The sequence below is a fragment of the Vulpes vulpes genome, chromosome 15 (assembly GCF_048418805.1).
Source record: "Vulpes vulpes isolate BD-2025 chromosome 15, VulVul3, whole genome shotgun sequence".
Classification (NCBI taxonomy): domain Eukaryota; kingdom Metazoa; phylum Chordata; class Mammalia; order Carnivora; family Canidae; genus Vulpes; species Vulpes vulpes.
The window spans coordinates 111183746-111435151 of record NC_132794.1 but is presented as its reverse complement, the minus strand read 5'-3'; the positions used below and the strand labels follow the sequence as shown (position 1 = coordinate 111435151).

The following is a 251406-nucleotide window of genomic DNA, read 5'->3' as shown; positions in this document are numbered from 1 at the left end:
GGCAGCTTTGGGGGAGACCCCTTGGTACAGGAGGGTGGAGGTTTGATATTATTTATTTGGTTCTGGGCAGAGGCCCCGTTCCTTCAGACACTGGCATAGATGGTTGGGGCTAGCTTTGGAGAACCCTCTGCAGAGGACCCACCAGGGTGGGTGGGGTGGGATGGCCTTAACACAGACCCTCCTCTTGGACGTGATGAAGCTTTGTGGGTGAGGAACTGTGTGAGGGAGGCATCTGGGCTGCCTCTGTTCTTGGCAGATGTTCAGAACTCATTTTCCTCACCCTCTCTGCCTCTTCAGATGTGTCATTGTTCCTGTGGTGGCCACAGAACAGTCTGCCATGCTGGTGGTACCCTAGGCACAATCCAATCAGTCTGTATCTAGTAAACGCCCTGTATGTGTGTCAGGCCCTGAAGAATTCAGAGATGAGTAAAGCGAGTTCCTGTTTTTGCAGAGTTCATAGGCTTGTGTCATGGACAATGAGACGGCAGTTGTTTTTTATTATTTTTTTTTTATTTTTAGTAAGCTCTACACCCAACGTGGGGCTCGAACTCACGACCCTGAGATCAACAGTCGAGTGCTCTTGTAACTCAGCCAGCCAGCCGCCCCAAGAGACAGCCGTTGTTTTGATTAAGTTCCTACTGCGTGCCAGATGAAGCATAGATGTGGTGGAGATGTGTGTGCACAGGGTACTGGTGAGTCCACAGCCCCGTGGGAGTCAAAGGAAGGTCATTTACACTGAGCCAAAGGGAAGAGGGTAGAAAGGCTTCCTGAGCCTTGAAGAATGAGCAGGGGTTGTTGAGACAGGTGAAGGATAGGGAGCAGGAGATAACCTCGTTCCAGGCCGGGTAGCAGCGAGTGAGGAGGTGTGGAAGCACGATGCCGCCTTTGTGGCATTTAAAGGATTTTTTTTTTTAAAAAGATTTATTTATTTATTCTTGAGAGATAGAAGGAGAGACAGAGCCAGAGACACAGGCAGAGGGAGAAGCAGGCTCCATGCACCGGGAGCCCGACGTGGGATTCGATCCCGGGTCCCCAGGATCGCGCCCTGGGCCAAAGGCAGGCGCCAAACCGCTGCGCCACCCAGGGATCCCCTTTGTGGCATTTAAAGGAACAGCAAGTGGATGATAGCCACCCAGACCTGGGCGCCTGGATGAGAAGAATTTGTTGGGCTAGGCTGGTCAAGGTCAGGATGGCAGCAGATGCAAATCAAAGGAGTCCTGCCTTTAAGCAGGAGGCTGGGAGCTGGGGAGTCATGTGTCGATGCTTATACTTTGGGATGCTCAGCATTCGGGGAGTGGCAGCACAGAGTGGATTGGAGCAGACAACTGGGAGCCCACTGACTGAGCCCTGAGAGGGATGTCGAAGCAGGGTGGGGTGAGGGCTGAAGAGGATAGCTCTTGGCCAGTGACTGCCTGGGGAGGCAACGGGAGGGAAGGGGTGTGTATGGGGGTGGGGGCAGTCTTCTCCAGCAGTCCTCACTTGGGGCCATCTCCAGGGAGACTGCCCAGGGGCCCAGTCCTTTTGACCTTAGGGGACCTCCTTGGAGGGGACAAGACTAAGCTGTTTAGAACATAGAGCTTTCGTCAAGTGCCATCTCCTCAGCCAGAGGGACGTGGTCTTTGTTTATTTTTAGTGGGAGCTCTTGCTTTCAGCAGAGACATTTGGGATTCCCAAGAACTTCCAGAGTTTCTTGCCTGTGCCTACGTGAGAACTAAAGAAATCTAAACGAACAAAACCTTTTGGCATTGGATAAGTTGAAAACATCCTTATTTGTTTTGCTTTTTTTTTTTTTTTTTTCTTAATGGAAAAAAGTAGCCATGTTGGTGTGATTGAAAAAGGAGCTTCCATGCCCTTTGGGCCCTGTCATAGCGTGTTCTCACCGGTGTTCTCCAGGGTGGGGGAGTTGCTGACACAAACACGTGAGAATGTTCTGCCTTGGGTCACCTGACTCTTGGCGCTCCAAGTGCTCCTGTGGCCTCCACACCCTTAGATGCCAGCCCAGATTCCAGGCCCTGTTGACCGCGTGGCATGTGACTCAGACCCAGAGGAGGAGAATTTAGGAAAATAACGAGCCTACGAGGATGGGCAGGTCAACGGCCGATCTTGGATTTTGGGGTGCCTTTTCCAAGGCAAAACCTGTAGGGTTTTGCTCATCAGCTTTCAGTCCTGAGAAGAGAAGTGAGTTAGCTTTAAATAACGTTAATTTTGGCAGTAAACCTCCCTGTTCATCTAATTCCCAGGGAGATTAGCAGACACTCTCACATATTAGAAAGAAAAATAGAAGAGAGATCGGGCCTGGCTGAGGCTGAGTAGTATGACCTGGAGCAGAAGAGCCACATGCTGGGAGTAAGAGCCGAGCCTGATGGGTCCGACTCCTCAGCTGCTGAGGGGGCGATGGTTCACAAGTGAATGGGTTCTGACTTGCCTTAGAAACCAATCCGTTTTCTAACTTGTGTGAGGTTCAGGCATGTCCCCGAGTGTTACAGAAAAGACTCTAGGGCATTAGTGCTCTGGGATGGAGCACGGGGCCCCAGTGACCACTCTGCTGGGTCAGAGCATGGCCAGCGTGGTGTCGTCTTGCGGATGCCTGAGGAACTCCCTAGGCCTGCAGGTGTCCTGCTCAGCTGTGAACCTACGTGAAAATGCCTGGCCCAGCCCTCCCCCTGCGCTTGTGAAAGAGTGACTGAGCAGGCTGCTCCTGTCACTTTCTGGGGGATCCGTGGGGTCTGGGGGAGACCAGGTGGTTCCCCTCTTGAGTGGTGTGGTGGTGAGTGGCATGGCCAGGGTTTAGGTGCCCCTGGGGGCACCGGGGCTTAACTTCCAGCCAAAGGAGAGAGTTGGGGCCCAGGGGGCCAGGCTGGGCCCTTTGCTCACCTGGCCTCTGCTTGGGTTTTGGCCCAACCACTGGGCAGTTAAACCAGCATGGTGGTCACAGTCTGTGGTGTCTTAGGGCCCTGGAGGAGAAGACAGTAATCCTGAGTGCTCTCTCCAATGCTCGGGAAAGTCCGTGGCATACCCACTGAGGAGATGGGGGGAGAACATGTCAGGGGCGCATCTTCCTCCTGAATGTAGGAAGAAGGGCCTGTCATTCAGGCCACAGGTGAACTGGGCCTTCTCATATGCAGATCATGCAGCCCTGTAAGGAATTGCAGAGAACGTCTCCCATCATAGGGCTGGGATAGTATTTTTCAGTTTCAGAGGACTCGTGGGGGAGGCAGTGCTATGAATGAAGACAGCAGGGATCTTCATGTGGCTCTGCGGCACCTTGAACCTTATTCTGACCCAGCACAGTCGGGGGAAGCACTCTGGGAGGATGTCTTGTGGTGTGCCAGTGACTGATGGCCTAAGGTGAGGGGTCTCTGGTCCCTAGAGGTGACCGGAGCTCCAGAGTGGTGGACAAAACGGGAACCAGGACAGCAAAAGAGCTTAGAGCCCTCAAGAAATTGTCTACTTTGTCTTTCTTAATAGTTTTCTTCACAAAGGAGTGAGGCTCTTACAGTGCAGGCTAGTACACACAAGCCCAGTCAGATAGAAAAGCCTCCATGGAGGAGAGAACAAGGGCACGGAACCAGGAAGCGGGAGCCCTGGATTCTAGTCCTGCCATTCTGTTGCACTTGACTTGGAACTGGCTACTTAAGTTCCCTGCAGACTGGGACGGGCAGTGTCATCTTCACAGAATGGGGAAGAACACAGGAGACTGGAAGTCGGAGCACCCAGTATGTGTCCGGCTACCATTCACCTGACAAGGACTTTCTGAATGCCCACTCTGGGCATTGTGCTAAGGGCGTTACAGACTTCTCATTTAATTCTTACATCCACTGTAAGAAGTGGGCGCTGTGACAGTCCCCTCCTTATAGACGAAGAAATTGAGGTTTAACAAGATAAAGATGCTCAAGGTCATCCTGCTGGTGGGCAGTAGTCCTAGGATTTGAACTCCCAGTTCTTTGTTCTATATCAGAGGTTGGCAAACTCAGCCCGTGAGCCAAATCTGGCCCACTGCCTTCTTTTGTAAATAAAACTTTATTGGCACACAGCCATGCCCACTTGTGTTTGGAGTGTCTGTGGCTGCCTTCATGCTACGGCGGCAGAGCTGAGTGGTGGCAGCAGAGACCCTACGGTCTACAGAGGCTAAAATATTTACTGCCAGGCTCTTTACGGGAACCGTGTGTTGATTCTTCTCTATATGGATGCTGTATGTTCTGTCCAGTATGGTAGCCACTAGCCACGTAGAGCTGTTTAAATGTTTTTCAGCTTTCCTGAGGTATAATTGACAAAATTATCAGGTTATTTAAATTAATTAAAACTAAGTGGAATTGAAAGCTCTTCGGTCACACTAACCACATGTCAAGTGCTCAGTGTTGCACAACACAGGTGTAAACCACCACCGTCCTCATAGAAACCTCCACTGGGTGGACGTGCACTGGACTGTTGCCCCGTGTGTGGGAAAAGCCAGATTGGAGAGACCCAAAGGTACGGGGGAGGCCTTCCAGTGAAGGAAAGAACACTGGACTTTCCTGGCCCAAAAACAGAATTGAAAGAGAGTTCACTGACTCAGAGGTGATGGAGAAACGGGTGACGTGATGGAGGGAACATGGGTCCAGAAGAAGCTGCCCCCCAGATTTGTGTATGACCCTTGGGCAAGCCGCCCAAACTGCCCAGGCCGCAGGTGACCAGGTGCTGTCTGAGGGTCCTGCTCTGCCCTGCCTCTCTCCAGCCTGTGATCCCAGCTCCTTTCTCTGCAGCCCTTGACTCACCTGGGCGGTGGCCTCATCACTTGTGTTGTGCCTGGCACATACCCGTCTCTTCCCCCTGCCCCGCCCCCGCCCCACGCTAAGATGGAAACATTTTTGCTCTGATGAAATGGCCATGTTTTCCATAGACACAGATAAGGAACTCCTTTATTCATTCAGAATGGTGGCTACTGTGGAGCTTCAGGAAGGAAGAGGAGTCCCAGCTCCCTTAGCTCACTGATGTCATGTGGCTTCCCCTTAAAATGCTCTTAGCTGCAACACCAAGGCAGCTCGTTGACTAGCGTGGAGGAGCTCTTGTCCTGCTTGGTTCCAACGTTCTCTGAATAAGAGTCTCAGGGTACCTGGGTGGCACAGTCGGTTAGGCGTCTGCCTTTGGCCCAGGTCATGATCCCAGGACCCTGAGATCGAGCCCCGTGTGGGGCTCCCTATTCAGTGGGGAGGCCTGCTGCTCCCTCTCCCTTTGTCCCGCATCCCCCCTCCCTTCAAATAAATAACATCTGTAGAAAAAAAAAAAATCTCTTCAGAAGCTAATTAGGGGCAGAGTCATTTTGAGGTGGGAAGGCAAATATATTTGGAGAACATGGGTTTTCAGTTCACTGGACCCAGTCATAACGCATCAGTGCCAGAACCAGCTCCTTCACCTTGTTGCATGTTGGTGGATCTGAGCACAGAGGAAAGCTGTGTGGTGGTTTACTGCTGGGCTGTCCCTGGTCCAAGGATGGCTGCTCTGGGGTTTCTGATGACATGCTGTGTGCTGTCAGGAGTCTGGCCCACTCCTGCTCCCGGGAGTGGCTGGGCCTGTCTGTGTTGAGTTTAAATGGGTACAGTCTGCAGCATAGCCAGTGCCCACTCCCTGTATAGCCAGAATGAAAACTGATAAAGTGCAGGAATAAGCTATTGGGAAGGGTTTTCAGAACCTTGGGCCAGAGTGAAGAAGGGGGAAAGCCAGAGCAGCCTGGATTCAACCATGGGATAGGTGCATGATGGCAGCCCTTGGTAAGGAGGAAGTTGAGGTTAAGAGGATGCACACAGAGAGGTTTTGTCTCTTGCTTTAAAAAGGAAAAGAATAGCCCCGGAAGGCCAGGCTTGACTGCATGCCCGCCTCTTGACACTGCTTGCCTCTAGCCAGCCACTCCCCAAATGGTCTCCTGTGTCTTCCTTCCGTAGGCAGTTGGTGGAGGGCTGAGAGCATGGCAGGTTGGGCTGGACCCAGAATTGCTCACTGCTGTCTCATCACCCAGAAGTGGGGAGAACTCGCATGTGTGCGCGAAGAACCTTGGTGCCAAGAAGATTACATGGAAATTATTATTTTTTTTACTTAGAGAGTTAGCTTCTGTTGAGCACCTACTATGCGACAAGCACGGGGTATACACTCTCATCTGACAGTTGTTAGGTAACCAGCCCCAGCCACATCCTTGAGAATGTGGGTTCTGACCCCAGTTCATCTGTTCCAAAGCCCATCTTCTCAACACCCGGTGTTATCTGTAGTCGTGGACCATGCTGCTGTTTGGAAGGAATCTCTTGCTCCTCTGGATAGGCTCCCCAGTCACATTTTTATCAAGGCCTGTGGGCAGAGAAGTAGGTTGCTCTGCGGGTTGACATTTAAGAAAACCCACTTCATTGAGCTTTCTCTTTTTTAATGTGTTGTGGTACAAGAAGTCTTCGTTTGTCCCAGGCTATTTTGAAATAAAAGGCAGGAAACCCCCCTCTCATTTCTATATCTTGCATAGAAGTCATCAAAACAGAATCCTGTGTTCTGTGCAGGAGATGTGATTGAGGAAGCAGCTGTTCTGTTCACGATGACCCGGCCGAAGCCAGCCATCTGTAGGCGTCAGGCATCCAGAATTGTCTGTTCCATCTGCCGGGTGTACTTGCATTTGTTTAAAGTATTTGGCATGGAAACTCTTTTCCTTCCCCAGCCCCACATTGTGAGAGAGGCCAGAGGGAGCCCTCCTCCTGAGGGCAGGGCAGGCGCCAGGCCCTTCTCTGCTCCCAGTGGAGCCACAGCTCGCCCTGGAGAATGGATGCCAGGCAGGGACACAGACCAGGTCAGTCACCCCTCCCAAGTCACAAGCGGGAAGGCACGTACTGTGTGGGGTTGGGAGTTTCGTGGCACTACTTTGATGTGCTCAGGATTTCAGACAGTCTGTGCTTTCTAGTCATTTTTGGGCCTTGAGCTAACTCAGAATGAGCCAGGAGTGATGTAGACGGATGTGCGTGACCGGGGTACCGACGCCCCAGCGAGTCCCCGAGGCTCTGCAAACCAAGGTGAAACCTCGCCCTACTGGCCGTTTTGGTTTGAGCCGTCAGCGTCCGTGAGGCCCGAGGCTGTGCGCTTGTGGTCTGGGGGCCAGATGTGGTCCTGGGGCGTGATTCGTTTGGCCCCTGTGATGCTCTCTGAATTTTTGCATTTCTTGACAGTACTTAAAGGCTGGGATTGTACAGAGAAGCCTGGGTTTTCAGCTTTTCCTGACAAGTCAGGAGATTTTTAGCATCACCCTGGGGCCCTCTCTCCTCCACACCTGCCCGGGGCTAGCCGTAGCCGCCTGAGTAGCTGTCTGCTCCCCGGGGCACACTCTTGGCACATGCGACAGCTCCCACCTGGGCGCTCTTCACCCATTTATGTTCCCTGCTTGGCTCTGGGAAGCACTTGACTTTGAGATCCCTGGGGGTTGACAAGACATCCTGAGGACAGATTTAGATGTTCTCATTCTCCAGGTTATTTGGTGCAGGGTGAGCAGTGGTGAGTGGCATTTGCTCGTGGCACCGCGCCCTGCTTTGGGTCGTTCCCACCATAATCCTGCTAGGTCTTCCACCTGCAGGCAAACTGACCTAGATCAGCTGGCGCTGAGCAGAGGGGGCCTGCGGCCTTCATCTCCGTGACACGGCTCCGGGAAGACAGCCCCACATACAGGGCCCTGGACCCAGAAGCCGGCCCTGGCCCCTTCCACCTGCCATTCACCGCTGGGTGTCCTGCAATGCCCAGTGCCCCAGGGATCCTTTCCATATGTCCTCCCTCCCCTCCCCTAGCCCTATAAAGTCCCTCAGGTGCTTCACCCAGTTTAATCTTTGTAGCCTAAAAGTGCCTCCATGACTTTAACAGCTGCTGCAGGAATTTTTCTTTTTTTTTTAAACAAAGATTTAATCTTCAAATTATCTTGACAAGCAGTCTGGCTGCCATTTATCAAGTAGATAACTTCTGCTGGTGGTAGAAAGAGGAAGATTTCTGAAAGCATGAAAACATGCTTAGATTCCTATAGCTCAAGTCTCTTCAGGCAGAGATTCAGTGAAGCAGGTGGAAGTAAGGAGAAGATTCTCCAAATGGCAATTTATGTGTTTCCAGGAATTAAGTTTTTCTTCTCACATTCCCCCACATATTATTAGTTACTTCTTTCATTTACCTGTTTGGCTCAGCTACATTTTTTCCCCCTCCTCCTGTGGCAAATATTCTGCAAGCATTTTTTTTTTTTTTTTCCTTCTGATCCTGACACATTTCACATTTCACTAAGTGGTCAACCTTTGGGTTCTTACCCTCACTCCAGATTATTTGCTCCTTACTGACATGCACTAGGGTCATCTGTACCCGAATCCCCCCAGGTCCCAGCCCAGGAGAAGTGCTGGTGGAGGGGCCTAGGCCTCATACCCCTTAATGACCCCATGGCCTTCTGCAAGAGACTTGACCTCGATGGACCCCAGGTTTTTCTTTTCTTTTTCTTTTTCTTTTTCTTTTTTTAATATTACAGCTAGAATTCAACACTTCTAATTTTTTTTAAATTTATTTATGATAGTCAGAGAGAGAGAGAGAGGCAGAGACATAGGCAGAGGGAGAAGCAGGCTCCATGCACCAGAAGCCTGACGTGGGATTCGATCCCGGGTCTCCAGGATCATGCCCTGGGCCAAAGGCAGGTGCCAAACCGCTGCGCCACCCAGGGATCCCCCCCAGGTTTTTCATCTGCAGTGCCGTCCTCCCAGTCACCAAGGGTCATGGGTACCAGATGTACTAACAGAGGTTTTCAAATTTTGGGGAGCACCAGAAGCACCTGGAGGGCTTATTACAGCACTGATTACTGGACCCCACTTGTAGAGTTTCTGATTCTGTCGGTTGGGGTGGGAACTGAAACTCCGTTTCGGACAAGTTCCCAGGTGAGGCTGCTGCTGGTGGTCCGGGGACCACACTTGGAGAAGCACTGCTCTAGAACCACACCGTGGGAGCGGGTGGCACACGCTCTCGTGTTTACCTCAGCAAGGGTGTGGGTTAGCTCAGCAAACAGGTCCCAGCTAGCGACTTGAATGCCTGCCCTTGGCAGCTCTCGAGCCTAATTTTCCTTTTTATTTTTGCACTGCGCGGAGGTATGGCTATAAAGCTTTGCATCTTATTTTCTGGGAAACCTAACCCTCAGTGCCCAAAGAGGTTTCACCTCTAGTTGCTATGGACCAAGTGTGCGTATCCCCCTCCCCCCAAATTTGTACGTTGAAACCAAGATGATGGTGTTAGGAGCTGGGGCCTTTGGGGAGGTCGGTGGGTGACCAGGTCACGACAGTGGAGTCCTCATGGATGGGCTCAACGCCCTGATAGAAGAGTCTCTGAGAGCCCTCATCTGCCCTGCCGCGTGAGGACACTGAGAGGACGGCTCTCTTCTGACGCTGAATCTGCTGGCACCATGGTCTTGGACTTCCCAGTTTCCAGAACTGTGGGGAAAAAATGGCTGCTGTTTATATGCCACCCAGTTCGTGGCGCTCTGTGACGGCAGCCCGAGCAGACTAAGACACCTACCGTGTTCGTGGGGGCCATTTGTCCTCAGACCTTCATGGTTATAGTTAAACATTCATTTCCTACGTGTAGGTCATTCTTTGTCCTACAGCAAGCCACCCACTGTCCACCCCTGCCATCCATCCCCTCCTGGTCTGGAACCCTTGATGCCAAAGGAGGGCAACGCCGGTTATTCTGGGTTTTGAACTTTGGTTTCTCAGGTTGGTTTTACCCGTTCTTGCCGAAGCAGGGCCCCTGTCAGGTTGAGCTAATAACCGGCACAGAGATCCTGGATGACCCTGCCTTAGTTGCACCCTGTGGGGCAAACAGAGGGTGCTGTCCTTCCTGCTGTTTGTGCTCTCTGGTGCTTCCCCAGAGCCGGTCCCTGGCTGAGGTGCCCTTTGTCTAGGGTGCCCTGAAATCAGTGTCCCCGTGGCCTGGTGGGAGCTGGCAGGGGGCATGAGAGTGCCCAGAGGTAGCCGCTCTCATCTGTCCTTCCTCTTATCTGACAACAGAGGAGGAGCTAGTCTGGGCTGCCGAAAGTGAACGAGAACTTGCTACAACCGGGGAAACCGAGGTCCAGAGCTAGGAGCTCCTGTGCCTGCATCCATACGGCCAGCCCGTGGTTGGACAGGTCTGAGTTGTCTAGTTGTCGACTGCCTGCAAAGATTGATTTCATCTCGTTTTTGGTTCCAGTTGTCCAGGGTGAGCCTGAGATCACTGCTTGTTGCATGTTTTTAGCTTGAGTCGGACTGGCTAGGAGGGGACATTGGTTGCTGGTTTTGCCAAGCTTTGCAGCTTTCCTTGCGGTTCTGTTGTGTAGTGTCCCCCTTCCACTCCTGCTGTTTTAAAAACTCGGGAACAATAAAGCAGTCATGGTTTTGAATGCAGCGTTTCTGTGGTGTTTTTCTGAGTCCTTGCTCGTTACCCTGGTCCCCCGCCATCCCCAGGCCAGGCCCCGGCAGCTGAAGCACATTGGCCCTTGTGCTTTTGTGCTTTCATAGCCGCGTAAACACGTGGTGAGCGCGTGCTCAGCACATGCCTTGAGCACATATTTGTAACTCGGGAGTCCGAGACGATTGTGACATTCTCATATGGGGTTGTGCGTGGCCACTCCCCCTTCCCAAGAGTGAGCACAATTATCGTATTGTGTGTTGGCATTCTGGGTTAGCTGCGTGGGTCAGCGCAGGGGCTGCTGGTACAGTGGCAGAGAGAAATAACTGTTGTGCAGCTTGTATCTTTATGCTGTCATTTCGTGAAGGGAGGAGGTTTGGGATATCCCGTCGAGACCCCCTGAGCCCCCTGACTTTGTTCAGCTAAGTAAACCACCAGCCGGTGTCCCTTGTGGCTCAGCGCCTTTGCCTGGTGTTCTTACCGGCAAAGGGGAGAGCAGGACAGGTATGGTAGGGCTGACTCCTGAGAGCTCAGGGGAGTCAGAGTGAGGTGGAGGCTGGGCAGGGGCAGGGCAGGCAGGTGGGTGGTGGCCCGGGGCCACCCTCAGTGGAGAGCCCCCACCTTCCTGGGCTTATGAGGGGCAGTGGCAGCAGCTGGACATGTGGCCCTGGGGCTGCCCGGCTTGCTGGGGTGTTGGACGTGTACTTACTAGCCTCCTCTTGGGATGTCTGCTCTCCTTCTTTGGCTGTGGAACTCCTACCCATCTGTTAAGGTCCGGCACTCAGGCCACCTCCTGCAGGACATCTGCCCAGAATTTACCCCCCGATTTGGGATTAGAGCCCACTCCTCTGTTCTGTGGTGTTCATCATGTTCAGGCACCTCTTGTGCCTTGTGGCATGTGTGCTTGAAGCTCGGTGGGTTGTGTGAACTTGGTTGGGTCCCTTCGTCTTCCTCCCTCAGTCCCTGGCACAGCTGGTCCAGGGGGCGTTGGACTGATACCATGAAGAAATCGGACAGAAGAGGCACGGCGCAGGGCGTGCATGGGATTTGCCTGTTAAACTAACATCCTCTTGTGTTTAGGAGCTCAGTGTCCCACACACATTCAGCTTCTCTTGGACGATCCTGCCCCTCTGCCCTTCCTTTGCTCACCGTGCAGGCTCCCAGGAGACGCTGGCCCCCCGGGGGGGCCCTGGAAGTACTGCCTCCCAGCAAGCCTCGAAGGTGGCCAGTCCTCTCTCTTAGAAGCAGAATGTGGAGGACAAAGCCTAGGGAAGGGTCTCGGGCACACGTTTCTGAGGATCCTCTGGGAGAAGGGCTGCCGCGGGCACAGGGGCCCTGGCAGAGGCTCTGATGAGCATTCGCCGGTTCCCCAGGAGGTGCGAGGTTGTCAGATAAGGGGTCTTGTGCTGACTGCAGATTCCGCGGGTGCTCCCGTGCTGTGGAACCCAGACCGCATTGAGCCCAGCCCCTCTGTGGACCGAGAGGTGTAATGCCTCGAATTAGTGTTAACAACACAATTGTGATAGCTGAGGGAAACCCCACAAGCGAGAGAGGTTTCAGTAGCTTTTGGCACGAGGAGAATTGAGACTTAATGTGGCGAATGCGTGGTTTGTTTTTTTTTTTTTTTTTTTTTTGGTTCAGCAAACATTTCCCAAGTAGCTCTTTGTGGCAGGTGCCAGGGACTCAGGGGACTAAGGGTGGACCCGTGAATTTTATTCATTCATTCGTGAGAGACACAGAGAGAGGCAGAGACACGGGCAGAGGGAAAAGCAGATACCCTGGAAGGAGCCTGATGTGGGACTGGATCCCTGATCCCAGGATCACGCCCTGAGGTGAAGGCAGATGCTCAACCACTGAGCCACCCAGGTGTCCCCAAAAAGGTGTTCCTTGAGGAGTCTCTTCTCACTTCTGTTGCAAGCTACCTGCTTTCCCTCCTTAAAGACCACTGATGTTTCTTTTTGCATCTTTCCAGAGACTTCTGTGTCACTGGAATTATTTATGTGGTTTTACCCAAATGGGAGCTGATGATGTCCACTGCTCTGGTTTTGCTTTTTCCCTCAACTAGACTGGAAGATGATTTACTAACAATATGTATCAAACAGCTCTTGACTGTTTGAAAAGCTGCATTTTGTCCTCTGATGGATGTTTTGGCATTTATTTACTTTACCCCTACTGTTGGGCTGTTAGGTCGCTTCCCATCTTGGCGGCACCAGAGGCGGGTGTTTTCCTGCACATGAGCTGGACTATCTATGGGGTAGATTCATTTGGTACTTTATGCTCATGTAGCACAAGGGCAATAGAATGGCCTGGGGACTCGGCCCATGATATGTGTTGGGTTCATCTCTCTGGAGGTTGACTCATTCCTCTTTGTGGGAGGCAAGTGAGTTTTAAATTGGGTTCTTCTGAGGGTTTGGGGGAGGAACTGTTTTTATTCCTTTGCTGCCTGCCCTCAGTGACACCTCTGTGATGGAGGGTTCACTTGGGCTCGTGAAGAACGGCCTGCACAGGGCTGTGGTCAGTGGCACCCAGAGAGACTGCCTCTTGGGCACCTGTGCCAGTCTCAGACCCTCCTGCAATCGACAGCGGCCTGGGCCGGGAAGCAGCCCACAAAGCACCTTCGCCAGCCCCATCTGCTGGGGTCTGTGGACATAGAGGCCACTTCTGGGCACTTGCTGGGCTTTGTGCTTCATGAATATCATGGCTCTAGTACATGTTTTGTTGGTTTATTAATAATTGAAGTGAACAAGAGTCTGCCCAGGCAGAGAACTGGCCAGGGTGCAGCGGGGAGAGACCCCTGCATAAGCTTTACACTTAGCCCATAAAGTTGCGATGCCAGTTTCTGAACTTTAGAAGGCCCGATTATGTCATCATGTTACTTGTTTTTTAAAATGTGCTCTGCTTCTTAGTGTATTTTATTTTGCTTTTTATTTGACTCATGCATCAGTTGTTAATAGCTTTCACTTCCTTGGGAGGAGGACCTGTGCCTTCAGCCCCTCCCATCACCTCTGCAGCACTCAGTGAGGGCTTGCCAGACGTCAGTTACAGCCCTGATCCCATCCAGCTTTTCAGGGATGAGAGCCTGCTGTTAGCTCTTCATCGAGAGTGCCCGAAACTTGTTTTGCTGCCAACATGCTGGCCTCTGCGCAGTACCTGTTAAGTTTCCCCCATCCTGATCCCATCCCCTAATGTGGTCTGACAGCTTTGTTTTCTTTATTATTATTTCCGACTCTGAGGACATTGCTAATCTCTGGCCACCTCCCCTCATCTTCCCCCTGGTTGGGAGCACTGCTGGGTTCATGGGTAGCTCTCCTGTTCTTGTGCATTTGATAACTCGTCCAGACGAAGTTCCTGAGCAGGGCCAGGCCCTTCACACAAGCCTAAGGCCACCTCGTGCTGGCTTAGGGTGGTGCCCCAAGGCCTGGTTCTGGAGTTCGGCTGCTGACTCACTGAGATGGGCTTCCATAGAGCCAGGCGGACCGGCACCCACATCCGGTTCTGGTGGCTCTGGGTTGGGGACAGTGACAGTAAGACAAGCATAGCCGCAGCTGTTGCACTTGGCAGTTTTTCAGGCACTCTGTGGACAGACACTGGAGTGAACCTGTTTCCTTTGGAGCCCTTTCTGATGAGAAGGATGGTGTGCTCACCTTCAGGTGGTGGGTCAACTCTTTCAGGACCCTTGGAGTCTCAGGGCCATCTGGAAGGCTCTGGAATGGCTCAGCAGGGCTTCTAAGGCACCTTTCCTTGAAGCCAGGGGAACCTGGTTGGCTCTGTCTTCTCCTCTTCAGCTCCTCAAGGCCTGTGCCCTCAGCACAAGGAGGTCCTGGTGTCACATCCAGAGTGCTTAGAAGGAAGTGGAGGTGGGGTTATAAATGAGGTTCCCCGCCCTGCTCCTGCACCCACGTCCTGCCAGAAAATAAAAAAGGGCCTCGAGACCTAGTAAGCAGCTGCTCCCCAAGCTCTTTGTATTCATTCCACAGCCAGTTCTAAGTAATTTGGAATTAGATGCCCTGGCTTTGCTTTGCATCAGGACCTCAGCGAAGCCCTTCTCACGGGAAAGAGACTCATTCTCTGTCTGGCCCTCCTGCAGACACATGGCTTTTGTTACACAGATAGCGCCCCTTGCCCCCATTATGGCTGCAGCCCATGCCAGAATGAGCTTCATAGGGTTTGTCGTGCCCTTTAGAAGCCCCACCCTGGGAGGTGCCAGAGAGGTGGCTTTGGGGATTTGTCCTGAGAGGAGCCATGGAGTTCAGGTGTACCTGTCGTTACAACAGATCCGTCAGGCAGCTAAGTCTCTCAAGTTTGGTTTGGCGGATGATGCTGGTCTTGAATGCATGGTGGAGCTTGCCATATGAAGGGGGTAGAGGGGAGAAGGTGGAAGGCTTAGTGTAGATTGTTGCCTGTCTGATTAATTTCTGCACCAGACCCTGTAAAATAGGTTGGTAGATATGACTCAGTCAGATCAGGAAGGTGAAGTCCTGTATGGAAGATGAGGTCAGGGTGTGATCTCTGAGTGGGTGGCAGATGGGAAACCTAGCGGTTCTCGCGTCTCTACCAGTTCTGCTGCAGCCTTTTGGTCCCTCCTACGTCACTTCCAGTGTCTCACTGTGATACTTGTGATACTGTTTTGAGCCCTCCGGCCCCTGAGATAAAGAGATCCCTGCCCTCTCAGCTACGTCCCAAGTGCCAGCTGCAGAGTGATTACGATCCCTCTGCACAGTGACCTGGCAATTCTGTGAGAGTAGCCCTGGGCTGCAGCCAGGGTTGGAGCTGGAATGCTTCTTCCTGTCCCTGGAGCTTCTGGAGCCACGCTAGCATGAAAGCCACGTGTGTAGCCCAGGCTGGGGGTGGCTCATATCACAGGAGCAGGAGAATGTAGCTGTCTGTGGACCCCGAAAGTCCATAAATATTTTACAAAGGAAGAGAATATTTATGTTGCAGAGGAGGGGGGCAAAGTTGTGAAAACTGTCGAATAATTAACTTCCTGGGCCTCCCAAGAAACTCCTAATTCAGAACTCAGTACCCGTGAAAGACACCAAAAGCGCCCCTGTGTGCTTAAGGACTGAGCTTGGAAAATGAACTTGCACAACGGTCCTGTCTCTGCTGTAAGAGAGAGGGGCTGGTTCTGTAACCCCACCTCCCCCAGCCTCGAGTGACCAGGCGTTGCCTGACCCCAAGATCGCCAACAGAGCAGAATGTCAGGATGGCTTCTTGCTTCCCACTTTGTTGCATGGGAAATCACAGTTGAGGCTCCTGATGGCAGCTAGTAAGGAATTGGCCTTTGCTGTTGTCCTGTTGAGCAGGACCAGGAAGGTTGGCCTGCACACAGCCCACCATAGCAGTTGCTCCAGGATGGGTGCCATCAGCTCTTAACCATCCTTTCTCACAGCTCATACACCTTTCAGATCTGTTGTTGAGACTCTTTACACACCCAGAGTTCCCATTTGCATGTCACAGGCAAGGACACCAAGCCTCAGAGAGGCCACAGTGACCTGGCTAGTGGCTGCACGTAGATGCTCACCAGTCAGAAATGGAGCTCCTCTGGCCCACGCTTCCATTTGACAGGAGGGGGCCCAGAGAGGGAGAGTGGCTTGGCCACCAGGCAGAGCTGCTCAGGAACAGAGCCAGCGCCAGAGCCCACATTTACTGAACCCTGCTGGCTCTCCCTGGACCACACTGCCTCTTGTTGGGCTTCTCTACTTTTGATTATGCTAAAAATCTGTATATTTATTTTTTTACTGTCTACCTCTTTTGGTTTTTCCTCATGGTTTGATTAAATTCGCTGTACTTGTAAATAGGTCTGACTGAAGAATAGGTCATGGTCGTCTTAGGCTAAGTGGCTTAACATTTCAGATTATCTTTTGGGGCCCTTGCTTGTGTCTCACCATCCTGTGTTCTCTGCCCTTCTCACCCTGGTTTGGAGGCGAAGGTGGTTGTCTGGCTCTGTGCTCAGTAAGTACTGGTTCTCTTCCCCTCCCTACCCCTGGTCCCGCATTTCCTTCCTTTTGAGTTTGCTCAGCAAGTTCTAGGCCATAGCACACTCGAATCTCGTGGTGTTTGGTGGGTTAAAATGACATGAATGGTAGTGAGAATTACCGGAGTGCTCATAGGAAATTTGTCTGTCGGTTGTTTCTCATTGATAAATGAGCTCCTGACAAGTCATGCATGCAGCTGGCTTTGGTTTCAAGAAGCAACACCGGCTGTCTCGTTCCCATGTTCAGATTTGTTTTGGCTCTGGGTCTCGACACTTTCATGTCCCTGAATAATGCCACTCCCCTCCTCTCGAAATGCTATTTGCTTAAAACCCCAGAAAATCCCTGCAACACCGAGAGTGACTGTGAAGTCCCAGAGAACAGAATCCTGATGTGGTTCAGTGGCTCATTTGACTGTTTTGTTTTGTTTTGTTTTTTCCCTTCAGTAAGACAGTCTCATAAAAGAGCTTGGGTGACTTTATTCAGCCAAGGACATGGGGGTGGGTTCCTCTCTAGGTAGGTAATGTGACTGCCAGGCCTTTTCCAGATGTGGACCTTTGGTGGCCTTTGACCACCTGAAGGACAAGGACAGGAAGGGTATATTCTTCTCAGCTACAAAGAAAACACCCCTGAGGGCACACCTTACTCTCGGGTGCCGAGCGAGTAAGGGTTGGGTGAGCAGGTGCTTGGTTTTTGCCGCAAGAACATACTTCTTCTCCCCCTGGGAGTGTGATGCAGGCACATGTCAGCTGTGAGGCTTTAGGTCCTTTTGCCTCTGGTAGCCTGGTTTCTTCCCCCATTTTGTGCAACCAGGGAACCCCCAGTGAGTGAAAATCAGTCACGGATGTGAACATCCAGCAGTGCCATCCTGGGAGTGAGGGGCTCGGAGGATTCACAAGCCTGCTTCCTGCCCCCAGCAGCTCCTGCTGTGAAGACATGATCTTTGTTAGCCACAAGCATTTAGTCAAGGCCTGCATTCTGCTTGGAATGGTGCTTGCCTGAGGACTTGAGTGCCCGTAGGGACATTCTTCATAAGCCCTCACCTTACATAGTCTGGCCTCCTTAACCTTCCACCCTCAGTGGGCAGGACAAGGATCACTTCTTACAGATTACCAAGGATGAAAGAGAGCTTAGCAAAATCACGTAGCTCACCCTGGGTTCTACAGCTCATCTGGGACTGAGCTGTGTGGCCCTGTGGCTTCCGGACAGAGATCCAGTTTTCTCCTCCAGTTTTGTTGACTTTGCCGACAGACCTGGATGTCAGGTTCCTGCTGTGACAGGCTCTATGCTGAGACCAAAGGATGACTGAGGCAGGCCCACACCCAGACTGCATGTGGAGGGGAGGGCGGGATGGCCGTGGTGGAGAGGCGGTTGGAGGCAGAGGCCCAGAGAGATAGTGGACAGGTTTCGATTCCAGCTGGTGTAGAAAGAAGCCAGGCCTGGGAGCACTTCACAGCTGCCCAACTATATGGTGAGGATAGAAAGTAAGGACTTTATGTTCCACTCACCCTCTCCAGGATGCCCTCTTACCTCCCCACTCCCTGCTTGCAGTGGAACCCCTCATGCTGTGTGTCAGCATTAGCTTCCAGAAGGTTGGTGTGCAGCCTGGGATACCTCAGGATGAGCTGTATAGAGAAGGGGTGTATTGTAAACCTAGCATCTGTGCTTCAGCATTTGGTCAGTCTAACTGAGAAATCAAATACTTTACTTGAAGGGTAATTATGATGAATTTACAGATCCTGGAATAGAAGAGTCAGTGGTTAAGACAAAGATTTTGGAGTTCAGCATATGTGGCTGGAGTCCTTGTTCTGTCCTTCACACCTGGGTGACCTAGGTCACCCAGTCTGTCTGGTGCCTCCATCTGTTGCTCTGTAAAACGGAATAGCAACAGCGCTCACCCAGAGGGACACTCTGAGGATGCCCTCAGTGGAGACTCCAATGCTGTTGCCATGGCTATTCTTAGTTTATTCACACTCTGCTAGAAGGTAGACTCTGTGTTACCTCCTATTTCTGCAAATACAGACCAAGAAGACACTAGAAAAATGGTGAAAACAACATGTCATTTCCCCTGGGTTCTGCTCCTACTGTGGAATTCCCTTAAGGCAGCAGGATTTGATATTGTGCACGTCCGTGGGGGTACCCTCTTGGCTAAAGAGGCTCCTTTGCCTCTGGTTGTCTGCATGTGTGTTGGAGGTGGTGGAGGCAAAGCTGTCTGTCCTGAGTTATCCTTCAGGAGGACTTGCAGGCCTGGGAACCTGGACCGAGGGAGTTCATTGCAGCCCCGGGGGTGCACACCCTGCAGCCCTGGGTCCCCTGACTCAGCCTCTGGGCCCTCTTTCCAGCATTAGCTGGGTCTGGGAGAGGATGGACTGGTGAAGTTCCCGCAGCCTTTCACGTTCATCCTTCAGACTCTGAGGACTTGGGTAGAGAGACTGCAAGCAGAGGGCCACCCTGGGAAGGTTCGATTCCTTTGTTTGGCCAACAGGAGCCTGCTGCCCCCAGGATTCGGCTCCCCTGTCCACCTTCCGAGCGGTTTGTTGGCGGCAAGAGATACAACCCATGGGAAGGTGCACTTCTCCACATGTTCCTAAATTTGCTTCTGGGTCTTGTCCCCAGACTGCTTTGGTCACACCCACAGCTGAAGTTAGGAAAGTCTAAAAACGCATGCGCCCTTCCTGCAGACCTTGTAGAATGGGGCTGTTTTCCTCCCATTTCCTCTGCCTGATGGGAGGGGAAGTGGAAGCGCTGAGGAATGACTTGCTTGAGCCGTCAGGAAAGTCACTGTCTGTGGCCAAGGTCCTGTTTAGATTTTGCTCTATGAGTGCTGTGTTTAGGGGGGCGAGATAGTCTTCTGCTATAAAACTAACTTGTGCAAGTAGTAAACACAGGATATAGATACTCTTTAAAAGGAGGAAAAGTTTGTCTTGGCAATTCCCAGTGTGGTCAGTTTCTTTTTAAGGGGTAACCCTTCAAAGTGCATTACAGAAGCATTTGGTAAACTCCTTTAAGCTACTTAAGAGTTATATAGAATTTTAGAGTCTACAAAACTTGTTTGCATGTATAAATTCATTTAGCACACAGGCAGGGTTCCTGGTGGCCAGGAGCCGAGAGTCTCTGACCACAGTGGTGTCAGACAGCTGGGTTCAGGGGGTGCAAACGGATGAAGGCACATTGAAGACTGCGGGACAAAAGCAAGAAAGTCTCATGTTAGGGAAGACGCGTGTGAGGGATCAAAGCTGGAGAGGCAGACCCTGGATTCACATCTTGCCCTACTCACTAGCTGTAGGATCTTAGGCAAATGTTGGAGATGGTTTCCTGGAGTCTCAGTCTTCTTATCTGGAAAATGGGAGTTCTCCTAACAGTTGCCCATTCATAGGAACCTGAGAGATTAAGTGAGAAGAGCCCAGCCTGTAGTTGATGCTCAGGGAGGCAGGAGGTTGAGGCCAAGAGTATGCCTGGCGGGTTTGGGGGGTTATAGAGGGAGGTGGGAGGCTGAGGTGCTGTGATGCTGCATCTGGGGCCTCTTGCCGATGGTGGGCAGTGTCACCCGGTGCCCTATGACACCTGTGTGTGATGTTCCACCCTGCAGGCCTGGTTCTGGGCATAAGTGCTGGGGTGGGGGGTCAGGGCTGTCTTTAGGTAAATGCACACTTGGGGGGCCAGTGGAGCCCTCTGCACCCGGGCAACAGTAGGTTGGTCGGGGAAATGGGATCATGGGTCAGGAGAAAGTTTGACTTTGCTTTTTGTTCTTTCAATGGAAATGCTGGAGAAGGTGAATCACTGAGTGGAGGCTCCTGGGGTTGGAGCCAGAGAGCATCCATGCCCCTAAATATACCGGGCACCTGCCAGGAGGAGACCCTTCCTCCTGTGGACAGTGGTACCCCAGATGTGTATGGAGGTGGGGTGCGAGGCCCTCCATCTGCCATGAGCACCGCGCAGGGAGTCTGACTTACTGCATAAATATGGGCACAGGGGGACGCCTGGGTGACTCAGCGGTTGAGCATCTACCTTTGGCCAGGGTTGTGATCCCGGGGTCCTGGGATCGAGTCCCGAATCATGCTCCCTGCATGGAGCCTGCTTCTCCCTCTGCCTGTGTCTCTTCCTCTCTCTCTCTTTCATGAATAAATAAAATCTTAAAAAAAATTTATATTCACCTACAGTACAATTCATTCTATAGTTCTACGAATTTTGATAAATGCACAGATCAAATGGGCTTTTTAAATTTTGAGAGTGTTGTAAATACACATGTAGTTGTATAAAATAATCAAAATCCTGTCTGCCATTTAGTCAGTGTTCCCCAGTAGTGACATCTAGCAGAACTATAGTTGGGGATCACAAGCAGGAAATGGACACAGACACAGTTGAGGTACAGACATCCCCATCCTCACGAGGGTCCCTCCTGCTGCTTTCTCATCACCATGTCCACCCCCTTCCTGCTCCCACATCCCCAGCCCGAACCTTCATCTCCAGCCCCGGGTCCCCCTCATCTAGTCTTCATTTCTGTCACTTTGCCATTTCAGGCATGTCCTGTGAATGGTGTTATGCTATGGTTACCGCGTGGGGATTGGGGTGGTTTCCCTCTGCATAATTCTCTGGAGAATCATCCAAGTAGGTGTCAATAGTTCATTCCTCTTTAATACCGAGCAGTATTCCACGGTGGACCTGTGCCACAGTTTGTTTAAGCATTTGCCCCTTGAAGGACATCCGGGTTGTTTCTTGGTTTGGGCTGTTGTGAGTAAAGCCACTGTGAAGGTTATTGTGTGGATATAAGTTTGCGTGTCTCTGGGGTAAATGCCAGGGAGACCACTCACTGGGTTGTATGGTAGTGGCTTGAGTGGGCTTTTGAAGGATGCGCTTAGGTTGGGGGAGCAGGTGAGGGGCAGGGGCCCTGCTCTGGGTGGACTTCGGTGGAAAGCATATCCCTGGGAGCTGGCCCACTTGGGTTCAGTTGTAAGATCAGCCCTACGTCCTTGGTGAGTTGCTTTATTTGTCTGTAAAATGGGGATAAATGAACCTGTTGTGTAGCCATTGTGTATAAAGTACTTGGTACACAGTAGGTTCTCAGTAGATAGAAGCTGTTCTTCATATGTGCAGGGTCTGTGCCCCAAAGGTGGCCTCCAGGAGGCCTTCACCATGCCACCCGTGGCTCTGGGGCACTTCCTTCTGCCTTGGGCAGGGGCATGCTCCCAGTTGTCCCTTCAGAGGCTGAGCCTCCTCCCCACTCCCCTCTTTGCTCCCAGCTTTTCCCTGAGAAGTCCCTGCCTGGCCCCATTCTCAGACTCGGCTCTAAGTCTCTGGACGGGCATTGGCATTCCTTAGTGAACTTGGCCAGACCCATGCCACGGATCAAAGGAATCCCAGGGAATTCCAGATTGTGCCAGGCTCTGCTGGTCTGGATTTGCCTCACAAGGTCTGAGAATGTGCCTGGATCATTTCAGATGTTTCTACGATTTAGCTTCATTCCAAAATGTGTATTGAGCTCATACTGTATTCAGGGCACTGTGCTAGGTATCACAGAGGGCCCCCCAAAATCACTCTTTTTCAACAGATCAAAGTAGCCAAGCTCCTGGGGGAGCCCCCAATGGCCACATGATAAAGTCAGCATCCAGAGCTGTTGGTCTGGTTTGTGTCTGTCTTTCCAGCTCCTTGTCCTGGCACTCCCCTCTCCACATACCCTCTGCTCCTGCCCCAGAGTGCTCACCGTGTCCCACACACCATGTAGGGGTCCGGGCACCATGCTTTGCTCACCGTCTTCCCTCTGCTCATGTACCTTTCCTTCATGTTGAGATCTAGCCTATTTTCTTTTTAACCACAAAGGTGTCATACGTACTGGCTTTCGTTTTCAAGCAGCACACAAAGCTTTGCAATCCAAGGGTCTTCTCCAGAACTGCAGTCCCTTCCATAAAGCAGGCATGCTTTTGGGACCAGGCCGTACTCCTCTTGCTGTGTTCATTTCACATTGTGTCTCAGAGAGGGCTTCACATCTGCCCCGTAAGAGTTGCCTCGTTGCAACTCTGCCCAAAGTGACATGACATTCCTTTCCATAGTTCCACGGTGATTTGCGTACCCAGTCTCCTAGGGATGGCATCTCGGTTGTCCCCACTCCTGGGCTCTTATGGGTAATTCTGCATGTTGTTGGGCCCTGAGCAGAGGCCCCCTGTGCAGAGGCACTCAGCTCCAGCGCTCACTACTCCTGCCTGCCTTGCGTGGACTAGCTCCTGCACTCATAGAACTCTCTATGACCCCTGAGGACAGGGATTGTGCTAGACCTCCTTTCTCCATTTGGCACCTGCCATGTTTGCTGACCACCGTTGCCAGGAGCTTACGGTGCTTTCATATGCACCCCGCGTGCTGCCTCTGTGAGTCCCTGTCTCTTGTAGGGGAGCAAAGCTGCAAGAGTGAGGATGCCTGCACTGCTCCCTCAGTCTGCCTTGTGTTTGGTGCCTATCAGCTGCATCCCAGTGGCCAAACAGGTTTCCATGGCAATGGACTCCCACAGCATCATTCTTTCTGGCCACCTACTGTTTTACCAGAGGGGTGGCCGGTTCTATCCTGGTGGAATTTAGCTTTCAAAAAATTTGATGGACTTTCCTCTTTAAAAAAAAAAAAAAAAAATCTGAGAAGACAGATGCTTGGGGGTCCACTGCCGAGAAAGGATTGGGACCTACAGTTTCCCCGATGAAAGTAGTGACAGTAGCTACTGTTTATTGAACACACCTCCTCACATGAGCTAGAGCTCCTCACCAAGCAAAAGGCTTGAGCTGTTTTCAGATGATACACGAATCTTCTGAGGCAGGGAAGCACTGTTACCTGTATTTTATGGAGAGAGAAACAGGCTCATAGAGTAAGTAACTTGGTAAAGGTCACTCAGTGCATTTTGAGAGCTGGGATTCCAACCCAGGTGTCCTTCACTTGGGGCTTGAGCTTGTAACCGCTAAGCCTTCTTGCCTTGTTAGGGAAGAAGGAAATGGGGGTGGGTGGGAAGGGCAGGTCACCCCTGGGCCTTGGGCCAATGGCCAGCTGCCCCAGAACCGAATCAGGCTACACCCAGAGAGAAGATGACTGCCAGTAGGCTTCACCTCTACCACTGAGGCAGCACAAAGGGTCCCTTTGAAGGGAGAGTCCATAGCACCCCCCAACCCCCGCTCCCCAGCCAAGCGTCCAGGGGGCTGGCGGGCATTTCTGGCTCGGCTTTCTGGCCTGAGCTGGGAGGAGTGGTCTGACATTCTTTCCTTGAGCAGCTCACTCTTGGTCAGACCGTGTTGCTTCTAGACTGAGGTGGTGTTGAAACTCCAGTGTGACCTGGGATCCTACCCGCCACCAGGTCTCTTCCTGAACAGCCAGTCCTTTGAAAATGTATTGATTTCCCCCCTCCCCTTCCCTGCTCTTGCACTTTGGATGAACCTTGTTTTCGAAGAACAGTAGAAGGTAATTTCCCTGTGCCTGCCAGCTGGCCCGTAATTGAGCGATTCCAATAACACCCACTGTAAAGTCTAATCGAAGTAAACAGGAAAATATGATTTACAATCTGGACGGCAAGTAAATACCAGGGTGCAATTAATTTTTACACAGAGCAGCAGATTCTAAAACATTTTCCTGCACTGAGCAGTTTGTTTTTAATTATAGATTAGGAGCTGCCCTTTTCTGCCGTCATCGTCATTATTTTTCACTCTGTGACGGTGATCTTCAGGTTCCTTGCATCCATGTGACTTTCTTTGAAGGTGTGACCACAGCGGGGTGGGATGGGGAAGTAGGATCGGAGAAATCAACGGGAGAAATCAACGCGTAGAGGCCGAGTTCTCAAATCTGAGCAAAGGGCTATGCTCTTTCAGCATTTGCTTGGGAGGTGATGTGGGAAGAGGTGCAGGATGGCGGCATGAGGGTCCCGTCGCTGCTGGCAGCCCTGGGTGGTGTGGGCAGGCCCTGTGAGCGCCGTGACTTGCTTGGTGCGGCTCAGTCTGGGGAAGGGAACAAAGCTACAGAGGCCCCCAGTGTTGCAAATGTATTATCGTTGAAACGGGGCACTTCCAGGGATGGGAGATCCATGCCTTGAAATGGACCCTTCTGGTTCTTTCAGTCGCTTCTGTTCATAACTGGGTGGAGGACAGTAGTCGCCTTGCTGACTGAGGCTGCCTGGGGGCTGGTCCCTTCAGTTTTGGCTGTGGGGTTGGTGCGTGTCTGACTCTCAGCCTTGGGCATATACTGAACCTGTCTGTAAAGCGAGCTGGGTGTAAGATGTCACATGATTCTAGTACACGCTGGGGATAGCAGATTGTGACCAACCCAGACCCTGAGATAGGTCTTAAAGGTGCCACATGGCTGAACGGAGACCCATTGCTATACCCATTAGTGCGTTGGCTTTAGGGGTGCCCCAAGGCCGGCATGGGGCGAGGATAGGGGACTCTGAGAAGGGGAACCTTTGTAGCCATAAAGCATCTCCTTTAGCCAGGAGGTAGTTCCTTTCCCGAGCAGGGCCCCAGCATGGGGGTGCGCAGGCAGTTCTCTCAGCGCCCCGGTCTTCCAACTCCTGAATCTCCGTCTTTCTGTTGTCTTTCCAGGGAGTTGAGCGCACCTGGATGTTTCCTGAAAGCACCTTTCCCCAAGCGTAAGCAGCCGGTTGGGAGCTGTTCCTGTTGATGCCAGTCACCTGGGAAGTGCCCAGGAGGTCACCTCTGCCCAAGTCTGCCTGACTGAAGATGGCTCGTGCCCACCCTGGGATGGAGCCCAGCGCCTGAGGTCCTTACCATGGTGATGATCCTAAGTAAAAGCCTCGACAACCAGGGAGCTGACTCTGTAGCATGCAGGACCTTCAGCTCTGAGCTGGTAAGGACCTATGGGCCTCGTTTCTCTGATGACCTTTTTTGAGGCCTGATGTCCAGGTGGGACTGTGCACTGACCATGCAGACTTAGTGGACTGAGTCCAGAGTGCCCAGGAGCAGAGAGCTCTGGGAGATGTTGCAGGCCAGGGCAGTGGGGCGAAGTAACCCGGAGCCTGGCTTAGTGCTGGCGAGAAGTAGCTGGCAGAGGTCCTCCGGCGCATGAGGAGGGAAGGCCGGCACCCTGGTAAATAATACCAAGCGGGCTTCTGCTGCCCCTGCCAGGCTGAGACTGACATTCCTCGTGGTCTCCACCCGGTACGGGGAGGTGGTTTCCCTAAGGGAGGTGGTGCCAGAGTGGGGGCCGAGATCAGGCGCTTCCAGAGGGCAGTGCAGAGCGAGAGCTGCTGCCTCAGGAATGTCTTGGCTGGGAGACTATGGAGAACCAAGGCGTGGTCGGCAGCCATGGTGGTGGGCCTCCGCGACCGCTGCCCTCTGATGCCTTCTCCCAAGGTTGTCCTGTGACAGGACAGGCCTGACGGGCTGGGCCGGAGAGGCAGACAGCTCGGCCTTCTCGGACTGAGAACACAGTAGCCTCTTTACTCCTCAGAAGTGAGTGGGACTGCTCCCCTGCCGAGGGTCAGGAAGAGGTCCCGCTCTGGCCAAAAAAAAAAGAAAGAAAAGAAACCCGAGGAGGAGTTTTGCCTTAGCTAAGTCCCCAGGACCCTACCACTTTGGTGGTCAGCAGGGACAGTCAATCCTAGGTCACGATGTCTGGCCCCCCTCCTGGCGCCCTTCACGGCCGCTCCTGAGGGCCCACCCTAGCACCCGCGTGGGCTCCCTGCCCAAGCTCACACCCGGCTGAGAGCAGACGGGCCAGGCTGGGTCTCCAGCCCCTCGCAGGAGTGTGTGAAAGCCGTGGAGACCCGAGGCCTTTATGTACGAGCGTGAGTGTGCCCGCCACTGGGCTGGCAGGCCTCCACAAGCAAAGATGGGTCAGCTCTCTGCCCATTGCGTCTTCCTTTGCAGTTTGCACTGAGTATATACCTGTAAATAGATGCCCTCTCTCTGTCCCCAGTGCTGCCACGCTGGTCCCACCCACTGTCCTCTCTCGTCTGGAAATTTGTTGTACTGGTCTCCTGCTTCTGGCCCCTTTGCCTGTTCTCCCCCTGCAGCCAGAGGGACTACAAGGTGGTGGGTCCCTCCTCTGCTCAGGCCTTCTGCTGGCTTCCCACCTCAGGCCGAGCAAGCGTCAGGAGGCACAAGGCCCCTGTGCTGACTCTCTGTGACCATGCTGCTTTCTCTGCACTTCCCCTGCCCCCTTCACTCTGCTCAAGCCATGCTGGCCTCCTTGCTCAACATGTCAAGTAGGAGCCTGCCCCAGGGCCTTTGCACTTCTGTGGCTTGGGAAACTCCCCCTTGGCAGGACTCCTTTCCTCTCTTTGTTCATGCAGCTTAAAATTGAACTCTGCCAGAACCGCCCCCTCCCTCATACTTTCTGCCCTTCCCCCATCTCTCTTCACTCTTGGCGCCTGTCACTTTCTGACGTTTCAATCTTGTTTGTTGAATGACTGCCCTGAAATGTGAGCTTCATGAAGTTAAGGAATTTTGTTTCTTTTGCTTGTTGTTGAGTGCCCAGTGCCTGAAACCAGGGCCTGGGACGTGGTAGGTGCTCAGGGACGTTCGTGGAGCAAGTGAACGTGGGTTCCTGCCGCCCAGGGGCCACCCCAGCTCCTCTCTGGCTGCTGCTCAGGTTCACGCTGAGGGGCTGAGGGTGCCGGGATGCTGGGAGGGGCTGCTCCGCTTTCTCCTGCGGGGGCGGGGAGCAGGGGGCAGGGGGCGGGTTCCTGCTGCAATCAGAAGAATACATCTGGAGTAGCTCTGACCAGAAAGGAACCATCTCCAGGGTGAGGGCCACCCAGAGGTCCCACGGGAGGGCCCCTGCCTGCTTCCAGCCGTGCTGTTGGCCTCAGCAGCAGCTGCGGAACGAAGTTCTGTCTCAGGTCGGCCCGGCCGACGCTGGCTGTGGAACTGGTCCCGGGCATGTGGGCCCCAGTTCAGCTGAGCTGCTCTTGGAGGAGATAGGGCCTGAGCACACAAGGGTGGCCTCCTAGCCCTGGTGGGGGAAGGAAAGTCGAGGGAGGCCGGCTTCCAGGCCAAGCGTGCACAGTGAGCAGCCGAGAAGGACTGGGGATCATCCGAGTCTAGGCTGACGTCCATGAGACGGAAGGGAGGGTAAAGTGAGGGGAGAATTTGCTCTCCCTGCCGGCGAGGTTGGGAGGAAGCGGATGGGGGCTTTGCTTCAGCCGCCTTAACTGGCAACACCATCCTCTCGTAAATACCATCAAGATAACAACAGGAACATGGAAAAGCATTTCTCTTTTGTTTTCTAATCAGGCTAAGAAGATAACAGAAAGGGGAGGGGGTGGGCTTCAGATTGAAAAAGAAAACATGAATCACAGGGCACTTTGGAATTAGGGAAACAGGCTCCAGAGGCACAGCAGTGGGAGAGAAAGTCTAGTACTGTTGGTGAAGGTCACCCCGGGGGCCACCCGGTGACTTTGGAGGCTCTGGGCAAGGAGGCCTGTAGACCCTCCCCCTGCCCCCGCCCAGCCTCTGAGGTCTCTTGTTCTTTATCTTTTTTAAAAAGATTTTATTTATTCATGAGAGGCAGAGAGAGAGAGAGAGAGAGAGGGAGAGAGAGACAGGCCGAGACACAGGCAGAGGGAGAAGCAGGCTCCATGCAGGGAGCCTGACGTGGGACTCGATCCCCAGTCTCCAGGATCACGCCCTGGGCTGAAGGCAGCGCCAAACTGCTGGGCCACCAGGGCTGCCCTCTTGTTCTTTTTCCAAAAACGAAATGCTGGTGACAAGTGACCAGTCTTGGTCCCAAGAGAGATGTATGAAAACAGAAAAAAAGGACTGACAAGCGCTCAGCGTTTTGCCTTTCCCGGTGGCGCCTGGCCCTGGGGAGAGAGGGCCGAGGGCCCCCGCCCTGCCCCAGCGCTGGCCCAGCTTGCACAACGCAGCAGTGAGGACTGTGCTTAGTTCCCCTTCCCCGCCACCGCCCCCCCTGCTCTGCTGGTGGCTTTCCTCTGCGGAGTGGGCTCTTCCTTCTCGTGTTCTAACATTAGCTGCTGCCGCTGGAAGGCAGCCCAGACGGTTGACCTCGGGAGCAGTGTTCCCCAGCCCCTTCCCGCACGCCCACACTCAGGCCGTGGCCCATTCTCCCGGGCCCGAGTACCCAGAGTGCCCATCTTCCCCTGCCCGGCCTGCCTCCTCTCCTGAGCCAGTTTCTCAGCCCTCGAGTCAAGTCTGGAGACTGTTCCAGGGGAGACAGTAGAGCATGGCTGTAGGCTGCCTCGCTTTTCCCAACCTCAAGATACTTCCCACAACAGCCGACACTGGTTTGGGGAGCAGGCCTTTGCTCTTGTCAGATCAGCATGCCAAGGGCTGTGATTTGGCCAGTCAGGAGAGTCTGTGGCCCTGCCAGGCCTTGCACTCCACTGCCTCGGCGCTGAGGGTCTCCCCAACCCTGAGTTGGCTTTGGTCTCAGCAGCCCCAGGCAGGATGGCTGGCCCGGCCCCAGGCTGGCCTGAAGTTAGAACCCAGAGGTGCACAGAGGCCCAAGGCAGTCCGAGGCCTTTTCCCTGAGCAAGCAAAGCCCCTCGTGGGCCTTGGCTGACCCTGAAGCCCGGGGAGCCAGGGCCGCCGCTCTATCTCTGTTGGCATCTTTGAGAGCCTGTATGCAGGGGCACTCGTCCCTGCTCGGCTTCTCTTCTTGTTGGCATGGCTCTGGCTTCTGCTTTCCACTGCCACAGTGTCACTGTGTTCCTTTTCAGAGGCTGGGGTACTGTTCCGCTCATGTGCACAAGTGTGAGCTTGCCGGTATCGCGTTGTGGTTCCCCATAATGCTGTTATGGGGAAAAAGTGATGTGATGGCCGTAGTCAGTGATCTGCAGAACAAAGTCATGAAGAAGCATGGTTATGGCCAGAGATGAGCTCTGCCCTAACCTAGTTGCTCATTGAGTAAAGACCTGAATCGTGTCTTTATTTAAATCAGGCCTTTTTTCTTTAGTCAGACAGATGGCCCCTGAAGCCCCAATTTGATTTCCAGCTTTTGCCTTCCTTGTGGAGGATCTGGTTCTAGAACCTTCTTCTGTGATCTGAGGACTCTCAAAGAGACCAGGCCCTGTCCTGGGGTAGGTTTGAGAACAGAACCATCACAGTGGAGAAACATAACGGGAGCTGTGCTCTTTGTCCTGTTCTCTGCAAACACCAGCCAAGGCCGGGTCGTAGGAACTCTGAGGCCGGGCGTCCCCAGGGCCTGTTGGGAACAGGCCACGTAATGATTGGCTAGGTCATCCTTCTTGCAGTGGTGCAGAGGGTTTGAAGGTTGGGAAGGTCTGGCTGCAGAATGCTACAGACCAGCAGGAATTTTATCATATACTAGGCATACTGGGGGTTAAAATTGGTCCTGGCCAACCTGGAGCCCAGAAGGGAACTTGATGTTAGACTCAGCGATACCCGACAGTGGTCAGGGTATGCCTGGGCCTGACGTCCTGGGAAGCTGTTGGTAGAGCTGATGAATTAAGCCCCAGAAAGGGCAGGGACAGGGCTGCTTGGAGGGTTTTGGAAGCAAGTGCTCATGGCAGGTTCCCGTGCCCCTGCTGGGTAAAGCAGCCCCTGTTCTTCCTCAGTCTAGGACTCAGAGCCTCAGAATGAGAGGGCCTGGTTGGCCACCCTGGCATCCTGTGCCCATCTCTTGTCAGCAGAGATGAAGGCATAGTCCTGCCAAGACACTGTGTGGTGATGGAGGGACGAGTCGAGTCCCAGTGCAAGCGTCGAGTGCTGATAGCAGAAGAGCTGCTGTGTCACCGGGTCATGCACTTTCACATGCTCGGTGAGAGAGCAGGAATGGGGCTCACTGAGAACAGGGGACGTGGAGGAGGCGTTCCATCAAGCTGTGAGATCTGAGTGTGAGTGATCACCGCCCTCTTATTCCCTGGGGTGCAGAGTCAGGCCACACGAGGAGCCTGGGCCCGCCTGGCGCTGGCCCCCAACTGTCCAGCTGGTGCTCTCTCCCCTTCTCCACCAGGTTTCAACTTGGCATGAGCCCAGTGATTTGGGGAGGTGGCAAGTTCTGCCCAGTGAAAGTCTGTTTCCACTGGCCCTGCATTTGCTGGGTGAGTGGCAGCAGGAGCAAGACAAGCTTGGGCAGACAGGTGGCCATAGCTGTCGGTCACCAGATAGTCACGTGGCACCTATTCTGTGCTGGGACAAGATGGCAGCCTTAAGAAGCTTCATTCTCAGGGGCAGAGAATAATAAGCACAGCAGCCGAGGATCCAGTGCAGGCGGTGTGAACACTCAGCACGGCCTTGTGGAGAAAAGCGTGGGTGGGGAGGGCGCCCTTCAGCTGGGATGGTCAGGGAAGGTGGCTGGAGTGACACGAGGGGGTTTTGCAGAGAGACCTGAGGTGGCAGCGGGTGTGCCTGTCTCCTGCACCCGGCTTGGCTCCTTCAGGCCTGGTGGCTGTGGGGAGAGGGGTGGCCAGGTTCCATTCTCGTTGCCGTGGGGAGTCGTCGGAGAGTCGTAAGCAGAAGAGCAATGTCGGCTGGCCTCTGTGGGTTCTGGACGGAGGATGGACAGTGGGCCCAGGGTACAGGCCGGGGACCAGTTAGGAGGCCGGTTTGGCCCCGCTGTGGAGGAAGGGTGGTTGGCTCTGAGCAGGGCCGCGGGGGCAGTGAGAAGCACTCTTGTTCCAAGTGTGTGTTCTCTACCCGGGAGATGAACCGTCTGCAGCCAGCAAGGGTAAATCCTTGCTGAGCGAACAAATGACTGAGCAAGGGTGCATGAGCCCCTGTGGTCCGGCCCAGTGGCTTCCCTCTGTAGGCCCAGACCCCAGCCTCTCTGGCACCCACACAGGTGTCAGCAGTCCCTGGGAGGGCCCGGATCTGGAGGGCCCCAATGTGCGCCTCTGTCTGGAACACGCCAGCTTTGTGTAAGGAGAAGCCCAGTGAGTGGTGCTCTCCTGACCAGTCAGCAGCCTGGCTCACCGGCTTGCTTCCTGTTGTCTGTAAACCCCAACCCTCTCCTCAGTGGCGTCTGTGTGCCAGCATAGCAGACAGGCCGCTCCGGGGTTCTTGCTCTCTTCTGCTTTGCCCGGCCCAGTCCTGGTTTGGGTTTCTGTGGGCTGCCAGCCTTGGCTTGCTTTGCCACCTGCCCCCTCAACCCAAGGCTGGGGTGGGGGCTCTGGTTCCCCAGTGGGTGTTTGCTTTGCCAGTAAGGTGCTCCTGAGCTGTCGGGAGTTGTCTCCCTGGGCAGGCAAGGCCCCTGGCATAGGCCCAGCCCGACTTCTGTCTCCGAACCCTCCCCCTGGTTGGAGCAGGGCCTGCCTGGCATCCGTGGACTGTGCTGCCTGGAGGCAAGGCTCTTGAGCCTTTGTCACCGACTGTCCATTTGGTGACTTTGGTGTGGGCTTTCTGTGTGCATCTTGCTGTGTTAACCAAGTCATTTGGGAGAGAGGCAGATACAACCATCTTTACCTCTTTCCAGATATCCCCCTGGATGACTGTGGGTCGGACGGTTAAAGTCATCGTGGAATCCAGGAGGGCAGCCTGTCCTGAAAATATAAGGATTGTTTTAAACCGAGGAGGGGGTACCAGAGATGGCTTCCCTGGCCCCATTGCTCCTTGTAGACTTCTGGTCCTCGAGCACCTGCTCCGGTGCCCTCCCAGGAAGCCGGCCCTGGCCTCCCACGCCCCAGCACCCTGGGCCTGGGTCCTCTCCTCTCCAGTCCCACACTCTCTGGTGTAATGGTTTGTCTGTATGACTGTGTCCTCCCTGAAATGGGAGCTTCCCGAGGGCCGAGGCAGGCAACCTTCCCCTCCGTGTCCCAGGCTAGGCAGGATGGACCTTTAATAACCTGATTGGATGAACACATAGCTGACTGAGGGCAAAGGTCTCTGAATTGGGGAGCTGGGGACAGGGGTGGGGGAGCTGGGGCACTTGCCGCCCTTTTATCTGAGTGGGCCAGGTGTTCCGAGTCAGCCCCGCCCTCCTCCTTCCAGGTCTTAAAGCGCCAGGGCCTGGGTTCCCGCCCATTTCTCAGACTGGATGCCTGTGTGTCCCTGTTATTTGGGTCTCCTCTCAGAAGTTGGGAGTCCTGTAGGACAGGCTGACTCCTCCGGGACCGAGAGCTTCCTTCACCGACACGTGCTCAACCCCTAGTGCGGCCTGCATGTGAATAATTACCAGTACTCGTGAGTGGGTCAAGGAAGGAAGGAAGGAAGGAAGGAAAGGAAAGGAAGGAAGGAAAGGAAGGAAATGAAGGAAGGAAGGAAGGAAGGAAGGAGGGAGTCTTAGGAATACTTGTGGCAGACCATCCTTCCTGGGGCCTCAGTGGGCACAGTCTCCTCCTCACCACAGGTCAGAACAGACCCATGCCTCAGCCAGCACAGGGGAGTCTGGAATGTTCTGTGCTCAGGTTACTGTGTAGCCATGGAACTGGGCCTGGTCTTGGGGCCCTTGTAGGTGCCACTGGCCTGTTTTTCTCCCAGTGGCCATAGCGTTCACTGAGGCTAGATGCAGGGCTTGAGGGGAGATGTGGAATGCTTACGGCGGGACGGGAAGCCATTGAAATACAGTGCCAAGGAGTTCAAGAGCCATCGCTCGCCGCTGAGACCAAACATAACCTTTGAGTTTCTGTTTCAGTTCAGAGAGGGTGCCTGAGTGGCCTCCTCGTAGCGGCGAAGCAGCTTGCACAGCAGAGGGCCACCCGCTTGAGCTTTACCTGGTGCTTCTGTGTAGAGGAAGAAGAGCTGTTCTCCTGGTGTCTTAGGGGAACGGAAGGAGTTGAGGGTGGCAGATGGGCCTCTGCTCCTCCCTGGGGGCTCTTCCTGTCATCACAAGGCCCCGTCCTCTCCCAGCTCGGGCCGTGGGGAGGCCTCTCTGCAGCCCAGCTTGGTGAACCGTGTGTGTATCATGCCTCCTCTTGCACCCTCCTCCACCTCGTTCACGTGGAAAAATCCCCAAGTGTCAGAAGTCGTGGGGCTTCCTCGTGTGTTTTTTGAAGCCATTAACTTGATTGACTCCATTACTCACTGGAGACTTGGGACAGGGAGTCCAGGTCTAATCGTGGGCAGATGTTGCCTCTTGTAATACTTTTTTCTCCTTTCCCTAATCTGACGTTGGCAAAAGGCAGTTACCCCTTTAATTGTGACTGTAGCGAGGAATCAGGTGCAAACGTGCTTCTTATGACTTGAAGAGTGAATAGCTTTTCTGGTTGTTTTCAGCACACGCCAAAGAAGATGAGTCAAGGACCGACACTTTTCTCTTGTGGAATTATGGGTGAGTAACCGAGGTCGCTGTGAAGAGTCCTTCTCTAGTCCTTCCATCAGGGCCTGAGTCCTCCAGGTGAGACGCTGGCAGCCCTTTCTGGACACAGGCACAAAGAACAGCAGTGGGGACTCTCCTCTGTGCTCGAACCGTTTCGGTCCTGGGGTGCTGGAGTGGCACCGGGGCCGTGGGGCGGAGGGAGCGGGTGGGCACTGGGGTACGGCTCACGAATGTCCCCTCCAGCCATAATGTTGAGACTTTCTGTCTGGTTACTAAGGTAATCACGTTCACTTTTATAAATTCAGAAAATGTGCCACAGTGTAAAGCATAAAATAAGAATCTCTGGTAGCTCCAATGCCTAGTGATAACTCCTGTTAATATTTTGGTGTGTTTTTATGTTTTTTGAATTTTTTACATAGCTGTAGTTCGTCTATGATGAACATACGACTGTATAACATTTTGTACAAAAAAAAAAAAATCTTTTTTCTCATTTCACTGAGTAGTCCTAACTGCCATCATTTCCCCAGTGCGCTAGTTGACTATTCCACACAGTTTAATGAATCTGTAATTCCGAGTTGTGTATCAACACGTTTTTAATGATTTAACTGTTTCTTGTGTGTTGGGTGGAATGGCTGTTTTGTTTGCTGCTATGATTAACAGTGACTAAGTGTCTAAGTCTTTGTCTTTTGTCTGCTCTTTTGGATTATTCCTTAGGAGTTCCCAGCAGTGGCATAGAGAGGCCAGAAGGCAGGAACATTTTTAAGGCTCTTGCTTCAAGATTGTTGACATGCTTTCCAGCACAGTCGTCGTGGTCTTCTGTGCCCGTGCAAGTGTGAATTACTGGTTTTTTATAAGGGGGAGGAGCTAAGAGGAGATGACTGTATTGATTAGATTGGTTTTTCTGTGCTCCAGATAATTGGGCACAATCTCTCCTTTCGCCGTCTCCCCATGACTCCTGCCCCCGGTGGGGACACTGTGTAGGATGAGTTCCTGTAATGTTTGCGTTAAAGCTTTCATGATGGGAACCACTGCAGGCCTTGGGATTCCAGGCCTGTCTTCACAGGACCGTGTCAAGTTGTCCTGCCTTTTTTTCTCAGCCTTTGACTCTGAGCACAGTGTTTTCTTTGTCTTCTTTAGACTCTGTCCTGTAGATGGGGTGATGAGGGTGGAGGAGGTGCTGGGTATGTATAGGGAGCACCTGGCTCCTTCCTCGCGGGGTCGCCAGGACTCGGCAGCCACTCTGGTGTGGGCGGGTGGGGAGGCCCCGTTCACATATGGGGAAACCAAGGCCTAGTGAGGTGACTCCCCGCCAGGCTCCCTTGGCACAGTTGGACCCCGGTTGGGAGAAGGAAGATTGTTTTCTTCTCAGTCACAAGCCACAGCTCTGTGGGAGAGCCCCAGGTGGTCCTCTTGATGCTGCCACCCAGAGGAAATGGAAACAAGGAGATCACCTGGCCTTGGTTTACCCATGTGACACACTTCTGAAACCTGTCCCCACATGGGGCTTGATTGAGCATCTCGTTGGTGGTTAACGGCTTTCAACAAACCCTCAGCGACTTAGGTGTATGGCTCAGAAGCTTGCCTCATTGCCTGCTCCGCGGGCTGGACTCTGTTGTACTGTGGTAGACCTGCCTGCCTTCGCCCCACCAGGAAGCAGGGAGAGGCCCCTGGGCACACGCAGATCCTCAGCCCAGCCTGGACTTTAGCTTTCAACTGGGCCAGGCTGGTAACCTGGGTGTGGAGGTGTCGGTCTTTATTTCAAGGCCACGCGTACCTGATATGGGCTGGCTTCAGGGCACTGCCAGGCAGCAGAGGAATGGCCAGGTGGGGGTCCGTGGGGCCTTCTCTGTCCCACGTGCTCCTCTTTGTGTTGGCCGGCCTCTCCTTGATTTGGGGAAACCCTGGCCCATCTGAAGCGTGTTACCAAGGTGTTCCATTCTCCACGGTTCATTTCAGTGGCTTGTTCTAGTAGGTATTTATTGGGGATCTACTGTGTGTCAGACACTTGGCACAGAGATAGAGTATGAAAGCCCCTGCCCTCAAGAGGGTTTCTGACTAGTGGAGCCGAGAGAGCAGGGAACAGTGAATTCCCCGTGGATTAAGGCCCTCTGAGGTGAGGGCAGATCAGCCCATCTTCCTGTGCCTTGGTTCTCCCCCACCCTTGTAGATTGCAGTTCTTGGTGGGATTTAAAGAGACAGCAGTGAGGGGGGCACTTGATGGGATGAGCACTGGGTGTTATTCTGTATGTTGGTAAATTGAACACCAATAAAAAATAAATTTATTATAAAAATAAATAAATAAATAAATAAATAAATAAATAAATAAATAAATAGACAGCAGCACACAGGAGGTGCCAGCTCAGTCCCTCCCACTTTTATCCCCTTTCTGGACACTTGCTTAGGTGGAATGTCAGCATTCAGAGGCCTTGCCAAGCTCCTGCCCATTTTAACCTGTGCATCGAGCTGTCACCCCACCCCATGTCGTGAACTAGAAGGGCATCCCAGGCAGCGAGGTCTCGTCTGAGGCAGGCCAGCTTTTTTAATGGCACTGTGTGGGTCCAGCTGGACTTTTCAAGAGGGTTTTGAGCCTTTCCAGGACCAGACAATACTCAGCCAAGACAAAATGTCCTATTACTATAATCACCAAACTCCCTGTCTGTCTCCTGGAGATATGGAACCCATGTTCTGGCCCCAATCAGTGATTGCTGGGGACAGCTTGGTCCTGTGGCTCAGGGCATTTCCCTCCCAAGCCCCCATTGCAAGGGTCCTAGTCAGAAGCCAGGGTGAGTTTGTTTCCCGAGCATTCTTAAGAAAATCCAGGCAAGTGCTTTAGGGTGGGGAATGCAGCAGCCTCTTGGCTTCCTCTTAAAAAGCCACCCTTTTGAGTAGGCCCGCCTCCCCTTAGATAAAATGCCTTACTCATGTCATCAAGTGCTCACAACAATGTGTGTTCTTTTTAAGTACTTCATGTTATTGTGAGCTGGATGATGGGCCCCTCCCCACCTTTCTCCCCTCCACACACACCCCAAGTTTGGGAACTTGATATAAAGAAGCAGTTTTGAGCTTTCCCAAAGTGGGCGAGAAAACAAAGCCAGGACGAGGTGTGAGTGGCAGAAGCAGGTCAGAGTGGAACCAGGCCACTGCCTGGCCTGTCCTGGCCTGTTCTGCACCAGGGCCCGGTGCTCCTTATTAGGTTGTGAGCCCAGCCTAGTCCCCAAAGGACTCTTTCTAGCAGAGACAGTGTTTGCCTCTTGGTTTCCTTTCTCTCCTCCCATACCATCCCGAGGACACTTTCTATGCCAAACGGGAATTTCCTCTGCAAGTGGCTTCTCTGGGGAAGAGTCATGTACATGACCGGTTACTGTGTTCTCAACACAGGAAGCCTTGGTCAGGTGGCAGCTTCAGGGCTGTGGCCCGCCTACTGGTCAGCCGGCCTGGCAGGCGGGCAGCCCTTGCTGCCGGCCACGATCTGTAGCGGGTTAAGAGGGCTTAGCTGCACCTTATGGAAGCGCTCTGTGCTGGGAGAGGCAGGGGTTCCCCACAGGTCCTCTGTCACTCGCCGTGGGAGACACTTTTTCATGCTGACCCAGGGGCACACGTGTGTTAGTTTAATCTTTTTTTTGGTGAAGGAGGGCAAGTGGGGTGAGAGCACGCTCCACTCACCACCCTTGGCTAATTGTACCCATTAAATGAGTTCTGTATCGCAGGGACAATGGACACCACACATTTCATTTTCCTCACCACTCAGGCGAGGATAGACCTGGAAATCAAATAATATGTGAGAAAGCGAATGCAATACCAATTATTGCAAAAGGGCCACTAGGAAAAGTCGTGTAAATACAAGTCAATGAACAGAGAACAAAACAATTCATATGCTAAAAAAAAAAAAAAAAAAATTGCATGGAAACCCATAATTACTTTAGGAGTTATGGTAATAAATTATTTATTAATGTAAATTATTTCACAGGCAGAGAACATAGAGAAACTTGAGCAGAAGGATCATGTATTATGTATAAAAGGGAATTGTAAAAATATTATAGCGGCGCTACTTGTGCCACTCTGGTTCAGGTTTGTCAGCATTTTAATTATAAGCCCTTACTTTCTGTGTTTAATTACTTGGCTGTTAGAGTCTACCCTGTACATGAAAGGGTTGTTCCCGGGGGCACGCTCTGTATTAATTCCTACAGGGTAAACCAGTTGGCTGTGTTGAGCTGTGCGGGACTGGAAGATTTCACTCTGAGATTTGATAGCTTTTGGTCTTTTAACTCCTCTATTATTTGTTGTTGAAAATGGGATGTGATTGCACCTTGTGTGAGAAAGCTGGCATTGGGAGGGGGGACATTGTAGATTTCTCGGAACGAGCGCCTGACCGAGACAGAAGGGGCAGCCACAGCAGCCCCTGAGCTGCTCCGGCAGTTTCTGGTCTCTGCTGCCACTTCCGTCTCTCACGGGTAGCCCTTTGGAATATGATCATTGGAGAAAGAGATTATGAATCGAAATTGGCCAAAGGGAGCCTTGTTTTCGTTTTTAAAAGTATATCCACATACAGGCATGCAGGTGTGATTTTTTTCTTTGAATTTACTTTTTATTTATTTTCATTTATCATGGGTATACTTGTGATTTTTCAGTCCCTAAAATAGTTTAAGGTTTGTCCATACAGAGTGCTTTAAATGTTTCCTTGCACCGTGTATTAGTTTCCAAAAGTGTTTCTGGAATAAAATACAGACGAGAAGTAGGTGCAAAGTGTAGTTGGCACAGGATAGCAGCTTACGGTGACAAGTGAAAAGGGAGCCTCCCAGGCTGCCTTCTCACCTAGGCTGGCCAGCCTTGGGTGGGGGGTCAGGGGGCCACAGTGCCAGAGGACAGGGAATGACAACCGCCAGAGTGGCTTTGGGTACCACCCACCACGGTGCATTGCCAGCTAGAAAGTGGTCAGGTTCTGTGCAGCCTGGCCCCGCGGCCAAAGCGTGGCCTTGGGACTGCAGGCTGTGCTGTTTGCTGGCTGCGCGTCCCTAGGTGAGGCGTGACGCCCTTTGGAAGCTCAGGTTCCCTACCGGTAAGATGGGGAGTGCCTTGATGCCCCACAGTTGAGTCGTGTGTGTGGGATGTGTGCTAGTGCTCTCTCCCTGCCTCAACAAGAATCCCAATGGGGTGCTAGTTCATTAACAGTTAATACACATTTATCAACAGTTTTCTGAATAGTTCTCCCAGCTGCCAGTTCTCTTCTCTTGGTAATGGTGCTCAGCTTTGCTGTGTGCATGGGTTCAGAGATGAATCGCAAGCAAGTGCCCGTTTCCCAGGCTCTGTATATACTCACAGCCAGGGTGGGAAAGCCAGAAGAGGCAAGCAAATCTCACCTTTCTGTCCCTTTAGGACGACTGACTCACTCCACATTTCTGAATGCTCCTGGAGGCTAGGGTTGGTCACCTTGCCTTATGCAGATGGGGAGACTGACGCCCTTGTTTCTAATGCTCAGTCTGGTGTGTTTTTTACCCCTCTCCACTGTCTGTTGGGGAATCCCACCAAGCCCATTTTTTTAAGAACAGAGGCTTCCCAGAAGCTGTGGCAGCTGCCATGGGCCACCCCTACCTGGCTGGTGAAGGTAGGGCCCTGATTCCCACTCTGAAGGTTACCAGCCACTCAGGCTTCTTCTAGAGCTTCTTGCTTCCCTTGATGGGGCTGGTGGAGTGCTATCTCCAGCCATCCTAATCCACTGTCCTCGTGCCTTGGCCAAGGAGCTTGGTGTCCTGTGTCACTGTCCTTGAACCCAAGATACAGCTGACGTTTTATGATTCATCATAGTTGAGAGAGCATAACCGGAGGCTAAGGCCTGGTCAGGCAAAGCCAAGAACCCTTTCTTCCTGACACAGCTTAGAACTGAATCTCCATTCTGATGACACAAGAAAAGAGGCCCTTGAGTGGGCCCGGGGCTCTAGAGGTTCATTTAGAAATCCGTGATCCCATTGTGGGATAGCAAATGTCATTCTCCTGCATGGTTTCCCCCTATGGCTTAGTAAAGCCGCCTTCTGAAAGATATCTTTCTAGTTTCCCATTGAGAGTGTTAGTGAGCTCCTACCCCCAAAGTCAAGCATAGAGTCTTTGCAGCCCCAAGGCCAAGTTAGCACAAGCCAACCCACAAGGTAGGGGAGAGAGAATCATCGTCAGCACGAGTAGATAGGTGTGAAGTCCAAGAATGAGTCAGCTGGTCTTGATGGGGCTGGAGACTTGCTACCCAGGCCCAAGAGTCTAACCTCTTGGGTGTGTGCTTTAGGGTGCTTAACCTTTTCTAGAAACCACATTCTGTTGTGGTTCTGTCACCATATGGCAGCCGGTAACAACACAGCATACACGTTTCCAGGGCTGTAAATCTCTTCTAGCTTTTGAACCGAAGAAGGCTGTAGTCCCCTAAGAATCTGGGCCCCTGGGAATTTCCCTTCAAGTTTAAGGGTAGAAATGGAAACAACATTTGAAGTCAGATGCTATTTGTGCTCCTCCAAGTGTTTTCTTTCCTGGAGCCCTAGATCTGCAAACCCAGCCACCTTCTGCCCTCCGTGGTCAGGGTGTAGCAGGACCAGTGCCTTGTGAGTGGGGGCTGGTGGTGGTGCGGATCTGGGCTTTTCCCGTGCCCCCCAGAGGCTTCAAGCTCAGATATCAAGCCTCAGCTTTGAAAGGCCCCTCGAGGTCATCTAGTCAGGCCATCTGTGAGAGAACGACGTGGTTTGATGCTTTTGTGTGAGTTTGTGTGGTTTGTCCTCCCATCTCAAGGTAGAGCCTTGGGTGTGTTTACCTTACACACACACACCTCCTGTGAACCATGTCAGACTTTGAAGATAGGCTCAACTGCGTATGGAGCAGCTTCAGAGGAGCAGGGACTACATGGAGCGTGTGTGGCCGGTGCCCTCATCCGCCAGAGGCCTGGTGTCGGTGGGATGCCTCAGACTCTCCCCCCTGGCTTCCAGTGCTGTGCAGCTTGGGGCCCCCACCTCCTGCTGTGAGAAAGGGCCTTCCAAGTACCTGAAGGGTAAAAGGTTGCCTTCTCTAAGGCTCTACTTCTTGTTACTGGCTGGAAACAAAACAAATACCAAAGCAACAACTTTTAATGATACTCTGAATCCAAATTTATAGAAAGTGGAATGTCAAGCCTCAGGAAGTGTCCTGGGTATGGCTAGATGGCCCGAGTGAACGGCCACTCTGACAAAGTTGTGTGAGAACCCAGGCCCCTGTGTCTCCTGTAGGAGTGGTTCTCAAAAATAACCCGAGGAGCTTATTTCAGTGCAGATTCCTCCCCCTAGAGATTCTGTATACTGAGTCAGGGGCTGAGTTGAACCAAAGGTAGTTCCTGCCAACCCAAGGGTCCTAAATAAAACCACACTGAGGTGGCCTACACTGTGGTGTAGAGCGTACAGGTTCCCACTCCAGCCAGACCCACAAAGCGTGGTACCTAGTGATCGAAGAGCTGAGCCCCAGCTGTAGGCACATCGTCCAACACTGTCGTCCTAGTTGTGGTGCTGCTGCTGGCAGAGCCTGCTGTGCCCTCACAGGCCCTGTCCCAAGCAACTGTTTGGTTCTTAGAATAGCTCTGCGAGGTCGTTACTGTCACCCTCGGTTTATAGGCAAGAGAACTGAGGCTCTGAGGAATTAAAGTGACTTGCAGAGCTGAGGTTCAAACCCACATCCACACCCTTTCCACCATCCCATGTGACCCCTGCTCAGTGGACTCCCCCGGTCCATGGCCATTGTCACTTCTGAAAGAGTCATAGCTGTCTGTGCAGAGTGATATTGAATGGAGGGGCGGGGGTGTCCAGTATCCTCTCCTCGGAGCCCTGCCGTGGCCCTTTGTCCCGTGTGACGTCAGGGCCAGAAGTTCGAGGCTGTTTGCCATTAAAAAGTAGCTTCTATTCCTGTTTCTTTTGTCTGGTGACCTGACCCAGCAAATCGCTTTCTGTTCCCTGAGCAAAGGGGGGAAAACACGAGGGCTAAACATAGCCTCGATTGTTTTTACTTTTCTTATATTGTACTTCTTCAAGCGATAAAGATAGTAACAATTAATATATTATCTGCCCCTCAGACAGACCAAGTGGCCACCTGGCTGGTGTGGGCACACAGTAGCAGCACTCAGTGTTGGATGAGGCTTTGTGTTTCCAGAGTATCTTAGACATCATACCACTAGCCAGACCCTGGGTTGCTTCACCTGTAACTATCCATGGGCTCCGTAAAGCGGGAAGGTTGAAGGCAGAGTCCCGAGGTTGCATCTGCCTGGCCAAGGAAAGGTTACTGGTGCCAAGGATAAAAGACAAGTGAGACCAAATGAACACCCCGGGCCTGCCCTGCAGCTTTTATCTGTGCATTACCTACTCCTTCCTCTACCCACCCCTGGCTAAGGTCAGCTATGTGCCAGGCTCCATGCTGGGCACTGAGGGGCCATGCTGGGTCTGTGCTCGAGGGCTGTGGCTCAGTGGAAGCAGACCTGTAAACGGATAATTTAGGTTCAGGTGACATCTGAGCCATAAGATTGAAAGTCAGGCAAAGAGCTGTGGGCTAATGTGGAAAAGGCATGTCTACAGAGAGGGTGATGTTTGACTTGCCTCTTAAATGATGAGGAAGAGACTCTCGCTGGAAGGATAAAGCAAGAGAAGAACAGTCCAGGCCTTTGCAAAGGTGTAAGGATGTAAAGGAGCTGGTGTTTTTGCGGAAGCTGCCGATTCACTGCAGACACATTGCTCTCGCGTTGAACTGGTGGACCTGGTTGAGAACTGACTCTTAATGGTCCCTACAGCGAAGGAGTCTTACTGTTAAAGTCATAGAGGCTTACCCTTCAGTGGCGTGGCCCCCGCAGGCGTGCAGGAGCACGTTAGGGTTAGCCGTCCAACCCCAGTCCCCACTGGGGATTTGATAGCCACCCTAAACACAGAACTCCCACCTCCTGTGCGCTCCTGCAGCTGCTTCATTAATCTTCCGTTTTATAAAGAAGACTCTTCAGGACAAATGAGGAGGAGTGTGCTTTATGGGCTGTTTGAGGGATGGTTTGGACTCTCCCTACCTCTTGTCTGACTGCTGATGTCACAGGAAGTCCTCTGTGTCCCGAGTAGAGGGTCTGGATGGCAGCCTAGAAGGTTTGCGTTCTTTCTGCGAGGCCACGGCAGCTGCAGTGGGGACAGAGCACGACAGGCATGGGCCTCAGGAAGTTCTCTGGGGGCAGTGAGTGGGTGAGCCTGGATGAGGGAGCCTGAGGGGTCCTGTCACGAAGCACCGAGATCACGAGATGGCCACAGAGGAGGAAGGGCACTGCCCGATGAGAGGGACTGAATCTTCGGGCCCCCGTTCTCATTACTTCCCTGGATTTGGGGACAGTTCCAGGGCAGCAAAGATCTTCTGAGGGTGGGATCAGTTCTTTTTCATTTCATGGGTTCCCCAAGGCCTGGGACAGAGACTGTCCTTAGTAAGCAGGGTCACTGTGGCACCATGTTGGGGCCTCACTGCTCTGTGGCTGGGCCCGCTGGCTCCCTCCTCAGTCATCCACATTCCTGGCCCGCCTGACGCCTCCATGCCTTGTCCCAAAAGAGAAGTTGGTGGCCAGCGTTATTCTAAGGGAACTCCCTGGAAGACCAAAGGAGCAAAGCCAGTGGAGCCTGGGGTCATAGGACCTGACCCTGGCATAGGGCTTGGTGGCCACAGCCCCCACACATTTGGAAATACATTTGTCCTTACAGAAAATGGAGAAGCTGCAGCAAAACAAAAAGCTGGGGAGGAAGAGAGAGAGAGAGAGAGAGAGAGAGAGAGAGAGAGAAAGTGTGTGTGTATCAGCCAGTTCTCTCCCATTTGGCCAGGAACAGTTTGGTTTATCTTCTTTTAATCATCACATATAATACACATTTTACAAAGTAGGAATCATGCTATCTCTACGGTTTTCCTATTCTGTTTTTAGGCTTAGAATTATTACATCATTAACATTTCTCTGCATCATTAATATTCCTTGAAACTGTGCTGTTTTCATGCTCCATGTTCCTACTTGCCGCTCATTTATGTCGCCAGCCCCTGACCGGAGGGCGTTTTGTTTACCATTTTGCTGTCAGTCGTATCACTTTGTTGTTGTCGTTATTTAGGGTTTAATTTATTTATTAGAGAGTGCAAGCACGAGGGGCAGAGGGGGAGGGCGAGTGGGCTCCCCGCTGAGCAAGGGGGTCCTACATGGGGCTGGATCCCAGGACTCCCGAGATCACCACCTGAGCTGAAGGCAGACGCTTAACCAGCTGAGCCACCAGGTGCCCCCCGCCCTGCGTGACTCTTTAGCAGAAAAACACCAAATATAGTTCTTCAGTATTTCACTAAAATAAAGGTCTGGCTACAAAGTCATCGTTTCCTAGTAGGCTTAGCTTATTTATTCACGTGTTTGAGTAGAGACCTGAATACGTGAGTTTAAGTCGTACCCTTACGTCTGTGCAGGCCAACCCAAACTCCTTACAGATTTGAACTACTTCAGCGTCCTCGATTTCAGTGAGAAACCAAGTGAAGGCAAGGAAAGTGCTCCATGATTGGCAGCCACTGGTCACGATGATGATGATGTTGAGCGTTTTGGCGGAGGAGGCATACATCAGTACAGTTTCCAGTTTCTGTTGTCAGCAAGTTTTCTAGAGATGGAATTCGGATGAACTAACCTGGCGGCCTTGCCCGCCCCATTTGACCTTGACCCTCCCGAGTCCCAGAGGATTCCCCTTGGTGGTGGTCTCCTACCGGGACATTGGGCCTCAGCCCTGAGAGAGGACGTAACAGACATCCTGCCTCCGCTGCTGCAGGCCGGGGGAGGGCTGGGGCAGATTGGTTTCCCACCTATAAGATGGGGAAGCATTTGGGTGGAAACTGTCGTTGGACTTCCCTGGGAGGCAGTATGGAATGTTGGAAAGGGAGCCGCGCCAGGAGGCCTGGGCAGTATGTGCATCTTGGGCCTCGCTCTGCGCCTCAGTCAACACCGTGGGATTCACATCCCTGCTCTGAGCCTCCGTTTCTCGTCCATCTTGGACCGCATGGTTTTCAAGGGCCTTCCTGGCTCTGAAATCCTGTTTAAAATGGGCTCTTGGTGAGGAGATGGAGGGCTGGCATGAAGGCCTTCTCAAATCCTGTTTTCTCTTTGTCATTTCTGAACCAGAAAATGACAGATGGCGAGACCTGGACAGGAAATGCCCCCTTCAGATTGAGCAGCCGAGCACCGGCCTCTGGGAGTGCCTGCCCGAGAAGTGTCAGGATAGCGCTCTGTGGCACCGAGAGGCCGCCACCGCCTGCGCAGTGACCAACCTGATCAAAGACCTCAGCCTCAGCGACCACAACGGGAATCCCTCCGCGCCCCCCAGCAAGCGCCAGTGCCGGTCACTGTCCTTCTCCGATGAAATGTCCAGCTGCCGGACATCGTGGAGGCCCTTGGGCTCCAAAGTCTGGACTCCCGTAGAAAAGAGACGCTGTTACAGTGGGGGCAGCGTCCAGCGCTATTCCAATGGCTTCAGCACCATGCAGAGGAGCTCCAGTTTCAGCCTCCCTTCCCGGGCCAACGTGCTCTCCTCACCCTATGACCAGGCGGGATTCCACCATCGATTCGGAGGTCAGCCCTGCTCAGGGGCGCCAGGCTCGGCCACCTGTGGACAGGCGGGCGACATCTGGAGCCCCGACCCGAACCCTGTGGGCGGGGGCCGGCTCGACATGCAGCGGTCCCTGTCCTGCTCCCACGAGCAGTTTTCCTTTGCGGAGTACTGTCCACCCTCAGCCAACAGCACACCTGCCTCAACGCCAGAGCTGGCCAGACGCTCCAGCGGGCTGTCCCGAAGCCGCTCCCAGCCGTGTGTCCTTAATGACAAGAAGGTCGGCGTTAAGCGGCGGCGCCCAGAAGAAGTGCAGGAGCAGAGGCCTTCCCTGGACCTTGCTAAGATGGCACAGGTAAGAGCCTCAGCCATGCGGGAGGCATCACAGGGGCATCTGGGTGCTTACGGGAGCCTCTGCTGGTCCTGGCACATCCCAGACAAAGGTGGGGTGTCAGTTTCAGTAATGCCCAGGAGTGGGTTAAAATTCCTTATTTTTTAAATCCTATTCAAAGAAAGATGAAATCAAGGTTTTTGTTTTTGTTTTTTTTCTTTAGTATTTGTTTTTCTCTGTTTAAAATCAGAGATGCTCTTTCCCTGTGAACACAGTGTTAGTGGTGTAGGAGCAGACAAATGGTGAGTGGTATGGTGTTGGGGGGCGGGAGACCATTGTCCTCAAACACTGGTGATCCCCTTCTAGCACTTCACTGGAGCCTCTGTCCTAGGAACCCCTCCCTGCAACACAGGCCAGGACTCAGTGTCACTCAGGTTATGCTGATCTGGAGGTCAGGACTGTGGGTCATGGTTTCAGAGGGTAAGAGATGCGGAGAAGCACTTACTGATTTGATTAAACTGTCAACAACACGAGACCATCAAGAAATTTTGATTGCCACCTTTGTAATCATCGTTGCTGTTCACCATAGGTGAGGCCTCCAGCCATGGGCCGCCTCCCTTGCACCCTTATCATCTGTGGCTTGGAGCCCTGCCTTGTGCTAACAATGAGCTCGGGGCTTGAGTTGAATGAGATGGACGTGGAGAGAGTACGCCGTCTCCAGGACAGTCTCGGAGCCTGATTGCCACCTGTGATTGGTTCTTACTGAGGGGGCCTGAGGCTGTGAGCATGACAGTGAGGCTTGGGGAGGCCCATCCCAGGAAGGACGGTGGGTGTGGTGGGTAGGATGCAGTCTCTCTGTTCTGTGTCTAGGGGGCCCTCAGCTCCTTCGTGCCACTATTTGACCATCATCTTTGCTGACTTTGTTATGGAAGCATTGGTCGCTGCTGGGTGTTAAGGTGTTAAGGGACAGATCCCGCGTGGCCCGGCTTGTGCAGTGTGTGGCCGTTTCTGGGCAGGCAAGCTCACGTGTCTGCTCTTTTGTGGGCATGACCACCTTCCTTCAGCGCCCAGAGCTGTTTTTCCAGCTGGCCTCCTTTTGCTTTAGAATAAAAATGCCACTTCTGTTGATGGCAGTTCCTTCTCTTCTCCAGTCCTCCTGCCAGCCTGGTGGTTCTCCCCCGCCCCCCCCCACACACACACACAGGAGGGGCAGGTGTCTTGAGTCTTGAGCATATACCTGGCCCCAGAGTGCAGGTTGTGTGGCCCTTTGCTCCAGAGCCGGGTCCTGGCCTGGGGCAGCTGGAGGACAAGCCCGTGACATGCTCCGCCTTCCCCATGTCATTGGGGCTCACCCAGGAGCAGACCTTACCTCCTGCACCTTGTTGTCCAGGTCCCACCTTACCATCAGTGCTCCAGGAGTGTCCCTTTCCTTTTCCTGCATAACGGACATTTTTTGCTTTACCAGCTAGACAGGGATCAAACACGTTCATTTACGTTGGACGTGCAAATGGGATTTTTCTTCTCTGGAGAAATTTAAGCAGGTAAAGAGGCTGGAAAGGTGACAGATGTAGGTGACTTCCTGAGGGGAAACCCAGAGCCCCGAGTTCTGGGTACGATAAATGGCTTCAGTTAAATTTTTAACGTTGAGCTTATTTTATTAGCTAATAAGCTAGATAGGTAATAAAAACAACTTACACATGTTATTCTGTTTTACTGCCCACCAGTTGGAGTAGCAGCATTGGCATCGGTGGAGACATTTCCCGTCCTCACTTGGGTAGAAACAGTTTGAAAATATATTGCTCGGTGGGGCTGTGCCCAGATGTGTAGATTGCTTCATTGGCTCCAGGCAGACCTCCAGAATCCTGGGGAGGCCGCCCTGATTGTGCCTGCTTTTCTCTAGCCAAGGCCTCGGGAGGGCAGAGTCCGGGACAAGTGAAGACGGGGCCCCTGGGAAGTGTGTATGCCAGGAGGGGGAGGCCCAAGCCCTGGGGATGGACCTTAAACCACCTTGACCATGCCTCTAGAGCCCCAGCCAGCCCTCTCTGCACGGGACCCTGCCTGCTCTGGCTCCCCCACTGGATAGTTCATGGCCTCACAAAGTGGACCTTGCTTTTACAGGAGCCTTGAAAGCTAGGCCTGAGGCAACCCCAGTGCCTTTGCAGAGAGCCCTCGATCCACATGGAACATGTAGGACCCTGTGCCTGGGAATCCCATGAGCTGAGCCTATCACTGGCACACAGACACCTGTCCACGGTCAGGTGACAGCTGATGTGGGACTGCTGCCCCCAGATACGAGCCTCTGTGGGCTGTGGCTTTCTCAGTATTTGTCACTGCTGGGAGGGAGCAGGGTCTGCACAGCTGTGGCCAGAGAGGCTTGCACCCAGGTTCAGCATGGCTCTGTTTCCCCAAGCCGGATCTTGAACTCTTTTTCATGGGTCTTGTGATCTTGGTTTATAATATTCACTTATTTGCAGGGGGTGAAGGTTCTAGTTGAGTATTTTTGTGACTGAGCCCCTTTGTGTGTGTAGATCTGGGACCAGGTGTATGAGATTTGTGCCTTTTCGGTTAGACCTTTGGAGTGACTGGGAGTTGTGACAAACCCCAGCTTCCTGGAGGCGCTGCCTGGGGCTGGGGCCTTCAGGGCTCAGAGCACACCTGCCGGCATGGGGATGAGCACTCGGAGCTTTCCTCTGGCCGTTAGTCAGGGGTACCCGGAGCAAGGGGGTACTCAGAGCCCCTCCGTCCTTGTCCGTCCTAGCCCCTCCTCCTCCTGGAACATGATGTTCACTTGTAGATCTGCTTTTGGGGGCTGGGGGACATGGGCAAATCAGAAGACCTCCAGATGAGCGGCGGGAGGCTGGCAGCCCTGGGCAGACTGCTTCATATGTCTGTGCAGCAGCTAATACCACAACCACTGCTGCTGTTGCTGCTGCCCTGGGACTGTCGGGAGGAATAAGGGAAACTGTGTGTGTGTGTGTGTGTGTGTGTGTGTGTGAGAGAGAGAGAGAGAGAGAGAGAGAGAGAGAGAGAGATGTGATAACATGTACGTGTGCATCTGTGTCTGGATGTGTGGATGTGTGTATGCATGAACGCATGGGTCCATCTGTATCTATGGAGATGTCTGCGTGTCTCCTTGCCTGTCTGTACACACACACACACACACACACACACACACACACACGACCTGGTGCCCTGGCTGGTGCACAGCGAGTGCTGACAATTACTGTTAGCGTTGCTGCTGCACATCCTGGAGGGAAGACGTGAGCCTGTTGTAGACGACTCCAGAGGTGGACCTGGGAGAGAGAGTGGTGGTCCCAGGAGGCACCCTCCGTGCATTAGAAGGTTCCGTGTTTCCTATATTTGCCCATTTCTTTCGTTCTGTTTCCCCCACCCCCCACCGTTTCTGTCCTTGCCATTTACTACTTCTCCTTGTCTGTCTTCTTGCCTCATCTTTTTGAAATGAGAAGGAGGCCTGCCCTGCAGCTCAGCCCAGCCCGTGGGGAGCCCCGTGCTCCTCAGAGCCAAGGGTTGTGAAGTGGTGACAGTCAGAATCGCTGCCGCCAGAGGAGGTGGCTGTGTGCGAGCATTTTGCCTCACACCTGTCACCCACGGAGCTAGGTAGACATGGTCCCAAGAGCCCACCAGATGCCCTTCCTCTTCCCAGCTGCATCTCTGGGCACAGCTGTCCAGCCGCTGACAGCAGTGGCCCTCTCGCATGGTGAGGCTGGGGCGCCGGGGGTCCGTGGTTACAAATTGATTTCAGACTCCCTGTCTTTGCTCACGTCTTCTTAAAACCTCAATGCCCAGCTTGTGGGCAGGGATGCCGAGCGAGGCTGCAGGTGCCCCAGCCATCTGGCTCCTGAGTGAGAGAGGGTGGTTGCAGAGAGGAGGGTGCCCAGTGGGAGAAATGCCGCCAGGAGCCAGCCCAGGAAGGGCAGCCCCGCCCCGTTCATTGTCATCGCAACCACTCAGCTCACGGAGCAGCTGCTTGAAGGCAGCCCAGAGGGGCAGTCGTGCCCGCCCCTGCCCAGGCCGCATTCTGCTGACCTCCCTCTCAGCTTTCCCCACGTGACCCCTTCTGCCTGGTGTTTTATGTGAAGCCGGAGCCTCCGTTTGCAAAATGACAATGTGTGCCATTGAGAGCAGGCCCAGCTTGAGCATATGAGTTGTTTACCAGCAGGACTTCTGCTGACGTGATTAGTTACTGCTTCTTTGAGACCTGGCTTGACTACCAAGCACTGGTTGACTCCCAGCGAGATCTGAGCTATGCATGGCCATTTAGACACAGATCACATGTGTGTGAGCAAAGATCTCAGAAAAAAGCAGCAGTTAAAAAGATTACCCACGGAATGCCGCCTTGCCCCTGGGTGTCACAGCCTTTGCTGTCTCTTTAACTCCCAAGCCGGTCAGCTTGCAAGAGCAACAAATTGTATTTCTCAACAGTGCTTCAAACAGAAGCGAGACATTTGTGAGGAGGGGTCGGGATGCTGAAACAGAGGTTTGATTGATCACAGCTGCCCACACACTGAGTCCGCAAGCCTCCCGGAGCAAACCCCCAAACAGGCAGCAACTGTTGTGCTAGCAGATGTTTGAGGGGCCCGGGAAAGCTGGCCGGGGGCGGCTTGGGCAGGGCAGAGGCACGAGGTGGAAAGTCTTCTGCTGGCTGATCCAGGATGAGTCCAGGAGACGGGTCCAGGAGAGCTGGGTTGGCTGGGGCCGTGGGGGCTCTGAGGGGTAAGGAGCTGCTGCCAGAGCTGTCGAAGGGCTGTCACAGATGCTCCTCAGTAGCGCGTGGCTTGTTGTTGGCAGGGCGTCCCTGGGTCAGCCTTCCACGCTCTGCCCTGCTTGCCAGTGGGGGTTGCCTGTAACAGAGGAGTGGCCCTCAGCCACCGTGTGGGGTGGCCCGTCGTACCCCTGGCTGCACGACCTCCCCGCTCAGGCGGCCCCAGCAGCCACAGCCCGCCGTGCTTTTCCCTGGCAAAGCCCTGGGCTCAGGCCTGGCTTGCCCACGCCAGCCAGCCACTGTGCTGGGTCTAGTTTCCTGCGGCCTTGCACCCGTAGACCCTTCCTGCTGGCATGGGGAACCGTGCTGATGGCAAACAGAGGAACTCAGGGATGGGCAGCCCCTTACAACACAGAATACAGACAGGCAGGAGATCTGGTGAAGGGCGGTCACAGAAAGCCTGGGATTTCTAATTGGAATGAAACAAATGCTAAATGTAAAGGCAAAACCCACTGTGAACACATGGGAGTAGTTGCTTCTGATGAGGAAACAGTCGGGACAGGCTTGAACAAAGGTCTTCCTCTTTAAGACTTGGATCATCAGAGGGGCGCCTGGGTGGCTCCGTCGGTTATGCATCCGACTCTGGATTTCAGCTCAGGTCCTGATCTCAGGGTCATGGGATCGAACCCCACATCGGCCTCCACGCTCAGCACGGTCTGCTTCTCCCTCTGCTCCCCCCCCCCCTCACGCAAGTTCTCTCTCATTTTCAAATAAATAAATAAAATGTTAAAAAAAAAAAAAAAAGACTTGGACCATCAGAAGGTTGGCAAGGGATGGCAGCTCTGGGTGCTGATCCAGCAGGTCTGTTCTGTGCTCTCGACAGATGTTGCCGGTCAATTGTAGCAGTGTTTCTGGTTGAACTAGGCAGGTCTTAGACTCTGGCTCCATGATCTGGGCAGCCCCTGCTGAGAGATCTGCTCGGTCAGTCTCTTCACTTGAAAGTGAGGCCCCTCGGGGTCCAGGGGAAGTCGGTGACTTGTCTGAAGCCACATGGTTCCCGAGGACGCTGGGAGGGCTGGAACCTGGGCCTCCTAACTCTGGGTTCAGCATTCCTCCTGCTGCTGTGATTTGTCCTCCGAGAGGACAGCCCCATTGGCCTTTCCAGGTTGGCGACCCCAACGGGACCTAGAGGGCATGGAGGTGAAAGCGTGAGCGCTGGAGTCAGAAAAAGGCTCAGTTTCCCTTTCTGCCACGTTTGAGCTATGTGCCTTGGGCAAGTACCCCTCTGTAAGCCTCCATTTCCTTGTCTGTAAAATGGGACAGGGGGCCCATGTTTCTCATGGGTGAGGGGAGGAGTCAGGAGATGTGGATCCAGCCAGTGGTCGGCACACCAATGAGCATCAGAGGCGCACCCTGTGGCCTGTCTCCTGCTACTCTGGTTCTGGGCAGTTCGCGGGGCTTGCCAGTCCCGGGAGAGGTGGCGCTGGCGTGAGGCCAGGGTCCTGCCAGTGGTGGTACGGGTCGGGCCGAGCCAGAGGCTAGTTTCAGTTCTCCCTGGGGTTTCTCTTCTGTCAGAAGTAGGCATGTCAGTAACACTGCAGCACCCCTGACGGGTGTTGTCACAATTCAAGGAAACCCCTGTTCAGACACTTGGGTCGCTCTTTGCTGTCCCTGGTTGCAGCCACCAGGTTGCATAAGCAATCCGTTTAAGGTCACTCGGATTGGGGCCGAGTGTTGACACAATAGCTTTCATCTCCCGGGAAAAGAAAAATAGAAGGAGTTCAGCTGGGGACATGCCAGGGAGGCAGCTTTTAGTGCCACTTGGTGATTTTCCACGCTTTAATTGTGAGCCTTTCAGAGCCGAAAGGTGTCTCAAGATGTGAGGCAGCAAAGCTCTGCGGTGCCCAGGGCTGTCTGAGGGCCTCCGCTTTGGATGCCAGTTGTCCAGATGGGAGCCCCTCTTGTTCCCCAGACATGCTTGGAGCATCCTCAGCTGCCAGGCCCTGCTCTGGTCCTGGAGGCCACTGCGCCTGAGGATGTCTCTCTAGTTCCCTCTCTGTGAAAGTCAGAGTGGGAAGGGGCTGTTGGCCACGTGGACCTTGCCTCTGATGCTTCAACTCCGAGGAGATTCTTTGTCTCTGCCGCTCTGAGGTCCTCAGCTGTATCGCTGCTCCCCAGTAGAGGGCCTGGAGCCCAGAGGCTTGCGTGGCTTGTTGGAGGGTCTGAGTTGCCTGTTTGAGGTGTGGACCTGGGGCTCTGTGACTCCAAGGGGGGTGTTTACTTGGTCCCACCTGGTAGATGCTTCTCATATCACAAGGGAGTCAAAGTGTGGCCTGTCATTGGAAGTGTAGCTGCATTTAGAGTTGGAAGACCCTGGTTGAGACCCCGTTCTGCACCCCGCCGTGCTGTGACTGTGAGCCCTTGGCCTGCCTCTCTGAGCCCTGGGTTTATGACCACGTGTTCTTCTGTGTAGGTGCAGCCAAGAGAGACTGCAGCTTCTTGGGCCCCTCCCCGGGGTCTGAATCAGTAGGTCTGGGCCAGGACCCCCAGTGCCAGTGTGTTTCAGGAGCTCACCAAGGGAGTGGGGTTTGGGAGCAGCAGAGCTGAGCACAGGCCCAGCCTGGTGGCTTTGCAGAGGCCAAGGATGGGCTTCTCTCATGTGGAGACAGCACCAGGACTCAAGGCCCCTCAGTCAGGAGGTATTGGGTCAGCCTGGATTTGCAAAGGTGTGACCTAGAGAAGGGATTCAAGAGCCCGGTTTTCCAGCCTCTGAGTTCTTGGATGGCCCCCTACTGAGTCATTGTGCCAGCAGAGCAGTGGCATCCCCACTCTATAGTGAACCTTCCCCAGCACCAGAGAGGGCTTGGGGTTGACTTATGCTGAACTGGGGACATAGCTGCCTTAGATGTGTCCACAAAAACAGCTAACGTGTAGCGTCGGACGTTTGTGAGGCAAGTCCTTATGTGTGGGTTCTTAAAGGCAACTTCTGAGTCCCTGTTCACCATTTCAAGTCTTGGGCCGAGGGCAGAGTGACTGACCAGGAACCCAGTGTGAGTGTTAATGCCGTGTCCAGATGCTGTTTGTGCTGGGTGTCTCTGGCCTGTGGTAGCCTTTGAAACAGGCCCGGCTTCCAGAGAGTGTTCTCACAGCACGTTAGAATCTGCCTCGTGAAGGAAATAAGCCACGAGGCAGCCCTGGAAGGGCTCAAGGATGAGGTGGGTTGGTGGGAGGCCCACAGGAGAAGCACAGGTGCAAGGGTTGGAGTCAGGAAGGGCCTGGGAGGAGCCCCAGTGTGGCTGGAATAGAGTGGAGGAGGGCAAGGGGTCCAGCACAGGGGCCTCCCTGGAAGGCACTCTGAAGTCCTCTGGCTTTATTCTGAGTGCAGGGAGGGGAGTGACAGTACCCCAGAGGAAGCTCCATCAGGTGGGGTGAGCAGCAGACTGAGGCCCGTGGGGGGACAAGGGGCCTTGGGCAGATGATAGTAGGTGAGCCAGGGCAGGGGCAGTGCGCGTGTTGATTTGAGTCAGAGGCTCAGACGTCCTGGAGGTGTACAGCAGGACTGCCTGGTGGCTTAATCTTGCTTCCAGCTCACCCGAGTCACAGACCTCACTGGGCAGAGAAGCCTTTGCCTTAATCCCCAAAAACAATTTCCTTTAAACTACTCAGGTTAGTGTGTGCTGGATAGAAATCTGCTTTGCTATCTGACCTGTGGCCCTCACTTTGCCAATATGTCTTCTCAATCTTTTCTCAGTGTAAGTGAAGCCTAGTCGATCACCACGATTCATTTGGTTTCCACAAGCATCCTCGAAACCATCCCACCCCCAAAACCTTGCATCTCAGTGCTTTGCCACCCAAGGCCGGCTCTCCCTGCTGTTGAAACTTGACCCCTGCCCTGTCCCCGGACCTCTGACCCCTGTGCTGAAGCTTCTCAGTCCTTGCCCACTTGAAAATGGGTGCCTCTCTGGACGTGGGCTGGAGAAGGCTGGGGTCGCTTAGGGCCACAGGATTGTCTTACAGGTTTGAGGGCTTGTCACACTGGATCGTGCTTCAGCTGTGCCACATCTGGCCTGTTGACAGCAGCTAGGGAAGCAGCTCTGGAAAATGTGGTGTCTGCGATGGCTTCTAGAATCTACTGTCAGAGCCTGGGAGCCCAGCCCAGCCCACAAGGATGCGGGGGAAAGGGATGCTTGACGGACCTAGGAATTATGCCACTCCCTGCCCTCTTCCTGCTTCCTTAGTGGGGATGTTGGGGGAATGCCTCCTGGGAAGGAGTGGCAAGCCCTTGAGAGAGCCCCAGGGAGGGCCAGAGACTGGGAAGCACAGAGAGGTATCCTGAGGAGGACACGTGCTTAATTGTGAGCCGGGCCCAGCGCTGACACGTCTGACACATGCCTGTGCCTTTGCCCTGTGCAGCCACTAGCTTCTGCGTGGCCCTCACAGGATGGAAGCTCCATTGTCCCAAGCATGGCTGCAACATAGAAGATCCCCTGTGGACATGGGCCATTTATTTATAACATTCTTGCGGTATCAGCCGTCCTGAATTAACTGCTTCTCCCAGCGTCAGGCCACAGTTGAGAATTAAAGAAAACAAATGCCACGCAGGAGGGCAGACCCTCTGCTGCAGCCCGCAAGCCAGCGGGAACTTGGTTTGACTGCACTTGGAGTGGGTGGTGATTGCCGATTTATGGCCAAATGGTTAACAAAGCCTCCTTTGAAAGTTGGGCGTAGTAGGGCTCTTGGATGACTCCCTTCGGGGAAGGAGAAGGGTAGCTTTCTTTTCTGTCTTGGAAAACAAAAGAAATGGTTGGTTCCAGAATACAGCGCAACCGCCAGAAGCTCCACTCGCAAGCAGTAGTGGTGAGCTCACATGGGTAGTATGTCGCAGTAGGCCACCAGGCGCCAGCCCTTTCCCTGAGATAGTGCAGGGCCCTGTAATGCATTTAATCTGTGTGGAGCGGGTGGTAGTGGTGGTGGGGGCTGCAGCTGCTTCCTTGCCAGAGCTCTGTGCACAGAGAGTGTGCAGAAGGCTGCCTGGAGTGGCCAGGGCCCTGGCGGGGATCAGAACCCACCTGTATGTCCACAGAGAGGTCACCGTTGTTAATTGGGTTTCTGGAGAACTGAGAAGCCAAGACGTGAACACCAGATATGATGGAGGAAGCAACTGCAGGAAGCTGCTCCCACCCCAGCGAGGGTGACAAAGGGAAGAGGCTGTGGTTCTGCAGGCTGCAGCGCTTGGAGGCCACAGGCCTCGGGGCCTGCCGGGTCTGAGGACAGGAAGCTCAGTGGAGCTGCTTCTGCACATGTTGGGAAAGCTGCAGGCTGCAGCAGCTGCCGTGCACGGGACGGAGGGCCCTGCCGGGTCAGGAATCAGGCCGGTGACGGTGACAGACACGGGAAACAGGCAGGAGGACACAGGGCCCCCCTCCCTCCTCCTCCAGCGCTCCTGTTCGCAGAGCCTCAAGGGGAGCAGATGGCAGAGTCCCCACCCCTCCCACCTGCACCCCCTCCCCTGGCTCAGAGGCCAGTGGGCCTGGAGCTGAGCCCCGAGCTCTGGGATCTTCCAGAGCCGCTGTGGGCACACCTGCCCTCTCCCTGCCACGCAGCTCTGGGGTAAGCATGGTCTCTCCTCTGTGCCACCTAGCATCCCAGAACTAGGGGTGTGTTCTCACTCTTTTGTGCTCTTTATCTCCTTGTCCTCCATGGTGTCCGATGAGTGCCTGTACTCAGCTGGGCACCGACGATATCTCTGTAAGCCACACACAATTACCATCTTCATATAACCTACTTTCTAGAAAGACGGGTAGATAGTAAGCAACAGGCAAGAAAATTTTAGGTGGCAGTAGATGCTGTAAAGAAAATAAAACAGGCAGGTGCAATGTGGATGCCCGATGGGAGAAGAGGGGGTGGATGTGGCCAGCTCCAGGTTGGAGTGACAAGGCAGCCAGTCTGGAGGTGACCTGATGACGAGATGCCTTCAGCCATGCACAGGTGATGAAGGAGAGCATCCTGAGTAGAGGGAAGGGCAAACACAAACGTCGGGAGGTGGGATGGGCTTGGCGGGTTCAGGGCAAAGCCAGCTGTGATGGGGGTCCTGGCCGGTGGGGGGTGTGCAGGAGGGGCTGCGAGGGGTCGGCATGGCTCAGGTGGGCCTCGCAGGCTAGCGGAAGGAGTGGGTCTGTGTGCTGAGCCCAGAGGAAAGCCATCAGGTGTTTGAGAAAGGATCGGTGTCATTTGCTTGGTCCTGGACCCTCTGAATCAGCTGCCTTGGGGATCTGGTCTCAGAGTGCACCTGGGAGACCATAGCACCAACTGGTCAGGGTAAGAAGGCATGTAAGTGTTCATCAGGGGAAAGAGGAGGATGACCATGTATGTCCTTGGGGAGGCAAACCAAGTCAGAAATGGCTTCCTTCTCCTGTCAGGAACTAGAAAGCCAGAGCAGTGAGACACTGGGACTTTCTGCATTGGTTTGGGTCACTTGCCTGGTCAGCCTGCTGCCCACACTGTCCCTTCTCCTTGGGAATGAGGGCAGCATGGGTCATGTCGAGAACCTTTAGCTGGAGACCTGCACCTCCTGCGGCCTGGGCCCTACCCCACGGTACTCTGGTGAACACATCAACGTAGCACTGATGGCTCTCGCCATGTGTGGCAGTGTGCTTGCAATGCCTACATGTCCCCGTCCCCACTGCCCATGTGGGCCAGAGACCAGATTTATGTTTGTGTCGTTACATGTTGTCTCCATTATAGTCCTGCACAGTGGGGATTATTGTCCCTTTCTGCAGAAGTGACTGAGATTCAGAGTGGCACCCAAGCTCACGGCCTCATGTCCCTGTAAGGTCCATGCTTGTCCTAGTTTCCATCCGCATCAGGGGCCCTTGGCAGAGCTCAGGGTGCCAGGCCCTTCCCATCCTGGGTGGAGGGTCAGAACCAGTAGGGGCTGGTGTCATGGAGCTGCGGGTCGGCTGGGAACAGGTCTTCCTTCCTCAGCTCTGGTGAGTCCTTGGTGGTCAGGTCAGTCCTGGACACGCAGGACTCTCTGGTTTGAGGACAGTGAAGTGGGCAGGCTGAGAGGTCAGTACCCAGTTCTGGGATGGCAACTGAGCTCTCACATGACATTGCCAGGGGAGCCTGATCTGGCCCCTGCTCCACCAGCTGTTGGAACTGTCTAGACAACCTGAGGTGACATTTGTCACCGTCCTGGATGAAGTAGGCTACAATTGGATTATTCTTGAAATATGAGACCATTTTGAAGCAGTGACAATGAGCAGTACCCAAATGGGGGCACTGATGGTGACCTCGAAGAAGCTCAGGAAGCTGTGTGAGGAGTTGTGGGCTTCCACAGCGATGCCTGTGGCTCGGCATGAGATGGTGTGCGGAGAAAGTGAAGCGCCTCTCCCTCCGTGGACTTCCCCCACTGCCCCAGCCCCAGGCCCTAGAGAGATCCACGATGCAGGGTGCTGGCCACGAGGCCTGTCCCAGAGCCTGCCAGCCCGGAGAAGGGTGGAGACGGTCCTCATCCCAGGTTCGGGACCCCAGTGGGGCTCTTCAGAGGCCGTGTATCCAGGGGACCTGGCCTTGCCTTTGTTTTGGTCTGCTGGGACCTTCTCTTCTTCTTCCAGAGTTGTAGGTGGAACAGAGGGGAGCCATGAGCCCCTCAGCCCTTGAGCCTGTGCTGGGAGGGGTATAGGGAGTGCCCTGGTCACAGAGCAGGACTAGGAGGACCAAGGCCTGGTGTCTGCAGAGTTCCGTGTGGGGTGTGACTTAATATTTTATAATAGATTCAGTGTTCTAACTAGAGCTCTGCTAGGTGGTGCCCTGGGGCCTCCGAAGCGTGCGTGTATGCATGTGTGTGTGTGGCGGGGAGGGTTCAGTGGTACTCCGTTACGGCCAGTGTCTTCCAGCAGAGGTGACAGTTGTCATTTCAGACCATCTAGACCAGGGATTCGCATACCACAGCCCAACAGGCTGTTGCCTGTTCTTGCAAATAAAGTTTTATTGGCACATAGCCATGTGCGGTGACTGAATTGCCTAGGGCTGCTCTCATGTTAAAACAGAGATTGGACAGGCCAGAAGCCTAAAAGATTTACTTTTCTGGCCCTTTAAGAGAATTATTCCAGCTCCAGATCTAGATGCGCCCGTGCCTTAGTTTCTCCATGTGGAAGGAGGCTGGACTTCATCAGTTTGTTACTGAAAGCTAGTCGTGGGAAGAGCGCTGGTGCCGTTACCCTGGCGGTCAGGAACGTGGGGGTGATGTAACGCGGCCCACCCGATTGTCTAAAGCTCTGCCGAGCCGAAACTTGGCCCCTGCGTGGCCTTTTCCTGTGCTCCTCAAGTGGCAAATAAGAACACGGTGCTGGAGAGGGGGGCAGCGGAAAAGGAGTGGCCAGTGCTTGTGAGTTTTGGCTAACTGGGACCCTGGCGTCAGAACAAGTTCAGCATATCTCAGTGCACAAAAGCGTGATTTTTTTTTTCTTTTTTCTTTTTTTTTTCTTTTTAATGAAAACTGCGTTCTCACAGTGGCGTTGCCCTGGAAGCGTGTGCTGGGTTGCCTGTCCAGCCCCGGCGCTCTCGTCTTTTCCAGGCCGCTCTTCTGTTGCTGCCATACTTGAGAAGCGTGGGCCAAAGTGAGGATTGTTCATTTCCTTCTGCTTTCACTCACGGCCTGAATTTTCTCCCGTCCCTCGAAGGATTTTGGTGAGGCTGTTCCTCTCAGTCTGGTACAACAAAACTAAGATGCAGTCAGCGAGGGGTGGCCCTGGGGTTCTCATCATGCAGAAAGTTCACCCTGGCCAGGGATCCAGAAATCTCTCTGCTGGCCAGATGTGTCCTGGCCCTGGAGGCAGACAACCAGCTCGGAAGTTGCTAGAGGATATTAACTTTGTGGTAACAGAGCTTGGCCCGGTGAGGTGGTTTTGGAGCAGCATTGTGAAATCAGGGAGGGATGACTGCTCTGACATTTAAAGGCCTCCGTTGGCCGTGCTTTTATCCTGCGCTCCACCCCGGACTCGGTCCGCAGAGGCTGGCCTGTTCCAGGGCTGACGCCGCCCCACGCCTGGGAAAGCCACAGCAGCCAGCACAGAGCCAGGAGGCCGTGGCCTGGGCTGGAGCATCTTCAAGGACCCGGGAACGTGGTTGGAAAGTCCTCTGTGTGACCAAGAACCACTTCCACCATTGCTGTTGGCGTCGTCCCTGCCGAGGAGCGGATGATGAGGGAGAGAGGGGCAGGGAGGGGAGGCTGATGATGTGCGGGTACCCGTCTTCCTGGTAAAGAAGGCTGCTCCCTGTGCTGCCCCTGATTCCCACCTTGGGCTGTGGGGTGGCCACACGGTGGGTGGCTCTGCATGGACTTTAAGGGTACCTGTAAGCAGAGTGGCAGGAAGACCAGGTTAGGGATCACCATGTTCCAAGGAGGAGTTTAGCTTCACATTCACAGGCTGTACTTGTTCTGCAAGTTCTATCAACTAAACTAAGCTCCTCCTGTGTACGGGACGCTGGGGTGAGTGTGCATTGGCCACTGTCTCTGTCTGAGCGAGGCACGTGCTGCCCTGAGCACCCAGCTGCGTTCTGGGGCCCTGAGAGAGACTGGGGCACCATGATGAGGCTGCAGGCTCTTCTCTGACCCTCACTGCCACCTGTTGGTTCCGGCTGTCTTGATGCTCAGGCAGCCCGGGACACGGGTACTGTTATTGTCACGCTGCTGACCACTGGGGACGTGGTAGCAGAGACTTGGCTAATAACTTGGCCCTGGCGGCAGAACCAGTCCCTGGCAGGTGTGGGACTTGAAGCAGGGCGGTATGGCTCGGAGTGTGTGCTGAGCCAGCGCACGGTACCGCCTCAAGAGGCCCAGGAAGCAGGGTCCAAGGAAGGAGGGCTAGAGAGTTCACAGGCAGGGTTGGAAGCGTAGGTGGAGGGGAGGAATGCAGTCCTGGAGTCCTGCCACTGGCAGCCTGTGCCCGCAGCTCCCACCCCTGTGTTGTGGGGCAAGGTGAAGGTAAGTTTGTTAGCATGCCTGGCCTGTTGCTAGGAACTCATGTGCACCTTTGTGCCTGTCTCCTGGGGTGGGCTTTGTGGGCTCTCACTCTGTGCTGGACTTGTGCAGAAGGTTCTTAAAATGAAACAGGTCTCAGAAAGGTGACACCTCTCTGAGCCAAAACGTGCTGTGGTCTCCAGGAGGGGGTGGAGGATACAGCACTTTGCATCCTGTGTGGGGGCCGACCCCTTGGCAGAGCAGCCTCTGAGAAACACCATTAACATATTAGTGGGATTGGGCATGTGGCAACAGGTGGGAGGGGACCTACTTGATATCTGTGCTGGGGTCTGTGGCCCGGAACCCCTGCAGAGGTGGTCTGGGACTTCTGTCCTGAAACCTCCCGGTGTGGCACAGTACAAGATGGCCTAGTAGGGTCCCTATTCCCAATCATTCCAGTGTTTTCTTCAGTTGAACATCAAGCAAAGCCTTTTCCCCAGGTGCCTGCTGGCCTGTCCCTTTCCCCAGCCCTGGGCAGTCTGCTGGGTGAGGCCAGGCACTGACTTGGGGGAGACAAGTCACCGGTCATGACCCAGACATCTCCAGAGTGTCCACCCAATTCATGGCCTCTGTCCTAATTGTGGTTAGGAGGACAGCTGCTTTCAGTGGCCAAGTAGGAAAGGGGGCAGAGAGAAAGGAGCCCTCGAGGCTGCAGGGAGGCTGTGGGGCAGACTAGCTCAGAGCAGGGCCTTTGGAAGCAGATAGAGCTGGTTGCAGATCTAGCTGGGGGACCCTGAGCCTCCATTTCCTCATCTGCGAAGTGGGTATGGTCATGGGGGTTAAATGAGGTGATCTCTCTCTCACATTGAGGACATAAGGGCACATAAGACCGAGTTCTTGGCACATAATGATATTCTTGTTGGAGTAGGGACAAACACACATGAACTCAAATGATTTCTGGATTTGTTTATGTGTATTGTTTCTTCTGCTTACAAAATTCATGCATGTAAAAAATTCAGAGTTTAGAAGGTAAAAAAAAAAAAAAAAATTACAGTTCAGAAATGTAAAAACACAGAAAGTGAGATCCTTCTGGAATCTACCCCAGAGTTAGCCATCATTAAATGGCGTGGTTCCCAGTCCTTTCTATAACTGGCTGTGACGCTGAGTGGAGACTCTCGATGGCCCTCCGAGCCCCGGGAGCCCATTGACTCTGCAGGTTCAAATACACTGTGGAGTTATAGGAAATAAGAATTTGTTCCTTTAAAAGATAAAAAAAAAATGAAAGAAACAGTCCTTATTAAAACAAAACACATGAGCTTAGCACCAATTTCTCACTCTGTCCAATAAGAAAAGCAGACACATAGTGTTAAAAAAAATAAAGTCACCACAAAATTCTTGGCCCAACACAAAATAGAATTGAATTCTTTTAGCCCCTTTGGTCCAAGGTCTGTGGTGAATGTGTTGATTCTCTTGTAGCCTGAGTGTGTAATAATGCAGGTTCCCTTTGGCATCACAGAACACACTCCGCTGGCTTGGACAACATGCCTCCTGTGATTGGATCAACCCACCACCCGCCCAGGGGGGCCCGTTGGCCCAGTGGCGGTGCCAAACAGAGTTTGACAAGACGCTCCCAGGCTGAGTGCAAGAGCCATTTCCAGCATCAGCCCCGTCCCACAGATTGGGGCAGGAGTGTCTCCTGGGCAGGGCACTCCTGGTGCTTTGGGTTTTGTTCTTTTTGAATAGTCTGCCTGCGTGCTTGGGGAGCTGGCTTGACCAGTTGGCTCTAGCTGACCATTCTGTTTTAGAGCTGCGGTGCCGGGATCACTGCCCACCTGCCATGGCCACACTCCTGGAGCCCAAGGGCCCTTTGCTCATTCAGGACACGCTTAGTTGTGGGGCTTGCTGTGTGTCCACACTGCCTGTGCACAGCTGGGGGTGTGCATTTTGTGTGAGAAAACCCAGAATGCACCTGCATAGTGTCTGCCTCCCAGGCGCACAGGCCTTGCTCCAGGAGCAGAATCTGGACTTCCACCAGAGTTTCTTTCATGCGCCCGGGGACCCATGTTTGGTCTGTTTCTCTCACCTTCCACTCAGTCCGGAACCTCTCTCTGGGTTCCTGTTGTGTGCCGGGCACCGCTGGGCAGGAAAACTAGAAGCCAGATCCCGTTCCCGCCCTCTGTATGGATTCTGTTCATTGTGGGGCCGGTGCTGTTTGGTGTGTACCTGCTGTGTCTTAGTGTCCTCACCACTAAGGATTCAGTGTGGGGCAGGATGGCCACGGGCCCTGGTCTCTAGAAGCTTCCCCCTTGTGTGGATAGATAGATGATAAGGAGGAGCAAAGATTATGTCATAGTGTCACATACACCTGAAACATGGGTGATGGGGGAAAGATGGGCAGAGAAGCAGAGAACCTTCCATGGGGAGGGGTGGCATGAATGACCCCAGAAGCTGAGGCAGGGGACAGGGCCAGGGACTACACCTGGGCCAGCCCCAACTCTACCACTGAGCGGTACCCCAGATGGCAATGGTAAAGTGGTAAAGCCTCTTTCAAGGAGGGACCATCGTCCAGAATCCCAGTGCTGGTTGGTTCTTCCCCATTACCTTTCCTCAGCATCCGATATGTCCTCTGTTCACTTAAGAAAGTCTGGGGGTGAGGGGAGGATTTCTTAGTGGGGAAAGGTGAGGAAGTGTCAAGTTCAGGGAGCTCCTCGTTTTCCTATTGATGTCCAAGAGGGCTATGGCTTCTGGGACCTTTAACAGCCCAGTGGATGTTGGCACAAACCCCTAATTCATGTGGAAACTAAGCTGCAAATGGGCTTCCTGGCTTGTGAGTGGGAGATGAGGGATGACTGTCCTTGAGATTCTTAGCAGCCTCATGTCACCTGGATGTGGCAAGTCATAGTGCCCAGTCCACCCTCTCTGGCTGAGAACATCCAGTATGGTGGTGAAGTTACGACCGGGCTGGTAGCCCGAGGGCCTCAGGACACAGTCCTGGATGCCAGAGCTCATATTCTGTGTTACTGTCAGTTAAAAATGGGATCCCCAGAAGCCTGTGACATGTGTGCGCCTAGGGCTCACATAACCTGGCCGCTGTTTGGGGACCTATGGTTCATTTGAGTCTTGCCTATTAGCAAATGATCTCTGTGCCCTTCCGGCCTCTCTTGCTTTTCCAAGAAGCCAGGATGACCTGCTGTGAACCTGCCCTTGGGGCTCCCTGGGCCAAACATGGACAGGTGAACAGTCACAGGAGGGCTCCTTTTCAAAAGCTCCTGGCTTGCAGACTCAGGAACTCCCAAGCAGGAGAGGGTCAAGCCAGCGGCGTCAGGAAGGCTGAGCCACCTGCAGCCTTACCCAGAAGGTGGCATCTCATCAGCTCTGGCCATTCTGGTTGCGGAAAGGAGCGAGCTCCTGCCACCGCCCCTTGGAGGGGCTTAGAAGGAAATGACTCCTGAGCACGAGGGGGCTCGGGCTTGCTACCCCAGGCTGCCCACCCTGTGCCCACGGCCGGTCCTGGGAGGGGAGAGCCTTGGTTGAGTCGGGGGCAGATTCTACCTTGGGAGGCAGCCACTGCTTGTTCTGCTCCAAGTGGAAAATAAGCCCCTACTGTCCTGCCACCCTCACTGTCATCCCCACACCTGCAGGCCTTGGAAGGAGAAGTCCCATCCCACCCCTGGGAACTCCCATCTTTCCCATTATCCCCAACGTGGCAACCAGTTAGAAATGCCCCTTTCTGAGAGTGTGTGTTTCAGCGCTGTCCCATTTGGGCCCCGGCGTGGAGAGGACATCACTGCTCACACCCAGGGGTAGGCAGGGCCAGCCAGGTCCAAGGCTTTGGGTCCTTTGTCCTAAGGGCTTTTTCTGAACAACTTCCTGTTGGACAAAGATGACAGTCATACTTAGCATGTGTCAAGCACAGCATGACGTGCTTTTGTCATTTAATGTTTTGTAATTAGTTCCTTTGGTAATGAGCCTTTTTAAACAGAATATCTCAAAAGCCATGTTCTTCCCTCTTTTTAAAGTTTTTTTTTTTAATTTAAATTCAATTTGCCCACATATCTTATAACACCCAGTGCTCATCCCATCAATTGTCCTCCTTAGTGCCTGTCACCCAGTCACCTATCCCTGCACCCTCCTCCTCTTCCATAACCTTTTGTTTGTTTCCCAGACTTAGGAGTCTCTTATGGTCTCCAAATAAGGGGAGACCCTGCAGCCCAGCTGGTGGCTGGTGTCCTTTGGGCTGCTTAATGGCTCTGAGTGGCCATTCTTCCTGTGTCCACGCTGACCTGGGAAGGAGCTAACTGGAGCTACCAGGAGCCTGCCAGGTGGGAACCCAGCACCTGTGGTTTGCTAGCTGAGCCTCTGGCCAGTGCCAGTCATTGTGAAAACATAACCTGGAGAGTCCAGCCGGCACCGGCCCAGACCTGGTGTGGCGTTGACCCTCCCATCCATGCAGTGTGGTAGATTCATGAAGAACATTTACGCACCTCGTTTCCTTTCTTCTTTGTGAGACCTTTCTGACGTGGGCTGTGCTTATCCAGCTTGTAGATGAGGAAAGCAAGGCTCGTGTGGAAGGACCTGCCCGACATCTGTGGTGAGGAAGTGCCTGCAGAGAGGGCTTTGAGCCCCCATGTGTCTGGCTCCTTCCCTGACCATCCCAGCGGCACCCGAGCGAAGGACCCACAGCCCATCTGTCCTTCGCTCTTTGCAGAGCCGCATGAAAGTTGAGGGTGGAGAGTGGGGCCTGGCTCTCTGGGCACCTGGTCATGCCCAGCTGTTTCCAGCCTCATAGCGGCCCTGTTGAAACAGCATCAGAGGGCAGCCCCGGTGGCCCAGCGGTTAAGCACCGCCTTCGGCGCAGGGCGTGATCCTGGAGTCCCGGGATCGAGTCCCATGTCGGGCTCCCTGCGTGGAGCCTGCTTCTCCCTCTGTCTGTGTCTCTTCCTCTCCCTCTCTGTGTCTCTCATGAATAAATAAATAAAATCTTAAAAAAAAAAAAAAAAAAAAAAAACAGCATCAGAGTCCTGGGGGTGGAGGCCCCCTTGCCAGCCCCTCTCATACCCCAACCTTCTTGGTATAGAGGAAGCCAATCACCTGAGCCTCAGGCAAAGCTCCTCACGAAATCTGGAAGACATCCCTTCCTAGCTGGCTCTGAGCTTGGGGCTTCATCAGAGACTCATTAGAGCCTGTGGATTTCCCTCCAGGGAGCTGGAATGTGGACTCCTTTCCCCAGGGTGGGGATAGAAACCATTGGAGTAGTTTTGAAGAGCAAAACGTTGCTACTGTGTTTGGGTCACTTGAGGTGCAGGCAGGCAGCTCTTGAGGCTGCTATGAGCTGAGCTCTCTGCAGAGCCCTGGGGGTCCTGACTGGTGGGCTGGGCCCATGGCATCTCCCTTGGAGCCTGGCTAAGGCACTGGCTTCCCCAGGGAAGGTAGCCTGTTTTGTCCGCAGTCCCTTGGGAGTGGTTCCTCAAGCCCATGCTGACAAGGGCAGCCTGTGTCAGTGTGCAGCCATGGCCGGAAGGGGACAGGAGGGGCCAGTGTCCTGGGGACACACCTGAAAGTTTCTGCTAGAAGGAGTGTCTCCTTGCAGCGGGACTCCTGCTGCCCTCCATACTGAAGGGATTGGGGCCGTGAGCTGGGAGCCAGGTAGGGCAGGGGACGCTTCTCTGTAACTGTGTGACCACACACCATCCTTGTCCCCCAGCACTGGGCTCCTGGGGCTGAGTATGGCATGGCAGCACCGAGAAACACCAACCATCACTCACTTCCTTCAACTCCTTGACTGTAGGCAAAGCCACTGAGGCTTGGAGGAGGAAGCGGCTGTGCTACAGTCACTCAGGAGCTTGTCACCGGGGATGGCAGGCTGGGACCAGACTCGGGGGTGGCTTCAGGCCAGGCTCCTTCTCAGGACTCCCCAAAGCCCATGGCCTCTCCTGCCACTTGACAGCAGTGTGCACTGGCATATCCTAGTATTGCCCAGAGCCTCCGTTTCCTGATCTGTGCATTGGGCCCGAGATGTTTGTTCCTCTTGCCTCTGGGACTTGGTGCAGGTGCGCTGTTTGCACCGTAGGACCTCAGGCAGCCTGCGCACTCCTGTGGTTGTGACCTACTGAGTAGACCTATCTGGAGAATGGGTGATTTCCCCTCTACAGGGACGAACTTGGGAAAGTCTTGGGACCCAAGTAGAAAAGGGCTGGAAATGAAGACCTTGGGGAGATCACTCGAACCCCAGAGGAATTCTTCTTGCACTTTGATGAGTTGGGACCATGTTGGACTTGACATTCTCCAGGCACATCCTGGGGGGAGGCACTTCCTAAAAGGCAGGGGCCTGTCTTGCTCAGGCCTGATTCCGTGGAAGTCAGGACGGCACCTGGTGCACAGTGGGTGCTTTGCGGGTAGGGATGAGGACAGGAACCTGTGAGTGCAGGCTCTCTGGGCCCTCGGGTTCAGCTCATCTCACACATCCTGGGCTCTGTCAGCAGGGGCTGTGTGAGGGACGTGGCAGTCGTGTTGTGTGTCGGTTCTCAGGTCTGCCGACGTGGGGCAGGGGTCAGGTGCCCGCAGGGAGGGCTCGCCAGCCGTCTCTACAGCCTTGTCCTCCCAGAGTGCTCAGGCCCCAGGGCAGGAAGTCAGCTGACCATCCGCATGGCACCGCAGGAAGCAAGGAGGCTGCTGGGCTGGGACATCCATCGCTGGGGAGGCAGGACAGAGGACGAGGCGGGGGAGTCGGGTGCTCGGGCTGGGCCCCTGGTGCCTGTTTTGGGCCTGGGTTTTTGTCTTAACAGCCGAGCTTCCGGTCACGGTGTCCGTGGGTCTAGAGCGAGACTGGCTATGGCCACTGCCCTTGTGCTCTCCTCCGTGGCCCTCCTCGCCTGTCCTATGCAGCTCAGAGGCCAGAGCGGCCCCGGAGGACGCCAGGCAGGGCCCTCCATCCAGCTCTGTCCCTCCCCACCTCCTCCTGCCCTCTGTGCCACCTGGAAGGGGAACACGAGGAGCTAAATCAGTTTACTTGAGGCCTCGATTGCTGGTAGGAGCCTGACAGCGGAGCCATGACAGGCTCTGAGGGCTGGGTTGAGGGGTGACCTCTGGCCCTCTGTGCCGCTCTGCCTCTCAGCCACCCTTGCTGCTGTGCCTTTGGCTTTGGAGTGGTTTGGACAGGATGCAGCCTCTGAAGAGAGGTTGGGGGGGCTGTCGGTAAAAGGAGGTGCATGGAGCTCAGCTGTGCCCCTCACTGTCCTCCTAGCACCTGCCAGCCCCTTCTGTTCTACCTTCCTTGTTGTGTGAAGAAGTTGGCTTTCACTCTCATTGAAGGCAGGAGAGGGATCAGAGTCTGCAGCACACAAGGGCTACTTTAGGGTGAACTCTTTCCTTTCAGATAGGCCTACACCTCTTAAAACAAATGCCAGTGGCTAAGGGTGGTTGGCTTGATACATTTGTATTGGGGAACTGCAGACCGGAAATTGCTAATCAGCAGGAATGGTTTCCCCTCTACAGTCGGTCACTTGGGGGGCATGAGGTAGAGGAGGAATAATACCTTTAGAGTCCAGAGTCTGAACCCTTCCACTCTCTAACCAGGTAACCACTCTGAGCCTCAGTTTCCTTGTTGGAAAATGGAGATAATGATAACTCACCTCAGGGTTAGTGTGAGGATCACATAAGCCAAAGGCCATAAAGTGCCTAGCACACCTGGCCACACTGCGGGTGTTCAGCAGATGGTAGGCGCTGACCTCACAGTCGCCAGCACCATTATCTTCACCTTCATCTTCACCATTACCATCACTACCACCACCATTAATACCACCAACATCATCACTACCATCATTATCACCACCTTCATCATCCCCTTCATCATCACTATTAACACCACCATCACCACCACCTTCATCACTCCCTTCATAACTATTAACACCACCATCACCACCACCTTCATCTTCGTCATTAACACTACCACCATCACCACCACTGTCATCACCACCACCTTCATCACCATCACCACCACCGTCACCTTTGTCTAGCATAGAGAGTGCAACCGGGACACCTTGAAGACTTGGCCTCATGCCTGACTCTGAATCGAGTGGAAGTCAGCTCCTGTCACAGATACTGCAGTAACCTGGGCTTCTGTCCTTTCAAGAAGGCTCTTTACCTTTGGCCTTTTCCAACTGGTAGCGGGTTTTCCTTGTAGGAAGAGGTCCCAGTGTTAGTTGCCGTCTCACTCAGAGTAAAGCAGATCCTACAGGATCTTAAAATTATTCTATGCTCAATTATACTACTAAGAATAAAATGTTCTGGCTCCATTAGCGAGAAAAGTTGTCTGGTAGATAATTATGTTGTCTCTACGTGTCATCACATCATCTTTTTTTGACTTTGGTTCTTTTTTTTTTTAATAAATTTATTTTTTATTGGTGTTCAATTTACCAACATACAGAATAACACCCAGTGCTCATCCCGTCAGGTGCCCCCCTCAGTGCCCGTCATCCACTCACCCCCACCCCCCGCCCTTCTCCCCTTCCACCACCCCTACTTCGTTTCCCAGAGTTAGGAGTCTTTATGTTCTGTCTCCCTTTCTGATATTTCCCACACATTTCTTCTCCCTTCCCTTATATTCCCTTTCACTATTTATATTCCCCAAATGAGTGAGAACATACACTGGATAAAGAAGATGTGGTTTATGTATACAATGGAATATTCCTGCCATTAGAAATGACAAATACCCACCATTTGCTTCAACGTGGATGGAACTGGAGGGTATTATGCTAAGTGAAGTAAGTCAATCGGAGAAGGACTTTGGTTTTTAATGCTCTAAATGCCCCAGTAGGTAAGTAGAGATCCGAGTGCACAGTAGAGCAGGAGCTAGCCTAGGGCCAAGCGGGCCCTGGGGGTCATTCCCACCTTTGTTGTTCACTGGCTGAAGGATCCTGGGCAAGTGACTTCTCCGGGCCTCAGTTTGTTTTGATTTGAAAATTGGGGCTAACAGTACCTGCCTTATAGAGGCATCGTGAGCACCGAGGATGGGTGGCTTAGTTCCCGGGACAAACACGTATTCAGCAGATGTTAGTGCTTGGGGAACCTGAGGGGGTAGAGAGAATGCAGTGGCACTTGCAGTGCCTGTCCGCGAGACCTGATGCTGTCAGACTGAGTGGTTGGGGGTGGGGAGGGCAGCTGTCAGGTCACGAAGTTTGCCATCTTCCAGTTGGGTACTGTTCATGGCACGTAGCCTTCATACAGCTGTGTGGACTCAGGCTTAATCTGGAAGTTTGTTAGAACTAGCATTGTCCAAATCTTTGCAGTTGTTGGGTTGTTGGCAATACCCTGTGGTATGCGGTGGAGGAAAAATATGTTGGGAGAAACAGCTGCTGACTCACGTGGAGGCGGGCTGGCCAGGACTGTTCTTTTGGCTTCCCACCACAGCCTCTGATGCCTGGGCCAGTGTGCCAGGCAGCACCCTCTCCACTCATCCCCCATCCCAGTTGGCCAGGAGGGTGGTCAGAGGGTGCCAGGCTGACCCAAGAACAATATGGGGGGCCTCTGCCAAGGTTGGTATGCTGGTATCTACTGAGACAACAGTATTTTCCTCTGGGAAGACTGTGAAAACTTCCGGTGATCAAAGGATGGTTTCCATGCTCCCAGTTTTGAGGATGAAGAGGTGCAGAAGGTTCTAGCTGGAACTCATAAGTGTTGGAGTTTTAAGGGACCTTGGTCTGGTCCCGTCACTGCCTATCTGGGGAAAATGGAGAGAGAGGCCCTCTGCCCAGGGTCACGTGGTGAGGCGGTTGATGACAGGGCAGCAACTAGCCCCGGGTCTTGTCTCGCTGCTGTGGCCTGCCCTTCCCACCTGGACACTCTTCCCCGCAGGCCAGCAGCTGTTCCTGCAAGTTGGTAGGATGTGGCTGCCCTCTGCCACTGGTTCCTTCCTGTCTCCTCGGCCCTTACCCTGAGCCTCCCCAAGTGCCTCTCTTGTTGTGGCCAGCTCTTCCCACCCGTCTCCCCAGTGACACCACACATTCCTCAAGGGCTGGGATGGGGCTTTGTCTTCCCAGGGCAGCCTCCCAAGACTGCTAATCCCAGCGAGGCCTCTTAGTGGCAAGAGGAGCCCTGAGCAGGCGGGGCAGGTGGCGGCGTCCAAGTGCCGGTGGTGCGACCTTCAGCCGTGAGACCTTGGGCAAGTTAGTGTCTCTCACCCTGTTTGCTCATCTGCAGAGCGAAGATAGGAGAGCACCTCTCAGGGCTTGGTGGTGTGAGCGCCGTGCAGGCCTCTGCTGCTACTATTTTAGTGGGTTCTCCCTTTTGATGGCTCACGACATTACTCTTGAGGTCTCCTGGCAATCCTCCAAGGGGAGCTGGCTGGAGGGGTGGCCATTTTACAGATGGGGAGTTGGAGGCTCCTAGGGGGAAGGAGATGAGTGGTGACTTTATGCCGGGTGGGGTCGGGCCAGGCCGGGACACGGCAGGCGGGTGCTCATCCCTGCGCCCCCTCCTTTTCCCCAAGCTTTCTGTCTACAGAGACCGGGCTCACGGGTGCTGGGCACACTGTTCTGGAAGCGGCCACTGCCCTCCCCACTCGAGGTTTCCTGTCCCAGCCTCGGCCCTTTGCTGTGCCTGGGCCTTGGCCTCACATGTGGGGCTCCTGACAGATGTTAGTATCCTCTTTTCCTCCCAGAAGCTTGGGTGCCCCCCAGCGCTCCCCAAGAGAGGGCTTTCTCAAGGAGGAAGAGAGTGCCATTTCGCCTTGTAGAAACAAGCAGATTTTCAACATCTGAGGGAGAACTGAGAATGCAGAAGCCTGGGGCTGGCAGCACAGCCTCAGCCTGCTTCACGGGCACGTTCCAAGTGCATTTCCTGTTGACTGTCTCCTCACCCACACCCACTTCCTTTCCCATCCCCTCGCCCCACCCCAACTGCCCCGCTGGCTGACAGCTCAGTGGAGCAGCCCCTGTGCTCCACGTTTGCCTCCTGCCTGTCTTGGGTGCTGCAGTGCTATCACCTGAGTCCCGAAGTTCCTGCTGCGTGGGTCTCGTGGAGCCAGAGACATCTTCTTGGCTCCTCTCGGGTCTGTCCTCAACACCTCCAGCAGGTGCCAACAGGGGCGACCCCAGGGGAGATGTGGGATCCACCAAGGGTGACGTGGAAAGAACACAGGACTTCTTTGTGCTCTGCTGCGCCCTAACTGTGACATCGGGCACATGCCCTTGGCTTCCACATTAGCATGTCGGCGACATTCATTTCTCTTCTTACAGCTGTTGTGAGGAACTTAATCATGCTCGTGTGAAGGATCCAGCACAAATAGTGGGTCTCAGCAGGCTGCCTTCCCTTCCCGCTCTTGGCTGACGATCGGAAGAACACTGACGGTTCATTTGGGGCCTCAGAATATAGAAATCAGTATCCAGCTTGAGGCCCTGAAGCACCTGATTGTCACCATGTGGGACTTAGGAGCAGGAGAATGAGCTCAGGCCCAGGGGTGGGAGGCTCAGGCATCTTCTTGGATGTGGGGAGGCTCTTGTATGGCTTTCCATCAGCCATTTACTCAAGCTACTGAGGCTCAAATCCCCCACTTACAAAATGGGGATGGTAATAAAGTAGAGTCCCTTAGGGAACTGGCACAAAATAGATGATATTTCATATTGCTCTTAACAGAGCACCCAGCACAGGCCGAGTGGTCGGTAAAACACTGGCCCTGACACCTCACTCTGAGCATCCCTTCCTGACCTCATCCCTTCCCAGACTGCGAACTCCCCAGAAGCAGGGGCTGGTCCCCTGCTTTGGGTTTCCAGCTAGGGCTGGGTGCCAAGAGATTGCCCTGCCAGGAAGCTGTATCACCCTGCCATGGCCCCTGGGCACCTTGGATCTGTGGATGGAGCCTCACTTTAGACCTGGGGAGAACGCTGACCGCATGGCTGACTCTCGGCTTGCCATAGGTACTTCTGCAATGGGGAAAAGGTACCAGCAGTTCTCCCAGATTTCTTGGGCACCCGTCATGCCTGCTTCTCCCCTGAAGTAACTGTATGATTCATCTCAGTACCGCAGTCTGACAGTTCAGATAAGAGGGGAAAGCAGGGCTCACGTGAAGGGGGTGGGGGGAGAGCCCCAGAGAGTGACCTTTGCCACTTGTGCTGGGAGAGCAGGACACTGTGTCATGTCCACTGTGACCCTGGTCCCATGTCCTCAGCCCTGGGCCTAACACCCCAGAGGCCCAGAGCTGGGAGCGAGAGGACCAAGGGAGGAAATGGCAGGTGGAGCTGGAACTGTGGGAGCACCCCAGTTTGGGGCAGCTCGTGAGAACGCAGTACTGTTTGTTCTAAGATTCCTTCTAGCTTTGCTGCAAAGGTGCACATTTCTCCTCCCTCTCCCTGCAGGCACTAAAGGCCCAGGGAAGGTGTTTGAGCCCACCGAGGGGCCAGAGCAAATTTAGTCTGCATTGAAGCCACGGTGGGAGTGTTCTTACTACGCCTCACAAGTGCCTGATAGTGAGCAAGCTGTACTCACTCATTACGGGGAGCAGTGCTGCCTTATTAAGACCAGAGTTTCTCAGCCTCAGCACTACTGGTGTCTTGGGCTTGATGGTTCTTTGTTGGAGGGAGAAGGACTGTCCTGTGCTGTGGGATCCCTGCCTCTACCCACCAGATGCCCACAGTCCTTGTGCCCAAGTCACGACAATCCCTGGGGCTGCATTGTGTGGTACAGAACCACAGACTGGAGGGAAGGATCTTGGCCTCCCTGGTGGCTGCAGTCCCTGGGGCCCTGTTACGTGCCTGGCCTAAGACAAGAAATCTGATTCTTCCGAACTGGCAGTGGCAAAGGACAGGTGCCTTCTCAGGGCCCCCTCGGCTGGAGCGCCACGCAGGGTGGGTGGAGCCGGGCAATGGGGCATCCTGTTAACCGGAAGACGTGGCAGTGCAGGGCCTACTGACCCTGGGCTGGGTTGGTTAGTTTAGTTGGCTCCACATTTTCTGTTCCGTCTCGGAGTCCATGTCCCCAGTTGCTGGGAACGATGGTGACGCTGTCTGATGGCTTCTTAACCCTCTCCTCCTGAGCCCCTCCAGGGAGAGCAGGCAAGCAGGCAAGCAGGCATTTTGCCAGGCAGCTGCCAGCATTGTGCACCGCTGTTTTCGTGAGAAAAAGTGCCAGAGCCCCATTGCCAAAGCAGAGAGCCATCTTGCCCATTAATCAGGACTTCAGGATCCTTGGAGCCATCTTAGCAACTGCTTGGCACGAGCCCTACTCAATTTACAATCACCTGTCTGCCTTGAGAGCTGGCCCCTCCTGGGAGGCTGCCATAGGAGAGGGAGCCGCCACCAGCTCGGCCTGTTTCAGGGGCTGAGACAGCACCTCCCAGCAGGGCCCCAGGAAGTACTCGGTTAGGAGTAGTGTTGTTTTTGTTATGACTCTCGATTTTCAACCTTAAACATGTAGAAAAAGGAAGCTGGACCGATACTCCTAGGGATTCTTTTGAGGAAGAGGGAGAAGGAGCAGGAGCAGGATGTGCTCACAGAGCACTGTGATGGCCGAGCCCCTGGGCTGGCCCTGGCTGCCCCTTGCTGCACTGAGGGCTCAGCCAAGCGCCCTGCGGGGCCATGGGGGCACCCTGCACTCCCCCCGTTGAGACTGAGGCTGGTCATTGTTCTGGTGCTGCCTCCAAGGGAGGCGACCACTGCTGGGGGTCCTTGTCTCCGGGGCCTGGCTCCTGCCCTGCAGACAGACATGCATACACCTGGCTCCTTCTCCTCTCGGGGCAGAAGGGGAGAGGCAAGTACCATCGGATTCTAGGTGTGACTGGGGCCATCCTCTGCCACCTGGAGGCAGGCGCTCTAGCAGCGCTGGTCCCCATAGTAGAGGGACCCAAGACATCACCCTTTCTGTCTCCCAGCATCTCAACCAGAGGAGCCTCTGGCTGCCCACCTCTGCGTCCCTCTGCCATTTCCATCGCCGCTGCCACCCCCAGGACCTGTCTGCCCTCGCAGGTCTAGCTCTCCGGCTTTGCTCATCTTCCTAGACGGCCCCTCCCAGCACCATCTGGGAAACCGACATCCCCAGCCTCTCTGAACAGCTCAGCGAGGTCGCCTCTAGCCTCCCTCTGTGGCAAAAAGCTTCGAGCAGTAGGTTTCTGAGACGTTCCTGGGGGAGAACCTCATACAGCTCAGATACCCCAGTAATTTGGAGAATTGCTGCCGAGTGCCACACAGATCAGCCAAAATTAACACACATTTTGCTGAAATAACAGAGTTGCTCCGCCGATGTCTTCACATCTTCATCCATTGCTGGGCTAGGCTGGACTGGAATTCTTGACACCAGGAAGGGACGCAGCAGGGCAGCAAGGGCCCCCCGACTGCTTCTGGGGGGTCTGATTGACCCTCGTGGAGCCAGAGCTCCTTGGTTTGCTGGAAGAGCTTCTGAAGGTGGTGGCCACTCGGCAGTGCTGTGGGGTAGTGGTCTCGGTGTTGGCGGTCCCTGGGCACGGCCGTGGGTGCCGTGTACGTGCTAGCCCAGCACTTCCGCAAGGTAGTGTGCATCATCGCTGCTTTCCAGTTGAAACAGGCCCAGAGGGGCAGAGTGACCGGGCATTGGATAAACAGCTAGAACATGGCCAGGCCTGGGTTCCTTTTTTCTACCAACCACGATTGTGTCCACAACAGTCAGTGCCCCGCAGCTTCCTGGCTTGCTGTCCCCCGGGCGTCTTGGGAGCAGGCATGGGTGGTCGGTGCACCCTAGAGGCGTGTCAGCCCTGGAGCAGGGCCCATTTCCACCCACATGTGGTTTGCCTTGACTTCCCGAGGTTCGGAGGGTGCAGGGAGCTCCTGAATGTCCCAGAGACCCAAGGGACCGATGCCCAGGCAGGCCCTACTCCTTCCAGAGGCCCCTTCCTCCCAGCCTGCCAGTCGCCCCTGGAAGAGCCCAGCATTCACAGTCTCGCCTCGTCTCCTGAGCCTTCTGTCCTCGCTCCTCCCCAGGAGCAGCCTGGGAGGGACCAGGCTTTTAATTAGCCTAGTTCGGGGGATGGCGGCTCTAAAGCCCTGGGAGGTGAATGCAGCCGCCTTGCTTTTGGAATCCACTGCCAGTGGACACAATGTAGCTGTAGGAATGAAAATGAGGGAGAGAATGGCTCACAGGCTGGGGTTTTTAATTGGCACCGTCCTCCCAGCCCTGCGCCCGCCCGCCGGCCCTCCCGGGGCTCTGTTTGGGCGGCCGGGCCCGGGCTGCGAGCGGTGGAGCCTTTCACAGCTTCAGACTGATTTAAGTGGCCCTGTATAGACGCGGGCAGGCCTCGCTGAAAGGCAAGGCGCGGTCCCCACGCCGACGAGCCCTGGGAAACGTATCGGCCACCTGCGCGTGGTGAATGGCCTGGTGAATGGCGATAACCGCTAAGAGCCCCGCCGAGCCGCCCGGGCTTCAATGGGCCCAAGGCCCTGGCGGAGAGAAAAGGTTTTTCTAAAGCTGCAATTAATTTCTTTCCCCCAATCAATCGGAGGTTGCTTTCTTGTTTTCAGCCGGGCGAGCGGGACGCTTGATTCTGTGCTTCTCCGTTAACCTGGGCGCGCCGACAATTGATGTCCCTCTCAAGGGACAGAACAGCTTTATTTCTCACCGGCCATCGAGGCGGGACTTTTGTGTGTGTGTGTGTGTGTGTGTGTGTGTGTGTGTGTGTGTGTGTGTCTGTCTCCCTCTTTTTCTAAGATCATCTCAAGCTAATAGTGAGAAAAAAGGCATGTGAGCGTTTCTGCCCGGGCAGGTCCCACAATACCTTCAGGAACGTCCGTTTTTCTTGCTTTCATGGGAACACTATGAGGTCTCTCTTGGAGGGGACAATGGCAAGATTAAAGAGGGAGGGGGCGCGCCAGAAAGCGGGAAGTAGAAAGGCCGTTCAGCCCGGCCGCCCCGGAGCTTTATGCTGCAATTTGAAGGGGTCTGTCCTGGACTCACCCCCTCCCTGCCAGAAGCATTGGCAGAAGCCTCTCGGCCCCCACTTAGTTTTACAATGAGAACCAGTTTTAACTGCAAAAGAGAGAAAAGGCCACCCTTTCTCTCGGGGGTCGGTGTTGCGTTTCTACGAACGTGAACTGTGAGTGTACGTGTGTCTGGGTTGGGTACTGACCCACAGGATCTCAGGTTCCTGTTCACTTGGGGACCTTGGTGCCAGGACGTCCTCCTGGCCGCCTTTGTGGCCAAACAGGCTGCCTGCAAGCCAGCCCGAGCACCGTCTGTCTCTCGGACCACCAGGGCAGGGCCCACCCCCCCTGCCCCAGGCCAGTCCTCCTACAGAGGGGAGGTGCCAGGCTTGAGAAGTGGCATCTGGCTGTCCTGGCTATGCTGGCAGCCCGTCTGTCACGGCAAAATCACTGGCCCCTCTGCCCCAACCTTGAAGCTGGCCTGCTTTGGCCACGGCCTCCAGGAGAGGTTTTGGTGAGAGGGGGCGGTCTGTCGCCGTGGGTTTGTCCATGTGCTTGACTCAGCTTTCACTCCCCTCTGGTCTGGGGCCCCAGCCTCGTTAGGATCCCTGACCTGTCCACTGGGCAGATTGCCCATAAGCCTCGGCACAGTCCATGTCCTTGAGAGTGGAAAGGATAGTGACTGGCCCTGTGCCCTGAGCCCACCAGCGCGACCACTGGCTGCAGCTCAGGGACCTGCCGGTTAGGGCCCCCACGACTCACTCTCCCCTGAGGTTCGCAGGGTGCTGTGTGCACACACCATTTTACTCAGATGGAGAAGGGCCATGCTCACCCAGTGACCTGTCAGTCTCTTCGGCCTCTGTAGGCCTCAGCTTCCTCATCTTCCCCTCCTGCTGGAGGAACAAGTGAGGCCGAGGACGCTGAGTCTCTGCTGCCTGCACTTGGTAGACGCCCAGTTCAAGGGAACAGGAATGTCAGCAGCTCTTCCCTCTCTGCTTGGAAGACCGAGGGTAGATGGGGGCCAACGGTCAGGGAACGCACTTGGTTTTGCTTTTTTGCCCTAGGCTGTGGTGGCAGCTTCTGCAGGGATTTGAGACCCTTAGCCCTTGAGGCCCGTGTGGCTCTGGGCTCCATGTTCCCAGTGAACCCGGGCCCCTGCCAGTGACACACACTGTCTGGCAATTCCTTTTTGCGGTAGCTACTTACAGATGGAAAATCAGGGACTTCCCCATGGGTTCTGTGCTTTTTCCAAATTGTTAAACATTTTTATTTTTGCAAGAGAGAAGTGGGCTCATTTCCTGACTCAGGTGCAGCCAGTGTTGGTGGGAGGCCAGAGGCTGGGGCCCCAGGCCTGGAAGCTGGTCTCCTGGTGGTGGGCACCTCCTCTGCCTCACTGCAGCTCACCTCAGCCTTCTGGACCAGGAGGGGCCACCGAGGGGCCAGAGGCCAATTGACCGTGTCGTCATCATCAGTCACTGTAGGAATCACCATCATCTTAGAGCGATTACAAGATGGCTGAGCTGTGTGTCTGCATCTCTGTGTGTGTGTGTGTCTCTGTGTGTGAGAGAGATGTGCGTGCACATGTGCACATGATGCATTTACATCTAAGGGAAAGAAGGAGCCAGGGCCGACCTGGGGCCCTCAGGAACACGCCTGGGATTCCGTGCACATCGAAGGTGTGGTAACGGCACTCTGCTGGTTTCTTTTGTTTGGTCTTGCTGGTTTGCATCCTCCTTGGTGCTTTCAGCCTTTTCCCTCTGACACATCATTTATCACCTGGGGGTGGGCTCCAGAGGAAAGTAATGTACTCACGGCCTTTGCCCCTTCCTCCCATCTGGCCAAGGGCCTGGCCCCACGTGGGGCAACCTGGGCGCACCCTCCTGCCGGCCTCTGGCCTAGCTGCTGCCTCGCTGGTGTCCTTCCCCTCTTTTCTCCTTCCTGCACTCGGGCACTCGGCCCTGCAGGCAGACTGCCGGGGCTCGGATCCTCCCCACCTACTCCCTGTGTGGCCTTGGCAAGCCCCTGACCCTCCGATGACCGTGGTGCACTGCCCCCACCCGGGGCTGTTGTGAGGGTTCAGTGGGATGGTCCCCATGCAGAAGCTCACAGTAGATGCTTAGTAAATGTTAGCTCTGCTCGTCAGAGGCCACACAGCTGCTAGGACACGAGAGCAAACCCCCTAGAAATGCCGACTTTGTTCCCCGAACCCGATGAGATTCCAGGGGATGACGGCTGGAAGTTACGGTAGCTCAACCTTGTGAGTCAGTTTTCTATACATGAGGAAATGTCTGGGCTTAGGAGTGATTTAGGGCTGCCACCAGCCCTGCACATTGCTCGGGGGCTAGCTCAGACCCTTGTCATCTCAAGAGCCTTTGGCTGTTGGAATTTTTATCAAGGAGCAGGTGAGGATTGCCGGTGGCTCTTGGTGGGTAGAAACGAGGGTGGGTTTCTTTTCTGGATTTCTGCAGCGTGATGGGTAAGGGCACCGGCCTTGAGCACATGGAGCCGGGCCTAAGCCTGCCCCTGCCCCTGCCCCCTCTGTGGGGGTTTGCAGAGTCAGCCTTGGGCTGTCGTGTCGGGGTGCTGCCCCTCGGGACTGGGTGCTGCGGCGATGGAGGCCGGAGCTTCACCCAGTGCTGGTCTTGGACACCCACCTCAGGTGTACTAACTTGACTTCTAGGTGGCCCTTGAGATGCGGGTGCTCTGTTTGCATATCCTGCCAGACATTCGAACAGTAACGAACAAAGGAGAAAAAATAGAAAGGGAAAAAATAAAATAAGCCTATCAGGAAATTAACAGTTATGTTGAGGTGTGTCCCTGGGAAAGTCAAAGAAACAGAGGCCCGCCCTGGCCAACCCTTCCGGAGCCTGCAGTCAGGCCTCCAAGCGGGAGCCACATTCTGCTGGCACACTGACGGCTTGTGTGGAGCCATCCACACGCTCCCTTCCACACGAGGTCAGCGTCATGATTCCCACCCTGGCTCTGAGAGTGGAAATGACTCGTCCAGAGTCGCTAAGTAGAGTGCGCAGGCTTTCCTGTCTGGTTGGTGCTCGGGGCCACAGCCATCCCCCCCACCCCCACCCCACCCCGAGGATGGGCTCCTCAACAGCCTCGTGGGGACCTCCCAGCACCTAAGGAAATGGCTCCCAGATGCCTGCTCCTGGCGGAATCTGGATTTCCTGCTGGGTGGGTTTGGCACGGTCCTGGTGGAGGGCCCAGAACCCCCTCCAATGGAGCCCAGGAGCCCCTGCCCCAGTAAGGGTGCTCCTGGGCTGCAGAGACTGAGTAGTGCCTTGGGCTGGTGGCCACGAGTGTCTGGAAGTCCGGTAAGCACAGTGCAGCCTCCCATGGTGGTCTCCGGTCATTCCTCCCTGCAGCTCAGAGGGGCCGGCTGTGAGAACAGATGGGACCTGCTCAGGTGACCCATGGGGCACTGGGCAGAGCTGGACTCTAAGCCAGGTCTGCTGGTCCAGCTGCTCCAAGATGCAAGCCCTGCCTTGCTGTGGCATTGGATCTGGCTGCAGAGATGGAGCTAGAAGGCAGGTCATCCCAGGAAGGGCACCTGGTGGGCCAGGGTCCCCCTCCCCACCCCTTAGCGAAGCCAGCATCTCTCCTGCCTCCAGGTGAGGCGAAGCTCTCAGGTGAGGCAGTCCTCTCTGGGGCGTAGGAGCAACCAGGACCCCACGCACTGCGTCCCTGCCACTCACCTTGGCTCTGCGGGTGGGGACAGCCAGCCCAGAGAAGCGGAATGTGCCCAGGAATGTCCTGCCACACCCGATGCCAGCAGGCATGTCTGTGGCCACCTGCCGTGCTCGGGCAAGCCGGGACACGCTGGCCAGGCCGGCTGGGCTGCTGCCACTCCTCACCCCCACGGGGCTCTGGCGGCCAGTGCAGGCCCACGCGGCCCCTCTGCCCAGCGTGCCTGCGATTCTGCTCTCGCAGTGAGACTGGGCGGGTGAACGCTCTCCTGCCACTGCTCCCTCCCGGGGCTGCAGCTCGGGCCTCCACGCTGGCGCAGCTGGGCCCCGTGAAGCTGTCGAAATCCCGCTGAGCCGGGCCCTGCGTGTGATCTCATCAGTCGCCATCACAGCCCACGAGAGCAGTTTTATTTCCCCATTTTACAGCTGGGGAAAGAGAAGCATAAGTTGCCTAAGGAGCCAAAGAAGCCCCCGTCCTGGCAACAGAGGCAGGGTTCCGTCCCAGCCAGGCGGCCGTGTCGGCCTCGTGCCCGGTAGCCCACCCCGTTCGGGCATCGGGGGTGTGGTGAGCCCGCCCGTCAGCCGTGGGTCTGGGCGTGGGGGGCCGGGGAGGTGTTGTAGCTGGGCCACGAGGGTGACATGGCCGAGGCAGGGTCTCCCCAGAGGGAGCCGAGTGGACGAGGAGGCCGCGGGCGAGGCAGGAACGGGCTGCTGGGGCTGCTGTGGGCCGCACACCGGAGGCGCGGGGAGGAAAGCGCCTGGACGGCTTGAGCCACGCTGAGCGGAGAGGCCTGTGAGGTCATTCAAGGGGCCCACGGCGTCCGGAGCTTGGAACGGGGTCCAGCCTCAAGGCGGCCGTCTGGGGCCACTGGGGCAGGGGGACGGTTCTGATTGGGATCTGGTGCCAGGCCTCAAGTCACATCAAAGCTGGTTGTGCACAGCAGCCTCTCAGGGCAGGGCGGGGACACCCTGGGCTCACGCAGGACGACTCTCATGGTGCAGGTGGGCCGGGAGCCGGCAGGACTTTCCCAGGACACGCCCGGTGTGCGGCTGGCTGGAGCCAGGGCCAGGTGCCCTACGTCCCCGGCAGGTGCATCTGGGGTGACACTGCCCTCAGAGTCTGTTTGTGGTCTCCTACCGTCGGCAGCCTGCCGTGGGGCCCAGAGCCAGCAAGGGTGACCCTTGGGAACCACCCCTTCCCAGAACAGAGGACAGACGGAGGCCCAGAGGGGAGCGGGGTCTGCGTGAGGCCCTCCTGAGTGGCATTAGACCTTGTTTCTGATGCCCCTGCCAGGAACCGTTCTCCCACCTGTAGCGCCTTTCCAGGGGAGGGATCGCCCTTGGACTCTTGTCCTTTGACCAAGTCACAGAGCAGGGAGGGCGCCCATGTCAGCTGCCGTGGCCAGCGTTGTGGTCAGCGAGGAGCCTCTCTGGGATGGGGGAGGGAGCCCCACCTTCATGCTGCAGAAGTGAGGGCAGCTGGACACCTTGTACGGGTCCTCTTGGGCCTCTTGTCAGAGGACCTTGGCAGGCAGGGTACCCCTTCTCTGGGGCTCCAGCACATCCCTGCACCCCCAGCCTGCCCTCCCGCCCTGCCTACGATGATAGGTGCCGAGTGTGAAGAGAGCCAGGGCTGTGTGTGACCAGGCAGGATGCTGGCTCTTGCTTGTGCACAGGGGTCTGGGTACCACTGGGGAGCCAGGCTCATCCTAAGACGGGGAGCGCCCAGCCAGCTACAAGGGCCGGCCTGCGAGGGGCTTCTCGACTTCCCTTCTACAGTTTTCCGCATGAGGCCTATTTGAGCAGATAAGTCAGGTAGCTGTGTTCCTGCAGCATTTGTGTACCTTCCTTCACGATTCAGATTTTGTTGTTGGGGAGGAAAGAAGAGGTTCCCCCCCCAAAAAAAACTGAAAGGAAATACAGCTGAATTTGACACTTTGAATGTAATCTCTGCTTCTCATCTCTTTGCCAGATGTAGAAACATGATGGCAGGTGGAAACGGGCTCCAGCGCACGCACACACCACACCCGTGGACACCTGGCCCAAATGTCCGTCTCTAGCATGTGTCCTAAAGTCCCCTCACTCAGCGCCGGGGCTGTTGCAGGCAGGGGGGCCCTTCCTCCCAACCCGCTTCTGGCAAACAGGCAGCCTCCTCCTAGCACCACCAGCAGGCAGGGCTGGGCAGCTGCTCGGGGTGGGTGCCACTGGCCTAATTGGACAAGGATGGCATCATCCGAGAGACGAGAGATGGGCCTTGCTGACAGAGCCAGGGCTTGGGGCACGACAGCCCCCGGCCCCATGGTGGGTTGCCCACAAAGCCTGGCCGTGCTCCCCCATGAAGTGGGAAGCCCCACACCAGCCTCTGCTGGGAGGACAGGGAGCCGCGTGGACCTCTGCGGCAGGGAGACGTTTTCCAGGGATCTCCCCACGACTGCGTTCTGTGAAAGCGCCCACCAGCCGCGTGAGCAGGCCCGCACGCTGGCTGCCCACACGCAGCTGTCTGGCACATGTGTGGCCCGTTTGCCAGTTTGGGGCTGGCACTTCCTGATGTTTTCACATCCTGTGCTTGTATGAGCCTCAGATTTAATTTGGTGATTATTAAGTGCAGGAACTAAGGGCTGGTAGGGGCTTTCTTTTTTTTTTTTTTTTTTCCTTCTGCACAGTTTTGCAAATTGTCATTTTCAAAAATGTGTATAAGCCTCTTTCCTGCCAATAAGGAAAGAAGGAAAATGAACAAGAACTTTGATGGAGACACATGAAAATGATTTAATATGGAGATGGACAGGGCTCCTTTTTTCGAAAATGGAAGTGACCTTTTGAATGAGATTCTGACCTGTGAGTCATGCTTTTCTTCGTTTCTGACTTAGTGTGTGTCCTCCTCTTACACACATGCACACACACGTGCGTATTTTTTTTATAATACATTCATATATTCAAAAATCAACGTACAGCTGAAGGTCTTGCTTCCCGGTTAACTGCTCGTGTGTTTCTTGTGATTCTTCTAGAACTCCTTTATGCAAACAGAAGCAAATAAGGCTTTTCTTATTTTATTCTCTCCTGTCTTACACAAAGGAGGACATGCTCTATCTACCTTTCTGCTGCACTTTGCTATCTCAGATTACAGACCCTGGAGGTGTTTCCATGGCAGAACCGAGCTGCAGGCTTTTCTGTCGTGTGGACGTGGCCTGGCTTTCCTGGGCCGCACCGCCAGGCCCCTGCACCTGCGCAGCCTTGTTCTGCCGTGAGCTGCGGATCTCGCGTGTCCTTCAGACGCGGCAGGTGGATCCCGTGGGGGGTGCACTCCACCGGGAGGACCGCCGGGCCGCGGGTTGTGTGTGAGTCGCCCAGGTGGTGTTGTAAGATTCTGCAGGGGGTCCGTGTTCCCGCCAGCACACGCTGGTCACACGTGGGTTTTTGCCAAGTGGATGGGTGACAAGCGGTCTCTGTGTCAGTTTAGTTGTTGGTCTTTTTGTTACCGATCGAGCATCTGTTCTTCGTCTCATGGAAAGCAGTTCACATGTCCTGAGCTCTGCTCATTTGTCCTTCTAAAAAGGTATGAGTTGTTGGTCTTTTTCTTCTCCGTGGTGTGTTAGGGAGGTTCGTTTTCGCCTGCGGTATGAGCTGCAGATCTTTATTTCTAATTTGTTCCTCATCTTTGACAGCTGTATTGAGATATAGTTCATGTGCTGGACACGTCACTCATTTCAAGTGTAAAAGTTCAGGGGTGCCTGGCTGGCTCGGGGGGTGGGGGGTGGAGCATGTGACTCCTGATCTCAGGGTTGTGTGAGTGCAACCCCCATGCTGGGTGTACAGATTAAAAATGCATTTCAAAAAATAAATAAAAAATAAAACCTTAAAAAAAAAAAAAAGTGTACAAGTTTAGTGGTTCTCCTCTATTTCTGAGTTTGTATATGTCATCGGTGTGTGGGTCACCACAGTGTAAAACGTTTCATCGCCCCCTAAAGAAGCCCCATACCCCCCAGCAGTCCCTTCCATCGCCCTCAGCTACCCCCAGCCCGCCTGTAACCGACACTCTGGATTTTTCGTGTATGTGGGACTGTGCAGCACGTGGTCTCTTGCGTGGCTTTTCCCACTTGGCCTGGTGTTCCCAGGGTTTCCCTCTGTGGCGGCAGGTGTCAGGGCTTCTCCTCTCTCTGTCCGGCGAGTATTCCGTCGTATAGATGGCATTTTATTTATCCATTTGCTAGTTGGCGGCCGTTGAAGCTGTTTCCACTTTGGGGGCGTGATGAACGGTACCACGGTGAACATTCGTGTACCCGTTTCCACATGGACGTGTTTTCACTTCTCCTGGGTGTTGCCTACGGGTGCCATCGCTAGGTCCCATGGTAGCTCTGTGCTTAACACTTTGAGACACTGCCAGACTGTTTTCCGAAGCGACTGTACAATTTTACACGCCCACCGGTGCTTTTGGCATTTTTTGACACCTGTATGTTGTTATCAGGCTTGCTGGTTATTTTATGGGTCTGGATTTTAAGTTTTAGAAAGACCCCTTTATCCCCAGGTTATGAAAGAATTCTCATGTTTCTAGGGCTTGTTGCAGTCCTTGGTCCGTGTGGATGGAGTTTATCGTGTACGTGGCAGGAATATGGAGCCAGCTTTTCTATTTTCTTTGTTGACGGCTCCCCATTTATCACACTACCAGCTCTTGAGAATTCCGTCTTTTGCTCTGTGCTGCGAGCGTCCACCTTCACCGAGTACTGAGCTGGGCCCGAGAGTCTCCTTGTGTCTCCATGTGGCAGGGCACCCTTAGCTCTCACGGCTTTCTTACACGTTCTGGCGTCTGGTAGAGAGAATCTCTCCCCCCTGTTCCGTAAAGTTGTCCTGATGAACCTCTTCTGTTTATTTTCCATTAAAAACTCGAGAATCACTTCGTTTGGAGACGGTGGTATGAGGGGGATGCTTTAGATTGGGATGTTTTAGATTGGGATTGTGTTCAGTTTAGGCATTAACTTGGGGAGAATTTATGCCTTTTTGAGGTCGAGTCTTCTGGTCTGCAACACACCATGTTATTCTGTTTGTGTTCTTTATGGTTTTCTTCATATCATTTTTGCCACTTCTTATATTTCTATTCCTAGAGATTTTACCTTTTGAGTCACTGCCTTGTCTCCTTGCTCCTGAAAGCAGATCTGGATTTAAAAAGCGCATTTGGATTTGACCAACCTGGAGGGTAGATTCTTTCCCAAAAGCTGAGCCCCCCGACCCCTTGGCTGTGCAATGCTGTGTCCCCAGAGTGCCCCGGGCACATCGCCTGCACCTGAGCACAGTGAGGGGCAGGGGGTGGCGGGAGGAGCTCAGGTTTGCCAGGCACCTTCACTGGCTCCTTGGTGCTCTCACTGCAATCAGTTCTCCAGACAATGCTGTGACTTCGGGGCTCTTCTTAGCCTCGTGGTACAAATGTGGAACTGAGGCTCAGAAGTTTAATGATCTAAAAAAAAAAAAAAAAAAGAAGTTTAATGATCTGCCAAGGTCCCGCAGAGGGCACAGGGGAGCCGGGATTCCAGTCTGGGGTTGTTGTCTAGCCTTCTCAGGGCCGCCGTCCTGTCTGAGGATCAGATGCTCTCCTGAGCACAGCCTGCAAGTCAGAGGTCTGGCCTTGCGATTTGGGGCAGGTCTTATCCCTGGTCTTGACCTCAGTCTGCCAGTCTCCAAAATGCAGTTGTTAAACTGGTTGACGATTTGCTCATTTTTCCTAAAAGGATCCTCTTTCTCTGGAAGCCACTACCTGGAACAGAGATATGGAGCTGCAAGGGCCCCGATGCTTTGTAGTCCTGGCTCCCTGTGCCCTCATGTGGCCCTCAGAGCACCCAGCTCCAGGCAGCTGTACAGAACCCAGTGCCCACCACACCCTCGAGGGCCCCCCCTTCTGTGCCCCCAGTTCTGCTGCTATAGCAGCTGCCCGCCCCGACACCACGTGCCTCCCGGCAGCACGTTAGCCTTGGCCCCCTGCCAGAGCCCTGTGTGCTTTGGAAAGGTCCCTTGACTTTTGTTAGGCAAGGAATTCTCCTTACACCAACCCAAGAGCGAGGTGGTTTCACAAGTCCTGTCCTGAGTGTGTGCTGGCTGGGGTGCACGCCGCAGAAACAAAATGTTTGTTTTCTGATTGCCAGAGTGCTGGAAGGCCCTTTGGCATGGGCTTGCACACCTTCTGTGTCCAGGCAGGCCATCTGCCCCCCGGGGGGTAGGGGGGTCCTGGTGCAGAAACGGTGTCTGCCACAGTGTGGCCTGGGAGACACCATTCAGAGGGCTGGCAGGGCTCTGGGCCACTAAGGCCTGTTCCTGCCCACAGGCACAAGGCCGAGCCAGGCAGGCTAACTAACCAGGTGAGTCCTTCCTTCTCATCCCCCCAGGCTGCACTGAGCACCTCCTATGAGCTGCCCCCCCAGCCGGGCAGTGGTGTGTAGGGTCAGGGCCGCGTGGGGCCAGGCAGGGTGCACACAGGCTCACGGCTGGCTTTCAGAGAGGATGATGCAGAGCTGGGTTTTGCCAGGTAAAGAGGTGCTCAGTAAACATTTGTGGCCTCCGCAGAAGTAAGTTGAGGAAGCAGTGGCACAGGAAGCCAGGGACTTCCTAGTAATTGCCCAGAGCCAGTATCATGTCCCGAAGATAGTCCCTGGCCCCCTGGGCTGTTTGATTCTAGAACCTGTGACTTCGGGAAGAGCCCCGGGGAGCCAGGGCCAAGTCAGCAGTGCTCACTGGGACTCAGAGGCTCCCCTTGGGGCAACTTTATTTCCTCTTTTAGGCCTGATAGGGTTTCCCTTGTTCCTGTGGGTAGAAAAGCAGTCCAGGCCCTAAAAGGCTGCCTCTTGTGCAGTCAGTCCAAAGGTAAGCATTTCACAAAAATGGGCTGGGCCTTGACACAGGCCTGGGCGAGCAGCTGACCCACCCCGTGCAGGAAGGGGAGCTTGGCTGTGGCAGGGGCATGGTGATTAGGTGCCCAGAGCAGAGGGCCAGCCTCCGCAGGGCCCCGAGCAGCAGCCTCCAGTGTGGGCCAGCTCGCGCCCCCAGTGCCCAGCCATCTCCAGCCCCTGCCTGTCACCAGACCCACCCACACTCTGGCCCAGGGCAGCCTTGGGAAGCAGCACCCCCACCCGGGGCTTCCTGTGAGAGAGCTCGCCTTCATGCAAAATTCAGATTAGCCAGAGATGGATTCAAGTTAGGCCCAACATGTGCTGGTACCTTTTTCTCTTCTCTGAGATATTAAAAAAACAAAAACAAAAACAAAAAAACAACCCCCCCAGGAAACCTCATGTCTTGCCTCCTTGGTGGTTTCTGTGCCAACTTGCAGCATAAATGAGACTTAGAAAATTTCCAGGCCGCTAGCCATTCTCGTGGCCTGGTGTTTTCTTGATACTTGGAGAGTTCTGTTCTCGTGAAAGTGTCTGTTTGGGGAGGAAATGCCTCTGCTTAGCCAGAGCCCTGGGCCCAGCAGCTTCCAGCAGAGCGTCTGCAAGGCTCTGGAAAGCTCCAGCCAGGATGGTACCAGGGCTGATCATCCTGACTTGTTAGCTGGGTTTCTTTATGTCCGTCTTCCTAGAGGGATTGGAGGTAGCTCCCTAAAAATGTGTAACACAAAGAGATCTGCAAAGGTAGACTGAAAAGGTGGGGGGGGGGGGGGGAGCAGCCCTAACAGGAGGGAGGAAGAGCCAGGCGGGCCTGTCTGGAGGGCTGGCTCTGCCTCGCCTCTTTTCTGACAAGGGGTATGCCTCGGGGAGGCACGTTTTGTCCCAGGTCGATGCTAAGGGCAGCTTTGTGTGGGCACTGTGCTCAGGACACGGCACAACAGGGAGAAGGGTCCCAGCAACCGCTGCTTCCCGGCAGACACCCGGAGGGCTGGCTCCCGACGGCCAGACTCTTTGGGATTCAACAGTCAGCCTCTGGCTAGGACCTGCATTGCTGTTCTAGAAAGGCAGCCCTGGAAGAGCGGGGTCCAGAAGCTCTCTCCCTCCCCGGCTGCTCCACCACGTGTGCTAGGTTCAGGGCATGTGGGGGCCCAGGGAGACAGAAATGGGGAACACAGCTTGCCCTCTTTAGGGGAAGACAGTTGGGAGAAAGGGGACACGCGCTCCAACCACCCACCTTTGACCCTGGCCTTGTCTGTGGGATGCCCCCACCCCTTCAGCCAGGGGACTCTGGCATCCTGGAGCTGTTCTGAGAGGAGTCTGTTGTCCTCCCTCCCCCCACCCCACCGGCCTTATGCTCTGAGTCTTTATTGGTAGAGCCTGTGGTGCACTTGGGCTGGTAAACAGTTCTGGATTCCCTCCTGGGTTCCTCCAGGCTAGCGTCAGAGCAGTAGCACTAGAGGAAGGGAATGAGCTTGGGAGCCTAAGCTGGCACGTGCAGCAAGGTGGGGCTGAGCGTCTGTTAATGTGAGTCTCCTGGGAGGGGTGGGGGGGCTGGGATTTTAGCTTGGAGCCCCAGGCACAGGGGCCCCCATCTGGAGGGACTGGACTGTGCCCTTCCTGGACCGTGTACAGTGTGTGTGGGGGAAGGGACTGGCTGTTGAGGTACCCAGGGCCTGACAGGCCTCCATGCACAAGGAGGACCACCCAGAGTCCAGGGGGTGCACTGCAGCAGGTGAGGACCTTTGTTTCTGTCCCTGGGGCTGGGGCCTCCCACCCAGGAGGACATAGGAGTGCATATCTGCACAGAGAGGCCGTGCAGAAGCGGAGCTGTTGCTCCAGGCTGGGAAGCCCGGGGGGACGGGTTGGGGTGGGCTGAAATGTGGCTGGCAGGTCTGAGGGGGAACTTCCTGACGTTTGGGGGCTCCTTTTGGAAGTTGCCCCAGACTCTAGGACTGGGGTGCTGGGCAGTGTTCCCAGTCACTAGCCCGAGGCCACAGCAGAGGCTCCTTCTGATCTTTGTTACCTGAGCAGGCCTGTGCCCAAGTGGGTGGCCGATCCCTGGGCCAGGGCTGGGCCTCAGGAGGGCAGAGTTTGGGGCAGGGGACTGTTTGTCCTGGAGCAACCATTCCACCACAGACTGGTGTTCACGTGGCCCTTTGAACCTGTTAGCAGCTTTCCCCAGACATATTTGAGGGCACACAGGCCTCCGGGCCTCCCAACAGGCCCGTGCAGTGTTCTCCTATGGGAGCCGGGCTTCTGGGGAGTACAAGCTGGCAGGAGAGGCTGGGCAGGACCCTGCCCCCAGGGCAGGTGGGCACCAGGAGGCTCACCCAGCATGGAGCCTGGGCAGGACGCACACTGCCCCATTGTGTCAGCCACATTCCTCCCTGGCAGGTGGGGCTGGCCACCAGCTGGGGCCCTCAGCAGGCTCGTCTTGGTTTTCACTGTGGCTGAAATGGCTGAGTTTTCAGTCAACAAAGTTTTCAAGGTGACATTGGCTTTGCAGCCAAGGAGCAGGTGTCTTTGAAGACTTCTGGGGGCTGGGGTGCAGGGATGTCCTGGGGTATGCTTGTGACAACATTCACCAACCACAGCTGGCAGCTTCATGCCCTGCTGCCAAGCAGAAAGGACCCGGTTATTCCAGACAGCTGGAGCAGGGTGGCCCCAGGTGCCCTTGGCCCACCTCTTACTTGGCAGGTGGGCTGAGGTCCGTAGGCTGGAGGGTCTTGTCCGGAGCCTTGGGAGGTGTTGGTGCCGGAGCCCGGGTCTGTAACGGCCCGTGTGACCTCAGCAGTCTCCAGGGAATAGTTGAGGCGAAGGCAGAGAGGTCCCAGCACACTGGGGTCCCCGGCACCCTGCTGCTCGTGCGGCTAATGTTTAACGTGATAGTGCCCAGACGCACACCCTCACACTTGCCATAAAGTCAGAGGCAGAGTCCTCCGCCCGCACCCACCTGCACCTTTACCCCACGCCGGCAGTCTGCGGGCGGGCGGTCCGGGCGGGGAAGGTGAACGCAGACTGGGGAGCGTCTCCGCGCGGGTTTATGCCAGCGCTTCCCACTGTTTCCTGGCCACAGCTCGCAGCAGACAGTGCCACGTGCTCAGGCGTTCAGCACGCTGGGCTGATCCCCAAGGGCACCACCTGTGACCCCTCTGCAGCACATCCGGCTTCCAGCGGACACTGCTGTCCGGTCGATGCTCATGGAATGTCCTCACGCCACAGCTCCGTGGGCGAAGCAGCCTGCTCAGCCGGGCGGGGGTGCCGGGCATGGCTCCCCCCGGCACCAGGGCTCCATGACACCCCCTCGCCCTGCTCCTGCTCCTCCTCTGCCCAGGGCAGCCGGGGACACGGGCTCTGGTGGAGGGTGGGCAGCCCCGTCTGGGCGAGGCCACCCGCCCACTTTCTCGTGCCCCCGACCAGTTCCCCTCCTTGGCTCAGGTCTCTGCAGGACAAGACACTGGCCGGAGGCAGACAGGCCGAGGGTCGGGTCGGGTTCCGATCTGGGAGCCGTCTCCAGCCCTCGCTGTGGTGGGGCGGGAACGTCACTGTGCAGTGAGGCCCCACTGAACCCCACGGTGACCCGGGCTTCCGCCAGGGCCTGGGCCAGCATCGTGGCTCTGACCGGCGGCCGGGCCTTCTCCCTTCGGTCCTGGGGCTCTTTCCTAGCGCCCCCACCCCCAGCCTTCACCTTTTTCAGTTAATCAAAAGATCCCAAGAACAGCAAACCCACGAGAACGGTTTGCTCTGGAGCGTTCGGGAACAGCGTGTACACGACAGGCACAGCCACCTCCTCCACAGAGCTCTTCTTCCCCATTTGCCGAGCCCGTTTCAGCAGCTTGTTTGCCGTGACAGCCGGTGGTCATCTGTATCTCACAGGGACCTGAGAACACTGCAGGCTGTGAGGGACCAGGGCCCTCGGGACAGGCCTGTGATCTTGGCTCCCGGTCCCCGCCCTCGCGCCGCCGTACGTGGTGCGGGGGAGCGACCTGCGCCCACAGGCCTCTCCCCTGCCCTCCAGCACATCTCTTCTCTCGAGTCCCTGTGGGGAGCTCCCCAGGGCGCCGCCGTGGGCACCCCTAGCCGTCACAACCCACCGTCCCGATTTTCACTCTATTGTGAAAGCAGGTGTTTAATCCACTGTGCAGTGTTGGGCCTGCCCCCCCTCGAGAACAGTGAGGACAGGTGTCCCCAAGCACCCTTGGGTCCTGTTTGAGCTGCGCCTGCCACTCAGGGAGGCCCCGGCTGCCTCCGTCCCCAGGCTGGCCCCACACAGCGGCAGCGCCTGGTGGGCAGGGAGCTCTTGACAGCCACACCTTCCCACCGGGCCCTCGAAGAGCCCTGTAGAGCAGGTAGAGACCAGTGTTTGCCTCTCAACAGGTGGGACCGCCGAGGCCAGGGAGGCCAAGGGGCCTGCCTGAGGCCCTGGCTGGTGAGCCCAGCCTCCCAGAGGCTCAGCAGAGCTGTGGCATCCACCCTGAGTGCCCGTCGAGGGCACAGGGGCCTGACCCCCACTAGAGGGTCGGCGTCTCCAGGCGGGGCCCAGGCTCACGTGGGAACCAGCTCCCTGCATGGCCAGGATGTCAGCTCTACCCTCCCGGCCCCGTGTCCCACTCCCGCTCCTGGGAGTGGACCTCCCTGTGCAGCCCTGCAGCCTGGCGGGGTTTCCCCTGGGCCTGGAGCTCCCACTCCGGCAGTGTTCTTTTGAAGGCCGGAGAGTTTTAGCCTCCCCTTGTCTGAAAAGACATGTTTTACGGAACGTGCCTTATCCTGGGGGGTTTGGGGAACTCTCTTCTCAACTCAGCAGGATGACAAGATTTCATTTTGCTGAATTTTTGCACGCATCCTAAATTTTTTTTTTTTAAGATTTTATTTATTTGAGAGAAAGTGTGAGAGAGCACAAATGGTGGAGAACAGGGGAGAGGGCGAGGGAGACACAGGCTCACCGCTGAGCGGGAGCCCGACCCGGGGCTCGAGCCCTGGACCCCGAGATCGTGCCCTGAGCCGAAGGCAGACGCTTCACTGACCAAGTCACCCAGGCACCCAGGCACCTAAATTGTTTTCTGAAGCTAGAAATTCTAGAAGCAGAATTACCCGCTGAAGGACGATGGGTCGCTCTTCAGAAGGGTGGTCTGCACAGGGCTCGGAGCCTGGCCTTCCCCCCGTGCTTCCCCCCACTGGGTGCTGTGAAGCTCAGGCTCTTTCCTCGTCTGTGGGTAAGTGGGTGCAGTGTCCTCGGCCGGGGTATCTATTCGTGCCGACCTGCCAGCGGCCCCTCTTCCTCGCCCGGATGATGGAGGAGCCGGGCTCTCCTGGGCTTCCACGGCCTGGCGGACCCAGCGCCACATCGCCCCGGGGGCTGTGGCCAGGCGGTCTGGGGCCTCGGGTTTGGGACGGGCCGTGCCCCTCGGTGACTGTGTGTCTGTCTCCCCACAGAACTGTCAGACCTTCAGCAGCCTCAGCTGCCTGAGCGCGGGGATGGAGGACTGCGGCCCGCACAGCCCCTTCGCCCTCCACGTCAGCAGCACCAGGTCCTGGACCGCCTTGCTCTCGGCCTCGGCCTCCAGCCTGGGGGGCAGGACCCCCGCCGGGACCCCGGTCCCCGAGCCTGTGCCCCCGGCCTTCGACGACCAGCTGGCCTGCAAGGAGGAGCAGTGCTGTGAGGAGTCGGGCGGCTGTGCCCTGGGCGAGGGCTGTGGCAGGAGTTGGGGGCCGGCCTCGGCCTGGCGGGACCGCGGGGCAGCGGGGAACAGCCCCTGCTCCCTGGACGGCGAGTTGGACATTGAACAGATAGAGAACAACTGAGGGCCGGCGGGCACTCGAAGCGGGGAGCCCCCCTCCCGGGCCAGGCGCGAGCTCCCCGAGGGCGGCGGGTCCCAGGGAGCGCGCCCCGGCCCCCACCAGAGGCTGGCCCACCCGTGGCCCGGCCACCACGCCGCACAGCCGAGCGCCCCCCCCAACCAGCACGGGGCCACATCCACCGTCCACCCGGAGCCCGAGAGCAGCTCTCCCCGCCCCCCCCCCCCCACCCCGTTCCTCGCTGGCTGTCCCGCCAGGCGCCCCGCACGTTTCCCCGCAGGGCCCGATGCTCTGCAAGCGGCTGCCAGCGGGGCAGGGGGGCAGGGGGGACTTGTGCTCAGGTCCGTCCGGTGGTGTCAAGCCCTTCCCGGCCTCCTGCTCAGGTTCATTTCGGGGGGTCGGCCCCACAGCTTCTTTCACTCCGTATTCCGTGCCTTCTCTCCCAGGTCTCCCTGCTTCAGGCTTGGGAAGGTTCGGGAGACGCTTTCCTCTGTAGTAACACCAGAACCATTTGGCCTTAATTCCAAGCGTGGGAGACAGAGCCCTGGGCTCCCGGGGGGGCTCTCCGTGTCGGGACCCTGGAGAACAGTTGGGCTGCTTGTCAGAGGCATCTGCACTGGGGAGACGTGGGTGGATGTGCTCGCCCCTCCTGGGGTGCGGAGGGTCTGGCCCCCTGGCTCGGCCACCCTGGAGCCGCTCGGGCAAGGTGGGCACGCCAGCCTTTCTCTGTGGCGAACCTGTCACTGCGTGATCAGCTTGATTCAGGAGAGTGGGGAGATGTCACCAGTAACGGGCAACCCCTGAAAACGCCCTCGGGAGGCAGGGCTGAGCAGGTGCTGGGACCCTGGGGAGCCACAGCAGGCTGCTGGAGGTCCGGGTAGCCCTGCCATCTTGCCTGTGCACACTCTGGGGGTCCCGGGCTGGGGGCTACACGGGCCCCCGCGGTGTTCTGAGCACATCTCAGAACCCCGCTTGTCGGTGGGGGCCTCTGGCTTTACTCAGGGTGCAGCAGCCTCCCCCAGACAAGCGCTCCTGCAGGTCGGTGGGGAGCAGAGCTCCAGGTGCCATGTCCCTACCGCCGGCTGCAGGCACAGAACATGGTGAGCACACACCATCCCAGCTCCTTTGCACCCCTGGGGACTCCCTGCTCACTGGAACCCCGACCCCCCACCCCGACCCCCTGAGGTTTCGCTCTCAGGCAGCGCGGCTGGCGGACACACCGCACGGGCTCTGCGCTCTCAGAGTCTGGCTTGTAGCAAACTTGGCGTCTTCTGCAGACAATAGCAACCGGGTCGGCTTATGAGCGAGCGGCTCCTTTCCCCATATGGCTAAAAATAACCGGTGTATTCTCTTGAGTTTGCTGACACGTAACAAAGGCACGTCTGTAGCCTCTTTGCTTTTGCTCATCTTGTGTGGACAGCGAGCACCTCACTTCCATGGCGTGAGTACGGATGGTTCTCACCCTCTTTCTCCAAAAGAAAGAGCCTATTTGGGAAACTTTACTTACACCTTCACTTTTTTAGTCGATCAAAAGCGTGGTGCTCAAGATCTGATTTATAGGTGGTGTTTCTTAAAAATCACCCATAAGATGCTGGTAGAGAAAATCTCAACTCGGCGGCCCTCCCAGGTTGTGTTGAAAGCCTCAGGATGGATAGCAGAGTGGTTGTGTGGGCACAGGGCAAGGTCCTGGGGTCAGAACCAGTTACCCTTCAGTGGCCCCCCACCAAGGGCACGTCCCCTTAGGACCCTGGAGACCCACAGCAGGCTGCTGGTGGCTCTGGGTAGCTCTCCCATCTTGCCTGGTCCCCACGCAGTGGGTCATGGAGGCCACGTCTTCTTAGAGCAAACCCAGAGGAGGCTGGGGTAGTTGAGTAACACCTGGCACCGTATGAATTTAGAGAGCACACGCTGGTGCCCTCGTGTCTCAGAAAGCCCGGAGTGGGCGGTACTGGCACGCAGCCCGCACCAAGAGCGGCCACAGAGGGAGCATGGCCTCTAAGGCAGCCCTTCCTGTGGAAGGAGAGGCAGGGCCCCATCTCCTGGTCCACGCCACAGCGAGGGACCGAGCGCTGAGCCAGATGGGCCTGAGCGACGAGCCCCAGCTGCCTTTCCTTAGGGTCACCTGGGACATCACACAGTAGTGTGTCACCGGGCTGTGGGGCGGGTGACCTGCCCTCAGACCCTGCCCTCCAGCCTCCCCCCTCCTCGGGCCTGGTGGCGGCAAGGGAGGCCGAGCCTTCCCGCCTGCTCCCAAGCTGGTCCCATCGTCGACCCGCAGACCTAGTCCCAGGGCACTTTGGGGCAGAAGGTACCCCAGCCCAAGGCAGGGGTTGGCCCTCCAGCCTCCGCAGGCCCCTCTTTGCTGTCCTCACTCCCACCAAAGCTCCAAGCCCAAGCCCACAGCAGCAGCAGGGAGAGAACGGCCACCGTCCCCTCTGCTCAGAGAAAGCGATGCCCCTCCGTTGCTTCACGCTCACCTCTGGAGAGAGCCGAGCCCTGTAGCAGGTGCCCCACCGTCCAGGGAGGCATGTTCGTGCTCCGCCCCACGGACGCCAGGACTTCTGGTCCGGAGGCTCCTGGAGGCTCATGCCAGGGGCTCCTGCTGAGCACGTGTGGCTCTCTGCGTGGCCGTGGGGGCCCGGCCGGCTCCCCGTCCAGGAGCCCAGCCGATGCCCAGGCCCTGCCTCTCCTAGTGGATGCCCGTGAGCTCCTGCCTCTGCAGGGAGACCCGGGAAGCCCAGAGCCGGGAGGACGGGCCGCACCAGGCCGCCAGGCTGCCCGCCCGGGGACCCTGAGGGGCAGGAGAGCGGGGGGTGGGGGGAGGCTCCCCGTCGCCCGCATCCCTGCCTGCTCCAGAGTGAGCACCTGCTGTCCGCCCGGGGGCCGGGCCGGGGTCAGGCCTCAGCCTCACCGTTTACCACAAACCCTCTTGCCTTACTCGCCGGCCCAGGGCCCACGGGCACACACACACCCAGGCCGCGGGGGCGCTTGTGCTGATCGTCCACAGATTTTCATTCTCAGAAAGCCTTACTTGTCATCAAAATTTTTGTAGCAGGAAAGTTTTGTGAATTTGTACACTGAAAGGAAATTTAAATAAAGGAAAAACCCACATCGAAAAGAAAACAAACCCCGGCGTTCAGGTGGGCCTCCCAGTGCAGGGGCGGCGCCACTGGCCCACTCGGGGCCCTGCCCGTCCGAGCGAGCGCCGTGGGCCCCGGCTGGCGCTGGCTTGGGGTGCCCCTCCGTGTCCCCCCCCGAGGGCACAGCCACCTGCACTCCGTGGCCGCGGGGCCGTCCCCTGAACGATGACCGCCTCGGGCCCGGGGCCCTGGCGTGAGCCGCGTCCGAGCCGCCGTGGCTGGTGTGGCCCAGGCCCCCTGCCCCCCCGTACAGGTAGTGACGCCGCATCTTGCCACATCCACACAGCTGGTCAAACCCCTCCCGTTGGCTCCAGAGAACACATTGCCTAATCTTTAAAGAGAAAAGAAAAGATTAAAAAAAAAAAAATCCAGACCAGAGCAGAGACCTTGTAGCCTAGGTAGGATAGTCGGATCTTCTAGATTAGTCTCTTTGGCAAATAAGTTGTGTTTTCAGTGCGTGGGGGAGAGGTCCCGGGGGCTCGGTGACAGCGCGTGGGCCCACCTGGGGGCTGCAGTTGCTTTCCCGACCTGCGCGTCATCGAGGCTGCAGAGCTTCAGGGAGCGTGGCGGCCGGAGCGGGGAAGGTGTGCGGGGGGCCCCGGGCTGTGCCACCCCCTGCGCCCACGCAGCCTGTCCCCCCACGCGGGCCACGACTGTCTTGCACTAGAGCCGCTCTAGTCTCTCAGGAATTTGCTTGTTACTCTTACTGTGTAAATAAAGCTTCCTGGTTCAGTACCCAGCCTCTGGGAGCCTGCCGTGTGGTTTGTCGGCTACGGGGAACTGGGGCGGGGGGGGTCCCCTGCTTTGTCCAAGGGAGCATTAAGCTCTGGGTTGGCGGGTGCAGAGTCTGGACCCCCGGCCCCTCCGAGCCTCGGGGTCGGGTCTGTGATGCGGACGGCGGGCCTCTCCGCGCTGTCCCCGGGCTCAGATGCAGGAGCTGAGTGAGCCACTGCGAGCAGGAGGGCTGGCCACTGCCACCGCCACCGCTACCGCCACTGCCACACTCGTGGCCACAAGGGCGGCCATCGGAGCAGCCCGGCACCCAGGGCAACGCGCGTGTGCATGTGTGTGGGCGCTCGGAGGTGGAGGGGCCCCGCCGGGAGCCAGGGACCCCAGGACGGCAGGGTGGAGGCTCCGTGTGATCTCCCAGTCCGGTGCTGGGAGCCCGCGCCGTCTCCGGTGAGCCCTCAGCAGCACGGCGGGGCCCCGGGTCCCACTGGCCTCACGTAGGGCCATCTGCTCTCCAGCCCCGCTTGCCCAGCGATGTGCCTCCCCGGACGGCAGGGGAAGGACGCTGCCCCCAGCAACGTGCCTCCAGGTTTGCTTGAAAGCAGGACTCTGCCCCGGGCACGGATGCTGGGCTCACGGGGCGGCGGGCGCCCTCTGTCCTGCCGTCAGGTCCGCGGGCCGCCACGCAGCGGGCAGGCTGAGCAGCTTCTCCAGGTGTGGACAGCGTGGGACACCTGCGGGGCTGCTGGGGAGTCCGTGCCCAGCCCCAGCGCAGCCGCAGGCTGCAGCGCAAACGTTTATCTTCTCGTGGAAAGGGGTGAAAGGAAATGCCGTCAGCAGTAACAGAGGTCAGGCTCTGAGTGACTTGGGTTTTTTTCTTTTCTTTTTTTGTAATACCCGTCTCAATGGGATGCTTTTGAGAGAGAAAAGGAGATGCCCCCAGGATAATCACGCCCAGGTGGGAGGTGGCACCATGGGCCCCAGGAGGCGGGCACGTGGGCCCCTCTCTGCGTCCCCACCTGCCTCTGTCCCCTCCCACCGAGAGGGGCAGGGTCGGGCCCCGCAGGAAGGCCCAGGCCTTTGGAGGGGCCTTACCCGCCTAGATCCCAGGACGAGGGGGCACCGAAGCCACCCAGGCCCAAGGTGTTGGGGCTCGGACTCCTGGCCCTGCTCCCAGCCTCAGGTCACGTTCTCCTGTCCCGGTGCCACGCTGCCTCCTCTCTCTCGCGGGAGTTTGGGTGGGGCTGCCCCTGCCCTGCCTCGGGGTCTCCTGGGATTTCTTTGGGATCCGGACCCAGCTAGCCCCGGTCTTGGAAATGATGTGAGACGTAAACTCTCTTGCTGGATGATTAGCCCAGTTTGGATCGGGTTTTCACAGGTGGCATGTGCAGCCCTGGGCCGGTACCGTGTGGATGCTCGCGTTGGAAGGTCTGGGGGTAGGTGAAGCCCTTGTGCCCCCAAAGAGGTGACCCTGCGCAGACTGTCGTCCTCTGCACCCCATCTGCCCCTCGTCCTACTCCCAGAAATGGCTCGACTGGTCGCCCCCAGAGCCTGCAATGTCCTGCTGGGCCCAGGCCCCTGCCTCCCTCCAGAAGGACACACGGAGCCGACCGGGCCTGTTCCCGGGGCGCGGGGCGTCCGTTTCTTATCGGCAGGTCTGCTGCCTCTCCTGACCGCAGCGGGTTATTAGGCCGCTGACTCAGGCCCCAAACTCCAGCCTCGCCCACAGCCAACGGCGTCGTCAGTCAGTGGCTTGAGAGCTGCCTGGGTCCCGCGGGGAAGGGGGGTCTGCAGCAGGCCGAGCTCCGGCAGTGGGAAGGACCCGGGGTGAGGGGGGCTTCTCCCTTCTGGGCAGCACCACAGGGGTCGTCCTCCCAGCCAGGTGACAGGGCCTGGGCCCCCCTGCCTCCCGCAGGGCTCACTGTGCACCTGTTCAGGAAAGGAACCCCCCTGCCCCACTAGGGCTGAATGACCACAGTCCGGAGGAACATTTTGTCCCCAGAAGGAGGATGCCGGCTGCAGCCACCCCAGGCCACCCCCACCAGGGACTGTAGGAGGGACTAGAAAGGACGAGATGCGGGGTCCGGCCTTGGTCTGAGTCTCAGCTCTGCCCTTGCACCTGCCAGCCCGTGGGTGGGCCCTCTCTCCGCACCTGCATTTCCTTCTCTCAAAATGGGGAGAGTGAGGATGTCCACTCTGTTGAACCCACAGGCCCCGGGGGCGACACGCTTCCCAGCCAGACGCCGCGGGCGTCTGTGCCCCCCCGGGACGGCAAGCAAGCTTCTTGCTTCTTCCACGGACCCGTGGAAGGAAAAGAGCAAAACCAAAGACCCGCCCGACAAACTGGCCGGAACGTGGCCGCCGCCCTCCGAGCCTGGGTGAGCGAGGCCCAGGGCAGCAGCTGATCCGCTAACAAGCGGTAATTAGGGGGCTCCAGGAGGAGCAGGCGATTTGCATGTTCCCCAGCTAATAGGCCACACAACCCTCCTCCCTCGCCCGCCACTGACACCAGCCCCGCGGGTGGCCTCTCATCTCGATGAAAGACTTGGCCACTGGTTCCTCTTAATCCTGATTTAATGGTGCCCGGCCTGCCTGGGGACAGCACGGCCCGCCGGCCCGGCTCGGGGCTCGGGGCTCGGGGCCCGGGGCCCGGGGCCCGGGGCCCAGCCTTTTCTCTCCCGCCCTCGCTTCGCTGCGAATCCTGTTGTGCAGCACCCGGGACTTCTTTTATGGGCAGCTGTCCCCCAAGACCTATCGGTGACTTCGGGATCGATTCGAGGAGAAACGGAGCAATCACGTTATCTGTTCAGCTGATTGATTTTGAAACCTGAAACCCGGGCTGTGAGTGAATTCTGGAAGCCTGTGGCTCGCCACGCCCCCCGCAGGGCTGCCCCTGAGAGCGGCCTCGGCCCTGGTGGGGCCTCCGTTGCCCCCGAGGGGCTGGGGCAGGTGGGGTGTCCCCGTGGCCGTCTGAGGCTCAGTGGCGGGCCCTGCCCCCCCCAGACCCCGCAGTCGTCAAACTCTGAGTCAAAGCCCAAGTCAGGTCAGGGCCGTTTATTTCACCAGAGGTCACCCCTGCACACGTCGGGCATGACACGTCTGTCGAGTTAGGGCCCCGGAATCACCCTCCACCTGCCGCCGGGTCGTCAGCGGCCCTGGGAGCTGCCCCAGCCTCTGGCTCCAGGGTGACTCCTGGGGTAGGAAGGGCAGCGGGCTGTCACCGTTGGGGTCGGGGGTAAGCGGCCACTCCAACTCTGGGTGGGGGCCAGGACGCGGGCAGGGGTGCTGGGCAGTCCCAGGGAGGCTGGCTCACCCCGGGCTGCATGGGCGGTGCCACACGCCCCCACCTTCTCCAGGCCCCTGACTCTGCACAGAATGTCTGCTAGAGGGGCCGTGGGTGAGTGTCCCCGGGTCCAGTGAGGTGGGACAGGTACAGGAGCAAGTGCAGCCGGAGAGGGCTCCTAGAGCACCTCCAGCCCACGCGCAGAGGGTGCTCCGAATCTGGGGGTACCCAGACAGGTCTGTCCCCCGCTCTGACTTCTCGGGGGGCAGGCCATCCCGGGGGGACCCGCTCCCCAGGCGGCTGCGGGGAAGCAGAGGTGCCAGCTGGTACCTTCTCCCTGTCGGTCGAGGGTCAAGGGCAGGGGGCAGGGCTGTGGGTGGTCCGGGCACTGGGGCAGGGGTGGCATGAGGCCGGGGGCCACCCCCCAAGGCTCATCACTTGTCCGCGTGCTGCAGCAGCAGGTCCACGGCCTGGGCCAGGTTGTCCACGTACCCGTCAGCCTTCACCTCCGGATGACGCTCGTCGCTGGGCCTGGAGGGCAGGGCCACAGGTTAGCTGGTCCTGACCTGCCGAAGCCTCCTCCCCCCCCCCGCCCCCCCATCTAGCACAGGCCCAGCCTGCCCTCCGGAAAGCTCCAGGTCCTTCTGCGCCAGGTTAACGGATGGCCCCCTCCTCCCGCTCCCCGACCCGGCCCCCCCGGCAGGGGCACGCACTTCCCTCCCGTTCTCTCTCCCAACGCCTTCCATCAGAGGCCTGCTGGGAGCCCCACGCGAGTGACCACTGCCCCTGCACCATCTGTGCGGCCGGCAGAAATGTCATACTCTTGACGGTAGGGCCAGGAGCTTGACCCTGCTCTGAGTGCCTTCCTGCCCGAACCCCAGGGGTCACTGTCCTCTGAGGTCGCTCCCACACAAGAGTGGGGGCCTCCTGGCAAAGCAGCTCTCTGGCTGGGTGGGATTTGGGGAGCCAGGACCTTCAGAGCCCCAGATGCTTCCTGATGTCTGGCTGGATGCTGAGCACAAGGGAAGTGAGACCAGGGCATCAATGCAAACACCTATGGGGTCCACAGGGGACCCCAAAATGGGTGCCCCAGGAAGGGAGGCTGCGGACTGTAGTCCTGAAGTGGAGCAGGGCTGGGGGGGGGGCATGCGAGGGGAACTGTGAGAGGGCGGGAGTCCTTGCCGCAGGAGGGACCTGGGGTGGGCTCCTAGGGACATCCCGGAAGTCTTCAACAGCTGTAGGGAGGGTGGGACCTCGTCACTGGGGCTGCGTGCAGCCTGGGTGCTGTGAGCTGGAGGCTCTGGTCCGGGTCCAGAAGACCCCTCCCCACTGCTCATGGGCTGGAGTTGGTGGGGGTGGGGGAGACGCCCCTCTGCAAGCTCACAGCCCTGAGGACCTGCTACTCGGATCACCCCAAGGTCTGACCCAAGCTCCCTGGGAAAGCGTGAACCACGCCTTCCCAGCAGCCAGGCCACCACCTCAGAAGCTCCCACCCTGGTTTGGAAGGAAGTGGTTGACAGTGGTTCTGATAACATCCTAAAAGCCAAGTCGTCCCTTTTGAAAGGTTTGGTTTTTGCAAAGCTTTTTATCCTACAATCGTTGTCCTTTTGTTTTAAAGAGTTAGCCCAGTGGACCGAGGCCACCTGCCCCAGGCTGGGGCCCCGGGGGCAGGTCTGGGAGACAGGAGGGCAGAGCAGACAACCTTACTGCTGAGGCCCTAAACCAAGAGCCCTGGAGACACCACCAGGGGCTGAGTGCACGTGGACCCTGACCGCCACCCACTGGGTAGCGACTCGAGCGAGAGTAACTGTCCTGTCAGTGCAGCTCTTTGAGGGGACACCACCGGCCACCGCGGGAACACAGCAGATGCGTGCTTGTCTATCAAAAGGTTGCATAGGAGGCGGCCACCTGAGCAAACGGTGCCTCGACACCTACTCGTGACCCACCGGTTTCGCTCCTGGGTATGCACACAGCAAAAATGCACCAACACGTTCACCAGATGACACGCCCTGGAACGTGCCAAGCAGCTTTAGAGATGACAGCACGAAGGGGGAAATACACGAGTGTCCGGGGAGGGAGAAGCACTGTGGCGTGAGTGCGCATGAGAGCTTGGAGGGAAGGGCTCCAGCTCCGGCTCCGCTGCGGCGGGTGGGCCCCAGGAAGCCAGGCTCGGGGAGCCCCAGCTGGATGACCCCGCTCAGGGCAAGGTCAGGAATGGGCGCAGCGCGGAGGCCGAAGACGGTTACTTCTCGGGGGCACGTGATCCGGGGCACTGGCTGGCACTGTTCTAGACCTTCACCTGGAGGGGAACGTGCACCACACTGGTCATTTCAGGGTGTTTTACGTGCAAACACACGTACGTACGGGTACGGAATAAAATGTCACCTAGGACCTGACAAGCACGAGGCAGGCCTCTCCCACACTGTGGCCGTTCTCTGTGGCCCCCCCGGCCCAATCCTGCCCTCAAGCTGCTGCAGAAAGCAAGGACTATGCAGCATGGGGCCCCCAAGGCCTACCCAGCGCCTCCCTGGGCCTCCGCCACAGGCTTGCCGACCCCTGGCTCTGGCCACCTGCCACTTTCGTCCACCCGGATGGCGCTCATGCCGCCGGCTGCCCGGGGCTTCCATGGACAGGCCCTCCTGCAGGATGCTCCATCCCCGGAAGGCCAGCGCGCCCCCCTCAGGCCCGCCCAGTGTGCGTCAGGTCGGTGCTGCGGGCCGTGCCCGCTGCAGGGTGCGCGGCTGCCCCCCATCACTCAGGCACCGGGGCGGGGAGGGGAGGGGATTCTTCTCTGAGCAGCTCGGAGCCCAGCGCTCAGCAAGGGGCACACAGGTGGGTGGGAGGGGTCCTCAGAGAGACGAGGCACCCAAACAGGCAGTAAACCCCACCCTGGCAAGCTGTCTGCCTCAGTTTCCCCACCTGTGCCCTGAGCACAGGCATGGCTCCACCTCACTCAGGTGACTTGGGCAAGGTCCTTGCACCTCTGTGCCTGGCATCCCTGTCTCTAAACAAAGGTCGTAAGAGGACACCTGTGGCAGCTCCGGTGAGGAGCGAGCCGACACGCCAGGCCAGAGGCGCAGGTGCGGGGTGGGGGGTTCTTGCCTTGATTACTGAGGACCCGGGAGCCGTCGGGGAACGCGCCGGAGGCCAGGGCTGGGCTGGCAGGGAGATGGCGTGGCGGCCCGGCCTCAGGCCCTGACCTGGGTGGCCGTGTGACCAGGGGCACTGGAGCGAGAGGGGCAGGCAGGCTGGGCCCAGGCCCCCCGCGGGACGAACCCGCAGCCGTGAGGGCACAGCTCGAGGGAGTGGCGGGGGGAGGCCGGCACCTCTGCTCCCCTGTGCCCAGAGCCTCACCTCTTGCCCGGCCTCGGCCTGGGGTCTGGCGCCGCCCTGGATGTGTCCGTGGGGGCCTCCCTAGCTGTCCCTGGGGCCCAGCGGCTGCTCCAAAGCCCCACTTCGCCAACGGGGGAGGGGGGTACCCAGCCCTTCACTCTGCGGGGGTCATCGGGGCCGCGGGGACGGCCAGGCAGGCCTCGGGTTGTGCCCGTCCAGGCGCTGATCCCCCGGCCCGGCTCTGTGCCCCCAGTGCCCGTGGCCTCCCAGCTTTCACCCCAAAAACGCGAGGTCAGCGTGACCGCCCCAGGGACCCAAACTTCTTAGAGCGAACCCCACCCGGCTCATCATCCCAGTCCCCGGGCGGCTGGCCCGGGGCTCCCCCCGTCAGACACCCGCCCTGGGCCCCCGGGGCCCCGCTTACCCTTCAGTCAAATGAACTCGACCCCGAGCGGAACCAGAAATCTGCGGGTGAAAGCGGCTCTGCAAACGGCCCGCCGGCGGACGCGGCTACTTACGCGCAATCACACGGCGTTTAAACTCAAGAACCTGTTGCAAGAAGGGATCGCGTTAGCAGCGGCCGGTGTTTGCCAACACGGGGAATCACGGCCTCTTACGTCTTAATTACGTGGCGCTGCCGTGGGCTGTGGCTCTCCGGGAGCCCGGGTTCCGGGGGCACCGGGTCTGGGCCGCCCGCCACCCCGGGTCCCCCCAGCCGCTCCGGCCAACTCGTGTCCTGTGGGGCCTAGAGACGCCGCAAAGATGTGCCCTGGGCCGCGGAGCGGGGAGGGCGATGGGACAGCGCAGCAGTGACGGCGGGATGGGATCCCGGGACAGATGCACACACACAGGGAGGGGAGGGAGGAGAAACTGAGTCAGACAGGCACAGGCGGAAGGAGGGGGAGGAGAGAGCGAAACAGAAGGTGCCAGAGACGGGGAGGGAAGGAGGCGAGGACAGACGGGCGCAAGGGGGTCGAGAGACAGCGAGTGTGTGCAAGGTGGGGGCCGAGTGGGCAGCGCTAGGCCTCCTGGGTCCTGGTCACCCCCCTGCCCCTCCGTGACGTCGGGGGCCCCCTTCCCGGCACCCCGTGGGGCCCCCGTGGGCTCGCTGCTCGGCCCACCATGACCTGTCCCTACCTCCCCGAGCCTCAGCTTCCCCATCCGTACAGTGGGCACATGACACGGCCTCCGGGCTGCTCCGAGAACACCTGGTGCCCCCACCCCAGCCTGCCCTCTGCCCTCCAGGACACAGGGCGACAGCTCTGAGGGCACTTACAGGGGCCAGGGAAGCTTCCAGGAAACGGGACACGAAGCCTGGCCCCCGTCCCCCACCCCCAGGGTCCTCCCCGCCCTCCAGAGGCTGGCGTGGACGTCACCCTAACTAGGCAGGAGCACGCGGCCCTCAGACCCTGACCCACGATGGTGGCAGAGGCAGATTCCACAGGTGGCTGCCCTGCAGGGGGCCAAGGCGGTCGCCTCCGCTCCCCGGGGCCCCTCGGGTGGCACCTGGGGGTTGCTGGCGGGGCCCGGGTCGGGCGGGTGGGTCAGAGCAGCTTCCCCGATGCTCATCTGCCCCCACGTCTGCCCCTGCTGCGGCCGGACCCTGGGCAGGGTGGCCAGGCCCGTGCTCCTCCCCCGGCCAGCCCGGCGGCGTCTACACTGCGTGGGGGAGCGCTCTCCAGACCTGCTCCAGCTCCGACTCCTGTTCACCCGCGGGCCTCACTCACTCGTCCCCACCTCCAGCAGCCCAAGCCCAGGCCCAGCTGCCCCCTCCTGTGAGCACACGGCCGCTGCCCCGGCAGGTGCTTGCCAACCTGGGCTGCTGGGGGGGGTGGGGGCGGCTTCCTGCCGGGGGTGGTCGCGGGGTGGTCGCGCGCAGGCCCGGCCCGGGGCGCGCACCCAGGAAGTGTCGACGGCGAGCGAGTGGACAAAGGCCCCCACCCGGCAGGGCGCCGCCTGCCCTGAGCTACTCCTCTGCCTCGTGCCTGGTGACAGGCAGAGAACAAGGCCCGTCTGTGCCCGGCCCACGGGGCCTGACAGGGACAGTCTTTGTGCCGCAGAGAACGGCGGCCGGACCCGCCACGTCCTTGCCTGCCTGCTTCTCGTGCGGGGCCCCGGGGTGGCCTGTCCTCCGGGAGCTCCCGAGGGGCCGGCGCCACTGAGGCAGGCCCGCCCCCCGCCCCTGCTCCGCCCCACACGGGCTGGGGCACGCATCCCTGTCCTCGATTGTTCTGGAAGCGCCAGGCGCTGGGGGCAGGCCGGCCAAATGAACTCAGGGACGCCAAGCAGGCCGTGCTGACGAAGTCAGAGGGCAGGACGGAGGGAGTCGCCCATGGGGCCAGAGGTGACAAGCCTGGGCCAAGGGCGTCTTCCCATCTGAGCCGCGGGGCCCCGACCCCCAGAGGCCGGAGTGTGGCCTCCTGCAAACGCTTCCACATCCACCTGCTGGCCCAGGGCGCCGCGGGCCGAACGGCAGGCGGCTGGGAGCCAGAGGGGCGCGGACCTCGCGGCGGGGTGGCCGGGATCCGAGGGGCCGCTCCTACCCCGTCCCCGGGGCCAGCACGGGACCCGGGTCCTGGATGCGGGGTGGATGGGACAGATGCCCGGGCCACCCCTGGGAAAACTCCGGGTCCTCTGCCAACAGAGAAGTGTGGCAGGAGCCTCTTCCCGAGTCAGTGCCTCCACTACTGGGGTCCCCCGGGCCCCTCATCACCTTGCCCCCGAGGTCACCACGGACACAAGGGCCAGGTGCCCAGCAGTCATGGGCAGCAGTCATGGGCTGCCCTGTCCGCACCCCACCCCCACCCTGTGTCCCCCGTCACTTGTCCCCGGCCCCACCCTTGCCGAACCACTGCCCGTAGACAGGGCCCTCGTGACCTTAAAGTCGCATGGGGGGAAATACCAAATAAAAGCCAGGGCCCCCCGGCCCTGTGGGGCCCAAGCTCCCAGGCCAGGAAAGGAGGTGGGGACACGTCCCTGCTGGCCAGCACCTCTGTTGGCGTCAGAGCCCCGCTTGGGTGGCGGCTATACCCTACGGCCTCCATCCCTGGCGGGCACCCGGGCCCCCCCTCATCTGGCCACCAGCTCCTCTGTAATGGGGGGGAGATGACAGGTAACCTTCCCTCGGGGTCCCTGCCGGGGCCTCATGCAGGTCTGAACCACCTCCCACCACCTTCCCCCCCGCCCATGGACTTCCTTGCACCTCGGGTGACCAGGCCCCTCGGGAACGGACAGCAGAGGCAGGGGCCCGACCTCGTGGGGGAGCACAGGCTGGCGGTCTCCCTGCCCCTCCACCCTTGCTGGTCCAGGCAGGGCAGGGCCCCACACCCACCCACTGGGAGACACACCCTCCCTACATCTGCACCTGTGGACTGTGGTGACTGGGGGTGGCACCCAGAATGGGGAGCGCCCTGCGGCTTCCTGGTGGTCCAGCCCTCCCTGGACGTGGAGGCGAGCTGCGGCGAGGGGCAGGGCTGGGCTAACTGGACACCCCTTTCGTTCAGGTGGGTGGCGTCCCTGAGCTCAGAACGGCACCCTGGCTGCTCCACCGTCCAGCTGCGAAGCACCGGGAGGCTCTCCCAGCAGGAGGCACTTGCTGGACCCATCTCAGGGGCTCTGAGCCCTGGTGGGTAAACCGAGGCAGGGGAAGCCAGGCAGGCCCCGGAAAGCAAATAAAGCTGGCCTGGCTTGGGGGATGGGTGAGCCGCAGATGCCACACCCCAAGGACCAGGGCACAAATGTGTGGCCTTTGAGGACCACACTGCACAGGGGCCCGAGAAGCGGGCACCATGACCTGTCATCCTAGAGACGACGACACGGACGCACGCGGGGAAGGCACGGGCCCAAAGTCGCGAGCAGGAAATGACAGAGCTGGGACTGACCACACGTGTCTGGCTTTCTGGAAAAGTTAAACCCAGGCTCATGTTAGCGAGTCCTCCCTCGCACACGGGGCAGACTCGGCGTCCGTCTCACCGATGTGCCGAGAGGCCTCTGGATCCGCTCCAGGGCAGGGGGGACCCCGGGAGGTGCCCCCAGCATCAACAGATGCAGTGGGGACGGCACAGCGTTTGCGGAAAACCAACGAGGAAAATGAAAGAAAAGGGACAAGCGAGGCCACCTCCTCCCCGGGCCCCACAGTCCCCAGCACGGGTGGGGGGGGGGGGCAGTCGCGGTCACCACGCACCCCAGCAGCCCGCCCCGGGGCCGCTCCGCCTGCAGGGAGGAGGCAGGGCTGTTTACGGTCGGTCTGGGCCCGCTGGGGCCTTGTCACGCAGAACCCCCCACCCTGTCACCCCTGCCAGCTGCTTCCTGGGCGGCTCGCACGGCCGCTCACCTGCAGGTGCGCCCAGAATGGACGCGGGACACAGCCCCGCCCGCGGCTAAGGTGGCCGCCTCGAGGGGTCCCTCGGCACCCGAGTCCTGCTGGGAGCCCCCCACAGCCTTTGCTCAGTCCACCTGTGCCCCAAGGCTGGACTTACAAGCCAGTGGCTCTGGACACTTCGGGTTGGGCCCATGTACCGTTTTTCAAAACCAGAAGCTGGATGGGACACCTGGGTGGTGCAGTGGAGCTGGGGCTCCTTTCCCAAGGAATAAGTAACCTCCTCCAGGAAGCCTTCCCGGAAGCCCTTCCTTGGCCCTCACCTCCGTCAGGTGCGTGCTCCATGGCACCCGTGCCGACCCCACCGGGGCACCCGTCTCTCTCCTGCAATTGCCTGGCCAGCTGTGTGATGCCCCCAGACCGTGGACTCCCTGAGGTCAGGGGCATCACCTCAGACTCCTGGCGTAAGGCCTCGGGTCCTCCGGAGACGGGAGCAGTGAGCAACGGTCCGAGCAGACAGGAGGTGGCCGCCTTCCTTCTGACCACCGGGGGCCATGTGTCCGGCTCCTCCCGAGCCCGAGCGGCCGAGAGATCCAGGTGTGAGGCCCAGGGCGTCTTGTAGCGGAGGGTGACGGGCAGTCGGGCAGGTGTCTAGGGCCCAGGGCCCCGGTGGCCTGGCCTGCTCGTCCCTCCCCGGCCCTCCCGAGAGCCCAGGCCCCGACACGCGGGCCCACGTGCCCTCCGGGCGCCTCGCCTCCTTGAGGGAGCCCCACTGCTGGGTCCCCGGCACCTGAACTCCCCCGTCCGGATGTCGAAGCCTGGAAGTGCCACCCCACGCCAGGGCCAACACCTGCCCGGGCAGCAAGCTCCCCGCACGAGGCCATGTCCTGAGCAAAGCCGCAGGTGCCAGAGTCCCGAGCGGAGGGCCAGTGACGGGTCTGGGCAGGACACCTGGACCCCCTGCCATCCCGCCCCCACCGAGACCAGGTCCACCCTCCATAACGGGGCCCAGGAGGGGGCCCTGGAGCCTGCCAACCCCCACCTGTAACCCCGCGGCTCTGGTGTTCACCCTGTCCCATCCCCCAAGCCACCCGTGCTGCTGCCTAGGTCAGCTCACATACCTGCGTCCCCCATGAGGCCCGACTCAAGGGACCCGGGTCTCCCCCCTCCCCGGGTCGCCAGGACCCATCGTACCCCCCGAATGGACACCTGCAAGGCCTCGGGGACTCGGGCCCGGGGAATCCAGTTGGAACCTTCCAGAACGGAGGCCTGGCTCTGCTGTGGGAAGGGTACCCCAGAGCGGGCAGCTCTGGCCACAGCACCGCAGGGCACCCCGGGCACCCCAGGCACCCAAGTCAGGCGCCGGCAGCAAGCCACCACACGGTCCTGTGGCTCCCCCAGCCCGTGCAAACAGCAGGGGCGGCTTCTCCTGTCTTCCCTCGCTTTGTTCCCAGAGACCCCAGGGTTCCTAACGACAACCAGATGCTTCCCACTCAGGCAGGGACCGGGCAGGACTGGGGGGAGGGGGGCTGCCAGACGGAGCACGTGGCATCCCTCCCACTGTCCCGGCCCACGGCTGTGCACCGGGCCGGCCTGCCCACCATGTGACCTTGGCCAGACACCAGACCACCCAGAGCCCCCGGTCTGGGGCCGAGGAGACCCCCTCCTGGGGCTGCACTGGGGCGTCTGGAGACGCTGCAGCTGGCACAGGGCAGGGGCCCCGGCACGTGTGCCATCCGGGTGGAGGGACACCCGGCAGGCCCTGGACTGGGGTGGGTCGGGCCCCTCGTGGGCGCGCTCTGGCCAGAGGGGAGGGGCCGAGTCCCCAGCGGCTCCTGGGACGCTCCGGTGGGCTCCACGTCTGGAGAGCACGTGCCATCTACGGAGAAGGTGGTAGGTCCTGAGGGCCAAACACCTCGGGGGGCTCTTGACAGGACCCAGCCAGGCTGCCAGGGGTGGGCACAACGCTCCTGGCTTGGCAGGTGTTGAGCGTGACCATGGGGACTGTGTGCCTGGGCCTGGGGACAGGTGGCAGGGGGCCACTCTGGGCTCCTGGGAAAGGGAAGGGGTGGCCACGGGGAGTCGCTGAGCCAGCCTGTGCCCCCCGCCTGCCCCTGGGGCCTACTCCTCCAAGCCCACAGCACTCGCTGTTCATAATATTATTCACAATAGTCACAGTCACCCAGAGCCGTCTCCCTCCAAGGACTCGGCGAGGGGCCTCGCACGCTTTAGTTCCTCTGGTTTCCACAGCGGCTCAACGCGTGGCTGCTGCTGCCTCGCATCTTACGGCTGACAAAGTGGAGGCTCAGAGAGGGTGAGGGGCCTGCCCGGGGTCGCTGAGCCACTGCCCGAGCCCGAGGGCCTCGCCGGCCTGGCTGGAAACACCTGCAGCGTGGCCTAGGCCTCACCAGGCGCCGGGCGGGCTGGGCGAGCAAGCAGCAGGGAGGCCCGCGCCTAAAGGCCCCGCTCGGGCAGGGCCCAGGGCCCCTGGGGGCTGGCATCGGGCCTCCCGCAGAGGAACTCCTGACAGCTGCTCAGAATATTTTGATAAAAACATGTTGAACACCTGGTGTTTAGTTTAACACAACTGGCCCGGCCCCTTGCAATATGCTCTCCAACGGCCAAATCCCCCGAGAAGTGTGCACGTGCCCCCACCCGGCCCGGCCTTCCCCAGAAAGCCGCCACACCCCTGCCCCCTTGGACGCTGGGCCTCAGGCTGGCAGGAGACCCCTGGCTAGCCCAGCGACCCTGGGCTTGCACACCCACGCTCTGGGTCCTCGTGAGGGGGCCCAGGAGAGAGGGAGGGTGCGGGCGGTGGTGCCCTCCCATGCTGGGGGCGGAGGGGCCACTGGGGCCTGGTGTCGCTTCCACCAGCACGCGCAGACCTAGCGGCTGGGCCAGCAGCTCTGGGTGCCGGGGTGCAGCTGCGGGTGGGGTGCCGTGCTGGCTTCCTCAGGCGCCGATAAGCCCCCTCGATACATGAAGACAGAGGCTCGGGATGGGTGGTCACCGCCCGGTACTCCGTGGCAGCTCGAGGCTCACCCCCGAACCCTGTCCGGGTCTGTTAGCCTGGGAGCAAAGTCTCCCGAGTCAGGGTGCCCCCTGCCGACGAGCCAGGCCGCGCCTCCCCGGGTGCTGCTCAGCGTCCAGAGGCGGGGAGTACAGCCTGACCTCAGAAGTGCGGTGTCGCGACCCCACGGTCTCCGGGGGACGCACGTGGGACCTCATCTACCAGCCTTCGCCTACTTGGCGCGTGTTCCGCTTCCACGGGGTTAAAATGGGCACTTCACAAACCGGGTCCCCCGCAGCCCCTGTGCACGTGCGAAGGTGCCCAACGTCGGGGCCAGTACGAGCCCCCCCAGAATGGCCCGAGTGAAGGTCAAGGAGCGCTGGCAGGACGTGAGCAACAGGAACTCTCCCACGTGGCCCGCAGGAGGGCCCACCAGGCGGCCCTCTGGAAAAAACTGGTTTGGCAGGTATCCCCCAACTGGAAACGCGTGGAAACCACGTGTGTGACCCGGAATCCTGTTGTGCGCACCCGCCCGGGGCACTGAGCCTTTGTTCCCCGAGAGACGGGGACAGAGACGTCCCATCAGCTCTGTTCATAAAGACCCCAAGCTAGGAACAGCCCCAGTGCCCACGAGCAGCAGAATGAATAAGTTGTGGTCCAGACAATGAAACATGGAACAACACGGATGAAGAGTTGGCTTTTTAAGGGTCTCGGGTACTGAGAAAGGCACACGGTGACGTTTCTCCAGGACAGCCAGAGGAAGTTAGAGACACGGCTGAGAAACCACAGTGAAGAAGCGGGGAAGCACCTGTGCCACAGGCCTGGGAGCCAGAGCAAAACACGGCAGCTTTGAGCTCCCTGGCGGCCAAGGCAAAGAGGGGAGCTCTGGGGTTACACAGAAGCAGGTGATCGTTCAGAGGAGACACCTTCCTAGCGGCCGGGCCAGCAAGGTCTTGTCCCTGCCCTCGGGAGGGCACAGTGAGGCTCCAGCACCCCGTCTGCAGAAACTCACAGGTCACCCTTCCCAGACGAACAGACTCCTGGCTTCTCACTCCAGGGAGCCTGTGACGTGGCGCCAAGGGGACAGTAAGGCCCGGGGCCCGGACTGGCTCCCCCTGTCCCGCTGGCTTCCCAGCACCCGGCACAGCACCCAGGTCATTGGATTGTTCAGCCCAGGTTTTTCCAAACTAGCTCCCACTTGCATGGAGACCCCCACCCACCCACCCACCGGCCGCTTCTTGTTCAGGGAAGTCCCTTCTCCTCTCTGGACTTAGGAGCCTCCACTCATAGAACTGCTGACCCTCTGGCCCTCCCACACTGTCTCCCATTCGTGGATGGATGTCTGATCTCAGGGGCCAACAGGAGACAGGTGGATGCCGGCAGGGACAGGTGGTATAGGGGAGGTGGGCACTGGGCTGGGAGGGGCGCCAGCGGAGGGACGCAGAGGTCCTAGGAGCCAACAGGGTTCCGGAGCCCGTGTTGAATGAGACCCGTGCTGGGATATTACTGTTCAGCTCGGATCCTGCACAGAACAGGTCTCTGAAGATGCCCCCGGCGCAGGGTCACCGGTCATTCTCCTCCCCGGCAGCCTGGCCCAGGGTCTTCACGGAGGAAATGGGCTGAGCGGATCCACCTCCAGTGCCCGGGCCCCAGCCCGCTCCAGAAGGCCCTCCAAAGGCCAACCTGGGGCCCTCACCTGGTGAGGACTGCTTCTAGCATTTTTTTATTTTTTTATTTTTTTTTTAAATTTTTTTTCTTTATTTATTTATGATAGTCACACACACAGAGAGAGAGAGGCAGAGACACAGGCAGAGGGAGAAGCAGGCTCCATGCACTGGGAGCCCGACGTGGGATTTGATCCCGGGTCTCCAGGATCACACCCTGGGCCAAAGGCAGGCGCCAAACTGCTGCGCCACCCAGGGATCCCCTCTAGCATTTTTAAAAAAAAAGATTTCATTTATTTGAGAGAGGGAGGGAGAAGGAGAGAACGAGTGGTGGAGAGGGGGAGAGAGAGAGGGAGAGAAGCAGACTCCCCCCTGAGCGGTGAGCCTGATGCAGGACTTGATCCCAGGACCCCGAGATCCTGACCTGAGCCGAAGGCAGACGCCCACGGACTGAGCCCCAGGTGCCCCAGGACTGCTCCCACCTAAGGAGGCAGCTGGCCCCGTAAACAAACCGCGGTGTGCCGGGCTCGTAGCACTGAACCGTGCTCTGTCCTGGGCTCCCGAGCTCACGGCCTTCCCTGCCTCACCGCCATCAGGAGCCGCCGCCGCGACGGCAGGGTAGCAGGAGGGACGGCACCCGCTCCCCGTGCCAGGCAGGGAGCTGAGCGCTGCCGGCCCGCCTCCCACCTGCCAGCGAGCTTGGAGTGCGAGCTCCTCGCTGCGGTCCTCACGGAGCTCGGGGGCCCGGCGCAAGGCCTGGGGACAGGGGCCCCTTGCACACGGGCTCGGGACTTGCATGGCCAGGGCCCGCATCCCGCCTGGGCAGGTGACGTCCCCCGCTGCTGCGGCACACAGATGTGAGGGCTGAACAGGATGGGGGCCACCGGCGCGCGAGGGGCCCCGAGGTGAGCGGTCAGGTGAGGCCAGAGGCAGCGGTGCTGACGGCCCTCACAGCCCGGAAGCCAGGCAGCGGGAAAAGCTCAGATCACCCCGAGTGGCCATCAAGAAACCCTTCAGAGGGGCTGCTCGTCCGCTTCCCACCGGCACCTGGACTCGTGAGGACTGTCCCCTGCAGGGTGGGGCTCACCTGCCACAGCCCTGACTCTGGGGCGCACCCCCCCATCCTCCTGCACGTGATCCTGCCACAGCCACGCGGCAGCTCTGTTTGTCCTTACGCATCATGCCCGGGACACAGACACGGTCCCCTCTGCCACCCTCCGCCACCCCCCCCCCCCGGGCGGATGCTCAGCTGTCGGTGCTTCTGGTGGGGGTCATCCGGGGAGGACGTGGAGGAATATAAAATGAATTATGGTCTTTAACCCCATTCCTGGAAATCTTTCCTGAAGATTTAATTCTAGAGAGACCTCATACAGAGTCTGGCATGTGCAAAGTCTTCAGTAAAAGTTTGCTGAATCGAGGGAAAAAAGTACTTTCAGAGACGTTTGTGACAGTGCTACTCGGAACAGAAAAGGCACCAGTCCAAACGCCCAGCCGTGGGGGAGGACTGAAGCCTCATGCAAAGCTCGCCAGCGCTCTGAAGCGGGCAGGGCCAGGGGGCGGGGGCAGGGGCAGGGGCAGGGGCTGCTGCACCCATGCCCACGGCGCAGGAGGGGGCCGGCCGGAACCCCGAGACGGACAGCCGTCCAGGCGGGGAGGGATGAGAGACAGAACCTTTTGTCTTCCAAGCTCCGCTGGAGGCTGCAGTGATGCCGTCTCAATAACGCACATAATAATGACAACGGTTTCTCGGTTCATCTCGCCCCACGGCTTCACCCGAGGTATTAACAAGGCTGCAAAGTCGAGATCAGATTATGCTTCAGCCCAGACAGACGCGAGAGGCCCAGCCACCCCGCCGGGGCCCGGGGCTCGCCAGCCATGGGACGACAGTCCAGGCCAGTCGTCCCGGGGGCCAAACACTGCGCCGGGCACCACCAAAGTCACCTGCTCTGCAGAGGGTATCAGTTCGTTACAACTGGACGTGGCCAGGTGCACCAAGGTGACCCCAGGGGCGGGCGGCACCGGCCACGTCAAACACACCACGGGCCACCACCCTGGACTGGTCCTCCCCCGGCCCCTCTGCCCCGGTGGCCAACCATCGGGTGTCAGATAGGCCCAAACCCACCCCCCGCAGGACGGAGAGTCCCAGAGCTCTGCCCAGCATATCCACGGCGGCACCTCATTCATATCCACCCAGACTTCATGTCTCATCCCCCAGAGAGAAGGACACGGGGACGGGGGGGGGGGGGGGGGTCAGCTTCAGGTCGCGCAGCCAGCGTGCAGCAGGGTGGGACTTGGACCCCGGTTCTGACTTCAGTACCAGCACCTTCCCTGGACCTGCTGGATGAAGCACAACCAGAGGGAAAAGCAAACAAGCCCCAAACCCAAAAGCTGGAGGCACTTCTGGGCACGACCCCTCCTTCCTCCAGTGAGGGAATGGAGGCCCAGGAAGGAAGAGATGTGGGCCCGAGACGGCCCGGCCACACTGCACCCTAGATGACGAGTGTGTCCTTGCAGAGAGCACAGTGTGGCTCTGGGCACCCAGGCTGTCTGCCTGCCACCCACATGGCCCGAGCAGAAGGGGTCCCTCGGGCTGGGGGCCTCAGTGCCTCCGTACGGACGGGGAAACCGAGGGCCTCGAGTGACCCAGCAAGGAGGCCGGTGCCCCTCCCCCTATTTACTTAGCACCTTCCACCCGGGCCAGGTTCCCCGAAACGCTGACGGACGCCACCTCATTCATCACAGTCCAGACGGCACCTCATAAATGGTCAAAGCCGCCCGGCAAGGGGGCCATTCGCTCCGGGCCTCGGGGACGCCAGGCCGCCGGGGCGGCGCACCCCACAGTGGGCCGATTGTGCGCGCAGGGTCCCCGGCCAGGCTGCCTGGCTCCCGGCCGGCCGCCGTGCCCTGGACGATTCCTAGACGGAATCTTGTTTTCATCGCTTCCGTCTCCAGCAGGCAGACGAGCTGCTCCTCCGGAACGCTGGCTCAGCACGCTCCGATCCTCCTCAGACCCTGCGCCCACGGGATACAGGGCACCAGACACCAGCCCCAAACAAGCCTGCCCTGCAGCTCCGGAAAGGCCTGGAAGCAGCTCCGCAGCGGCCCGTCCATCACGGTGGGCTGTAGGTGGGGACGGGGACGACGGCGGCCTCTGGCTGCCCTGACTCGGTGATCCTCAGGGGGGCGCTGTCCTGTCTGCAGAGGGGGAAACTGAGTCCTGGAGGAGGAGGGGAACCGGGACACAGCAGCCATGTAGGCTCAGGACCAGGGTTTGCCCTGAGTTCCGGGAATGGCCCGGTGACACGACTTGCCCCTCAGCCTCACAGAGCCTGTTCCCACTAGTGGCTTCCGGGGCTCAAGCCCTAGTTCAGTGTATTTGGGGGGCTCAGGCACACCAGGGTTCCAGAACCTGCCAGGGCCCATCCGGTGACGGGCGGGAGGGGGGAAGCAGGACCGGCCTCCCAGGGTGCAGTGTGGGCTGACGGTCCAGCGGGAGGCAGGGCCCAGCAGGCCTGCGATGCCGTCCCTTCCCGGTGCCCGGGACGGGATCCTGCAGGTGCAGGAACACCTCCCCTCACGGCCCCGGCCCGGGCGCACGCCGGGACCACACTGTTCCATCCTGTTCCAGCGCTGAGCACCAGGTGAGGCCCGGCTCGCTGCCCCCTCACCCCCGCCCCTGCCCCCAGAGGCTTCTATTCACTGGTTCTCTAGATAAGCTTGAGGAGTAACTTGTCGGCGTGTGTCCCGAGGCGGGGGAAGGAGAGAGCCACATAAACGGCCGGGCTGGGGTCTTACGTTGTCCCCCAACCAAGTCCTTCAGCAGGCGAAGCCCAATTTCCTCCTCGCAGCCCCAGAAAGGGGACTGGGAAGTGCTCTCAGCTCCCCGTCGTCGGGTGGCCCAAGAGCCACAGGAGATGAGGACACTGGTTCTCAAAGCCCCGGCTCCTGGGGCGCAGCTGGGGGGCTGAGAACCGCCACCTGGGGCCCAAGCTCAGGCTGGACCCGGAGGGAGACTCGCAGCTCCACAGCGATGCTTATGCTACGAGAGAAGAGTCTCCAGCCCTCACCTACGCGCCCACCTTAAGAAACTAGAAAGAGTAGAGCAAACTAAACCCAAGGCAAACAGAATTCATAAAAGGTCAGAGCAGAAAGCAATGAACTGAAAACAGAGAAACAACAGAACGTCACTGAAACAAGCAGCTGGTTCTTTAAAAGACCGCCTGGAAATGCCGATGCCCGAACCCTACCCCAGAGGTCTTTTTGGTCGGTTGGTCCGGGGTGCGGCCTGCGGGCTGGTCTAGCCCCCCGCCAGGTGCTTCGGATGGGCACCCCGGGCAGAGACCCCCTCGCTCCCAGGGGCAGACCACTCGAGGGCTGGCTTGCAGGAACAGAGCAGGTTCCACGCCTGGCTGTGTGGTCTTGGGCAGGTCACTTCCCCCATCTGGGCCTCATTTCCACACCGGACTTTGTCCTAGAGCTGCCACTGTCCACCTGTGCTGCTGGGGCCCTGGCTTCCCAGAGGGACCCGGGGCAACCAGGGTGGGAGTCAGGGTGCCAGTCCCGTGTCCTGCCTCCCCAGCTCTTCCCCTGAGGGTGGTACGGACTCCTCCCTCTGGGGCGCAGGGTTTGTCTCTCCTCCCTGGAAGCTCCCACCCCAACTGGACGCTCGGGACACTACCAGGATGCGCCCTGACGGTCAGGGGGGCATCCCTACTGCCCCCCACCTCCTCTCTAATTAACAAGCCTGGACCCCCAAACAGCACTGAACACAACACCCACCTCACCCACCCCCTTGGCTGTGTCCTGCAAACTGCGACCCTCCTTCCACACCCTGGAGGCTGCTCCCTGTTCCCAGAGCAGAGAGCCATGGGGATGGGAAGGCCTCAAGCTTTCTGGCGGAAACTTCATGAAAGCAGGGTGATGGGTGAGATCTTTTCTGTCTGGGACAAGGATCCTGCTTCTTTCAGAGACAGGCAGCAGTGTGTGCTCACCACAGTCCCTTCCCTGACGTTAGGGGGGCACAGCCCACGCTAGGAACCCCTTCTGTGCTGGATTTGCACAGTACTATGATCTAAGAGTCTCTCTTTTTTTTTTTTTTAAGATTTTTATTTATTTGTTCATCACACACACACACACACACACACACACACACACACACAGAGGCAGAAACACAGGCAGAGGGAGAAGCAGGCCTCCCGCAAGGAGCCCAATATGGGACTCAAACCTGGATCCTGGGATCACACCCTGAGCCAAAGGCAGATGGTCAACCCCTGAGCCACCCAGGTGTCCCTAAGAATCTCTGTTTTATGGATGAGGAAGGAGGCTCAAAAAAGGGGCCGTGAACTCCCTTGGTCCCAGAGCAGGTAAGTGGTGGTGCTGGGCTTCCGACCCCACGGTCTCTGGGCCCATGGTCTCCCCACTTCCCTCATCTGCACACCACTGGGTGCCTCTGCTGGGACGGGCCCACCATGCCGGTGCGGGCAGGCTCCAGACAGATGGGACGGCCTCAGAATTCAGAGCCAGGAAAAGTTCTCTTGGCTCTGATGGCGCCTTTGGAGCTCAAGAAAGACCCCCGACAGCGTGCCCTTCATGCCTCGCACCAGGGAAGACGAGGGAAGGCCAAGTCCGGGGGCGCACGGCGCTGCCCCTCCCGCCGTGGGGAAGAGGCGGGCGTATACACACAGAGCTGGATTATTAATTAAGCCAGGCCTTTCAGAACATCACAGGCACAGAGAAGAATGCCAACAGGGATGCCCAGCTGCAGCAAACCCTGTGCAGAAGGTTCCAGCATTTCCCTGCGGCCACCCATGGGCACTGTCACCCTCTGGCAGCCTGTGGCACTTTCCTTGGCACAGACCTGGAAAAGCTCTGTCTTGCTCCGTAGCCCCGGCCTCGAAGCGCTCATTTCCCATACTCTCCCACTCCCGTTCCGTGCGCATCTGGAAGGACAGAGGGGGGTGTGATGTGAATGAACGAATGAGCTGCTCACGCCATTCTTTGCACAGGACGATGGGTTCGAACCCCGCAAAGCCCATCAATCGCACATCTATTTCTCCAAAGGGGCAAGTGGGGGTGGAGAAAGCTTTCCTGAAAGGACTTGGCCTTGAAACATTAAGCCAAACAACTGGAGTTGGCAGCGGCCAGCTTCCGAGCACCGCCAGCCTGAAGAAACGGGCGGCCAGGCCTGCGAGGCAGGGCCGGGAAGAATGAACCCATTCAAAGCCAAGCTGGGGGTGGGGGGGACTGGAGCCCGTGCGCGCCGGGGGCCTGCACGTCAAGAGGCTGCAGCCCGGGGGTCCCCGGGGTCCCGGAGAGCCTGACCTCAGCTCCGCCGCGGGCTGCCCACGGGGAAGCACAGGTGTCGCCAACACGTCTGTCCAGGATGGACAGGGAGAGGCCTCGCTCCGCGGTGTTGGCGCAGCACGGAAGTCCGGCTCCTGGGAATCGTGGGGGCCCGTCCCTCGCTGGCACTGAGGTGGCAGGGGGGTGACCCCCCGCAGGCTGAGCCCGCAGGGCTCCAGCCCACACCTCCTGTCTGTGCTCCTGCCGGGGGCGTGTGGCATGGGAACCAGGCCGGGGCAGCTCCGTGGCCGAGCCCGGGCCACCTTTTTGAAGACAAGTTCTATTTTCATTTATTTTAAAGATTTTATTTATCTATTTGACAAAGCAGGGGAGAGAGCAGAAACAGGGGGAGCAGCCGAGGGAGAGGGAGAAGCAGGTTCCCCGCTGAACAGGGAGCATGACGCGGGACTCGATCCCAGGACCCCGGGATCATGACCTGAGCTGAGGGCAGATGCTTCGCGGCCTGAGCCCCCCAGGCGGCCCTGAGGCCAGGTTTTAATCTTTGCCGACTGGCCTTCATCTTTGGAGGCGGCTCTGAAGCCAGACTGGTGGGCACAGCTCATCCAGCAGCGGGAGCTCGTGTGGACGGAGCGGTAGAAACGCAGGACCCGAGGGAAGCACGCGAGCCGCCGAGGAGGTGCCAGCTGTAAGCTCTGAGCTGCTTTATGCAGGAAAAGGCGCCTGCCACGCACAACCCTAACTCCGTTCCACCCACCAGGCCGCTGCGTGCAGCCGCTAACCCGGGCAGGCACTGCTCCTGCACGCTCTGCCTCAGAGGCTGCTCAGAGGCTGCTGGTAAACCCGCGGCCCAGGAACACGATTTGCCAGAGTCTATGCAGGCTCGGCAGAAGCCATGGTTCTTGCAGACTACGGGCTGATTTCTCCCGGATGGTTTAGTGGAGGGCCACCGTGACATCATTCCACAGTCCTCGCTGGCTGCACGGCTCGGGGGAGCTGTGACTTACGGACGCTCCGCCAGGGTTATGAATAACCATGCTTTGCTGGCAACACGCTGGTCAAGAAAATGAGCATCTGTTTTCCCTACCCTCTGCTCTTCCTTCCTCGGCTCCCAGAGCACAATGCCACATGTGGGCCAGCCCCTCTGGCCCCTGGACCCCCCACCCCAGGGGACAAGGTAGGCATTGGGCATGTTCCAATGTCCCCCCCCACCCTTGGAGAGCAGACTTGTCCCCTGCAAGGGGTCACAGTAGGTCCTGAGGAGCAAGAACCCAGCAATATGGATATTTGTGTGCAAACATTTGCAAAACCTTCCCCCGGCCTCCTCCTCCTCTTCCTCCTCCCTTTTTATTTTTTTATTTTTTTTTCCTCCTCTTTTGTTAAATTAAAAGCATAGCTTGCTGCCCTAGAGAGCAATGCTTCAGGTCGGCCAGAACCTCATGGTCACCTTGGAGGTGAGGCCTAGGCTGACATGCGTCGTGGCCCCAGCTCATGGGGACGGAGAACACATGGAGCCGGAGCCCCTTGAGCTGCAGACTTGTAAGGTCAGGGCCAGCCTCTGATGTCTCAGCAAATATTTCCCGGCTTTTCTTATTTTAAACTCAGAGTTTGTTCCAGCCACACTGGAGAATCAAGAGCTAGAGCGAAGGGCACGGAGCAGAGTGGAGGGACCATGGCAATTGGCAGGAAGCAGGGCACAGCAGGGCTCAGGGGTCTCGTCACATCACTGTCAAGGGCCCCCTGGCCTCAGAGTTGATGGGAGGGATGGAGAAAGGAGTGAATCAAACAGGGAGGGAGACAAAATCAAGGAGCAAAATCAATGAAGTTACTGGAGCTGAGGTGAGAGGCAAGGTGGCCTTGGTCAAAAGGACAGAGAGTCGCTGAGTTGGGGGCAGCCTCACCCTTCTGTGGGGACCACCCTTGCACCCCGTGCCCAGGGCCCCCCAACCCAGCCAGGCGAGGGGGAGGAGCAGAGAGCCCGATGCAGGGCTCCACCTGGCCACTCAGATGGTGACCTGAGCTGAAATCAAGAGTCACAGACTTAACCGGCTACCCCACTCAGGTGCCCCCTGAAACCTGGAGATGTCTGACCTCCTTGGGCTGTTCTCCAGGTGCTCGCTTCCCCTCGAGGGAGGCAGATGCTCCCTCCACACATCTCTAAGTGTAACCGATGTGGGGGGTGCACGGGTCAGAGCCTAGGGAATGCTCCGGAGGTGGCATTTCTTAAGGGATTGCGACTTCGTTGTTCTTCACGCCTCCTTCTTGTCCCTTCCCTACAGCTCACCCAGAAAATGCTTTGCTTCTTCATTCCCTGCGAAGACCAGACTCCCAAGCCTCCTCTGCCCTCCCAGGGCCACGGCTGCACAACCACAAACAAGCACTGGGGGTGAAACCAGCTGATGACGACCCTGCTGACACAGACCAGTTTGGCCCAGCAAGAGTTGTGTGACCGGTTTCTTTTTCAGAACAAAGGTTAAGTGGGGGTGTGCACGGTGGTGTGCTAGAGCTGGTTTGTACTGACTGTGCATCTCCTCCCAACTTCACGTTCGGTGACCTCGCTTTGGTGGCTTGAAACCAGCAAGGCTGGGAGCACGTATGCCACGGAAAGTGCAAGCGCTACCAATCAGGGCTTCCCCTGCCGCCCCAGAGAGCTGGCTGTTACATCTAAAGCACACACCGCTTGAACTTGATAATCCTCCACGTTGCTCTGAGGTAAAAACAATTCCATGAGACAATGATTTATACGCTCACATGTAATTAAGCCCATGTTCACAGATGTGTGGCAGGGCAATTTCCAAGATAATGACAATAAAACCTAATTACCGTTAATCCAGGGAAGGTCTGCTGAAATGAGCAAACCTTTAATTCTATAAAATTTTTCTGAGCCACTGAGATCAGTATTAGCACGGTGGGGGTCCAGAGGAGGGCCACGGCCTCCTTCCTGCCTGCACAGTGACAAAAGAATAGCCACACACGAGACAACAGAACGGGACCCTTACCTCACACCGTAGCAAAAATAAAGTCAAAACGGCTCAAAGATCTGAATGGATGAGCTAAAAACATAAAATTCTTAGGAGAAAACACAGGGTAAGTCTTCAGGGCCTCAGATTTGCCAAGGGGAGGGGAACTGCAAATCAGAAGTGCAATGAGACCACTTCACCACCCGCTAAGACGGCTGGAATCAAAGGGCCCGATCGTAACAGGTGCAGGCGAGGATAAGGAGAAGTCAGAAGCCTGAGATACTGCTGGTGGGAATGTAAAGTGGTGTGGCCGCTGTGGGAAACAGTCTGGCAGTTCCTCAAGTGATTAAAATTAGTTACCATATGACCTGCCAATTCCACCCCTAGGTATATACCCATGTGAAAGAAGCCAGTAAAAACAGACTACTTTTCACATTTCCATTCCTACGAAACGTCCAGAGTAGGGAAACCTATAGGGATAGAGACTAGATTAATGGCTGCTGTGGGCTGGGGAGACGGGGTAGGTTGCTAGATGGGGAGGGTGGTACACAGTTCTTTAGGAGGGGATGCAGGCAGCCTCAGTGGCTCAGCGGTTTAGCACCACCTTCAGCCCAGGGCCTGATCCTGGAGACCTGGGATCAAGTCCCACGTCGGGCTCCCTGCATGGAGCCTGCTTCTCCCTCTGCCTGTCTCTGCCTCTTTCTCTCTCTCTCTCTCTCTCTCTCTCTGTCTCTCATGAATAAATAAATAGAATCTTTAAAAAAAAAAAAGGAGGGGATGCAAATGTTCTAAACTCAACCGACAGTGATGGTCACCATATATACTAAAAACTGTCAAATTATACATCTTAAGTGGGTAAGCTATGTGATTATAGATGCTATCTGAAAAAAGCTATTTAAAAAAAACACATTTTTAAAAAAGATTTTATTTATTTATTCATGAGAGACAGAGAGAGACAGAGACACAGGCAGAGGGAGAAGCAGGCTCCATGCAGGGAGCCTGATGCGGGACTCAATCCCGGGTCTCCAGGATTAGGCCCTGGGCTGAAGGCAGCCACTCAACCGATGAGCCACCCGGGCTGCCCTTAAAAACACATTTGGAGGGACTGACACGAGCAAAGATGGAAAGTTGACACACCACAGAGGTGGCATTCCATGTCGGTTGCGGAAAGGGTGGGCGGCTGAAGCCCCGTGTCTGAACAGCCATTGGTTACTATATAGACAATATGACGAGATCCCTACCTCGAGCCATGCACAGCAGCCAAATTCGAGTAGATTTAGAACCTGAAGGTGCAAAGCTGAACTTTAAAACTCCTGGAGGAGAATTCAGAGTATCTTTCCAACGATGGGGAGGGGAAGATGCCTTGGGCAAGACACAAAATGCATAAACTGTAACAAAATGATTAACAAATCTTATTATATTCCAATTTAAAACTTTCTTCAGTAAGACACCATGAACTTCAGTAAAAATGCAAACCACAGACGGGGAGTAAATATTTGCAACACAAATAACTGACAAAGGAGCAGGAGGAGAATGTATTAACCGTTACAAACTACACTTGAGTCTTGAACATGGGGGTTAGGACCCCTCAGCAGTCAAAAATTCATGTATAATTTCTGACTCCACCAAAATAGCCTATTGTTGACTGGAAGCCTTACCAATAATATAAACAGTTGATCAACTCATTTTTATGTGTCATACATATTATATACTGTATATGATAAAGTAAGCTAGAGAATAGAAAATATTAAGAAAATGAAAAAAGAAAATACAATACCATACTATTAAAAAAAAATCCATGTGTAACTAGACCCACACAGTTCAAATCTGTAATTTTTAAACGATTTATTTAGGGAGCCTGGGTGGCTCCATGGTTGAGCGTCTGCCTTCGGCTCAGGGCGTGGTCCCAGTCCGGGGATCAAGTCCCACATCGAGCTCCCCGCAGGGAGCCTGCTTCTCCCTCTGTGTCTCTGACTCTCTCTCTGTCTCTCATGAATAAATAAATAAAATCTTAAAAAAAAAAACCCACAAAATAATAAAATAAAATAAAATAAAATTAAATAAATAAATAAAAAGATTCATTTATTTAAGAGTGGGGGTAAAGGCAGAGGGAAAGGGAGAGAGAAGCTAAGCAGAGTGGAGCCAGGAGCCACCTCGGGGCTTGATCTCACAACTCTGAGATCATGACCTGAGCCGAAACCAAGAGTCAGATGCTCAACCAACTGTGCCACCCGGCGCCCTGGGTCAACTGTCATTTTAAAAGTGATGAGCATTCCATAGTAAAGCATACAAACTATTCGAACAGATACAAAGGGGCATTCGGGTGGTCATTAAGCATTTGAAAAAGCGCTCAACTGCACCAAATGTACAGGAAGTGCAGTTTATATTAAAATGAGATATTATTACACATTCTCCAGACTTGGAAAAGCTTCTTAACAACTTAGCAGTACCAAGAACTGGCAAGGATGTGGGAAAATAGGATTCTTTTCCACTGCTGGAGGGGACAGGAGTGGGCTCGTCGATGCACTCGGGAGTGGTCAGCAGTATCGAATTCGTAAACGGACAGCCCGGCCGTCCGCTCTGGGCCAGCTCTCCTGCTTCCGAGTCAGGGCGTGCTAACGCTCCCCGATAACAGGAGTCACTCCAGTACTGCTGAGAGACAGCAAAGAGTCCGGGCTCCCAAGTCGGACCTGCCAGGACAGACCTCGTAATATGGATGCTCAACCAGCTCTCCACAGTGATGCTTATTGCCCGGCAAGCGGGAGGAAAATTGTCCTAAAGAAAACCCAGCACATTTGCACAAGAAGCCATGCCAACACGGTTCGCCACAGCGTGATTTATAATCATGCAAAAATTGGAAACCATCTACACGTCCATCGACAGGAGACTGGAATGCAAACTGCAGGACAGCCATACATTGACACGCTGTAACGTAACTCTGGCCGCCTTCCTGGCCAACCCTGAAAGGCTCATTTCCAGAGGCTGGCCGGGCCTCTACATAAATAGGGCCTATGTGCGATTTTCCCTGTTGGTGCCATGTCGCATGGACGCAGCTGAGGGAAACTGGAAGGCGTTCAGGGCTAGGATTCTTCTACCTTTCCAGTAGCTGTTTCCATGCAGAGGCGGGAGTGACTCACACTGGCCAGTCCCATGGTGGCGGCAGGGCCGTCGGGCAGCCAAACCCTGGTGCCATGAGGTGCTCCTAGAAAGAGGGGTTCTGGGGTCGCGCTCAGCCAGCTAGGACACGTGTGCACTTAGGACAAGCACTGGGAAGACCGAAAAGAGGCAGAGACGCCACAGGAGGTCTGGAAGGCCTTCAGGGGGCGTGTTTCAGCACCGGGGCCGTCGGCACGTTAGCCTAAAGCAGCCAGCTTTCCCCAGATTACCTGCCTGGGAAACCCCTTTACCGTGGAATCCCCTTTACTAGAAACCTCTCTGGGCCTTGAAGGGGCCTTCCAAGCAGCCCGACATGGGGGTGGCCAAAGATAAATCATGCAAAAAGCTCTTTTTTCCAAAGGTCCAGACGGAAATGTGCACGCCAAGGGTGAGTGCCCACCGGAGGCAAGGCACCCCAGAAGGCTCAGGAAGCTTCTGGAAAGAGCAGCAGGGGCAGAAGACGAATGGCCTAACCCACTGCATCCTGGTGCCATTAGCATTCCCTCAGCCCTGCCCCGGTTGGGTCGTTGCTGGGGACATTGGTGACCATGACAGTGTGGCCTCACCTCAGGAGGCAGGCAGCCTGGGGGCTGGGGGGGCGGCACACATGAGAGAATCATCACAGAGGAGTTAGAATAGATAATCGCACCATGAAAGGGGCTTTGAGAGAGGACGTGCTGTCTGCAGGGAAGGGAATAAGGGACAAGGGTGAGAAGGCCTGTGGCCACCTCGCTGGGAGGCAGCGAGGCAGCCGTGACACCGTGTGGCGAGGTGGGGAAGGCAGGGCGGGCCGGGCCCCGACGGCCACCTGGCTTCGTCTGAAGAGGGAGGGCTGCGGGCCGCCTGCCTCCAGGCCCGGCCTCCCCGAGGGGCCCTGGAAGCCGAGGCAGGCCCTCTGGAGAGTGTCAAGAGTGACAGTTATGAACCTAATTAACTTCTTTCTTTGGATCAATAAAATCGCAGGGTGGGCTCCTTCCAGGGCACATCTTGCTTCAAAGAAAAGGTTAGATGGGGAACAAGGCTGCACGGGGGGGCTGAGGACGGGCGCGCCCTCTGCACCCAGGAGGCCAGCGTGGGTCCAGGGGACACCTCGTATCTGATGCTGGAGCTTGGGGGAGCTGCCTAGCGGGTCCTCAGGGCCCAGCACCCGGTCCATCTCCCAGCCAACCACACACCTGGGCCTCATGCCCCCGGCTCGGAAGCGGGGGTAACACAGTCGGTAAGGGCACCGACTTCCTATCCGTGAGGGTGGCATCAGGCCTAACATCAGTGAGCGCTCAGTGGGCACTACTATCATTTTCCCCGTCCTCAGAACGCAAGGAACGGCTCCTGCTTTGTCTCCATTACAGGTTGTGGCGTGGCTGGGGCAACGCACCCAGAGCTCAGGGCCGCCCAGGGTTCAGCAGCCCATCCCGATGGGGTGGAGGCAGGGCCTGGGGAAGGAGGGGTGGGCGGGGCGGGCGGGGCGGCGTGCACCCTGACCTAGGCCCCACATGGGACCCCGGCCTGGAGCCCTCCCCGGTCCTCCTGCCGTCGCTCACTCAGGGAGGAGGAAGGGCCGGGTGTGCTCACACTGGGGGACCCAGAACACCCCGCACCCCATATTTCCCGTAGGCCTGGGGACGGGCTGTGGGGGGGGAAGCGTGGGGGCAGGATACGGAGGGGGGGTCTGGCCCAACTGCGGTGGCCCAAGCGTGCCCCCCGAATTCCCTCGCTGCCTCACACTTCACACTGGGGCTTTATGTTCCTTCTGGGTTCTTAATGGGTTTTTTTCTTTAAATATATTTCTGGGAAAGCTGTATTTTTACTCTTGTCCTGCCAAGTTTTTTTTTTTTTCCCCTTCTCTTTTTTAAATATGTGTGCACTCCACGAGGCAGTAAAATCTCCACATGAAGTCATCCTCGACAGCTAATAATCAAAACCCTGGGTGTTCAGAGAACAAAGCGATTAAGAAAAGCAGGCCTGAGTGCCCCGGACCACAGAGAAGTGACCGACGCAGTTGAGACCCACGCTCGCGTCCAGCTCGTGCCTCAGTTTTACGAACTGCTGACGGCTAACGTCACCACAACACCCAAGGGGCGCGAGCCTCTCGGGGGGCCAGCAGGCTGCCCGGAGTCCTTGCCCGCTGCCCCCCCACTGTCCTGCCACACTGCCCTCCCACTCACACACCCACCACGCTGCAGGGTGAACACCGACTCTTTCTGGGAGAATTTTACTCACCCAACCACACACGCAAGGCCTCCGACAGCCAGGGTGTCGAGGAACAAGACGCGGCCCCCGCGCCCCAGAGCAGGGGGCCAGAGTGGATGAAGGGGTCAGGGACACGAGAGCCAGCCCCGGCTTAATCATTGTCCCCCAGACGCTGGCACCCTGATCTTGGAAGCCCAGCCTCCAGGACTGTGAGAAAATCAAGGTCTAGTGTCTCCGCCCGGGTCTGCGGGGTTTTGTTTCAGCAGCTGGAGCTGACTGATACACGGCGTCTGAGCAGAGCGGATGGAGGGAGGAAACGTGACGTTCCTTGGAGAGAACAGCGACCGTTTTGTACAATGTTCCTCAGTGAGTTTGTTCTTAACGATCTACGGAGCTACGATTCACATGCCGTCTAGGTCACCTGAAGTGTGCAAGTCAGTGGTTTTGGGTATATTACATTATTAAGTTTCCTAAATTATAGTAAAACATACAGAACAAAAAAACTTGCCGTTTTCATCATTTTTAAGCGTACAGTTCAGTGGCATTAAGGACATTCCCAGTGCTGTGCCATCATCATCACCAACTATTTGGGAAAAAAAATTTTTTTTAAAGATTTTATTTATTTATCCATGAGAGACAGAGAGAGAGAGAGAGAGAGAGAGAGAGAGAGAGAGAGAGGCAGAGACACAGGCAGAGGGAGAAGCAGGCTCCATGTGGGGAGCCCGATGCGGGATTCAATCCTGGGATCTCAGGATCACGCCCTGAGCCAAAGGCAGATGCTCAGCCACTGAGCCACCTGGGCGTCCCTTGGAAAACTTCATCACCCCAAACACACACTCCACCCCGGTTAAGCAGTAGCATCCCAATCCCCCTCCGCAGCCCGTGGCCGCCGCCCCTCTATGTTCCGTCTCCACGTCTCCACGAGCCTGCCTCTTCTGGGCACCTCACCTAAGTGGAATAATACGATTTGTCCCTTTGCAGCTGCGTCTTTCACCCGGTACATCTTCCGGCTTCCTCCAGGTCGTGGCCTGTGCCAGACCCTCGTGCTCACCGAGGCTCCGCCAAACCCCAGGGTGCTTATCCCCCACCAGCCGACGGACAGGTCACTCCCACCTTTTGGCGACTGTGAGGAACGTGTGTGAGGACCTGCCTGCGATTCCTTCCTCGACATGGTTACATCTGAGGTTTTCCCGTGATTCCCGGGCCGGGACACGCGGGGCCGAGCCGCCCTTCTCGGCGCATGGTCAGGTCTCAGGGCCGCGCCATCCGTGAACCTTGATCACCAGGCTAAGGCTGAATCTAAGGATCCTCCTGTAGACTCCCACGTTGCCCTTTGTGACAGCTGAATAGATGGCATGTTAATGCCACGCAAATACCCTGTTTCTGGAACCTGCCAGGTTGGAGATGGCGAATGAGGGAAGGTGAGGCTACTAGAGGCAGGGGTCGGGGAAGCTGGGTTTAAGGCCTGAGTGGGTCGCCTGGGGGGAGAATGGAGAAGCAGAGCAGTGGGCCTAGGCCCAGCCCTAAAGCCTGTGACATCTGTGACATCTGGAGACCGGGGAGGGGAGGAGCCCAGCAGGGAGACAGAAAAAAACCCCACGAGTGACCTCACACTTCAAGGGCGTGAGAAGACACATGGCCTCGTGGCCTCAGCAGGAGCAACACTGGAATCCATCCTTAGCTCTTCAAGGGAACAGGCCCATTTCCCCCCTCCGCACCCCTGCCCGCACCCTTCCCTCCCCTGCCTTCCGTTCTCTCCCCACCCGGGTCTCCACACAGCCTCCCTCTCACCCTATGGGGTCCACCTCACGTGCGGCATCCCCTGGAGCCCTTCCAGGGGCTCAGTGGAACGTGACCACCCCCCTCCACTGGCCCAGACTCCTCAGGACTTTGTGCCCTTGGAACAGCACAGATGCCCGGGTCAGTCCCTGTGAACTTGGAGCTCTAGGAGCAGCTCCCCTCTCCGATTTTCCAGAGGCCACACGCACCCACCCCTCTGCACACGAACCCCCGTCAGCCCTCCGAGCCAGGCGCTGTGTGTGTGAAGTTCTGGGGATCCCAGGTGACTGCGACGTGGTCCCCTCCTCCCCGGCCCTGTTCTAGGCGAGCGGATGAGTCCCGTGTGCACGTTCCTACAGGGAGATGTCCCGGACTCCCACTTTCCAGCAAACCTGTAGCCCTCCGCACTGTTCTGCTTGTTTGGTGTAGCTGTGCGTCAAGAGCCATATGTCAGAAATGACTTACTATTCTGTGTGACGACAAATATTTTGACAGGCAGGGCTCATCTGCTTGTCTTGCAGGTTTTACGCATGCACACACAGACAAAACACAGGGATGCAACTCGCAGAGGCGTCAGGGGGAGCCAGCACTGAGGTTTCCAGTCACCTGTGCTGTGCCAGGCACAACCAGACACAGCTCCCAAGGGTGCCAGAGCCTGAGCCTGGCGTGTTCACGGACAGGTACAGCGCGGTGACTGCAGGGTAGCTGGGCTGTGCTGCAGGCCTGGGGCCTGTGTCCCTGGAGGCCGTGATGGTGGCTTTTTATTTCCCAGGCCTCAAACATGAACTCAGACTTGTCTGGTCTCAGGTACTTAGTTGTATAAGATGAGTCTGGTCTCAGGTACAGGCAATCACAGCTCGGGAATGTGGAATCTTCTGCGTACCAGGGGGTATGAGGAAGCTACCTCACTCCATCCTGTCTCTGTGACTAGCTGCTGCAAGCCTGGGACCTCTTCACCTTGGGTCTCTAAACATTCCCTCTGACCTGGTGCCTGGGTGGCTCAGGCACTGAAGCATCTACCTTCAGCTCAGGTCATGATCCCGGGGTGCTTGGATCAACAGACTCCCTGCCCAGCAGGGAGTCTGTTCTCCCTCTCCCTCTGCCCTTCCTCCTGCTTGTGCATTCTTTCTCTGTCTCTCAAATAAATAAATAAAATCTTTTTTAAAAAACTAAAAAAAAAAAAAAAAAAAAAAGTTCCCCTGACCCAACAATTCCACTTTGGGGTATTTATTTTAAAGAAACAATCAGAGGTGGGACGCCTGGGTGGCTCAACGGTTTAGCACTGCCTTCAGCCCAGGCCCTGATCCTGGAGACCTGGGCTCGAGTCCCACATCGGGCTCCCTGCAGGGAGCCTGCTTCTCCCTCTGCCTGCGTCTCTGCCTCTCTCTCTGCGTCTCTCATGAATAAATAAAATCTTTTTTAAAAAATTTAAAAAGCAATCAAACGAGCATATAAATATATGTTTGTGGTAAAATCTATATGAAGTTTAGAGTTTAGATAAAATAAACCAATACATGCATCAACGCTGCTTCATTGATGTGGTAAGTGGACCATGGAAACGTAAGGTGTTAACCAGAGAAGAAACTGGGTGAAGAGCAGACAGGAACTCTCTGCTGTCTTGGTAACTTTTCTGTAACTATGAAATTATTCCAAAATAAAAAGTTTATTTTTAAAAATACACACACATATGTTTGCATAGGAATTTTCACTGCAACACTGTTTAAAATAGTGGAAAGCTAGAAACAGCAACGTCTACCAGTCTGGGAATCGTTAAACCTACAATAGTGCAAGTGTGCTCTACACGCGTGCGGCTGCAAGATGGGGAAGGTGCACCGGGGTATGCTGGGGAAAAACAGGATTACTGAACTTTATACTTAGGGTACAGCCCCAGTAGAGTAAAAAAGTATGCGTTTATAGACACATAAAGAGTCCAGGAGGACAGAGGTCAAGCTGTGAGAGGACTGCCTCTGGGGGGGGGGGGGGGGCGACGAGGTGACATCACTTCGCAGTGGATGCATTTCTGTGTTATTAGAACAGAGTGTTTCTTTACAACATGCTTGTACTGCTTTGTGCAAGCGACCGCCACCTCTCCATGCAGAAGCCACCTAACTGGTGTCCCTGCTCCTGCCCTTGGCCCCCTCATCTTAGCCAACTAAGCAGCAGAGGGACCCCTTTCAAGTCTGAAGTCAGACCACACCTGTCCTCATTGCGAAACCCCACCATGGGCCGTCTTTGCAGAATAAAATCGAAAGCGTTTGGAAGGCCTGCAAGGCTGTGACCCCTCTTATGCCGGCTAATGCTTCTGGCTCCTTCTCTCTGCCCCAGCCACCCTGCTCCAGGCTGTTCCTTCTCCAGAAATCTGCAGGGACCCCACCATCTCCTCCAAGGCTTTGTTCGAATCTCAACTGACCTCGTGTGTTAATGTGGCACCTGCACCCTGTTCACTATCAGGAAACTCTCTCGTCTCCTCGTGCACAATATGATCGTTCACTTAGCATCCCCATCACCTGTCATCTTTGGTGTGGTCCTAGGGGCAGATCGCTGTCTCTCTGGCACACTAATGCCTCTCACGCACCCAGTGTGGTGGGTGCCAGCGCCGAGTGGGTGCCCCATGAGCGCAGGCTAAAGGAGTGAACGGTTCCATGTAAAAACACCATAAAAACAAGGTTGCCAGTGACAAGATTCACATCTTGACGTGTTATTTGGCAAGTTTCTTGACAGGAAATGGATAAGCTTAGTCTTTTCCTTACATATATTTTTTAAAGATTTTATTTATTATTTGAGAGAAAAAGAGAGAGAGCATGTAAGCAGGGAGGGGCAGCGGAGGAGGGAGTAGGAGAGAGAATCTGAAGCAGACTCCACATGGAGCGTGGAGCCTGCTGTGAGGCTCCATCCCACGACCTCGAGATCATGACCTGAGCCGAAACCAGGAATTGGACGCTCAACTGACTCAGCCACCCAGGCGCCCCATTTCCTTACATATTTTTTATCCAATCTTCCAAAATGGCTGCTCATTCCTTAAAAAGTTTAACTCAGAGTCAACCATATGACCCAGAAATTGCACAACTCATCATATATCCCAGACAATTAAAAATACATGTCTGCCAAAAACTTGTACACAAATGCTCACAGCAGCATTAGGTACAACAGCCAAGAACCAGAAACAACCCAAGTGTCCATCAGCTGATGAGCTGATAAGTCAAACGTGGTCTCGACATATGATGGAACATCACTCGGCCATAAGGAGTTTAGTACGACGTGTGCTACGACACAGATGAACCCTGAACACGTTACGCGGAGTGGAGAACGCCAGTCACGAAAGGCCAAGCGCTGTGTGATTCCACTGACGTGAAATGTCTGCAACAGGCAAATCCGCAGAGACTGAAGTACACCGGTCGCCGTGCTGGGGGCTGGGGTGCTGGGCAGAAAGGCCGAGTGGGTATAGGGTTCCTCATAGGGTGATGGAAATGTTCTGGGATTAGAGAGTGCTGATAGTGGCACAACTTTGTGAATATGCTAAAAACCCCAAACCCACCGAATTGCACACTTTAAAGGGAATTTCACGGTATGTGGATTATATCTCAATTACATTTTTTAAACCTGGCTGCTTGGAGGGTAAAAGCTCTGATTTGAGGCCGGTCCCAGCTGGCTTGTCCTCTGCATCCCCCAGGGCCCTGGGCCGGCTCACTGCCTGATTCACAGTAGGTGCTTCACGACGGTCGGCTGCACGGAGCTGCCTCAGGTGAACCCCATCTGAGGGCCTGTGTGCCAGGGTCGGGGAGCGGGCCATCCGCTCAGCGGGGCAGGTGGCAAATGCAGGCCGCCGGCACGGCCAGAAGGGCTCTGAGGGGCTCCTGCATGGTGCTGTGGGGACAGAGGGACGCACTTCCTCCAGTGTGGAGCAGGGCGAGGGTGCCTCAGGAAGGAAGGGACAGCAACCTGAGCTCTGAAGGGCAAGTGCTACTTAGCTCAGGTGCAGCTGTGTCTGGAACTGCCGTCCCCTGCACAGTAATCCCGGGAACCCCTGAAGAGATTTAAGGGGGGGGGGGGTTGGAATACTTGCCGGATTTGCCTCTTAGAAATAAATCTTACACCTAAGTTAATAATCAAAGTCCTCTCCAAGTAAAAGGCCTTCCTCGTCTGCTGCAGGGAACACCTGGAAGTGAGAAAGCTAAGGTACTGGCGGGAAATCGGAACTGCAGTTACCTGGGGAGGGGAGGGCTGACCAGGAAGAGAACCTTCTGGGGGCTGGAATGTTACACGGATGGATCGGGGGTGGCTCCCAGGTGTACTCACATGTACCAGTCCACCAAGCTGTACATTTCAGAATCACGCACTTTACTGTACGTTAAGAGACATTCAGGGCAGCTCTGGTGGCTCAGCGGTTTAGCGCCGCCTTCAGCCCAGGGCATGATCCTGGAGACCCGGGATCGAGTCCCACATCGGGCTCCCCTCATGGAGCCTGCTTCTCCCTCTGCCTGTGTCTCTGCCTCTCCCTCTCTCTCTGTTTCTTTCATGAATGAGTAAATAAAATGTTTTATAAAAATAAAATAAAAATAAAAAATAAATAAAATCTTTAAAAAAAGAAAAAAGAGAGAAAAATAAAAAAAAATAAAAAAGAAAGAGCAGATCAAAACGTACTGTTAACAGTCATTACCCAGGGTGCCTGGGGGGCTCAGCGGTTGGGCATCTGCCTTCAGCTCAGGGCCTGATCCCAGGATCCAGGATCGAGTCCCACGTCAGGCCCCCTGCGAGGAGCCTGCTTCTTCTCTCTCTGCCTGTGTCTCTGCCTCTCTATCTATGCATGTCTCTCGTGAATTAAAAAAAAAAAACAAAAAAAAAAAAACAAAAAAAAAACCACCCCAGTCATTACCCAAGGACCTCGCGCCGCTCTGGCCCTGCGCGGCAGGCATCCCCCTGAGAGGCTGGGCGGAGGCCCCTGTCTCCCTCCCAGGCCCTGGGCTCCGTGGAGGCGGCGACACCCCGGCGGGCGGCCAGGCACATGAAGCCACCCAGCAAATACTCGTTAGCCAATGAGTCCCACGTGACAAACGGTTCTCAGGGGTCCTGCCCTCCACATTCTCGTTTGCTTTGGAAACCCCGGTTCTCCCAGCTCTGCCTTCAGAGGGGGCAAGACCAAGCGCCGCGCTGAGGCGAAGGCTCACTGCTTGTGCTTCTCATGAAGCCGCGGTGACACCCCTAAGCCAGGCACAGGAAGTAACATGTGGCGGCTGCCAGCACAGGCTCCTCACAGACCACAGGGGTGCGAATCCAGTGTCCCAGGTACTCGCTGTCACTTCATTTTTCTGTGTCGGCTTCCTGAGGTCAAAGGTCACGGCCAGCAGCACTACCTTGTAAAGTTTAAATGAAACTGGTGGGTCCCCCTCATGAGCCTACGGTGAAGAACAGTGTCAGACACTCCCACTGCCAAGCTCACACCTGGGAGAAATGCATCTCGTGTGCACCCCCCAGTATGCAGGAATGTTCTGGAATGCTGTTCCTAACAGCCTCAAATGCCTGCATCAGTATCCCAGAGACGCAGTAGGGACTGCACAGCATTGATCAAGGCAGGGCCTGGCCCGCAGGAAGCTTACGGTCCACCGTGGGGACAGATTTAAACCCAGGAATCCCCAGCAGAGGTTGGGACAAGGGGCCGGAGTATCCAGAGGAGGGCGGAGTCGGGTCTACACCGTCTGGAACTCTGAGACCAAGGCAGAAGCCCCAGCCCTGAGGTTCCGGAGTCCCAGGGAACGTCCCCTCCTCTTCCCCTCCCCTGAGCTTCTCACCCTGGGACCCATCACTCGACAGGGGGCTCTGCAGGCCTGGAGGCCAGCTCCTGCAGCAACAGGGCGCCTGACCTGGGGAGGTAGGGCGCTGCTTCTGGGCAAAGTGGGGCCACCTGCAGACACCCAGTGGAACCTGTGTGGGTGCCCGGGATGAACAGCCTCCAGGCGCAGAGGTCCACCCTCAGACCCTCGGCCTCTGTCGTCCAGGTAAACAGCGCGGCTGCCCACCCACCTCTCGGCCTCACAGCCTCACGGAGACCCGGCCAAGTTTCTGTTGGGATTCCACTCACTCTGCACAAAAGACCCCAAAAGCTAGAGGTGTCCAGTAAACCAGCTCCCCGAGGGGGTGGGAGTAAACCCTGGTTGGTGAGCGGCTGCCGACTGCCGTGGTGTAAAGACTTCCACAGAGGCCGATTTCAAGCTGCGAACGTGATGATGCTGAACACGGGAGAAAGGATGTGTAAGCTGGTGCCGGCTCGCTCCACACACCTACACGACCGTCACCCACGTCACCCGAGCTGAAAGGTTTAGTGTCAACGTCGGGAAAACCAGAGGACAGTGGGCAGACGCCCTGTAGTGGTGGGAAGTAAGCAGCATGCCCCTGGGAGGCCAGGACAACCCCTTCGGAGAGTGGGTCCCCCGGGGACCCGGCGATGCCAAGCAGCCTGCTGGCACCTCGAGGGGGCCTGAGCTTGGGGAGGGGGATACGATGACATGTGCAGCCTCCAGGATCTGCATCCCCACCCCCACCCCCACCCTGAGAGTAACTGGAGAAGGTGCCACCTTCTGGCTCGGCCGGGCTGGGGAATCACTGGGCTCAGGCACCCGTCCCGGGGCCTCACCTGCTGAGACGCCTGAGCGTGGCATGACAACCCCCACAACAAACACAGCCCAGCGGCCCAGCCCAGCCCTGCAGGCCACCGAGGGCCAGGCTGCCCACACGGCGCCCACGTCCCCAGACGCCCCCCGGAGGACAGCAGGGGCACTCTCTCCGCTTTGGTGCCCCTGTGCGGCCGTATTTCTGAAGGTGTAAAAGCCAGTTTTCTCCTGAACACACCAGCATGGAAGGGCAGCCCGGGTCTTCCAACCCTGCTCAGACCCGCTGGAACACAATGCACGGCTGGAGAGACAGCTGGCAGCCACGGTCCAGGCTCTGGGTGCCGGTGTCTTCAGCGGCCACCCGGTGACCCTGGGCCAGGCCATGCCCCCAGGTCCCCAGCTGCATGCCCGGACGAGGGGAGCTGTGCTTCCACCCCCACCTGATGGAACTGGATGTGCCAAGAACTGATACCAGAAACCTTGCAATTCTTGGGTGAAGGTGGCCACCCAGGAGGTGGCCTGGGGCTGCCTCACTTTCTCGTCAGGCCTGAGCCCTGGGCCTCTTTCCCAGTGACCGCTTCAAAGGACACAGGGTTACATTTAGACTCTGGGCTGGAGGCTATTGATTTATAAATAGTGCCCTTCCTAAAAATAGGTGCAAAATCCGGAAACGCAGCTCGCCGGGTCCTGCTCCCCACAGACTCAACCGTAACCCTACAACACTTCAGAAAGGCCAGCGAGTTCTTGGGGACTGAGGCCTGCACAGCGCGTCGGCAGGCACCTCTGTTCTTTATCAACTTCCAGTAAAGGACGCGCGGAGACCAGTCCTCTCGCTTCTGCAAGTGGCTCAAGACCACGCAAGCAGACTGACGAAACCCTCTGTCTCGAACGCAAAAGATTTCCAAGGGAGGAAAGAAATGTCCTCCTCACACTTGCTCCTCGGCTGGCTGCAGCTGCTGTGGGAACGGGGAGGGGGTGCACCCAGCAAAGGCCTTTGAGTATCTCAGGTGGGCCTCACCTGCTGCCCGGTGTGACATCTGCAGCATCGGGGCAGAGCGTGTGTTAGCCTGCGTGGGGCGTTGTCCACCCCCAGGCCGTTCTCCCACGCCAGCAGGTGGCCTCCAATCCAGCCCAACCCTGACACTGTCCACCTGGAGAAGCATCAGATCCTACAGGTCCGGGGTTCAGTCTCGAGAGATGGTCCCTCCCCCACTTGAGACACCAATCACCGGCCGGGTTGTCACCGGGCTTCTGATCGCCCAGCTACAAAGCAGGTCCCCACGCCCTACTCCTCGGGTTCAGTTAATTTGCTGGAGCAGCTCACAGAACTCGGAGAAACATTTCCTTATGCTCGCTGGTTTATTATAGAGAGAGTGATAAAGGCTACAGGCCAAGGTCGGGGGCAAGGGTGGGGAAGAGCGGTGACGCCCTCCCCAAGCACGCCACTCTCCTGGCACCTCCACGGGTGCACCAACTCCGAAGCTTCTGGAAGCCCATCCTTCCAGGTTTCTAGGCAGTTTTCATGACGGAGGCATGATTGGTGAAATCACTGGCCTTGGCCACTGAAGTCAAGCCCCTCCTCCAAGGGGTCGGTGGGTAGGTACAAAGTACCAACTCTGATCACGTGGCTGGTTTCCCTGGGACCTTAAGAGCTTTGCCTCAAGTCACCTCAATAGCAAAAACTCAGATGTGGTTGAAAGGCGTGTGTTATGATGAGACACCTTCATCCTCTTACCACCTAGAACTGCAAAGGCTTTAGGAACTCTGTGCCAGAAACAAAGACGAAGACGAAACCTATATTTCATATTATAAATCATAGTATCGCAGAGCCTAACACGGGACATGTGGGGGCAAGGACATCGCTGCTGAATGGAGACACGGGCTCCTGTGACAACCCCGCTTCACTCCCGCCTCCTGCTTTATTGCTTGGTGGGAAAACAGGCTGGAACAGGTGTGTCTGGCACAGGTGAGGCCCACCACCAGCCATCTGGTCCTGGGAGGCGCTTGTGTCAGAGAAGTGCAGGGCAAGGCCCCAGCAGCAAAGTAGAGCAAAAGTCCTCTCTCTGCTCCCCAGAACCCAGAGCTGTTGTCAGGTGACGGTCTAGTGGCTCAGTGCACCCCATGAGCTCCCTGAGAATAGCCAGCAGAAGACTTAACTTTGCTCATGTGGTTTCCTTTTTTAATATGTAACTTCTCCCATCATAAAAAAATAATATAATCATAACACATGTTTAGAACTTAGAGAAAAAACATGACCCATAATTCCGCAGCACAGGACGCTGCCTGTCACCTGCCCCCAGGCCACACCACAACTGCCCCCTCTTCATGTGTTCCTCCAACTCAGCCACCTGAGCCACCTAAGTATCTTGTCTTCAGAGACTTTCCCCACAAGCATGTTTATCCCAGAATTACCATCACTCTTAAACAGTTCGTCATCAGCCCCTGGCACTTCGGTGACATCACAGGCACTTTTCTGGGTTGCTACCCACAAAGGGTCCCCTCTCCTTGTTCCATTGCTTTCTCAGTAAACTGTTTATTTTAAAGTAATTGTAGACTGACACACAGCTATAAGAAGTCTACGAAACATAGATTTACCCATTTCCCTCAACAGTAACCATCTTGCAAAACTATAGGACAGCATCAAAACCAAAATATTAACATCAGTATATTCAAAATATAGAAGGTTCAATCCCTAGGATCCCTCATGCTGCTCTCTATAGCCACATCCACTCCCCTCTCCTCTGACATCCTCTCCCTAATCCCTGTCAACCAAGAGTCTGTTTTCCATCACTATAATTATATCATTTAAAAAATAATTTTATCATTTTGAAAATGTTATATGCTCGGGGTCGGAGAGTACATAACCTTTGGGCACAGGCTTTTTTCACTGAAGAGTTTATCCAGAGCATCATCTGTTTGTTTCATTTCTTTGCCAAGCAGGATTCCACGGAATGGACAGACAAACTATCCACCCACCAAAGAACATCTGAATCACTTTCAGTTTCAGGCTTGGAGAAAAACTGCTATGAACATTCATGTACAGGTTTCGTGTGAATTATAAGTTTTCATTTCTCTGTGATAAATGCCCGGGAGTGCCATCGCTGAGTCCAAAGACGCTTGCATGTTTAGATTTTTTAAGAAATTTCTGACCTGTTTTCCACGTGGCCATACCATTTCATGTTCTGACCAGCAATGCCAGAGTCGTCCAGATTCTCAGCATCCTCATCAGCATGTGCTCTTGTGACTTTTTTACTTTAGCCGTTCTGATAGGCGTGAAGTGATACCTCACTGTGTGGGGTTTCAATCTGCATCTCCCTAACGATTCACGCCACTGAACATCTTTTTATGCACTTACTTGCTATTTGTGTATCATCTTCGGTGAAATGTCTGCTCATTTTCTTGAGCCCATTTTTTTTTTTCTCCTCTGCAAAACCTGTTTCTATCTTCATGTTCACAGACTATTTCCTCTGTCCCTTCAATTCTGCTACTGAGCCCATCCACTGAGTTTTTTTATTTTGGTTATTGTATTTTTCAGTTCTACAATTGTCATTTGGTTCTTCTTTAGATCTTCTATTTCTTTGCTGAGACTTTTTTTTTTTTTTTTTAGATTTTTATTTATTTACTCATGAGAGATACAGAGAGAGAGAGAGGCAGAGACACAGGCAGAGGGAGAAGCAGGCTCCCTGCAAGGAGCCTGATGTGAGGCTCAATCCCAGGACCCCGGGATCATGACCTGAGCCAAAGGCAAACACACTCAACCACTGAGCCACCCAGGCATCCCCTTTGCTGAGACTTTCTACTTTATCATTTGTTTCAAGCATTCTTATAACAGTGCCTTTAAAATCTCTGTCCAAAAAAAAAAAAAAATCTCTGCCCTAATATCTGTGCCATCTCAGTACTAGAGTCTTTTGGTTGTCTTTTCTCATTCAAGTTGAGATTTTCTTGGCTCTTGGCATGATAATGATTTTGTATTCAAACTTGGACATTGGGAATATTACTGTATAAGATTCTAGATCTTTTTTAAACCTTCCCTTTTAGCTGGCTTTTCTTGGACATACCTCTGGCAAGAGAAGGTGGTTAGAGCTGGTTCCCCATTTGTCTTCTGTTGACACTGAGGTTGGGGAGGGGATCTTATTACTGCTGGTCAAGAGTGGGAATTCCTTGACTGCTTCCCAATGTGGACTCCATTGGCACTCTGTGTGGGAACAAAGTGGGGGTGAGGCAGCCTCATCATCACTGGATGGGAGCAGAAGCACAGGATCTCTGTGTGGTCTCCATTGCTACCCCAGTTGAGGGGCCCTCATTACCACCTGGCTCCTGGCTCACTATTGGCCTTCTCTGATTTACTCCCCACCCCAGTGGTGGAGGCTTATTACAGCCTCATGAGGGTAGAAGTCTAGGCTTCCCATTCAGCCCTGGCTGGCGTAGACAGAGATGGACTACAGTTTTGCTGTGGTATTTGGCTGGTATAGACGGTTATTGTCTATGAGTTTGCACTCTGGCTACGCTGCCCATTTCCTCATCCTTAGGCTGGAGAGAGTAGGTTTTTGTGGGGCTTTTCTGGCTGTGCCCATTGGTGCTTCCAGATACTGGCCTCTTCAACCTCAAGTCTGGAATTTATGATGCAAAAAATTAATTCAGGGAGCTCACTGCTGTGTTATTTCTCAGGTCGCAAGGTCGCTAGACTGTGTGCCTTCTTCTCTCCACCTTCCACAGTCTTCTTATGTTTGCTTTATCCCCAATGTCCAGGGTCTTTGGTTGTACATAGCAGGAGAAATAGGGAAAGGTATTTCTACTCCATCTTACTGGAAGAAGAAGTCCCTACAAATGCTCTTCATGGTTGAGATTTTTCCTCTTGCAATCAGGGCGGGTCTTGGGTGAAGAAGTAGTGGATGTCCAACAGAAGACCCCTCCGGCTCCCTGCAAAGTGTTTGCTTTGCAGAAGAAGCTGGAGAGCTCTTGAGGTTTCTCAGAAGCTGGGATCTCCCCCTCCACAGCCAGGCCAGGCCATCCTCCAGCGCCCCTTCCTGTGACAGCCCCTTTCTCATCTCCAGGCTCGACAGAGAGAGCGCCACATGTGCTCCCTCCGTGAGCCTAAACACCAAACACCCACCAGAGGGTCCATTCTTGGTCTTGGCTAACTCTGCCTCATTCCCTTGGGAGGAAAACGTGCAGCCATGAGGTTCCTTGTGCCAGGCCAACGAAAGGGATAAGCATCAGCATTCTGGTCTTTTCTGTGCAGCCCATATCAAAAATGCAGATGAATCTCTTTCAAAGTTGACAAGTACTGTAAAATTCTGTAAAACTGTACATAAAGCATAATATCAATTGTGTTTACAAGATACAAAACAGTGGGGGAACTGGGAGAAAACATTCCAAAATGTTAATCGATATTACTGGTGGGTCACAAAAGGATTTCTTTTAGCTGCTTAAGAACTGTTAATAATTTCCAAATTTTCCGTGTGAACATACCACGTTTAGAAAATTAAAAATCACAATTTGAAACCAAAACCAACCCTCTCAAAAAAAAAACAAAAAAAACCCTAGGACCATTTGAAGCTCCCACTGGCTGCGTGCCTCCTCTGAACCTGAGCTCACACCTCAACGGTACGAGTTGTGGTCGAGGCAGGACTCTGATGGCGTTGCCCAGGATACAGACCAGACCCAGGACCTGGAAAGTGGAAACGCGTCTCTTCCCTGCGCGCCTGAAGCTGCCATCTGGCCCAGCCCCAAGGCCTTCCAGCGTCGGTGGCACATCGTGGCTGCTCCAGGGAGTCACTCCGCAGATGCAACTGAAGATGGACCCCATGGAATCTATTCTGGGGGCTACAGTCAGTGGGACTCACCCCGCGCAGGATCTCTCGGGGCCTGCAGTAGACAGCGCCACCGAAAGATCAAAAGCGCAGTAATGCTCAGCACTTCCAAGAATCAACACCCCCGCCCCATACCATGGCCTCCCCCAGACTGGCCAGAAGAAGTCCTCTAGGACGGAGGCAAAAGAACTGCTCATTGCCATGCACGAGCCAGCTCCACAGCAGGATGGCCTACAGCCTGGGGCATCTTCCCCAGCAGACACATCCTGGGCCCCCCCACTGTTCCCCCTCTGCAGCCTTGGTGGGTGGCCTCCATTTCAGCATGCAAGGCGGGTTGTAGCTCTCTGGAAGGCTCTGGGCCCTGGGGAAGCCAGATGGCCCCCTGGCTGGAAGTCTGGGACCCACAGCCAGGCAAGTGCAGGAAAGTGAACACAGCTAAGAACCAGCTGGTCTGCCTCATGGGCAGGTGCCCTCGGACCCACCCAGATTCCTCCAGCAGACAGAGCTGTCAGAGAGCCGAAGGGCACTTCCAAAATCCAGGACACACTCGGCAAACCTTCTAGGAGTTGAAACACATCTTCAGGTGGCACCATCTTGCAGGGAGCGTGCACCCTGTAAGCTCCCCCCGTAGTGTTCTTTCTTTGGTTGTAGGGTGTGGAAACCACGCTCCCTGTCCCTCTGCCATCTGGAATCATCCATTAGCTTCCCGTCACAGAAGCAGGGCCACATGGGGACCCTCGTGCTCAGTAACAGCTGTGGAGAAACCACGGACGGCCAGCTGGGGGAGCAGGGCCAGGCCTGGCCATTGGCTGCGTCTTTATTTATAACTTCTTTTACTTCCAGTGTTAAGGCCCTGCAATTCCAACCAAAAAGGTCGAGAGAAAAATGAATGCCTTGACATTTTTTCCAAACATCCTCTCGGAGAGCGCTTGGCAAGGGGACTTGGTTTTGCTGAGAGCATGAGAATGTCTGTGGCCGCAGAGCCCTCCTCGGATGGGATCTATTTTTGTTTGGTGAGACAGCTGTGTTCTGCTAGGCTCAACACTTGGGACTATCAAGGAAAAACAAAACGTGGAAATGGGGACAAAAAGCTGAACCAAAATAAGAGCGGGTCTTTAGGCACGCTGTCACACGTCCGGTGGGCGGTGAGGAGTGTGGCGAGTGCCCCTGCCTGCTGTCTGCTGCTCCTGACCTTTCCAGGAGGTTCTGTGTTGGAACTGAACAAATACAAGTCAAGCGCATCCACCCACGGGAGAGGCTGGGGCTCCCCACAACTAAGAGGGAGACGGACAGAGCAGCTCAGAGCACGGCTTCCAGAATCACACCACCAAGGGGCTGAGCCCCGTCTGCCTCCTCCCCCTGTGGGCCTTGGGCAGGTGACTTACACCTCCCATCTCTCTGTATCTCACCCAGAAAGTGGGATTACGATCAGGGGCTGTGCCAAGCAATGTGTGTACATGCGTGGATGGCGTGCGTGCAGCATGAGCTACACGCGAGTCTGTTGTGCATGTGGGTAGATGGTAGCTCCAAGGGGCGACGAGGTCCACCGGCCATGACAGGACATCCACCAGGGAGGACATGGGAAGCCCTTCCAGCTGCTCCTTGACATGCAGATTCCAGAAGTGTCATCATGACTTCCTCCCCCTGCAAAGGCCACCAAGTGCACTGCCACTACCCCCTGGTGCAGCCCAGCAGCTGCAGAGTGGCCCTTGAAGTGGCTGGTGCAGCTGTTCAGTTGTAGCAGGAGGACGTGAGGCTACATGGCTGCTTCCCTCTCACAGCTCTGTGCATCCCGGCCTGCCACCCAGAGTCTGTGACCCTGAAGCACCACAGACCAGTCAGAAAGGACAGGGAAAGAAGTGGGACAGGCTTCACTCGACCATCCTTAGTATCAGGACACACGAAAGGAGGGGGCCAGGGCTGTACCCCCTGCTGGCTTCTGTGTTTCTCTCACCAACTCCTGCACACGCTCAGGTTCCCTAGGTAGCCCGTGCTCCCACTCAGCCCAAGACCACCCTGTGGGTCCCCACCTCTCCAGACCACCCCCAGTCCCCTCCTGTGCCCTCACCCCCCATGGCCAGCCTGGCCCAACATCACCACAGGACAGGAAGGACACCTGATCCCATCAATGGCTGTGCCAGGGGTGAGCCCACCGGCTGGGCAACGACGAAGTCTCACAGAATCCAAGCCCCACGCCAAGACCAGCACACCTAGCTCTCCTCTAGGAAACAGTTTCCAAATGGACAGTGACTTACTCTAGGACAGAAATCACTTATTTCTGTATCCTTGTTTCTCCAGTTCCTGGGGACACAGGAGTTTGAGCACAAAGCAAACACAAGATGTTGCACACTGACTCACTTTCCCAACACAAAGAGGAGGCTGGGATGCATGCACTCTGAAGGCGGAGCACACGAGGGCCCCCAGAGCACCACTGCTCATTCAAGTGACATTTGCTGAGCACCAGGCCCTGATCCGCCAGTCGCTGCTGCTGGCCCTCCTTCCTTCCTTCATCAGCTCAGGACCAGGCCTGGAGTGCATGCCAGGACCCCGGTCCCGCCCCGGCCTGGACACTGGGGATGGAAAAATGAAGAAGCCCTGGCCTGGGGGTCCAGCTGCTCTTGGATCTAGTACAGGGAGGGGCCTGTCAAGAAAGCTGTGACCAGGGTACGGATGAGGCCCAGATCCTGACGCACGCCGGCCACCAGTCTCGCCTGCTGCAAAGCAATTTGCCAACATCTTTTGGTATCTTACTAGATTAGAGAACAAAAACCAAGCATCTTCTCTTGGGAATAAATGAGCCACAGACTCTGAGTTCCAACTTTGATGAAATGCAGAGTTCTCATTAAAAGAAAAGCTTTGAAAAAAATAAATAAATAAATAAAATAAAAAAAAAGAAAAGCTTTGGTTTTGAAAACATACAATAAAAATAAAAAAGGATATAAATATGCAATTTACAGAAGGAAAGAGAATCAGTGACCAAAGAAGCTAAGAAAAAACCGTTAGTCTCATTAGTAATCAGAGACACTACCCTTTTTTCCATCAATGAAGATGTTTTTGAGAAGCTGACGATACCGTTCAGGGTATCATCACCTGTCGGTGAGCCTGCTGAGGCGCAGAGCACGCGGTCCATGCGGATGGGGGTGCCACGGACATGGGGAGGGAGGACCTGCAGAAGCACCAGAAACCTTAGACTTCTGCCTATCTTTAGACCCCGGAATTCCATGTGTGCCCAAAACAGGCATTCTGGAATGCCCCCAGTTTTATTATCAATAAGAAGAATCATGAATTATTAAAAAAAAAGAAGAATCATGAATTATTATATGGAAGCTTTAATAAAGAGGTTAAGGGTCACAAGAGTGATTCTCCTGCCTTGAGGCAACCAGAAAGTGGGAATAAAATACATAAAACGACAGCATTCAGGCCCTGGACGACAGGCAGGGCAGGGCTGTGGTCCCAGATGAGGGGGAGCAGTGAGGCCAGCCCCCCAGCTGTCCGGTGCAGGGAAAGGGGGTCTACCCATGCTCCGGAAGGGGGGGGGCCCTGCACCACATGATCCAGGCTGTGGGAGGGTAGGGTGACCTGTCCCCAGGTGTCCCATCCCTGCAGGGCCCTCCAGGAGGAGGGATGCCTGGCTGACTAGCCCCCACCCCCCACCCCGGCAGGCCCTGGGCAGGATCTCCAGGGCTCAGTTCTCATTCCTCCTGGAGAGGACACCCTCCCCCAGGATCCTGTAGGCTCCTCCTTCTGGTCCAGCCAGGGGATGCTCACCTTGCAGGAGAGGGAGGGGGGTGGGGGCTACAGCCCAGCCCATCCAGATCTTTCCTGTTCTCTACCCCACGGAGGGAGAAGTGTCTGCATGACCATCCCCTTGCTCAGCCCCACTGGCTGGCCCAGGAAAGAGCGGGTAGGGGGCTCCCCTTCAAAGGGAGAGAGCAGAGTGACGGTGAGAATGGCTGGTCCTGGCCCAGCCACTACCTTGCTGGATGAATTCAAACCAATGACTCAGCTTCTCTGAGCCTGTTTTGTCATCCATGGAAGGGGACTAGAATGCCAGCTGCACGGAGCTATAGTCGGGAGTCAGTGAACCAGTCTGTGCAATGCTCAGCTGAGTCTCGCACACAGTAGGTGCTCAATAAATGACAGCTTCTTATTATGATTTGCCATTTGCTCCCCTAATGTGTGTGCCACCCCCGATCAACTGCCTGGTTCCTATGGAGATATACCCTGTACTCGGGTGCCTCGTGCCTCCGTTGGAAAACCTGGTCCTGTCTGGAAATTTCTGCCGGAGTTGTGAAGTCTCTGGGATCCAGAGTCAGGGAGATGGGCAGAAATAGAAAAGGGAGAAGAGTCAGCACCAGGACCACCACACACAGCAGACCAGCATCCTCGTGGTGGGGAGAGCCCAGACCCCAGCCTCCCTGGCCCTGTCTCACCCAGCCCCTCCCCCCCCCCCCCCCCCCCCCCCCGCCTCCCTGTAGCCCTGCGGCCACCTGCCCTGTGTCCTCCAGAGCCCCTGTCAGTGACAGGGGTGGCAGCAGCAGGAGCAGCGTTAGCTGAGCGCACACCGTGGAGCCACGCCAAGGACCTCGTGCACGTTATTTCAGGGCGCACCCCACTTAGATATGCACGTCACACCCCCGTTAGTGACCCGGGCTCAAGGTGCTTAAAGAACTTCTACCGGCTGAAGTCACAGCAGCTCAAGCAGCAGAGGCAGGAGCTGAGTCCAGGCAGCTCGAGCTAGTGACAGCCCTGCCACGCTCCCTCCCAGCACAGGCTGCGGGCTCCTTCTATCTGCGCTGGAATCCCTCCCAAAGGAACCATATGGTGCTGTCTAAACCAGCACCTGGTTCCCAGAGGACCGGGCTGCAAGGACAAAAGGAGGTCCCTGTCCCTTCCAGAGTTCTGCTGCTTTCCCGGGCAGGAAAAGGACAGATTCCAGACAGATTAGCCCGTGATAATCCACCCCCGGCCCCTCCCCCGTGGACACTGCCTGCTGAGGCTGCCACTTATCTCCGCCTCCGGATGGGATGGGGTCTGGCAGGCCGGCCTCTGCGCAGCTCCCGAAGCTGACGTTCCCAGGAACCCGGCAACATGCAAGAACAGGAGCAATCCTGGCCCTAGCATGCAGCTGCTGGACTTTTCCTGAGGTTGGGAAGGGAGAGGGGTGAGGTCTGGAACATTCTGTATCACTCAGCGTTCCTTTCCCTGGACACACAGATTTGGAGACCGTGTAAACGCCACAGGCAACTAAGTGCCTCTAGATTTCCTGGCTGGCTCCCCTCAGCATCAGCCCTGGACGTGGCCTTTGGGGACTGGCTGTGCTCCCCTGATCCTTGCATGGCCTCTCCTCTTGCCACCTGCAGCCCCCCACACCCACCAGGCCCACCTCCCCACCCATGGGGAAAGAGCAGGGTAGTCCCACCCCGCTTCTACCCCCAGGGCAGTGAGGACACAGGTGTAGCCTGGCTGCAGGTGCAGGGCATGGAGGGGGAGGAAAGCCCATAGGTAGACACCCCCCTCCCAGAAACTTCTGAGGCTGGGGTAGGAAACTCCATATTTGGTCTGGTTTTTAGTTCCACATGCTGATCTCGTTCTCTCTCTCCCAGAGCTGCTCCGCCAGGCTGAGTCTATGAGCCAGAACTCAAGCTGAGCACTGGGGACCGGGTCTGGCTCCCCTGGTGCTGTTGTCATCAGCCGGGCGCCTGTCACAGAGCCCCGGGGTGGTACCAGTGGGTACCAACCCCCCCCCCCCGGAGGTAGGGCGCGAGCACTTGGTGCAGAGGCCCGAGGTGCAGAAGCCAAGAGCTCCAGGAGGCCACAGAGCACCGCGCCGGCCTCATTATCAGCTCGGAAGGCCAGCTTAAAGAATATCCCAGTAATTGCAAGGGTTTTTGTAAATGTTAATTACAGTTGCCTTAATTAGCTCGGAACCCATTGATCTATGGATTATATTAGGTTTATAAGTGTAATTACCTTAACAGGCATATGGATTACAATTATGCTCCAATTAAACCCCAAGCGCATAGCATATAAATCAGCCGAGGGGGCCTCCTAATTCTTCAGGGTCGGGCTGTTAAAATGCTGGGGCTGGTCCTGCACAGGCTCAGGGGCATTTGCGGGTTTGGAGGGAGGGGGAGAGGAAGGTGGGCCCCATGATCTCTGGCGTCTTCCAAAGGATGGTGGCCACGCGTCCAGCCGGTCAGGCCTGATTTCGAAACGGCTGCGGAGACGGGCAAGGCGCGGCCCCAGCCTGCGGGGCAGTGGGCGCAGCATTGAGGGCTGTGCCCGGCCTGGCAGCTGCAGCGCGGTGCCCCCTCAGCCCCCTCAGCCCCGGGCCCCTTTCTTCCCTCAAGGAGATCAGGACGCTCAGCCCTGCAGGGGGAGACGGCTTTCTCTCCTTATCTCTGGAGAGGCTTGATGAATATTATTAGCCGACTTTCCAGGGTGGGGGGTGAGGAGGCCATGGGGGCAGATGGGCACGGCGGGCAGGAGGGCAGGGGTCAGGGCGATGGAGTGCCAGGAACCCCCACCCAGCAGCCTGGGAACCAGGTGACGAGGCGACAGCAAGGAAAGGCTCCGGAGGACAGCCCAGCAGAGCAGGGAGAGAGGACGGGACGGAGGTACCTGCAGTTAGTAGAGGGGATGAGAAGGGTCCTGGGGCCTCAGGACACTGGACCTCTTGCAGGGTCCCTCATACGACCTGCAAGACCACAGGTGGCCCGGCACAGCGGCCTCTGGATGCCCCAGTGTGAGCCCCGGCTCCGAGGGGAGGAAGCTGGCACCTCAGCAGGGGCCAGGGGTGGGAGCTCCCGTCTCCCCTGCACCCTCCCGGGCCTGTTACGGCCGTGGACTTTCCTCCTGTGGAGGCGGGAACCACTGGCATCTGAACGTCAGAAGGCTCTGGCACTTTTGCCACCCTGGCAAAGGTGGCTCCTCCGGCCCAGGGTCCCAGGCCCCCTCTACCCACTTTGGCTCTTGCCGTTCTGAATCTCCTGCTCAAGGCTTCATCCCATCCCCTGGCCCTTACCTCCCCGAGCTTACGGAGGGAAGTGCCACCCCTACCCGAGTCCATGGGGAGGCAGTGGGGGACAGGGCTGTGCCTGGTCAGCAGGCTTCCAAGAGGGGACTGGGGTGATGGAGGGCGTCTGGGAGTCTGGGAGGTGGATGTCTGTCAATGGCCGAGTGTGACCATCCAGAGGGCACAGGAGGGTAAGAGTCCAGGGCCTGAAGGGCGGTAGGCAGGCTTGGAGTCCGGGGGTGGTGGTGGCCAGGCAGGGGGAACAGGGCTCCACCCCTCTGGGGATGGGCCAGCTAGTCATCGGTCACCCGGCCTTCCCCTCTGCTTGGTTTCAAAGGCAGGGCGGGTAATGAGGCTGGGGGGGGTGCTGTCTCCTCGGGAGCCCCGGGGGGGCAGATGAGCGCCGATGCTGGTGGGCATGATGAGGATGAAAACCAGCACCAGGGGAGGTGGTGGCTCCTGTGGTCCCATTTTACAGATGAGTTCCATAGAAATAGAGGCACAGCAAGATCACAGAGAGAACCCAACATCGCAAGTTCGATTCAGACCAGGGATCGTTGCTCAGATTATCATCGGAGCCCCTATGTGGGGCACAGGGCGGGCCCCTCGCTGCCAAGGACACTCTTTACCCCAGGACACAGAGGTGCTGGCAGGGCCGTGAGCAGGCGATTCAGCTACCCCAGGTCTGCGTGTGCCGGCTGGGCCCTCCTCGCCGCCCTGGCCTCCCTCCCCGCCAGCTGGCATCCCACAGCCCGTTTTCCAGAGTCTCAGCCTGGAGGGGGAAGCAGCTCTGCCTTCTCCACAACCAGTGCATGTGGGGAAAAGTTGTGGACACGTGTTCACAGGCAGGAAGGGTGGGCCCGGTGCATGCTGCGGCCGGGCCCTTACCTGGTGGTCCCCCCTACTGCAGCCGGACCACCCCTTCCTCCACCTACACAGAATTCTACAAGTTTGAACACAAGTACTACAGGGAGAGTGGGGATGGGTCCTCTCTCCTGACAGCACACAAAGGCGGGAGGCAAGGGCCAGGGTCAGCCATACGTCCCCTGCCCCACAGCGGCACAGGTTGGGAAAGACGGTACAGAGACGACGGCAAGGACAGTGGACCAGGCTCCCTCGGCCAGGAAATGAGCTCCCCAGCGCCAGAAGTGTTCAAGCCCTGCTTGCAGGCACGAAGAGGAGTCCATCCAACCACCCCCCTCCAGGCCTGGGAGGGGCTAGGAGACGGGCCATCTGCCTTGCACCCCAAGGTCAGGACATCTGTGCCACCCATTCCCTCACGGCCAGCGATTACCAAGCCAGACGCTTCACAGACACAACCTGATTTGATTTAATCCTCGTAACGGCCGACAAAGAGACATTACCATCCCCAATCACAGACAAGAAAGACAAGGCTCAGAGAGTCTGTCACTTGCCCCAAAGTGCCCCATCAGGCAGTGACAGAGCCAGGATTCAAACCCGAGCCTCTGATTGCAGACACCAGGCCTCTGATGCAGCCAGAAGCCGGCCCGGCCTGGCAGACGCTTCCAGACTATTCCATGAGGGGAAAGAAGGCTCACTCCTGCCAATCACAGCATCAGGCCCCGCAGGAAGCCCACATCCTATGCTCCAATGAAGGGCAAAGACTACCAAGTGGTTTCTTCTAGGAGTTTCTAAGGTTTTACACATAAGACCGAAGCTTAAGAAAAAAAAAGAAAGAAAGAAAAGAAAGCTGGTTTTCAGAAGGAAGGCTCAGAAACAGTTCCTCCTTTTCCTTATGCTTCTGAATTTAACAAATAAGATTCACTCATCAGAGGGCTCTCTGTCCACGATGCGCTGCTGGAAATGGTCTTGTGGGAAAAAGCTAATTAGACTAGATCTGTGTATTCGACTTAGTTCCCGGTCAGGCCTCAACTTGATAATCAACATTGCTACTTACAGGTGAAAAGAAGCCACGCGTCTGAAAATGCATATATTTATTCTAAACTGTCCCCCTTCTCGTTTCTTTCCCGGTCAGGGTGGCTTGGCCAGTGAGAAGACCCCGCTGTCCGGGGCCCAGGGTCTGGCTGAGGCCCTGCTGGACAAGCTGTGTGGTCGACCCCAACCCCTGGTCTGTCACTTGGAGCTCGAGACTCGAAGGCCCAACCATTGGCGGCTGGGGGGCTCCAACCTGGGGGGTCTGACAGGCCTCTCCAGCATGAGAAGGCCAAGGCAGGAGTGCCCACGGCCCCCCAGCCCGGCTGCCCCCTCGCCGCCCCCCCACCCCCGCCCTCCCAGCCCTGCCCGTCTCTGGCTCTGGACTGAAGTGTTTTCAGACGAAATGACGAGATGCCCGTATTTGTTCCAGTCATTGCTGTGGACAGGCCTGGCTGATACCAGTTGTGACAAAGCACCACCAACTGGGGTGGGGGCGGGCGTGGGGGGTTAGCGCGAGAGGGATTCATTCTCTCACAGATCTGGAGGCCAGGACTCTGAAATCAAGGTGCTGGCAGGGCTGTGTTCCCTTCAGAGCTCCTGGGGAGGGCCCCTCCTGTGCCTTTCAGCTCCTGGTGGCCCCAGGCGCCCCTGGGCTGGTGGCCACGTCGCTCCACCTCTGCCTCTGCATGGCCAACTTCTCCCTGTGTCTTTCCCATCTCTTCCCCTCTGTTAGGGGCCCAGTTAAGGGGCCATCCCACTCCACCCTGGCCTCAACTTAACTAATTAAATTTGCAAAAGACTTTCCAAATAAGGTCACGTCCACAGCGCAGGAGCGAGCACCCTCACCAGCCTCGGCAGCCTGCACCTGCCGGGACTGAAAGCCTCCCCTCTGCAGCAATGCTGCATCACCAAGCATGGAGCCAAGGTCAGGGGCCTCAAGGTCAAGGGTGGCTTTTCCTGTCCCCAGCACGGGCCCCAGGGAGACCCAGAGTGGAAACCTCCCCCAGGACACGGTGGGATAAAGGCTTACCCTTCTGCATGCTCAAACCTCACCCAGCGGACACCGGGAAGGACGGGCTGCACAGTTACCAGAACTTCTCTTTTCTCCACAAAGATGTACATTAGTAGAAATAATAAAATCTTTAAGAGAATCATTCTCTTAAAATCATTAAGAGAATCTAAAGTCCAAACCATTGAAGTGAGAAATTGGAAACAGTTCTAAAACATGAAAATAAGCTTAAGAAAGCATATTTTTTCATTTGTAATGGAAAACGTTGAAAGGAAAGAGGCCGAATATCCATCAACGGGGGATTGGAGGAGTAAGCCAGAGCATCCACACCACGGGCGGGCACGCGGCTATTCAAAAGCATGAGCCAGCACTTCTGCTCCCACTTGGCGGGTGGCCAGGATGCGAAGTGAGAAAAGCAAGGTGCAAAGAAAAACACTGCGATCCCATTCTTTAAGAGATAAACAAGACGACCCCCATGTGTACCTGCGGGTGTGTACACGCGCGCAAGCAGAGACAGAGGCTGAGCACGTTGTTAACACAGATTATTCCAGGATGGGGGTGGGGGTTGGAGAGAGGAGGGCAAATCGGTGGAGAAAATTTTAAAGACTGTAACAAAAAGGACAATATGGATGGTATAATGTTAAGTGCCAACGCAGAACACAAAATTCTAACTACAATATTATCTACAAACTGGTATGAATGAGGGACACCCAGGTGGCTCAGTGGCTGAGCGTCTGCCTTGGGCTCAGGTCATGATCCCAGGGTCCTGAGATCGAGTCCCACATCAGGCTCCCTGCATGGAGCCTGCTTCTCCCTCTGCCTCTCTCTGTGTCTCTCATGAATAAATAAATAAAATATAGATTTTTAAAAACTGTTATGAATGAGACCTAAATGTGCATATGGACCAAGAGGGACTGTGGAATGTGATAAGGAGAGGGACACTGGGGAGGTGAGGCCGGGGGGCAAGGGAACACAGAAGACCCAACACTCGCCACAGGCCACAGGAAACTGCAAGGTGTTCAAGGTAGGGGGCAGGGTGATGGAGAGCGCATTCGAGGTCCTTCTCCCTCCCAGGGAAGATGGACTGGAGGTGATGCAGAATGGGGACAGGATGCCTGTGTTGGTGTGACTGAGCTCAGGCCATGGGTGGGGGTGACTCAGTGACTGAGGAGGACACAGTCTAGGGGGGCAGCGGGGACCGTGTGCTCACGGCGAGGCACGACTGGTGTGAGGAGCCCTGGGTGGAAAGGTCAGGGAGGTGGGATCCTGGGCTGGGCGCAGGAGTCCAGGGAAGGCCTTGGGGTCTGGAGGTTATCTTCCCAATGCAGACACCCACAAGGCCTCACCTGGGTGAGGGCTCTTGCAGACACCCGCATCCGGTGTGTCCCTTAGCTCCTCTAGCACGGGGACAGCTAGGCTTTCAGAGAGCGTGGCTCTGCATCCTGCCCTGCTGCCCATTAGCTCTGGGACCCCAGGCAGCACCCCTCCCCGCTCACAGCCACGGTCCCCTTAGCTCTCAAATGAGGGCCCTTCCTAATAGCCATATGACATGCGGGCAATGTCTGTGGCCCATGTGCCAGGCCCACCAAGGGCTCGATCCAATTTAAGTATATGTGCTGCCAAAGCGAGCACCCCACCAAGGGCTCGAAAATGGAGCTGTGACCTTCACTGTCGCCACCAGCACCAGCCACGTTGTTAACACAGATTATTGCACTGCCCTGCTGCCCTGCTATGACTGGTCCCACCCAGCGCCCCATCCCTTGTCCATAAAACAGGGATGGGAGCATTGCCTGATTCTGAATTTTAAGGGAGGGTGATTCAGGAAGAAGGGCACAGAAAGCACCACCTGCAGAAGTGCCCCGTCCCCACCAGCCACTGTCACTGCCATCCTCATAGACATTGCCACCATCATGGTCAACGTCACGGCCAAGGCCCCACAGCCGTGGAGGAACAGGCCGTCGGGAACGCTAAGGCCGGTGCCTCCAGAGGGAGTGAGGCTGCACTGGGACAGGCTGTCCTAGGAGAGTCATCCAGACAACGGGGTGATGAGTTTGGCCTTGTTTGGGAGGCAGCGGGGAGCCGGGGGGTCGTTCTGGGTGGGGGAACTGCACAGGAGGTCTCAGCCAGGCTGGCCTGGCTGCTGTTGGAAGGACGAGGTGGGGGCATCATGGAGGCAGAAAGGCTGGCTTTCTGGCTGCTACACCCCAGTTTTGCTGGAGGGAGGAATGGGCCCACTCTTAGAGGATCGTGAAGGCGGAGCCAGCTGTCACCGCCCCACTGCTTTTGGCCAGGTACCTCCCTCAGCCCTGCAGTCAGGCATGGTCACGTGACCAGTTCCAAAGACATAACTGGAAGTCTCTTAGGGGGAGCACCTCTGGGAGAGCTTTTGTATCCACTTACAAGGGGACTCTTGGGGATCTCTGGGGTGGCTCAGCAGTTTAGCGCCTGCCTTTGGCCCAGGGCATGATCCTGGAGACCCAGGATCGAGTCCCATGTCGGGCTCCCTGCATGGAGCCTGCTTCTCCCTCCTCCTGTGTCTCTGCCTCTCTCTCTCTATCATAAATAAATAAATAAATAAATAAATAAATAAATAAATAAATCTAAAAAAAAAACCCCAGAAACAAAGGGACTCTCATGGGAAGGGAGCTCACGGGCATGGCCTTGAAGGTGACCATGACACCCGGTACCGTGGCAGCCATCTTATGACCACGAGGTGACAATGTGTTCCCACCAAAGGCCATTTCTAAATTGGGGTAAAAGTCACAAAACATAAAATTCACCATCTCAGAAGGTGCACTTCAGTAGCTTTTGGTGCATTCACAACGTTAGGCACCCACCACCAAGATACGATCTACTTCCAGAACATTTCATCACCCGCAACGGAAACCCCGTACCCATTAAGCGGTCAGTCCACCAATTCTGGCTCCCCTGCAGCCCCTGGAAACCACTGATCTATCTTCTATCTCCACAGATTTGCCTATTCTGGACATTTCTATAAACGGGACCAGGCAACATGTGGCTTCTCGCGTCTGGCTTCCTTCCCTCACGCCATGTCTGCAAGGACCTTGCGTGGTGCCGTCTGCCACAGGGCCCCGTTCTCTTTTATGGTTGAACAGCATTCCACTGGATGGGTACGCCACATCTTGTCTTCCATGCATCAGCTGATGGACATCTGGGTTGTTTCCACTTTGGGGATATCGTGAATAATGCTGCTCTGAATACTCGTGTACATGTTTTTGTTTGAACATATGTTTTCAATTCTTTTGAACCTAATTTTGTATTCTTTAGACCTAATGTTGCTTTTTTTTTTTTTTTTTCTTAAAATGCCCCCCTTGTCCAAGCCGTCTAAACTTCAGGCTTTAGAAAACTTGGATTTACCCTGATACTAAGGCTGGTGGGCCAGAAAGACAAAGACAGCCCTTGTGAACGGCAGTGCCAGCCCCGAGTCGGAGGATCGCCGGCTGGGTTCTTAGGTAAATAACTACCCTGAGGGTTGAGGCCACTGCTGGTAGAGCGTCCTGTCAGCTGCAGCCAAAGGCGTCCTGACGGGAACAGGGGGTCATGACGGGGATCCAGGCCAGGGGCGCTGACAGCGGACGCGGTGGCTGGCTTGAAATATTCAGGCGGGAGAACAGGAAGGCTTGGCAGCGGCAGGACATGACACAAGAGGAATTTAGGATGGCTCCGGACTTCTCCCGGCAACTTCTCGGGCACAAGTACAACAAAATAATTCACTGTCTTATTATTTAGCTAATAATTTGAGCAAATATTTGGCAGGTACATCTCAGTGCCTGGCAGGGGCCAGGCATTTGATAAATGCGAGTGGCCGACGGCCAGGAATGGAGTGATGCGTGCAGCACCCAGCCTGCTCCAGGCACAGCAGCATGAAGCGACCCTGGCCCTTCGCGGCCACCCAAGGTCAGGAGAGGGTGGCAGTCCAGTGGCACGTCCCTTCCACCCCCTGCTGCTCCGAGATGCCCCCTGCAGACGCTGTGCCCCTCACGGAGTCCTACACACCCTGGACCTCCCCACCAGCCTGGAGAACAGCAACCCGGCATCACCCCGATTCCAAGTACACCCCCGAAACAGGCGCTTCATCACTGCCCCACCTCCGGCCTCCTGGCTCCATCAGAGCCGTGGTGACGTCTGTCCATCGCTGGACTTACCGAGCTGACTGCAGAGGCAGCTGCATCCTCCCCCCAACCCCCAACAGAGCTTCTCACCTCAGTCTCAACAAAACGACATCAGCCTTTATGGTAAAGACCCTGGTTACACCTGACAATTTGGGAGAATATTCAGGAACCACGGTAGTGTTTCTCGTGGTTTCTGATTTACTTGTTACTGAAAACCAGTATGAAGCCTCGGGAACAGGTGAGTTGAAATAACAGTTGGTTTGGACGCAGCAGTGATCATCTGTGGCGCTTCTACGGGGAGCCAGGCATGACTCTACGCGACGTGCATGAGCCCACTCAATCCCACGGCAGCCTGCGAAGCCTGTGTGATCAGATACCCCCATGTCCGGATGAGGATGTGCATGTCTAGAGGGGTGCACACCAGCTCGGTCACCTGCTCCCAGGGAGCCACCTCCTCTCCCCTAGAGCTTCCCTCGGGCACAGGAGCCCCTCCTCCTCCAGAGGGCTGTGGGGCCAGGCCGCGGCTGAGGACCTCGTTCTGCCCTGGGTTGGGGGGTGATGGGGGCGGCGCCAGCAGAAGAAGGCACAGAAGCTCCATCTTTGGCTCAGCTCTAGGCACCGACACACCTTGGGTACAGGAAGACAGGGGATAAGGCTGGGAGCCACAGCCCCTCGGGGAGCCAGCCCCGACGTGCAGCACCATGGCAGCACATGGGTCACACCTCCACAGGTGCCATCCACCCATGGGACCCAACTCCACGGGTGGGTCACACGCAATCGGCATCCAAGTGCTGGTGTCTGTGCCAAGAGATGGCCTCACCCTACCAAAGGCTGGCTGGGCACCAGACGCATTTACTTGTCAGGTCCTGTGAGGTCGGCATCCTTCTCCCCACTTCAGAGATGAGAACGCGGAGGCCCAGCCCAGCCAGGCATCGTGCCGAAGCTTGTGCTCACAGCTCTGATCACATTCTTGCCCTCACCCCACATGACGTCGTGGTGATAAGACATAAAAACAGGTGCCAGGTCTCCTGCAGGGAGGGGCTGCCGGCCAAGAGGTGAAGTCAGGGCCTGTCAGTAAGTCAACATGCTGGCTATGCTGGCTTGAGCGGACTGGCCTGCCTGCACTTGGCATCTCAGAGGGGTCCACGCAGCTCTCCAGACTCTGAAGGCGGAATGAGGAGGGGCTCCTCTCTCAAACAAAGACAAGATCAGTGGCCCCTGTAGGGTGCGAACCTGACTTGACTCAGTGGCATTTCTTGGATGTGTCCTGGCCTCTGCCAAGGTCAGGGTCCGTCCAAGGCAAAAGTGCCAATGGCCTCCAGCCAGCCCTTCTTGCGCCACTGCCCACAGAGCAGTACCCAGGGTTCCAGGCACACAGAGGGCCTGATGACAGCCCCTCACACAGCTCCTTACCCCGATGTCCCATTCACACCATCTCTGCACTCGAGCCACTGAAGCCCAGCCCTGGCCCCCGGGGGAGAGAGCTGTCCCCCCCTCTGCAGCTCTGCCCTTAGGCCTGCCTTCCAGCACGCCTGCCCCCCTGCCCACCTGCATTTGGGCACCCGAGACCTTGCAGTGGGACACCACCCTCCGTCCCATGCACTCACCATGGGTGAGGGACCTGCAGTCACTCACACCACACGTCTAACCGGGGGGTGGGTAGAGCCAGAAGGGACCTCGAGAGACTCCTCTATCCAACCCCCACCTCTTCTGGAGGCTCGGGCCGAGTCACAGCTGCCCCCCGTGCAGCACCCCGCCTGCACCTGCTGTCTCCCCTCCCAGAAGCATGTGCCTCAACCCTCAGGTCTCATGGTGGAAGAAGATAGGGAGAGGTCTCTGACCAGCAGCTTCTTCCTGGCGCCGCTGGGAATCCCGGCACGTCTGGTGTGCAGCAGGCTTAGGGTCCAGGAGATGGACGCACAGGTCCAACACGGGACGGGTGGTGCTGAACAGGCCTCCTCCAGGGCTGAGCGGGCAGGAGGGCCACTCTGGCCTCTGACTCCGCACTTGGCTTCCTGGGCCCAGGCTCAAGAGGAGCAGGACCAGGGAGGTGGCTGCATGCGCAGGGCTGGGAGCCCGTGAGGAAACGAACCTCTTCCTTCTGGCCTTGCCCTGCCCCCAGCTCTTGTCCCCCCAGCAAACTCCCCTTCATCCCTCAGAACTGCACTCGGGCTCTCCCTCCTGCAGGGAGCCCCCGTTCGCCCTCTGGGCTAGCTCTGCATCTGTGGGCTCAGCCCCCGTGCCAGCCAGCCCCAGAGGGAGAAACTGTCTATACACCAGCTCCTGGCCCCGCGGACCCAAGGTTTCTGCAAAGCCAGGTCTTAGCGTCCCTCGGCAGAAGCAACAGTCAGGGAGCGTTTGCAGAGTGACTGAAAAACCCCACCGGTGGAGAAGCATCGCTGCCCGATCACAGATGCCCTGACGACGCCACATGGTCCCGTCGCCCACCCAGCAGACCCCCCCCCCTTAAAAGGCCGAGACCATGAGAAAGAAGAGCACGTGTGCTATGATTCCCTTTATAGAAAGTTCCAGAACAAGCAAACCAATCTCTGCTGTTTGAGGTCGTCAGGGTCGTGGTTATCTCAGGGGACGGTGACTGAAGGGACCCAAGGGGGTCTGGGTGAGGGAGGCTGGTCACGTTCTGCTTCCATGGGCCTGTTCACGTCCTAAGCTAGTGTGACCAAGTTCTGTATGCTGTTCTGTACGTTACATGTCAAGAGTAAGTTTTAAAAATATAAAAAGAATCCTGACACCATTGATGGGGGCCTGATGACAGCCCCTCACACAGCTCCTGGCGCCGCTGGGAACCCTGACCCCGAGGCTGACAGTAGCCAGGGGTGTGTGCAGGCCACTCAGCACCCTCATTAGCCCGGCCGATGAAGCAACTCAGGGGCGCTGATTCTCTGCCCTTTGACCCCGCTGTCCACGGGGGGGGGGGGGGGGGGGAAGGGCATAGGCCACCCCATGAGGAGGGTGAGCCCAGGGCTGTGTGTGCCCCACCAGGCTGGGCAGGGGCAAGGCAGGGAGGAGAGGCACACGCACCCCCCCACCCCAGGATCTCCAGGGCCACCCACCACATACACACTTGTTGAACAGGTATGTGGAAGTGGATGCTGGAGCCTGCCCGTCACTACCTGCCACACGTCCTTCCCACCGCGCCACCAGCAAGTCTGCTCCTGGCCCCTGGGGGCTGTGGACTGGCAGGCATGCCCAGAGCCATGAAATGTTCATGTGGGGAGGGGGGCACAATTCCTCCCACCCAGGGGTTCCAGACACGATGGGGTGATAGGGCTTTGTCTGCACAAAGGGGTGGGGGAGGGACATGCCTGGCTCAGACCTTCTCTGTCTCCCAGGCCACCCTGGGGCAGAGGGCTGCAGGTGTCACCAGCCTGCCCTCCTGCTCTGCTGGGCTGGCAGCTTCCCGACAGGTTGCACCCTGGAGGATGCAACCCCAGGCTGGACCCCAGGGAGCTTGGTCGGGAGGCTGGAGGCTGCAATTCAGTGAGGACACAACCACATCCCAGAGACGGGAACATGCTTGGAGCAAGTGACTCCTTGAACATGCCCTTAACTTTTTTTTTTTTAAGAAATAGGCAGAACAAAAAAAAAAAAAAAGAAATAGGCAGAACAGGGACACCGGGATGGCTCAGTGGTTTAGCGCCAGCCTTCAGCCCAGGGCCTGATCCTGGAGACCTGGGATCAAGTCCTGCATCCCGGCTCCCTGCATGGAGCCTGCTTCTCCCTCTGCCTGTGTCTCTGCCCCTCTCTCTCTCTGTGTCTCTCATGAATAAATAAATAAATAAATAAGAAGAAAGAAAGAAAGAAAGAAAGAAAGAAAGAAAGAAAGAAAGAAATGCTAACTGTGATTCCCTTTGTGGATTTTCCTCTTTGTGCTTTTCTCTACTTTCCCGAAAAGATATAGATTTCTTTTACAATCTGAGAAATTACATTAAAATTTTAAAAAGGAAAAAAAAAACCAACCACTGGAAGCAATATCAAAAACGTTAACCCCCGACAGGGTTGATGGGGCTCTTTGGGGTAAAAATGGCTTTTCCCCGTGCTGCTGTGTTCCAGCCTAGACAGGCCCACTGAACCCACCACATGGCAGATGAGAAATGAAGACACACCCCAGCACCTGCTCGGTACCAGCAACTGAGTTTGTGGTGTGAGGGGCTCTGGCATCCAGGATGTTCCATCTTGAGATAAAGGCCCTGAGCCCAGAAAGACTCCTGTTCCCAGGCTCCCAAGTCTCAGCCTTCCAGAGCTTCTCTGCTTCGTCCCATGGGCATGACTGCTCCTGGAAGGGGGGGTGCAGTCCCAGCTGTGGGTGATGAGGCCTCAGGCAGTGACCCACGTCAGGTGGGTCATGAACTTGGGTCCCTGTGGGGTGTGCATGTGTCAGACAGACAGCTGGATGCCACTGGTGAAACGCAGTGGGCTATGCCCACAGGAAGGCCCGTGAAAGTAAGGTGGGCAGGGTGGGCAGAGCAAGGAGGCCATCAGGAAGCCAGCATGCAGGAGGAATGAGGCCCAGAAAGAGGATTCTGGGAGAGATGGGCCTCCAGCATGGCTGAGCCCCGGGCTGCACAGCTGGGTGGGGTCAGTGGAAGACTGGCTCCCGCTAACTGTCCCATTCCCCTTCCCCATTCCCCTGCTGGTTTCGTCTTGCCCATCTCTCTGGTCCCCGAGTACAGGTAAGGCCCGAGCAGGCTTGATGCAGGAGGGCAGCTCCCCAGCACCTGCTCTCCAGTCCGTGTGATGCCACGAGGGCGGGAGCCCCTGGGAAGCCTATAGAGGCCCCTGGCACCACCTGCCCTGGACAGCCCCAGCCCGAGCACTCAGACTGGAAACAGAACACCAGTGCCGCTCGCTGCTGGTGGCCAACCCCATCTCTGTGCCTGTGTCCTCACCTGTGAATAGGGAGACATTAATCTTACCCAGGGTGGTTGTGAACATCATCTGTAAACATCTACGTCAGTAAGCGAGTGGAAGTCACCCTGTGGCGAGCCTCACAGACAGGCCAGGAGCCCCAGAGGCTTCTGGTTCTGGGACTGTGAGCCACAGGTATGTCTCAGGAGAGCCCCTCGAAGCCCCCTCTCTGCTTCCATCTGTTGGGGCAAGGGTCTAGGGTGGACATAGGCGGCTTGCCACTGGAGCACTCTGGCTCCAACTTTTGGGAGGGACAAGGGCCCAGTCCTGTGGCTAGGACCTAGGAATGGGCTCAAGGGGACAGGAGAGGGAACAAGTGTCTTCTATGAACTGCCAAGTGCGCTGACCCATGGGTCTTGATACCTGTACCTCTGATGCTCCTGGGGACTGGGGGCCCACCAGGGCCTGTCAGAGAAGATCTGCATGCTCCCCACAGCCCTCAGGCCCCTGCTCTGGCCCTGCCTGCAGAGCCCCGCTGCTGAGCAGTACAGGAGCAGGGGAAACCGGGTGGTTTTCTAGGTAAAGTGGGCAGTGGGGTGCAAGAGGCCGGCCATAGCAGCCCGGGGTCCCTGGCACAAAATCTACTCAAACTGTGAAGGGCAGACCAAGTGAACAGGGCGTGCTGGGAAGAAGGCCGGGGTGTGAGGCTGGGCCACGGCAACAGTAGGGGTGCCTGGTGGAAGAAGCTGGCTCTCTTTCAGAGAGAGGCTTCCCTCTATTCCAGAGATCACTGCGTACAGGACTCCACACTATAGTGAAAGGTCCCTCCTTGTGTGGCTCCCCTGCTCCCAGCCCCACGACCACATGGCAGGGACCCAGAGCCACGTGGACCAGGAGGGACAGTGTAGGGCCACGTGCCTGGGCTGCGGGCCCCTGCTCGGGTGGGAGACCCCCGGCCTCTGGAGGCTGACAGCTCGGGCACACCCAGAGCATCTCCCCAGAAACAGGGGCTCACACAGCTGCAGAGGTGCAGTGAAGAGGCTGCAGTGACACATGGACCCCAGTAACTGCAAGGCAAGTCCTCCCCTTCCACAGTTATCCTGGGGCCAGTTTCCCCAAATAATCACCCTGATGGGAACACCCATAAAAATAACACTACTCAGCATTTGCTGAGCACTCACTATGTGCCAGGAAATGTGCTGAACGCTTTCTGCAGGATACGCTGTTCTATTCTCCCCAGCCCAAGGGTTAATACTCATTTCCATTTTATTCTTTTATGATTTACTTATTTATTAGAGACAGAGGGGGAAAGAGAGAAGGAGATAGAGAATGGGGAGATAGAGAATGGGGATAGAGAGGGAGAGGGAGAGAATCCCAAGTAGACTCCCCACCGAGTGTGGAGCCTGACATGGGGCTCGATCTCCCGACCCTGAGATCATAACCAGAGCCGAAATCAAGAGTCAGATGCTTAACCAACTGAGTCACCCAGGTGCCCTTCATTATTCTTTTTTTTTTTTAAAGATTTTATTTATTTTTTCATGAGAGACACAGAGACAGAGAGAAGCAGAGACATAGGCAGAGGGAGAAGCAGGCTCCATGCAGGGAGCCCGATGAGGGACTCGATCCCGGGTCTCCAGGATCACACCCCAGGCTGAAGGCGGCACTAAACCACTGAGCCACCCGGGCTGCCCTCATTATTCTCTTTTAAAGATTAGGAAACTGAGGCCTGAAGGGACTGGAGCAGGATGGGAAGGCAAACAAGCGGCTTTGACCGAAGATGCTTTGCTGCCGCCCCTCCAGTGTCCCCAGCCCTCGCCTTGGGGAGCTCAGGGGAGGCGGGGGATTTGGGTTTCAGGATGGTCGGTGAGCCACAGGGAACACTTGGGACCCGCCACATTTCCTCGAACCATCCAACTGCCCCGGAAAGGGGCCGTGACTAACCACTCCACACTAGCAGTCTGTCTGCCCGAGCTGCGGCAACCGTCTTCTCCAATCCCCGTGAGGCCGGGGTAAAAATAACTCAATCCCTACAATATTTTGAAAAATAAAGTGCCTTGAAATGTCATGGGAGGTAGCACAAACTTCTCAGGAAGTGCTTGCTTCCTTGGCCACGCCTGTGGCAGGAATCGAGAGGCAGGGGGAGCGCGGGGGTGAGCACTCCCAGCGCCCGGGATCCAGGCCGCTCTCCCACGGCCGTGGGAGCCACTCCGAGGCCTACTTTTCTGCGAGGTGCGCGGGGAGGAAAGGACCCAGAGAACTCCCCAGGGTTCTCCACACTCCTGGCCCCCTGGAGCATCAGTCCCCAGAGCTTCACCATCGCTGCTCTCTTCCAGAACCGGGTCACGAACCGTCGGTGGGCAGCCGCAGGGTTCAGGGCAGAGGGGCGTGGCCCAGCCCGTCTCGGGGAGGCCACCTGTCCCCTGGGCCAGCGGGGCAGCGGGGCTCTGAGCAGCAGCCTGTTCTCCGGACGCTGCGGGACGTGTGCAGGCCAGAGCCCGGGAGCCCCGCGCCTCTCTTTTCTCCCACAAAACATCCCGACGGAGAGAGAAGAGGAGGCGACCGGGAGACCATGCTCTGGGAGGCGGGAAGGCGGTGGCGGGGCTGTGAGTGGGTCATGCTGCAGAGGCGACACCTGCAGACCGCAGGAAAAGCGACAGCCAACGGCAGGGTGGGCCCGGCCCTTGGCACTGGGCTGGGAGGCTCTGGGGACAGGGGTCCCCGAGGAAGGGGAATCGGATTGGCGGTGCCCAGAAGACGGCTCGTCGTAGCAGAGGTCGAGGACCCCGCCAGGTCCTAAGAGGGTGTTTCTGTCACCTGGGCCACAGCCCCACATCTGAGCCCTGTCCACACCCCTGTCTCTGCTCTGTGGCCGCGTACGTGTGGGGATATAAACCACACACTTGTAACTGGGCAACACAGGCCCAGCAGCGTTTGTTCACGACGCAGCCTACACTACTCACACCCGGCTCATCTCTCCAGGTCCCACCCTAGAGGCCGTAGGCACAGAAATAGGAGCCGGGAATAGGGAGCTCGGCTCCTAGGGCTGGCCCTCACGCTGGCCACGTGGCTGCCTGGCCTCAGTGTGCCTCATCTGTGAAGTGGGGACAGTGCTGTGATCTACAATGGGCATAGCTTGTAGGCAGCATCTTGATGCAACTGCAGAAGTGCTCGGGGAAGCTCCAGGCTCACAGACTGGCCAGGGAGGCAGAAGGTGCTCCGGGAGGGCCCATCTTCCCACCTCGCCTGCCTGCAAAGAGAGCCTGCTCCGGGCGGGCGTGCCTGCCGCCCCCTCCCTGCAGCCCTGATTCAGGCCTCCAGCCCGGGCCCCACTTGCAGCCACGAGGAGCCCTGCCACGTGGACTGAGCTCTGACACCCCCAATGTGTTCCTAGGCCCCCACGATATCCCCAGGCTCCATGTGCCCAGGACCTCTCTCAGCAGCAGGGAGGCAGGGGCAGGTGGGGAAACTGGGTCTGGGCAAGCTCCACAGGGATTATAAGTAGAGACTCTGGGGGTTAGACATACCTGGTTCAAAAAAAAAAAGAAAAATAGAAAAGAAAAAAGACATACCTGGTTCAACTCCCAGGCTGCTACTGTCTCTGATGCTCAAGTTTCTCATTTAAAACCCAGAAAATTGTATTTACCCTACAGGCTGGTTACACAAAGGAGGAAATGTGCCACTTCCTGGACCTGGCAAATGCTGGAATACTCCAAAAAAGACTCTTGCCATCACCTGAGAGATCAGGAGGCCTGAGCCACCACATGGCGGTCCGTAGCAGAGCCAGGAGGCCCAGTCCAGGCACCCAACCCCTCGTGGCCCAGTCCCTCCACCCCCCAGCAGCTAAAGGACTTCTGACAGCTTCCAACGTGGCCTGTCAAGAGCCACTGTCCAAACCAACCCTTGCCCGATCCAACCCAACCCTCCTGGGGCTGGAGCTGCGGCACAAGATTTGTTTTTTGTTTTTTCTTTTTTTTTAAAGATTTTATTCATTTATTCATGAGAGACACACAGAGAGAGGCAGAGACACAGGCAGAGGGAGAAGCAGGCCCGGTGCAGGGAGCCCGATGCGGGACTCGGTTCCGGGTCTCCAGGATCACGCCCTGGGCAGAAGGCAGCTGCTCAACTGCTGAGCCACCCAGACGTCCCACAAGATTTGTTTTGTTTTTTTTGTTTTGTTTTGTTTTTAATTAATTAATTTATTTATTTATGATAGTCACAGAGAGAGACAGAGAGAGAGGCAGAGACACAGGCAGAGGGAGAAGCAGGCTCCATGCACCGGGAGCCCGACGTGGGATTCGATCCCGGGTCTCCAGGATCGCGCCCTGGGCCAAAGGCAGGCGCCAAACCGCTGCGCCACCCAGGGATCCCCGATTTGTTTTGTTTTTAAACGTCTCCGATTGCCAATGGCCTTCTGCCAGATGGGAGCCTGTCCTGCTTCCTGCCTGCCTTCAGAGGGTCCCGTCCACAGGAGCCCTGAAACTCTCTGCTCCCTCCCCTCCCTGCCCGCCTCCAGCCTCCCCAGCCTTGGCTCACAGAACCCTCCGGAGACTTCTACTTCAGCTCCAGGACATGCCAGTTGGACTCCCTGGAGCCCCGGGGTCCCTCGGCTTGCCCACCACCCCCAGGTCTGGGAGCAGGGGTGGGGGTGTTCACAGGCCTGCAGAGGGGATCTGGAGCACAGGAGGCACTCAGAAGCTCCCATCCTGGTAGGTGGAGAGGCAGGACAGGAGTTTATTTTAAGCTCTCTTATATTGGGTTGGGGGAGTGGGTGGCTTAGTCGTCTGCCTTTAGCTCAGGTCATGATCTTGGGGTCCTGGGATTGAGCCTCACATGGGCTCCCTGCTCAGCGGGCCATCCGCTTCTCCCTCTCCCTCTGCCCCTCCTCCTTCTTGTTCTCTCTCTCTCTCTCTCTTAAATAAGTAAATAAAATCTAAAACAGAAAACCCACTACTTGGTATGATGGGGTGCCTGGGTATCTCAGATGGTTAAGCAGCCAACTCTTGATTTCAGCTCAGGTCATGATCTCACAATCTTGAAATTGAGCCCCGAGTCGGGGTCCATACTGGGTGTGGAGCCTGCTTCAGATTCTCTCTCTCCTTCTCCCTCTACCTCCCCCCACCCCCAATAAAAATAAAATATCCTTCAACAGTTTTGCATGAAGACACTGGTGCTTCCCCTTTACTGGCAGGTTCCAAACAGATGAACCCCCTCTTCTCCCTCCTGGCTGACTGTGGCCAGAATAAAGCCAGAAATGACTTCCACACACCACCCAGATCCTGCCAGCCCCCAGACACAGACAGTATCCATGAGACCCGTGAGGCCTCCAGAGGGAGCGCTGGGGAGGGAGCCCAGGGATGGCGGGGCCCATCTGGCTGTGAGGTGGGGCTGCACGCATAGGCGGAGGTCGGAAGGGCAGGGAGGGGGCGCTGGTGCCCCTGCCACGCCTGCCTCCCACCCAACTCCTGGCCTGCCTCAGCCTCCCTACCTGTAAAGGGCAGGTGGGGTGGGGATGGGGAAGATCAGCGCTCCTCGAAGCTGTTACATGCTTTGAAGGAGCAGAACCTGCTGGGACACTCAGAGGCTAGGACCCTGGGAATTCACAAGGCACCCGAGCCCGACAGGAGAGCTGCTCCAGCTGAATGAGGGGTAGGGTCTGGAAGCCCCACCTGGATCGCCCTCATTTCCAAGGGACCAGAGCAGAACTGAGGCTCGCAGTCCCCAGCCTGATGACCCTGAGCCCACATTCTCTCTGCCCTGCAGCTCGGAGCTCCTCTGGCGCCAGTGAGTGGTTCCTCTGGGCTCCAGCCCCCACCTAGCAGGACTTCACAGCACTTGTCCCTGGCGGCTCACTTGATTTAAAAGTCCCCCAGACTAACCTAAAACGGTACAGAAACAGATGGAGAAGCAGTAATCACAGGTAACGGTACTCACGCTGGACTATGGGTTCAAAGGGCAGCTCTCTGACCCCAGGAGAGTTACCTAACCTCTCAGAGATAGTAATAGTTAACCACCCCACACAGCTGCTTTGAGGGTAAATGAACTAATAGAACAGTCTCTGGTGCAGTAGGTCCTGCGTCTGTTGCTGTCACAGTTTGTGTTTTCCCAACGACCTTAGGAAGGAGACACGTTACCCCACCACCTACAGCGAGGAAGCGAGCACCAGAGAGGTTAAGTAACCAGCCTACGGCCAAACAGCTGAGCTGGGATTCACACCCAAGCAGCAGCTCCCAGAACCTGTGTGCTTAACCACTAGGCTCCAAAGACCAGGGCACACGAGAAGACACTCAGATTCCATGAAAAGTCTGAAATATTTCCAAGGCCTCACTGCTACGTATACAGCTGGACCAAAGAGCTCTTCCCAGCCCTGTGTCAGCCTGAGCCGGAAACCATGAGAGATCTCAGTCAGGAACCAGGAACCGGGGAAGGAGGGAGGGTTACAGGCAGGCTCACCTGCACCCCTCAGAGCATCCTGCAAGAGCAACAGTGTCATCTGTAGGATACAGACAGAGCACACAGAGAGAGGCCAAGTAGCCCATGCAGGGTCACGTCCCAGAGACTTCATCCCCTGCCCTGGGGCTGCAGAGTAGGCTCCTCCCCGGACCCCGTGCACCTGAGCCAGGGCTGGTCAGGCTGAGAGGCACCCACCCAGGGCCTGGTGCCCACGCTGCTGCTGCTTCCGACAAGCCAGTGCTGCCCCCTCCCTGCCAGCAGCTCTCCTAACAATCCCATGATCAGAGAAAACGCTACAGTGCTCTGGTGAGAAGACCCAGGCCGACCCAGCGCCTGCCTCCAGGTACTGAGCTCCCCAGCACAGGGGTCGGTTGCGGGGGACACAGCGACACAAGCTCCCCAGCAGTGGCCATCCGGCTAGCCCCATGCAAGGCGTCTGCTCCTGAAACACAGGTGACCCTGCCGTGGGGCCTCCTCCTGCGGCCCACCCACCTCTCAGTCATGCTTTGGGGGCTTTCAGAGATCCTTGCCGCACAGAGGGCTCTGCTCTAGCCCGCCCACCATCTCCAGGCTCCCACCCCAGCTCCCTTGGGTTCTCAGCCCCGATCCCCTAACTCTGTCATTCAGAGCCTGCAGTGTGTCCGGCCCCGTGCCCACTTTGGGTAGGACATGAAGCAGGGCAAACACAGTCCCTGCTGGCCAGGTGATCCCCTGTGCTGCCACCCTCACCCTATCTGCCTTATCTCCCTGCATTCTGCATCTCACAGAGTCCCCTTCCAGCCCCACAAGCCCCCTGGACACACATTCCATGCCCGGCACTAGACTGGGGACTCTTCGTCCTACACGCTGCTGAGCACACACAAGAGATGCTTGCAAAGCTGAGCCGCCTTTCCAAATTACTCTGGGTGGCAGGAACGGACAGCTGTGGTGACAGTGGGGTACAGCTCCTTGCATGGGGGTGAGGGAGGCTGGAAGCAGCCACCTGCTTCTCCCCGCACAGTTGGCTGGGAAACAGCCAACCGCACCCTCTTTAAAGAAAAGCCAGCTTTTCCAATCAAGCCTCTTCCCTCCTGGGTGAGGCTGGCCCTGTGGAGGCCGTGCCACGCTCCGCCGGCTGCCACAAGGCTAGGAGCAGCTGAGACCAGCTCGGCTGGACCAGTGCTTCCTCCTCCCGGCCCCATCCAAGTACCTAAACTTGTGGCACTGCCAGCCATCCCCCCACCCGAAGGGAAGGCTGAGAGCCGGTCTGCGAGGATGTTTTGGAAATCGGAGGACATGGTCTCTAGGGGCAAATTTTCAAAGTGGTGCCGTGACTATCCTGGTTCATGAGCCCCGTGATTCTACCCAGAAGTGGGGGCCCGGGGGAGCCCGCCCTCAGGAGTGCCCCGGGCATCGGGAGGGTCAGGCAGGCAGCCTCGGGCCCTGCTGTGCTGTGCATACGTGGCATCTCCCTGACTCATCTCCTGCAGCTGGGTGTGTATCGAGCTCCTCCTGGACCAAAGGTGCTCAGATGTAAAGGAAACCGCTCCCCATCCCCATCTCAGATGAGACCTGAGGCTCAGAGCTCTTCCTGCTGGAAGTGGCAGCGCCAGGATGAGCTGGGGTTCCTCTGTCCTGGGAGCACGTGCTCTACCACAGTAGTGGAGCCCAGGGGACTGCCCGGAAGCCAGCCACAGATGGTCCCTTCTCCCATACGGACACAGACACGACAGGGCTCGGCGTTCATCCAGGCACAGGGACAACGGTGACAGACATGGGGGCAACTGCCCTGCCACGGTCTCACTGGCTGGGGAGACCCGAGGTTGAGTCAGCTTCTTCCCCAGAAAACAGCACTCACTCTGCCCACCGTGCGGCTGGAAGGGAGCCACAAACGTGACAGTGGCCAGGAACTCGAAGGGCCTCTCCCAGCGGGGAAGGCCGTCACCGCTCAGCTTAACCAGCTCATGCAAGGCATCGTGGGGAAAGCAAACTTGGCAAAGACTCATTGCTTCGCTCAAGAATCAGGGTGGGAGAGAGCAGGCAGGTAGGCAGATGAGGCAGCAGAAGTCTGGGGTCTTCCCTGCTTCCTCGTGGGAGGGTAGCCCATGGCCCCCCGGGCTTGGGAAGGGGTCCAGGGCCCCATGTAAGAAGGCTCTGGGGTAGTGAGTGGGATGGCAGCTTGGCCACAGAGAAGCGGGCACCCAGCAGCCTGGCAGGGGAGGAAAGGGCACCCAGGAGCCTGGCTGGGGAGGAGCGGGCACCCAGGAGCCCAGTCAGGGAGGAGCAGGCACCCAGGAGCCCAGCTGGGGAGGAGCAGGCACCCAGGAGCCTGGTAGGGGAGAAGCGGGCACCCAGGAGCCTGGCAAGGGAGGAGCAGGCACCCAGGAGCCCAGCCGCGGAGAAGCGGGCACCCAGGAGCCTGGCAAGGGAGGAGCAGGCACCCAGGAGCCCAGCCGCGGAGAAGCGGGCACCCAGGAGCCTGGCAGGGGAGGAGCAGGCACCCAGGAGCCCAGCTGGGGAGGAGCAGGCACCCAGGAGCCCAGCCAGGGAGGAGTGGGCACCCAGCAGCCTGGCAGGGGAGGAGCGGGCAACCAGGAGCCCAGCAAGGCCAGTTTGGTATATTCAAGGGGACTGAGCAAATCTGTAAATGGAGAGAGAATAATGTAAACCAGGTCTCTCCCTGTAGGAGGAGGGCGCACATTTGCAAAGGCAGCAGGCTGGGAAGAAGCCGGCGGCGTTGGACGGAATCAGAGGTGCTGGTGTGAACGCACGGGGCTTGAGAGATACGGAAACAGGCTCCTGTGGATGGACGTGTGAACTGCAAGTGTCCACCTAGGCATACGTGTCCTACCTCTGTCCACGGAGAGGGCCAGAGAGCAGAGACACCCAGAGGCCAGGTAGGAACGTCTGGTGCACTGGGGTTCGATTCTAAGTACCGCTTGCCACTAAAGGAACCGGGGCTCCGTGAGAAATGGTGAGATAAAGGTAGAACATTATGAATGTGAAACTTCTTTTTGCACCAGAAAAGTAAGGGAGGGCTTAGAGAACGGTGGGGATGCGTCAATGGGGGGGGATGTGACCCAGAGTTGGCTGGAAAGGGCTGCCATGAGCCACATCGGGGACCACTTGAGCCTCAAAACAAATTATGATAGTAACAGATTATACCTGTTATAACTGAATCAAAGAGAATTCTATTAGTCCACACTGGTATAAGTAAATAAGCGGGGAGAAGAAAACATTCTTCTTTACTAGAATGCCAACCACAAACGTAAGTAAGAATGAAAGCTGGGATGTCTTGGCAACCATCATAGAAATAATGGATTCAAGAAGCAGCAAGAGACGTTAGAGCCAACGAATAGAAGTGGGGTGAGGAGTGGGATTCTATAGTCTCCAAGCATCTCCCCACAAACGGCCATAGATCCCAAAGGGAGGAAAGCCTCTAAGCCTGCATGACTTTACGGCAGTCACCATCTCCATCAATCGACATTACCACCCACGCCTCCCGTTAGGACGCCCCTGAGAAGCACACAGAGAAGCACCACTTCTGGGAGATTCCGGCCCAAAGTGCATAACCCAGGACACATCATGAGGAAGCATCGGGTAATGTGGATGTCCTGTGATCCTCAAAAGTGTCAACGTCCCGGGAGCTGAGGCGAGGCCTGCAAAGTGCCCTGGCCCGATGAAGCAGTCTAGGGACAGGGCCCCAGGGCCGCCTGCCCCCCTCCCCGGACTGGATGCTCCTCTCTACAAAGTAGGACATCGGGGACCAATGGGTGAATCCTGACCAGATGGGCACATGGAATTTTTTTCTATTCTGGAAATCTCAAAAAGGATTTGGAAATAAGAAGGCTGTGGGAAGTCAAGGGAGTGGCAGATAATTCCGGAGGTGAGATGTGTGGGGGGAGCAGCAGAAAGGGCCCTGGTGTGGGGTCCATCACAGGCTTGTGATGGCCACGGGTTACCCCTGCCCTTGAGACGGTCCCTCTGCTACCCCTGGTTGCCCACATGAAGGGCCCTTCCATGTGGGAGGATTCTGGGAATTCCTTCGTTGGGAAAGCTGAGGAAGGGGTGGTGGGACAGGCGGCAGGCACCGCGTGAAGGCCGGCGTGGAGGTGGGGCAGGGCGGAAGCGGCTGGAAGGGCTGCCTCTGGTGGTCACCCAGGTGGTCACCCAGCCTCTGCTGGGCTGCAGGTTAGGCCAGGAGGCCCCCACGCTCAGAGCACTTGGCGGTTTCAGGCTCCTCGCCCCTGAGAAGGTGCCAGGTGGAAAAAGATAAAAGGGCTGGCGAGCTGATGCGAGGCTGCTCCACCTGATTTTTTTTTTTTTTTAGATTTCATTTATTCATTCATGAAAGACACACACACACAGAGGCGGAGACACAGCAGAGGGAGAAGCAGGCTCCATGCAGGGAGCCCGATGTGGGACTCGATCCCGGGACCCCAGGGTCACACGCTGAGCTGAAGGCAGACGCTCAACAGCTGAGCCACCCGGGCGTCCCTGCTCCACTTGCTTTAAATCCTGGGGCCCCCGCTGGCAGCAAAACCCTGAGACCCAGCACCTCCATGTCTTCGAGGCCTTGGTGAGGGTGCCTGCGAGGGCAGCGGAGGAGGGCGAGGGCCCAGAGGGAGGGCAGGCTCCCCAGGCCTGCTGCCCCAGCCCCAGCCCAGACACAGCTGCCTCCAGGAAGAGGGGGCGTGCGGGTGAGTGTGGCCAGCCTGTGGGCTGGGCGGGAGTGTGTGGGGTGTGCCAGCAGGCCCACATGTGCAGTCTGAGGGGGCCTGGGTGTGGGGGTGTGTGTGTGTGGCCTGGGTCTGCGTGCATGAGCGTGTGGGAGCTGGGCGTGAGTCTGTTGTGAGTGTGGCCCTGGGCGTGAGTGTGGGGCAGGCGTGTCACGCGGGAGTGGGTGTGCATCCGGCCCCTCCCGGCCCGGCAGCACGGCGCCCTCTAGCGGCCCCAGCCGCAGGCTGTGCGCGGAGGCAGGGAAATGAAAGCTGAGCCTCCCAGACCAGGGGGGAGGCCGAAGGCGGGGGCCCAGGGACCGGCAGGCGGTGAGAACAGGGGGGAAGAGCATGGGGGTGAAGGGGGGGAGAACACGGAGGCGGCCAGGGGGCACCTCCCCTGGGGTCCCGCTCAGGGAGCAGTGGGTCTTTCTGGTGACACCCACCCTCCTAGATGACACAGGGCCCTGGCCTCATAGGGCCGGCCTGGCCCTGCAGCCAGAAGAGCCCCGAGACGGCCTTCTGATGCCCCCTCTCCAGCTAGGGCTGCCTCAGGGCCCTCTGCCGGCGACACACCTGGCCCCCCACCCCATTCTGGGGTCCACAGTCTGCAATGTGTGTGTGTGTGTGTGCGCGCACGTGCACATGCGCGTGTGTCAGCGGGTGTGAAGGGTGAAAAGAGGCCACACCCTGCTGGGCCCCTGGGAGACAATGCCATGGGGAGGTCGCAGACAGCTGCACATGTGTGGTGGCCCAGAGAAGGCACTGGTTTCACTACCATGGGGCCCAGAGCCCCTCACCCTCATCCCCTCTGGATGAAACACCCCAAAAGGTACAGAACGTACCTTGGCCGTGTCACGTAGGAAGGGAAGGCGAGGGGCACTGGGGGTGCTGTCGCCGGGCCAGCCAGGCTGGGGGCTGGGAGGCTTCCAGTACCAAGAGGACTATTTTCGGTGGTGATTTAGCCTTGTGAGTGAGGAGGGGTCCTCTCTGGGCACCGGGGGGTCAGGGTAGAGCTGCACGCAGGCTTGGGGGTGTTGGGGGGGTGCACGCAGGTTGGGGGGGTCCTTGGGTCGGTTTCTGTTTCTGAACTAATAAAGCTGTGCTTTCATTTTATTTTATATATTTACTTTTCTTTTTGAGACAAAGGGAGAGGTAGCATGAGCAGGAGGGGCTGGGGGAGAGGGAGAGAATCCTAAGCAGGCTGCATGCTCAGTGTGGAGCCCAACTCGGGGCTCGACCTCACGACCCTAGACCACGACCTGAGCCAAAACCAAGAGTCAGACGCTTAACGGACTGAGCCACGCAGGCGCCCTGAACTTGTACTTTTCGGTGGTTTTCTTTTTTGGAATGTCCCAAATTCACAAACCTATGGGTGGGGGCACAGGCGTATTTTAAAATAATTACTCTTAATCGGAGTCTTATTGCAAAATGTTTAGAAGACACTTAACGAAATCATCTGCAACATCTGCAAACATCTGCCAGTCTACTCGGATGTCTACACGGCTGCATCTATCTCTACCCGTGGTGGTTTTCACGGCTCTCGCTCAGCCCATGACCTAGAGGAGGAGGCCACAGACCGGGTGGAATCGAGGCCAGGACGGTACCAGCGCCCCTGCCCTGCCTGCGCCTCAGCTTCCACCTCTGCAAGTGGGAAGTGGTGGCGCTGATTCTCCATGTCTGTCAGCGGGAAACAGGACTAGCCTCCCGGGGTCCTCCTGGGGTCCTCCCCGGGTCCACCCAGGGGCCAGAGGCACAGCAAAGTTCTAGCACAGGTGCCATCAACATCAGCGGACTCAGGATGCATTTGAGGCTTCATTTCGCCCCAGCCTCTGGCTGCTGCCCCTTCTTCAGCCTCCCCAGAAGGAGGCCTGCCAGCCTCTGCGGGCCATCTCTAGGTGATGAGCATGCCCTCCTCTCCAGGCAGCCCATTCTATGTTCAGCTGGCTCAGGGGGGCCCGGGGGCCGTTTCCTCTGAGGCTAAATGAGGTTCTTTCTAGCACTTTCTAGAGCCAGCAGTGGTGTGAGCTGAAGGCCACCGTGGAGGTCTCTATCTACCCCTTGGAAAGGGCAGCATGGGGACATCCTCCACATGTAAAGAGAGGGGAGCCCTGGGGCAGGCTCCCTAGTGGGCATACATCAGAGAGAAGCCCACAGTGCTAGCCGGCCAGGGAGACCTCAGAGGCTGTGCGGACCAGTGCTGACGAACCACAGCGCGCTCCTTGCTGCGTTGCTCACGAAACTACGAATCTAATGGCCACTTTACCAAAAAGGCCAGACGAGGGACCTGCTTCAGGTAGAGCTAGATCCTGATGCTCCAACGACATCATTGGAATCTCTCTCCCCATCTCTAGACTCTGCTTTCTTGACTGTCCACTGCACCCTCGATCAGGGTTCCCCCATCCCTGGGGTGCCAGAGATGGCCACTGGAACTTCTTGGCTTATACTTCACTGGCCATTTTCCCAGGGGTTCTGGAAAATCCTGGGCTAACCCACCAGCCTGACGCAGATCACTATCCCATCACTGTGGCCAGGAGCTCTGCACGCTCCAGACTGGCCCAGCCTGAGTCCCATGCCCAGGCCTGCGCCTGCCGGGAGCCTGGGGATGGACGAGGGTGACCCCAAAGGAACACCAAGATCACAGTCCATGCAAGCCGAATCTCGAGGTGCCCACCACCCCACCCTGTCCATGTACTGCAGTCCTTCAGAAGACCCCAACCACGGTACCTCTAAGAGGAATGCCAGGCCCCTTGGCGGCACCATCACCCTCACCAGGGCATGCATGGGCAAAATGAGGGGTCCAGACCCCGGGGACACCTGACCCACCCACAGGTGAGGCTCAGGGGAGGCAGCTGGGCCCAGTGTCACAGCAACTGCCCCCCACCACACCCACGTGCCAGGCGGTCAGCTCGACTGCCCCAGGGACCACTGCTAGGCCGGGGCCACTGGGGCAGGACTGGCCAAGTTCCAATCTGCTGGGCATTCCGGCTGAGTCCAGTGCTGAGGGACTGCTTCTCCCAGAAGCTTTCCAGGAGGGGAGCCAGGGAATGTGAAGAGCCAGGGAGGAAGGCAGGGAGAGCCGCCCGGGGTCCGATGGGGTCGCGCTACAGGGCAGCAGAACTCCAGTGTGCGACAACGTCACGAAGCTGGGGGTGGGGGTGGGGCTGCCCCCAGCGGACCCCAACCTGAAGACACCACCAGAGCTGGGGGAGCACACTGAGATCTTGTGGGCACAGCCTGGGTCCTGCCTGAGACACAGGGAACCTCGGCCCAAAGAAAACCAGAAATTGTGTGATCATCAGAGACAAGAGCTGTGTCTTCAGGGATGGGGGTCCCGGGGCCACAAGCCACCTTCTTTTCCTCATTTTTCTGGGGAAGATGCAAACACCAGACACCTAATGAGTGGATCAAAAGTGTACCTGCCCTGGGGTGTTAGGAGACAGCACACTCTCTCGGGACAGTGCACCCTCGCCCCCCAGGCCGGCTCATGCCCACAACACTGGCCACATCCCAGAGCCGTGACACCTGGGGGAGGGCAGAGGCTGTCTCCGGGTCTCAGAGGGGCTCCCAGGCGGGGATTCTCTCAGCCTTTGGGGGGCAACTGGCTCAGCCCGAGTGGCCAAGGTTTGGGTTGGGTTAGAGGCCATTCTAACAGCACGAGCTGTCAGGCCACAGTTCCTGCCACGCTTAGAGCGGTGTCCCCCCAGGCCTCACGGCCTCATTCTGCAGCCACCTCCCAGCCTCACCTGGGACCCCCTTCTGGGCACTGCAGAGCCCACCCAAGGTGTTTACAGTTTGGGAACCTTTCCCCTCTTGCCCTGGATGTGAAGCAGGCTTGGTCAGGGACCATAAAGGGCAACTACTGTCCCCTGACCACCAGCCAAAGCACAGGTAAACGGAGCAGGTGTGGAGGACGCCACGATGGACATGCCTGCCCCTGCCTCTCCCACGCCTTCTTACCTGAGGTGCCTGGGGGCCCCTCCCCAACCTCCTGGGGGGCCCAGCATCCAGACAGACTGGACTGCTGGGTGGTGACACTGCCCCCGAGACCCCCTAAGTCCATAAACTAAGAAGAACACAGGCCTCTCATTCAAAACAGCCCATGGGGAAGAGGCTGGACGCGAGTGGGGCCCTGTCCATCACGAGGGCAGTGTACACCCGCACAAGCAAAGCGGAAGTCCGGCATGACCCAGTAAACGTGACCATTTGCACGCCCCATGACCCAGCAATTCCATCTCAAGCAAATCTACCATACGTGGACTCACGCCCACGTGCCCGGGAAACATGGATCGGACATTCCTGGCAGCACTTCAAAGAATGGCCAAACCGGGACCCACCCGAGTGTGTCCCCGCCAGGGGAGGGGAAGAGAGAGGTGTGTTCACACCACGGAGGACGCAGGGCCACCAGGACGAACCGGCTACGCTCGGTGAAACACGCAGTAACTCCAGGTAGATGAAGGTCAGCCCAGGAAGACCGACTGCATTCTGGAAGGAAGCAGACCCACATGGGAGAACCGCAGACAATGGCATGCAGCGGTCCCCTTGCAGGGTGCCATGGGGCCTCGGGGGCTCTCCGGCCTGCGGGCCCGCGGAGCACAGGGTTGCTCTGGCATCCTCTGGGGTGTGTGTGTGGCGAGTGCCATCTGCAGGGCAAAGGGGGGAGGTGCAGGGCCCCCGCTGCCCAACAGAAGTGCCCTGAGCCCCGATGTGAGCCAGGGAGGCAGGCAAGAACCTTCTAGCAGCTACGGTGACAAAAATAAAAATAAGCAAGTGAAATTAACCTAAGATAGCACCTTTGAGCATGTAAATGGCACACAACGTTATAAACGAGCTTTTCCACATTCCTCCTCTCCCACGCAGCCTCTGCCATCTGTATCTTGGACTTCCAGCACATCGTGACCCAGCCCAGTGCTCAGCAGCCCCCCGCAGCTTGTGACTCATCGGCGCAGCAGAGTGGCCCCCGCAGAGACACCTCGCACGTGCTTTCACGCGCACAGAACCCAGCGTCCCCTTCCACCTGTGGCCTCCTCCTCAGATGGCTCCTTTGCTGCCTTACCTGTAATAGAGCTCCTCTCACTCTGCCCTGCATGCTAACGAAGGCAGATTTACGTCCTTTGGGCAAACAAATAAAAAGATATGAAGTTGTAACACCTTCGAGAAAAGACACACTGCGTCCCATCCTCTGCCTGCTAGGCCAGGCGGCTGTCCCCGGAGGTGAGATGCTGTCACTGACAGCATCACCGTCACCTCACCGTTGCTGAGGGCCTGCCGGATGTCCGGCACTAAACAGTTCTTAATGTACAACATCTCCTTAGGTATTTAAGAATTATGAAGAGTGGTCATGGAAAACACTCAAAACACCGTTCAAGAAAACAGCAGACTGTGCAATAATATAATGCCATTTTTATAAAAAAAAAATAAAGATATATATGTATCTTATACATTAAATCTACACACGGTGAGCAGGCTAGAAGGATCTGGCCAACTGTTGATGAAGTTTACATCCCTGGAAGACAGTCACGGGGGACTCCGAAAAGCACCAACCCTGGGGCTGCAAAGTAGGACATGGGCAACACCACGCAACAGAGCATCAAGCAGAGGGTGCCCAGTCCTGCTGCTCAACAACAGGCCTGGGTGCTGTACCTTTGAGGGAGCGATGGAATTAGGGACTTTGGGGCCCCAGCCAGCTCTCTTGAAATGTTTCTGAGGTTTGTGAGTGGAGTCTCCCTCACTTCCTCAGGCCAGACATAGCCCAGGGGACCCAGAACACCCTCCTTTGAAGGTCGGTATTTCAGGTGTGCTAGGGGGTTGAAGAGAGCCTCTAGTGCCTTGGGAGCATCCAGGACGTGGCTAGAAGGGACTTTCTGGCCGCAGACTCCATGTGGATCAAACCTTCCCCACTCACCTTGTGTCCACCCCAAATCCCAGGTCTCTTGGGTCTCACACACAACAGAGGGGCCTCACAGTGAGTAAGACCTTCTAATCCATTTCCCTGACCCACGTTGTTTGTTTTCTAAAGATTTTTACATTTATTTTGGAGAAAGAGAGTGAAGGCAAGTGGGGGGCGGGGCCAAGGGAGAGAATCTCAAGCAGACTCTCCATGAGCACGGAGCCAGACACAGGACTTGATCTCATAACCCATGAGATCACGACCTGAGTTGAAACCAAAAGTCGGACACCAAACCAACTGAGCCACCCAGGCACCCCATTTCTCGGAAGACGTTAAGCAGACACTCAGGACAGATACACCCCCCCTTCCCCTCGACCCCCGCCACCAATCCAAGTACCTCTGGGTAACCATGTTTTAGCCAAACTCTCTAGCAACCACAAAATTGTATTTTCTCCGAAGCGCCATTATCAAAATTGTCCAGGACAGGTGAGACATTGCTCTGATGTCTAAGACACCCTCAATGGCCCAACAAGCCAAACCTCAATCCCACAGGGCACCTCCACATGCCCACAAGCAACTACCTAATCCCTGAGAGATGCCTGTTGGCGATCTGCTGAAAACCAGGCTTACCCAGGAAAAGAACACAAGTTCCTCTGGAGATGGAGGTTTGGTTCTAAGGGGTCCCTGACCAAGGACCTGGCATCTCTAAGTTCTGTCTCCCACAAACAGAAGACAGAGCATGAGAGGGAGGGTGACCAGGAGGGGCTGAGTGCCCAGAAGCTGGAAGCTCCATGTGCAGGGAAGGCTCTGACCACCTTGCCCAATGGAGCACGGCCCAAATTCAGCCTGAACAGCTGCAGCCTGGGACGGCTGGAGCCCTTGGTCTCTTGTCTCCACCCTATACCCTGTTCAAATCCCAGTTGTGAATCCTGGACCCTGTATCAAAAGCTGCTTTACCTGTCCACTCTCTGCTATGAAAAGGTCAGCTAGGCCCGTCCTTAGGGGACAGTTACACAGAGGTCAGCAGATGTCCACACACTGTTCTTTTTGGAAAAAATAACCCCCTTTATTTTGGGGAAGAAAACCAAACCAAACCATGGACACCCCAGGAATCCACGGAGGAAGGGAGGCAGATGAACTGGACCACGTGTGGGGCACTCACCTGAACTTTCCTGTCCGCACCTGCAGGGCTCTCATTCCACAGCGCTGGGCACCACCAACGTCACCCACGATATCGTCCCCAATCATGACGGCCTGCCGGGCAGGGACATGAGCTCAGAAGTGGTATCAGGACAGTTCATTCCTGTGTTCCTTCATTATTTTTTGACACAATCAACTGCTTGATTTAATGTTTAAAACCACTGTCATACAAATTAAACATGGCAATATTGTCATCATATTGATGAAAAGTCAACCCACCTTGAATATATCTCCTGCTGCTAAACTCCCCACCCTACCAGCCTCCTGCTCTGCCCATGAGCCGAGTGGCTCTAACAGTGCATGTGTGGGCAATCTGAAATCAATCAGCAAGTGGCAAAGTGCTACAGAGTCCCAAGGCTGTGTGGGGAGGTGACCCCATCTTGCCTCTACTGGAACACAGGCTCAATTTGACCTGCAGCTAAATACTCTGTAACTAGGTGCCAACCACCAGCTCTGTGAAAACTAAATTTTTGGCAAATCTTTGCAGCTCACAGTTTAGGAGGTTTTGCTTTCAATAATGAAGGTACTACCTATAAAAACCAAAATACCGTGGAAACAAAAACACACACACAGAGGAAATGCTTGCAGCCTGGCTGTCATTTCAAAAAGCATCCTGTGGGATCTACTCTCCCACCTAAAACAAACAGAAAGCCAGACAAACTATATGAAGCAAGTTTTCAAGTTATTGGACAACATGCCATGAAGGACAATGATTTCTGGGACACAGGAAACATATGAGGTGAGCCCTGCAGTGCCCTCAGTTTCCAGACTAGGGTTGCAGGGAGGGAGGACCCCATGGAGCCTGGCAGACTCCTGGAAGTGAGGGACAGAGCCAGGAACTGGGAGACAGAGGCAGTTAAGTTCTCAAGATGAGTCTCAGAGAAGAAGGGGAGGCCCAGAGAGAGAGGAAGGACGCAGATCTGGAGAGGGTCCCTCTGAACAAGGCAGCGTTCTGTTGACTGCTGATCAGCGTGTGTGAGTGAGGAAACCACCAGGGGAAGAATCACACTGAAAAATGAAAGAAAACACTGCCTGGACCTCACACGGGGTTGGCAATAGTGCCTGTTCCCACCAGCCAGACTGGAAAATCTCATAATTCACAGGGCACTGGGTAGTGTTCTCAGAAGCATCTTGCCTCGGTAGAGGGAAGTAATTAGCCTTAGACCCAACCCTGCTCTGGTGCTGCCTCCCAAATCTTAAAAGCTAGATCTGAAAGGATCAAACAGTTTCCAAGTTGCTTAACTACATCCCAGAACAAAGTGCAAGAAATATTTATAGGCACACAAAAATATCCATCACCCCAAAAAAGCAAAATCCACAACGTCTGGCAACTAATTTAAAAAAGTGATCAGACATGCAAAGAAGACAAATATCACACATAATGGACAGGAAAATCAGTCAACCGATCCAGAACACACATGGATGTGGGAATCTGCAAACAAGGATATTAAATTAGTTACTGCAAGGGCAGCCTGGGTGGCTCAGTGGTTTAGCGCCACCTTCAGCCCAGGGCCTGATCCTGGGGACCCGGGATCGAGTCCCATGTCGGGCTTCCTGCATGGAGCCTGCTTCTCCCTCTGCCTGTGTCTCTGCCTCTCTCTCTCTCTGTCTCTCATGAATAAATAAATAAAATCTTAAAAAAAAAAAAAAAAAAGAGGCCAGAGATGTTGGCTACATTCTTAAAAAAAAAAAAAAATCGTCACTGCAACTATCTTCCATATGTTCTAAAAGTTAAGTAGGGACATGAAAGATAAAAGAAAAGATCCCATTCAAACTTCTAGAGATGGCAACTGCACCAGGTTTTTTTTCCGATGGAGAAGAACTGCTTTTATTTTTGATTACTAGTAACAGTGTAATTTACTGATATTTATAACCAATGGCAAGTGAGCAGTACTAAATAATGCTTATGTTTTATTTACATAGGTAGCACTTGAGATACATTATGTATCTCAAGAATGGAAAACCTGCCAGATGAAATTAATATTGGATTACCCAGTACAGAAGAAAATATTAATGAACTTGAAGATACGGTAATAGAAACCACTGAAAATGAAACTAAGAGAAAAAAAGACTTAATAAAAATGAACAGAGTAGGGAGCCTAGGAGGCTCAGTCAGTTAAGCATCTGCCTTCAACTAGGGTCATGATCTTGGAGTCCTGGGATGGAGCCCCACATAGGGCTCTTTGCTCTCAAATAAAATCTTTAAAAAAAAAAAATGACAAAGCATCATCAAGCTATGACATGACTTCAAAGGGCCTGATACATGTGTAACTGGAATCCCTGATGGTGAGATGAGAAGAGGTGACACAAACAATATCTGACTTCCTCCTAATGGCTGAAAAATTTCCAAACACAGTAAGACTCATAAATCCACAGATACAAGATCCCAATCAACACCAAACACAAGAAACCTGAAAAAAATTACATTAAGGCATGACATAATCAAATTGCCCAGAGTCAGTAAAAAGAAGAAAAATCTTAAAAACTGCTGGAGAAAAAAACAAAGGCATATTACATACTGAGAAACAAAGATGAGACATGAGATTTCCCACCGTAAACAACGTAGGTGAGTAGCTGGTAGGGCACCATCTGTAAAGCCCTGAGAGAGGGAGACACACCAACCTAGAATTCTATACCCAGCAAAAGTATCTTTCAAAAAACAAAGGTGAAATAGACATTTTCAGATGTCGTAAGCTAAAAGACATTATCACCAACAGATCCACACAAAAGAAATATAAAAGGAAATCTCTCAGGCAAAAGGAAAAGGGTACTAACTGGAAATATGGACCTTCACAGAAGAACAGAGAAAGGGTGACCCACAGGACATGTTGACATTTGTGCCTGCTTTCCCTTCTTCTCCTGGCCAACTCCTAACAGGCTTTCAAGACCACTGCCTTTGAACCCTGCTGGGTCCCGAGGCCCTCCCAAAGCCCTCTAATTACCCCCTTGCACAGCATGTCCCTACTGCATTGTACTGCCTCACTTCTCTCTTTTCCAGCAAGCGTGAGGTCCCATAGGCAGGGATGTGTGTGGATGCTGGCATTTAGCTAATGACCAGCAAAAGCTTGTTGAGTGGACTGGTGCTTGGATTGAAGGCATGGCTGCCCATATCTGGAGAGAGGGAGGAGGCACAGCCAACAAGACTCTTCACTGGTCAACAGTGTAGAGTCTACTTCAGTGTTGCCTGACCTGGAGTCATTAGTGGGCCTCCTTTTGCCATATCAATCTGTATTATTAATATTCTTGTTTAAATCGATTCATACTGGGATGCCTGGGTGGCTCAGTGGTTGAGCATCTGCCCTTTGGCTCAGATCACGATCCCTGGGTCCTGAGATTGAGTCCCACATCGGGCTTCTTGCAGGGAGCCTGCTTCTCCCTCAGCCTGTGTCTCTGCCTCTCTGTGTCTCTCATGAATAAATAAATAAAATCTTAAAAAAAAAAAAAAAGAAAAGAAGAGAAACAATCAGGGGGTGCCTGGTCCAACACCTCAGACAACCAAACATGTTCCCAGATCTATTCTCAAGTCCAGTCAGGAATTTACATGGTAGAGACTAAACAGACCTGAGAAACCAGACTCCCATGACAAGGTGGGTGTCCTGATGCTGCCAGGACAGAAGCTTCGAAATCAACAGTTACTCCCCAAGTCTCCTCTCTGGAATCCAGATGCCAGGTATGGCTAACCAACGAACAGACACACAAGCCAAAATCAAGGAAAATCAAATTGATGACTGTGAAGCAGTCACACTGGGGGACTCTTACCCGTGAGTCTGGACTCTGCCTGTGAGGACAGGAGCCCACATGGAGCTTGTCTGCAATCTTAGAGTGGGGCATACAGGGCAGTGGAAACAGAGGCAGGCCCTATATGACCAGCAGAACAGACTGAGCTGAGGATTCAGATGTGGCCACAGCAACATTCCAGCTCTGTTATCTCCTAGCTCTGTGGTCCAGGGCAAGCCTCCACTTCAATCTGCAGAATGGGTACAAGCAGTGTGGCGTTTAAATGAAATCATGCAAGTTAAGCATCAAAGCCAATGCCTGGACATGAACTATCTGTACATGTTAAAAAAGAAAAAAAATATTAGGAAATGTTTTGTTGGGGAAATTCCTAATCTAGCCCTGTTGGAGACAGTCCAGGCTCTATCATGGTGCTTTTGCCTCCAGTGACCCAGCATCTTTGTATCAAGCTGCTTTGGGGCCAGGCAGGGAGGACACAGGGAATCAAAGAGACATAGTCCCTACCCTCATGAAGCTCTCAGTGGAACGCAGAAGACAGATGATCATCAGACAATCTCACAAATACATAACCAAGACCTGTGAAAAAGTACAGGAGTCTCTAAGGGGGTAGTGGTCAGGGACGGCTTCCTGCAAGAGGTGAGGTTTTGAGCTTCAATGTGAAGGGCAAGAGGCCACCCAGGTTAGGAGGTAGGGGAAGGGGTGAGGGCCTGTCCGGCAGGGGACCCCACATGTGTACCAACAACCCATCTGCCACCACTCACCAGTGCAGGCCTGAATTCCAGGAAGTACAGGTTAATAAGCCTGAAGCAACTGTCCCTGAAAACATCCAAACAGGCATTCAAAGAAGTGGAAGAATCGCGAAGGGTTTGTGGAAAAGGCCAAAGACCAGGCTGGTGCCTCTCTGGAAGCCAGGGAGGTAGTTGCAGGTAAACATGAGGCTCTTCTAACAACCGGCACAGGCGGTGTCACAGGTACCAAGCCCCTGTCACTCAATTGCATACAAGCAGAGGCTGAAGGGGCTCTTCAGCAGTGAAGCCACAGGCAGATCCCGGCCCCAGGAGGAAGCCCGGAGATGGACAATGACCACCAGTATGAAGAACTGTGCCCAATGCCAGCAGCTACCACACCCGCCCTCCCCCACAAGACACGTGAAGAACTTGAAAAAAACTGCATTTCTTCCAGTGAATATTCTAAACTTCATAGGCTTCACTAATGCCCTCTGCTCTCGTCTTTAATCCATATCTCCCAAGTCAGTTTTGCATGTGGATGACACACTATTTGATTTTAGGTAGAACGACATTGCATCTTAATGTAACCGTTTGGCATTTATTTTTGGAGTAATCTATGGTAACTAAGTGATTCTGATTCTCCACTTATAGGAGTGATCGAAGTCCCTTTAAAATACATTTATTTAGGGGCACTGGGGATCCCTGGGTGGCTAAGCGGTTTAGCGCCTGCCTTTGGCCCAGGATGTGATCCTAGGGTCCCGGGATCGAGTCCCACATCAGACTCCCTGCATGGAGCCTGCTTCTGCCTCTGCCTGTGTCTCTGCCTCTCTTTCTGTCTCATGAATAAATAAAATCTTCAAAAAGGTATATAAATGAATGAATGAATGAATGAATGAATGAATGAATAAATGAATGAATAAATAAATACAATACAATACAATACAATACAATACAATACAATACAATACAATACAGGGATCCCTGGGTGGCGCAGCGGTTTAGCGCCTGCCTTTGGCCCAGGGCGCGATCCTGGAGACCCGGGATCGAATCCCACATCAGGCTCCCTATATGGAGCCTGCTTCTCCCTCTGCCTATGTCTCTGCCTCTCTCTCTCTCTGTGTGACTATCATGAAAAAATAAAAAAATAAAAAAATAAAAAAAACAATACAATACAATACAATATGATACAATACAATACATTTATTTAGGGGCACCTGTGTGGCTTGGTGGGTTAAGTATCTGACTCTTGTTTTCAGCCAGGCCATGATCTCAGAGTCCTGGGATCGAGCCCTACATCAGGCTCCCCACTCAGTGGGGAGTCTGCTTGAAGATTTTCTCCCTCTGCCCCTCGCCTGACTCTGCATGCTCTCTGTCTCTCTCTCTCTCTCAAATAAACAAATCTTTAAAAATAAATAAATTTTAAAAATAAAATACATTTATTTAGGGGTGCCTGGGTGGCTCAGTCAGTTAAGCATTCAACTCTTGATCTTGGCTCAGGTCTTGATCTCAGGATCATGAGTTCAAGCCTCACAGTGGGCTTCACGTCCACTTAAAAAAATTTTTTTTTAATTTAGTTAAGTTTTTAAAAATAAAGTGATTTGAAGAATAATTAAGCAAATAGAAGTGCTGGTAGGCAAGAACCCAGGTATGGTAAAAATTGTAAATTTTTTTCTAGAATGACTGATGCTGGGGAGAACACTGCCAAATCCAAATGGGTTTAATTTTTATGTCTATCAAGCTCCCACGCAGCTCTGGGGAAATCATCGGTCACCAAAGAAGAAACAGCCAGTGGCAACGTGTGCCTCCTGAGGAGGGAATGGCTGCAGAGCCTGCTGTATGCACAGGTGATGCTGCAAGCCAGGGGTCACCCAGGCCACCACACGCCTCAGCTGGGGGGGGAAGGGGGTTGGAGCAAGCAGGTGCTCGGCCCCGGGGGTCACACCAGCCATGAGCCTCAGTACGAGATTCTGCTGTGCCCTCTCAAGGAGTTCTCCTGAAACCATTAAGTCGGCCTGTGAACATGCATCACATTCCAACTTAGGATCCTGTCCGTTGCTACCAGAGGCTCCAGGGGCCATCTTGCTAGAAGTTCCTTGGAAATGAAACAGGCCTTCCAATGATTACATGTCAAGCCTGATGCCTTCTGTGCTTGTGGGGAAAATGAAATTTTGTGCACACGTACTCCCCAGGCAGCAGAAATTCCTCCCCCTCAGAACAGAGCCTCCCGGGGTTTCCTGGGCGAGCACATTTGTCGACGTGGCCCACAAAGATGGAAGCAGAGATCTGGGCCCTCGGAGGAAGAACTGTGGAGAAGCAGCAGCTACACTTACGCATGATGAGCCGCTGCCCAACCTAGACAGCGCCCCAAAGCCGTGTGTGACGCTCAGGGAGCGAGGGGTGCCGGAGACGCGGGGTGCGCAGCTGCCCGGAGCAGTGATGCCTGTCCGGGCCAGCTTGTGGGCTCCGCATACCAAAATGCACTGGGGCCCCCGGGGATTTCACAGATTTACTATCGGTGAAGGGCAATAATCACGCAAGGAGGAGCAATTATTGCCAAATCATTTAGGATTTAAAAAATCATTGGCAAGAAGATAGAGGTCAAGAGGTGTGCTGTCGGGGGAAATAAAAAACCCCTACCTGTCAGGCCTGGGATGCACTTCCTCTCTGACTGTGATATGGTGAAGGGAGCTCGGAGACACCGCGAGGCTAGACTCCCAGGGACGCAGAAATCCAGGGCTGGAGGGGGCACCGCAGCCCTGCAGGCGTGTTTTCTGCTTCGAGCTCTCAGGCAGATGCATTCACCTCTCTTAAATCTTTCCTGCCACCATCCCTTTACCATCTTGGGTGCCAGGGGGAGAAGCCGTTCTAACAGGTGATGATGTTTGGGAGCATGACCTTCCAGTGCCAAGGAAATTGCCCAAGCAAGCCCACATTTCAGACCTTTCTGGTTATCCCAGGACTCTGGCCAGGAGCCCTTCTCCCTCTCATAGGGCAGCCGGGCTGGTGCTGCAGGAGCACTGGGCTCCGTCCGGATCTCAGCCGGAGGGGGGCACACACGCTCACAGGGAGATGCCTCAGGAGGACATCCACCTAGCGCTCCACGAGCCCCGGATCTTCAGCCTCCGAGACCTGCAGACGGCTCACTGCCAAGTCATGTCCCGCAGAGTCTGACACATTCGTGAGGAACAACACCAACACAGCACAGCTCGAAGATCACTGTTTTATAAGAAGTAAGACACAGGGTGCGTTAAGGATGTGGGGGATTGCAGCTGGCAAGGAAGGTAAACTGATACCACCTTTCTGAAATAAGTCATGTGCATCATGGCCTCACAACCACCGCACCAGGCAGGATTTCCCCACAAATGATCAGATGTGTACAAAGGATGTGCGTTCACATGGGTGTTCGCAGGGTCCAAGAGGGAAAGTGAATAAAGCTCAAGGTCCAACAACAGGGGAGGGGTAACACACATTACAGTAGCCCATGTGAGGAAATAGCCACAAACGTTATTTTGTGCAAGTGCTTAAGAAGGCACAAAGGAAATTGCTCCCAATGCAATTTAATACGGTGCGTAATATTTAATATTGAAAAAAATCAGGCTTCAAATAGCAGATACAAGATTATCCAAATTGTGCATTAAAAATGTATATATAGAAACTAAAAAGTTGGAAAGGTTAAGCATGCTTTGCATTTATTCTGGGTTAGTGGGATGATGAACAGTTTTTTTCCTTGTACTTTCTGAATTTTCCCATCTCCTTTAATGAATGTCAGTTACTACATACGATAAAATTCTTGTGCTTTGAGAAGAAAATCTATTTTTAAAAAGGCTCTTGGTGGCGGGGGTGGCGGGGGGGGGGATGTCTTAGGAAAAAGTAAGGTTTTACAGACACCTTGTGACTGAGATAGATGCCAAGGGCAACCTCAAAGCCAGAACTTCCCGAAACTCCAGACGGTCTCAAACCCGAGGCTGGGGTGATAGGCCTGTCCCTGTCTGGAGACAGAGCTTCACGTTCAAATCAGGGCCTGCAGGAGCGGATGAGCCACTCCTCTGGCTCGCTCTCCCGATGCTCCAGGCTCACGATGTCCCAGCCAGGTGTCCCTGAACTGACACCCAAGACTGTGCACACAGATGGGAGGCAGGGCCTGGGCTGGTACAGGGGATTGGGGATGGGTCTTCCATGGAAATATGTGATGGGGAGGAGGCCAAGAGAGAAATGAGCGGCCCCACGTGGACATTCACTCCCCAGCCACAGGTCTCACCACTAGGGTAACAGCCTGTCCCCACACCCACATAGCTAGGACGAATAATCTGAGAACCAGCAAGAGAATGACAGCACCTAGTCCATGTTTTATGCCTGGCCCTCTTGGGAAAAATCTAGAAATCTTGCCCCCATGTTTGATAAGCCGTCCTGAGGGCATCTACCCTCCCCAACTAAGATCGTAACTTCATATTCTATAGTATATATTCTGTCAAAATATGTAGTATTTTTCAAAATAGTAAGTGATGCTGTACTACTAAATACGCCTTTTCAAAGTTCAATTACCAAGCCTAGAAATCCCACTATAGGGCAGCCTGGGTGGCTCAGCGGTTTAGCGCCGCCGTCGGCCCAGGGCGTGATCCTGGAGACCCAGAATCGAGTCCCACATTGGGCTCCCTGCATGAAGCCTGCTTCTCCCTCTGCCTGTGTCTCTGCCTCTCTCTGTCTCTCATGAATAAATAAATAAAATCTTTTAAAAAATAAAAATCCCACTATATGTTCGGCCCCCTCCTTGAGAAGTGGGGTACCACAAACGCCTGGAGGGCATGGGGTCCCTAGCAGAATAATCCTAGGATCAATACTAGGGTTTCTGCAACTACTCCCTAATACTGTCCTTCTCAACTGGGAGCAAAGTGGCCCCCGGGGAACGTGTGGCAACATCTGGAGACATCTGTGGTTTCACAACTGGGGGAAGGATTGCACAGGACGCCTCCCCCTCCAAAGAATGATCTGGCTCCAAAATGTCAAGAGCACCGAGGTGCAGAAACGTTGCCCTAACCTTAAAATGGAAACGTGAGCTCCGACAAGGACTGGAGCGAGGACTTCGTGAAATAAACAGACACGTGATGGTGCCCAGGCGTGCCCAGCACACGTGGTGCTCCAGCATTCCAGGTCCTTCCTTGCCAAGCCTCGGGCTCCCCATCTGTGAAATGGGTGCCCCCAGCTTCTTGGCTGCTGTGTGCCGGCTTCTGTGCTTACTAAGCACTCTGGTTTCAACAGCCCCAATTTCCACGAAACCTGCACAATTTGCAACGGATGCAATTTCTATGTTTATGGAAAACTGCCAAAACCCTCACATCATTTGGGCTTCAGTGTGAAGCTATAAAACCACCCACTGATTCAGAAGCCTTAAGCCATGAGAAATTAGGTATTTCTAGAAGTAACCTTTAAGGTATGTTATTCTTTGCCTTATTACTGAATCCCGGAAAGGGCCTAGTTACCTCTAAGAGGTTTGAATTTCCAATCTATTAGAGTAATACCAGCAATCTGTTATTTCTAGGCTATTGAGGAAAGGTTAGAATGAAAATTGGATTTGGGTGGTTATGTCCATTCCGCACAGGAGGAGGACTCAGCAGTGGAAGCGGGCCGGGCCCTGGAAGGAGCAGTTATCAAGGGAAATGACTGGTGATAACTTTATTGATTAAAGCAGCTTGAAAAATTTAAGATTTGCCACAGCCTGGCACTTTGGCAGCAAGATCGCTCCTCGTAGGCATTTTTCATTAAAAATAAAATAGCAGGAACAGAGAATTATTACCTTGTGCATAAGACACAGTTCATTTGAAATGGCCTTATTTTGAAATACTGCCTCAAAACGTCTACACATCCTGAGGCTCAAAACAACATTAACGAACATTCTAGAAAAATGGTGGGGTGAGGGTGTTAACAACATGCAGTTGCCACTCAACTGTCTGTCAAAGGGAAAGACAGAAATGACATGTGAGGGCGGAAGGGAGAATGATAATGTGAGAGGTAAATAAGATTCAGCTTCGCTGCCAGAGAAAACAATCCCTCAGCTACCCGGGGCCTCTGACGCTTGCAATCAACTGCCTAAGGGACCTCAACCTCATCACGCACAAAGATTCACGAGGGATCCCCAAACCGAAGCCCACTCCTGGGCCCCACAGCCCCAGCACCGGCCAACTGAGATGCGCAGATTAACTGATGGGCCTCAGCTGCTCTCTGAGGTGCAGGGAGGGCAGTTTCTCATTCAGAATGTAAAAGGTGCCGGCTGTGAAAACACCTGAAAAATGCAAAAAAGCAAAAAGGGGAGAGGGGACCCATGCCAGGTTGAACTACCCAAATATGACCAATGATCATGACGTGCAGGTCCTCTGGCCTTGTGTCTAAGCAATGGAAGGCAGTTTCTGTTTTCTGTTTGTTTGGAGGAGGTTTTCTGAGATGACTGTGGTCATATTGCTTATATAATTCTAAAGACTCCTGTTTTATTTTTATTTATTCATTTGAGAGAGAAGAGAGAGTGCACAGAGGGAGAAGCAGACTCCCCACCGAGCAGGGAGCCCAACATGGGGCTTGATCCCAGGACCCAAGCCAAAGGCAGACACTCGGCCAACTGAGCCATGCAGGTGCCCCTCAATACCATTTTTTTTAAAGATTTTATTTATTTATTCATGAGAGACACAGAGAGAGAGAGAGAGGCAAAGACACAGGCAGAGAGGGAAGCAGGCTCCATGCAGGGAACGTGATGCGGGACTCGATCCCGGGTGTCCAGGATCCCACTCTGGGCTGAAGGCGGCGCTAAACCGCAGAGCCACCAGGGCTGCCCTCAATACTGGTTTTTTTAAAAAAAAAACTCACATTACATTCTGTAATTCTCCTATTCTGTAACAAATTATCTTAAGAATTTATTCTCTTAAATGTATCCTATGAGTAGAATATAAATATATACGGGGTGCCTGGGTGGCTCAGTCGGTTGAGTGTCCAACTTTTCATTTCGACTTAGGTCGTGATCTCCAGGTCACTGGGTCGGGCTCCATGCTCAGTGCAGAGTCTGCTTGAGATTCTCTCTCTCCTTCTCCCTCTGCCCCTCCCCCTGCTCATGTGAGCTTGCGCTCTCTAAAATAAATACATAAAATCTTTTAAAAATAAATAAATAGGGACGCCTGGGTGGCTCAGCAGTTGAGTGTTTGCCTTCAGCTCAGGTCGTGATCCTGGAGTCCCAGGATTGAGTTCCACACTGGGCTCCCTGCAAGGAACCTGCTTCTCCCACTGCCTATGTCTCTGCCTCAATCTCTCTCATCAGTAAATAAAATATTAAATAAATAAATATAAATATATATGCATACACATATTGTTTATATTTAAGAAATGGAAAAGTAAGCCATAATATTTATAAAAAGGGCTCCAATGAGATGAGTAGGAAGAGAAAGAAAAGGACAGGAGCTCTACATGCTTGACCATATCTTGTTTTGTGGATTTGATTTTGGAGCCAAATAAGCATTTTATGTAACTATAGACAAATGTAAAAAAAACAAAAAACAAAAAACAAAACAAAACAGATGTAAATGTTGAAAACCAATTCCTTAAAAAGTAGAAGCAAAGTGAATTCAAAAAGGAACTATTCCTTGTGGCTCAGTGTTTTGGCTGTAAATCTCTAGAGCGAGGCGCTCTGTGCAAAAAAAGGAACTTTCAAAAAGAGAAATCTCAAACAGTAAAGGTAATCAGTCCTATCAGATTAAGTGATGAGTCAGGACAGTGACACTGGGATGGCCGTCCAGTCCACTGGGACAGCCACCACAATACCGTCCCTAGCACTGTGGCGGCAGCCCACTCTTGTTTGGCTTCTTTCCCATAGTTTCTGAGATTCAAGGCTTCTGTGCATACTATAGGCTAAAACAAATGAGTGATTCTACTGGTATCCTGGAGAGCCAAGATTTTGTTGTTGTTGTTGTTGTTTTTTGGAGAGCCAAGATTTTTGATGTGGAAAAAGGAAATACAGATAGAAGACTGATAGGTCAAGCACAACCCCACAGGCTTGATGAATCAGAGGTTTCAGTATTAACTCCTGATATAGTTCATGTTTAAAGAGAGATACTTGGGGCCTGGATGGCTCAGTTGGTTCAGCGTCTGCCTTCAGCTCAGGTCATGATCCTGGGACTCTAGGAGCCCTACAGAGCAGGGAGCCTGCTTCTCCCTCTGCTGCTTCCCCTGCTTGTGTGCTTGCACTCTCTCTCCTTGTCAAATAAATAATTTTTTAAAATCTTTAAAAGAAATATAGATACTTATCTGAGCCTTGTTGACTAAAAAAGCTTAGAGGAGCACCTGAGTGACTCAGTAGTTGAGCATCTACCTTCAGCTCAGGGCATAGTCCCAGAGTACCGAGACTGGGTCCCCCACATCGGGTTCCCCTCAAGGAGCCTGCTTCTCCCTCTGCCTATGTCTCTGCCTCTCTCTCTGGTCTCTCACGAACAAATAAAATCTTTTTTAAAAATAAATAAATAAAAATTAAAAAGCTTAGAAAAGGGGCGCCTGGTGGTTCAATTGGCCAAGCATCTGCCTTCAGCCCAGGTCATGATCCCAGGGTCCTGGGATGGAGCCTGTGTGGGGCTCCCTGCTCAAGGGGTAGGCCACTCCTCCCTCTCCTTCTGTCCCTCCCCCCACGTGGGTGCGCTCTCTCTCTCTCTCTCAAAAATAAATAAAAAGTGTTAAATAAAAATTAAAAGACTTAGAAATGATGATCAATCCAGTAGCAACAAGAACTGTTAATGTTCCAATTATGGTTTCTAAATACCACTTTCCACTAAAGTTAAGCACGGCTCTTTGGAAGGAGGGTGAATCCCAGGCCTGAGGCAGGAAATGTGCAAAGCAGACGTGGAACATCCTGTCATAACAGGGTATAAAGAACCTCAAAGACTATTGGGGTCAGATGAGAAGGACCTAGAGGTCAACCTGAAGGGTTATCCCACTGGTCAAAGATGAAATACTCTGAACAGGAATAAGATCATGACTGTAATGGGCTGAAACACATCAAATATGCTTACACCTATCTATTTATAGTGATGTATGTAGTTTTTTTTTTTTAAAGATTTTATTTATTTATTCATAGACACAGAAAGAGAGAGAGGCAGAGACACAGGCAGAGGGAGAAGCAGGCTCCATGCACCGGGAGCCCGATGTGGGACTCGATCCTGGGTCTCCAGGATCACACCCCAGGCTGCAGGCGGCGCCAAACCGCTGTGCCACCGGGGCTGCCCTGTAGTTTTAAATCTCCTTCATTACCTTGGGAGGATGCTAGAGAATCAACTCATTATTTTGAAAACTAATTACCAATGAGAAAGAAACAGGCATTTATCTGGAGTTCCCTATGTGAACCGTACCTCAGTTTGGTGAGTTTTCCTATGCAGAAGTAATCCAGAGGGGAAATAAAGAAGGAATGATAGAATTCAAATATCTCCATTCTATAGTCCTTGATGAATTAAAGGAGTTAGCACCAGTCATGAATAGCAACTAATAACATGAAAGGAGAAAACTGGACATTCCGTGCTTGCTGATGGAGGACACGCTACCACCTATAAAGCAGTTATCAAAAAAAACTGAACCAGATTCTGATCAAACTTCTAGATCTAACTATCAATATTCAGAGAACAGAGGACAGAAGAGAATGTGAAGGTATACCAGAGGTGCAAGCAACAAAATCCAGACTGTGGGAAATTCCATAGGACAAACCACCCAGTTTCCCCTTCATAACGTTGCAAAACAAAAGGGAGATGGAGGGTGGGGGAGGAGGGGGGGAATCAGTAGATTAAAAAACACTTGAGAATCTCACTGACCAATCACAATGTAAGAGCCTCATCTGGATCTGATTCAAACAAATTGTAAGTAAGCAACATAAAACAATTATAAGACCATCAAAGAAATGTGAACAATTATGGTCAGTATTATTTAGACATGACAACGGAATTATCTATGATTTTAAAAAGAACTCCTCTCTTCTGAGGACACAGAAATATTTACGGCGAAGCAACAGGATTTCTGGGATATGATTCAAAATAACCTAGGGGACGAGTGCCTAGGTGGTTCAGTCGTTCAAGCAGCTGCCTTCGGCTCAGGTCACAGTCCCAGGGGCCTGGGATGGAGCCCCACATTGAGCTCCCTGCTGGATGGGCAGCCTGCTTCTCCCTCTTGAGACACTCCTTGTGTTCTCTCTCTCTCAAATGTGTAAATAAAATCTTTAAAAAAAAATCTAGGGGAGAAGAACAGGTGGAGTATAGTTTAAACAAATGGCTATTAAACTTGAAAGACTATTTGATGGCCAAATATGGGACAATCTGAGCAACAAAACTAAGAATAATGGGAATGGACTGTAACTCAAAGAATAAAACAAATATCCCCAAAGTCCATGTTGGAATAAATAAGTCAATGGGGAAAAAGAGGAAAGCTCTTCCTTATAGTAAATTCTAGCTAATAAATACAGAAGGAATGATAGAAATACAAAATCATCGTTTGGCAAACACCCCATAATAACTGCTTCAGGTTAAGAATTATCAATGGACACAAACATTAAGAGGGGAAAAGAATGATGGGAAAGAGGATATTTATACAGTCAACATGCTTTCCCACAAGATACTTATTAGTTACATGGAACAAGAAGTAATTCCGCAGTGGAGAACCCTGGCACGCAGCACCTCCGGTGCTGATCAAAGTGAACCCAAGCAACAAGGGGGTAAAGTACTGTCACAAGCCTCCTGATGGAATGCACCGAGGGCACAGACTGTTTCTGGGACATTCCTGTCAAAACTGCAAAACCTAAAATTAAATTAGGGCACCTGGGTGGCTCTATCAGTTAAGCATCTGCTTTCGGCTCAGGTCATGATCTGGGGTCCCGGGATCGAGTCCCACGTCAGGCTCCCGGCTCAGTGGGGAGTCTGCTTCTCCCTCTCCCGCTGCCTGATGCTCCCCCTGCTTGTGCTCTCTTTCTCTCTCTGTCAAATAAATAAATAAATATTTTTTAAAAATAAAAAATTAATTTAATTGTGAAGAGACATCGGGGGAAAAAAACAAATTGAAGGACAGTCTACAAAATAACCACCCAACAGGGAAAGCTGAGCAACTGGCCCAGAAGGCAGGCCCTGGGGACGCGACTGCTACATGCAACTGTCCCAGACAAAGAGGCTGGTGGGCTGGCTGATGACGTCTGATTTTATCACCGTTCTGTGTCTGTTATGTAAGATGTTAGCATCTGGCGAAGCTGGCTTAAGGGCATATGGCAATTCTTTGTGCTAATGTTGCAACGTTTGTAAGTGTGAAATTACTTCAAAATGAACAGTTAAAAATAAGGGTTTTTTAAAGTAGTTGTTAGTTGATCATTAGTGAAGCTCGGTGATGACTACCCAGGAGCTCATTATACTACTCTCTCTACTTGCATAGATACTTGAAATGTTCCAGGATAAAAAGTTAAAATGAGGAGTTCCGGAGACGAAACAGCCACATGCAAGGTACAGACCCTGTTTGGATTTGATTCAAACAAATCAACATGAAAGAACATTTCTGAGACAGCCAGGGAAATTTAAATACGGGTGATGGGATGATACTAAGGAATCACTGTTAATTTTGCAGGTAGCTTTTCTTTTTTTTTTCCATTATGATAGCACACAATTTACCAGTATAACCATTTAAAGCCTACAAATCAGTGGGATTAAGTACATCCACAATGTTGTATGACCGCCACCCCTGTCCAGTTCGAGACATTTTATCACCCCAAAGGGGGATTCTCCCCATCAGCAGCCAGTGCCCCCTCCCCTCTCCTGACCCCGGCAACCACTAATCTGTTTTCTCTGATTTGCTATTCGAGATATTTCAACTAAAGGCCATATAACATGTAAAATGGGGCCTTTTGCGTCTGGCTTCCTTCACTTACCCTAATGTTTTCCAGGTTCATCCACACAGTAGCATTTATCAGCATTTCGTTCTTTTTATAGCTGAAATATTCCACTGCGTGAATAGAACATATTTTGTTTATCCGTGCATGTGCTGATGAGCGTTTCCATTGTTTCTGCCTTTTGGCTATTGTGAATAGTGCTGCTATGAATATTCATGTACAAGTTTTTGTTTGAACACCTGTTTCCAATCCTTCCGGATGCAGTCGTAGGAGTGGAGTTCCTGGGTCATACGGTGCTTCTGTCTACCTCATCCAGAAGCTGTTTTCTAGAATGGCTGCTACATTCTGGCCAGTGTTCCCATGTAAGGGTTCCAACTTCTCCACATCCTAGCCATCGCTGGCCATCTTCCATTGTTTTTGTTTTTAAAATTATCATGCATAGGAGCACCTGGGTGGCTCAGTCGGTTAAGCGTCTGTCTTTGGCTTGGGGTCAATCCTAGGGTCCTGAGATCGAGCCCCGCGTCAGGCTCCCTGCTCAGCAGAGAGCCTACTTCTCCCTCTGCCTGCTGCTCTCTCTGCTTATGTGCTTTCTCTCTGTCAAATAAATACTCTTTTTAAAAAATTATTATGGATGGCCATCCAAGTGGGTGTGAAGTAGCATCTCACTGTGGTTTTGATTTGCATTTCTCTAATGACTGATGATGATGAGCATCTTTTGTGTGCTTCTTGGCCATCGTTAGGTGTTTTAACATATTGTAGTTATGTCAAAAATAACCATCTATTTTGGAAAGATGTACTATAATATGAAAGGATACCATAACAACAAATCTGGGATTTAAAATACAACAGGAAAAAAAACCCCACAAGTTAAAAAAAAAAAAAAAAAAAAAAAAGACGACGAAGAAAAGAAAAAGAAGAGAATCTGGCAAAATCTCTTACTTACTTTTTTAAAAGATTTTATTTATTCATGAGAGACACAGGCAGAGACACAGGCAGAGGGAGAAGCAGGCTCCATGCAGGAGCTCAATGTGGGACTCAATCCCGGGACTCCAGGATCATGCCGTGAGTCGAAGGCAGACGCTCAACCCCTGAGCCACCCAGGTGTCCCTGGCAAAATCTTTTAATTGTTAAATCTGAGTGATGGATATATGGAGAGAATCACTGCATCATTCTGTAGTTTTTAGGGTATAGGTCCTTTACCTCTTTGGTTAGGTTTATTCCTAGGTACCTTATGCTTTTGGTGCAATTGTAAATGGGATTGACTCCTTAATTTCTCTTTCTTCAGTCTCATTGTTAGTGTATAGAAATGCCACTGATTTCTGGGCACTGATTTTGTATCCTGCCACGCTGCTGAATTGCTGTATCAGTTCTAGCAATTTCAGGGTGGAGTCTTTTGGGTTTTCTATGTACAGTATCATGTCATCTGCAAAGAGGGAGAGTTTGACTTCTTCTTTGCCAATTTGAATGCCTTTTATTTCTTTTTGTTCCTTGATAGCTGAGGCTAGGACTTCCAGTACTATGTTGAATAGCAGTGGTGAGAGTGGACATCCCTGTCGTGTTCCTGATCTTAGTGGAAAGGCTCCCAGTGTTTCCCCATACTGCATCATTCTGTTATTTGTGTATGTTTGAAATATGCCACAATAAAAACAGAAATTCAGTCCTAGGAAACAAAGTCGTGAAAACCCAGGGTTGTTAATGCCTGTGGTCTTCGTCCATTCAAAGCACAAGCCTCTCCTCTTCTGCCAAGCTCACAAGGCATTTCCTGGGTTCTTCCTGGGGAGCCCAGAGACCTCGTGCCTTCTGACATTCACAGATGTCAAGGAGGCTTGGCGGCAGAGTTTCTCAGCTTCCGGGGCTAGGGGCCATCCTTCTCCAGGCACCATGAGAGACCAGCGCTCTAGACCCGAACACATGTGGGAAATCCAAGTCCAACAAGAAGGGAGCACCATCCTGGGGGCACTCGCCTCACTGCAGGACGCTGACATTGTCCCCAATGCCATGTCCCAAACAGACATCAGGGCAGCCTAAGGCCGGCTGCAGACACATACCCCTTGTCTTTTCAGTGATGCTCTCAGAAAACTACCTGCTGCTGGGGACCAACTCCATACTACGCAGGAAGTAGAGGATACTGTGGACACCAAAGTCATTTTGGTTCTTTTTTAAGATGTATGTTGGGAAGGCCATCTGTCTCAAAAATAGTCATCATGTAAAGGTGGCAAGATGCATGATTTTATTGTCACATATTCTTTAAATCTTGCTATAGATGGTCTTTTCAATGAACTGGCTTCTTTGGGTTTTTTGTTTTATTTTTTATGGAAAAACGTCATCTTATTTTATCATTACTAATGTAAGCATTTGATGCCAAAGAGATGAAGGTAATTTCACAAACTCAGAATGTTTGCAAGGACATAAAATTTCCATTTTATTGCGGTTTTCTGGCACACTAGCTCAAATGCACTAGTCTCCAAGCACTCCTGCACAGCTCCTTCGGAGTTATTTCAGGCAGCCTCAACATGTGACTCTGCCCAATACTGTGGGTCTAGAATAAACATATAAAATTTTAATTATTAACTTTTTGATGAATGGGGTAAGAAATAAAGTCAACAGGCGATGGGACAGTCATCAGTTGGACTGTTAATTTCCAACGAGAAACTCCGTTGAAATGTTTCTTCTGATACTGTGGTTACAAAGGAGAATTTTCCAAAAACAAGGGCAGAAAAGTACAATGAAAGAAACTTCTGCAGCTTAGGCCTCTCCTAGCACTAGGCCTCTGAGAGCAGCAAGGCAGAGAACCTTTCCTGCAAATCAAGTGGGTTTCCAGGATTTCATGTAGTGGAGCTTCCAGGGATAGACTCTCAAGATGTATCATTAAGCTCTACGCTCCCTGGGCTCTGGTCATTTTAATCACACCCGAAGAAGTTAGATACCCATCCAAGTCCAAAGGGCGGAGGAGGAGCACACACATTGGTCTGGTCGTAGGCAAGGGCCAAGTGTTGTACCATGAGAAGCTTTCTTCCACAGACATGGAGTCGAACAGTCTTGCTTAAGAGACTGACCCCATAAGGGTGGTCAACGTAGGAAGAGCTAGAGACATTCCTCTCCCCCATGTCTTACTGTCACTGTTTAAAAAGGTAAGTGGTATTAAGAAAATTCAGTTGTATGTGTTGTTGTCTTTAATGACGCTCTACTCCTACTCCATTTCTTCTTTTAAAAAAAAAAAAAGTATTTATTTATCCAAGACAGAAAGAGAGAGAACAAGCAGGGGGAGCAGAGGGAGAAGGAGAAGCAGGGAGCCCGATGCAGGGCTTGATCCCACGGGATCAGGACCTGACCTAAGCTGAAGGCAGATGCTTCGCCAACTGAGCCACCCAGGCGCCCCTGCTCCATTGCTTCTTGCTTCTGTTTTTGATGTGTCATCCTAGCCGCCGGAGGTACCACATTAGGGATGCCATCAGTAATTAGATGGGCTATTCCCGACTCTTCATTAATCAATTCATTTGTTGATGCTTCGTATCTGAGTGGCTTCTCGCAGAGTGGGCACACCAAGAACTCCAGCGGCACCCCGTGGAAGGCGCAGTCCGAGTCCCCTGTCCTCTGGCTGGTCTGCTGACCGCCACGACCCAGACACGTGAAGGCACCTATGGGCGACGTGGGCAGTGGCGTGTACCAACGGTGCTGAGACGAGCATGGTCTAGACGGCAGCCCGCGACCTTCGGCCAGCCCCCCAGCCCCTCACGTCTTCTGTGAACTGTTTTCAATACATTGGTCAATTCTTATCCTTCCACAGAAGAAGCAGAAGTCACTTAGAAACGGCCATAAGCATTCGTTTCTTTCTGTTACTGAAACTAATTTAACCGGATGAAAGCCTTCAGTGGGTCTCCTCTGTGGGCCTTCTTCCCCTTTCCAGGAAAATCAGCTCTCGTGGGTGGAAGGGTCCCCTCTCGCTGCCCAGCCAACCTCCAAGGCTGCCAGAGCCCTTGAACCCACCTCAGGCCCCAAGGCCACCCTGCCGGAGTGCTCAGGGCCAGAGCATTCCCACGACGGAGCTGCGTCCACACACACACTCCCGAGAGAGGCCACCCTACCTCGTGGGCTTCCACCGCCATCTCCTTCAGGGCCGACCGGAAATACTCAGGAGAAGGCTTCCCCACCACTTCGGCTTCGACTCCACAGGCATACTGGCAGAAGACAAAAGGACACAGCATGGGTTGAAAATGAAGCAACAGGTGAACACCACTCCGAAGGCCTCCCTCTGGGGAACCAAGGAAAGAGTGCCCCAAATGGGTGCCCATAGGCCAGGGCCTCCTAGAGGCAGGACACTTGGGCTGAGAGACACATCTCAGAGGCAAGGGAATTGCGACTCCACATGAGGCGGCTATGCTCACAGCACCCCCACCAGGCTCCCTGCCATCTGCTCTAAACCCTGAGTATGGCAAGAAGTGGGTCACCCCAACACGGCTACCACCACCATCCCCACTGGTGCTCTCATTTGCATATTTGCTTCTCCCCTGCCCCCAACTCTGTCACAGGCCCTCCAGGGGAAGGGGTCCAGGGCTCTATCTGCCTGCTGCTTAACCCTCCCACCTGAGTGCAGGTAGGCAGGAGCCAACAGAGCAGTGAGGATGGCAGGCGAGCTGACCCATCGGGAGGGGCTAGAGCGGGCACCGGGTGGCTCCATCTGAGCCTGGCCTTGGAAACTAGAGGAGGGAGTCGGGAAGGAGTCCCGTGAGGACACATCAAGCTCAAGGTGCTGCAGGTGACCAGTGTCAGCAATGAGGCAGGTGGTCCACACAGATACGGAAGCCAGAGTCTGAGAGGAGAGCACCCAGTGAGCACACCGGACGCCAGCCGGGGCCGCAGCAGGCAGGGCTGGGGTGTGGGGAGGAGCAGAAGGGACAGGAGAGCAGAGTGACGACCAGGGCGGCTGAAAAGCCAAGCTCTGGGGTGGAGGGGGTGCTCAGCCTGAAGCCCCAAACAGGAGCGCCTACTTTGGAAACATAGAGGGCAAGTGAGACGTGGAGTGCACCCCCACCTCCAGAAAGACCAGAAACATCCCAGGCAGCCCTGATCCCTGAAGAAGGCACAGACAGACTCAGGGCAGGTACCTCAAGCGCCTTCGTGTAGGCACCAACGTCCAGCATCAGGCCAGAGGTCTCCTTGTAGTAGCGTCTACAAAAGAGCAGGAGGGGACATGGTGAGCTGAGCCCGGGAGCTGTGCCAACAGAGCCCAGCAGTGGGTCACGGTGCCCGGGCAGGAGGACACCGGGTCAGCAGCTCAGTCCCAAGGGCCCCCTGCTGCCAGCCTTATGGGGACGCCAGGGGCAGATGGATCCAGTCCCTAACACAGAGACAAGTGGCCTGTGTTCTGGGAAAGGGCAGAAGGTCCACAGAGCATGTGGTGGACCCCTAACTGCTAATAATTAACCCCTAATTGCTGCCTGAAAAAGAAAACTCCATTAGTTCCACGGCACCCTGCAGCATCTCCTATCAGCCAGAGGTCGAGGTGCAGGTTTCACGCGCACCAGATGCTTTTACGAGAAGACAACTATGTCTTCCCTGTCTCACTGGGGACCGACCCAGCTCGGGTCGCGGGAGCCTGCCTTTCTTAGGACAGTTTTGTGACCTCCTGGGAGCGCCCTGCGGCCCCGGCTCCCACCGTCTGGCCCACCCCGGGCCACAGGTAGAATCCTTGGGACACACAGTGGACAGAGCCTGGCTCCTTCTGAGCAAAGCCATTTGACTACAAAAAGGGGCAAAGGTAGTGTTTTTAATTTTTAAAAAATATTTATTTATTTATTCATGACAGACACAGAGAAAGGCAGAGACATAAGCAGCAGCAGCAAAAGCAGACTCCCTGTGGGGAGCCCGATGCAGGACTCGATCCCAGGACCCTGTGATCTACCCTGAGCCAAAGGCAGATGCTCAACCACTAAGCCACTCAGGCGTCCTGGGCAAAGGTCGTTTTTTTTTTTTTTTTTTTTTGAAGATTTTATTTATTTATTCATGACAGACAGAGAGAGAGGCAGAGACACAGGCAGAGGGAAAAGCAGGCTCCCTGTGGGGATATTGTTGAGAGATTCAATCCCAGGATCCGGGATCACGCCCTGAGCCAAAAGCAGATGCTCAACCACTGGGCCACCCAGGCGTCCCAGGGCAAAGGTAGTTTTATCTGTGCCTCTCTAACGGCAGGGTTAATGGGAGTCTGGGACCACCACTAAAATGTTTTGAGACCCATCACATGAGGAGTGCTCTCGTTCCCATGCCCTTCAAATCGGGGAGACATTGAACACATATGCAGAGACCCAAAGAGAAGGCAAGTGAGGCATGCTGACCCCAGGGCCAAAATCCAGCTCTACTTCTTTTTAACAGTGGGCCTTGGGGTCCCTGAAGCCCTCTGGGCCTCAGTTCCCTAATCTGAAAAGTGGGGGGAGGGGGGATCCAGGTGCCTATCTAATGGATTGTCGTGAGGCTCAAGTGAGATCATGCACGACAAGTTCTTAACATGACGCCTCGTGTGCAGAAACTGCTCAAAAAATATTAGAAACTATTGTTATGCTGTTTACCCAGACAGAGCGATAGGCAGTAAGCTATGAGCTGGGCCAGGAAGGATGAGCACAAGTCTTCCAATCTCTGGGGGATGGGATCCGTTCTGTGCCTATTTAAATGTTACAGGTGAGCTTCCCAGGAGCTGCTGTAGGGCTGTCTCCTATCCTGCAGCTCTGCACGCCCAGGAGTCCAGCGTGTTCCTCTCTGCCCCCGAGGCCCTGAAGGCTGCAGGAGCCTGACCGCCCGCCCGCACTCGGCCAGCATCAGTGTTCTCTGCTGCCAGATGTTCACCTCCAGCAGCAGCTCCTGACTTCACACAGGCTGGCCTGCAAGGCTTTAGCCAAAGCTTTGCTTTGGCAAGGGCTGGTCCTGTTGGGGAGATCTGGAGCCCATTCAATGAGCCAGGAATGGGGAGGAGGGTGGTTCCTGGCACAACAGGACTCATGGGTCTCCAAGGGAACCCCAGGGTCCTCTGTCAGGGTCACCCCATGAGGGCCAGCCAGGACACTGCATACCTTCAGGAAGATGCTTGGAAATCAAAGAGAACTACTTCCTCCTTTCAGTGCTGGGGGCCTTTTAAAGGGTGACCCCAAAACACAGGGTTAGAGGTTCTTTGCATTTGTCTTAAATCCAAAATCCAGGGGCACCTGGTGGCTCAGCTGTTGAGCGTCTACTTTGGCTCAGGTCATGATCCCGGAGTCCTGGGATCGAGTCCTACGTCAGGCTCGCTGCATGGAGCCTGCTTCTCCCTCTGCCTATGCCTCTGCCTCTCTCTGTGTCTCTCATGAATAAATGAATAAAACCTTTAAAAAAATCCAGAATTCAGACATGTATTCTGCACTGACACGGCCTCACCAAAGTGTTCCTTTCCTTCTATTTCCCCATTTCTACAATAAACCACCTTCCGGAGCTGGTCCCAAGTTTTAAGAAATGGCAAAGTAAAGCCAAGTCTGGCCTACAGGAAGAGGGAGATGCTGGGTGCTGGGTCCTGCACATGGTGGCACCACAGTTGGTGACATTCAGGACACAGCTGCCCCAGACCCCTTTGCAGGACTTGGTGACCATCCCAAACCTGGGCTGTCCCCCAGGTCCTCCCATCTGGTGGAGAAACAGACCAGTCCACGAACAGAGGGGCAGGGCACAGGCGATGACCAAAGGGAACCCCATGCTCTGCATGCTCTGCTTGAGGAGGGCTGGACGTGCTGGGGACGGGGAGACGAGAGCACCCCGGGGACACATCACAGCTGAGACCTGAAGCTCAAGGGAGAGAAACAGAATCATTCAGCCCCCGAGGACCCTCTCAGAATCATGCAGCAGCACCCTGCTGAGGACCCTGGGGGTCAGACACTGCTGCAGGCCCAGGCTTCAGCCAGGTGCTCGTAGGGCCACCACACTTTGTCCCCTTGCACATCTGTGTGATGACTGCCATGGGAAGGGGAGAAGGGGGTACCAGAAGGGGCAGAAAGGGGACCAGGGAGGGGCCCCCTAAGGAAGGGACTTATCAAGGTGAGCCAGGGACAAAGGACAGAGGTGAGGACAGGCTGACCCAGAAACCAGAGGACAAATTAAAAACACCACCACCAAAAAAAATTAAAAATTAAAAAAAAAATAAAAAAATAAAAACAACGCCACCTTGTTGCAACAGGCACAGCTCTGTTTGGAGCTGAGGATTCTAGGGGCCTCTGGCCAGTGCCCTGGGCTGGCTGGAGGAGGCAGGAGTTGGGTGTACCTCCCTCTGGAAAATACTCCTGAGGTCACCTCCACAGCAAGACTTCTGGCCCGGCCCATACTCCCCAAAGTCTTTCTTCCCAAATGACAGGAACTGAGACTTTCTTAAGCTTAAATTTAGTCCCGATGGGAAGGAAAACCCGAGCACGCGGCTTAAAATACTCAATACAAACCTTGTCTTTGTTACGCTCATTTTTAGAGCCTAAAAAAAAAAACTGACTTCCATAAATCAAAATTAGAAACCTTACAATTTCTCTTTAAACTGAATCCGGGTTTGTTTTGACGGTGTCCAGAATGTTTCTTTATTCGGTGTTCACTCAAGACAACCAAAAGCCACCTTTAAGGCCATCTGTTAGCTGAGAATATTTTTAGAGACACGGTAAATACAAGTACCGGAGTTAATGTTTTTCTAAATATAAAGGCCCAGGTTAGTCGTGAAACCAAAGAGACTTGCCCTACCACCTTTTGTTACTGGCATAACGAAGGCGACAGCAGGCAGTGTTGGGACTCGAGTGTCCCGGCAGTGTTGGGACTCGAGTGTCCCGGCCCCAAAGCGACCAGCAAAGGGCTGGGCGGGAGCAGGAGATAGATCTGATGCTTTAGTCCCCTGCCCTTCCGATTATTCAGCGCGGCCTCCCTTCAAAATGACCACTTGACCTTTCCCACAAGAGCCATTAACCTTCCATAGTCTGTCGCGTAAACAGCTTAATTTTCTGACGGCAGCATGACAGAAGAAATTACAAAGGCAATTCCCACTCTCGGTCCAAACAGATGCCAAATGTAAATCACTCCATTTCCAGGAGGAGGACATTCTGCCCCAGTGCCTCGGCCACCCTGCCTCCTCGGCCTACCCGGCGCAGGGCGGCCCCTCGCAGGCCACGACCGCCCCCCCCATGCCAACAGGCCTTGGGCTGCCCGAGAAGCTGCTGACTGAGGCCGGAAAGCTGTCAGTCCCTGTCCCTTGTTTCTGGGCGCCCAACCCAACTCAGAGCCCCCATAAGTCAGAGGCACCCCTGACCGCTGGTCTGTAAAACCAGCCCTTGCCTACTCTTGAATTTACCGCAGGATGACGAAGCTAAAACTCGACAGTTTCCATTTCTTCTTCAACAGCATACCTACTTTGACTACTACCCATAACCCAGAATAATAATGTTTAATAATGAAGGACGATTTTATTTGTTTACTAAAGATTTTATTTATTTATTCATGAGAGAGAGAGAGGCAGAGACACAGGCAGAGGGAGAAGCAGGGCCCACACTGGGAGCCCGACATGGGACTCAATCCCAGGACCCCGGGATCACACCCTGAGCCAAAGGCAGATGTTCAACCACTGAGCCACTCAGGTGCCCCAATTAGAGACAATTTTATTTATTTATGTATGTATGTATTTATTTATTTATTTATTTATTTATTTAAAGATTTTATTTATTTATTCATAGGCACAGAGAAAGAGAGGCAGAGACACAGACAAAGGGAGAAGCAGGCTCCATGCAGGGAGCCCGATGTGGGACTCGATCCTGGGTCTCCAGGATCACACCCCAGGCTGCTGGCGGGGCTACCCTTAGAGACAATTTTAAAGGAAAAAGTTTTAACATAAATGAGTTATAACAGAGCTTCTTAATTATGCTGTTCTCTAGTGAGGGGTTGGTGATTTTAGGGACGGTTGATGGACCAAGCCTGGAACTGGAGGGAAGAGGCCGGGTTCCACGGTTTACAGTGCTCTAAATTATAAGACTGTGAGCTCGGAAAGGGACTAGGATGGTGAATCTTATCTGTCAATTTGGGCCACAGCACCAGATATTTGGTCAAATAATATTCTGGATGATGCTGTGAAGGTCTTTCTTGGATGAGATTAATATTTAAATCAGTGGTCTCTGGGGACGCCCAAGTGGCTCAGTCAGTTGAACAGCTGCCTTTAGCTCAGATCATGATCCGGGGTCTTGGGATGGAGCCTTGTGTCAGCCTCCCTGCTCAGCAGGGAGTCTGCTTCTCCCCCTGCGCCCCATCCCCGCTCATGCTCGCTCTCAAATAAATAAATAAAATCTTAATAAATAATAAATCAGTGATCTCTGAGGAAACAGACTGCTCTCCATTCCGTGGTGGGCCTCATCCAAGCAGCTGAAGACACGAACAGAACAGTGTGACCTCCCTGAGCAAGAAGGAACCTGCCGGCAGACAGCCTTTGGACTCAGGCCACAGCTCTTCGCCATGTCTCCAGCCTGCCAGCCTGCCCTGCAGCTTCTGGACTTACCTAGCTTCTCTCGGTTCTGTTTCTGTGAAGAATTCTAATGAGGGACACATTTTATCTGTATAATAAACACACTAGAATATTTCTAGTTCCTAAAGGAAATGTATCCTCCTTTCCTTTCCTTAAAAAAATCTCGTTTGCCTATTTTGATAGAGACAGAGCCTTGAACAGATAGTATGAGAAAACCCACCAACAGCGCAAGGTAAGTGACAGCAGACGGTGAGCTACGTGAAGGGGACGGCAGGACGTGGTGAGGTCCACCATCAGCTGGAATTGATGGGGGTAGTAGCCTCATCTAAGCTTTTGTGTGCTCAGGAATGTGGGGCCCTGTCAGATCTTTTGATTTTTTTTTTTTAAATTTTTATTTATTTATGATAGGAACACAGTGAGAGAGAGAGGCAGAGACACAGGCAGAGGGAGAAGCAGGCTCCATGCACCGGGAGCCCGACATGGGATTCGATCCCGGATCTCCAGGATCGCGCCCTGGGCCAAAGGCAGGCACCAAACCGCTGCGCCACCCAGGGATCCCAGATCTTTTGATTTTTAAGAAGAATCCAGAAATCTGGATATTTCATATAAAATCTCCCAGTTTGGCTCTCTGCTCCTCCCCGTTCGACAGCCGCATCTTCTGGTGCAGTGCCAGCCGCGTCCCCGAGACACGATGGTGAAGGTCGGAGTGAACGGATTTGGCCGCATCGGGCGCCTGGTCACCAGGGCTGCTTTTAACTCTGGCAAAGTGGATATTGTCGCCATCAATGACCCCTTCATTGATCTCAACTACATGGTGTACATGTTCCAGTATGATTCTACCCACGGCAAATTCCACGGCACAGTCAAGGCTGAGAACGGGAGACTTGGCATCAACGGGAAGTCCATCTCCATCTTCCAGGAGCGAGATCCCGCCAACATCAAATGGGGTGATGCTGGTGCTGAGTATCTTGTGGAGTCCACTGGGGTCTTCACCACCATGGAGAAGGCTGGGGCTCACTTGAAGGGCGGGGCCAAGAGGGTCATCATCTCTGCTCCTTCTGCTGATACCCCCATGTTTGTGATGGGCGTGAACCACGAGAAGTATGACAACTCCCTCAACATTGTCAGCAATGCCTCCTGCACCACCAACTGCTTGGCTCCTCTAGCCAAAGTCATCCATGACCACTTCAGCATCGTGGAGGGCCTCATGACCACCGTCCATGCCATCACTGCCACCCAGAAGAACATGGACGGTCCCTCTGGGAAGCTGTGGCGTGATGGCCAAGGGGCTGCCCAGAACATCATCCCTGCTTCCACTGGCGCCGCCAAGGCTGTGGGGCAAGGTCATCCCTGAGCTGAACGGGAAGCTCACTGGCATGGCCTTCCGTGTCTCCACCCCCAATGTGTCAGTTGTGGATCTGACCTGCCGCCTGGAGAAAGCTGCCAAATATGACAACATCAAGAAGGTAGTGGAAAAAAAAAATAAATAAATAAATAAAAAATAAAAAAAAAGAAGGTAGTGAAGCAGGCATCGGAGGGCCCCCTCAAGGGCATCCTGGGCTACACTGAGGACCAGGTTGTCTCCTGTGACTTCAACAGTGACACCCACTCTTCCACCTTCGACACTGGGGCTGGCATTGCCCTCAATGACCACTTTGTCAAGCTCATTTCCTGGTATGACAATGAATTTGGCTACAGCAACCGGGTGGTGGACCTCATGGTCCACATGGCCTCCAAGGAGTAAGAGCCTCCTGGACCACCAGCCCCAGCAAGAACAAGAGGAAGAGAGAGGCCCTCAGCTGCTGGGGAGTCCCTGCCCCAACTTAATCCCCCAACACACTGAGAATCTCCTGACCTCCAATTTACATCCTAGACCCTGAGGAAGGGGAGAGGCTTGGGGAGCTCTACCTTGTCATGTACCATCAATAAAGTATACTGTACCCAGCCAAAAAATAATAATAATAATAAAATAAAATAAAATCTCCCAGTTTTTAAACACACTTGCCCCCTCCCCACCCAATTTAAGATCTTGTGTGGGCCAAACATCTGCTCTCAAATGTAGGCTGGAGGTGACAAGCACAGGCTCTGGGTAGCACTCCTGGCCCTGTCAGCATCTCCTGGCTGGTGACCCGGCTTACTTTACGCGCTCACGCCTCGATAAGCCCACCTCTAACACAGTGATGCTGCTGCCTACAGCTCACAGGATTGTGGTGGGAATTAGACAAAATGAGTACATCAAGTGCTTGGACATGGCCGGTGGCCAAAGAAAGGTCCCTCCCTTGACCACTGCAATAGCCAGGCCCCATCCGGCAGGCCCAAGCAGGGAGCTCCCAAAGAACAGAAGCTGGGAAAGCCTTCCCCAGAGGCGGCCCCCAAATCTCTGCCAAGCACGAGAGGCTGGGGCCAGCCTCTACGGTGTCCCTACTACTTTATGAGCCTGTGATTCTAAAATCCTAGCACTACGTCTGTCAATAAGAGTCAGCCTACAGAGCTTTCTGAAAAGCAACCTGATGACGTGTTGGAGCACCTCAGAGGCGCACATCATCCTAAACGCACAAAGAGGCTTATCGTGGCCTTACTTTGTGTAAAGATCAGAATCAGCCTAATGGACATCACCAGGCATCGGTTTAAGAAACTACAGGATATCCTGTAAAAAAAAAAAAAAAAAAAAAAAAGATTACAGGAAAACGACGCCACAGAGACGTTTATTTATTGAGTCGAGAGTTGTTCACAAAGTATTATCTGGTGAACAACAAAAACCGGGTGACAAACTAGGTCAGGTTTGATACTGATGCTCCGAGGACGTCCCTCTGTAATGATTTCTTTGGGCCAGAAATCAGTTGGAAAGAAACACAGCAACACGTTGACAGCTGTTTTCTTGTGCAGTGGAATGGAAATACTTTCTGCTTTCTTCTTTTTGCTCATCTCTATGCTCTAATTTTCCTTCCATGAACATGTGCTGTCTTGGTGGCAAAAGATGTTGAGAAAAATAACCAACGTGGTTTGTTCTTTTCTTTTAAAGACAAATACAGTGAGGACTGTGCTAAAGGCTCAGAGGAAAATGCTGCTAACAAAATCATGACTTTATAGAGATCTGTGCCCAGAGATGTGGAGCCCGGCCCAGAGCATTCCTCACTAGGCCGGGCCCTTGAGCCCTCTCTTCACTATGTCGGTGTCCCCTGGACACAATCTTCGTGCCTAGTGTGGTATCCCGTGCAAACCCCCCTAACCTTCGGACAGTCAGCACTTGCGCTCTGAGACCTCGATAGGCGCCCCCCCCCGCCGCCCCATCCGCAGTGACCCTGCCCGGCTCCAGCCCCTCCCAGCCCAGTGCCCACATGGCAGCCTGACCAACCAGCTCCTGAAGTCAGGATCCTCATTTCCTCACAAGTTATTAAAAGAAAGGAAGGAAGAAATGAAGAAAAAAAAGCAAGAAAAAGGCATTAGGCAAAGCCTGCGCCCACTCCACACCCTCTTTTCAGCACCGTTTACTGATTCCATAAGCCAGAGACCCACAGAGTGTCGTCAAAGCAGCCAGAAACGCTCCTCCTGAAGCTGACTTACCCTTTTCCCAGAGATATGAGCACAGGATTTTCCAGCTCCATGAGCACCTGAAAGGCTTTATTCATGTTTTGGTAAGAAAAGGCTTCTCCGGCATCTGCAATGACCACACAGTTGGGGTTGGACGTGTCATTCTGATCAAATTCTGAGCGGACTCCTGGAAAGAGAAGGAGGGATAAAGCCCTGGGGTGACGTGGCCTACCTCCTACCTCCTCCCAGGGACACCTGTCAGCCACGTGTGCCCTGCCCCATTCTCAGACGCGCATCCTGATCCTCACAGCTGTACAGGAGGTGGGCAAGGAAGGGGTATTATTCCCACTTTATAGACAAAGGAATTCCCTTCCCCACAGTTAGGGTTTGTTAGGAGAAAGATGGGCCTGTCCCTGGGGCTCCCGCCCCAATACCGGCATTACCCCAGGGGCTACTCACTTCATACCCACAGGCAGGAAACCCACAGCTCTGTAACTGAGTACGAATGTTTGCCTAGAAGACACAGATTCCCACATATAGACTGAAATGAGGCTGCTGGCAACCTTTATAGGGTTGGTACAGCTGGACCCAAAGTAAGGACACTGAACATTCTGGCCCAACCCCACAGAAGACAGGAGAGCTGAGACATATACAGGTGCTGAAAAGAAGGAGCAACAGCTGATTCCTGCTGTCCCTGCTCACTAATCCCCTTAGCAAAGCCTCTTCCTCCTTTGCCTTCTCTGCTCTCAATTTTAAATTAAAATCCTGAAAGTTGCAAGGATAAACTGAGTCAGTGACCTTATGCCTTCAGTTCCTAGGAAAAAACACACTCTCGCCTATCTTGGTATTAAACATTGACCTTGGGACACCTGGGTGGCTCAGGGACGCCTGGGTGGCTCAGCGGTTGAGCGTCTGCCTTCGGCTCAGGGCGTGATCCTGGGGTCCTCGGATCGAGTCCCACTTCCGGCTGCCTGCATGGAGCCTGCTTCTCCCTCTGCCTGTGTCTCTGCCTCTCTCTCTCTCTCTCTCTCATGAATAAATAAAATCTTAAAAAAAAAAAAAAAAGACATTGACCTTGCTGGCTTTAAAAACCGAAGTAACCACATGATAACCCGTCCTACCTGCCAGAATGCCAAGATTTACGAAGACAGACACCACCAAGCGCTGGTGGGGAGGCAGGGTGCCTGCAACAGCCAGCTGGCCGGAACATAAAGTCATCTGGGGAAAGGCTAGCTGTTTCTGATAAAAACTGAAGAGCCACTTACCCTCTGACCCAGCAATTCCACTCCTAGGTATTTACCCAAAAGGCCTGTGAAGAAGCACTCCTAGCAGACTTCCTCCCTAATAGCCCAAACCTGCAAATAGCCAGGTGTCCATCAACAGGGGAAAGACCAACCGTGGTATGTTCACTTAACGGATCAGCACTCTGCAACCAAAAAGAGTAAATACCTGCAACCATACGGCTACATCCCAACTACAGTATTGTTGGGGCTGCTCTGACCCCGTGGATTCCAAAGAAAGGCTGTCCTCAGGGCACCTGGGGGGCTCAGTTGGTGAAGCATCTGCCTTTAGCTCAGGTCATGATCCCGGGGTCCTGAGATCGAGCCCCACGTCAGGTTCCCTGCTCAACAGGGTGTCTGCTTCTCCCTCTCCCTCTGCCCCTCGCCCCTCTTCTGCTCTCTCTCCAGTAAATAAATAAAATATTAAAAAAAAAAAAAAAGAGTTTTTTTCCATGCCTGAGGCCCTGGGGGCCTGGAGATTGAATAGCCAAGGTCAGTCCACAGGTGCTGTGTGCCTACCTGACCGACCCTTAATCAAAACCCTGGATATGAGGCTCCAGGGAGCTTCTGCGGGTGATGACACGTCGCAGGTACCATCACACAGCTCTGCTAGAGAATTAAGTGTGTCTCAGGGCAACTCCAAGGGCGGGGACCGCTGGTAGGTGGCACCTGGATTCTCCTGGAGTTTGCCTCTCCCCACTTTGCTGAGTTTAATCTGTGTTTTTTTTGGTAACTGAGTCTGACAACTGTTCTGAGACCTGTGAGTCCTTCCAGCAAATCATTAAGCCTCAGGGTGGCCTGAGGTCTGGAGAACCCCTGACACAACTATATACTGGAAGATTCTATTTATATAAAAATCCATACGAGGCAAACTTATTCATAACAAAAAAAAAAAATCAAAACAGTGTGTGTCTCTGAAGGGTCACGGGATGGGGACTGGCCAGGCAGCACATGAGGGACCTTTCAGGGTGATGGTAAAGCTCTAGATCATGAGCATCATGAGCATGACAGGGGTCTGGGATACACAGGGCGTCTGTCAAAACTCAGCAGAAGTACACTTGAGATTTTTGTACTTCACTGTGGATAAATTTTATATCAAGAGAACAAAATGTAAACAGATGTTGAACTCTAGTTAATGACGTGCTGAAGTGTTTTGAGGACGTGTACCGACATCTGCTATTTACCTTGAAATGCATCAAAAAGATAAGATGAAGGGGCGCCTGGGTGGCTCAGTTAAGTGTCCGACTCTTGATTTTGGCTCAGGTCATGATCTCAGGGTCGTGGGATCAAGGCCTGTGTCAGGCTCCACAGTCAGCACAGAGTCGGCTTAGTTTGTCTCTCCCTCGCCCTGCCCCTCCCCACTATGCCACACACACACTCATTCTCTCTCCAATAAATAAACAAATAAATCTTAAGAAAAAAGATGAGATGAAAAGTTGGACGAAGGGATGGGTAGACATAATAATGAAGAAAATACAGTAAAATGTCATTGGTAAAGTCACGGTGATGAGCATATAAATATTCCCAGTAGAATTCCTTTAACTTTGTTGTATGTTTGAAAATTTCATAATAAAATGTTGCGGGGGGGTGGAATCCATCAACGATAAAACTTGGAAAAAGATTCGAAGTCTGAAAACACAGGCATGTTTATGGAAAACAGATGTAGGACTGCAGCCGAGGAGGTGCATCTGCTCAAGCTCTAATATCAGCTCCTTGGACTCATCGATTAATGCGCCCTTCAAGGCAAATCCTGAATTTCCCTCCTCTTCCCACCTCATTCCACCCCCATCCCTCCCTTTGCCCCAGGGGTGGATATTTTCTTTCTTAAGTTTTTCTCTTTCTTTGAGGACCTGTTCTAAAGACACTGGCAGAGATCCCAGATCACAGAGGAAGGATTTTGAGAAAGAGGATTTCTAAAGGCTGGGCATGTTGCCCTCAACTGGCACCAGCGCTATGGATTTGACACTCAGGCCTTTCAGGGAGCACCCTCAACCTCTGGGGGCCCCACTCCTGCCGGGAGGCAGAAAAGTATGCTTGCTTCTGCCAGTGGTTCCTAAATAAAAATACCAAGTTCAGGGGAAGAAAGAGGGCTCAGTGCATCGACAGGGAAGTGTCCTGAATTCTGAAACACTGCTTATGTTTCTTCTTTTTAAATATTCAGAAGGCACCAGATAATATTGCTCCTTCCATTTCTTTCCAGAAAAACTCCCCACTGAGGGTCAAAAGGGCTCTTTCCTTGCATTTAGACTAAGATCAGGATGTAAACCTGGTGCCATTTGCCAGAGCAGGGCTGGTTTTCACAAAGAGTTCAAGTTCAGGGTTGGGGGTGGGGGGGAAAGGCTGGGGGGTAGCCTCCCTTCCTACCTGCTCCCCCAAACCCTGAAAGCTAGAATTCTGCCCCCTTGACAATTCCCTGCCCCCTCGGTCCATTCTAGAACAAAGAAAGCAGGCTCAGGGTTTTGCTCTGCAAAAACTGTTCCGACAGGAATGTGCCTCTAAGAATCCTCTGGTGCAAGGCCAGGGGTGCAAGGGTCCTGGTCCCCAGCAGGAAGCCCATGAGGTTTCCACCTCACAGGCCCATGAGCACCAGCGGCAGGAGCCAAGTGTTCATGTCCTTCCCAGTGGCTTGAGACAGGTGAGAGGGACACCCTCTCTCAGCCGCCACCACGCCCAGGATCCAGCGGGCTTACCGTCATGGACAAGCAGGTGTGGCCGCAGGCCTCGCTCCTTCAGGATCAGGGAGGCGGCCGGGGCCGGGGCGGTCACCTCGCCCTCCGAGATGTCGAAGCCCAGGTGCCGAAGCAGCCCCACCAGGTTGCCCCGGGACTTCTGGCTCTCATTGGTGCAGAACCTCACCTTCAGCCGGGACCGCTTCAATCTGGAAGTGGGAACAAAGGCAGGGGGTGCTGTCAGCACTGGGACATGTGGCCTCTGGGGAGGAAGCTAGGTGGTCCCTGCCCAAGGGCAACCGGGACCTCCAGCGAGGGCCAGGCGGCGGCAGCTCCCTGAGGCCAGCCTCGGCTGACCCTCGGGTGCTGGACGGGGTTGCTGAGCTGGAGCCCACCCTTTCCAGGGAACCCCGACCATGCCCCACACCCCTCCTCTCCATCCTCACTGAGCTTGTCGACCGGGTGCATCCCCGCTCCCTCCACCTGGGACAGGTCCCCACCTCTTCATCAGAGAAACATCTCTACACCCACGGCCTAGGACACATTCCCTCCACTCCCACACGGGACACACACCTCCTGCTTCCACCCGGGGTATGTGCCCACTCTCTGCCTAGGGCTCATCTCCACACCCTCCATCTGGGAAGCATCTCCTCTAATCCCTCTACCTAGAACACATCTGCACTCTCTCTGTGACACATCCCCACTCCTGGGACACATCCCTGTTCCCTCTCCTAGGACACACTGCCTCTCCACACGTGGCAATTCAAACACCTCCAGAGACCCCCTGGACATGTCCCCTCCACCACTCCACCCACCCAGCCTGGTTAGAGGTCACCTGTGAATGTCCACAGTAATTTCTCTGGACCGTTCCACTGTGATTAGCACTTGCACTCTGCAGGTGAGCTACCTATGCCTAATTAACTCTGGATCCGTACTTCCCCTAAAGTGCAAAGGCTGAGGGACCAGGCTCAGTGTGTCTTCTCATTGCTGTCGCTGAAGAAAGGTTTGCCAGATGTTCATCAGGTACACGGATGATCCCGGGATGGACAGAGGGGACCCAGGGAGCCCCTGCAAGCCCAGCATTAACCTCAGACGACCCGGAGATGCTGCGGCAGGCCAGCTACATCCACATTTCTTCTTTCCTGAGCTCCCAGGATACCTGCTGCATCCTGGCTGCATTTGGGCAGGTTCTCGGAATGCAAAGCCACAAAGCAGATGCCTAAAGAGGTCCCAGATGCAACAACATCCAGCCCTTCCAGTTACTGAGCACCTACTAAGTGTCCGGCTGGGGGCCAGTGCCCAGAACTGTAACCTGAGACCACAGGCAGGCTCCCCAAGGGGGCCACAGGCCAGGCAGTGGGAGGAAACTTGGCAAAGGAAGGGGGATTTGTGATTATGGACAGAGAGGTGCTCTGAAAGACTGGATCGGGATGAAGAGACAGATGGGGGTTAGGAAGAGGCAAAGGAGCAGCACCCAGCAGAGGGAAGAGCGGACTGCACGGGAAAGGAGGCATGGCTGAGTCCCCAAGCAAGGGGTCAAGTATGATGGCAGCTGTCCACGTGGGCCCAGGGCCTAAACACACAGCCCTCCCTGGACAAGCCTCGGCCAGGGCAAGAGGAGAGTCCTACTCAGCATCTGTGCAGAGCTGCCGTGTGGGGTCGTGGAAAAGACCCCAGGCTACAAGTCAGGTGGCCTGGGAAACCCTAGGAAAATTAACTGAGTATACTAATCGCCACCTAGCACTGTTCGTAAATAGGTCTCTAGGGACGCCTGGGTGGCTCAGCGGCTGAGCGTCTGCCTTCAGTTCAGGGTGTGATCCCAGGATCCAGGATCGAGTCCCACATCGGGCTCCCCACAGGGAGCCTGCTTCTCCCTCTGCCTCTCTCTGTGTGTCTCTCATGAATAAATAAAATCTTAAAAGAAAAAAAAAGGTCTCTAAATACATCCATGTCAACGGTCTCCAAACACACAGGAAGACATTTTTACTTTTCAGCCATCCTTTCAGGTTTTACATTTTTTATGATATAAATAATACATTTAATACAGTGTTAAGTGCATAATTTATCATTTATTATTTATCAATAAATACCCATGTACAAGAGCTGCACACTCCAATTTCATACTCACAGATGGCCCATGTGCAGAAGTAACACACGGAGGAGACCCAGTTACTTGAACTATGGACTTGAAATCAACCTCCATCTGGGCAAGTGAGACCCTAAAACTGCAACTCTGCCTCAACCCCAGTGGTAACATACTTTCTATCCTGCTTTAGGAGTGAGTCTTAGAAAGGTCAAGAACTTTCTGTCCCTCTCCCTGGATCTGAGGCGCCGGGGACATGGGCTAATTCCTACTTGGCCCTAACACGGGTCCTGGAACTGATACAGAGTCAGGAACAGGAAGCACATCCACCACAGCTACCCCACAAAGGCAGGTCCAGAGCACGGAAAGGTCTCCTCTCAGGATGGGGTCTCAGAAAAGACTTCCCAGAAGAGCCAGCTCCAACTCGAATTGTGCAGACAAGATGGCCAGGGAAGGGTGGGTGGAGCAGAGGGAGGAGCAGTTGCAATGCAGGCCCTGCCTTCCTGGGACCTGGTCAGGCGTCAGAATCTTCGAGCAGCCCAGGGTATGGAAGCAGAGCCAGAAAATGAGGCTGGAGAGGAGGCTCACTGAATGGGTAGGGATGCCTCAGGCAATCTGCACCATCCTGGGTGGGGAGGGAGCTCCAAATGCAATGCTCCTTAGTGATGACAGACCTGGGAAAAGGTGGCAGGTCTCTCCAATGTCCGCTTGTCCACCCTGTGTGATGCTGCCCTCATCCTACTTCTGCCAGTATTTTTCTTTCTTTGTAACGCTAACCAGTATCTCCAATTCCAACTTTTATCTTTGTTTATTGTCTCTCTCCCAGACCTCTGTGCTCCATGAGATCAACAATGACATCTGGTCCATTCTCGGCATCCCTGCTTCACACAGGGCCGGCACGCAGCAGGCTCCCAACTGCTAAACGAGCGAGTGATAAAAAAATCCAAATAACAACCAGTGAGAGGGACCCTTCCTTAGTACCACACACCTACTGCCTCCCCCCAAGGGTGTCCTGGGCCTCCAGCCCCCTCACAAGCCCCATCAGAAACAGGCAGGTGTTCCCACGTGATGATGAGCCTCCTGACCCTCCAAGCACTGGAGCTGACAGGTGCCCCTTGGAAAGGAATTTGTAGATCTACCATCAACACAGTGAACACACACCTCAAGTCTAACCATGTCTTAATCAACAGCCCAGGTGGTTCAGTCCTTTCTTAATATTTGTCTTTCCTAATCAGAGGGTTATGAATGATCAATTACGCTTAGTGGTTAATTGCCCTTCATAAAGACAGCTTTTGTATTTTTAAATTAGGCAGTTAATATATTGTAACTAATAGCATCACCTTGTGCGTTATGGACGGATCTTCATTGATTGGCGCCTGGAATGTGTGATTCACACCCAAGTTAATGGAGCAGTTGAGCGAAGAAGTGCAGGGGTGTCGGGGGACTAATTATTGCTAATGAATTATGATGTGACCTTCTCAGAACAGTGAACAATCGGTGTGACAGTGAGATGACAGTGCCTCACATCTGCTATTCAGAACGTGACTTCAGATGCCGATGACAAATGAGTAAACACAACTCACTTCGGGACACTTCCGCCCAGGGTGTCCTTTGAAACACTCACCTAAGTTCATAAAACACGTGCTTTAAAGTCAAAGTACTGGTTTTAGGATTAAATCAATCCCTGAAAAAATTGAGTGCGAAAGGTGCAGGAAGTCCCCTCCCTGTGAGTCTGTTCATCCCATCTCGGCCGACTGCACCCCCTTTCTGACCATTTGGGACAAGTCCCAGGTTCTCTCTCTGCTTCTCGCAATCACTGAAAATAATGAAAGTGTGTGTTAGTAACAGAATAAAGCATGATGATGACAATGTTACGTTGAGCCCTGCCTCAGGATCAGCATCTGTGATCTGATGTCATCCAGACCCACGTGGTTTTTTCTGTACAAACATCCCCTGGGCCTGGCGTGCAGGCTGAAGTATGAGCTCAACGAACAATGAGCCAAGAAATGACAACCACTGTCCCCATTCTACCGCTGACAAAACAGAGGCTCTGAGAGGCAGAGACCAATAAAGTCACGCGGCTTGTGAGCAGCAGAGCCCACGGCTGTGAACCGACCACACGGTGGCAGCTACAGGGTGGCATGCCCAGGCCTGCATGGTCCCAATAAGGGAAGTGTCATGTAAGACACAGCAGCCCAGGGGCGTGCATGGAGCACACATGAGAGTGCTCGGGGGACAAGAGTGTGAGATGACGGGTTGGCACTGAAGGGAAGGCCCTGAATGGCCAGTGCTCTGGGCCGAGTCGTGTCCCCCATCCTGCAGCCCTAAGGAGGTAATGGGGGCTAAGTGAGGTCAGGAGGCTGGGGCTGTGATAGGACAGGATTAGTGTCCTTAGAAGACGCGCCAGAGATCTCTCTCTGCTGCACAGAGGCGGCCACATGAGGACAGCAGCCCCCAGAAACCAGGAAGAGAACTTTCACCAGAAACAGACCCTGCTGGCACTAGATCTTGGGCTTCCCAATAAAGTCTGCTGGAAGCCCCCCCAGCCTGTGGTTTTCTGTTGTGGCAGCGTGAACAGACACGACAGCCAGAGAACCAAATCCTCAGCATCTCCCGCCGGGTCTGCTGCCAGATGTCACAGATTTGGCCTTAGGGGCCCTAGACCACAAGGATTCAGAATGTCAGGAAAGCTCCAGCCAGGCACGGCTTCGGGACTTGAGCACAGCCTGCAAGCAAGAGCGGGAGAGCAACTTTCCAGGATCTCAGCCCCAGGCTGGGCCCAGCTCCAGGACAGGCTGCTATCCTCACACACCCCCAAAACCCAAGAACTCCTGGAACAGGTGTTCTATTGTGGGGCTCTGATGTCCCCAGGTGGGGCTCTGGCCACACTGCCCCTTTGAGACCCCGGGCACCACCTCAGCCTGCTGCCCCCTCCTCCCCAGGAGTCCCACAAGAGTGGGATTTGCCCCCACTTCCTGCAGCCACACCAGATCTTTGAACTGACCTTTACCTCATCCCGGCAGGCCAGGACGAGCCTCTGAGTGACAACGTCGCCTGGTGCAATTATTGTGCATCACATGAACTGGTCCCTTGCAAATCACCTCGGACCTCACACATCTGCTGGCTGTCGGCATCTGCCAGGGGCGCTCACCCGAAAATAATGGAAACCCTCTCATTATGGCTCCATAGCAGGTAGAGCACTAGGGCGATTACTGGACATCCTGACCGACCTTGGCATAGCTCCACAGCCCACTGTCCTCTCTGGCTCGCCACAGAGGGGCTGGGAGGGGAGGCCACCCGGGGGGGGGGGGCGGGGACGGCAAGAAGGCTGCCCCAGACAAGGCCCTCCTGACTGTGCCCATCCTCCCTCCTCACTCCAGTCCCGGGGAAGCTGTCACCTTCGTGGGACCCAACAAGGCCTCCGGTCACCCAGAGGCTGCTGACTACAGGCACACCTTAAGTCATCCTTCAAGGCCAGGTTCATGTTTCCCTTCCTCCAGGAAGCCCCCCGGACCCCAATCCCCCAGGTGCCCAGGCACAGCCCATCTTCACAGCTCTTGGAGGGTGACAATGCCTTTCTGTGGGAGTCCCTAACTCACCCAAATTGCAGATCTGATGGGCCCACCTGGTAAAGGAACCACATCATTCCGGTACCCAGAGGAGCTCGGGAAGAAAGCCCATGCTCCCAGGTAATCCCCACGCCCCACCCAGGAGGAGAGGCCTCTACGGGACTGTGGAGGGAGGAGGCCTCGAGCTGAGCAGGTCCTGGATGAGAAGATGAGGCCACCGGCTGGCAGGTTAGACTTGTGACAAATGAAGTTAGTGCCTAGAGGGGACGGGTGACTTCTCTGCCTCAAGAGAAAGCTGAGTGTGCTTTCTTTGGTTTTCTCCTTCCGAGGCTGGTCTCCCGAGAGCTGCATGAGGCCCCCCTAGGCCGCCCTGGGCCAGAGTTCTGGTCTCCAGCTGGGGCCACCACCACCTCTACTTCAGGGGTCAGGAACCCTCTCCCGCGTGACAAGTGACCAGGAGGGGGGGACTGAGGGTCACAGAGGGGGAGTCCCCCCCATCCTTGCCTTGGCCTGCTCTGCCCCTGGGGCCACAGCTCAAGAGGTTCTCTGGTGGGGCGGGAGGCAGGACTACTAAAAGGGGAACAGCAGCAGATAAACAAAGCTATGCCTCAGTTTCCTTACAGAGAGGAAGTGACATTCACAGCACCTCAGGCGGGTGTTATGAACCAAAACACGGGTGGCAGCGCCTGGCCAAGGCCCCCAGCGAACCCCAGTCCCAGCGACCCTGACGGCACCCCAGATGCGAGCCTGAGCAGCGCTCTACGGCCGTGCCAGCTGCTGTCTGACTTTAAGATCTCTGGCTGCTTCTCTCATGGAAAGCCACAGGGATTGAAAACACACATTTGGAAGAAGTGAATCCTGCAAAGTACTTATTTGCTCTAAGAACCCAATTTTTTAAAATAGAAGGTCAAACAGGAGCGAGTGGAACAGGAACAGTTTTGCAGCAGAAAAACAGTCACTGACGCCTACCAAGAGGCGCCCACACTGATTCAGGGAGGCACCCAGCCTGGCTCCCCAAGTGCCCCAATGATGGGCCTCAGCTGGGGTCAGGGAGCCGCCTCGTGGCTCGAGCAGCCGCAGAAGGGTTTTTGCCCCGTGAGAATAGGTCTGGCTTCCCAGCTGGGGTCCTGCACTTGCACCTGGCAAATGCCTTTGGCCAGGCATCCAGACACCAGACTCTTGGGGTCCCTGAATCCCAGCCATGACATGGGGTAACAGCAGTGCCTGGTCCTCTGCTCTCCAGGTGTGGGCATGCCGTGGGCCATCCCACATGCTGGTGTCACCATTCGACCAGGAACGCCAAGGGGCACCAGTAACAGCTTTTGCCAGTAGCTGGGGCTGGGCCCGCTGCACCTTCCCCTTCCTTCCTACAATCCACCAGGGCAAACCTTTCAGCTAGGCTGACAGCCAGCTGCTCCCCGACCCTAAAGTCCTTCCCCATTCTCCATCTGACATTCTGTGGGCAGCGATGCACATCACTGTGTCGTCAGAGTTCAGGCAAGAAACAGAGTCCAAAGTCTGGATGGACAGAAGAGAAAGAACAAAGGACAGGGTGACGCACATGGCTGGGCCCTGGCTGGGCCTCTCAGTCCCAACCAGCTGGCTGGTGACCTCAGGGAACAGCGATGAGGTCAAACAGACATCGGGCAGGCTCCAAAGCCAGAGCCGTTGCAAAACCCCAGGTGCCTCTTTCCTGTGCCCGTAACCACTTCACCTGCCACCCAACATGTTCTCTCTGACCTGCCTGAGCCTCAGAGCTCAGACCAAAGGGACATGCTGAGTCCACAGACATCAGTTTACTATTTCTTAATAAAGACAACTTAAGGGCAACCCGGGTGGCTCAGCGGTTTAGCGCTGCCTTCAGCTCAGGTCATGATCCTGGAGTCCTGGGATCGAGTCCCGTGTCAGGCTCCCTGCATGGGGCCTGCTTCTCCCTCTGCCTGTGTCTCTGCCTCTCTCTGTGTCTCTCATGAATAAATAAATCTTTTAAAAAAACTATTTTAATAAAGACAATTTAAAATCAAGTTCAGGGAATCTAGAAACCAGAGGAGAGCTGGGGCAGCATTCAACCAATGGCTCATTTCACAAAGCGGGAGACAGAAACAGAGGGACATAAGGTGCCTAAGGGCATGGGCTGAGGAGTTGTGGCTTCTTGGACCACTCCCCAACCTGGGAGAGCCATGGCCAGCCAGTCCTTCCAGCGAGCCATCATGGGCTGGTCCGGGCCAGGGGCTGCAGGGGACAGAGGCCAAGGACTCCCGGGGCGAGGTGGCAGGAGGTGGAAGCCCTACTCAGAAGGCAACACACCTGTTGCACCTCTGCCACCTCTGACTCTGTGGCTGAGGCTTCTGACCCGACCCTTTCCAACCTCAGTCTGTCTATCCATAAAATGGGACACTAACAGAAGCTACTTGATTGGGCTGTTGTGAAGACAATAGGCAGAAGCCAGATCAGAAGCACTTGGCATGCTGCAAATACTCAATAATGCCAGTGAAGACGTGGGTGGGGACAGTGCCAATCACCCCTGTGGCAAGCCCGTGCTGGGGACATCTGGGCCCTTGAGGTGGGCAGTCTGACAGGAAGCCACAGGCCAGTGAACCAGGGCCCAGGAGGGGCAAGGAGGTGAGGGAGCCCAGAGAGCACTGTTAAGAGGGCAGAGGGAGGCTGGGGCAAAAATCCAGGGCTGACCAGCCTGAAGAACAATCCTGGAGCACCCAAGACAAAGGGAACCCCAACAGCGCTACAACAGCTCCCGGTGACTGGCTGCCAGTGCCTCCCCAGCCACCCAGTACATCACCCACAGGCTCACAGTGAATTCGCAAGACAATCCGGAAAATGGGTCAATATCCCCATTTACAATGAGGACCTTGGGTTCCGAGGGGATGAGTGCCTCTCCCGGGAGTGGGGCACAGACGAGAACCCCTCATTATGAACTGGCCTCACGAAAATGCACACAAATGTGAATAATACCCTGTGGGCCGAGCTGAGAGATTTTGGGTTGACCAAGTACCAAGTTCAACAGGTGAAAGACTCCGCTTATCAGCAGAAGAACCACCTCCCCACCATTAGCTGACCGTTCAGGCCACAAAATGCTCCGTTAGCTCCCAGAGGTGGCGCAAGTGAAATGGCAGTGTAAGAGGAAATATCTCACTTGACTTCCCCCCCGCTGACACAGGTGGGAAACTGAGGCACAAAAAAAACTATGACACCTGGCTGAGACCACATCACAACCACGGGACAGAGCTGGGACTCAATGCCCAGGGCCTCACCCACAAGAGCTGGCACCCACCCTCTGTTGGGTGATACGAGGAAGCAGCACCCGCCCTGGGGAGGGCACCAGCCCCGCTCTCCCTCCCCGGGGGGCATCTTTAACCCAGGCCTCTGAGTCTCTGGTTTCTCCTCCACACGTGGGCAGCATCCTGTCAGCCCCAGGGTCATGGAAATTTGCGGTGGACGCCACTCCAGGCAGGGCTGGGGCCGGTGTGCCAGCATGGATTCCCCGCACGTCCTTGGGGTGCTAGAGGTGGGGCGCCTGGGGGGCGCAGTCAGTTAAGCATCTGCCTTCGGCTCAGGTCACCATCTCACGGTCCTGGGATCCAGCCCCACATCCTGGGATCCAGCCCCACATCAGGAGGCTCAGCGGGGCACCTGCTTCTCCTCCCTCTGCTCCTCCCTGCTTGTGCTCTCTCTCTCTCTCTCTCCCTCTCATAAAAAGAAATGAAATCTTTAAAAAATAAACTGTTAAGCTGTCCACTGGCGGGGGCTTCAATATCGTCACTCATCAAAACAGTTCGATCATTTTCACTGACTGGCTTCATCATGGATTATGGACTTGATCAGAGACAATATACACTTGTTGAACTTTGACGTTTTGTTTAATGGGGGTGGGGGGGCCTACCTTGGATTCATTTGGGGGGTAAGTGTTCCAAGGCTACATAAGAGTTGGAAAGCCCTGGCTCGGGATCTGCAGGGACTCAGCCTCCTGTGACCTGGGAGCACCAGGGAGAGGAGGTGGGAGTGCGGGGCAGGGGGCAAGGAGGGTGTGATGTCAGGAGAGGGTCTTCGAGGCACTGGGTCTTCAAGTCCTCTGTGCTTTGGGGTAGGGGGAAACAGAGAGGAAGGGGTGTGGGAGGAACCACAGTGTCACCCTAGAGGAATGCGTCAGTCAGCGCTGGTGACAAAGGTTTGGACTTTTTGCTCTGTACCTTCCAGTACTAGTGGGACTGTTTACGAGGAGGGAGCCACCCACGAAATGGCAGCAGGAAGTGGCAGGGTGGTCTCGTCAAAGCACACCTTGTCCCAGGTCTGGGCTGAGTCAGGAAAGCTCCTGTTGGCTCAAACAAGCTCAACCAAGTGGCCACCCCCTCCTATATCCCCAAGGGACCTCCTCTGGCAGGTGCTGGGCCCCAAGCGGGAGGATGGGCCGAGGCAGCACAGGTGAGGCTCCCGGCTGTCTGTAGTCCCTCGGTCCCTGGCAGTTGTTACTATTGCCACCCCTAGGGCCAGATGCAGCCGGGCGGCCCAGCGTCGAGGAGCGGAGGCAGGAGGAGGGGTCAGTCCTCAGATCTGCAGGCTGGTGACTTCAGACGCGGTTCCCCTGGCCCCGTCCCTCGCTGCTCCAAAACCTGCTGGGAGGGGCCTCGCCGTGAACAGGGTCCCAGGGCTTCCGGTGCACCCTGGGGCTTGAGAGGCCCCACCTGGAAGGATGGCTTGTGGGACTGGCGGTCCTGGGTGGGAATTGCTTTATGAAGCGGCCCTGGGCCGAGGTGGGCTTCCTTCCGCCGGCCACAAAAAGGCCGGGGAGCAGGGCTCAGCAGCTGTGCTTTAGTGGCCTGAGACAGGACGCAGTAAATGCCCACCTGCCTTTCACATGCAGATGCCTCCGGGACTCTCCTTTGTGCCGGTCAGCCCCTGCTGTGCCCAGCCCTGCCTCCAAATGGCTCCCCTCAGAGAGCCCAAATGCCCAAGAATGGGCTCCAATAAAGGGCCTGTTGGGGGCACCCCGGGCTGGTTACAGATGTCCCATTACCACGCCCGCCCACAAATCCTAGAGCCGTCAGAGAGCAGCACCATTCCCAGCAGCTCCAGGAAGGGGCCTGTGTGGCCCTCTGAAGCCTGGGCCTTCGGTTCCATCTGGGACACTCTGGCCAGGTGACATGTCCAGATCCCAACACACACAAGCAGCCGATCTGCAAGGCTGTGCTTCCCCACTCCTCAGCTCCCTGTGGATCACACAGATCTCCCAACTGGGCCCTCGGCTTCACCAGGCAGGGACTTCCATCTGCCTCGTGTCCCGGCAGTTTAGAAGGGCCCAGTGAATACCTGTGGGGTGGGAATGACTGAAGGAGCAAACGCATGTACTGAGAAGCAGGGTGGTGCTGGGAGGGCCATGGAGGCCTTGCAGTCGCACAGACCTGGGGCTGACCTGGCCCAGCCACCTTTCCCACTTCTGCTGGTTCCTGAATCTCTGCGCCTCACTTTGAAAGGGGCCCAAAATCCCACCTCAGGGCTGGCTGTGAAGGTAGCTTTGCAGTCAAGCACCAGCCCAGGATGTGACAGGCCTCCCTCAATCACTGGTGACCGCTATGACCATGGTCCACGTTGTTCTGTAAGGCAGAGTTTATCCTCCGCATATGCTCTATGTCCCCCAGATGGTGGGAACCTTTCAGAAAAATCTGAGGACACGTGTCACTGCAGAAAGTCCAGGAAGGAGAGTAGTGAGCCGCCCCCTCCAGGGTTCCCAGGATGGAAGGTACTGCTGGAAGCCTATGGTGCTGGGGAGCTGCCAGGGGGTGAAAAGCCCCCCAGGACCTCGTCCCCTCCCCATGATGCCTGTCCCTCTGCAGCCGCTGTCACCCCTGGGACTTCCCTGGAGCTCCCTTGGATAATCAAAGCGAGCCTCACATATCAAGGAGGCCACAGAATGCAGGGTGTAAAGAAATCACCCTTGGGGCTACAGACACTATCCTTGGCAGGTAGCACCTGTTCCATAAAAGGTTCCTGGGAGAGCCCATGCTTGGTGTGGCCGCTACAAAACAGGGGCATCCTGCATGTGTGAAACATCCCCATGGAAACTCCAAAAGCAGTGGGAAACTTCTGGTACCACACTCACTACCACGGCGCATCTGGGCGCTGGACCTCGTGCGTGCCCAGACCACCCACAAGGAGGGCCCGAGTGTGATCAGTGGGCCACTGGAGGCAGGGCGGAGGAGCTGAAGGGAAGAGGATGTCCAGGGAGCCAGAGCGCACGGTGCTGTTGGTGAGCCTGGGTTCAGGGGGTGCTGGCCACCAAGGGGTTCATCGGCGAAAACCCTACCCATGAGTCTATGCAACTAGGAGCACCAAGGGGCTCATCAGTGCAAACCCTACCCACGAGCCTATGTAACTACGCAACTAATACTAGGCGGATGCGGGAGTGGGTGAACAAAGGGCCACAAAGCTCACTTGAGAAGGCCCTAGTAGGGGGATCCCTGGGTGACTCAGCGGTTTAGCACCTGCCTTTGGCCCAGGGCACGATCCTGAAGTCCCAGGATCGAATCCCACATCGGGCTCCCGGCATGGAGCCTGCTTCTCCCTCTGCCTGTGTCTCTGCCTCTCTCTCTGTCTCTCATGAATAAATAAAATCATAAAAGAGAGAGAGAGAGAGAGAGAGAAGGCCCTAGTGGACCGGGGAGGCCGGGGACTTGGTCCTGTGGCATGGGAACCTGGGAGGTTTTGGAGGGACGAGACCATTAGGTCTCCAGGTCCCTGGACAGCACAATGATAAAATCTCCCAGGATAAGGAGCACCCTCACCAAAAATAATACCACCTGCTCTAGGGAAGGAAACCCCCCTCTCAGCCACAAAACAGGCTCTGATGTATTTTAAGACTGTTAGTATACAGCTGTTAGACTTACACAATATAGCTGCTACCAGAGACATCCCAGCTACGAAAATCAGCCTGAGATAAACAAAATCAAAAGAAAACCCTCCTGGCGATCAGTGGGAAGGTGCCAGCGCAGAACCCACACAGGTTAGCAGGCCAGGGACCCCTCCTTACCGCCACCCTAGGATCTGTGCCTGCATTGGTTGGCAGGTCTGTGTCAGGGTGGGAGCATTCCTCAGGTTGGCCTGTTGGAAGCCCTGACCTTTCTCAATACCCACTCCTCCCACAAAGGACTCGAAGTATGGCTCTGGCACAGCTGTTGGGAGTCAGGCAGATTTGGGTCGCCGGAGTCCCTGGGCCATCCCAGCTGAGGCCCTGGCAAGCCCTGAGCTGCACGGGCTTCAGCTGATAAAGGGGAACCACAGCCCCTCCCCAGCCCAGACTGTCAGGGACCACACAAGGTAGTGAGAGGAAAGCATGAACACCTAGCACAGAACAGGCACCCTCTGAGAGCAGCCTCGCCCAGAAAATACAGGCAATATAGTCAATAATACTGTAACAACATTGTTTGGTGACTGGTGGTGACTACGCCCATCCCGGTGAGCACTGAGTAATATTCAGAACTGCTAAATCAATATGTTGTCCACCTGAGACCAATAAAACATTGCATGTTAATTATATTTTAATAAAAGAATTCCCAGGGGATCCCTGGGTGGCTCAGTGGTTGAGCACCTGCCTTCAGCCCAGGGCGTGATCCTGGAGACCCGGGATCGAGTCCCATGTCGGGCTCCCTGCATGGAGCCTGCTTCTCCCTCTGTCTGTGTCTCTGCCCCTCTCTCTCTCTGTCTCTCATGAATAAATAAATAAAATATTTAAAAAAAAAAGAATTCCATAACTTTAATAAATGTATGTATATATGTTGTGCTGTCATGGGGTCTATCGTGCACTGAGCACTCAGCCAAAGAATTCACTTACATCATGAGCCATCAGGGCACCTGCCCTGCACCCCTCTCCACTCCTCTCTATCCTTTCAGGTGCTCTAACCCAACACTGGGAGTCATTCTTTATTCCATCTTCTCTCTGGCCCCCACAATACTCACTGTATCAGTAGGCTGTCCTGGTCCTACTTCCAAAACACCTCTTTCATTCACTCCTTTCTTGCCACCCCCCTGGTCCACATCCCACCATCTCTCTCTCTGGACCATACAATGGTCTCCTATCTGGTTCCCCTGCCTCTTTTCTTGAGCCTTGCCACCTACTACACTGCCAGGCCATTCCCCATTTTGCAACCAGAGTGATCTTAAAATATTTGTAATTTTTTTTTTTTTCGTGCAGTACCTTTTTTCTAGCTTTAATGACATATAATTAACAAAATACCTGTAATTCAAATTTCCAAATAGGAGATACATTCATGTGGTCCAAAAACGTTAAAAAAAAAAAAAAAGGTTAATACACAAAGCTGTACAATGAAGAAGCAACCACCCAGCGCCCCCCAATTGTCCGCCCCCTTGCTCTTCAAATAGTGAAACTCTTCTCTCGGTTTCTTTACGGAAACACAGCAGCAGGAACACATCACTGCATTTCTGCCTTTTTTCACCCAAAGGACAGACACTGCCCAGCCTATTCTGTGCTTTGCTGTCTTCACTGACAATATGTCTATACGACAGGCACACACTCATTCCTATTTATGCCACATTGTATTCCACTGCATAGATGGGTGGGCCATGACATTTCCCTATTGGTGGTTGACCTGTTTCCAGTGTTTTCCTATTTCAAAAGTTCTTGTCAGGAATGACCTCGCACTGATGTCCTTTTCTCATGTAGGGCAATTTCCAGAAGTGGAACTGGTAACAGATAATGCCAAATGTATCTTCCACAAGACAGGCTCTGTTTCCACAAACTCTCACCAAGAGAACGTATGCCCAAAGTTGTGCGATTTTGCCAAGTTTCTCATATTGAAGAAAAATGGCACATTGGCATAGTTTCAATTTGCATTTCTCTTATCTAAGTAAGGCTGAGCATCTTTCATATGCTTAGGGGTCACATTTATTCTTCCTTATGAACTGTTTATATCTTGCGTGCATTTTTCTATTAGGCTGTTGATTTTTTTTTTCTGTTGACTTCTAGATTTAAGGGCATAATTATAAAGGTCCTCTACTCCAAGATTTCAAAGAAAATCTCTCCTGTTTTCATTTGATACTTACACAGTTTCACTTTTTACATTTCAAGTTCCTTAAAACAAAAATCAGATCACACCACTTTCCTGCCTAAGATCTTCAGTGACTTCCCAGGGCACTGAGGATAAAATCAGGCACCTCTCCGTGACAAGTCTCTGCTACGGCTATGCTCCCCGTCTCCAGTTCTGTGAACATGAATGTGCCAAGCCCTCTTCTGCTGCAGGCCTTTGCAGTTGCTGTTCCCTCTACCTGGAATGCACTTCCTCTGTCCCTTGGCCCAGATGGCCCTTCTTACCCTCTAATTCAGTCCAATGCCTTCTCCTCAGAGCAGTCCAGCCTCTCCTCTGTCACCGTCCAGCCAACCTTATGTTTACTTGTCTGCATCCAAGTTTACTGTCCATTTCCGCCTCAGACATGAGCCCCATGAAGACGTGTCTGCCTCAGTCACAGCCCTAAGACTGTGGTCTCGTGCTCCCCCTTACTAGGTCCAGTTGACCCCCCAAGCACAGTCTTGTTCATGACAGAGCTTCTGCGAGGCCCTTGGGACACCAAGGCAAAGGGCAGGACTTAAACCTGGACTTTAGGAAATGAAGCTCCCAGGGCCATTGGGAGTCTCCCAGGTCTGAGCTGCCCTTCACATGCTCTCCTGGAGGCCTTGTCTCCATTTTCTGACTTCCTGGCTTTTCAAACACCTCCTGCTTCGTGACACAGGACAGTCTGGCTCCTGTACAGACCAGTGGGGTGGGCTCTCAGAGAAGGACCAAGGCACTCACCTAAGTGCCATCTAGGGCAGCCCGGGTGGCTCAGCAGTTTAGCCTCCTTCAGCCCAAGGTGTGATCCTGGAGATCAGGGATTGAGTCCCACATCGGGCTCTCTGCATGGAGCCTGCTTCTCCTCTGCCTGTGTCTCTGCCTCTCCCTCTCTGTGTGTCTCTCATGAATGAATAAATAAAATCTTAAAAAAAAAAAAAAGAAAAGAAAAGAAACTGAGGTTCAAGGACATGGCATGCTTTGCTGATAATCCCCAGCTCTGGAGCTGAGACTGGTCCCTGGGCAGTGGTGTGCTGGCAAATGTCAAAGACCCGGCTCGCTGGCACAGAGAGGGCTTTGGGCAGGTCCTGGTTGCGTTTGCTGGTTTCCATGGTGTAAATACTTCCACCATCGCTGATTTCAGGCTATGGGCATGGCACTGAATGCAGAGTCGGGAAGAGATGTGTCCCACCAGCTCTGGAGAAAAGCTGGAATCAGCTTTTGTGTCTCTCATGAATAAATAAATAAAATCTTAAAAAAAAAAAAAGTGCTATCTATAGGTAGGTAAACTGAGTCCTAGTGAGGTCAGGCCGTGAACCCAGGGCCCTCCAACAAGTGAGTTTGGGAAGCCAAGTCCTGGGCAATTAGCCCTTCCTGGGCTGCCCCTCAAAATCATGGCAGCACTGGCCTGTCCTGCCAATGGCAACTACAAAGCAGAGGGTCCGGTGGTGCCAACCGTCCGCGGTGGCCCTTGCGTGGTCTTCTGTGAGCAAGATGCCCTCCTCCTCCTCTTCCTCCCCAAAACAATTGATGCCAGCACATACATGATTGAAGGTTCTCTATGAACCACATTAACAAAAGCAAAAAACAGGTGGAATCTAGCATCTTTTATTTAACCTAATATATTCAAATCATTATCACTCCAACACGTCATCCCTAAAAAGCAACACAAGGAGCTCTTGACCTTTCTGCCACGAAGTCTTGGAAAGCGGCGCGGACTTTGCCCTCACAGCACATCCCAACCCAGCCCGGCCCCATCCCGGGCGCTCAGCAGCCGCAGGAAGCCAGGGGCGGCCCGGGCGACAGCGCAGCTCGCACCCGCACAGGCTCTGCGTCCCGCGGGGTGCGGGGTGCGGGGTGCGGGGTGCAGGCTGCGCGGCGCTGCGGCGGGGTCCGGCCCGACTGGGGTTCTCAGGACCCGCGGCGGGGGCGGGGCCAAGCCGAGGCCACGCCCCCGACACGCCCCCGACACGCCCCCCGGCAGCGGCCGGAAGCCGTGGGCAGGGGGACCCGGCGGAGCGCCGAGCCTCGCGCCCCCCGCGGCCCACTCACCTCGCCACCGCCTCCACGGAGCCGGGGATCGGCGAGCCGCCGTCCTCCCCGCCATCGTACAGCACGCCCGAGATGTCGAGCAGCACCCCGCGCACGCCTGCCAGCCGCTCGCCCCACGCGGCCATCGCGCTCCGCCGTCGCCGCGCACTCCGCGTCCCAACCCGCGGCGGAGAACGGCGGCCCGGCTCGCCGCGCAAGGGCGCCTGGGAAATGTAGTCCTGGGCTGGGCGGGCCGGCGGGGCGGGGCCAACGGCACCAGCGGGGAGAGGCCGGCGGCACCAGCGGGGCTCCCCGGGTGCCGCCAGCCCCACTCCCGGGTCACACGCCCCCGAAATGGAGAGCTCAGTGGACAAAAGGCAGGAAAAGCAAAGACAAAAAGCAAGCAAAAAAACCCAACAGTCAACCTCCCTAAAAACCAGAGCAAGGCCAATCGAGACAAGGAGGCACCTGGAAAAGTAGCAAAAATCAAAGACACCAGCGCTGCATTGGTGTCCTCATCCTTTGGCTGAAGAGTGTGACAGCCCTAAAAGCAGTGGAGGTAGTTGCACCGATTGGCTGGATGATGGGGTGCCTGGGAAGTGATGCTAAGGAAGTGATTGGAAAGACGGTGGGTGAGCGCACCAAAGCTATCATGCCAGCTCAAGCTGCAAGAGTCCATGTGCAAGCAAGTACGACATGGCTATAGAAAGAAACATTATGCCGTCAAAAATGAAGACAAGGCAACGACATGGAAAATGCACGTGTTATATGAGAAAACAGACTACGAAACTGCAGTGTGGACTTCAGCTCTGCAAGATTAAGGATTCAAAGGAATAGGGCTGGAAACAAAATGGGAAAGTTAAAAAAAAAAAATGGGCAAATTGCAATGTGTCAGGCCAGTGACCTTACGGATGAATTGTTACATTCCAATTACCATTAACTCATTTTTGCGTTAAATAAAAATTGAAAAGGGGAAGTTTCCTTGACTACCCCTATGACCGTTCCAGGTATTTAGACTGAAACTTGAAGGGCGTCTGGGTGGCTCGTGGGTTAAGCGTCTACCTTCGGCTCAGGTCGTCATCCCCGGGGTCCTTGGATCCAGCCCCACATGGGGCTCTCCTCTGCGCTCAGCAGGGAGTCTGCTTCTCCCTCTCCCCTGTCGCTTCCCCTGCTTGTGCTCTCTCTCTCTCTCTCTCTCTCTCTCTCTCTCGTCAAATAAATAAAATCTTAAATAAACTGAAACTTGAAAAAATCAGACTTCTCTGGGTGTGACTTAGCTTTGAGGTATCAAAAGAAGACCATAGTAGAATGGCTACTTCATTTAGGTTCTCGAGTCACAGATAGGATGAAGAATTCATCAGAATCTTAGAACTTGGGGGATCCCTGGGTGGCTCAGGTTTAGCACCTGCCTTTGGCCCAGGGCGCGATCCTGGAGTCCTGGGATTGAGTCCCATATCGGGCTCCTGGCATGGAGCCTGCTTCTCCCTCCTCCTGTATCTCTGCCTCTCTCTCTCTCTCTATGTCTATCATAAATAAATAAATAAATCTTAAAAAAAAAAAAGAATCTTAGAACTTAATTGTGCATATCATGTGCCAAGTTTACTGGGGAACTATGTACTCTGTTGATTTTATAGGAAAGATGTAAAATGTAGTTCCCATTCTTTGGAGATTTATAATCTGGTTGTGGGAGAAAAGAATATTAGACCTTACGTTAGCCATGCTTCTTAGTTGCAGAAAATAGAAACCATTCCAGCTAAAGGGTTATGTTTATACGAGGCAGTAAGAAGCTTACAGATTTCCATGGGAACTGGAGTTTCCAAGCTCGAGGACTATACAGCCAGGAGCCATGCAGCTATGAGAAACACCCAGTTGCATTATTCCATTGGAGTACTGCTCCATCACTTGGCTCCTAAGATGCCAGGGGAAGTACAGGCCCCAAAGAATCAAATCTGCCCACCAGTGTGCCCTTAAAGGATGCTCTCCACCTGAGGCTACCACCTACCTTGCTTTCACTTTGTCTAGCTTGGTGGAACCTAGCCCAACGTGCAAGGGAGTCTGGGAAATGCAGGTTTTAGCCTTCCAGATTCTGTGGTAGGGGAGCTAAGTGAATCAGTCTGGATAATCTGCCATGAACATCATGCTCTATATACATGTATTGAACTTCTGTGGGCTCAGGGCTCTGGGTTGCAAAAAGACCTAAGGGTGATCTTTGCCTTTGAGCCAAGACTGAAGAGAACAAGACGTATGCCTTGAAGATTGCTGACCAAATGTGTGCCAACTGCCAACGAGTAACATAAACACAGCCACAAGGATGGGCTCTTGTTCACCACAGAGGGCAGCAGTGGTTTCTGAGCCGAGAGACAGCCTGAAATGGACCTTGAAGAATGGCTGGCCTGTAGCTTCATGACAAGGAGGAGAAGCAAGGGCATTTCTGCCAGTGGTGGGGAGCCTGCCCATGGTTCTCCCTCTTCTGCTGGCCATGTATGACCTTGGGCAAATCACTTTCTATACCTAGATTATGGTAGACAAAATAATGCCCCTAGAAGGTACCCACATCTTTCTCTCCAGAACCTGTGAATGTCCTACCTTACCTGGCACAAGTGATTTGGCTAATGTAATTAATCTAAGGATCTTGAAATGGGAGGTTATCCTAGGTGACCCAAATAGGTTCAGTGTAATCACAAGAGTCCTTATAAGGGAAAGAGGGATACAGGAGAGTCAGAGAAGGAGACATGACAATAGAAGCAGAACTGAGAGAGAGAGAGAGAGAGAGAGAGATCCAAAAATGCAGCACTGCTGGCCTTGAATATGAAGATGCCAGAAGCCAAGAAATGCAGGCAGCCTCTAGAACCTGGAACAAGGAAAGAAATGGATTCTCCTCTGGAGCCTCCAGAAAGAATTCAGGCCTGTTGAAACCTTGATTTTAGGGTTTCTTGCCTCTAGAGCCGTAAGATAGTAAATTTGTGTTGTTTTAAGCTACTACATTTGTGGCAGTTTGTTACAGCAGCAATAGAAAATGAATACAGGGACTCAGGTTCCTCATCTGAAGAATGACATTGGTCCAAGATAACATGGTATCATGGGCCACTGATAGACTCAGGCCTAGCCCAAAAGTCCATGACCTTTCTTTGGATATAATGCTTGAAGGGCATTATGTAAGTTAGGGTTGCATTTGGCTGCATGTAACAGAAATCCATCTATATTTGCTCAACAAAATGAGTTACTTTTCTCATCTATCAGGAAGTCAAGGGACACTGCCTGGGTGGCTCAGTGGTTGAACATCTGCCTTTGGCTCAATGTGGCCCCAGGACTCTGGGATCGAGTCCCACATCGGGCTTCCTGCATGGAGCCTGCTTCTCTGCCCTCTGCCTATGTCTCTGCCTCTCTGTGTCTCTCAAAAATAAATAAATAAAATCTTAAAAAAAAAAAAAAAAAAAAAAAAGGAAGGAAGTCAAGAGGGAGGCAGGCTGGGCAGGTACAAGAGCTTCCAGGACTATGAGGGAACAGGCACAGGCTACTTCTATCTCCTGCTCTGCCATCCTTAGCATGAGGCATTTGCCCTCATGTTCTCCAGGTGCCTACTGTACCCCTAAAACATTATGTCTACATTTAAGGCAAGAAGGCATTTAAGGCAAGAAGGGTAAAGAAAGGGCAAAGGGCCTGCAATAGCTAAGTCTTGCCCTTATACTAAGAAAACAAGCTTCCTCCAGATCCTGATCCAATCGACTCTTGTTTATACCTTTCAGGCCAGAGCTAGTTAAGCAGCACATTAACATCTAGTGTGCAGAGCTTTGGGCCTATTATGCTTCCAATTATAAGTCTACAAATCACGTCTGAATTTCTGCTTATATGTGAATCCATTCAATCTTGTATTGCTATAGTAGATGTGGTATAATCCTTCTGAATTTGCTTGTATCAGCTAGGACTCTTTGGTTGCCAGTAACAGAAACACACTTTCAAATGGCTTAAATTTCAAAGGAATATATTGGCTCACATAACCATATAGTCCAGCAATTGATGGCTTCAGGCATGGCTGGTTCCAAGGTAGTGTTCTAGGCTCTCCAGCTCTCCATTTCTTGGTTCTGCCCCATGTGTGGGTTGACCTCCTTCTCTCTCAATGTGGTCAGGCTTTTTCCAGGCAGCTAGGAGAGAGAGCTGTGACAGTTCCAGCCCAATGGAGTCCCAGGTAAACCACATGGTGAAGAACCTTTTCCTCAACTTGGTCTGACATTTCCAGAAAGAACTCTGGCCCTCTTGTATCAGAGCCCCCAAACTCCTCATGTCTGTGTTCAGAGGGACGTGGCCCTATGATGATCCAGCCTGACCTCGGTGCCCTACCAGACCCTGTATTCACAGTCTTACCACACATGGAATTAGGGAGGAGAAGCCTCTCAGCAGAAAGCAGGGCACTATTACCAGAGCACTATGGTCTAAAAGTTTGTGTCCTCAACAAAATTCGTATGTTGAAATCCTAACACCAAATGTGATAATAGTAGGAGGTGGGGCCTTTGGGAAGTGATGAGGTCATGAAGGTGAAGTCCTCATGAATGGGATTACTACCCTGATAAAAGCAACCCAGGGAGCTAGCTCACCCTTCTATCCTGTGACAGCACTGCAAGAAATCAGGTAGTCTGAAACCTGGGAGAGGTTGCAGCAAAAAACCCAAGCATGCTGGCACCCTGATCTTGGACTCCCAGCCTCCAGAACTGGGAACAGTAGATTTCTTTTTTTTTTTTTTAAGATTTTATTTATTGATTGATTGGAGACACAGAGAGAGTGAAAGAGGCAGAGACACAGGCAGAGGGAGAAGCAGGCTCCATGCAGGGAGCCGGATGTGGGACTCGATCCCGGGACTCCAGGATCACACCCCTGGCTGAAGGTGGCGCTAAACCTCTGAGCCACCGGGGCTGCCCGGAACAGTAGATTTCTGTTGTGGATAAGCCACCCAGTCTGTAGCATTTTGTTTAAGCAGTCCAAATGGATAAGACAAAGAAGGAACAGATACTGTGCAGGCAAAACGAGGGCCCCCCACAGGAACACTCTGTTCTTTTTTTTTTTTTTTTTTTTTAAGATTTTATCTCTTTATTCATGAGAGACAGAGAGGGAGGAAGAGACATAGGCAGAGGGAGAAGCAGGCTCCCTGTGGGGAGTCCAATGCTGGACTTGATCCTGACCTGAGCCAATGGCAGATGCTCAACCACTGAGCCACCTAGGTGCCCAGAACCTTCTGTTCTTATCAAAGTTTGTCTCCCCTGGAAAGTGAGACCAGACCAAGTAAGGTCTGGGTGGGCCAAGGGGTCTTCCGTGTTACTGAGGTAGGCCATGGTAGAAAAGAAAGAAAGGAGCGAGCCATCAGTCGAGAAGTGCCTCTCAAAGTTTCATGTTCATTAAAATCACCTGAAGGGGGGGATCCCTGGGTGGCTCAGTGGTTTAGCACCTGCCTTCGGCCCAGGGCGTGATCCTGGGGCCCCAGGATCGAGTCCCTCATCGGGCTCCCTGCATGGAGCCTGCTTCTCCCTCTGCCCCGCCCCCCACCCCCGTCTCTCATGTATAAATAAAATCTTTAAAAAAAAAAATCACCTGAAGGGCATATTCAAACAGAGATTTGGATTCAGGGGGTCCGGGATGGGCCTCAGACCCTGCATTTCTTACAGGCTCCCAAGCAATGCTGATGCTGTTGGTCTCTGGATCTAGATGGATGTTTCTCAATTTTTAAGATACACGTGAATTTCCTGGGGGAACTCATTAAAATCTACATCTGGTTCAGTAGGTCTGGGGTGAAAAGAGATTCTGCATTTCTTTTTAAATTTTTTTTTTAAGGTTTTATTTTTAAGTAATCTCTACACCCAACACGGAGCTCAAACTCACAACTCCAAGATCAAGAGTTGTGTGCTCTCCAGACTGAGCCAGCCAGGTGCCCTGAGATTCTGCATTTCTTTTTTTTTTTTTTTTTAATATTTTATTTATTCATGAGAGACACAAAGAGTGAAGCAGAGACACAGGCAGAGGGAGAAGCAGGCTCCCTGCAGGGAGCCCAATGAGGGACCCAATCCCCAGATCACACCCTGAACCAAAGGCAGATGCTCAACCGCTGAGCCACCCAGGCGTCCCGAGAGTCTGCATTTCTAACAAGCTCTGCGGTAGGTTGATGCCGCTGGTCCACAGACCATACTTTAAGTAACCAGAGTCTAGATCCTGACTCTAGAATGATCTCTCATGCCTGTGGCAGCTCTGATATGATCCTGTGATGGGTTTTTTCTTTTTTCTTTTCCTAAAAAGAGATCACTTTGTAGAGGAACATGTTCAAGACTTTGCTCACTTATGTGCACGTTGTTAGGAGAGGTACTGATTGGACAGGCTGTAAATGATGCTCATCACGGGGTTCTTCCCTCCTTCCTGTTGCTGCCTGGCAGGGTCTCCTAGCCAACACCGAGGTGAGGCTCGGGCTGTCAGTTCTGTTGCTTTTGTGCGACCCGGGCAAAGTTGTGTGTGGGAGAGGACACAATGTGTGATACTTTCTCAGGATTTCCATATTTCTTCAGCCTCTCTTTGGCCATGGAGTCACCTGCTTCCAGTTTGTACAAATAGCAGGGAGTTAGTTTCATTTATTTATTTTTTCATTTTTTTAATAATAAATTTATTTTTTATTGGTGTTCAATTTGCCAACATACAGAATAACACCCAGTGCTCATCCAGTCAAGTGCCCACCTCAGTGCCCGCCACCCAGTCACCCCCACCCCCCGCCCTCCTCCCCTTCCAGCACCCCTAGTTCGTTTCCCAGAGTTAGGGAGTTAGTTTTAGATAAGTATACTGAATTAAGGGGTGCCTGGGTGGCTCAGTCGGTTAAGCATCTGCCTTAGGCTCTAGTTATGATCCTGGGATCCTGGGATTGAGCCCCATGTCTGGCTTTCTGCTCAATGGGGAACCTGCTTCTTCCTCTTCCTGCCCCCCACTTGTGCTCTCTCTCTCTCTCTCTCTCTCTCAAATAAATAAATAAATAAAAATCTTAAAAAAAATTTTTTTAAAGATTTTTATTTATTTATTCATGAGAGACACAGAGAGGCAGAGAGGCAGAGACACAGGCAGAGGGAGAGGCAGGCTCCATGCAGGGAGCCCGACGTAGGACTCGATCCCAGGTCTCCAGGATCACGCCCTAGGCTAAAGGCAGGCGCTAAACCACTGAGCCACCCAGGGATCCCCACCAAAAAAATTTTTAAGTATGCTGAATTATATGGATCTGGTATCAGACCATCAGCACACTTACATGAGGACTTTTTATTGAAGAGACTACTTCCCAAGGTATGGGTAGGAGTAAGGGGAAGCAGCAAAGAAATTGTACTCAGAGGCTAGCAGTGGTGGAGGTGGAAGCTTTAACACCCTAGGACTTGACTTCTTAATACAGGTGCACAAGACCTATAGCTTGGTGCACAGGTGCACAGGACCTATAGTCCTACTATAGCTGTAGGACCTGTGGCCTTGGGTGCCGTCACTGCTAACTGGGAGCTGGATAAGGAGAGACTACATAATCTCTTTCCTCCCAAATCTTCTACCCCTACAATTTTCTTTTTTTAAAAAAGATTTTATTTATTTATTCATGAGAGACACAGAGAGGGAGAGAGGCAGAGATACAGGCAGAGGGAGAAGCAGGCTCCATGCAGGGAGCCTAATGCAGGACTGGATCCCAGGACTCCAGGACCACACCCTGGGCCGAAGGCAGGTGCTCAACTGCTGAGCCACCCAGGCTTCCCTACCCCTACAACTTCCTTCTGCAAAGGGCATGGTTGCCCAGCATGCAGGCCTGCTTAAGAGCATAAAAGTTATTCCGCAAAGGCACGGGATTTCCCCTGAGAAAGGAGGACCCATGGAGAACCTAACCATGTGCATATCTACACATTTCTGGGTCCTATTTATATTTTCTTTTATTTTCCTTTTTTAATTTTTTAAAGATTTAAAAAACCTTGTTTATTTGAGAGAGAGAGAGGGTAAGAGAGCACAAGCAGGGTGAGGGACAGAGGGAGAGGGAGAAGTAGACTCCCTGCTGAGCAGGGAGCCCAATGTGATTGCGGAGCTCCATCCAAGAACCCTGGGATCATGACCTGAGCCAAACGCAGACATTTAACTGACTGAGCCACCCAGGCACCCCCAAATTTTATTTTCAGCTTAGCCTGTACCACCTCTTAAGGTGTGGGGTTTCTGATCCATATTAATCAGACTATAGGGCTTTGGGTTTATGCTATTGGGCCACCATTTATTCCTTTGCAATCTTCAATCTGCTAAATGCCAGGGTGTTGATGGGCACAAAGACAAATGCTGTGTGGGCTCCAACTTTTCTTTTCTTTTTTTTTTTTTTCCAACTTTTCTTTTTAAGATTTATTTATTTATTTATTTATTTATTTATTTATTTATTTTTATTTTTTTTTTTTAAGAGGAGAGAGAGTGAGCCTATGGAAGGTAGGGAGGGGCAGAGGGAGAGGGAGAGAATCTCGAGCAGACTTCCTGCTAAGCCTGATGACCCTGAGCTCATAACCTGGGCTGAAATCAAGAGTCAGACACTCAACCCATTGAACCATCCAGGCACCCCAGTGTGGGTCCCAACTTTAGGAAAGTGCAAGGACCAGACAGTCTGTACCCCATATAGTATGACAAAGGCTGTGCCAATCAGCATCTCTGGACCTTGGCTCTTTGAATTCCAAAATGTGAGAGGGCATGGTGAACCTTGGGAAGGCTGTAAGATGATTTACAGAATCAAAGAAAATGCTGGATAACTAGACCTTGAAAAGTACTAGAACCAAAAGCTCCAGAGTGAAAATTAGTAGATGACTTCTTTCAGGCATTACTGCTGAGATCAAGCAGCCCCAGTTCAGTGCCATGTTGCTTCAGATTCCCAGGAGAGAGAACCTGAAGAGTCCTGCAGGAGCCCACTCCCACTCCATGGCCAGGACAAGGTGGGGCCCTCCTTGGCAGTCCCACCTAGGAAGGAGGGTGATCTGAGCAGAGTCAAACTACCAATGCCAGAAAAGGAATGAGGATGCTTATCAGACAAAAGGAAGTGATGTCTACCAAGGCTGGCTGGAAGGCTGGGCCCCCCTTGGAAAGGAGTGCCAGGGTCAGCTCGGGCAGGGCAGGGCAGGGCAGGCCTCCCAGAGGAAAGAGCACTCGAACATAAGAGACTTGAAGCTGAAAGCAGGTTCCCTGGCAGGTGTGGGATTGATAGAATATTGCTGGAGCGACACACACAGGTGTGAGAGCAAGCTCTACCCAGGGTTCCTCTCGTTGCCATGACTAGAGTCACCTCAGGGTATGTGATGGTTCATTTTTCTTTTTAAGATTTTATTTATTCATGAAAGACACACACACAGAGAGAGAGGCAGAGACACAGGCAGAGGGAGAAGCAGGCTCCATGCAGGGATCCCGACATGGGACTCGATCCCAGGTCTCCAGGATCAGGCCTTGGGCCAAAGGCAGGCGCTAAACCGCTGAGCCACCCCAGGCTGCCCTGATGGTTCATTTTGTCTATCAACTTGACTCGGCCCTAGTGTGTTCAGAAATTTGGTCAAACATTACTCTTGGTGTGTCCATGAAGCTTTTAGCGGATGTAAACATTGCAATTGGCAGACTTAATCAAGTAGATTGCCTGCTCCAATATGGGTGGGCCTCGTCCAATCAATTGGAGGCCTAAATAGTGCCCAAGGACTGACTCTCCCCCAAGTAAGAGAGTCCTTGCTGCCTGACAGCGACAGCCTTCAAACTGAGACAAAGGCTTCTTTCCTGCCTTCAGACTCAAACTGAAACATAAGCACTTCCTGGGGCTCGAGCCTGCTGACATTCAGACCAGAACTACACCATTGGCTCTCCTGGCTCTCCAGCTTGCCGACACATCCTGCAGACCTTGGGACTTGCCAACTCTCATAACTGCAGAAGCCACTTCCCTACTTTATTACTTTTTTTTAAAGATTTTATTTATTCATGAGAGACACAGAGAGAGAGGCAGAGAGACAGGCAGAAGGAGAAGCAGGCTCCATGCAGGGAGCCTGATGTGGGACTCCTCGAACTCCAGGATCACGTCCTGAGCCCAAGGCAGCCGCTCAACCGCTGAGCCACCCAGGAGTCCCACTTCTCTACTTTAAAAATCTCCGTTTTTTGGGGCACCTGGGTGGCTCAGTCAGTGAAGCACCCGCCTTCAGCTCAGGTCATAATCCAGGGGTCCTGGGATCGAGCCCTGTGTTGGGCTCCCTGCTCAGCAGGGGTCTGCTTCTCCCTCTGCCCTCTGCCCTTCTCCCTTCAACTCACGCTCTTGCTCTCCTTCAAAAAAATAAATAAAATCTTTAAAAAATAAAAATCTCCATCTCTCTCTCTCTCTGTTTGTATATCCATGCAGCAGATTGCAGCTGGCTCCCTGGAGAACCTTGACTAATAAGGGTGGCCCGCATCAACGTGAGGGGGAATGTTTGTAAGGATGCACAGAGGCTCACAGGGAACCCAGAAGCAGCCGTAGGGCTGGCCTCTGGAAGAATGGAGCGCAGACAGTGGCTGGTGCTCGCCCATCTGCCTGTGTCTATCATAGCTTCCCCGCTGTGCTCCGCACATCTGTTCTGTTCTGCTCTCCCGGCTCCCACTGAGTCTCTACTTCCTCACTACTTCCATGCCCATGTGGTCCCACAACAGTCGCCCCATCTCCGTATCTCTTGCCCAGTGAGCTCAAGCACCCACCACTGGCAGGAAACATGTCCATGGGTCTTGATCAGACTCCTGGGATCAGACTCCTGGGACCTAACTGGTCCAGCTCACCTGGTTGAGCTGACTGCTTTAGGCATCCCGGGAATGGGTGTCCCCTCACTCCCAGCCTGGCCCATTGCCCACTCACCGGGACCCAGAGGCTGGGCAGGGCCTCTGAGAAGGCAGCGTGCATGGGCAGGAGACCCAGGCATATCTCATAAGGACCGTCACGGTCCAGGGATCAGAGTTGCATAGGCAGTGGGGTTGGACTGTGAAGAACCTCACATTCGGAGCTAAGGCATTTTGTCTTTACCCTGTGGATCACAGTAGCTATGGACATGCCGTGAGCAGTGATGAGGTCACTTGGCGTGAGCACAGCAAGAATAACAGACTTGGGACCCACAGACATGCTAGGGTTTTTTTAAGATGTATTTTTAAAAAAGATTTTATTTATTTATTCATGAGAGACAGAGAGAGAGAGAGAGAGGAAGGAAAGAGTGAGAGAGAGAGAGAGAGAGAGGCAGAGACACAGGCAGAGGGAGAAACAGGCTCCATGCAGGGAGCCCGACAACGTGGGGACTCGATCCTGAGACTCCAGGATCATGCCCTGGGCTAAAGGCAGGCGCTAAACTGCTGAGCCACCCAGGCTCCCATGAAGATGTATTTATTTATTTGAAAGAGAAAGAGAGAGTGTGGGCAGAGGGAGAGAGAATCTCAAGCAGCCTCCCTGCTGAACACGGAGCCCAACTTGGGCTCTATCTCAGGACACCGAGATCACAACCTGATCCGAAATCAAGAGTCGGATGCTTAACCCAGGCGTCCCCACAGACGTGTTTCTGATGGGCTAATTTTTCAACATTTTGAATTGGTGGCCAGCATTTAAAACTTTGGACTTGGGCAGCCCAGGTGGCTCAGCGGTTTAGCGTTGCCTTGGGCCCAGGGCCTGATCCTGGAGACTCGGGATCGAGTCCTGCAATGGGCTCCCTGCATGGAGCCTGCTTCTCCTCTGCCTGTGTCTATGCCTCTCTCTCTGTGTATGTGTGTGTGTGTCTCTCATGAATAAAAAAATAAAATATTTAATAAATAAATAAATAAAAATAAAACTTTGGACTTCTCATGTATGAACCCACTTCCCAGCTACTTTTGGGCAGCATGGACATCTGGCAGCTCTGATCACTCCAGCTGACGTTGCACCCCTAGGCTACGGCCGGGCCCTCTTAGGGCTGGGGTTTGCACACACAGGCGAGGTGAAGAGCCTGCGGAGATGGAAGGCTGGAGGCGGAGAGACCAGGGAAAAGAAGTTGAAGGCATGAAAGTTAGACACAGCTGTGGGGAACAGAGGGCTATGACACCTACCTTGCAGGAGACTGCCTCCGAGCGATGGACCGTACTTACCTCCATTCAACACGAAAGCAGGTGCTTCATACACCTGCAAAGTCCCACCTCGCTTCCTTGTCTTTATTCTGCATGTGCCTCCCTGGGGAAGGGCGTTAACATGGCATTCAATGCTCATGGTCAGCAAGAGCCCAGACTGCACTCATGTCCCTGTTCCTTCTGGCTCTGTCCCTTATCAGTTCTCTCCCCGTATGTCCTCATCTTGTCACTTGGTATTTCCCACCTGTCCCCCCATTCTCCTTCTTCCATTTACATGTCTCTACTTTTCCAGGTGCCCAGAGCAATTTGGTTTGCCTGGAAATTCCCTTGTCTTGGGCTCCTCCCAGGAGTATCTTGGAACGTTAAAAAACAAGGAACATAAGAAACGCCAAAGCTGGATCACCAGCGTACCCTCCCAGGCAGGGCTGGGCTCAGGTATTTTCCGGCAGGTCTTCTTACACATCCCAGCTCTCTGTGTAACTTTGAAGGAAAACCATTCGATAAATGTCTATGATTAGATTTCACCCTGGGGCAGGAATGTGATTCCCTTAGTTCTGAAATCTCACCGCTCCGGGGTCAGATCCCAGCTTTACCACTTCCTAACTCTGGGGTCGTGGACAAACTGGCGACAATAGCAGTACCTGCTGTGTGGGGTTGTGGGGAAGGATTGGATGAAATAACCCAAAATGAGCGAAGAGCTTAGCCAAGTGCCTGGTCCAGAGCAAATTCCCAAAAAGGATCATCATCAGAAGCAATTAACACGTGTTCTACTTATCAATATAACTGCTGCTTTATCCTCTTTGATGCTTCCCCAACATTTCTGAGATAAAGAAGTTGATTTAAAAAAAAAAAAAGTTGTTTTTTTTTAAACTGTTGATTTCCAAGAAAAAATATTGATTTCTTAAAGCAAAATATGTTGAGTACCCATCTTTCTTTCGGCTGCAATGGGGTTCAGTGGGAAGGCTACCCTTTGAGCTTTCACAAATCAAAGTCTCCGAGGTGGGTTTTTAAAAGGAATACTTGCTCTGCTTGGCAGCCAGAGTTCAAAGCCCCGGTGGGAAACTGTAAATGCTACCCTTTAATTGTAAATGAACTCTCCAGGGCAACAAGGGGTGTGGAGTCAAGTAAACATTAACACCTGATTCTGCTACTATCAGTAGTTCCCTTTTACAACCCAGAGCCTCTCTCTCTCTCTCTCTCTCTCTCACACACACACACACACACACACACACACTCCCCGGTTTGCAGAATGGTTTTGAATTGAAATATACTTTGGGGAAAGCTGGCCGAGGTCCCAAGTAATGGGGTTGCCTACACGGCCACCCCGCAGTTGACTTCTCTCCTCTGTCACCAAGCCCTGCCTTATGAAGCTGTCTCTTTGGCATATATGTCCTACCCAGGGGGCTGGCCCAAACTGCAGGGTTTTACCTAGAGAATTTGTTTATTTTATTTCAGGAACATAAGATTTTATCTAAGGTGCTTTGACACAGCTCATAATATTGCTCTCGCTCTGCATAAACAGCAAATTCTTTCCATGCTCACACTATGCACGTCTCGGGCAGCAGCTCTTCAAGGCTGTGCTGGAATTATAGGCCACTTTGTTTGTGGAATAGCTCGGGAAGCTTGGCACCATCGATTTGCATCAGTGCCTCCGGAATAGCCTTTGCCTTCTCCTTAAAGATACTATCTAAACTGTGAAATTCATTAAATAGCCCCAGAAATGGATCAGGTTATTTAACACAACATCCCTAATGGCGCAATATCTCAGCTGTCTGCACTGATAGCGAACATTGTCTTGGATAGTGTTATCAGCCCAGGACACCCGCTATGAATATTGATCCTGAGCTTGTTACAGCCATCACTTGCCATCAGGACAGGTCAGGGTTGGAACCCACCTAGCATCAAAGCAATTTAAAGACAGCACTCAGGCAGAATTTTAATGCCCGTGTTGAAAAAACAAATCAACTCCATGCACAGAGGGAAGGCAGCTTGCTGGATATGGATATATTTATTATATAGGGACACCTCGTGTAGAGATACACGTGTGAGGATGTTAGTGAGTGAACACAAGGCCAAATTGTACCTATGGGAGGTCTCGCTAGCTCCTGGTCATTTACAAAGCAGTGGCCAGAAAGACAATTCCCTAAGGCCCCCTTCCCCTCACCAAATTGATGAATTTTGCCTATTTGTTGGGTGGAGGAATTTCTAAGTTGGGTGAATAAGAGGGCATATTTTCTATTCCTTCAATGTTGATGGGAGACAGAAAGGTGTTTCTAATGAGTCATCTATTTCCAGAAGCCACACGCATAACCTGTGCTGGACTGAGCTCACATACCAGAAATATAGGGGGGAAAAATAAAGGCCAGGAAAATTAAAAATAGCTAAAAGAAGTCCTTAAAGATTGAGTCTTTAAAAACATGGTTTCTCTGTGCTCTTGTCTTTGTCTCCAATTTGTTGCTTCTCCCTTTGCTGCTCCTCTTCTAAATTTAATACCTATCGACCTCGAAGGAAAGGTGATTCATATCTTTTAAACAAAAAAATTTTGAGCCATTTTATAAAGTGAAATGAAAATGACCCAGATGGGGGTTGATCCTGGCTGACTGCAGCTTTCTCTGTCGCCCTGGTTTGGGTACAGGGTGCCTCTGGAATGCCAGCCCACCTACCCAGGGGGGAAATGGCTGCAAGGTTGCTAACAAGAGAACAGATAAGAAGACAGATCGTGGGATGCCACAAATATCCCTTCTAGAGCTACCTTAAGGTATCTATTTCTACCCTGAAGAACCTAAATGTGGAAGAGAAGTGAATGTGGGTGGGAAAAAAGTAAAAGGAGGCTGGGATCAATATGGGGCGGGAGGGAGAAAGAAAAGGATATTAAAAAAAAAAAAATCAAGTGAGATCTGGGTGAGAAAGAGTTGTCAAAACAGAAAGCAAAGTACCCTATCGGTATGTGTTCCGGAAGGTTCTGTGATGTGCAATCCAAGTTCCTGGGTGCCACTGTTTATTTCCAGGGCCACCCTTTTCTTTGGCTTTCACAGGGCGTGCATTCCCTCTGGTGGGAGGTGGGCCAGGGGGGCTGGGGCAGGGCACTTCCCTTCCTGCCTTCCCGTAAAAGCACAATCCATCATAGCTTTAGGACCAGGGCCGGTTTGAATTTCGGCAGGGCTTTAAAATCGGCAGGGAATACAGGGGCCGCCTCTGGGAGGGGCCACAGGTTTGAATGAGAAAAGCTACAAGGAGCCGGCACGTAGGGTCTTCCCTTCAATAACAGATGGGATTAACCGCGCCCCACCCACCCCCGCACTTTAATGAGGGAGTTTCTCCTCCTCTTCCTACTGCTACCTTCTCGGACAATATTAATTGCCAAGTCATTGTTTGGAAGCCCCATGGGGGCAGGGAAGAAAGGAGCAGCAGAGTTAGAAGTGGTTCTGGGCAGAGGGGTAGGAGAAGCCTCAGAATCTGCCGCTGGGGCAAATGATCCCTGCTCCTAGACTGCCCCCCAAGCCACAAAAAGAAAAAGGAACGTTAGGATGGGCCTGGCTGCTGGAAGTTCCAGGAGTCCACGGGAAGGGGGGGGGGGGGGCAGATGGGAGACCCGCTCCATCATCTCTGTGCTCTGACCTTAAATTCAAACCAGACAAGCATCTTTGAATCTTTTTCCTTCTTGGGGCTAGAAGGGGAGGAGGTGGGGCCAAAGACGCAGCCTGGGTCCCAGGGACCCAGTTTCTGTTGCGAATGATTGAATCTGTGACTGTGAAGAAGGACTGGAGGGCCTCAGGGTTGTGCCTGGCGACTCAGCCAGGGCAGCCTCCACCCCCCCACCCCCCCAGCCACCTGGCTCACCTGGCTCACCTGGCTCACATGGCTCTGAACCCGCAACGCGCCAAGGTTTCCAAGGCGGCGGGACACCCTAGCGGGGGGGCCCTATCTCCCCCCTACTCCTCTCTGACCCCGCGCGGTTAGGCCCCCCGTTTGGGGCAGAAGGGAAAGCCTGGGACACAGGGCAGGTTTCGTCTCCCTCCGTTTGGGACAGGTCAGGATATACTGGAAAGGGTCCCGGAAAAGAAGACCTCTCCGTTCAAATCCGGCCGAGGTCACCCGTCAACCGTAACCTCGGGCAAGGCTCTTCTCATCTCTGATTCTCAATTTCATGTTTATTTTTTTTTAAGATTTTTATTTACTTATTCATGAGACACACACACACAGAGGCAGCAACCTAGGTAGAGGGAGAAGCAGGCTTCCCGCGGGGGCCCTGATGTGAGGACTGGATCCCAGGGCCCCAGGATCGCGCCCCGCGCCCCGAGCCAAAGGCAGACGCTCAGCCCCTGAGCAACCCAGGTGCCCTCAATTTCCTCATCTTTAAATGGGGACGAAGGTCTTGCCAGGCCGCTCCCACCTCAGAGGGATGCTCAGAGAACCCAGTGAGACCGCGCAAGCCCGGGGGCTTTGTAAACTGTAAATGGTGAGAACCTTAGAGCTTTGAAGCCGCGGTGCCAGGTCTGAGGCCCTCACTGTGATGCCCCGGCGGGGCAGGTGTGCACGCCCTGCCTTCCAGCGGATCGCTGCCGGCCTCAATTACATCCCCAGTTCAGAGTCACCGGGGAGAAGTCACAAACCCGAGCCCGAGGCAGCGTGTGCATGGGGGAGGGGGGTCCCCAGGATGGAACCGGCCCGCGACCCCTCGCTCGCGCACATCCGGAGTCCCCGCGGGCCGGGCGGAGGCGCGCGGAGCCCGCGGCGAGGTACGGGCGGGCGCGCGCCGGGCTCACGCGGGCCCCCCCGTGCCGAGGCGAGCTGCCCCCGCGCGGCGCGGGGCAGGCCCGGGGCAGCTGCGAGCGCGCCCCGCACGCGGCGGGGGTCTGGGCCGCGCGAGTGCCAATCCCCGCGCTGCGCCCCCGCCGCTCCGTCCCGGCCCCGCCCCCGCGTGCCCCTCCCCAGCTCCACTTGGCCGCCTGGACCCTCCTCCCCGCTGGAGAGCCGCGGCCCAGCCACAGCCGCAGGCGAGCCCGAGCGCGGCCGTCCCGGACCCCCGCCGCCGGCCTCGGGCATGCTGGCATGGCAGGACGGCGGGGCCAAGGCGGCCCCCTCCCACCACCGGATCTCCTTCTCTGTCCTGGACATCCTGGACCCGCAGAAATTCACCCGCGCTGCGCTCCCGGCCGTGCGCCCTGCTCCCCGGGAAGCCAAGAAAAGTTTGGCAGAGGCCGACGCGGGCAAGGACGCCAGCCCAGGGGACTCAGCTCGGCAGCGGGAGCCCTCGGGTAAGGACGCGAAGCGGCCCCGGGTCCCGGGAAGCCCCAGCCCAGGGGATGCGATGGGGGGGGGGGGGGGGGGGTTGGGACGTGGGTGGACAACCAGGGACCGAGTGAGTGGCCGTTAGCGGAGCCTTCACCAAAGAGAGAAGGCGCACAGGACAAGGTGCAAAGTGTCGCCTCGTCTCTGTGTTGGAACTAAATTGAGGCAGAAGAGAGGCTCCCCCCCCCCCCCCCCCGCCTCCGCATCCTGGGTCAGGGATTTGCCTACCCAAGTCCGTCCCTGCTCACTAAGCAGCACAGCCGTTTTGCTCGCGCTGGAAACTAAACAGCCAGCGTCCACCTTATCCAGGCCCATTCACTGATGGGGCATTTAGTGCACCCAGCACGTGCCAGGGCCTAGAGCAGACACTGAGATAAAAGTCATGGAAAACTTCAGAACCTGCGAGGTGTATACACAGCATCATGAATATTGCCCCCATTTTACGGATCAGGGAGCTGAGGCTGAATCATGCGTCGGTGTCTTGGAGCGCGAGGCCAGGTGTGCGCACCCAGTGCCCACTTCCAGCCAACTAGACACCTGCAGAGATTGCGCTGCCCCACGCGCTCGGCCCTCTCTCCCCAGACCCAATCGTCGACTGGGGCGGGAGCAGGGGTGGGGCGGGGTGATGGGAGGCCTTTGGTCCTTTCTCCTGGAAAGCTTTTCACTTACTCCTAACTCTGGCGGGCACCCGATGAGAGGTCTGCGAGAGTTTGTCCCTGGAAGGAGGGACAAAAGACAGCGGGATCCGTGCTGGGTGGAGCGTGGGCACGAGGTTCCCTGGAGGGACGCGGAGCCAGGGGCGCAAGTCCGAGAGAGGCTGGATGCGGCACAGCCCCCCCCACCCCCACCCACTTCTCCTCCCTAAGTTTGGCCGTGATTGTCTGGGGTCTCGGGGCGCCTCTGGCGGCTGTGCTTGGGCCCGGGCACTCCGCCCGGTAATTGTTCCGATCGCCCCTCCGAGGGGCTGCGCTCCCCTCCCCCCACAGCCATGATCGATATTCTATTACTGGAGCCTGCATATCTCCTGCCCGCAGCTTGCAGGTACCGACTTCAAACCCCCTTTCCCTGTCTGATCCTAATATCGTTCGATTAAAACTTACCTTTAATAGATGACATCTATCGATCCGGTCCCGCACAAATCTGAAACTCTATTAACACGGCAGGAGAGAGAAGATGGGAAAGAGGGAATTTCACTTTAAAGGGGGGAGGGGGGAAAAGGGAGCTTAATAACTTCTTTTTTAATTGCTAGGAGTTCCAGACCAAAATAGGCTTCTAGGGACTGGGGGGTGGGGTGGGGGGAGACTGAGCCCTGAACGCACCCGACACCTCGATGTCTCCATCCATGTACAGTGCTCCCACCCGCCCGATACCGTGCAATATGGTTATTATATATTCTTAATGGGGGGGTCGTCATTCGTTCATTCATTGCAAATTCATTTCTTGGACGTCCACTAGATAGCAAATGCGTAAAGGGCAAGAGGACACCGCACCCCTAAGCCCCAGCTCCTGGAGGGGTTTGCGAGGATGCGTGCCCCCCGCGGAGGGGGTGGTGGAGGGAGCGACAGGCCGGGGATGCGCAGGGCTGGGGGCGCTGCAGAGGAGGGAGGGGAGGGGGGAGGGGGGAGGGGGTCCGGCGACCCCGAGGGACTGGGTCGTTCCGGGCTTCTGGTCACGCTCCCCTTCTCCGCTAGATGCTGCGGAGCGCGGCGCGGGCGCGGCGTCCCCCTTGGAAGGCTCCGAGGCCGAGGAGGCGGAGGACGAGGACGAGGACGCCGAGGACGCGGGCGCGCGGCGGCCGCACGGGCGGGCTGAGCGCCTGCAGGCGGCCCCGGCGCGCTCCCCCGAGCCCCGCGCGGCGGCGCTGGCGGCGGCGGAGCGGGGCCCCCGCGGGCTCGCGGGCTCCCCGGGCTCGCCCGGCTCCCCGCGGCCCCGGCGGCGGCGCGCCGAGCCCCGCTGCGCCAAGCCGAGGCGCGCGCGCACCGCCTTCACCTACGAGCAGCTGGTGGCCCTGGAGAGCAAGTTCCGGGCCACGCGCTACCTGTCGGTGTGCGAGCGCCTGAACCTCGCGCTGTCGCTCAGCCTCACCGAGACGCAGGTCAAAATCTGGTTCCAGAACCGCAGGACCAAGTGGAAGAAGCAGAACCCCGGGGCCGACGGGGCGGCGCAGGCGCAGGCGCAGGCGGGGAGCGGCGCGCCCCAGCCCGGGGCGCCGGGGCCGGCGACGGGCGCGGGCGCGGGCGCGGGCGGCGGCGGCGCGGGGGGCAGCCCGGGAGCGCCGGGCCCGGCCGCGCTGCCCTTCCAGACTTTCCCCTCCTACTCGGCGGCCAACGTCCTCTTTCCGGCCGCCAGCTCCTTCCCGCCGCCGGCCGCAGCCGCAGCCGCAGCCGCAGCCGCCGGGGGCCCCTTTGCATCCTTCCTCGGGCCCTCCTACCTGAGCCCTTTCTACGCCCCGCACCTGTGAGCCCGGCGCCTCTCGGGCCTCTCGGGGGCCCCCCCGGGCCGGAACTCACGAGCGGCTGGCGTGGCCGTGCGGCTCCCGGTTGCACCGAGGGGCGCCCACGCGCAGGGACCGCCCCCTCGTGGCGAGCCGCTGTCTGCGCGCCCCTTGGCTCCCGGCTGTCGGGAGGCGCCAGCAGGGGGCACGGCCGGGCCGCTCCGGCCTCTCCCCCTCGACTCCCCCCTCCCCGCCCCCCGGAACCCACGCGGGCCGCGGAGGGGGTCAAGGAGGGCCCGGCACCCCGCTGTCCTCCGCGCTTCCCGCTCCTGCCCCCGGCCCTGGCCCTTCTCCTTCGCTCGGGCTCCATCAGCTCTGGGGTCTGCGTGTCCCGAGCAGGGCTGCTGCGGCCGCTGCGGGGATGGAGATGGGGGAGCCAGGACTTCCTCCTGCCCGCCCGTCGCTCACCCTAGGATGGAATCTTCTTCCAACATTTTAGCTCCCTCCGAGGGTAAGCAGCGTCCCCCCTTCCCAAGCGGATTGTTTCCCTTTCCATACTCGATGTTTGGCCCAAACCCAGCGATTCCTCCCAGATACTGAACGAGCTGGGTCCACGAGCACACGCGGCCGCTGTGAGATGGACTATTTTTAAATGCACAAAACTGCACATTTTTAGATCCTCGTTTAAGATTGGGACTGGAGCGCAGTTCTTGTTCCAAACAGATTCCCCACAGGCTGTCCCTGAGAGAATAGGTATTTTACTTTTCTAAGAAGACCAGAAGTTTCTGCTAAGAAATGTTAGTAACTTTGTGGCTAGACTTACCTGCTCACGCACATGCGGTTCCACGGTCCTGCAGATTTTGAGAGCAGCTTTGACCAACCAGGCCAAGGCCTCCGTTGCTTAAAAATGTTAATGAACGGACTGGTGGCTCAACCAAAATCTTGACGTCTATGCCTCAGGCTGCCTGTTTTGCTTTGCAGTATTTGATTTGCAATATTTGATACTTTTCATACATCTGTCCTGGCGTTGCCTACGCTCCCAAATAGTGAACAGCGCCGAGCGAGCACAGCTCTCCTGCTACACACGAAAGTCATGAATCAGACTATTTTTTAAAGGCACAAACTCAACATTTTTAGAGCTTCATCTAGAGCAATCCTTGTTCCAAACAGACTCTAGGATGGCATAACATGCGAAAGATTGTCACGGGTGTGAAAGAAGCAGTTCTTGGGCTGCAGGAGGGCCTTGGAAGCAAAAACATTTCCATCATGGATCCAACCATGGGAACTTAACGCATGGCCCTTCGTTGAAACTGCTACTTTTATTATGTCCTTGAAAAAAACTGGCTGTTTTATAAAATTCTCATGTCAGATCTGTTTGGAATACTGCCCCTAGTTTTCTATGTATTATGTTTGGAGCTCACATCTCAGAAACCCCAATGTTCCCAAATCAGGTCACGTCTATCTCATTCTCACCTTTGTTATTTGAGGCCCACTGACACCTACACAGACACCGTACTGCTTACTCCTCATCGATAGCCTGTGCCATTAACAATTTGATGATCAAAGGCTTCTTCTAAAGCAAACCCAGTTTGGTGTCATGAATACATGATATAATTTTAAAATGTCTAGTTCTGTTATAATCAGGAATGATAGAAGATTTCCCCTGCCTCTGATAAATTAAATGAAAACTTCCTATTCACAGGGCTCTTACAAGATTTGCGAATGGGTATCATTTAATTACATATCCTGTACTAATTACTCTTTTCCTTCTATGTTAAAGAAGAGTGTCCCCCAAACAGCACATTGTAACTTTCTAGAAGACAATTGATGCCAGATGAGATTAGAAATGCAGTTACTATAGATGAGAATGTTTTATTCGCTTTACCTTTTGAGAAACACTCCCTCAATAACTGTTCATTGGATTTTGAAAAGCAACAACCCATGTGTCATGAACAGGCAGTCCAGGTGCACAGAGGCAAGATCTGTAACGAGAAACTGAATTTCTGTAAGATGTAAGATGTGGGAAACATTCCATTTCTCTCAGGTACCAGAGTCACAGAAGACGCCAGTTGAACAGAAAGGGACTAGGGAGGGAGGTGGGAGGCTTATCTGTCTGTGGACTAGCATGGAGTGCTGTCATTCCTCATTTTTCTTGTTTCTACAAATTGTAGCAGTCACTCCAAGTATGTGACTTTGGACTTCTGCTGCTTTGAAAGGCCCAGTGGCTTTCCAACCAAATCCTTAGACTCAATCTATTGATGTGTTTGTCTAATAAATCCTTTTTTGTAATGATTTCTCATTTAACTATTTCTTGTTCTCTGTTGGCCAAGTTTTAAACTAATTTTATAATTATTGGAGTTTGTATAGGATATGTCTCCCTCTCCCTGCTAGTCTCCACAAATAGAGGGTATTTGTACCATGCTACTTTTTCATGCCATGCTAGATCCTTTTCCAAACCCATGCTAGATAAACACATAGTGGCCGTACCACTGGCAGGCAGTATATACAAACACACAGGGCCATTTTCATGGCAAAAGTGAAGCATCTTACAGAATTTTATTAGTGGCGACAAAATTAGATCAACACCTAGGTACCAGATTTTTAGGACATTAACTTCTTAGACTTACAAGTTCTTAATACCCCCATGAAGAGCCTGGCAAATTACTTTTTAGGCTTGGGGTGTCCATTGGGCATAGATTTCTTTTCTCTTCTTTTATATTTATTTATTTGACACAGAAAGAGAGCA

At 54.9% G+C, this 251406-nt stretch overlaps 3 protein-coding genes and 1 pseudogene across 6 annotated transcripts; 3 read left to right on the top strand and 1 right to left on the bottom strand.

Annotated features, from left to right (window-relative positions):
- The first annotated feature begins 25049 nt into the window (after positions 1-25049).
- On the top strand, positions 25050-96221 carry FAM53B (family with sequence similarity 53 member B). The gene is made up of 4 exons (XM_026010694.2): positions 25050-25190; positions 33479-33533; positions 44665-45443; positions 91979-96221. Exons 1-4 carry the CDS (start codon positions 25113-25115, stop codon positions 92345-92347), a joined length of 1281 nt encoding a protein of 426 aa, XP_025866479.1. The 5' UTR covers positions 25050-25112; the 3' UTR covers positions 92348-96221.
- A 3028-nt stretch (positions 96222-99249) lies between these two features.
- Positions 99250-229079, bottom strand: LHPP (phospholysine phosphohistidine inorganic pyrophosphate phosphatase). 4 transcript variants are annotated; one of them, XR_011997613.1, is made up of 8 exons: positions 228866-229079; positions 212112-212299; positions 208175-208328; positions 199224-199287; positions 198204-198296; positions 177746-177837; positions 103251-103375; positions 99250-101792 (listed from the first exon to the last, which is right to left on the bottom strand). XR_011997613.1 is itself a non-coding variant. In XM_072740336.1 (7 exons), exons 1-7 carry the CDS (start codon positions 228988-228990, stop codon positions 99928-99930), a joined length of 813 nt encoding a protein of 270 aa, XP_072596437.1. In that variant the 5' UTR covers positions 228991-229079; the 3' UTR covers positions 99250-99927. The 4 variants fall into 4 exon arrangements, 2 of the variants coding, with proteins under 2 accessions (XP_072596437.1, XP_072596436.1); XR_011997612.1 differs by having other exon boundaries at positions 99250-100024; XM_072740336.1 differs by lacking the exon at positions 103251-103375 and having other exon boundaries at positions 99250-100024.
- LOC140595742 (glyceraldehyde-3-phosphate dehydrogenase-like) lies at positions 205261-206755 on the top strand (annotated as a pseudogene).
- A 16526-nt stretch (positions 229080-245605) lies between the features above and the next one.
- Positions 245606-248808, top strand: NKX1-2 (NK1 homeobox 2). The gene is made up of 2 exons (XM_072740337.1): positions 245606-246192; positions 247918-248808. Exons 1-2 carry the CDS (start codon positions 245979-245981, stop codon positions 248685-248687), a joined length of 984 nt encoding a protein of 327 aa, XP_072596438.1. The 5' UTR covers positions 245606-245978; the 3' UTR covers positions 248688-248808.
- The last annotated feature ends 2598 nt before the right edge of the window (positions 248809-251406 follow it).

What these genes read in the sequence shown, in the direction of transcription:
- NKX1-2 (XM_072740337.1), top strand. Translation starts at nt 245,979, where the DNA reads ATGCTGGCATGGCAGGACGGCGGGGCCAAGGCGGCCCCCTCCCACCAC. An exon ending in TCGGCAGCGGGAGCCCTCGG is followed by an intron (nt 246,193 to 247,917) that starts GTAAGGACGCGA and finishes CTTCTCCGCTAG; the next exon opens with ATGCTGCGGAGCGCGGCGCG.
- FAM53B (XM_026010694.2), top strand. Translation starts at nt 25,113, where the DNA reads ATGGTGATGATCCTAAGTAAAAGCCTCGACAACCAGGGAGCTGACTCT. An exon ending in GGACCTTCAGCTCTGAGCTG is followed by an intron (nt 25,191 to 33,478) that starts GTAAGGACCTAT and finishes GGTTGTTTTCAG; the next exon opens with CACACGCCAAAGAAGATGAG. An exon ending in TTTCTCTTGTGGAATTATGG is followed by an intron (nt 33,534 to 44,664) that starts GTGAGTAACCGA and finishes TTTCTGAACCAG; the next exon opens with AAAATGACAGATGGCGAGAC.
- LHPP (XM_072740335.1), bottom strand. Translation starts at nt 228,990, where the DNA reads ATGGCCGCGTGGGGCGAGCGGCTGGCAGGCGTGCGCGGGGTGCTGCTC. An exon ending in ACACCTGCTTGTCCATGACG is followed by an intron (nt 208,329 to 212,111) that starts GTAAGCCCGCTG and finishes TTCTCTTTCCAG; the next exon opens with GAGTCCGCTCAGAATTTGAT. An exon ending in CCTACACGAAGGCGCTTGAG is followed by an intron (nt 198,297 to 199,223) that starts GTACCTGCCCTG and finishes GTCTTCTGCCAG; the next exon opens with TATGCCTGTGGAGTCGAAGC.